This window comes from Phoenix dactylifera, chromosome 17 (assembly GCF_009389715.1).
Source record: "Phoenix dactylifera cultivar Barhee BC4 chromosome 17, palm_55x_up_171113_PBpolish2nd_filt_p, whole genome shotgun sequence".
NCBI classification, from domain to species: domain Eukaryota; kingdom Viridiplantae; phylum Streptophyta; class Magnoliopsida; order Arecales; family Arecaceae; genus Phoenix; species Phoenix dactylifera.
In genome coordinates, this window is record NC_052408.1 from 12,924,443 (window position 1) to 13,205,634 (window position 281,192).

The 281,192-nt window shown below is 39.6% G+C and overlaps 27 protein-coding genes, 1 long non-coding RNA gene and 4 pseudogenes across 58 annotated transcripts; 20 read left to right on the forward strand and 12 right to left on the reverse strand.

Moving 5' to 3' along the window:
* Positions 1-7,400: 7,400 nt before the first annotated feature.
* Positions 7,401-9,617, reverse strand: LOC120104304 (phytosulfokine receptor 1-like). Its single transcript, XM_039115225.1, has one exon. The coding sequence runs from the start codon at positions 9,615-9,617 to the stop codon at positions 7,401-7,403; it is 2,217 nt and encodes a 738-aa protein (XP_038971153.1).
* A 2,012-nt stretch (positions 9,618-11,629) lies between these two features.
* LOC103717461 (putative 4-hydroxy-4-methyl-2-oxoglutarate aldolase 2) lies at positions 11,630-17,330 on the reverse strand. 2 transcript variants are annotated; one of them, XM_008805864.4, is made up of 2 exons: positions 17,159-17,330; positions 11,630-12,357 (listed from the first exon to the last, which is right to left on the reverse strand). In XM_008805864.4, exon 2 carries the CDS (start codon positions 12,319-12,321, stop codon positions 11,815-11,817), a length of 507 nt encoding a protein of 168 aa, XP_008804086.1. In that variant the 5' UTR covers positions 12,322-12,357; positions 17,159-17,330; the 3' UTR covers positions 11,630-11,814. The 2 variants fall into 2 exon arrangements, with proteins under 2 accessions (XP_008804086.1, XP_008804095.1); XM_008805873.4 differs by having other exon boundaries at positions 11,630-12,342; positions 17,159-17,329.
* A 4,843-nt stretch (positions 17,331-22,173) lies between these two features.
* On the reverse strand, positions 22,174-31,217 carry LOC103717432. Of its 6 annotated transcripts, none has more exons than XM_008805831.4 (10): positions 31,029-31,217; positions 30,513-30,702; positions 28,608-28,695; positions 28,371-28,525; positions 28,054-28,167; positions 27,351-27,549; positions 27,189-27,234; positions 24,194-24,269; positions 22,625-22,957; positions 22,174-22,498 (listed from the first exon to the last, which is right to left on the reverse strand). In XM_008805831.4, exons 3-9 carry the CDS (start codon positions 28,619-28,621, stop codon positions 22,758-22,760), a joined length of 804 nt encoding a protein of 267 aa, XP_008804053.1. In that variant the 5' UTR covers positions 28,622-28,695; positions 30,513-30,702; positions 31,029-31,217; the 3' UTR covers positions 22,174-22,498; positions 22,625-22,757. The 6 variants fall into 6 exon arrangements, with proteins under 6 accessions (XP_008804053.1, XP_008804038.1, XP_017700812.1 ...); XM_008805816.4 differs by having other exon boundaries at positions 28,371-28,497; positions 31,029-31,216; XM_017845323.3 differs by having other exon boundaries at positions 28,371-28,475; positions 31,029-31,215.
* Positions 31,218-32,518: 1,301 nt separating this feature from the next.
* LOC103717405 lies at positions 32,519-38,027 on the reverse strand. Of its 3 annotated transcripts, none has more exons than XM_039115083.1 (8): positions 37,774-38,027; positions 37,469-37,603; positions 36,896-36,999; positions 36,289-36,356; positions 35,142-35,243; positions 34,948-35,041; positions 34,263-34,440; positions 32,519-33,061 (listed from the first exon to the last, which is right to left on the reverse strand). In XM_039115083.1, exons 4-8 carry the CDS (start codon positions 36,307-36,309, stop codon positions 32,995-32,997), a joined length of 462 nt encoding a protein of 153 aa, XP_038971011.1. In that variant the 5' UTR covers positions 36,310-36,356; positions 36,896-36,999; positions 37,469-37,603; positions 37,774-38,027; the 3' UTR covers positions 32,519-32,994. The 3 variants fall into 3 exon arrangements, with proteins under 3 accessions (XP_038971011.1, XP_038971012.1, XP_008804005.1); XM_039115084.1 differs by having other exon boundaries at positions 37,451-37,603; XM_008805783.4 differs by lacking the exon at positions 37,469-37,603.
* Positions 38,028-45,325: 7,298 nt separating this feature from the next.
* Positions 45,326-46,922, forward strand: LOC120104245 (annotated as a pseudogene).
* A 222-nt stretch (positions 46,923-47,144) lies between these two features.
* Positions 47,145-50,295, forward strand: LOC120104244 (inactive leucine-rich repeat receptor-like serine/threonine-protein kinase At1g60630). Its single transcript, XM_039115085.1, is given in 4 exon segments — positions 47,145-47,199; positions 47,202-47,453; positions 49,478-49,755; positions 49,757-50,295. Coding segments are annotated over 4 exon segments (978 nt in total). The 5' UTR covers positions 47,145-47,171; the 3' UTR covers positions 50,177-50,295.
* Positions 50,296-50,894: 599 nt separating this feature from the next.
* On the reverse strand, positions 50,895-55,368 carry LOC103718719 (TIMELESS-interacting protein). Its single transcript, XM_008807660.3, has 5 exons — positions 55,022-55,368; positions 54,292-54,414; positions 52,643-52,742; positions 52,025-52,140; positions 50,895-51,422 (listed from the first exon to the last, which is right to left on the reverse strand). The coding sequence occupies exons 1-5, from the start codon at positions 55,349-55,351 to the stop codon at positions 51,186-51,188; spliced, it is 906 nt and encodes a 301-aa protein (XP_008805882.2). The 5' UTR covers positions 55,352-55,368; the 3' UTR covers positions 50,895-51,185.
* A 798-nt stretch (positions 55,369-56,166) lies between these two features.
* LOC103717390 (pentatricopeptide repeat-containing protein At2g17140) lies at positions 56,167-59,411 on the forward strand. Its single transcript, XM_026808826.2, is given in 5 exon segments — positions 56,167-57,816; positions 57,819-58,106; positions 58,109-58,279; positions 58,282-59,074; positions 59,278-59,411. Coding segments are annotated over 5 exon segments (2,565 nt in total). The 5' UTR covers positions 56,167-56,630; the 3' UTR covers positions 59,405-59,411.
* A 1,055-nt stretch (positions 59,412-60,466) lies between these two features.
* Positions 60,467-61,635, forward strand: LOC120104246. Its single transcript, XR_005506703.1, has 2 exons — positions 60,467-61,268; positions 61,380-61,635. It is a non-coding gene; the product is annotated as an uncharacterized LOC120104246 (long non-coding RNA).
* A 750-nt stretch (positions 61,636-62,385) lies between these two features.
* On the reverse strand, positions 62,386-68,481 carry LOC103717380 (annotated as a pseudogene).
* A 2,507-nt stretch (positions 68,482-70,988) lies between these two features.
* LOC103717373 (eukaryotic initiation factor 4A-3) lies at positions 70,989-81,336 on the forward strand. The gene is made up of 8 exons (XM_008805731.3): positions 70,989-71,429; positions 74,749-74,989; positions 75,071-75,151; positions 75,561-75,668; positions 75,758-75,877; positions 77,901-78,068; positions 78,895-78,981; positions 80,832-81,336. The coding sequence occupies exons 1-8, from the start codon at positions 71,119-71,121 to the stop codon at positions 80,943-80,945; spliced, it is 1,230 nt and encodes a 409-aa protein (XP_008803953.1). The 5' UTR covers positions 70,989-71,118; the 3' UTR covers positions 80,946-81,336.
* A 136-nt stretch (positions 81,337-81,472) lies between these two features.
* Positions 81,473-87,758, forward strand: LOC103717366 (gibberellin 2-beta-dioxygenase 6). Its single transcript, XM_017845365.3, has 3 exons — positions 81,473-83,982; positions 84,110-84,431; positions 84,897-87,758. Exons 1-3 carry the CDS (start codon positions 83,519-83,521, stop codon positions 85,125-85,127), a joined length of 1,017 nt encoding a protein of 338 aa, XP_017700854.2. The 5' UTR covers positions 81,473-83,518; the 3' UTR covers positions 85,128-87,758.
* Positions 87,759-90,103: 2,345 nt separating this feature from the next.
* Positions 90,104-96,021, forward strand: LOC103717360 (peroxisome biogenesis protein 22-like). Its single transcript, XM_008805709.3, has 8 exons — positions 90,104-90,335; positions 90,446-90,673; positions 90,767-90,814; positions 93,247-93,303; positions 93,422-93,523; positions 94,521-94,586; positions 95,428-95,529; positions 95,622-96,021. The coding sequence occupies exons 1-8, from the start codon at positions 90,231-90,233 to the stop codon at positions 95,718-95,720; spliced, it is 807 nt and encodes a 268-aa protein (XP_008803931.1). The 5' UTR covers positions 90,104-90,230; the 3' UTR covers positions 95,721-96,021.
* Positions 96,022-97,647: 1,626 nt separating this feature from the next.
* LOC103717352 lies at positions 97,648-103,495 on the forward strand (annotated as a pseudogene).
* A 2,362-nt stretch (positions 103,496-105,857) lies between these two features.
* LOC103717329 (photosynthetic NDH subunit of lumenal location 3, chloroplastic-like) lies at positions 105,858-109,510 on the forward strand. Of its 4 annotated transcripts, none has more exons than XM_008805667.3 (3): positions 105,858-106,161; positions 107,682-107,945; positions 108,838-109,510. In XM_008805667.3, the coding sequence occupies exons 2-3, from the start codon at positions 107,703-107,705 to the stop codon at positions 108,934-108,936; spliced, it is 342 nt and encodes a 113-aa protein (XP_008803889.1). In that variant the 5' UTR covers positions 105,858-106,161; positions 107,682-107,702; the 3' UTR covers positions 108,937-109,510. The 4 variants fall into 4 exon arrangements, with proteins under 4 accessions (XP_008803889.1, XP_008803905.1, XP_008803881.1 ...); XM_008805683.4 differs by having other exon boundaries at positions 105,885-106,161; positions 107,674-107,945; XM_008805659.4 differs by having other exon boundaries at positions 106,158-106,277.
* A 149-nt stretch (positions 109,511-109,659) lies between these two features.
* On the reverse strand, positions 109,660-122,921 carry LOC103717312. The gene is made up of 9 exons (XM_008805649.4): positions 122,562-122,921; positions 121,476-122,128; positions 120,746-120,845; positions 118,626-118,694; positions 118,073-118,193; positions 113,568-113,656; positions 111,618-111,679; positions 111,384-111,501; positions 109,660-110,092 (listed from the first exon to the last, which is right to left on the reverse strand). The coding sequence occupies exons 2-9, from the start codon at positions 121,805-121,807 to the stop codon at positions 110,054-110,056; spliced, it is 930 nt and encodes a 309-aa protein (XP_008803871.1). The 5' UTR covers positions 121,808-122,128; positions 122,562-122,921; the 3' UTR covers positions 109,660-110,053.
* A 4,127-nt stretch (positions 122,922-127,048) lies between these two features.
* On the reverse strand, positions 127,049-132,042 carry LOC103717303 (60S ribosomal protein L23A). Its single transcript, XM_008805631.3, has 4 exons — positions 131,932-132,042; positions 130,288-130,341; positions 127,448-127,811; positions 127,049-127,337 (listed from the first exon to the last, which is right to left on the reverse strand). The coding sequence occupies exons 2-4, from the start codon at positions 130,304-130,306 to the stop codon at positions 127,253-127,255; spliced, it is 468 nt and encodes a 155-aa protein (XP_008803853.1). The 5' UTR covers positions 130,307-130,341; positions 131,932-132,042; the 3' UTR covers positions 127,049-127,252.
* Positions 132,043-137,327: 5,285 nt separating this feature from the next.
* On the forward strand, positions 137,328-138,819 carry LOC103717294 (two-component response regulator ORR5-like). Its single transcript, XM_008805620.4, has 5 exons — positions 137,328-137,734; positions 137,855-137,901; positions 138,053-138,130; positions 138,243-138,313; positions 138,409-138,819. The coding sequence occupies exons 1-5, from the start codon at positions 137,431-137,433 to the stop codon at positions 138,491-138,493; spliced, it is 585 nt and encodes a 194-aa protein (XP_008803842.1). The 5' UTR covers positions 137,328-137,430; the 3' UTR covers positions 138,494-138,819.
* Positions 138,820-145,916: 7,097 nt separating this feature from the next.
* On the forward strand, positions 145,917-158,296 carry LOC103717273 (coatomer subunit delta-2-like). Of its 3 annotated transcripts, none has more exons than XM_008805597.3 (12): positions 145,917-146,095; positions 146,487-146,549; positions 146,770-146,809; positions 147,517-147,740; positions 148,299-148,541; positions 150,537-150,708; positions 152,428-152,729; positions 154,263-154,449; positions 154,526-154,679; positions 155,923-155,985; positions 156,098-156,194; positions 158,038-158,296. In XM_008805597.3, the coding sequence occupies exons 2-12, from the start codon at positions 146,547-146,549 to the stop codon at positions 158,125-158,127; spliced, it is 1,575 nt and encodes a 524-aa protein (XP_008803819.1). In that variant the 5' UTR covers positions 145,917-146,095; positions 146,487-146,546; the 3' UTR covers positions 158,128-158,296. The 3 variants fall into 3 exon arrangements, with proteins under 3 accessions (XP_008803819.1, XP_038971016.1, XP_038971015.1); XM_039115087.1 differs by lacking the exon at positions 145,917-146,095 and adding an exon at positions 146,248-146,351; XM_039115088.1 differs by lacking the exon at positions 146,770-146,809.
* A 1,572-nt stretch (positions 158,297-159,868) lies between these two features.
* Positions 159,869-162,801, forward strand: LOC103717264 (pentatricopeptide repeat-containing protein At5g66520-like). The gene is made up of 2 exons (XM_008805586.4): positions 159,869-162,164; positions 162,410-162,801. Exon 1 carries the CDS (start codon positions 160,003-160,005, stop codon positions 161,650-161,652), a length of 1,650 nt encoding a protein of 549 aa, XP_008803808.1. The 5' UTR covers positions 159,869-160,002; the 3' UTR covers positions 161,653-162,164; positions 162,410-162,801.
* A 360-nt stretch (positions 162,802-163,161) lies between these two features.
* Positions 163,162-169,682, reverse strand: LOC103717254 (uracil-DNA glycosylase, mitochondrial-like). 4 transcript variants are annotated; one of them, XM_039115092.1, is made up of 7 exons: positions 169,286-169,682; positions 168,978-169,198; positions 168,342-168,500; positions 167,810-167,840; positions 166,024-166,187; positions 165,593-165,704; positions 163,162-164,128 (listed from the first exon to the last, which is right to left on the reverse strand). In XM_039115092.1, the coding sequence occupies exons 1-5, from the start codon at positions 169,554-169,556 to the stop codon at positions 166,141-166,143; spliced, it is 729 nt and encodes a 242-aa protein (XP_038971020.1). In that variant the 5' UTR covers positions 169,557-169,682; the 3' UTR covers positions 163,162-164,128; positions 165,593-165,704; positions 166,024-166,140. The 4 variants fall into 4 exon arrangements, with proteins under 4 accessions (XP_038971020.1, XP_038971019.1, XP_038971017.1 ...); XM_039115091.1 differs by having other exon boundaries at positions 165,593-165,677; positions 169,286-169,681; XM_039115089.1 differs by having other exon boundaries at positions 165,593-165,677; positions 166,024-166,155; positions 169,286-169,680.
* Positions 169,683-170,983: 1,301 nt separating this feature from the next.
* LOC103717246 (probable cytosolic oligopeptidase A) lies at positions 170,984-184,779 on the forward strand. The gene is made up of 17 exons (XM_008805564.4): positions 170,984-171,409; positions 171,497-171,664; positions 172,485-172,608; positions 173,715-173,791; positions 174,974-175,117; positions 175,253-175,483; positions 175,576-175,666; positions 177,259-177,380; positions 177,778-177,885; positions 177,969-178,214; positions 178,432-178,577; positions 180,102-180,219; positions 181,266-181,425; positions 181,512-181,543; positions 181,661-181,726; positions 183,807-183,878; positions 184,444-184,779. The coding sequence occupies exons 1-17, from the start codon at positions 171,014-171,016 to the stop codon at positions 184,528-184,530; spliced, it is 2,388 nt and encodes a 795-aa protein (XP_008803786.1). The 5' UTR covers positions 170,984-171,013; the 3' UTR covers positions 184,531-184,779.
* Positions 184,780-191,198: 6,419 nt separating this feature from the next.
* Positions 191,199-194,968, forward strand: LOC103717238 (protein BRICK 1). The gene is made up of 2 exons (XM_008805555.3): positions 191,199-191,474; positions 194,637-194,968. The coding sequence occupies exons 1-2, from the start codon at positions 191,342-191,344 to the stop codon at positions 194,756-194,758; spliced, it is 255 nt and encodes an 84-aa protein (XP_008803777.1). The 5' UTR covers positions 191,199-191,341; the 3' UTR covers positions 194,759-194,968.
* Positions 194,969-200,358: 5,390 nt separating this feature from the next.
* Positions 200,359-201,312, forward strand: LOC103717231 (protein BPS1, chloroplastic-like). The gene has a single exon (XM_008805544.3). It carries the CDS (start codon positions 200,359-200,361, stop codon positions 201,310-201,312), a length of 954 nt encoding a protein of 317 aa, XP_008803766.1.
* Positions 201,313-205,365: 4,053 nt separating this feature from the next.
* Positions 205,366-216,248, forward strand: LOC103717222. 5 transcript variants are annotated; one of them, XM_039115094.1, is made up of 14 exons: positions 205,371-206,085; positions 206,348-206,435; positions 206,542-206,875; positions 210,327-210,443; positions 210,536-210,725; positions 210,967-211,133; positions 211,313-211,487; positions 212,847-212,914; positions 214,028-214,109; positions 214,819-214,876; positions 214,975-215,099; positions 215,198-215,290; positions 215,391-215,461; positions 215,563-216,248. In XM_039115094.1, exons 4-14 carry the CDS (start codon positions 210,361-210,363, stop codon positions 215,687-215,689), a joined length of 1,239 nt encoding a protein of 412 aa, XP_038971022.1. In that variant the 5' UTR covers positions 205,371-206,085; positions 206,348-206,435; positions 206,542-206,875; positions 210,327-210,360; the 3' UTR covers positions 215,690-216,248. The 5 variants fall into 5 exon arrangements, with proteins under 5 accessions (XP_038971021.1, XP_008803754.2, XP_038971022.1 ...); XM_026808779.2 differs by lacking the exon at positions 206,542-206,875 and having other exon boundaries at positions 205,372-206,085; XM_039115093.1 differs by lacking the exons at positions 206,348-206,435; positions 206,542-206,875 and having other exon boundaries at positions 205,366-206,085; positions 215,377-215,461.
* Positions 216,249-217,587: 1,339 nt separating this feature from the next.
* LOC103717214 (dehydrogenase/reductase SDR family member FEY-like) lies at positions 217,588-237,798 on the forward strand. Its single transcript, XM_008805522.4, is given in 10 exon segments — positions 217,588-218,040; positions 218,559-218,679; positions 220,608-220,725; positions 221,916-222,052; positions 235,993-236,094; positions 236,331-236,423; positions 236,952-237,024; positions 237,127-237,179; positions 237,181-237,234; positions 237,236-237,798. Coding segments are annotated over 10 exon segments (1,272 nt in total). The 5' UTR covers positions 217,588-217,675; the 3' UTR covers positions 237,392-237,798.
* A 1,069-nt stretch (positions 237,799-238,867) lies between these two features.
* LOC103718713 lies at positions 238,868-245,939 on the forward strand. Of its 5 annotated transcripts, none has more exons than XM_017845335.3 (12): positions 238,955-239,317; positions 239,466-239,509; positions 239,621-239,701; positions 239,786-239,900; positions 240,638-240,745; positions 241,579-241,670; positions 242,785-242,859; positions 242,943-243,012; positions 243,955-244,056; positions 244,967-245,078; positions 245,150-245,212; positions 245,443-245,939. In XM_017845335.3, exons 4-12 carry the CDS (start codon positions 239,862-239,864, stop codon positions 245,532-245,534), a joined length of 753 nt encoding a protein of 250 aa, XP_017700824.1. In that variant the 5' UTR covers positions 238,955-239,317; positions 239,466-239,509; positions 239,621-239,701; positions 239,786-239,861; the 3' UTR covers positions 245,535-245,939. The 5 variants fall into 5 exon arrangements, 4 of the variants coding, with proteins under 4 accessions (XP_038971024.1, XP_017700822.1, XP_017700824.1 ...); XM_026808766.2 differs by having other exon boundaries at positions 239,790-239,900; XR_005506704.1 differs by lacking the exon at positions 239,786-239,900 and having other exon boundaries at positions 238,868-239,317; positions 245,150-245,316.
* A 792-nt stretch (positions 245,940-246,731) lies between these two features.
* LOC103717197 lies at positions 246,732-252,653 on the reverse strand. Of its 6 annotated transcripts, none has more exons than XM_026808755.2 (7): positions 252,483-252,641; positions 251,213-251,494; positions 250,799-250,933; positions 249,704-249,760; positions 248,521-248,655; positions 247,464-247,466; positions 246,732-247,068 (listed from the first exon to the last, which is right to left on the reverse strand). In XM_026808755.2, the coding sequence occupies exons 1-7, from the start codon at positions 252,612-252,614 to the stop codon at positions 247,027-247,029; spliced, it is 786 nt and encodes a 261-aa protein (XP_026664556.1). In that variant the 5' UTR covers positions 252,615-252,641; the 3' UTR covers positions 246,732-247,026. The 6 variants fall into 6 exon arrangements, with proteins under 6 accessions (XP_026664556.1, XP_026664564.1, XP_026664560.1 ...); XM_008805502.4 differs by having other exon boundaries at positions 246,766-247,466; positions 251,213-251,302; positions 251,411-251,494; positions 252,483-252,632; XM_026808763.2 differs by lacking the exon at positions 248,521-248,655 and having other exon boundaries at positions 252,483-252,653.
* Positions 252,654-253,706: 1,053 nt separating this feature from the next.
* LOC103717189 (transcription factor bHLH115-like) lies at positions 253,707-257,337 on the reverse strand. Its single transcript, XM_008805481.4, has 5 exons — positions 256,948-257,337; positions 256,656-256,718; positions 255,183-255,260; positions 254,888-255,050; positions 253,707-254,276 (listed from the first exon to the last, which is right to left on the reverse strand). The coding sequence occupies exons 1-5, from the start codon at positions 257,049-257,051 to the stop codon at positions 253,992-253,994; spliced, it is 693 nt and encodes a 230-aa protein (XP_008803703.1). The 5' UTR covers positions 257,052-257,337; the 3' UTR covers positions 253,707-253,991.
* A 3,273-nt stretch (positions 257,338-260,610) lies between these two features.
* Positions 260,611-261,608, forward strand: LOC103718703 (early nodulin-like protein 1). The gene is made up of 2 exons (XM_008807634.3): positions 260,611-260,962; positions 261,074-261,608. Exons 1-2 carry the CDS (start codon positions 260,779-260,781, stop codon positions 261,427-261,429), a joined length of 540 nt encoding a protein of 179 aa, XP_008805856.1. The 5' UTR covers positions 260,611-260,778; the 3' UTR covers positions 261,430-261,608.
* Positions 261,609-261,807: 199 nt separating this feature from the next.
* Positions 261,808-263,751, reverse strand: LOC103718694 (annotated as a pseudogene).
* Positions 263,752-269,133: 5,382 nt separating this feature from the next.
* LOC103718688 (putative disease resistance RPP13-like protein 1) lies at positions 269,134-272,947 on the forward strand. Of its 2 annotated transcripts, XM_026808740.2 has the most exons (3): positions 269,140-269,687; positions 271,804-272,594; positions 272,718-272,947. In XM_026808740.2, exons 1-2 carry the CDS (start codon positions 269,394-269,396, stop codon positions 272,557-272,559), a joined length of 1,050 nt encoding a protein of 349 aa, XP_026664541.1. In that variant the 5' UTR covers positions 269,140-269,393; the 3' UTR covers positions 272,560-272,594; positions 272,718-272,947. The 2 variants fall into 2 exon arrangements, with proteins under 2 accessions (XP_038971025.1, XP_026664541.1); XM_039115097.1 differs by having other exon boundaries at positions 269,134-272,594.
* The last annotated feature ends 8,245 nt before the right edge of the window (positions 272,948-281,192 follow it).

Below are 281,192 nucleotides of genomic sequence, written 5' to 3' on the forward strand. Positions count from 1 at the left end.
CGCGGATTTTAAAAATCAATAAATTAACTTTCCAAATTAAAGTCATAATCATACTCCCATCAGTAAAGCATATAACAATTTATGAAATTTAAATATTTAATTTTAAATCTAACACATAATGCCAATAATAAATCATAACATCAACATATGCAAGATACATGTTAAAATTCTACTTTAAAGCAATAGGTCACCTACCTGGGTTCGCTTAAAAATTCCTGCCACAAATATCACGAACCCCTGATTAAAACACAAACTTTAATTATTTAATTAACTAAGAAATATAATTTAAACTATTTCTAATCCCTTAAACCCTTAAGTTCATAGATCCCTAAAATGGGCCCCTAATATCAGACTTAGACCCTAAGAACAAGTAAACTAAAACCCCAAAATCAGAACCCTTTAAACCCACAGCCGATTGTGGCCCAAAACAGATTAGGCCCAATTGAACCAAACCAGATTACAGGTCCAGATCAAACCAGCCCACACCAAACCAGCCCACAGATCCAATTAGGTTCAACTCAGCCCAACATAGATCCCCAACCCAACCCAAACCAGATCTGATCAAACCAGATTAGATCAAATCTTGGCGAACCAGATTATACTCACATCAGGCTAACCCAAATTCCTGACTCAGGTTCAGACCCTAACCAAAACCTATTCACTCAAACTCGGATCAAACCCTATTCACGGCATAGATGAAACCGGTTCACAGTTTGAACCCGGTCCAAGTCCGGTTCACAATTTAGGCACGGAATGCAAGGGGAAACACCCAAGCGGAAGAAGAAGAAGAAGAAGAAGAAGAAGAAGAAGAAGAAGAAGAAGAGGAGGAAGAAGGAGGAGGAGAAGAAGAAGAAGAAGAAGAAGGAGGAGGTGGCTGGTGGTTCCGGTCGGCCCTCGGCGGCGGTGCTCGGCGGCCGACCGTGGCCCTCGGCGGCGGTGCTCGGCCAGCCGCCGTCAGCCACGCCACTGTCACGAGCGTCGGAAGGAGATGAAGAGAAGAAGGAGAGGAAGAAAGGGAGGAAAAAGAGGGAGACCGAGGCTGGAAGCCCGGCCCCCTGTTCGCCCACCTCCGGCCGAACCCATTTCGGCCGGATTGACCCCGGCCGGCCACTGTCGGCCGGCCGAAATTCACCAAGAACTTCCCCCGAAACAGGGGAAGTGAAACCGACTGATTCCCATCATTTTTCTCCCTTAAATCTATATTAAAAAAAAAATCTATTTAGTCTTGCTCACCTCCGGTCGTCGACGTGTGGCTTCCCGACGGCGATGGCGGCTCCGACGGTGATGGGGCTCCGGCGATCCTCTCACAAAGAGGGAAAACGAAGAGGAAGGGATGGGCTCTCAGAGAAAAGAGAAAGGGAGAGAGAGAGAGAGAGAGGGAGAGAGGGAGAGGGAGAGAGGGGAAGAGGGAAGAGGGGGGGTGGGGCGGAGATCCCGCTGGCCGTTCGGCCGGCGTGGTCATCGTGGTCACCCCCACGATGACTCAACTGAAGTCGGCACCCCTTGCCGACTTCAGTATGTTGGGCCCTAGGACGGGCCCAACTCAGGTCTTCACATATAATGTACACCTTTTTAATTGAAAAGGACCTACAAATTTGTAAAATATAGTTTTCCAAGCAATATCTATGTCGATAAGGCTGCATTCCCTGTGCATGGCATTATGTAGCAATGCTTGTCACTATACAATAAGTTCATTTGAGATCGACCGGAAGTATCGGAATATATGAATGGTTTTAAGTTTAGAGTTGTAAAACTAACAGCCTACAAATTTGAAATGATTATATCAGCACGGTGATTGTTAATACATTCCCAGTCTCATTAGTTTTAACTTCCTTGGTGGCATAACTTCAAAGTACAATCTAAAACTAATACATCTAATGCATGGAACAAAATAAGAAGCTCCTTCACTCACAATCAAAATGCAAAAACGAAACATCCATCATATTTATATTAATCACCACGAGCATATGACAATCATCTTACCATCGCTACATCAGAATGCCTGATGAATGATACTGAAATTAGAAAACAGTGTACAGGTTACTTTGTATTGGTCTTCACTATATCTTCAATAGAGAAGCTAAACTGTAATAGAGAAGCTAAATTAGAGAAGCTAAGCATGGAGGCCCATAATGCCCAACTTGTGAAAGAAATGATGAAACATGTCAGGTCCAAGAGCCTTCATGAAAATATCTGCTAATTGTTCAGAGGCAGGCACATAACAAGTGGTAATGAGACGGGCTCGAAGTTTTTCACGAACTAAGTGACAATCAATCTCGATGTGTTTGGTGCGTTCGTGAAATACGAGATTACAAGCAATGTGAAGCGCAGCTTGATTGTCACAATGGAGGAGCATAGGCTGGGGATGAGGTACCGCTAAGTCATGAAGATGCAGCTTGAGCCAAGTAAGTTCACATGTCATCGCTGCCATGGCGTGATACTCAGCTTCAGCCGAAGAGCGAGAGATAGTATGTTGTTTCTTAGTATGCCATGAAATGGGACCATCACCCAACTTGATAAAGAAACCTATGGTCAAACAGCGAGTAGAAGGACAACGTGCCCAATCCGAATCTAAATAAGCAAAGATTTGAAAGTGCAAGCAGAAGGAAAAAACAAACCATGGCCAAGTGTAGCCTTGTGATAACGTAAAATGCAAATGGCAGCGGTGTAATGAGGCTGTCGAGGATTCTACATAAACTGACTGAGCACATTAACTGAATAGACAATGTCAGGCCAGGTAATAGTAAGGTAAATGAGTTGACCAACAAGTCAAAGATAGATATGGGGATCAGGAAGTAAGTCACCATCGGTATCAAGAAGTTTCAAATGTTGCTCCATGGGAAAATGAGCAGGGCATGAGCCCAAATGACCACCATCAGTGAGAATGTCAAGCAAATACTTTCGTTGGTTGATAAAAATACCTTCAGGAGAGCGGGTGATCTCTAGACCAAGAAAGTATTTTAGAACACCAAGATCTTTGAGCTTAAAACGATCAGCCAAAAAATGCTTGATGTGAGAGATAGCTTCAAGATCGTTACCTGCCACCAATATATCATCAACATAGATAAGTATAGCAATATATGACTTGCCGCACGTCATAGTGAATAGGGAATGATCCGCCTGAGACTGAAAAAATCCCACAGTAAGAAGAACAAAAGAAAGTTTAGAATACCAATTATGGGATGCTTGTTTGAGACCATAAAGGGATTTCCGTAAGCGACAAACCTTGGTCTCCCCCTTACTACAATACCCTGGTGGTTGCGTCATATATACCTCTTTATCAAGGTCATCATGCAAAAATGCATTATTTACATCCAACTGGTGGAGATGCCGGCGGCAAGCAACAACAATAACCAAAACACAACGAACAGTCACAAGCTTGGCAACCGGAGCAAACGTGTCATGGTAGTCAAGTCCCTCAATCTGTGTATAACCCTTAGCAATCAAGCGAGCCTTATAACGTTCAATGGACCCATCAGCACGAAATTTAGTTTTAAATACCCACTTACAATCAATCGCTTTCTTACCGGGGGGGGGGGGGGGGGAGAGGTTCAAGGGTCCAAGTGTGATTGGGTTCAAGAGCAAGAAGCTCCGAAGTCATAACATCATTCCAATGAGGGAATTGAACAGCTTGAGAGTGATGTATGGGATCAACTGCTTTAGACATAGAGGAAAGGAATGCAAAATGGTTTGCAGAGAACTTATTGTAAAAAAGAAAATTAGCAAGAGGATGAACCTTACCTGAGTTAGACTGAGGAGAAGATGAGGCCGTGCTGGGCTCTGGAGGTAAAGTGGGACAAATAAAGTCACGAAGACGATCTGGGCGAGTGATGGTGTGTCGCAGTCAAGGAGGTGGTGTATTGATGATATGCCGTGATTGGGAAGATGGTGTTGGGCTTGTAGAGGGAGAGTCTACCACTCCAGGATGAGAAGATGCAGGAGGGTCATTAGAAGGTTGCTCGGGGATAGGTAATATGGATTCTGTGGAGGAGTTTGAAGGCAAGGAAAAATCCAAGGCAGGTAGGCGAAGAATAGGGTCAGAGGTGGCAGAATGCTTACTCTTTTGAAGTGGAAAAACATGTTCAACAAAGGTAACATCACGAGATATAAGCATTTTCTTGGTTTCTAAATTATATAACCTATATGCTTTATGCCCAAAAGGATAACCAAGAAAAATACAAGGTGAGGCGCATGGCAAAAACTTATCTCAATGTGCATTCAGTATCCGAGCAAAACACAGACAACCAAAAACGCGTAGATGATCATACGAGGGGGTCGTCTTAAAAAGGCGTTCATAAGGCATTATAAAGTTGAGACTTGGGGAAGAGGTTTGATTAATTAAATAAGCAGCAGTAAGGATGCATTCACCCCAAAAAAAGAGTCGAAGATTAGCTTGGAAGCATAGACATCGAGCAACATTAAGAAAATGTCGATGTTTACATTCAGCGACGCCATTCTGCTGAGGCGTCTCAACGCAAGTCTTCTCATGTGTGATCCCATTATCGCGAAAAAAAAATCTGAGTATGATGGGATAAAAACTTTTGCCCGTTGTCCATACAAATATGCTTAATTTTGCATTGAAAATGAGTTTGTACCATAGCATGAAAATTTTTAAGACATTCGAAAGTCTTAGATTTAAAATGCATTAAATAAATCCAAGTAACCCTCAAATAGTCATCCACAATAATTAAAAAATAATGAGCGCCGGCAAGGTGTATGATAACCACCCCAAATATCACAATAGATGCGTTCAAAAATATCAGAACTCTTATTGCAAGTCAGAGGAAAAGGCAGTCTAGTGTGTTTGCCACGAGCACAAATATCACAATGATCAATCTTATTTGGATAAACTAAAGACTTAGGTGAACAAGAATTTGAGGGATGACTGAGACACTGATGCCAAAGAAATGAAGGGGAGACACGAGTAGCATGAAAAGCTGAAGTAGGAACTGGCTTATAGTAGTAGAGCCCATCGCGTTCCTCACCTACTCCAATCAGCTTCCTATTGGCTAGGTCCTGAAAAACACAAAAGGTGGAGAAAAATATGGCAACACAGTTAAGGGATTTGGTGATTTTGCTAATGGACAAAAGATTAAATTGAAAATTGGGCACAAAGAGCACATTATGAAGCATCAAAGTAGGAGACAAATGGAATGTGCCGACATGGGAGACAGGAACAACATCACTTGTGGGTAACTTTACTGGAGTAGGATGGCTCACTATTTTTGGCTTAGTAAAGACAGATTTTTGGTTAGACATATGGTCAGAAGCACCACTATCTATAACCCAATCAATAGAGCAATTAGAAGCTGAAGAACAAATAGGAACAGTAGAATTACCAACAAAATTGGCTGCTGGTGGAGTAAGGAGATCCATCAATTGTTTGTATTGCTTACTGGTAAGACCAGGAATACCACTTTCAAATTGAGAGACAATCGGACCAAGGGACACATGATTGGCAACTGGTTGTTTGCTTGATTCTGTGCGCTGGTTTGGTTTGTTCTGATTCCAATGTGCCGGATAACCAATAATGTGATAGCAAGATTCCTTCAAATGCTCGGGCTTACCACAATGATCACACTTAGGTCGCCCACGGCCTCTTTGTTTAGAATCTGCAAAAGAGGGCAGCAAGCGATTGACAGCCATAGCTTGAATGTCTGGTGTTGGTAAAGGAAGATGGAGGTTCCGTTGGGTTTCTTCTTGATGTAGGATTGAATATACCTCGCCAACTGGAGGGAGTGGGTCCATGGCCAAAATTTGGCTACGAATAGACGCATAGGACTCATTCAAGCCCATTAAAAATTTAAATACTCTCTCTATGGCTTGAAGTGCAACAAGTTCCTTGAGTCCACCACAAGTGCAAGATGGAGAGGTCTGCAAAGCGCTCAATTCCTCCCAATAAGTTTTGATTGTATTGTAATATTGAGCGAGAAACGTGGTATCTTGGCGGAGAGTTGCGATATCACGTTTAAGGCGGAAGACTCGTGAATTGTTGCTTTAATAAAATCTGCCTTCAAGATCAACCCACACATATATTAAACTAACGGTGAGAGATTTATCGATGCTATTTAAAAGCCAAGAGAGTACCATATCATTGCACCGATCCCACAACTGAATTACAGCAATATCATCACTTGGTTTTTTTAGTGTTCCATCAACAAAACCAAGCCTGTTTTTGGCGTTGACAGCCATTTTCATGGAGCGACGCCAAGTAGAATAGTTGTCTCCTGTGAGTAAGGAAGAGACAAGAATAGCATTCGGATGATCAGCCGAATGAATGAAATAAGGAGATGCGACATCCCTAATGGCCTGCAAGAGATGAGGCTGCTTAGAGTCTGATGAAGAGGCCTGCGGTGGTGTCGCCATAGATGCAGAAAAAAAAAAGGTATTCAGATCGCTTGTTCTGATATCATGATAGAAAAGGGAATATCACACGTTGAATAGAGATGGATACAGGCTAGGTGACTCGAGTGAGCTGCACTGCCTACCAGATCTGGTTGGCCAGGAACGCTCGTATATTCAGTGAACGATGTATGTCGCCGAGATTTGTGGTCGAGAGTGCCCGCAGTCAGGCGGCAGAGATGTGTCATGCCTCCACCACCGGAGGGACCTTGACAGCTCGGGACATCTGGGGCCCCCACCATGCTTCGGCAGTATCTCACACGGTGTTTTTCACCTGGGAGCCCCCACCCCCGAGTTTCCTCAAGGTCAACTTTGACGGGTCAGTCCTGGATGGTGGCACGAGGGGAGGTGCGGGTTTCGTCATTCGGGACCCTTTCGCTAGGGTTGTAGCCGCTGGTGGCAGTCACTTATTTGATACCTCGGTTCCGAGCGCGGAGCTGAGCGCTGCCTGGGCTGGCCTTCGACATGCCCGGTGCATGTTACAGGCTAGGTCTATCACCCTAGAGGGTGATTCTGCCACCGTTATCAGTTGGATCCGAGAGGGTCCTAAGGGTGACGGTAGTGACCACCCTTTGCTTCGTGATATATGGACTATGGCGAGGGATGGAGGGGCCTTTCAGGCCAAGCATATCTACCGTGAAGCCAATGGGGCTGCGGATTGGGTGGCTGCATTTGTAGCTCGCCACTCCGGAGACACATTGTGGACTGGAGATGGGGAGTTGCCTTTGGCACTCCGAGGTATCCTATTTTCTGACTTTATTGGGTGTATCCGTACCCGATAGGTATGATCCACCCGTATTAGCAAAAAAAATAAAAAAAAAATAAAAAAAAAAAATAGAGATGGATACTATCTCATATTGAATGGAAAAAGGCTGTACAAGCAATATATAGAGCTAGGACTGTATGATTATAGGCTAAAACTATGCGCTATATAAGGAATGTCACACGTTGTACAGATAAACAAGGAAACAACAGCTGGAGGTGTGCTGGTGCATATATCACGTAATAGAAACAGACAAAACCCACTCGGCATCCGCCACCACCTTGGCATTGTCTTCTTGTCTTCTAGAATTAATGCTTGACACAGCTAAGTAGATAACAGGGAGAATAAAAACAGTCCCTAATCCAATTCCAAGTGCCATGCTTGCAGCAACACCTTTATTCTTCCCTCGTCTGCTCACTGATTCTGGAGGAGTGTTGGGTAAGCAAGGGGACAAGTGAATGCCACAGAGACCTGGGTTCCCTGTGAAATCATCACTCGAGAATGTCAAGAACTGGCCTCCCATCGGGATCTTTCCGACTAAATTGTTGTAAGCTACGTTGAAACTTGACAGAAAACTCAGCTTGGTCAGAGCGGATGGTATGCTTCCACTGAGATTATTATGCGACAAACCTAAGGACTCTAAGTTCAACATGCCTGCCAACTCCTCAGGTATGGTTCCTGAGAGATTGTTCCAGCTTAGGTCCAACACATGCAGCTTCACAAGGTTCCCAAAGCCTGGCAAGATCGGTCCGACAAGCTTGTTATGACTCAGAATAAATGATGGTGGGAAGCTGCTGACCTGATTATACTGCAATCCCTTTCCTGTCGAATTCCGTTTGATGTAGAACGGAAAATCCGGCATCGAGAACCTCTGCTGCGTTACGTTGCTAGATATGAGGCTCTTCATTTCTGTCAGGCTATCGGGAATCTGCCCGGTGAGTGAATTATTTGAAATATCCAAGTAAAAGAGATACTCCAGATTTCCTAACCATGAGGGGATGTTCCCACCCAAGTGGTTCCATGATACGTCCAAGACCTTCAATCTGGTCGAGTTTGCCAACCAGGGTGGAATTGAACCGGAGAGAAGACAATTTGCGATCACAAGAACCTCCATCTTCTCAAATCCTTCAATCTCAGCAGAAGGCATTATTTCACCACCTTGGAAGTTCTTAGTAAGCACCAAGCTAGTAAGGTTGGGGCAACTCTGTAGGATTTGCAGTGCTGATGATATATTAGAGAAGTTATTTCCGGTGAGTGAGAGGTAAGATAGTGCAACAAAGTTCTGGAAGCTGTGGGGGATTTCACCAGCAAGATTGTTTCTTGCAAGGTTTATGGTTTTCAATTCAACACACTGAGGGACATCATAAGGGATAAGGCCAGAAAACAAATTGGAGCCAAGATCAAGGGTGCTGAGCCTAGCCAGTGCGGTGAGATTGAGATGGATCCCTCCTCTGAGAAAGTTGTTCCTCAAATTAAGCACACTAAGCATCGAAGAATTAGACAAAGAAGCTGGTAAACTACCGGTAAAATTGTTGCTGCAACCAGAAAAACATTCTAGTTTTGTGAGGCGATCAAAGACATCAGGAATCGGCCCCCAAAAGCTATTCGATGAAACATCCAACTGAACAAGGTTGGTAAGATTACCAAGTTTGAAGCCCACCGGGCCGGATAACGAGTTCTCTTGAAGGTTCAATTGAGTCAAAGATGACAGTGTGAACAAATCATCAGGCAAAGTTCCAGTGATCCTATTCATAGCGAGCGAAAGCTCGACGAGAGAGCGGCAATTGCCGAAGCCCACCGGGAAGTCGCCGGAGAACTTATTTATCGAAAAGCTAAGGACTTGAACTCGAGATGAGGAGTTACAGATACCTGGTTTGATGGCACCGGAGAAATCATTCGCACTGACGTCAAACTTGGTGAGATTTCTCGACCCGGCGAGGATCGGGTGGCTGTCGGTGAAGGAATTGTCGGAAATGTTGAAAACCCGAATCGATGGGAGACTCAGATCAGAAGGAATCGATCCGGAGAGGTTGTTCAAGCTGAGATCAAGAAGCTCCAGGCGAGGAAGATGGAACAACTTCTGAGGAACCGATCCTTGGAGCAGATTGCTCGAAAGATTCAAACTTTTCAGCTGATCCAAGCCGGCCAAAGAATCGGAGATGGAACCTTTCAAGCTCATGTTATAAAGATCCAACCCGATCACTCTCCGGCTACGAATCGAATCACAGCGGACGCCAGACCAATTGCAGCAACTGGAGGAAGACTCATTGAGGCTCCACCCCGGGATACCAAAATCCAAGCCCTTTAAGAAGCCCCGCAAGGCACTCAAATCATTAGAATCGCAACTCTGGTTCTGAGAATAACCGAGTACAGCTTGGAACAACAAGAGCAAGCAGCAGGACCACCATGTCGATATCGACAGCGGCGCCGAGAAGCCTCCCCTGTTTCCCATTTCAGCCAGTGCCCGGAGCCAGTGGAGGGGATGAAAGGGATAAAGGAGGCTCTTTTCCGGGTCAAAATCTATGGCTGGGAAAATCCATTCGAGATTTTTGGGAGATTCTTACTGTTCCGGGGGTTTTGGGATTCCACCGTCAAAGCAGAGCGCGTGAAGAACAGATATACGGGAAAGGTGGGAGACTAACGACCGGTCTATTTTTTTTTTTTTGGCGGGCCATGGCGTTTAATTTTTGTTGTCCGATTGTTTAATAACCGGTCTAATTATATTTTAATATTTTATTGTGAGACAAAAATACTTTTACTTCTACTGATCCCTCATCCTAAAGAAGAGAAAGAAAAAGAGATCAGGCCAGCCGCGGCCACGGCTGCCAGCGGCCCGGCCTCCTTCCGACGCCGGCGCCTCGCAGGAGGAAAAAAACAAAAAGGCAGAAGTAAACTAGATAAGTTGCATCATGCGTGAGCTCTAGTCAACCATGCAGTCTGCATCAAATCATGAAGGCATGACTGAATTTTTTTTATTTTCTTAGTGGGAGAGGGAGGGAGAGAGACTGAGGGTGAAAGGGAAGAAGACCTAGAGAGATGCGAACATTGGTATAAGCCCATTCACGTTTAAACTGGATCCACACTATTTCATGCCCATCAGAAGCAGGCATCCGTGCTCTATACACACGGGAGAGAGAGAGAGAGAGAGTAGAAATGGCGACGGATAGAGAACCCATAAAATTTGCCCGACTTATATGCAAACTTGTTTAAAATTTTACCATCCAAATCCGTTCCAAGCCCGATTAAAAATTTGCCAAAAAAAAATCCAAACACATCCCATAAAAAAATTGTAAGTCCACCGGCTACCTGAATGCATTAATTTTTATTCGAATCAGATTATTCGGGACAGGTCGGGAATCTTACCTGGAATTACAAAAAAAAAGAAAAAAATGTGAGTGAACAGAGGGAAAGACCTTTACATATCTTACCTAGCTGCACATAAATAATTGAGCAAATAGTTTAAATACAAATGGATTCTATAGCTTAGTGATAAAAAGAGAGTTTTGATATCCTGGAGGTTCAAATATGTATGTACACACACACACACACACACATATATATATATATATATATATATATATAATTTTATAAAAAATATTATATATAATCTGGTCAAATTCCAAACTCAACCCAAATCCTACAGGATTGTAATAAATAGATCTTATTAGAGTTTGGAACAGATCGGATATCCAAGAAAATCCATCGGCTGCCATCCCAAAGCGAGAGAGAGAGAGAGAGAGAGAGAGAAGCGCCAGATGCTTTCCATGTGGAACACTAGGCTTTACCTCTATCAGCAGTATGTAACTTATCATGCCAACAGTAAGTTATATCTCAATCGGTAACCTACAAAATAGTCGTATTATAGGTGATTTATTATCCACATCTTAAATGAACAAATTATGTTTTCTCCACATGCTAAGGCCAATTGCTTGCCTCTACTCGCCACTGGTAATTTGTTTTATAAATGCCCAATCCCCAAAAACGATGAACTCCAAATCTGAGTGCGTTACCTACGGTCTACAATAGTCTTATACAACTATCAACTATTTTTGGTGACCCAAATCAAACTAAAACTCAGAACACATTCCGCAACAACGTACCAAACCATCATTCAACATGCTTTCCAGGGCCCACTACGACTATATTTTTGGGGCATGGGCCGTTAGAAAGTGATGCCGGCTTTGTTCCCTTGTTCAAAGGCAAAACATCAGTACCTGCGAACCCAAGGTGCTGATGCTATCTGGTTCCCCCAAATTATTGTCTACTATTTCTCAAGAAAAAAGATACAATAAGTAAATGAAGGACTGCAGAAACTTACAACTCAACCCTTATCTGTAGATTTTAGATGCAAAATACTTTATCATATAGGATCTCAAGCTAGATGCATATCATCACCAAACCCCCACCAAGAAAAACCTCTCTCAGTACCCAGTGTTTTCTGTGACAGGTTTTTCACATTACATCTGAGAAAAATCATGCTCCCAGTGATATATACTCATCAATTATCATCAATATAAGGTCTTTGCACTTCAATATAAATATGCAATAAAGTTCAGACATGCAGCTAGCCGTTGGTATATGGGGCAGAATTGGTAGAAGGCAACAATCGCTGAGACAGAGACATGACACATTGTTATACTTGGGGAGTCTTAGACAGTCAACTCCGTCCTAGAAACAAGAATTCCATCACTATCTGCATAAAGCCACTCACCATCACATATCCTCGTTCCAGCAATATTCACCGGCACGTGCTTTTCTCCAAATCCCTTCTTGTTGGCTTTCATTGGATGCGAAGCTAAAGCTCTTACCCCGATGTCGCAGCCATTGATCTCGTCAACATCCCTTATGCAGCCATTGACCACTATACCAGCCCATCCATTGTTCTGAGCTTGTTGAACAGGGTTGCCACCCAATATAGCACAGCGCATGCTACTGCCACCGTCGACAACCAAAACTCTACCATTACCTTTCTCCTCGAGGAATTCCCGCACAAGAACATTGTCCTCGAAAACCTTGAGAGTGACAATGGGGCCAGAGAAAACCTGCCTCCGCCCATAGATCTGGAAGATCGGTTGAAGTGCACGAAGCTCGCCATTTTGGATTAGGTGTGCGTTTGCATCACAGACCTCAGCAGTAGCCAATGGTAAAGCAGCCATGGTCGTGTTAAACTATACTACCTTCAAGAAAGAAACCTGCAGTACCATTATCAAATGCTCGCAATGGCTCTTTTCAATAACAATCATCGGGAGAAAAATGCAAAATCAGCGTTGCAGTGCCTTTGAAGATAACAAAATATGCAAGTTGATAACCACGATATGTTAAGATCAGATAGAATCACATCAATGCCCTCTCTGACAGAAAGAAACAAATCACAACTATTTGAAGCAACAGAATGAAACGTTCGTTCAATTAGCACAAACATTCCACATGGCAAGCCTAGCATTATAAATCTATGGTTTTCTTGAGCTTCATTGGAACAGAAAAAAGATGACACCATTACAGAAGCAAAGGCGAAATGTTAAGTTCAAGCAAAACTGCCTAAATAAGTTTCACTAACTGAAAAATATTTGCAGTTTGTGAGGCCAAGGTGGTAGCAGAAACTTACCACAACTCATTGCACAACCTAGCAATCTCTAAATCAGCATTACTTCTAACCAGAGCTTCCTAAGCTATGACATTTTGATACCAGCTGGAAACTAGCAACACTAATTCTTATGTCTAAACAGAAAGAAGTTTGTTTTGCAGCCTTTGAAGAATCTATATCGGCCATAATTACGAGCGAATCTGCACTTAAAACAAAACCAAGACCAGAAAGAAGCAGTTGCTCTCCTCCCACAACACCACCCCCACCCAACACCCCTTGCCATGGGCACCATGGCTGCCACCCTTCTGTTCCACTCTCCTCTTTCTTAATCGTGATTCATGCCCTAGGTGATTGGGTCAGGTTGGCCCCCATCACCTCTCGACGGCTGGGCTGGGCTCAGGCTGAATATCTTAGGCCCGAATTTGGGCCAAACAGGGCTTAGGACAGGACTTAGATCCTTGGTCCTTGCTTAATCCTGCACCAGATGATGCACAAGTCTAAATGCAAGCAAAAGAACCCTTAAAAGCTGACAACCTAGATTGGTTATACTCGGCAGTCAACTAAGAAAGTTTAGATTATACCAGATGGGCATTACATAATATATCATGGAAGATGAACATGGCAAAGAAGAGGTGACCGAGATGGGCCAATTGTAAGAATAGGACAGACTTGAAAATGAGTTATAGTTCAGGATGTGATTGTTTCATCGAAAGAGAGCTTATGACAAACTGATTGAGGTACATGAGCCACAAGGTTATTTGATTATATCCTGCACCATTTAAGTCATACTTTCAGATACAAGTAATACATGACATCCACTATATGTATAGACCTTGTCAGACTTCCAAATCACTAAACCAAATACAATTATGAACAGTAAAAAAGCACTGTCGGGTTAATTAATTGCTAAGGGCAAGAGATTGCTTTCAAGTGAAGGCATATGGGAGTTTCAGATGGCTACTAAATAATAATTATTTTGGTTTTTGTTATTATTAGCATTTAGATATATATTTTATTAGTTATGAGCACGTGGATATAGAAATATAGGTCATAGGTTATGAGTACAATATTGAATTATTGGATTCCACATGATTTTCTATGAAACTACAGAAACTAAATATATTCGGTTGCCCTTTTTAGGCAAGTTTAATAATTTATCTGATTTCACACTTTAGTTTGCTTCAATCTTCTAACTTGCCAGAACAAAAAATGCAGAATGCTTTGTTATTAACATTTTCTTTCTTGTTAAACCACTGCAAACAAATGTCCTACAACCTTGGTTCCATCAGGCCTTTGTTCACAACTCTTACACAATTTCTATGGATGCATCAAAGTTTCAATTTATACTTAAAAAGACTCGCCTGGAAAACTTGCAACTACTATGGTTAGATAACCTCCAAAAGTGGATTGCAACCCTTACACCAAATAGATAAAATAAAGAATTTACCCCAAGAAACCAATGTAGTGGACAAGGTAAGATTGTTAAGTTACAAGCATGCATCTATGTGACTTCAAATTGGACCCTGGTGATCCGCTGTATGAGTGTAATTGTTATAGTCTTCTTGACTTCACATGATGCATTAACTATCAATTTATAACAGCTTGCAGGTTTTTTAGGATATAGAATTTGTTTAGAAGAGCAAGCATGGGGACTTTTTAATTGAAAAGGACCTACAAATTTGTAAAATATAGATTTTCCAAGCAATATCTATGTTGATAAGGCTGCATTCCCTGTGCATAGCATTATGTAGCAATGCTTCTCACTGTACAATAAGTTCATTTGAGATTGACTGGAAGTATCGGAAGATATGAATGGTTTAACTTTAGAGTTGTAAAACTAACGGCCCATAAATTTGAAATGATTATATCAGCACTGTGATTGTTAATACATCACCAGTCTCATTAGTTTTAACTTCCTTGGTGGCATAACTTCAAAGTACAATCTAAAACTAATACATCTAATGCATGGAACAAAATAAGAAGCTCCTTCACTCCCAATCAAAATGCAAAAACGCAACATCCATCATATTTATATTAATCACCATGAGCATATGACAATCATCTTACCATCGCTACATCAAAATGCTTGATGAATGATACTCAAATTAGAAAACAGTGTACAAGTTACTTTGTATTGCTCTTCACTATATCTTCAATAGAAAAGCTAAACTGTAATGACCCAACACCTCACCACCCCACCCCACCCCCTCTCCTCAAAAAAAAAAGACTAGCCAAAAGTTGTAATTTGGGGTCCTTGGCACTGCAGAAGTACCCACTATCTCTCCAATGCATAATCAATGCAAGACCTAGTATACACCTACATGGGTCATCACATACTCTCTTTACTTAAGCCTTGGCATTCTCACAAGGCTAAGAATCCAATCTCAAAAACAATCACAAACACCACAATTGGCTTGTGGTTAACCCCTACTTCACATAGGCCATGGGATCTGCTCTGATACTATTTATAACAACCCACGAGCTTAGCTAAAAAAGACTAGCCAAAAGTTGTGATTTGCGATTCCACTCGTCTTTGAACTAAACAAAGAAAGACATTCCGGACCTTTTATTTGAGGAGAGAACAACTGAAAGAGATAGATGCAATTCATCAACAAGAAATGCATTAGTAACCAATATCTCCCGAGCGTATAATTGATATGGAACTAAATACACAGTACACACCCACACAGATCCTTATATAAACCATAGTATAACTTCCATGGTCCTTATTCAGATTGTCAATAACAGTAGATTAATAGCAAGATCATATTCGCATCCCATTTCTTCAACTTCTAAAGTACTCTTAACTTCAATAAAATGGACTTCATGAATGCCCAAAGTAGAAACAAGGTTCACATATTGGCATATGTAACTTGAAATGTGACCAGATACAGGAAAGGATTTACAATGAGAAGGAACTACTGCTAATACAGGACTATGACAGAAGACACATGTCAGAAATAACAAGCATCTACATACTAGATCAAATTTTGGTTTAACTATGCCAAAGCAAGTGGGAAATATGGTACCCAAGAATCAAGCAATTCTTGAGTATATTATTTGAGAAACAAACTCAAGTTGCTCTCCCCAATAACATGAAACATATGTAAAGGTCCATAAAACCATAGGGAAACATTTGTCACATATGCAAAATTCATATTTCCTGGAGCTATATACCTACTGTGTCACACCAGTCCAGATTCTCAGTCCAGCATATTGCTTCTTAACTACATCCACACCCTGATTTGTTTCTGGGAGCTCCAACATCTTCAAGTGAACTCGCAGTGGGATAGTTGATAGCCAAGTATATAGTGATTTCCATATAGCTTTCATACATTTCACACAAATTACCTAATTGCATTCCTAAACATTTCCAGTTTCCCACATGTGGGACATATTTTTCTACTATTTGCTAATTTCGTTTGACAAGACAATTCCAGCTTTCGCCTTTTTTCCAAAGTGGCAAGTGTGAAGTATGGAGCCCAAACCCCTATCCTTGCAAGGGATCAGGGATTTCAATTAACTCACTTACCTCCTTAGTTGCCAAAATCAGGAGCCGGTGCAGCGAACTGGATATTTTAGAAACACTTTTAGCAAGGAAATGTTTAAGAAGCAGGTGCAGGCTCAAGATTGCAGGGAGATTCCTATAAAGATGCCTTACCCTAGGTAGAAGATCCCAACTACGAGAGAACACATATATCAAGTAGAAAATCACCCGGAAATGCATATATAAATGAAAGAATTCAATTCAGGATGTCGAGAAGATAAACAACATAAGCTCCTGAAAAAAAAAAAAACTAGGTCAAATCTTTCATCTGGAAATGACATCGAAGTGCAATCACCGCACAAATAATCTTGCTGCAGTTCTTAATCTAATACTTGCATACTCTACAACCATGGTGTTCCCTAGCTCTGACGCCCCACTAGTCTTGTGGCAAGTCCATTTGCACGCTTCCACAATTGAAGTAGCTCAAGAACCGATAATCCCCAAAAAGTTTGGCATATTTTAAGATCAGTCTTTTCTAAGTTAATTACAGGATCATGCATGTGTGTAAGGTCTGGATTCCCCTTCCAACTAAATGGCAGATACCACCACTCTCAGCTGCTGAATCTAAAAATTATTATTAAAAAAACAGCCATCCTGCGGTGAAAAAGAGAGAATAACCACCAAAACATCACCAAATAATCATGAATTAAAGCAATATCACCATGATTTTAAAGAGTACCAAAAAACCGTGTAAACACCTAAAATCGGCCCGGTGACCACTAATTCTCTAGATTAACCAGCTAAAAACCACAAGAAACAGACAAAACCCCACAATAAACCCAATAATCACGAGATTTCAGACCAAAATCGAGGATTATCAGAGAGAAATATTGAAGTCAGGAACGGGATCAGGGTTGCTTACCTCGAGAACACAAAGGCCGGAGGGCTTGGACTGCTCCTTGATTTCGATCCAACCGGAGAGATTTATGGGGATGGATGGAAGCGCGGAATCGGAGGAAGAACAAGAAGGCAGCGGGGGGAAGGTATCCGCCTCCGCGTGGGATCGCGTCTTTTGTTATGAGCCGAGACGGGGACCGGGAGGGCCGAGCGGTTCTTTCACTTGGCCGATTTGGGTGCACGTGTCGGTGGATTGGGTATGGCTGGTTTGTCTTGTATTGCGAGCAAAATTTCGGATCCGGCGATGCAATGGTCGCCCGGACAGGGCGTTGCTTTTACGTTCTGATCTGTTAAAAACTGTTAAAAGATCTGAACCATGATACACGCAGGCAGCTGGATCTGGTCTAACCAAAGGTTATTTTAGGTAAGATTTCAGTCAAGGGTTTCCGACCAGTTCACCTGGATTACGTGGCATCGAACAATTGGTGACGTGCCCGTGATGCTTGTCGAGACACAATCACCGGCACCCGCATCGAGTCCATGAGATCGATGATGTGACAGGTGATGTCTGGCGTGAACCCTTCATTGTTGTCAGTTTTATTGCAGTTAAAAATAATTACAGTTATTGGCCGGATATTTTTCAAATTTGGGCCTTGCCCATTTTCTTTTAAAAAAAAGAAATGAAAAAAAGGCTGCTTTCTTAGATTTGTATGGACCAGATATATATATATATATATATATATATATATATATATATATATATATATATATATGGAAAACAATGGAAAATGGATAATCTTACTCTGTGTCAATGCATTCTCATAAACTATAGTAATTAGTGGCCACCTATTCCTCAAATGTTCGTGTTTGTAATCTTTTTTGATGTAAATAGAGGTTTGACTAACTAATTTTATTAATTGCGGGTTATGATACAAAAGCTGAAGATTTGCTCTGAACGTGATTTACATATTATAGAGCTGGATATTTGTGTTTGTAATCATATTATTAATTTTAAAAACTAACTCGTTCCTTTAGTAAAAGTCAAAGAGGTTGAATTTTCTTTCGAGAAAAGTATAGGAAGTCTTTAGTAAAAGTCAAAGTGGTTGAATTTTCTTTCGAAAAAAGCATAGGAAGATAACCTAACATCTCGTATCACGTCTGACCTCAACTTAATCATCTCGATTTTTGTTTTCAATTTTTTGAAAAAAAAATAGAAAACAAAAATAACGTGACAATGTGATACATCAATGATGGATGTAGAGGACGGTTGATTTAGATTTTAGCGGCATAATTGTTATAAAAAAAAGTTATGGAAAAAAAAACCCATCCTATTTCATGGACCCTAATAATATTTTGGAGGGGAGATAATGTTTTTAAAACTTCAGCATCACAAAACTAGTTGCGTGCACTCATTGGAAGATAGGGGCATAAATATATCGTTTTCTGAAAATAAGTGAGTGTGACACATTGTAGCAAAAAACAATGGAAAGAACTTTGGGTATTATACTCTATTTAACATAATAAGTAGCGCAAATCTGAAAAATAATAGCACCACTAATAAAGAGGCCTAAAATGTTATATATTTTATCAAAGTTAATTTATTAATGAGAAGTCCAACTCATTCGGTGCAAAAGTAGGACCAAATCCTTGAAATCTATCCCAAAATTTTGTAGCATCCCGCTGGCTCCTTTAATTTCATATGCCGTGCATTTGGATCCAATAAAGCAAAAGCTAGGTCTGTTATCTGGCTCCGGGGGATTGGGGTGTTCATATGATCACATCTCCAAACTGTAGCCAGATCATAAAAAATCACCACCTAAAAGCACCAAAATGTACCTTGGTATTCACTAAACAGAGCAAAAGATACCCATAAAGCACCCAAAGAATTAAAGGGAAAAACTAAGTTGGAAGCAAGAAGACAACCCTCCGGTAATGAAAACATTGCAACGCACTCAATGGTATCATTGTGGAGGAGTGCAGTGAAGGCAAGCTCTGAAGATTATTCAAGATAGTTCACTGCTCCACTGTACTGAGTTTTAGACTTTACCGTTGGGATTCAGCAATTGGGTCTCGCAGCGCCTATCCAGTACAGAGAAATGAAGTTCTTTCTCTGTATTGCTTCTACTTATTGCTCGTTGCTCGTTTGCAGAGATAAAAAAAGTCTTCAAAAGAATTGTATGCCAAGTTTTCAATATTAGCCCAAGAGAATTAACCCCACTCGTTCGCCCTAACATGTTGGTTCACAATTTGACACGAGTTTTACAGGAGAGAGGGAGAGGAAGGTCAAAACATAAAAAAGTACATCTAGACTGGTTGACTTGGGACAGTCCCAACGACTATATTAACTTGAAGTAATTCTATTAGACCTTATAGAATACTTGTACAAAGCTCCTTCTAGCTTAAGAAATCCTTGTATATTAGTCCAGAAACTTTTAATCGTCTACCAATACCCTCCATCCTGCCTTGACTTCGCTTTGGTCTCCCTCGCTGCTTTTCCTTATCTTTTTTCGTAGTAGTCTTATTTAATTTTAACTACTAAATGAGTATTAAATTGCACCAGTTTACCGCAATATTTGCATTTGATAAGTGATTATCATGAAATAGTAATTGCAGCACACCAACCGCAGCATTTGACTATGATGATTTTCTTTTTTCAAACTTCGATTCTAAGAGAGCTTGCATGATTTGGCGTTCCTAGGCTGTCAACAATCTCTTGCCACGTGACAATGCAAGTGTGTTATTTAAAAACATAAATGAGATTGCGATTGAGCCTTGGTTCTTCGAAATAAAAAAAAGGTCTGACTAAAAGGAATCATTTTGATCCTTAACCCCCCAAAAAATGATAGAAATAAAGTAAAAGAGGAAAAAAAATGTCCTTAAATGAATCATATTTCTAGCGGAATCTGAGGCAAATTAGTCGAGATCTTCAAATGACCACCATCAATCTGGCATCTAGTTCGGACCGGTCCCCAGCAGATGAATATAGCAAAGGAGAGTTGTTTTTTTTTTATGACAGTCTCTTTCTCAGCAACTTTGATTGAGTCCTAGGCCTCATGAGTCGTCCATGATGAGCGTCTTTTTTATATCCTTTTTATTGATGGACCCAACCAGCATTAGTAACATTTTCGAAGCTTCATCGGGATGCTTATTGATTAGACCAGATCCATCGCTCAGCTGGTAAAACCATCCAACCATGAAACCACATGCATAAAGCCGAATAAAATGAATATGCACAAACTCATACATATTGCTTTATGATTGGACTGATCCACTAGCTTAGTAGTGGATTTAGTCCAACCAATAATTAGTATATTAAAGAAATTTTTAGTTAAATCAAAGATCTATCGCTGAGCTGATGAATCGATCCAACCATACACCAACACGGAGAAAGAAGCACTAGGACTTTTTTTTTCCTTCTCTTTTTTATTTCATGTTTGGCAGTGTTTATTTATAGTTGGACTGATTAAGACCAGGTCCAACAAATAATTTATCTCTTGAAATAATTGGACAGCCATGATGGTGGATCTCACAAACCAAGAGTTGGTAACTTAGCAAATGATGGAACCTATTTCCACAGTGTATTTTATCTCGTTAACGATCGGCGGAACACACTTCCATGGCGTAGGGGAATAACTGGACAATGCAACTACTTCAAAAAATTGGGTTCTCAAGGTCACACTGTTAATTCTTCTATCATTTTTATAAAATATTTAATGATGCTCCCAGTATTATTCTCTAAAAGAAAATAATGATGGTGTCAAAGGTTGAAATTTGAAAGCACAACAAAATAAAATAATTGAAAAAAAAAAAATTGTGGTGCCTAAGCCTAGCTCTCAACAGACTCATCTTCTTATTTTAAACAGTGGTTCAAATTGTTTTCCACAACCATTACTTTAGGGCTTAGTAGCCGACTGCAGCTCAGCTTTGCATAAAGTTACTTAGACTCGGCCTTATAGCAAAAAAAAAAGAGAGGGGGCGGTGGTAGGATGAGATCAAAACGTAACTGTATATTTTATAGATGAAGATAGGGTTTTCGTTTTCTAGTTTTTCTTAAGCCATATATGGATGTCGGCATATTGTCCAAAAATCTGATACAAGTATGAATACCGAGTATCAACATGATGTAATAAATACAGTCATGATTACTTTAATATTTATAAGAGATTAGCCTTTTAGTTAATTTTTCATTCGTTCGAGTATATTTCTTAAATGAGTTATTTACAAAAATTTCATATAAAAATACACATTGTAAATTTTCCAAGTTCTGTTTATATTCATTTAAAACATATATAGGTATTATAAATGTAGCAAGTGAATCTGCCGTTTCCACTACCACAACGGCCTAGGTATTAGTATATCTAATACATAATCCATATGAATTCAAAATGACTATGGACATATTGTTTAAAAAAAAAGCACTTGAATCCATTTTCACCAAATAAATGTGCATACCAATATCAATATACAAAAATCAACCCTATGCATCTTGACATCAATATTATATTTTTCTCCTGGTTTTTCAACCATCTTTCGATTTAGATATTTATTGAAAATAGATCTAATATGTCCATCTAACTTCATAGTGTAATTGCATAATGATATGTATGAGAAAAGTCTTTCGGAATTATGAAAAGAAACTACAACGTGACACGTGACAACAAAACAAATACAATTGAAGTCCGCAGCCATAGCCTATATTGAAGGATATCTGCGGCTACAAATTTTTCCAGAAATATTGGCAATTCTTCCAAAGTTTCCATGCTTGAAATTACACTACATATTAAGAAGAGATTCAGAGCCTATTTAGACATGCATTCAATCAGGAACTTTCATTTGGAACAGCCAGAAAGCTATTCAGAGCACTGTACTATTCATATTGGCTTGATGGCCAGTCACAGACATACGATTGAAGTGAACTCGCATACTTATACCATATCTCAAGAGGTATAGCTTCATCCCCTCCATGACCATGGCCTTGTATGACACAAGGCCAAATCCCTTTTTATCTCCATCGGCAGAAGTATATGCACCCCAATCATATAGAAAACTTAAAATTCATGGCCTATTTTGAACATTTGAAATTTTTTTAATGAACAAGTATGTTGCTGAATAGCTTAGCAGGTAAAAACAGAGATACATCTCAAAAAATTGGGTGTGAACCAACGATTAAAGAAGTTTTTCCGAAGATGACAACATATTAACTAGCAAAGGTGAGCAAGACCAGAGATGCATATCACAGAGAATGTAACATATCTCGATAGAGCAATTATTATGTAAAAATATCCTCTGAAAGTGTCTTTGGTGTCTTTGGTAATTACACATCAACAATGGCCGTCCCGTAGATACCCCTTAGCTAAATCAGCACCTATTTAAAAAGAAAATGGCAGTAGATTCTAAGGACAAATACAAGCAAAACTAAAATGAAAGATTGGTCAGACTGAATCCAACTACAGCCAAAGTGGCAAGATTAGAAAGGGTTTTCCATGGGTACCTGTTGATCTGAAGAGAGGCTTTGAACAAGCAGCTAGCCACGAGCATTTAACAACTGTCACTTGCTGGTGCTGAGTTTAGGAACCAAATATATAGTTAGTAAAACCAGCTGAAACCAGATATACTAGATGTAGTTATTCATTCAACAGGTGTTCTATCTCATCAAAACCGTTAGCTGCCACAATTTCATTCTGATGGCTAATTCCTGTCTGTTTATAAAATGCTTCTTTTTGAGCATCCCATTCTTTCACAATCTCCTTTACCATGTCCCCCACCATTTTGTTATTTTCTGCTATATGCTTGATGTCTTCGATTTCCACCATCTGGCTGGCCTCTTTAAACAAGAAAAGACAAGAAAATAAATATATCAAAGAAAAAGGTACTTGGAGATCTAGAGTAATTTTTTAAAAAAGTAAAAAAAATAAGCTTTTTTAATCAAATAAAAATGATTTGCATTAACACGAACAGATAGCAAGACGATTTGGAACTTTACAAGCCATGTCGCAAAATATAAATAATGTCAGAAGCTTTTAGGATTATGTCATGTGACATGCAGTTTTGATGGTGGAATTGTAGGATGGATAAGGCTGCATGACTATCAGACTGACTAGCAGATGTTGAAGATTTTATGATTGTATGATTAAATAGTAGGTTTTACTCCAATTTCATATGAAGTAATTCTGACAGACAGATTGATCAAATAATAGTTTTGCCCTATTATGTTTTTGCTACAACTAAGGGGCACTTAAATGTGCCTTTCCTATATATATATATGTATACTCATATCATCGATATGGAACCTCCCATGAGGATTTTTTTAAATTTTTCTGGCTTTCTTTTTTTGGAATTTATTCAGACTTATTTGACTGAAACTCTAAAATTCAAAGCGAAACCGCTGAAATTGTCAAGCTTCATCCAGGGGACTGAAACCAAGTTTTAAAGCTTTGGGCAAATAACAATTAAGCATAATGCTTCGCTATAACAGCTTCGATGTGACAAATCACAAAAGTCACAAGCATGGCACATCCCATGCCAATTCAATCATTACATTCCTTGCATTGCAGCACCACAAAACCTTGTAACCATGGTCTTGGAGAAGCATTGCCAAGCTAGGTAAAAGGAACATATAATTTTGAAGTCAACCTTTGGGAGCTATAGTAGCTCCCGTGGAGGCAAATAACCCATTCATCCTTAGAATACCATACTAAAAGGAATCCTAGACAAAATTTTCAATTATAATTGAAAGATGACAATCTAATTTCAACCATAAGTAAAAGATGATAATCCAGAAAAATGGACTCTTTATCCAGATTGAAAAAAGTTAAAGAAGTCAAGTGTGTCTCAGTTAGGCTTATGATTCTTTTTTCACATTGTCAATAAGAGTCATGATCAGTGGTTCAGGATCATTTAAAACTTGCCAGCAGCAATTGCTAGTTAACGAACTAGGCAAATTGCAATATTCACACAATCAAAATTTAAGAACTTTATTTGATATACAAAAACAGTTGATCCTGTAATTTCTTCAGCTACTGTGCTATTAAAGTGTTTAGGAAATCGGTAACGAAATTACCTTTGATAGCCAGTTCTTTCGCTTTCGCATATTCTGTTGACATTTTCTTGAGTGTTTCCAGCTCCAATTTTGTGCCCTGAAAGGGCAAGGGTCCAAAAAATAAGCCACATTGAAGAAAGAGAAGCAATAATTTCCAGATAAACAGCTATACCAAAAATTCTATAACAATATAACATTCCAAAAGGATAAAAAAAGAAGAATCCAAGCTTTTCTATGGTAAGGGACTCAAAGTTGACATGCTAACTTATGTTCAAAAGTTAAACATGGTTATCAAAATCACAATCTCAGATGTATCTGCAATATTCCAATTATATGAAGTTAAACATGAAGATAAGGTTCATAACATAAGTTCAAACATACAGTATGGCTGAACAAGGAATTAGAGTTTCAAGACAAAACAGCACCTTAAAGAACTTAAGAACCATGGTTGCAAGGCCTTGTTATAACCACCTGTCTCAACTTTGATGAATCTTTGCCAATCATCCACTACTAAAGGGTACCCCTTGTATCACACAAGCTTTTTATGGTCCTAACTAACAACTTCAGTCCATAATCCCTTCAGCTTTCTTTCTCATCTGTGACACAAATCTGAGCACCTCAATCTACTGGCATCACCTTATTCTTTATTTAAATGCCTATACTATCTTTATTGATTCTCCATTTCATTCCTCAACTGGCTGTTTATGGAATAGAGAAAATTTGGTGAATCCTATTATTATTTTTCATTAGCAGATTATCATAGCCAGAAAGAAGCATCTTGCCACCAAGGTGGTAGCCTAGTGGTATTGGGCGGAATTCCTAACCTCATAGTCTCAAGTTCGAGTCGCTGCGGCATCGATTAAAATGTGGCTTCGGCCACTGCTTAGACATGAGGTATAGAAACGCTTCTTGGACCGCTAGTAGCCAGGGTGGTACCAGGTGTGACGTATTCATACGTGGGACTCGAGCCAGAGCCCAGAGGGATAGCTGAGCCGGGCCCACGAGTGGGGAGGGCATGAGTAAAATCGGTCGGGGTGCCCAACACACGGCCATTTCTACCCGCATCGAACACTCTCCTGGCGGGGCGGGGGCCCAGTGGGGGCTGCTACGCGGGGGTGGACTTGTCCCTTCCTCCCCCCTTCCCCTTTTGATTAGCAAAAAAAAAAGAAGCATCTTCAAACTTTTCTTTGCAGACTTTATCATAATCACAGAGGAGTCTCAATTTGGAGAAAATAAACATCGTCAATTTCTACTTGTTCTTGCTTACTAGACTTATAGCAGATCACCATGTGAAAGCACATTCCACAAGTTCGATGGTGTCAAGATCTGGCTTTTTGATCATCAGAAAACCCTACAACTAATCAAGAAATTTCAAGCTATCAACTTGTCCTTTTGAATTCTGAGATCCTAAAACTTGTACCCTCAATTACACTCTAACTTGCTGATTATTCAATACTATGAAAACGCTCTCTGTCATTGGGCTCATCAAGAATAGTGCCATGGCATGCAGGGGGGGGGAAGCCAGATTTTGTCAACCAACAATCTGAGCAGCAACCCAAACGCCAATAAATCTAAAGCTCCTCACAAACAATCCCTAAACATTACTATAATGGTTTGATCATGCCCATTAAATGCTTAATTGCTTCTCTCCCACTGACTGGAATAAAATTGATATTTTGGCTTGTAATCGTCAAGTTACGGGGCGCAATGATAGGGTTTTTTTCAAGAACAAAACCTCCATATCTGGAATTCATGGGCTGTTTTAATCAGCTGATATTGGTCATGTTTCAGTGAAAGATGAAATAAGAGAAGAAACTTGTCGAGAACATCTTTTTCAATGATAGGGTTTTTCAAGAATGACGGAATCTTGCACCGCAGGTTGATGAAGCTCTGACATAATACTAGCCCTCCATGGGCACTAATATTTTGAAAGTTGACAAACAGTAACCCATGAAGGTATGAAGTCAATCAATATGGCAACAATGAAATCCTTATAACTAAGAAAAGTACAGAATCACAGAGATTTTATGATTATACATATACTAGAGTATGCTAAACATGTAAAGCTATAAATAGTCCAATCAACGTTTTAAATTCTGGGAGATGGAGCTACCCCAGTTTTCCCATGAAATAAGACACGCCGCCGTCCCGCCCCTTCCCAACACTTGGGACACAGGATGTCCCAAGAGGTACCAATCAGGATGCTAGAACGATGGCGGGACGGTCCTATCCCGACACATGGGATGGTACCCCATCTCGGTGTCCAGCGGAACGTCCCGCCGGGACTTGAACCCTTGTTTTTAATTATCTCTCATACTCTTCACAGGGTCCATACCATTCAATTTATATAAGCAACAAAAGATATATAAAGAACATTAGAGAACAAACCTTTGCTGATGGATTACAAAATGGGAAAAAGTTCTGATGATATAAAAGTAAACTAAGAGCAGTTTGAAAGTAAAAGTTACCAAAAATGCTACTTTGTGTAGCATAACATTAATAAATTTTTTTGGGCATGCTCCAAGTCAATAATGTGTTTTGGCTAACCAATGCTATGAGACTGATTCACCTATATCGACTGTGACATAACTATCCCAGGAAACATCAAGCAACAGCAAGAATCGATTTTAAGTGTATCTAGAAGCCATGTTTCTGAAATTTCAAAAATTTGGATGCTTTATTCTTGTCTGGTACATGGGTCCTCAAAACTCCAAATTACCGTGTCGCAATCTGACAAACGGATACACAGTGACAGCTAGGTTCAAACAACTGACAAACTTTTACACTTCAAATCCATAAATAAAAATACTATATACAGTGTATTAGTATAGTCTTCTAACAATCAATAATGGACAGTTGTTAGCAAGATGGCATGCATTGACCAATCAGCTATTCTGGTCCCATGTTTGCATTCTTCTGGGACCTCATTGGATGATGATCAGATTGTTCTTGTCTATAATTATGCTTCAAATATAGGCTCTCACTTAGTATTTTACTGAAGAGTAAAATCACTTACAAGGTCCATCCGCAGATAGTCCTCAATATGAGTATTTGCTAGTAATCTGTCATTGCAAAAGAAAGAAATCAGAAGCTGCCTGCTACTACGAATACAATATTAGAGAAAATCTCAGTGATGAGGGTGTGTGTGTATTAGAGAGAGAGAAGGAGAAGGAGTTACTTTTCACATGCAATTTGTGCACGCCTGTTCTGTAGCTTTGTGATTTCATCAACTCTCTGAGTTACAGAGCCACCAACTATATCAACAAAACCAAATAAAAACATATTCCCATCTAGCATCCTTTTGACTAGAGCAGGTACAATGCCTATCTTATTTTCTTTTGCATCAACAACCAGAGCTTTTAGCCTCTTTAACTCTCCTATTACAAGAAATAGGAATTCAGGTGAAAGGTAAATAAAAGATGCATGAAATTCTCAATCTAAATAATTCAGTTTTACTGGCAAACAAATAGGATTCGGATTTATGAAAAATTGCTTATGATCATAAAATGTAAGTAAATCACAAGCATGAGAATGACAAGTAAAGGAATCTATCAAAAGACAATATTTATTTTATTTCCTCAAAAAAAAAAGTAGACAACGTTTATTTGTCTCTACTCTCTAGTAAAAAAAACTTCTTTGTAAGATAGAATAAATCCAAGAATGACTTATGCCTTTTATCTGCCAACACCAAATACATAGGATAGAAGAAATTTTGCAATATAGCATGATACATTTACATTTGAGAATTACAAGAAACATTAGCAATCTCCATAAGATTTAGTTAGGAACAAAATAACTCATCAGCTTAAAGCAATCAACTCTAATTGTTAACGTAACTGAATTTTTTTTTGTTTGAAAAAAAATCCAAGTATGAAGCATACCAAGAGACAAATAAATCTTGAAGTGAGGTTTGTATGGTTGAATCTCATAAAGACAGTAAAGGCAATAAAGTCCACCCAATCTCCGTGACAGAAAACCAGTAGAAATCATATGACCTGCATAAGACAGTAAGTACTCACTAAAATCCCGAACAAAGGAGAATTTACAGTAACCTGAGTGTAAAAAAAGAGGACAAAAGACAAAAAAGGTATACTTCCTTCAAGTCTCCAACCATGATATCAATATTATTTTCTGAAACTCGGCCCTGACTCATGATGTTAGGAAATAGCAAGAGAATAGGAGGAGATTGATAACATACTGATGCAATGGGCATAGAGGGATTGCATAAATAAGGCTGAATTGGAAGTTGGTTTGGCTTCATAGATGTAAGAAAACTTCTTAGCCATCCACACCTTCTTCATATCTGCCAGCGTGGTAAAGTTTCCCTGCCAGTTAAAAGCATGAACCCAATTTCTTTTGATTTTACTGAATCAGAACCATTTAACTGTAAATTTAGGAGGCAAACTGCAAAAATGAGAACAGACTAGGTGAGGACCTCGGTGAACTCATCTAAAAGTTCGTCAATGTCCAGCTTGAAGGGTGTAAGGTCCATATCAATACACCATCAGAACTGTAATCAAAACCTGCAATCCATTTATTGATTATCTACAAAACCTCCAACTCTTCAATAAACATAAACACATAATGAACAATACTTAGAAATTTGATGTAATTAAGTATCTACAAACTGAGAAACGTTTAAACTATGAAAATACTATATCGTCATTGCTACTCATTATTCATGAGGCCATTATAGCTTCAAGCAAGAGCTCACAAGTAATTTGTCACATACTTTACCAAAAAAAACAAAGAAGACTGACACACATGCCATAAATCAGGGAGGGTAGAACAAATGAAATGAGAAGAGTATTTAAAAGAGAGCAGAAAAGATTTTTCTTGCATAGCTTAAAGATAAATACAAGGATAAATTAAAGATAAAGATAAAGATATCGATAAGTTGGTTGATTGGCCAAAGATCCTTTCCTTCAGGTTATATCGCTCTATTTAAACATAATATGTCAAGCAGTATGGTAACCACCCATTTCCAACGTTGACAATTGTCCACGTCCAGACTCCACTTTCTTAGTTTCAACTACCGGGACTACCATCCTCCCACTCACCATGACTTGTTAACTGTCCAGTCCTATATTACCTTCAATAACTACCTTTTTGATCTTGTCCTGTGAAACAATCCCTTTCACTAGGTTAATGTGTAGTGAGCCATTGTTCACCATGCACAATCAAGCCGATCCAACATTATCTTCACTCAACTCTCTAATGGCTACTTGGTCTAATGGTCATCTTACTTGGTTTGTTAAGTGACATTCAAGCCGCTTCTTGGTTAACCAGTTTGTTCCTCAAGCAAGACCGAATGGCATCAATGCTTCAGTCTTCAGATATTTGAATTAGGTACTTCGTTCAAGACTTACCTTGATTTGAAATCCCCTTCATTGTATTCTGTCTCAGAGTGCTGCATGTGTCAGGATATGGTGAAAACAAGAAGAGTAAGGAGAAGGAGAAACAGAGAGAGCAAAGAAGGGTGAGAATGAGGGAGAGAAAGCAGAGAAGAGAGAGAGAGAGAGAGCAGAGAATTAAGCATGAAGAGAGGGAGTCATACATCTCTCTTTGGTTTGATCTTTTCCTTTTGTTTTTCTTTCAAGAGATGGAATGAAACAAAGAGTAGTCAAAAATGGAGGTATTCACATCCAGTGGCTAGTCAAAGATGTTTTCCATGGCCATCCAGTGGCTGGTGAACTAGCTAGATCAAATCCGTGATCTGATCATTAGTAGCCTAGTTCGCCTATATGTGTTTGTGTAGAGGTAATATGAGGGCATCCACATAACACTCCTAATATGGTCGGTCTTGACTGGATGATGGGGGGCCGACAATGATGACTTGAACTATTGGAAATGGTCAACTATCTCTAAACTACACACTGTAAAACGATTATGTGATTTGGAGATCCTTGGTCTATACATTCAGTGGTTAGAAAATGGCCGGTGCCGCGAATTGGATATTTTTAGCAACACTTTTAGTAAGGAAATTTTTAAGGAGCAGGTGCAGGTTCACGATTGGGGGGAGATTCCTATGTACATGCCTTACCCTAGGTAGAAGATCCTGACTACTAAGTACACCTTCAGTGCCAAGCATCTTACCAGTGGATTAGTAGGGTATTGACTACAAAGAATACATATATCAACTAGAAAATCACCCATAAAATGCATATATAAATGAAAGAATTCAATTCAGGATGTCGAGAAGATAAACAACATGAAGTATGATAAACAACGCAAGCTCCTGAAAAAGAATCTAGGTCAAATCATTCATCTGGAAATGACATCGAAGTGCTATCACGGCATAAATAATCTTGTTGCAATCATTAATATAATACTTGCATACTTAGAATCATGTTGTTCCCTGGCTCTGATGCCCCACTAGTCTTGTGGCAAGTCCATTTGCATGCTTTCACAATTGAAGTAGCTCAAGAACCGATAATCCCCAAAAAGTTTGGCATATTTTAAGAAATTGAGTTTAGGTCTGGATTCCCCTTCCAACTAAATGACAGATACCACCACTCACAGCTGCTAATCTGGAAATTATTATTAAAAAAACAGGCATCTTACGGTCAAAAAGAGAGAATAACCAGCAAAACATCCCCAAATAATAATGAATTAAAACAATGTCATCATGATTTTAAAGAGAAACAAAAAGCTGTGCAACACCCAAAAACGGCGTGGTGACCACTAATTCTATAAATTAACCCAGCTAAAAACCACACGAAACAGACAAAGCTCCTCAATAAACCCCAATAATCACGGTATTTCAGACCAAAATCGAGAATCGAGGATTAACAGAGATAAAGAACAATATTGAACTCAAGAACGGCGATTTAAAGGACGGGATCAGGATGCTTACCTGGAGGACACAAAGGTCAGAGGGCTTGGACTGCTTCTTGATTTCATCCAAAGGGAGAGATTGATGGGGATGGATGGGATCGCGGTCGGATTTCGTGCGACGCGAGGTGTGGAATCAGAGGAAGAAGAATAGGGCAGCGGGGGAAGGTATCCGCCTCCGCGTGGGGTCGCGTTTTTCGTTATGGAGCCGAGACGGAGAATCGGAAAGCCGACCGGTTCTGGGACTTGGTCGATGTGGGTGCACGTGTCAGCAGATTGGGATATGGCTGGTCCGTCTTGTGTTGAGAGCCAAATTTCGGATCCAGTGATGCATCCGTGACCCGACAGCGGGGGGGCGTGGGTATGATCTGGGTTAGATCTCATCCGTGATGCACGCGGGCTGTTGGATCTGGTTTATTTTAGGGAAGATTTCAGAAAAGGGTTTTGGATCAGTTCGCCTGGCTTACGTGGCATCCAACGATTGGTGTTGTACACAGATGATCCGTGATGTTTGTCGAGTCCCAATCACCGACATTCTCATCGAATTACTGAGAGCAATGATATGGCAGGTAATGTCTCGCATTGTTATTCTATTTAATGAATCCCTTTATTATTGCTAGTTTTATTACCGATAAAAATAATTAAGGTTATTGGCTGGATATCTTAAAATTTGGGCATTGCCATTTTCTCAAAAAAAAAATGAAAATTAAAAAATGGCTTCTTTCTTAGATTTGTATGGAAAATGATTAATCTTGCTATGTATTAATGCACTCTCATAATCTATCATGATTAGAGGCCAGCTATTGCCCAGATGTTTATGTTTATAATCATGTTTGTAATCTATAATAATAAGAGGTTGAATTTTCACTTGAGAGAAGCATAGAAATTAGAAAGATAACCAGTTATCCGATGTTAGATCTCAATTTTGCGGTCTATATCTCTATTTTCCTATATATATATATATATATATATATTTCGCCAATAGCATAGCCTACCAAACCTCCTGAACATAAGATGTAAATGATGGATGTAGAGAACTATTGATTTAGATTTTAATGATATAATTGTTATAAAAAACAATTATGGAACAAAAATCCATTCTATTTTCCCTGATGATAATCCTATTTCGGAGGGGAGATGATGTATCTAAATCTTTAGCATCAGCAAAACGAGTTGTGTGCGCTCATTTGAGGATTTGTTGTTTTCCTAAGCCGTGCACTAGGATCCAGTAAAGCAAAAGCTAGGTATGTTATCTGATTCCGAGAGCTTGGGGTGTTTTCCAGGATTAAAATTTTTATCTTGCTCCGACCGGTTCACAGAGCAGAGCAGTTTTTAACCTGGAGGGATGCAGCACCGATCTTTCATACATATATACAGTTGAGAAGGAAAAAACAAAATCACCAGCAATTATGTAAATCTCCAACACTGTGACAATTATGTCTTCACATGATCCCATCTCCAAACTGAAGCCGGATCATGAAAAATGACCACCCAAAAGCACCAAAATGACTAACAGTAAGTCACCAGACCAATGATTGTACATTGGAATTAACTAAACAGAGCAAAAATATCCATAGAGCACCCAACGAATTAAAGGGAAAAATAATTGGAAGCAAGAACACAACCGTTCAGTAATGAACAATACAACGCACTCAACGGTATCATTGTGAGGCAGTGCAATGAAGGCAAGCTCTGAAGATATTCAGGACATTTCACTGCCCCAAAAGTACTGAGTTTTAGAACTTTACAGTTGGGATTTAGCAGTTAGATCCCATAACACCTACCCCAGTACAGAGCAATGCAGTTCTTTCTCTATATTGCTTGTACTAATTGCTCGTTGCTCGTTTGCAGAGATAAAGGCGGGGGAAACAGAATCATATGCTCGTCTGCAGGTAGTTAATAGTTGCATCTGCTGTGCTGCTCCCCCACAAAACCTTTATAAAGGTAAGTAGCTGAGCTGTTCTCCCACCTAACCTTCAAAACTGCAGTTAAGCTCCACCTCTTCGGTTAATGGCAAGTGTGAAATATATTAGAATCATCGACCCCATGCTAGACCTGTAAGACAATTTCAGAAATTAAATAACAAAATCCAAATGCCTTTTTTCTCATACATGAATCAAGAAGAGGATGATTATTGGGTGATCATATATTCTTCTTATGTCTTTATGGAGGGGCCTCAGCATTCAAATTATCCAAACTTCAAGATCTATTTGATATCAACACCTCTTCATGAACAAAGCAAACAAAAATCATGCATAGGTGTCAATAGTATATATTACATAAATGTGCGCTTCGGCAATTTGAGTTGCACATCATCTATTCTCTGAAAAGAAGATGGGACCATGGGGTACTAATATTCTCAATGGAGCTCAACCAAGGGGACCACAATGGCGGTAGAATGCTTGCAATTAAATACTAACTAGATGCAGTGCTGCAATTGAGTTCTATTTCTCTTGGATGATGTAATGCACCTTAGCCTGTAGTTACTTAGAATTTAGATGAAAAGTAACAACCATGGGGGCCATCACACCTCAAGGGACCACAAGTAGATGGACCAGCAGAAATGATGCCAGCTACAAATCTACCGAATTCCCTTCAAGCAATAATGCCGATGAAGAGTTTGCAAATGTGATGGTATTTACAAGCATGGTAATGAGACGTTGCAGGTGATGCCATGAGTCACCCTCATCAAGTAATGGGAACACTTTTTAAGGTGCATTTAATGAACACACCTTGATAGAATCCCACATATAACAATAGAATGTTTTCCAACTCTTACACCTTTTTCCCTTTTTTATTAATTCATTCTGAAAGCTTGGGGTATTTAGATTGTTTGCCTGGGGTATCGTATCAAGATCAAGATATTTGTAGGTCTGGGAATTAAAATTTGTAACTCCACACAGGCCATAGGGACTGGAGCAGGGAAGCACTTCTGATGCCTGCTGGGGGTGATCATCACAGCAGGGATAGTCTAAGGGCAGTAAAGTTCACTAACTATTCAACCTGGATTTATTTAGTCCAACTGTTCAATCAAATAATTATACACAAGACACCAGTTCCCAAGCATAAAAAAAACCATGGTTAGAAAATTAATTCTAAGCAATAATATGGGTAAAGGATCCATGAGTTGAACAGATGAACTATATCAACAATAGAAACTGGTCCTCCACAATAAACAAAAAGCCCATAGTGAATTGATAAATCTGAATTGACCACACAACCTTGGTGCAATGAGAAAAGCCTTAATAGCACTTACATAGTTGCAAAGAAAAGAAGAATTTTCCTCGGGTGGATGGTCGTTAAGCGATTGAATCTTTTATACCTTCCTTCACCAGAATCTGTGAGAACAGGGCTATTAGCTGCAGATGGTGCAGGTACAAGAGCTCTGTTCGGTACCAAGGGCTGCTTCAACTGCTCCAGCTGAGAAGGCACCACTGCAGAAGTGAAAGGTAATCAAGTTAAAAACTTTGACAGCATTGATACTGTTTGATGGTCACATATGTATATCAGCTTTTGTGTCATATCTAATATGTTAGTTAAGGGCTTTTTGATTTGCAGACTAGAATCAATTGGATGTGAGCTCACCAAGATGAAGTGACCCATCAAATATATGCACTAAGATTTGCAATATGGTTACTTAGAATATTTCAAGCTTAAGTGCATGATATATGAAGAATGTTCAAGCTTAAGGTGGTTTGTCAAGAAAGTCATGTGGTTGAGGGCCTTGACGCATGACAGGTCTTGAAAGGGCCATTATGGGGGAAATATACGTGCTGCTGGCACCAAGATCATGTGCATTGGAACAGTGTAACTTACTTAGCAGGAATATGCTATACAATGAAAAAGATACACCACCCACCTTTTCCATGCTAATAGCATGAGTCCAACAATGATAAAAAGATTCAAGAAAAACAATACTTAGAGAAAAATTGAACTTGTACCTTTAACTACGATCTTTTTAGATGCATCATCTGTTTCTTGCTCCTCACCCATTCGTCTCTCCATGCGGCATGAACCCTTACGAGAAAGAGCCTTCTGTAGATCACCCCCAGCAAAACATACCGTTGTTAGACATAAATTCTTTCTTATGGTAACAAAGAGGTTGATGGAATAATATCAAAAAGGAAGCACTCACAGTCATTTTTGGACTTCCAGAGCAGCATTTATCAGGCTGCTGTGTAAGACTTTCAATATCCAAAACTACACTTCCTGCTTTATCCATGGCTATAAACTGGTTCTGTAAAAAATGAATGCCATATTCAAAAGATACCCCCGAAGAGCAAAGTGTTAAGGTACTACTAAAACTGTGCAATGGTAATTAGTAGTAAAGGTTTACCATCAAACTCCTATCTTTTACAATCACACCCTAAATCAATATTTTGCAAACTCTTTACACATCTTAGTAAAGTCAAATAGTCTACTTCCACAACCACTAATCTAAACCTTATAATCATTTCTTCCAATTACTCAAACAAATATTCCCATTTGCTCCTCTTAGAATCAATGATCCTGAACCCAGCTTGTTTTATTTCAATCTAACATGATATTCTCAAATGGATTCCTTCGGAAAAAAAAAATGATATTCTCAAATGGCAAGCTTCTCCATTCTGTCTCGTCGTTGCCATCCTAGAACCTCTTTAGATTGTTCCCTCATGTTTTTAGATCCCATTAACCGAATTGTGGCCTTGACAACACAAGACCAAACCATCATAACCAGGGCTAAAAAGGGCAAACCAATGCATGAGGCTCCCACCATTGCAAGTCTAGGGAGGGTTTGTACACAACCTTATCCCTGCTTATAGAGAGGTGGTTTTCATTTTTCGAACCCATGACCATGCACCAAAGCTCATCCTCAGCCAGATGTGATATCCTTAATAGCCGGAAACTTCTACTTAGAGTATCGTACCCACTTCAAAGTCTGTCTAAGAACTCACTCCTGTGTTCATTCCATAAATGTTCTTTTGCTAATTCTTTGAGAGATCCACTTCTCTATATTACACCAGAATCCACTTGATGCTCCTCCACTCTCTACTACTTCAGATAGCTAAGCCTCTATCACTTTCTCCTTACTATTGTTCGCATTTTGTTTCTGTTATTGCAGTCCTTTCTAACTACATCCCTCCTTATCCACGTCAACATCATATTTACAAGAGTCTCATAGCCTATAGTTTGTCATGTTACCATTTAGAACATCAATTGGAGAAATTTACTGGCCATAAAGAAGCCATAAATGAATCAATTGAATCGGGTCCTACTCCTATAAGTACAGGTTTTAGTCTTACCTGCATTAAAACCTCATCCATTTTCAGCTTTGCCAAGTAAAAGTTCCCAGGAGTAGAGTCCACCTCAACTGCCACCAAATATGAACAGTTTGATTAAAAGGCTTTGACATAAAAGAAAGCTTTAAAAAAGAATATATAAGCAGCTCGGCAAGAGGCACAAATATTACTTGTATATCAAAACATCTCATTCATTAAAGTTCCTGTATACCAAAGTATAGATCGAATAATGCAATGACTCATTATATTTCTGGACTGATATTTCTGGGTCCTTCACAAGGAGAAGCCTATCAATCCAAATCAACTAATGGATGAACTAAATGCAGAGAAAAATACATATTATTACCAGTGGAGGGCCTAGCTAATCTATAATCTATGGGTATTTGGTGTAGCCCACCAATGACATCCATCAATAATTAGGAGAACTCCATGAGATTAAAGTGAATGTTATAAGGCTTTATCCGTTAAACATGATCAAATTAAGCTGGTCCATTGTAGATTATATAACAGCTGGAATTAGAATTTGTGTTGACAAATCCATCCAGCTTTTTGAGATCCAGGAGGGCCTCGAAAGAGGGATAAGGATACGAAACAGATAAGCTCGACATACCTCCAAACGTATTCTCTTTCACAAATATTACAGAATTTCAGAAAAAGTTGGCCGCAATTCCTCCACCATCCAGAATCCCATCCTCGGCTTCAAAGCTCTGTAACCTTTTTTTATTTTTTAAGAGAGACAGAGAGAGAGAGAGAGAAGAAAAGAAAAGAAAAGGTCATCATTTGGATAAAAAGATATTAGAAAGAAAATGTTTTATAAAAGGAGACGACAATGAGATAGATGAGGAGATCCAACAAAGCAGCGGGGAAAGTTTTTTTTTAATAGAGAAAAGACGAAAGTGACACGGAATGGAGAAAAAAATTGGATTCTTTCTATCCATTATTGGGAAAAAATGAAAAGAAAATAACAGCACTAGCAGAGAATCATCTAAAACAATCGGAATAAAAAAAAATATTTTTTCCATCAAATTTCTTTTGAGATTTTCTTGTAGAAAATAAATGAGGGGAAAAAAAGCCTTCTGTTTTATTATAGAATGCAGATTGCTGCAAGAAAATATATGGGGAAAAAAATGACGGAGAGAAAAAGAAAGTACGCATGTTCGCTAACTTGGGGGAAGGGAGAGACCGACGAGGGAGACAGAAAAGGTTGAGCGGCTTCCTTCATTACATCTTGGAAGGATAGCAAGGATAGCGCGGAGAGAAAGAGAGAGATGATGTCTAATGGCAATCAAAGCTCCCCAGAAATCGAAGTCCCTGCGCTCTTTTATTAAAGAAAAAACGATTTTTTATTTAAAACCCAGCGGATTTCCCAAGGAACCACATTTCTCTTCTTTTCTTAAGAGTCTTAAGATAAAAATCATACTTTTTTTTTTACCAAAAAGAATCTTAAGCTTAAACTAAGAAAATAGATCTGTTCCATAAAAATCATACCTTTTCTCCTCGAAGAAAAAAGATCGGTTGAAACAATAGAATCGGACCAAAATAGAAGAACGGAAGACGAAGGAAATAGCCGTTGGATACGATTTTTTTTTTTTTTTTTGATCCGCTTCGCGGGCGTAGCTTTCTCGAGATGGGCGACAGTTTCCCGGGCTTTGCCTTCACAGGAAGGGAGAGAGAGAGAGAGAGAGAGATTTGGACAGAGCACCGCAGCAGAGAGGTCAGGTGTCTCGCCCTGTCGCTCTCTCTCTTTGTTATAAGGGCCCTCTCTCTCTCTCTAGTCTCTCTCTCCTCTTGACAATTATATGGAGGAATTATGATGAGAATTTGAGAATAGATTGAAGTATTGGATTGACCTGGATTCAACTTAAATTTTGGATTACACGTGTCTTCTGTTTTGGTCGAAAGTCTAAACTTGTTCTCCAACTAAAAATAGGTACAAGGTGAATGAATCAGAATCATATGAGAAATGCCAAAATTAACCCATATTGTCGACTTATGGTGACAGATAATTCAATGAAAGATAGGTTGTTGGTCTTTAGGCAATTTAGATTTAGGTTAGGTTGGCTCAAGCTGTCGTTGTGGACACCCCAACCAATGTATACTTAAAATTTGTGCCTGTGGCTAGGTCTTAATCTTGCACGACTTGGGTCAAGGCAGGTTGGTCCCCGTCAAGGATTCCAGCTCGGAATCAACTAATCCTTTCAATCAATCAACATGTATGAAAGGCAAATCTAATTTGTAGCAATAAAAATATTCTTGCAATAGCTATACCCACTCTAATATTGATACCCAGTATATAACATGAATTTTGGCAATATATCCTTGACTAAAGTGTCTCTAACCTACCGAGCCCATCTCACTTTTTTCAATATTGAGCATTTCTTCCCCCTCATCCATTTTATGTTTTAACCATAAGATCAAATATTCGAATTCTTCTTTTAACATTTATTTATTTCCATTTATATATTAGTTTTAATAAGAATAAAATAATGTATGTTACTTATGCCATAATCTAGCCGTAACTTATTATCCATATGATTTGCATTCCAATTATAAGTCCAAGTCAATTCAAGTTCGACTGGAGTTAGAAACAATAACAGCACTAGGAGACCCACCTATCCCTGGATTATGAGTTGGTAAATGATTGATTTTTTTTCTGATGTTAATTGAATTTTCCTCATAAACATATTTGGCAAGCAGATATTAAAGAGAGATAAGATGCAAAAATTGATAAAAAGCAGGCAATTTAGAGTTCATGGTGCAAATTCTAGTATATAGAGATCCAACTTTGCAGGTAGGTCCCATATAATTCTCTTTTTTTTAAGTAAATAATCTTTAAGATCCACTTATGTAAGATTCCTCACATATTAAGTCATTTCACGGCATAGGACATTTGGAATTTTATTTTAAAGATATAAATAATCCGGTGCTTCACGTGACCCCCAAAAGGCCACCCTTGCCGGTTGGGTGGGTAACACATGAAAGCAAGGGCGGCCACCCCAAACACTTCGATGAGATTCAGAGCACCGTCGGTGAGAGCAGGTGAGTCATTGCCGGAGGCTTTTGGCCTCCCTGCCAACAATGGCAAATAAAAAGCATTGACCCACTTCCTTCACCCACCTCTGCAATTTCCATCAAAAAAAACTACCTCATGCAATGAACCACTTCTTTGTCTTGAAATCAAAATTTTCTATTTGCCTCGGAGTTTTCTCCCACACCAACCACAATTAGGGCATTAACAAGCCGAGCTAAGTCTGGCTCTAATTCGGTCTCGAGCCAAGCTTAAGCTATTCGTGTGCAATTTACTTAGGTTAAAATGTAGGTTATTTGAGACTTTCATTTATATAATTTTCAATTTTGATTATATTTTACTATTGTAGTTATAATACATTCTATTCTGCATAATATAATATTTATGTTATGCAATAATTTAAATAATATGTAATAGTAATTCAAGTTGAGTTTGAGCGAGCTAAGTCTAGCTTCGGCTACAAAAACTTGGAAGATAGAAAGAGCCTTAGCTTCTTTACATGCACGGTTTTGCGAATTTGAGCTTGGGAAATGTTGATTATAAAACCAGTGGGCCTCATTAGCTCTGGGAATTCAAGGGCCTACAAGCCTCGCATGGTAGAAGACAGATGGATCATTGAATGCCATCAAATAAGTCAATGGCATCAAATAGGCTCATTTGGAAGTTCCTACTGGCTCACAGATGGGGGTAGCCTGGAATCCAAACTCTCGAGCAAATTACGTATAAATAAATAGTTTCTGCCGATTCCGAATTATTTGGGTCGGTCATTCAGTTGTTTCAAGCTCATAAGACGACCTTTGACCTTTGCCTCTCCGATCATAGTCATTTGTCCTTTTTATTTTTTTTTAGTGGAATACATGTTGGAAGAGAAATAATTAGCCCACTCGTGCTGATGGAGTTCAAATCCCAGCTAGTAACATGCAATGACCGTGTCCATGTTTCATAAGAGATCCACACCTGTATTAGTTAGTATAATAGTTCACTCTTAAGTAACAATAAATAATAAATAAATAAAAGAAGCAGCAGTAGCAATAGCAGCTAATCACTCAGTCTATGTCACTCAACCTATGAGGCAAGACATGTTGTAATAATGAAATAAGCATTCTTGCCTTTTTTTCATAAAACTTGAAATAATAATAATCAATTCTCAAACTATTTTTCAGCTCCTACACAATACACCCTTCTTTTATTATTTTGCATTCTTTTGATATATTTTAGAATATGGTTTCCTAATTTCTAAAACTTTCCTATGCCTCCCCTTACAAACATGTTTTAAATACTTATAGATGCATGCTTCATATTATATACTATTGTAATTACAAGTAAAAAATAGTGCATTTACGCATACAAGTTACATAGATAAATACTTATATATGGATAATGCACGTGTTCATAGAATGCGATTACAGTTTTAGTTGCTCGTTAACTACCACGACACTTCTCCTTTTTATTCGGGCTCGGACGGTTATGTATAGAATATAAATGAAGTTGAGTTGATTGTGGGATGATGTGCATGCTCATGCTTTCAACCTACTAGAAGAGCTACCGACTAATTAAATTGTCCCATCTTCATCAGCTGTACATATTTTCGTCACTACTAAGGCCTTACTTGCTCGATAGCAATTTAAGAACAGCATAAGTTTGCATGCTAATTCGAATTTGATGCAGGTTGTATTTGGTTGAAATATATGTGGAGTAGTTTTTTGGTTTACCCTAAAACATCTGCAATTGGTTTGGGTTAGGTTAGATGGTTGGACCCTATAAGCCAAACCAAACTATCCAGAAATAAAGCTGGCATTTTCTGATCCGACTGACGCATAAGTCTAAGCACCAAGGGCCCATCCGGGCCATGGCATTGATTGGGTTCAAGCAAACCCACTCAAATTACACCTAAATGAATGATCATGTAAGTTGTCCTGTATCTAGTTGCAATTCAAATCCATGTCTTTGTCCGGGCCTGCCTCCCAGTTCCAAGGAAGTTTCATTGCTGTCTGTGACCGCGAGAGCTCGGATTTGTGGTATCGAGATGGCAAAGCATGAGAACGTGGTTGACGTGAGGATCGGCGTCTCATCTCTGCTGGCCTTCACATGTTTGGGGTCCATTCATGCCATTTCATGGTCGTACGGTCAGTCGGCCGATGCACTTCAAACTTCAAAACATGAACTGGTTCTGTCGAATTGCGCCGAGAATTTCAAAATATAGCAGTCCAGATTCCAATTTTATCAGCTTTTTAAACCTCACACGTCAAGAGCAGTGGAGTTTTCAGCTTCTGGACAGGGGTTGTATCTAGGGATCCTCGGCTGACTGACTAAACGTCTGTCTTATGTGACGAATCATATAATTTTTTTCTGCTGATCTCTCTGTTCAACTTTTTTATTATTCATATTTAGTTACTCAAGATTTACACTCGCTTTTATTCATTAAAAATAAATACTCTTTCCTCTTTCTTGTATTCCAGGTAACAATGAAGCTGTTTGATAATTCGCCAGCTGGTATCAACTTGCTTTCACCATTTTATTGTATAAGTCATTGAGGACTTGTTTGGTTCACGAGAAATTTTTTTTCCACTAAAAAATAATTTTGATATGTTTGATTGATCATTAAAAATAATACATATCAGAGTATCTTATATTTAGTTGAGCATTTTATTTTCTTAGCAAAATTATATGAAATACCTACGATACTTTTATAAAGAAAAAAATCTTGCTCATGAATTTTCATAGCTCATGGGTACTTTGAAAAATAAAAACCTCAATTTCCAACCGTAAAAAATAGTTTTTCAACATCTCTATAAATTTTTATTTTTTATAAAATATAATTTTTTTTTATAAAAATACTATTTTTCTATCTTCCTCATTTAAAAGGTTCAATCAAATAACAGGTATTTATTTATTTTTCTTCTATTGACTATGCTTTTTTTTTCTTTTTTGTCCCGCGAACCAAACGAGTCGTAGGATTAATGGTTGCAGGCATTTTAAGACACGGTGGTTTTTCGTGGGCATTTCGTCGAACACCCTCTGCTCTCTGGTTCCTTGCAGAGTGGTATACCTCTAGGCAATGGTGTACGTCCCCATGACATCAAGATTGACAGGATTCCAGAGGCAGCAACAGGCATAGGCAAGACTGCAGAGGAAACACAGCGAAAAGGAGAGTGATGGGATCAACGAGCGAGAATATAGTAAAAAGAGAAAACGGAAGTGACCGGATTTGATTCCAAGGATGGAGAAAAGATAGCACAACCTGATAGAAAAAAGGAGGAGACTAAGGAAGTGAAAAGCGGCTGGGTTTCGATTGGACGATTTAGTGAATGCTGAAGCGAAATCTAATGGAAGAAGGGAGGAAAGAAGAGGGAGAGTTAGAGAATGGCAGAAACGAGAGGTGCCGCCTGGGTTCTTCCGTTAGTGTGAAGGGTCCTGTGACGAGTCGAAAATCTCGGTGGGTACTGGATTCTCCCATGCAAATAACGCATCGGCGAGGAGCCGAAACCCTGCGTCCTCTCTCGAGAAATACTATTTCCTACATGGAAAAATTACTTCCATAAAATAACACAATATTTTTTTATAATACATAACAAACAATACATTTAATATAAATTAACTATCATTATCATAATATAAGATAAATAAATAATTAAATTATTTTTATTAAATATTATTTTTAAAAAAAACATTTAATACAAACAGTAGTGTGTGTTGTAATATTATACCAATTATTACTTAAAGTTTTACTTTGAATTATATCCTTGCAAATAAGCATTGTATAGAGAAAGATAATAAAATAAAAACTATGAATTATTGAATAGAATTAACTAAAAATATAAAAATATAATAGATAAATAATAAAACGAACGAAATTAAATAGATAAATAAAATATAAAACAAAAAAAAATAAAAATGCTATAACATATGGTGAATAAATAACATAAGTTGAAGAAATTTAGACTACGCCCAAATCGAAAAAAAATAAAGATATATTAAACCTTTCTCTAAAGCTGCCCTTTGTACTATGGAAGTGGTAGGCTATTCCATCGGATAAATCTCTTTTTCTTATCTAGTTTGAAAAATAAGTGAAAAGAATAAATGAATGCATCATATTTTATTACAGTGAGAAACTTGCACCCTACTTTTTTGCATGTTTAGAGAGGGGATAAATTTTTCCTATTATATGGGATAATTCTACTCCATCCCTTCTCTTCCTTACCTCTTGCAGTGGTTGAAGCAATGCAATTCTAAGATGCTTTTGAGGTATTTGGTAGGATAACCCCCTATTTCTAAGATATATCTCCAATTATCTCCTCTATACCAAACAATTTCTAAATTTATATTTTTGATTCAAGGGGTAGAATGGAGGTTTGTATTAATGATCACGAATCATAGAAATATTTGTGCAAATAAGCATAATGCATATCATGTCTAAAACTATCAAAATAATACAGTTAACAATAATAACTACAAGTATACAAAAGAGAAAGAACTGTATTTTTTAGTTTCTATGATGTAATTGGTGCTTATCAGCAAAAAACAAATCAATTTAGATAGTCCTTTGTAGCTCCGATGAAGAACAGATTAAAGTGTTATTGGCTTAACAGAAGTTCCGTCGAACTTCAATATGAATTTTGGGGTACTTATCAGAAGTAGTAACTCATTATCTCGAATCGCTTATGAACCAAATCAGACTACTAGGGTGGAGCGTGGCCCATTAACTAGTGTTGCATTTAGATTAGAGTTTGGGTTGAGTGGTTTAATATCTAATATGTGGTGGCTAAGTTGGCCCTAGTCTAGTCTAATCTACCTAAATTGCACCATTATTGATGCAAAAAGGTGGTTTAACATAAAGCTTAAGATTGAGTAGGTGAACCTGAAAAATCAAATCATTCCGCTTAATCCAAAACAAAAAAGCACCAAATCTAGCCATAAGAACCATCCATCCAACTCAATCGAGTCATTTATGCTCGTAGCTGGGTCACACCCTTCTGTCGTCATCCATCATGCCCTCGTTGGTGGGGTCCACAATACATCACCAGGCTGCCATAACTACTCTGACGTCGTCGGACACGATGGTCGAGATTTGCCTCCAAGTAATGCTACAGCCCCAAATGGGTCAATAGACTAGATAATGTTTATGGCACGACGACCCATGCATTTGCCACGTGTCCACTACTGTGAAGAAATCGTTTTTGTAACATGTTTGGGCCTCGCAGCATTTCTTGTTTGCGGCCACATGCACCGGGAGACGCCGCTACGTCGCCATCCGGACCAAATGGCGAGCCCGACGGCGCCAAAACGACCGATATAGCTGGCGTTCTCCGGAGGGGCCCATAGCGGTGGGCCCCTACATTTCGGACCCCCCAAAAGCGTTGTTTTTTTTTTTTTTTTTTTTTTTTTTTTTTTTGCTAAAAACGGAAGAACCATACAATATGTGTACAGATACAGCCAAAAAAATCAAAAAGCAGTGCATCTTAAAATGCACTTGGTAATTCTGCCTCGTCCACCCAAAGATGTATCCCCGAACGGTGAGCTACAAAAAAGTCACCCAATCAATAGCAGTGTTGGCCTCTCGAAAAACATGCCTCGCTTGAATAGCCAGCCTATTAGCACACCCCAGTTCAGGCCACTCTCAGCTTTGCCTCGGGTATCGAGGTATTGAACAACTGGAAGTCCTCTAGCAGCAACCATCTTGGAGTTTAGGCATCTGACCCGAAAGCCGGTACCTCCTCTTACATCGCTCTGTAGAATATAATTATCGAAATTGATCTTCGAGTTTACTTCTAGATGAAAAATATCGTACCGAACTCTCTACGAGCAGACGTAGTCTCTCTTAAACGCACCAAATTTCCCACCCTGACCGAAATTCTAAGCCACAAAACTGGTTTTAAGTGGAACCCGCATGCACCCTGGAAGATGCGACGTGTGAAAAGCTCTCCGGCGTCACTTGGCTTGCTCTTACCAAAAGGACCGTCCTCTATGGTCCCACATGAGGTCTCACTGCGCTTGACACGTATCAGAAGAACCATCTCCCTGGTTGTTTTTCTAGACCAGAAAGCAGCTAAGATGTCTAAAACTCCACTTCTTTGACGAGAGAGCTGTCACCTCTCTCTCCCTCCGTCCTTTGATCCCTGCACTGCCTCTCTCCGGTAGGCATGAAGATGAAATGTCCGAGGATATATTTGTCTGAAGAGCTCTTAAGGCTTTTCATACGATCAGGTTTGTCCTTCTGAGATTACATCTGGTTCATTCTTCTTCTTGTTCTGAAATTTCTAGTTGTTATGGCTGCTGCTCTTTTTGACCGTTGGGAGGCATTGGTTCTCTCTCGACCATGGAGATCTGAGGACCCCATCGGATCCCATGCCATCGAGAGAGAAAAGGTCGAGAGAAGGACGGCAATAAAGAAATGGGCTTTCGTACCCGAGGTGGGAGTACTAAAAAAATGTGTTTTTCTTTTTAATAGCCAGCAGGATGGGGCAGCCATAGGAAGCGTCTCTGAGCCCAGTTCACGTGAAGCCATTCCAATGCCCACAGATCGACGGATTCGCTCGACCGAGCTCACTCGGTCGTTCTCGTAGCCTTCTGAAGCTCTAATCTCGTTGAAAGACTTTGAGTCTTTTCCCTTTCCGGGCGGAGCGAGGAAAAACCATCCCTTTCTCTGATCCATGACGGCTTTCAATCCGTTGGAGAGTAACCTCTTGCCGCATTGAATACCATTTACTTGTTTTCTTTACTCTTTTGCTGGTACTGGCATCCATGGAGTCGGAGCCCATTTCTCCAAGGTGTTTGCTTCTCTTTCTCCTCTTGCTTTGTTTCTCTTTTGCTCGCATTTACTCCATTAGAGCTAAATCTAGCGACGCGGAGGCCCTTTTGGCTTTGAAGGCCTCCATTGATCCTTTGGACGCCATCCCGTGGCGACGGGAGGCCTCGCCGGAGTTCTGCAACGGGTGGTATGGAGTAAAGGAGTGTGCTTCCAATGGGAGGGTCACCAAGCTCGTGCTCGAATTCCTCAACCTCACCGGAACCCTAACGCCGGAGATCCTCTTCCCCCTCGACCAGCTCCGTGTCCTCAGCCTCAAATCCAACTCCCCTCTCCGGCGCCATCCCCGACCCTCGCCGCTCTCGTCAACCTCAAGTCCCTCTACCTCAACGACAACCGCTTCTCCGGCCGGATCCCGGCCAACCTCGCCGTCCTCCACCGCCTCAAGGTCGTCGTTTTGTCCCAACAACCTCCTGTCCGGTCCCATTCCGTGCCCTAGCCGGAATCCCCCGGCTCTATACCCTCTTTCTCCAACACAACCACCCTCACAGGGGAGATCCCCGGCTTTCGACCAGCCGAGCCTCCGCTACCTGAACGTCTCAAATAACAACCTCTCCGGCGAAATTCCAGCCACCAAGCCCTCGTCCAGTTCAATCTCTCCTCGTTCCAGCACAACCCCACCTCTGCCGGCTCCCAAATCAAACTCCCCTGTTCTCAAAAACTGACATTTCCGCCCTCCAACAGTCCGAAATCCTCCATTTTCTTCTACCATCAATGCCTTTCCTCCTATTATCCGCTTCCAATAACAAAAAAAGCGGCATCAAAAGACTCATTGGCATCATCGCCGGCTCCATTGCTGGGAGTTCTGGTCCTATCTACGTTCTTGGCATTAGCCGTATGCTTGGTGTTCAGAAGAAAACGGCAAATAGTAGCAGGGGGAAGTAGAACTCGGGGAGTCGGAGTAGATAAAGTCCATAGAAGAAGGCTGCGGCGGCGGAGGAAGAGAAGTGGAAGGTGGCGGCGGCGGCGGCGGAGGAGGAGGAACGAAGGGGGGGTTCTCGTGGGAGGGGGAGGGGCTCGGAAAGCTGGTGTTTTGGCGGCGGGGTGGGGGAGATGTATAGCTTGGAGGACCTCCTGAAGGCGTCGCCGAGACGCTGGGGAGGGGGACGGTGGGGAGCACGTACAAGGCTGTGATGGAGTCCGGCTTCATTGTGACGGTGAAGCGGCTCAAGGAGACCCAGCCTGGAGTGGAGGAGTTCCGGCGACGGATGGAGGAGCTCGGCCGCCTCCGCCATCCCAATCTTGTGCCTCTCCGGGCATACTTACAGGCCAAGGAGGAGCGCCTCCTTGTCTACGATTACTTCCCCAATGGCAGCCTCTTCTCCCTCGTCCATGGTATGCCTTCTCTCTCTCTCTCTATCTCTTCTTTTTTCTTTTACGTATAAGCCCCTGAAAAATTCTTCTTCTCTGACCGACTCCCTCTTTTTATATTGAATACGGGCCAAGACTATACTCACCATTCCCCATCCAACTTGGCTGGAGGCTAGTGGTGACATTGGTTCATTCATTTGCTGCTATGAATCATAGCTCCATGTGATGGGGAATGGAGTAGTGTGGCGAAATACATTTCATTTATCAGTCCCTGCATCAACAACTCCGTCCTTAAATTCTAACTTCCTGCTTAATTCATGGCGGCATTCACGTTAGTTAACGCAACTAATTCCTTTAAAACGTGTATCGTAAATTTAGCGTCAGGGAATTGTTATGTAAGCGCTCTATAAAATATGAAAAAAATGTTGGAGTACTAAACAATGCGACAAACTTTTATGTTTATAAATATAGAATTGTGCAAGGGGTTGTTTTAAAAAAGTCCGCTCTTTCCCTCCGCCCAGCGAGTGGCGTGGCGAGAGAAGGCCCCCGTCTTTCGTTGGGCGGTTCCCCTGTACTTCCTTGTCTCATCCTCTTGGCTGATGTGACTCCATATGAGTGCCATCCCTAACGTACGGTCATGATCAGCGAGACTGTTCAACTGTTCGAGTATCCCTGCATCCCTAGCTCTCCGTTCGTGCCCACAGATCAAATACAACCGAAACGAATCACGAGTAAAATCCCAAGTCCACAAAGTCACAAAAGTGCTTTTGGGTCAAAAGATACTGCTGCCTGTGTCCGGTTATCTGGCCGAGTTAATATCATTCAAAAGGCGTCAAAGAAGGTGGCATTAGATTAGTACTACTTATTTGGCCATGACCATCTCAACTTTGTTGTTTGAAATAACCCCTCGTCCACTGTCGTTTCTCGTGAACCTTTCAGTGTGGAAGGCCCCATGCCTGGACTTTGTCCGCTAGTTCATGCATTAGACTTCTCAGAGCGCGTCTTGTCCTTTGCCGCATAACCTTATTTGGCTGCTTCCTCTTTGTTGGTTTGCGCCACTCGCTCTGGTTCGGTCTTCCCTCCTGTGACTCTGCTTCCTGCTTCGTTTGGACCTCTGTCGGTCCGTGAGGACGGCCCACTTCTCATTGCCCACGTCCAAACGAGGTGATGACCTACATGTGAAGCAACATGCTTGAGAAGTCTAGTTTATGGAATGTTGCAAAAAAAAAACTAGTTTATGGAGCCCAAATTATTATATAGGCTTGTGATTGCGCATGTAACAAAGTATGAATTGCTGTGATTCCATATCTGATTTATTTGTTGTTGTTATAATTCGATAAGTATATGCTGGTTTCAGCTGATATATGACTATTATCTCTCTCCATGAAGAAAAGCAAGAATGTATCAAATGTAGACACACTTTCAGAATGGGATTTTGTGAGTGTATGCCTGAGGGGGGGGGGGGGGGGGGGGGGGGGGGGGGGGGGGGGGGGGGGGGGGGGGGGGGGGGGGGGGGGGGGGGGGGGGGGGGGGGGGGGGGGGGGGGGGGGGGGGGGGGGGGGGGGGGGGGGGGGGGGGGGGGGGGGGGGGGGGGGGGGGGGGGGGGGGGGGGGGGGGGGACCAATTTTCTTCCCTTCTTTTGCCCTCCCTTTCTTTCTTTTTTTTTTCTCCAGATGCTAAGATGCTAATTGATTGAGTTGATGTTAGTCTTATGTCTTGGTGGTATCTAAGACTTTGTTCCATCGAATCCTCGCTATATAAAACCTCACTTTGATCCAGTTGTCACTGATAAGTATCCAAACTTCTGAGTCAAAAAAAAAAATGGAGTGAAACATGGAGTTCAGACATTTATCAAGAGAGATCACATGATATTGCAAACTTGGCCCTGCCATTGCTCTCAAGTCTATGATTTTATATGTAATTTACGTGATATGCATGCATTTCTCTAAACAATAACTTTATTGTCTATTTATTCATGATATTATTTTTCTATGATAGAAGGAATGGGAAAGTTAATTTGATGTGTGGCTGTGATTTGATCTGAGCAGGATCCCGGCCCTCCGGCAGCGGTAAGCCCCTGCACTGGACATCGTGCCTGAAGATCGCCGAGGATGTCGCCGCCGGCCTCCTCTACCTCCACCAATCATCGCCGCCCGTCGTCCATGGCAACCTCAAGTCCTCCAACGTCCTGCTTGGTGCCGACTTCGAGTCCTGCCTCACCGACTACGGCCTCGTCCCCTTCCTCCTCCCCTCCACCGACGACGACTACCACCTCCCCGCCTCCTCCTCCCTCTTCTACCGTGCCCCCGAAACCCGCCACCCCCCGCTTCCGCTCCTTCACCCCCCACTCCGACGTCTACAGCTTCGGCGTCCTCCTCCTCGAGCTCCTCACCGGCAAAACCCCCTTCCAAGACCTTGTCGAGGAGCACGGCGCAGACATCCCCCGGTGGGTACGCTCTGTGCGCGACGAGGAGAAGGAGTCCGGGGAGGACCCGGTGTCGTCCGGGAACGAGGCGTCGGAGGACAAGCTGGCGGCACTGCTCAACGTCGCAATGGCATGCGCGGCGGTGGACGCAGAGCGGCGGCCGGCGACCAAGGAGGTGCTGAAGATGATCCGGGACGCGCGGTCGGAGGTGATCTTGTCGTCCAACAGCAGCGACCACTCCCCAGGGCGGTGGTCGGATACGGTGCAGGGTTTGCCACGGGAGCGTGGGCCCGAGCATTTGAATTTTGGAGAGCGGGATTGATCGAGTTTTAAAATGATTCTTCTCTTCAACGGCCAAGTTGTAGAATCCCTGGAGTTGCGGTGTAAATCTTGAGATTTTAGAGATTATTCGAGAATGGATTCTTCCTCCCATTTTTATTTTTCCTACCGGAAATCTGGACCCCCCCCCCCTCCCTCCCCCCCCCCCCCCCCTCCCTCTTTTGTTCTTTTCGCTTTCTCTGTGATACTTTCTATGCCTGGATTGATGACTTAACTATTAGTACTTACAAAGGACTCTCAAGGGTGTATGAAATCCCTCCATCTGATACATGGGCCCTCACAACATTTGAAGGGGACTACTGTTGAATCGTGATCCACTGGGGGAACGTGATGGCCCATAATCCTGTTCTTGCAAGGGACAGCCATGTTTGCCGGATAAGGAAATCTACATGCATGTAGTATCTGAAAAAAAGGTAAGGATCATGGACTGATGCTCCAGTATAAGGAACATCGTTGCTGCCGACCAAAAGACAATGAGGCCATGTTGCTCGGAAAGAAGACAATGTGAAGCCGTGCATGAAAACAATAGCAAGGAGGCTGATCATTTCTTAATGACCAACAAGGGATACATCTATATGGCTTGGAAAAAAAGATGACCATATCAAAATTTGCAGTGCATCGAGAGTGAACGATTGATGAGGATGCAGAAGTTTGCTGCAATAAAGATATCCATGCACAATCATGCACTATAATAGTGAGAATTACACTAATATAGAGGAAGATTATTGCTGAATGAGTGAAGATGTGTCCCGGAGAACAGGATGAAACGACTAGGATCGCTCCATATCGATGGTGGGAAATGCATCCAAAAGGAACAGAACTTCACTGCTTCAGATTAGCCAGTCTGTTAGTGTTTGCTTAATTCCATGTGAATATGACAAGCAAACGAAGTTGAGAAGTTTTAATATAAACAATCGGGCAGGCCGACCTGGCCGAACAAAGCAAGTTGGCATTGAACAAAATATTGTGATGCACCGAAAGGAAGAGAAGATTCAAGGAGCCTGGGAGACACGAGCACGAGCTGCAGCTCTTTCTAAAGCCTTTAAGCGGTTGGCTTCCATGCGGGCCCTTTGCTCTTCAGTAATCTGAATCTTGCTAGGCACTGTCACAGTATTTACTGCTGCTTGATTCGGTGGCTCTTCTAGAGATCTAAGCTCTGGGTCTACTTCAGAAGCAGCTATGCCCTGCGAACCTTGAGAAGGTTCCTGTTGCGAGGGGTGATGTGGTTCCTGCAGTTGCAAATGGCAATTTCAAAAGCAGAGCTGTCATGTTCTGGATGATGTGTATAAAGAGATTGCAATTGCCATGCAAGTTGAAATCTACAAATTATGTTTCTCAGTGTCAAGCATATTTCTCATAGTCAAGCATATATAAATACAATAAATTGAGAAAATGCATACTTAAATAAATCTCCATTTGGATTCAGCAGATATCAAATGTTAAATCAGTAAAAGTCTTGTAGAAATATAGTTTTCTATTCGAGGAAGTCAAAATCTCCTAATATGAAAATGAAATTTCTGACAAAAAAAATAAAAATCGAAAAATGAGACCATGTGTTCAAGTCCACTGAGATATTAGTTGCTCCAGTTAAGTAGTTATCTAGACAGGTTTAATGCATTTTGGGCTACTAGTTGGGTCAAAATTTGAACGTACTAGAACTTTCAAGAGCACCATTTGATCAACAATCTAGTATTTGCAAATTTCAGAGTTGCTTTACAAAGCAACCATCAGTAAATAACTCTAAGGAAAGAATAGCGACATTGATTATGGACATGACTGCCCAGATATAGTGTAGGTCTTGTTATGAATATCAAACAGCTAAACAACTTACCTCAGCAGCCTTTTCATAAATCTCATTAAACATATCCTCTTGCATATCATCAGCATCATGATTCTCCAATGGTGGATCTATAGTATCGGCAATTTGGTCCTCCATGGCAGTGTTTTCTGTGGCAATAAATTGTTTGTAGAAGTTAGATTCATGAACGTTCCATTATCTGCTGTTTATAACTTCCGTCAGACATTAAAAGACTAGCATTAAGAACATGACAGTAATGTCATAATCTGGTGGTTGCAAATAATATGCAATTTAACCTTGTTTGAAGTCTAACCTCTGAATAATTTCAAAACAACAGCTGTTTACACATCAATAGACACATATAATCCGGGTAAATATATATCTTATGCAATTTGACATTGAAATGGGCACAACATGCTGCTCAAGTGGTGATGTTGCCATCAACAATGGCCAAAATTTCCTCTCCTTGATGATAACACAGTATATGATCTGACTAATAACAGCATAGGGAATAGCTGTACATCAGTGGCACGTCCGAAATGCAAATTTTGCAATAACATAGTAATATAAACAAAGGTGCTCAGTGAGAAATGAATACAGTATAACTTCAAATGGAGAATTCATACTTGGATAAGGTTACATGGTACATACCTACTTCGCACTCCAAAGGAACTTGTTCAACTGGTGGTTCGTGCAGCTTTGTGGGGTCTCCTCCTTTGGCAACTCTATCTCTCAATTCTGCAATGCATCTCTTGATAAAAAAAGAAAATGAAAAAAAGGTATAAGTAAGAGAAAATCATGCAATACTACTATTTAGCAGGTGAGGGGCACATGTCACAGCCTCCCAGATTTTGCACTACAATAGCAGAGATGGTACATGGATAGGCTTGCAAGCTGTAGTTGAAACCTAAAAAGACCAATCAAGAGGGCAGATGCGGGAAGAATAAAAATGACAAGTTGAATGGATTCACTAATTTATTCAGATTCAAGATTCCTGCAAAAAAAGGAGAAAAATATGCACGTGCAGACCTCGCATAAAAAGCCACTAAAGCAGTTCCTAGACCAACTTTGTAAATTATTGATAAAGAAACCTACAAAGACATTGCAGCCAGAACTCTTAAATAAACCTTATATTCAGCAAATATGACCAAAGATAAAAAACAACCAAAAATCTCAATCTAAAGTAGATCGTGCGAGTTGATGCCAGCTGCTATCCAATTGCACATATCAATTAGGAAAAAAAAAGGAGAGAGAAGTTTGCACTTTGCAGATGCAATGAATAGAAACTAAAGTTTAATTGTTTGATGAAAAATATTTGCACAAATCCTCTTAGAGATTTACCTATGACAACTTGCACTTATTAGATATCTGAATATCTATTTTTAGTGCCAAAGGTGTAAACCAGTAACTGTATATAGCAGCACAAACTTAAATTGGATCAAGAAATCACATGCTTTTACAATTGAAAATAATTAATTATAACAAATTAACACACGATAAACTCGCATTAATTTTTGATGTTTGTTTTATCTTTCTATGCTCAATCGAGCAGTCTTTTATCCCCATCCAAACACTGGTCCAGATTGATGCAATTAAGATGACAGAAACTTGAAACTATTGTTTTCTATCAGGGGAGAAAATGATTAAAATATCAATGTTAGCAATAAAAAAAATTATCACATGAAATACAGTTGATATGACCTTCACACAAAAAAAATAACAATTAATTTCATACTTGTAAACACAATTAAAATATAAAACCATCCTGGTAAATCATGAAAAAAGTGGAGCAAGTCAATGTTGAAACATCATAGAGATCTCTTAGATGACCTTGCAATAGGAAAAGATAATACATATTTTACTTTGAGTTAAAAACATAAAGGACAAGGTACACATAAAAGATAAGAAGTTGCAACTAAGACCAGCAATAACTAACCTACAGGAATAATTTACTAATACCCAGCTAAAGAGGGTAACTTACTAACTTTGTTCAAAAAGCAACAATAAGCATGTGGAACGGTTCCAAATGAAGATTTTTACAAGTAATTTCAACTCCAATGTTAAGGCAAATACAGAGCATGGCCTTGGTACCAGAACTAGTTAGGCTTTTTCTTGCCTATGCAAGAAACCGACCATACCATATGCCCCCATTTAGCTTCTATAACAATGTGACAGAAATATCACCGACGCAGAGCACCAGGAGACATAGTCATGCATCATAATTGTACTCTAAAATCTTTGTAAATCCTTCATCTAAGTGTAACAAAAAAAATATTTACATCTTCCTAGAATAAGCTTACCCTGACTCGCTTGGTGGCACCAACTTGCTCAACTTTGTGCACAAATTGATCAAAGGAGTAATACGGGATTAAACGAGCATGCCATTCTGCATACATATTAATCAAATTACCCAGATCGCTGACCTGTGCAAGCAAGGCAAATACTCATTCATCAGTGGAGGACTGAAGAAAAAGACTAAATGGACAAAAATTCATAAGTTCGAAGTAAATTCACAGTCATAACCATTCAAACGAGTTGTAGCCATTTATACAAGTAGCCCAATGGTATACCTTTGCCCAAAAAACAAATAACCACGAGTTAACAGTTCTGATCTAGCAATCAAGAACTGAAAGGCTTAAGAAATCGAGGTCGGAGGTAAAGAGAAATTTAGCAATCTCAATCAGAGGAAAAAACATAATGAATAACCTCGAACTAGAATAGGCTTTTTTTGGATAAAAAGTTGGGCTTTACCAACAGAGAAAAAAAATTATCTGCTAGAATGAAATAAAACGAAAGGGAATCTGATATGGGATAATAAAGAACCCACTAATTTGAACTCGGAGAGGGCATCACTATCCATACATCCAAAACTATAACAAACAACCATAAATTAGCGACAAAAGAAAACCGATAAGAGAGTACGAGACGCAGACTAGCAGATTTCATAAAAGAAGAAGGAGATTCAGAAAGGATTTCGAAAAAGTCGGCGAATATCTAAGTTTTAAGTCAAAGGAAAGATGGGAGCTTTACCTCATGACCGCGACCATGGTACTTAAAGGAACGAGGGAAATGGCGGAGGACGTAGCCGAGGCCGTCTTCAGAGAGAAGAAGATCCGGCGTGACCTTGGGTCTCGTCCTCGGGGCCTTCTTGGCGGCGGATGAAGCAGCGGCAGTGGCCTTCCCCGAGGCTGGCTGCTGAGGGAATTTGGATGAAGAGGAGAAGGGTGTCCCAGGGTTAGGGTTAGGGTTGGGATTCGTCGCAGAAAAAGAAGAAGGGCAGTCTCGCGACCAGTGGCCGGGCCTCCCGCACTTGAAGCATCCCGTCGCCGCTCCGCCTCCCGCCGCCCCAGTCGTCTGCATCTCTCCCTCTCTCTCTCTCTCTCTCCTCTCTCTCTCTCTCTCTCTCTGGCTTTTATGGCGGGAAACAAACGCGCGCGCGCCGATGTTTGAGTTTTATAACAACGGTAGCGCGGATTTACAATTAGGCCAAAAAAATTTTGCGCTAAAACTTATAATGGTTTGATTCGTGGGTTTCGAGGCGGAATAGACCGAAGCAAATTCTGAAGTTCCAAGAAACTCCTCTGAGTTATTATAATTTTCTAGATAATTCGCATATTTATTGGATTTGGCATTAAAATCCACTGTTAATTATGTAAAAATCTAAATCTATTATCAATTTAGCACTGATCTCAAAATAATTTGGGATTGAGACTGCAAAAGAGCCCAGCAGTGCTGCTTGAGTCAGATCCAAGCTCAACTCGACTCAACTATTTTTAAACTTCAAGTTGAGCTCGAGTAGTAAAATATTTGGCTCGAAAGTTCGCGAGTTTAATCAAGTATGTATTGTTAATAGTATTATATTTTTATGATATATAAATTATTAATTTAATATTTTTAAAATATAATATTATGTTATATTCTATTTTAAGTATATTTTTTAAATTATGACTAAGGTTCGAATTTGAGCACAAGTATGACTTGATTGATTTTCGAGTCGAATCGAGTTAATCTCGGGTATTGCTTTTGTTGATTGAGTCTAATTCAAGCTTGGATGTTAAGGTTCGATTTATTTTGAGTCGAGTTTGAATTCAAATATTTTGAATTGAGTCGAGCTCGAGCCTCAAACTACTCGGTTCGATTTTGCTCGAGTTGCACATTTATTTGCAATCATTCTTGAGAAGATCTTAGTTTTTCGTACAATTAATAATTGAGCATTTTTTGTGATAAAAAGTTATTTACACATGAGTTTTTAGAAAATATTAACGGAGGGCTTGTGTCTAGCGCTATTATTAAATTAAATAGATCAATGGATAGATCTTCACTGCTTCTTCAGAAGCAAATCTGCACCAGATACTAGCGAACTAAAAAACGTGCACGATCTTACCAAGTTCAGAGGATTTCCTCAAAGTCGGCATACTTGGCGACTTCATAACATGGCAATTAATCGGAAAATTTGCCGACTTCAGAACAACTCACCGGATTCGGCCGCCGACTTTAGAAGAGCCCTTCGTCCCAAATAAAGAAACGAACGTCGGGAACCACGGGGAGAAGCGAACTCCCCCCATTCCATGAATTCCAGCAACACCCGACGCCTCGTGGACGAAATCCTCCGCCGCAACGCGAGCAACCCGGCCCTCGCATGGCGCCTCTTCAAGCACCTGCTCTCCTCCCCCTCCGCCCCCGCCCCTCCCCCTCTTCCGTTTTCTCCCTCTCCCGCGCCCTCGCCCACGCCCGCCTCCTCCCCGAGCTTGACCACCTCCACCATCTCCTCCTTCGCCTGCCCCCCTCCGCTGCTCCCCTCTGCCTCGCCGCTATCTCCCTCGGCTCCTCCACTGCCGGCATCCTCGACCACGCCCTCTCCCAGCTCCATTCCCTCCGCTCCCACTTCCCTTCCCACCCTCCCCCCATCCGCTTGTATAATTCCCTCCTAGACTCCTCCCTCAAAGCCAACCGCCCCGACCTCGTGGAGACCCTCTACAAGGACATGCTCCTCGCCGGAGTCTCCCCGGACGCCTACACCTTCAATCTCCTGATGTGTTCTTTGTGCGACTCAGGCCGGTTGGATGAGGCCCGCTTGTTGTTCGATAGAATGACGGTGAAGGGCTGCCAGCCGAATGAGTTCAGTTTCGGGATTTTAATTCGAGGGTACTGCAAAGCGGGATTCAGTCTCCGAGCCGTGGAGCTTTTGGATGTGATGGAGAGAGTTGGGTGCTCACCTAATTTGGTAATCTATAACACGTTGATTTCTGGCTTTTGCCGGGAGGGCAGGATTGGAGAAGCTGAGAGCTTGGTGGAGAGGATGAGGAAAGAAGGCCTTTTTCCTAATGTGGTTACTTTCAATGCCAGGATATCAGCACTTTGTAAGACGGGGAAGGTCTTAGAAGCTTATAGAATTTTCAGAGATATGCAGAATGATGAGTTGGGATTGCCAAAGCCTAATCAGATTACTTTTAATATAATGCTAAATGGATTTTGCAATGGCGGCATGGTGGACGAAGCCAGGGCTTTAGTCGAGTCAATGAAAGAGAATGGATTTTTTGCACAGTTGGAGAATTATAATATATGGCTGTCGGGCTTGGTGAAGAATGGGAGGTTGCTTGAGGCTCAGATGCTGTTGGAAGAGATGGTTCGGAAGGGCCTTAAACCCAATTTGTACTCTTATAATATTGTTATCAACGGGTTGTGTAAAGAGGGGATGTTTTTTGGTGCGGAGTCAGTTATTAGTTTGATGAGAAACGATGGAGTTTCTCCTGATACAGTGACTTATAGTACTTTGCTCCATTGGTATTGCACTAAAGGGAAGGCCTCTGGGGCCAGCAGGATTCTTCTGAGATGGTTAGCAATGGATGTTTCCCAAACTCCTTCACTTGCAATATCTTGTTGCAAAGTCTTTGGAAAGAGGGAAGGATTTCAGAGGCGGAGATATTGTTGCAGAAGATGAATGAGAAAGGATATGGCTTAGACATTGTGAGCTGCAATATTGTTATTGACGGTCTGTGTGAAAATGGGAAATTGGATAAGGCGATGGAAATTGTTGATGGTATGTGGCAACACGGAAGTGCAGCCCTAGGTGAACTTGGAAATGCATTCCTTGGTCTAGTAGATGATGGAAACGATAGCAAGAATGCTTGCCTGATCTCATCACTTATTCAACTCTTATTAGCGGTTTGTGTAATGCTGGCAGACTGGATGAAGCTAAGAAAAAGTTTGTTGAAATGACTGGGAAAAACATCGCTCCAGATTCAGTTATCTATGACACTTTCATGCATGCATTCTGTAAGCATGGAAGATGTCCTCAGCTTTTAAAGTTTTAAGAGACATGGAGAAGAAAGGTTGCAAACCGAATACAAGAACATACAACTTGTTAATCTGGGGTTTGGGGAGTAAGCAGCAATTAAATGAAATCCAAAACTTGATAAACGAAATGCAAGAAAAAGGGATTCCTCCAGATGTAATTACTTACAATAACCTGATTCGGTCTCTATGTGATGGAGAAATGGCAAGAAAAGCTGCTTCACTTTTAGAAGAGATGTCAAAGAACGGCATCATGCCTAATATAACTTCATTCAGCTTGCTTATCAAGGCTTTTTGTAAGACTTCTGATTTTGATGCAGCTCAAGCCATCTTCCATGGTGCTCTGACTACATGTGGCCAGAAGGAAGTGCTTTATAGTTTAATGTGCAATGAGTTTTCCATGAACGGAAAATTATTGGAGGCTAAGGAACTGCTTCAAATTGCTTTCGAAAGGGGATTTTCCATTGAGCGCTTCCCATACAAACATCTTGTTGAGGAACTGTGTAAGGAACAGAGGGTAGATGATGCTCAGAGCTTGCTCATTTCTATGATTAGTAAAGGTTATCTATTTGATCCTGCAGCATTCATGCCAGTGATTGATGCACTCGGTAAGAAGGGAAATAAACATGAGGCTGATAAACTCTCAGAGCAGATGATGGACATGGCAGAACGTCATGATAAGTCAAAATTTGTCACTTCCCATACTCAACATAGTGAGATGGAACCTAGACATAAAAAATCAAAGCAAGATACTTCCTTTGGAAGTGACTGGCGCAATCTGCTCCACAGGTATACCCATATTGGTATTCTTACTTTGTTTCACTTCTTTTGTTTAACTTTTTTAGAGTTTTGTATATCATTTGGTTTATACACATGTATATTTCCAATTTCTCTGATATTTTTTTTCTGCAAGATGAAACTTGAGTGTTCATTTTGGGATTATATTATTAGACAGTAGAAAATAACTGCTATCAATGTCTATCAATATTCAGAGATGATGGAAGTGGGATAGCTATGAAAGTTCTGAAGCGAGTGCAAAAAGGTTGGGGTCAAGGAAGTATACCTAGCCCACGGCCACAGAATGTCGACCCCTTTGATGTATGGGAAAGCACTGGCTGATTCTATTAGGTGAAGCGGAAGCTCATCCTTGAACTGCTGATTGTCACCTGAAGTAACTGTTCATGTGCCTAAATTGATTCCCTGGTGATTGGAAGCGTGCTGGGTGATTCCTCAAATATTATTTGAGATGTAGCCTGAAACCTCGGCTCTCAGATTGCCCAAATTGATAGGTTCCAGACATGGTCATGACATGCAGTTGTTTTTTTCAGGTTTTTGCAGTAATCTTACTTCTATATTTCCTATTATTTAAGAGAAATGACTATACCATTGTATAGCCTACTTCTGTCTTTTTTCACTTATTTTATGATGATTTTCTGTTATATATCTGACAGGTTTGAAGTCTCTTTCTTCAAGGAGCCTCTAAGATTGTTATATGCCTTCCATTCATAACAAAATCAGTCCATACGGTGAGTCTTGGCTCAACAGTAAGGTTGCTCCATTTTAACCTGGAGGTCATGGGTTCAAAACATGGAACAGCCCCTCCACTTGCATGGATATGGCTGCATGCTTCTGACCCTCTCCAGAGTCTGCAATAGTGGAGCCTCATACATTGGGCCACCCTTTTTCTTATTCATAACAGAACTAGTTGGCTTTAAGACATCACAGCATAATGCAGCATGATGATACTTTATTGCTCATGACGACTTTTTATCTGGTTTTTGCACAGTACAGTTTCTAAGGGCTTATCATCTTTTCACCTGAACATTCTCCTAATAATTGGTGGGTTTTGGCACTTTTAATTTTTTTTTCTTTGCAGCCCCAGAAGGATATTTATGTCATGTTACTAAAGCTATAGTTAAAAACGCTCAAGACCACAAGTTTACAGTCTTGACATTAAGCCATGGTGAATTTCTGGTAGTATCCTATTCTCTTGGACTGCTCCGTCTTAAATTTTTTGCTCTTTTTGTATTAATTTACTTTTGGGCCCTTTCCATTAAACCTTAATTGCTTAAATCTTATGTTCATAAGAAAGGGATTTATTTTGCTTTCTGTTCTTTTCAACTATGCTACTGTTGGAAGCACTTGTGGTGCTTCAACCTCAAACCATAAAACGACCTGCATACCCAAACGGTTTTATTAATATGATGCTTCTGTATAGATGAGCGGTACGGACCTTGGATATGTTGGATAGATGATTCAAATATTTTGTTCTTTCTTTGAATCTCAGTTGGGTTTGCATTGGGTTTATTTTGGAAGAGTAAAAAACATACTTCAGAGTCGGTGGGTTACTTTGCTTTGTAATTCTCTTAAACAGAGTCCATACCTTGATAAATTTTGCAAAATTATTATGTGTTGGTCTTTTTGTTTGTAATTTTGTTACTTGGGTGACCATGATTCAAATTGCTTTCCATATTTATCAAACTTTACTTTTAAAAAATAGCAATTCCTTTTTTAAAAAAATAAAGAAAATGCAGAACTCTAATAGATTTATTAGGTTTTATTCATGAGTTTGTATTTCAATTTCATCGGGCAAATCATCAAGTTGAGGCTTTTAATATTTAACTGTATTTTTCTGCATTCAGAGTTAATCCAAAACCGTATTATTCAATCAAAGATGAGCCACTTGGTGGCTTGAAGTCCATTAGCTAATAGAGGCTACTTCAGTGCACTTTGTTTGACTATGGCTAGAATTCTCTGTATGTTGCAGCATGCAGCTGGAGTTTCACAGTTTTTTTCCCCAGTAAACTACTAGAGTTTCACATTTCAGTTTGGAAAAAGGTCTCTATAACATGATAATAGTAATTTTGCTTGGATTTGTTACTCAAGGAATAGAGGCTTAAGGACTTCCTCATTGTCTGTGTCGAGAATTGTCCAGCATCGAAATCAGAGATGTATCATCATGCTTGCACTCACGCTCACGGAGGTGATTATTACAGCTTGATGTCTTAATCCTTCAGTACTCAATAACTTCGATCATATAGAGTCTTCTTTGTCTTACATCTTTTAAACGGTCATGTATTTTGCTGCTTTGCAGGTAGATTTTCTCACAGTGCCCTGACTTCTGCAAGTATGTCTGCCTGGTGAGGATGAAAACCACCTGAATGAAGCAGCATGCTAATCAGATATGTGGGTCACAAAAGATTCGTAGCTTATGCTCCTCATGGTATCCTATCAAAGATCCCTTTAATATCATGTTGCTAAAGAAGTCTAATCTGGACATATTTGTTATCAGTTATGGAAATCGAAAGAAAAAAAAAATCATGCTAATAATTATATATTTGTTAATTCAACTCTTTTCTCTCTTTTTGGAGAAATGCAATGGGGATGCCAAGGCTGGTTGGCAGCTAAATCATTTGAAATAGATTGTCATCCAGCACAAGATTTCGATTTACCATGTTAACTTGATTCCATAAGCAAAGATGGTTTCTACTATATATACCAGAGCATATTTACTCCCTAAGATCACAGTTCTCTGTATCTGGCATTAACATCCTGCCTTTGCTATATCCAAACAAGAAAGTGACATATCATCAGACTGGGAATGTACAGATTTGCTCCTTCCTTTTGCTAGAATTTCAGTCCAAATAGAAATCCAGCGATCGTATAATTCCATCTGAAACAGAACTGAAATGCCAACCCATGACTTCACATACTGGCTGTAATGATGCTATCCGTTCTTCTAAAAGTTACCTGAACCCCTTTATTTGGCTATATACATTATACAGTGCTCTCACATGCATCCAGTTTCATCTTTGCTAAATCCTACCGAGCAATCAAAAGGCCTTTACTAAGTATAAATGTAATCATGTCGTGCTGGCTTGCACTTGCTGGTATGATGATGGTCATTCAACATCTTTCTCACTAATATTTTCAATCACTAGCTACAGATTTCGTCTGTTTATATAAGACTCTTTGTTTTTATATCTTGTTTGGTTCACGTAAGGCTGTCATATGTCTACAAATTGACAGTTTTTATACTAACGGGTGCAGCAAGCCCTGGTTTTAATGTCTGACACTCCCTTGATGCATTTGAGCACAAATGAATGATGAACCTGTAACAGTAAATTTGAACGCTTGTAACATGCCTTTTCTCAAGATTACATAGTTTTCTCTCTTAACCTCTGTTTTTATATAGGTGTTATCTACAAACATGTATATCTGACTGTACTACTTGCTATAAGTGTCCCTCTAAGTATATCTTTTTAAATCCTTCGTCATATCACTTTAATACTGACAACCTATTATGCCTTCACTCACATCTGATGTTGCAAATCATTCTATCTATATAGCTAACAGAGACCACTTTAGTTGTTCAAGGACCAATCAAATTTCTTGTAGACCATCTTGATAGGGCCTCCATCATTCAAGAGATGCATTAGTAAACCTGCTTTACTTGCATCCAGGTAATCCAAGACCCACTTCAAGATCTCTTTATCTTGTCCAAAATCAACACTGTACCTGTAGGGATAGTCTTAGCTAGATCAGTAATACAACATAGAAAACATATTAGCTGATTGCTTTGAATCTTACCATTTGATGATTCCTGTAAGATGAACAATTCTGTTCTCCAGATCCACCTCTGCTCCACCACCATGGGAAGAACTCCCTTGCAGCATGTCTCAGTTCTGCTTCAATCCCTTGGGTAGAAAAGAATCGCACAGTAGGGCTTGACCATGTCCCGTCACACAATCCGAAGTGGATCAATGGGTTCAGTTTTGGTGGTACTAGCTGAATGTATTGAGATAGGAACTAAGCTGAGTTTAGGAGCTAAAGATTCCATTTTCTTCACTGCTGTGGTGAAATGATGGAAAGCAAGCAAAAGCCAGTACCTCCAAGCGCCGGTCTCCAGTGCTAAATGGCTTGCTAATCGAGTAAGGTTGCCGCCTGTTTGATCTTAGGATTCCATCTTTGATGGAGGAGAGGGAGTAGGGACAGCCACCCAATCATATAGTGAAAGTCAATGAAGAAGGCAGACCTTCTGTCAATAATGCCCTGCCGGTTGACCCTCACAATGGCATGGATGATCATGGCATTATACAAGTTCATGAAGAAGGGTCAATTTCTCATTCCCCTGACAGGGGTAAAGACATCAACTCGTTGCAGGTCTTGGATCATATTCACATATCTGTTAGTATGATAACAAAGCACCAGCTGAGTAAATGACAAAATCAATTGTGTCTAAGAAATTGGTGAAGTTTTAGTTTCATCAGTGGTATAATCTTGCAACTGTGATTCTGGTTAAGGTTCGGGGGGAATTCATACCTTCTGAACTCCTCACTCACACTGATGCGGGCATAATCAAGATGGCGCCTATCATCAGAGGCATAGGCCTCTAGTATGGCAGTCATCAGTTTGGGTGAGCCTACGCACCACTTCAATAGCTGGCTTAGGCTCATTGTCATTGGTAGAGCCTCTAAAATTGAAGCAATTGGGGATAATGGGATCATGCTCAAGAAAAACGATAAAATTGATGGCTTGCATCTTCAAACTCGTTCTCTCTGTAAAATTTCAATTATTAGGGCATAAACAAATTTTTTGGTTTACCTACTTATTTTGTTATGACATACAAGTCAGGAGCAATAAGCCATGTGAACTGGATCTCCATGCAATGAAGTAAGAGAGTGTGTATTGGTCAGTGAATGAAAGTGGGAGACTCACCGGAACACATGGTGGATGAAATGTTTCCTTGCAAGCTCTTTTGCAACTTCAACACCCTACAGAGAAGAGTATTGTCTTCATTATTTTAAAATGCAATCAAATTTTAAGAATCGTGCTATTTGATTTACAGAGTTGTACTGTATTCTACTAGTCTCTAGTCAAAGACCCAAGAGATCCTACTTGTGGGATACGACTTAAAAACATGTAGCATTACTTTTCCACACAGAGAGAGAAGCTGCTATGAAACTCTTGACCAAGCACCGGCCCGTGGACATGCCAAAGAACATAGAACTTTTCAGCTACTCGAACATTATCCATAGTCATCAAATAGCCTAGGTGATTAGGAGACTGAGCAGGTGACAAAATTTGTAGAAGAATTCCAAAATAATTTATACATTCAATATATTTCAATTATTGATTAAAACTTGCATTTTTCTTACTAAACCATGATAAGTATCCATGTCACATTATTTAAAGATACATCGATAACAATTAATGCATGAGTTCTAGTTAAAATATAACACATTAGCAAGACATTATTTGTTCTACACAAAATATAAACAACTTAAACAACACTACAAGACTACGAGGCAATCCATCTACATAATGCAAATATGCGTATATAAAACAATTTAAACAACAAAAAAAGTAAACACTTAGTAGCCCATATATTTAAAATTATCACCGGAGATTCTTAACAACCCTAAGCAGATATATGTAATTCAAGCCATCAACAAACATTTAATCACAAAAAGCCAGAACAGACTAAGTCGATCATATATGAACATAACAAATTTGCACATAATCATGAAATTAATGCATTCATCATTGAACACAACCACCGACTGCCCTTAGCAGATTTATGCAATATGACATAAAATGCTATATATCCATTTATAAAAAAGATATGAAATGCTAAAAACATATGATAAGTATGCACGAGTGTCTTAAGTTTTTTAACAGCCTTACTTAGAAAATAAATGATGATGCTGATGAATTAGAATTTCTATCTGTTGTTCTGCCATTAAAATTTTATCATAACAGCTTGGGATCATATTATTGTCATCAGGCCCTATATAAATGTTCTCTTCTTCCTTCAAAAGCCTTTGTCATATTTATATTTCCACAATTTTATAATGATCAAGGCATAAGATCCAAATATTCTTTTATTCAACAACTCATCAATATACATAAGTGAAGGATGACACTACTTTTCCTCCAGCAAAAACTAAAGATTAAACTTTAGGCCCATGATTGATAAATAACACCTAGGATACATTTTATAAGCCATATAAAATACTCAAATCAAAGTACACTATTTTTCCTACCAACAGTATTCCGAATTTAATCAATTCTGCTGATAAATTCCCAAATTATGGCCAAGAGATATTGAAGGGTCCCTTCTCTATCCACGGCTCTACGCTCATAGCTCCATGCTGTGCTCAGAGCTAGAGAGAGCACTAAGGGGTCGACAATGACTTAGAGGTTGACAAGGTGCGGAATATCACCAGAGATTGGCGTTTTCCTCTCCTGTGCTTCTTCTCCGCCGCCAACACCCGCCGGCCAACCAGCTCCTCTGCCGGCGGCAGTCAAGAAGCAGGTCAGGGCTCGTGGACTGATTCCGTGTAGACATTCTATGTGGATCGGACGAGCTCCCCGAATCCTCCTAGGGTTCGCGTCTCTCTCCCGAGTCCTAATCTCCTCTCCGTCTCGAGCTCCAGTCTCTTCTCCCATGGCGGGCGGCCGCAACGGCGGCCCCCTCGTGGCCGGCAACCGCAGGGATGGGGGGTCGACGACGAGAACCTGGTCTTCGAGACGAGCCCCGGGGTGGAGCCCCTACGGCTTCGAGAAACCGCTCCGCCATTCCTATTATCCAGGGCAGCGACGTCATCGACAGCCCGCATAGAGCAGTCTATGCGGAATCGGCCCGCATAGAGCATTTATGCGGAATCGGCCCGCACAGAGCATTTATACGGAATCGGCCCGCACAGAGCATTTATGCGGAATCGGCAGGCATAGTGAATTCTATGCGGAATCGGTCCGCATAGTGCATTCTATGCGGAATCGGTTCCGCATAGTGCATTCTATGCGGCAACGTCCGCATAGTGCATTCTATGTTCCGCATATAATAATTTATGCGGCCAGTTGTGGCATATATTATTTTTATGCGGACGATTTTCGCATGAAATATGTTATGCGGATATGTGCCACATATACTATGTATGCGGACTGTTTCCGCATATAATATTTTATACAAACAGCGTGCGCATATAAGATTTATGCGGACCGTTTCCGCATAATAACTATCTAGATCTATGCGGACTGTTCCCGCATAATAACTATGTAGAAACTATGCGGACCGTTTCCGCATAGACGCCTTATGCGGACAATCCCGCTTCCTTGGGTCTACTAGTCGCCGCTCGATCAAAGATCAGATAGATGGTTTACGTTTACGATCGACCCCAAGGTGTGCAAGAAGGCTTCTCCTCGCCCCCGCCCCGCCACCTCCACCAACGCCGAGCCTTTCATTCGCCACTTCACTGCTTCCGCCGAGCCCCAAGGACGCCTCGACACCTCTCTCCGCCGTCGATCTGGACCCATGGTGCACACTCCCTCCGAAGGTAAACGTTAGGCTACCGTTCAGGATTTGGGGAGGGGGTACACGACATGGACCCGAGGTCGAGGAGGAGAACACGAAGGAGAAGCGGAGCAGGACGAAGACGAGAAGGGCACAAGGGAAGAACAACCTTTAATTTTGCGTTATTGACTTAATAAAATTAAGATTATAGTATTTAACGTATTATTTTATTCATTGGCCGGACTACGACTAGGATATGTCAGCAGCTACGTCAACGGGATAGACATAAAAAATATAATATGTTTTTATATATAAACAAAAGTCGGCTCCTGAGACGATGTGTTAGGATAAGAAAAATGTCGCAAAACCCCGAGATAAGAACAAAAAAGGCAATTTTTTTAAAAAAAACATATGAAAGTTTTTAATTTCAAAATCATAAATTTATTTCTTTTATACTTAGAAATATCAAACTTCGGACTTTAGATTTTTTTTTTTATGGTAAAAACAATAAATTAAATACTCGCTAATAAATGCTGTCGATTTCTCGGGCTTTGTTTAACTTAAACCCATCTCTTTCATGCAACTTAATGAAAGAAACCGCATCCACGCGATGTCGATCGAACGGTCATATTTAATCGCTAAATTTATCACATCGGTAAACTCGTACCTTTTTCCGGCCACAGTCGAGGTGGTGGATAATCGTCTCCACCAATTCGCTTCCTGCGAAACATTCTTGACGAACGTCATCTTAAAACAATCGATCTCTAATCGTCACCTTCTGCCTCAAAACCCTTACGATCTCCGCCATCTCGTCCGTCCGTTCTCGTCCCCGGCACCATATCCTCGTCGTCCAATCCGTAGATCGGCGCCCCTCGGCGCCCGTCTCAGGGCACCGCGCCCCTGGCCATCTCCTCACCGTCCGATCGAACTCCCCGCTATTCCGCAGCGCGTTCAGGGCTTCCCAACCCGCCCAACAGCTTCTCGTTCACGAAGATCTTGGGCACCGCGGCGACTCCCGTCCCGTTGGATCAGCTCCTTCTCTCTTGATGGGAAGACGTCGATGTTGATCTCGATATAGGGTACCAGATTTCTCCCGTAAGAACGATCGGACGGCCCCGCAGTCGGCGGCAGCTGGACCGCGAGAAGAAGGCTATCCGGCCCTTGATTTCCCGACGATCCTGGCCGTCGATCGGGACATCCTTATCGTCGAGCTCCTCTTTTGGCCGCACGATCACTTTGAGATCGGAGAGGTGAAACTCCTCCGGCGCGGCGGGCCGAGGGGTCGCTAGCCCCGGCGGCGGTGCCGGTTGCGGCAAGGGGGAAGGTGGGCAGATGATCTTTTGACTCCACTGCTCCTCGCTGTCGATTTGATCATCTCCGGCGAGCTTCCCCTCGGAATCTTCTTCGTTCTCTGCTTGATTGGTGATTTTTTCGCCGGAATCTTGCGTCAGAGAGTTGGAATCGTAACGATTACCTTCCTCGCCGGAGGAATCTTTGTTTTCCGGTGGGACTCTGGCGGCAGCGCCTCCCATATCCGGGTGCTTTTCATCGAGGTCGATTTCCTTGCCTCGTTCGCTGGGGTCGGGGTGGGATTCAACGGAGAGAGGGATATTTACCGGTTCCTCTTCCCCCATTAATACTCGAACTAAGATATAGAATAAAAATAAAAATTAAAAACGCGAAGGTTTCAGAAAGGAAACAACAAAGTGTTCGGAGAAGAGAGAGTGGAGGGTAGAGAAGAAGAGATCGTTTTTATTTGATGGAAAGAAACGAAAGGGAAGTGATTTGGTTTTGAAGCTCCGGAGAAGCGTTCAAGCAAGCAGAAGTGGTCAGACGTTTACTAGGCCTTCACTTCTCGTTATCCGTTGTGTATTGCGTTCGAACTCGGGAAGGAGGTCATGAAGGGGTGCGTGCCTAAATGACATTAATTATCCTCGGAAGCTATTAGATATTTTCTTGGATGCGTGTGTATTGGTGTAAATTAGTGCAAGTGGAGGGGGAATTTTTTGGGTGCACGCGGGAGGTGGGGCCGTTGGTCATTTTCAGTATATCACATTGTTTGTCGTGGGAGCAGCGATTGTGCACCCACGAGCCGTGCAAGACGGATAAGAGGAGGATTTCATGCAGGAGGTCCGAGCGCACGCATTCAGGACAGAAGGCAAACCTATGGCGTTTCATGATGTCCAGGGACCCTAAGGGCCGGGGCCCACATGCTCTGTCATGGGTGAGTGGGTCGGTGCCGTGGGATGTGGGTGCAATAAGTATTCCGTTGGTTTTTATTCTCTCCTCTTAGTGTCATGGTGCTCAGTAGACCTGCTCAAAATTGCCTCTGTCCATTTCCTCTTACACCGCCTTCATGTCGTTGACCGGATTTGAGCCTGGCTAATTCTGGTTATGTATGGGACCGAGCCCAACCCAAATCCTGAAATGGCTCGCCCAATAAGCAGGTCTAGTGCTCGGCAACGGTAATTCGTTTGGAGGAGACTTTAACACCTAAATACTGCATCCGAAAAGCAGCCAGGTTCGAATACAGTCTCTGAGCAATCATTCTTTCCGGCCTGTAATGAAAGCCATGAAAGAAGGTAGCAAGTACACTTGGCAAAGTTAATTCCCTGATTAGCGAGGCAACAGTAGCTGTGAAAAACCTGACGTCTAGCATCAGCATCCTGAAGTGAAGCGCTAGTTACTAAGAGCACAGCATCAGCATAAACCATACGACACGGCATAGTACCGGAGTTCCTTACCGGACCGGCTATCTATGCTCTCTTGGTATTTTCAACAAACAAATAAGAACCAGATAACAAATTATAAACAAGAAATGCTATCTCGGCATGTTTCTTTGTTGAATGGATCAAGTTTGATTTTTATCTTTATTTCTCTTTTCTCAGAGTGAGTGAACTCAAATGTATTCTTTGAGTATTTGATAAGAGAGTCCATATGAAAGAGAAATGAGATAGTTTTATCAATCAATTTTGTTGATTTTCACCAACTGCTTCTAGATTTAGCGATCAATTGTTTGCATAAGGACAGAACAAATTTTAGTTTAAAGAGAGTGCCTTCCATAGCATATTCTTAATCAAGTATCATCTATAATAATTTATTTTACTTGCTCTGCATAAGCGTGCCAAGAAAAAAAAATGTTTGTTAAATAAACAAGAAAAAAAAAATTAAAAGATTTTTGATGCTAGGCACTAAAGACAACACTAATTTATTTTTCACTCTGTACTCGTAGGGATAATGCATCACACCCTTTGCATTCTAAAATTTTGTTGAAGTCACGATGTCTAGGATTCTTTAGTTGATGCTGGGATATATAATATCGCGGAAAGTAGTTTTCGTATGTTTGGTTGATCATGAGAAAGTGACACGTTATAGAATAACTCAGTGCATCTACTTTTTTTTTGAAAAGTTGTACAAAATAACATGTGATGCTCTTAATAAAAAAAATCTTACTTCATTTTATCCAAAAAAAATTATATGCATTCTTGGAAAGAAAATACTCCAATCCTAGTTAATGGGGTTTTCGAGTTTTCGAATAAGACAAATAAAAAATTGTTTTTCTTATAAGAATAAAAATTTTATATTTTATAAAAAAAATCATGTAAGATATGAAAAAGTTCATATCTTATTCGAAAACTCGAATAAGAAAAACAATTTTTATTTGTCTATAAAAATAAAAATTTTTATAAGATATGGACTACCACATGCCACGTGCACCCAAAAAAAAAAGTTTTCAGTTCTTGTGGAGAACTTATTCCTATTTGTTTATCCAAGATGTACATAGATGTAAAACAGATGAAGAAATTTTTTTTGGCTATCAACCTTTTTTCTTTTTCTGTTTTTCTTTTTTTTTTTTTCCCTGAACGAGATATTTTCCGTCCTTCTACAAAGGAATAAAGAATTCCTTCCGACGTGGAGATTTTCCTCTTTTGTCAATGAAAGCTTGAAAAAGAAACGAAAAACAAAAGGAATCCAAAACTGAAACATACCAATAGGCCACTGGGTGAAACTTTCCTTCTGGAAAAATCTTCCCATGCTTCCATCAAAATATAGAAAAAGATAACAAAAAAAAATAAAAGAAAAGGGAGGTGGGAGATTCTACGGAAACTAGGAGTTGCTGCCTAGTATTCTTTAATATCTAGTTACTAAATACATACAAAGGGCATTTACCGACCAAATTGACACGCATCTCAAAGCAATCCGCACTCTTCTAGAAGCCCACGGCTATCGCATGCGAAACCGACCCAGTAATTGACTACCACATGCATACAAAGAGCCGCATGGGATCTCTTTCGTCCCCAAAGGCGGAGATTGACAGAAGGAAAATCGGACGGCGACTCACTCGGCATCCGCATACGGGAATCTCGTATACAAAACCCACCCCAGCCATCGCTATAAAACCCTAATATCCCTTCATCTTCTCTCGAAGGCTCGAAGTACCTCTAATAAACGACGAGCTCCCGGAATCCTCCTAGGGTTCGCGTCTCTACCCCGAGTCCCTAATCTCTCTCCGTCTCGAGCTCCAGTCTCTTCTCCCATGGCGGCGGCCGCAACGGCGGCCCCTCGGGGCCGGCAACCGCAGGGCCGGGGGGTCGACGATGAGAACCTGGTCTTCGAGACGAGCGCCGGGGTGGAGGCCATCACGAGCTTCGACCAGATGGGGATCCGCGACGACCTCCTCCGGGGGATCTACGCCTACGGCTTCGAGAAACCCTCCGCCATTCAGCAGCGGGCCGTGATTCCTATTATCCAGGGCCGCGACGTCATCGCCCAGGCACAGTCCGGTACGGGAAAGACCTCCATGATCGCCCTCTCCGTCTGCCAGATGGTCGACACCACCTCGAGAGAGTATGATACTTTATTTCATATTTTCTTCATATTTTTGTGGTTGATTTCATTTTTTTGGTAGATTGATTTTTTTTTTGGCTGCTCTTTGTCTGGAAATTGCTGTCCTGATTCTTCATCCGTTTAATTTGTGTTATTAAGTGCTAGGTTTCTTTATGAACCCTAGGTATTGCTTCGAAGAAGCTCTTCTGATCTCGAGATCATTGCATCTTGAGCAAGATCGCTTACATACTTATTAAAAATCACAAAAAATCTCCTCGCAATGCACCTCCAAAACTGCCCGCATAGAGCTCCTCTTCATATTTTAGATGCATATTAAGCTGGCAAAGAAAGGATGTTATAGCACAAGTGCAACAGTTAAACCTTACCTCAGTTTTCTGGGTAAGCAGGTCGGTTTGAGGTCTGAGAGCTTGAGAGAGCTTAAGCAGCCTCTAAGTTCCTGAAATTCTTCATGTACACGGCAATAAGAATTAGATATGCTGTGAAGATGTGCATGTCTGCCATATTTTTTTCTCGAATAGCAAGAAAACTGAAGGGCGGTCATGTAGTAGGATATTTTATATATTGTTGCAGCAATCCAGTTTGACTTCGTGCTATCCGGTCTCCTATCAGACCAGATTTGGATGATCAGAGTATGGGCTTTGTATGGAAAAAAATTGGGTTTCCTTATAAAAGAGAGTTTTTTCTTAATGGCTGAAGTCACCTTGTCGGTTTAACTTTCCAAAGCTTGACAAAGCAAAATAGGGACTATTGAATTAAGCATGCTGGAAAAATAAGGTTCATATTCTTTTGTATTCGTTCGATTGATCATTGTTAGGATAAGGGAATGTGCTTTTCCAAGCATCCTATATTATTACTATAGAATATACTGATATCATTTTTGGTCTTGAAAATGAAGCATAATGTCATTTAGCAATTAACCAACAATTTCATTAACATGTCAAAGTTAAAAACAATGGGTGATTCATTCAGGAGCAAATTTGAAAATTATAGGAAAGAAATATGCACAATAACCTTAACAGTCGTTCAGAATCTACATATTTTAGGTTATTTTTCCAAATTTTATCATGGGAGAGGAAGCTTTATAAGCCCATGGTGATGAAATGAAGGGTAAATATTATCTAAAAGTTCGAGAGGAGACATGCGAACATTCAATTATTGCCAATGAACTTATTATTGGAATAAACAGCTGGTGGCTGATGCCCCGTGGTTTCTTGGAAATTGTTGGACATAGCAGCTTTTTGTTGCATAGTGCCTTTTGCGGATTATGGCAGCAATTTAGCTGGTCAGAGGTTCTCCCCTTCATTCCCTGCTACCTATTGGCACAGCTTCCCCTTTCCACCATCAAACACCACTTGGTTTCATCTCCTTCCCTCTTTCTGCCATCTTCCTTTCTATTTGCCCCATTTTCTATTGTTGACACAGACTTACAGTAAAGTGTCACCTTCCTTCTGGTTATGAAGTTACGCCCGAGCATACATTGCAATAATCCTTGATATTCTGTCGCATTCTCAGAAACTCATTGCCTCAAAATAGATGATACTTCCTCAGCCTCACTTGTTCTTTACTCATTGATAGACTTAAAGGACAACACTATATCAATTTGACTTACTGTCAAAACCAGATATCAACCCATTCAATTGCTATGAAGCTCTAATTTAATCCTTAGTTAGTGATCATTTGTTGGATGGTTGAGATGAGAACATTGATGTGCTAGGTTTTAAATACTAAAAAAAATCTGCAGAGCAGTAGCTGTGATGTGTTTATGGCACTATAAACAGTTATCATTTGGATGATTTGTGTTTGTCTATTGAGCTATTTTTTTAATTGACAGACTCTTCATATTCGGTTTTCCATGGCTACTGAAATGGAAGTGAAAGTATGCATCTTTTCATCCCTTTTGGATTGTATTTACATCTGTGTGCTCAGGATGATGCAATAAGACATCGAGGACACATAAACCTGTATTCTAGTTAACATCAACACTTTCTGCTTAAAGCATCAATATCTCCCTTAATCACACCCAAACACTTGTAATAATCACTGACTTCCCTTTTTTTTCCTTGCCTATGCTGTATTTGGAACTTTTGACCTGTGTTCGCAGGATATTTAAGATATAAGCAGCTTTGTCCAACTACCTGAACAGGCCTTTATTGGCATTTTTTTGTGTCTGAGCAAAGCCATACATGATGGTAATAACAATCATGATAATGATTTTTATATGCAGGTTTACTTGAGCCATTACTACTGGAACTAGTTTACCAACACCCTCGTTCTTTTTTATGAATATTTTATAGCTGGATTGTCATGACAAGTTCAACCATTGTAGAAAGCCTTAGATAATGATGGGCTAAAATTATCGAGACAAAAAAAATAGTGCACAAATTGCAGATTTAATGGGAAAGGAAGTTAAATTGAGACCTTAGCCAAAAGTGATGGTGGATAGCGGCAACTGTATGATCAATTTTCCATGTTATGCAGTGAGATGATGGAATTACGTAGACATATCTAATGCGAAGGGTTGGTGGATGACGTGGCTAGGTGCTTATGAGATCTTATATGAATCACACATTTCATGTGGGTTCAAAAGGAAAACTTTACAAGGTGGCAAGAAGGCCCACAAAGTTGTATGGGGATGAAAAGGAGTGTCCAGCAAATAGAATGGATGTAGAAGAAACCATAATGCTGAGATGGATGCTAGGTGAAACTAGAAAGGATGGAGTTTGGAGCAATCATTTTGAGAGGTCTGATACAATGATAGAGGATTTATATGATGGTATGAACATGTGATGAAAATCCAAGGAGGCTTTGACAAGGATGTCCTTGGATCTGTTAAGGGTCTAGACAAGGAGGGAAGATTGAAGCTAGCACTGATGGCGGTTATGGGAAAAGATTATTGAAAGGCTTGCCGTAACAACCGAGTCTGCCCTTTATAGAAATTATTTGCATTATGTTAGTATCATGACTAGTTGGTTTAAATGTTTCATCACATCAAATATTTTATCCCAATGAATGATCATGAACATGGATTTGTGGATGTCTGCATGCATGTATAAATATATGAGCAGGATATATGCTAGTTGTGTTTAGTATTTATGGAGCAGAGGATCTTGTACTGTTCAGAGGAAAAAAATCAATATCTCAACTGCCGTATGTCAACTCAAATTTCTTTCTTGTTTTTAATTTATTCTTTGTTTCTTTCACTTCTGGCGCCACATAACACCCCTAGTAATGTTTTTGGATGCTTCTCCATCTTGGCAATAAGCTCCTGGTTTTGGTTGATTATGGCTGGTTAGCTTGAAATTGGTGTTTTCTTCTCTAGAGTTCAGGCATTGATCCTGTCACCAACAAGAGAACTTGCTGCCCAGACTGAGAAAGTTATATTGGCTATTGGTGATTACATAAATGTACAAGCCCATGCATGCATTGGTGGGAAGAGTATAGGTGAGGATATCAGAAAACTAGAGTATGGAGTTCACGTGGTTTCAGGGACACCAGGCAGAGTCTGTGATATGATCAAGCGAAGGACCTTACGCACAAGAGCTATCAAGCTCTTAGTCCTTGTGAGTATATCATTTATTTCTTCTTAGAGAGTTTGTATTTAATATATTGTTGTTGCAAATAATGCTGTGTTATTGTAACAGGATGAGTCTGATGAGATGTTGAGCAGAGGTTTCAAGGACCAGATATATGATGTATACAGATATCTACCTCCAGAACTTCAGGTATGATCAGAATTCAAAGTTTTTATGTCCTTGTTTTGTGCTTTTTTTTCCTATTTGATCTTTCCTAAGTGGTTGGTTCTTGCATGTCGTGGCTTACCGACCAAATTTATTTGATTCTCCATCTTGGTAGCGTATGCGATATCGTGCTTAGCCTCTAGATTTTGAGACAAGGGAACAATGGTGTTCCTTGATCCCTCTTACTTATCTACCTGTTTGCTTCCTATCTTTGGCCCTCCTTACCCATGTGGCATTTATCATGCGTGAGTTTCCAAACAGGTGCATGATCTACGCTTCTGATCAAGCTATCCTCCAACTTTTGAAAGATAAAATATGAACTTGATGTTTTAGTAGATTTTGTGCTTCTTAATGCAATAACAACTGTTTGTAATATGTAAGAAATACTTTTTAGGTTGTTCTGATTTCTGCAACACTTCCTCATGAAATATTGGAGATTACCAGCAAGTTTATGACTGATCCCGTTAGAATACTTGTCAAGCGTGATGAGCTGACGCTGGAGGTAATTATTTGCTGGATTTTTTTTTCTTTTAAACAATTTTCACTGGTTGTTTTGAATATTGAACTCTTTTCCATTTTTTGTACATGTAGGGTATCAAACAATTCTTTGTTGCTGTTGAGAGAGAGGAGTGGAAGTTCGATACATTGTGTGATTTATATGACACCCTCACAATTACCCAAGCTGTTATTTTCTGCAACACAAAAAGAAAGGTGACCTTATTTCAGCAGATATACTTTCTTCTTCTCTTGACAGTTTGCAGCTATGAGTATAATCTATTAATTTGGTTCCAAATTTTGAATAAATTTCAAAATTTTGTCCCAATTTTTAACTTGTAACATTCAGATTTTTGACAATTGCGATTAAACTAGAATGTTCTTTTATACTAGCAAATAACATGATGATTATGCAGAATTTCCATCATCCTTTCACCATCCTTGTTTTTTTCCAGTATAATTCAAGAGATTTCTGAACCAAAATAATCTATTTGGTCTGTGGAGAACGTATATTTATGAACTAACCATTCGTCTACCTACGTATTGAAAAAAAATGATACCTTCCGACTTCCGCTTATTAGCTTCTTTTCCTTCTTTTTTTAATATCATTTAAGCCCCTTCATGTCATTTCTTCTTGGCCATTCTTTTGAAATTACTCCTTTGACTTTTCATTATTTGCCGTCTCAAAAGAGGATAAAGGAGAAGTGCCTCACCCCCGTGAATGGAACTAAATCAACATAGAGGGCTTTGGATGATATAGAAAAAGATTGAGACATAGGAAACTTGGAAGAAGGTTAAGCATGCATCTTATGGTGACCTATATAATTGGTTTGACTTGAGAAAACACAATATTTAAGATGGAGTTCTAAAACTAAAAGTTGATGGGGTAGGTGAATGATGTAGGTTGAAATATATGTCGTTCTTTCGGTCGGTAAGAAGGTTTTTTTTAATAAGTTTGAAGGGGAAGATGTAGACAATTGACAATAGTTAACATGTAAAAGGAAGAGGTACAATTATTTGTGAAACATAAAAGAGTAGCAAAATCAGGTTTTTTTTAGTAGTGCAAATGCTATTCTGCTCCAAGAGTCAAATAATAGCATATTGCATAATCAAGCAAATCTGGAAATATAGGGATTTTACATATATAACACACCCGAAACAGTGGGAGTTTACTGGCTGATGTTGACTGTTGCATTTCAGATATTAACATTCTTATTTTCATAACATAACAAGTTTCTCAACACTTGAAATTCCTTCCATCTTATCAAGCAATTGCAGAGGGTCTTATGTTCCAGGTAAATAAAAGGCAAAAGGAACCATTCATAAGAAGTGCCATATTAATATATAGATTGGAAGAATGCGGTGATACTTAACAGTTTTTAACTCTTCCAATTCATACTGCTGAGATTCTTAATTTTGTGAAAGAACATTTATTGATAAATTAGCGAATAGACCAAGAAAAGAATGGAGGTCTACTCTTCTACCTAAAATGACTAATCTCAGAGGTGGAGGAAATTAAATAAAAGAGAAATCCTTATAAGAAGTGCCACATCTTGACCAGCCAAGTTACTGATAATAAGCCACAGAAGCTAAGACCATAGGCAATGGACTAGGTACAATTAAGAAACAATGATTCATCTTCTTGTTGCAACTAATGAAGCTAAGACCAGCCAAGTTTCTCAGCACTTCTTATTCAAAATATTAATGAGAGATCTGGTTCTTCAGAGTTGTACTCAAATAAACCCCGGACCTTTCAGCAAAGAAAAAAAAAACCAGACCTCCTACTTCAGGCAACTAAGGACTGGCCTTGGGTTTCTTAGTCACTGGCAGATGTTGACATGAATGTATAGCTAGTTTAGACTTAAAATCCACAGGAACACGAGTTTAGATGGAATTCCCAAATCCTTCTGACCTCTATTTTCCTCTTCTTTTCTTCACTATAAGGTTAGAGTCACTTCTTAAAATATTAAAAAAAATCCTTGCTTAGGATGGTAAACCATATTCAGGGTTTTGAGTTAAATTTCTGCATGCAACCTTTTTCATAAGGTCAGGTTTAATATTGTCTAGAAAGCAGACTGGTGCTTAAATTTCTCTTGGGAAACAACGTTTTACCACAAGTAACACTCATAATTATGTCTCTAAATCAACATTTTTTCTTATTTTTTTTCACAGAACTTCAATTCAGATAAAATTATGTTTTTTTTTCTTTATTACATCAGCTGATTGTTGTTTTTGACAGGTTGATTGGTTGACTGAAAAAATGCGCAGCAATAACTTCACAGTATCTGCTATGCATGGGGACATGCCTCAAAAGGAGCGAGATGCCATCATGGCAGAGTTCAGGTCAGGTGCGACCCGTGTGCTGATTACAACAGATGTATGGGCTCGCGGGCTTGATGTTCAGCAGGCAAGTTTTATAAACATACTTTGAGTTGGTGTGTTGTTCTATGACTTGGCTGTGTGACTGATTTAAAAACATCCATATTGGCAAAGTAGCAATCCAGACATGCAATTCATGTTTCGAAAAAATGAATTAGATTATATATAAATTCTCGAGAGAATAGTGGGATTTCTCTCGTATTTTTTCCCTTCTGTTATCACCTTTTTAAAAAGAGCGATCGGATAGGATCTGGGTTCAAATTTAAGAGGAAGACAGGGTCCTAGAAACTTGCCTTCCTAAAAAATAGGTATTAGAATCCATTTATTTATTTTTTCATTTTCTTAGGAGTCTGCATTTTGTTTCCCCATCCTTAAATTAGCAATTGGAGGATTTTAAGTGGGTGGAATTATTTGAGTAGTGATTAGAATTTTAAATAAGGTTTAGTTATATATTATAGGAATGTAGAAAGGCATATTCAATAGAAAAAAATGACAGTCAGAATCAGAGTGTGATATTCTTCAAATTTGATTCTATTGTTTTTAAATATAAATTTTCTAGAGGGTGAGCCTTGGCATAATGATAAGGTTGTTCTATTGTGACATGGAGGTCTCGGGTTTGAAACACGAAAATAGCAGGGTAAGGTTGCATACATCTGAGCCTCCTCGGACCTCTCAATGGCGGGAATCTCGTGCAATGGGCTGCCCCCTTTTTATGTTTTTAGTATAAATTTTCTGTACATCACATAGGACGATCTGGCTCTTAGATTTTTTCTTGTCTTGTTTCATATAGATTCATATTCCTTCGCAGCTACTGCACTTATACCATACTTGACCACAAGTTTCTTATTCTGCAGGTTTCTCTAGTGATAAATTACGACCTTCCAAACAATCGAGAACTTTACATACATCGGATCGGTCGCTCAGGGCGTTTTGGGCGTAAGGTATAACTTCTCTTTCAGTCCCTTTATTAGAGGAGAAGCTCGGTGTTTGGTGTCTTAGGCTTTTTTTCTGAATTTCAACATATGAAGTTCAGTTTTTTTGTGTACGGATTTGACATCACATTTCCTTGCTATTATGTTACGTTCTGCATCATTCTGCTTCTCAACTTTCATGGAGATGCCATTGGCTGCACATGACCTATGTTAGCCTCGTGGCTTATGAAGGAATGGAGGCACTGGTTTTAGTATCTGGTTAACCTCTCATTAGCAGCTCGGTTCTTGGCTGTTTTTGTTGAATAGCTCCAGTCACTAATGCTACATTTGGTTCAGACATGAGTGTTGGAATGGAATGGGAATTCCAGGTTTGGTGCCATTCCTGTTTTTAGTATGGCACTAGATCTAGGAATCTGTTTCCTTTGGTATCACGTAGCACTCTTAAATTGGACGAATGGCCCTTCCATGAGGATATGCATGAAGTATATTTTTGGAAAATAATCCGATTAGTAATATTTGTGCTAATAGTATATTTGATATGAGTTAACTCTTGATAATTATAATATAAAATATAAATATAAATAATTAAATTAAATTAAATTAAAAATTATTATTATATTAAAAATAATAAAAAATATTAAGTAGCATTATAATATTAGATTAACTGTTACTTAAAGATTTATCGTGTGTTATATTAACCTATGTCACATGGATACTTGTGTGTGGCTCCAACAATGAGTGAGATATTTTTCCGGACCATATATACATTAGACACTTGGATACTTGGCCTTCTTATTGTTTTCCAACTTTTTCATGGACATGGATAATTTGCTCTTTCGGTAATAAGTTCAAACACCATGTTTTTTTTTTCACTTTATTGGAGGTGGTCAAGGATGTAGATATTGAAATAACTTTTTAAAAAATTCTTTTTTTATATCTCTCGGTAAATTGGGAAGTTTGAAAAACATATATAGTGAAAGATCTTAACAAATAATATATGTTTTAATATTTTTTATATCATCTAAAAATAATTTAATATAATTATTTTTCTACATATTCCTATATCTTTTTTTTCTGTCTTGCCGAGTCGAGTCAGAGATGCTAGACACTTCTCTGAATCTGATTTTTGTATCCATGTCTGTGCAATATTGATACTAAAAAATGAAAATTGTGCAATGTGTGTTACATAAAAGAATTCAAAATATAGATATCACTGTAAAATAGTATTGAATATAAAAACTATATTAGATAATTATTGAAAAATTAATTAAAATAATATAATAAAATAAGAATATAAATAAAAATTTTGAAAAATAAAAAGCAATAGCATATCTCATTAAAATACCAAAAATATAAAATTAAAATATAAGAAAGTTTGTTAGTTAAAACTTACAAAATATGAGTAAATTAGGAAGAAAAAATATAAAAATATGAAGAAATAAAATTCAAATTTTATTAAATAAAAATGAAACAAAATATTCATAATATAATAATAAAAATAAAATAGTATTAGACAGATGTAAATCGTAATGTTCAAAGAAAATATTTGAATTATAAAATAGAAAAAATATCATTCTCATGTTTATCAGGCTAAATTAAATGTTATAATTGAATTGATATTCCTTTTGCGTACATTCCACCTAGACAGTGGATCGAGAGTATTGATTCCCATTCCTTGCTTTCCATTCCCTTTTCATTATATTTCCAATTCCAGCTCTTTTTGATTCCTGCTCACCAAACATAGGATGAGCCTCTTTCCCTTCGCTCCATGTGTTGCAGTTAAGAGTCTCTTTGCTGGTTTATTTGACCATAATTTAGACTGAACCGTTGATCTTAAAATAATCACTCTATATGGGCAGGGTGTGGCGATAAACTTTGTGCGCAAGGATGACATCAGGATATTAAGAGACATCGAACAGTATTATAGTACTCAGATTGATGAAATGCCAATGAATGTTGCTGATCTTATTTGACAAACCTGATGATAAGATGCAGTTTACAGCTGTGGAAGTTACTGAAGGGATACACTGGGAAGCAGTCTCTTGGTGGATTTCTTTTTTTCTGTGTTCTGGTGACGGTAAGCTCTGCCTTTTTCCTGTAATCAAAGCTTGATGGTTGCTGGTGTCTGGGAGCAGCATGATCACAATTGACTTTGCTTTGGGAAATATGTTGAGATGTCCGTGTTTGGATGGACAGGGCATGTAATTTCAAGCTGATGACTTCATTACTGACAATCTGAGTGTATGTTGATATTCTACTGTTGATGATGTGTTATTGTCAAATGTTCCAGTATTTGATAGATGAGGTGTATGACGGTCATGTGCCTAATTATTAATTTAACTGGTGTATCAGTTTGCATGGTTAGTTGTGCCTGCTGAGTTTAGTCCACTAAATTTACATTTAATCTTTGATCTGATCAACAGCTCAACTGACCGATTACAAGATCGACATTGAAATAGCTTACACTTTTAACGGCCGGTTGGTTCCCAGGCTAACACAGTCTGCAGTATAGTTCCATGCTTCAGGACTTCCCCTTGTGTGTCTATATTTTGTTGTTGTAGGAGGCCGGTACCTCATCTCTGTCGTGGTTCACAGTGAGGGATCAGTACAACAAAGAGGCAAGCTATGAGGTTTCAGACTTCCAGTACATATCCTTGCTGCTTGATGATATTAGCTGCTTATGTTGGAACTTGTAAACCATCAAACCAGCATTTTACCTGCCTCCCTGTTCATGGGAAATTATTCAGAACGTAGATGCCGACGGTATGGGGTGCTGAAGCTGGTAACTGGATTTAAATCTGGCTGGTAGATATCAGGGAGAAGATTCAGGAAGAAGAATTATGGTCTGATGCATTCTGTATTCACTTATGTTCGCGTATCTGAATAAAAGCCACATGACGTTTGATCAGATTCTATGCTTCTGTACAAAACCTTCTAGATAGCAGTCATTTCAATCAACCAGGTCATAGTCTCGTAGGTTGAAATTTGCATGTAGTTCTTTTCATCGGGCCCCATTGCGATATCTGTCAAAAGTCATTACAGGTCCCTTGCTTTTTCTCATGATTAGCCACAAATGTTTCTTATCGTTCTATTCCACGCCGATCCTGCACAGGAGATGGACCAATTGGTTAGGAGGCAGCCCCCCTTATGTTACAATCTCTGAGTGGTGGATCTCTAAAGCTTCTGCATCAAAAAAGTGCCACCCTATCAAAGATCGTCAACTATGTAGCACTAGGTTTCATCTTTAAGCATCAGTGTCGTCAGGGTATTGCTCATCCTATGACTTCTTCAAGAGGCCACTGCTCATGAGATCAAAATTTTAATTAATTATCAAAGAATAGCCGTATGATGGTTGCATTTCATTAATCTTGGAAGAGCAACGCGGGTTATAAAACCATGCGCAAAGGAAACATCGCACGTTCCTTCCAGCTCACTTAAAAATTTAAAAAATCATGGAATTAAAAAAGAATACCCCAACCATGAGAAGCCTTTGAATTCAACGTCAATACGTCATTTGAATAAACTAAAGCTTGATGTTATGTTTCTTGCTGCTTTTCTTGTCTAGTTGCAAATCCTTCTCGAGGTCATGAATTTTCAAATTTAAATACTCGATCTGCCGCCCATTGGTTGCGTTATGCTCTTAGTTTTTTATCCCCTCTTTTCTTTTTTTGGCACAGAACCACTCTTTTCTTAATCTGGAATTTTCTAGAGTATTGTAAATTATTACCCCGTATCATTGCTTTAACGAAGTCTCCTGAAATCATGATTTAGAAGCAGGAAGAAACCATGACTCAAATTTCCTGAATCTCCGGTGACTCTTTTTATAATAATTGTGAGGCTCCACAAATCCATCAAGAAAACAGTAATCTGAAACGGTTGTTCAATCGTCCACCGACAACATAGTTACTTCAATATGAGAGATGAAACTGCCGATGACTCAATTAACACTTTCGCTGCTTCCCCTATACAGTTTACAGAAACATCTACGTGGAGGAACATACCCCAGTCATAACCATATGAAGTCAAAACTCCGTAGAAGAGCATTAGGAGTGCTAGCACGAAAACAGTATCTTTGGCTTCTACGATGGAGTTCCACGCATGAACCATCCGTTAGTTAGAAAGTCTCTATGCAATCTAACTAATCCCACAACACCTAGAGGAAGAAAAGAAAAAAGAAGAAAAGAAAGTGTCATGATCTATTTGTCTCTGTAACATAGTTAACAAATCAAAGATTGAGACCTCAGACATGCTTTTCTTCTTCCTTTTTTATTATGGTACCTAAGCGTATCTTTGTGCACTCGGTCACCACATGACAAGTTTGCAGTAGAGCTCTCCCCTCGCTCCAAGTGTCAAATCCTCGTCTCTCCGCCCTTGGATTCCTTATGCTCTGTCCCATTTCACCACCTTCCCTTGGGCCTCTCACTCTCCAGGCCTGCCATGCAGCATTATATAAGTCCCCACAACCATCAGAGCAGCCCTCCAAATCGACGCGCTCTCCATTCTTCCCATAGTTCCCGTCTCTTTTGGTTTAATAGCCAGGGCAACCATGTTTCCCTCCAAGGCTTCGTGCGATCCTCCCTTCGAAGAGCTCTACAAAGCTTTGTTGAATAACTCCATCGCGCAGTGCTCCCAAGTCCAAGTCCATGAAGTCGTGGGGGAGTGCGAGCTTCCGATGATAGACCTGAGCGGACTCAGGAGCGGCGCCGACGAAGACGAGCGGCGTGCTTGTGCTGCGGCAATCGCAAAGGCCTCCTCGGAGTGGGGCTTCTTTCAGGTGCTGAGCCATGGAATCAGCACCGAGCTCTTAGGGGAGATGAGGAGAGAACAAATGAAGCTGTTTGGGATGCCTTTCGAGAAAAAAACCAGCTCTGGGCTCTTGAATAACTCTTACCGGTGGGGAACTCCAACTGCCATGTCTCTCAGCCAGTTCGCATGGTCAGAGGCCTTCCATGTCCCTCTTGAAAAGATCTCGGAGGAGGATGGTCGCAGCGGGGAGTTCGACTCCCTCAGGTATTCGTATTTCCCTCTGATACCGCATTTAAATCCTACTGCAATGTCCAAAATGCCCATCATTTGACATCTTCCCGTAAAAGGTAGCGGCGATGCTATCATGGCTGACGAAACTTTGTTCTGCCAGGGCGGCGATGGAGAAGCTTGCCGGGGCCATGTCCGAGCTTGCTCGGATGCTTGCGGGAGTTCTAGCCGAGAATCTGGGCTGTCCTGGGGAGTGCTTCATAGAGAACTGCAGCGAGAGGACATGCTTCCTTCGATTGAACCGGTATCCACCATGCCCATTCTCACCAGAGACCTACGGTTTGATGCCCCACACCGACAGCGACTTCCTCACCATCCTTCATCAAGATGAGGTTGGCGGCCTGCAATTGATGAAGGATTCCAAATGGGTTGCTGTCAGGCCGAATCCGGATGCTCTCATAGTCAACATTGGAGATCTCTTTCAGGTATCTGAACTGGGCAACTCTCTACATCTGTTTCCAGCACAAACAGTCAGCAAATGCTTTTATTTTCACTAAGTACAAAAAAAACACGTGTACTCCAAAAACTATTTCGATTTCCAATGGAAAATAAGGACAACCATATGCCGACTTTTTTTCTTAAAAAGTACTGAGGGCTTGGACCGCTTGGTCAATCATTTCGGCTGGGTATCGATCCGCAGCCACTGCCACCTTGTACAGAAGTAAGCCGTGGCCCATGAAATCATATCAAAAGATGGTTATGATCAATGAACTCAATTATTGCGGAAGTAGAAGTAGCCGCCACCCCCAAAAAAAAAAAAAAAACCAAGGGCACAAAGTCTAAAGTGCCCAAGCTTTTCATTTCTTTATGCTTGCTTTGGTGTGGCAGTTTTGATGTGGTTCAACTGAACTAAATGCTCTAATCATTAATATGGATATGGTTTGTGGCAGGCGTGGAGCAATGACATCTACAAGAGCGTGGAGCACAAAGTGATGGCTAATGGGAGGTTGGAGAGGTACTCCATAGCCTATTTCCTCTGCCCATCATATGAGTCTACCATAGGGAGCTACGAAGAGCCGTCGCCTTACAAAAAGTTCACTTTCGGGGAGTTTAGAGAGCAGGTGAAGATGGATGTCAAGAAAACTGGATATAAAGTTGGGCTTTCAAGGTTTCTCATCTAGGCCAATTCTGATCACTCTCTTGCACCTGTACAGATAACTGCTACACTTTTTGCCGTACAAATTTCTTCAAAAAAAAATAAAAATCGTGCGCATTAGAAAGAGAGGAAGGACTGTGAGGATAATGACGAAGAAGAACAACTCCATTCTTTAAGACGAATAATTTGTACGTCTGTGTATCAAATACAGTCCATAAGTTTGATCATTAACCATCTTGCTTTTCAATTTGATTGCAAAGATGAAGCATACTATCCCTGTAATAACTACAGTGTTTCAGCATCTTTTAACTCAGAGAGACTTCAGATTTTTGTATCTAGAGTTCCATGTCAAATTTATGAATATTGGATCGTGTATAACTGTTGGTGAGGCCACCATAAGAGGACAGGAGCCAGACAAGACAAAGTTAATCAAATTGGATGTATTTGGACGATTAGAAAAAAGCTAAGATGCAGGGGGGGCTCCATGGCCGGATGGGTTAATTAACCTTGAAAATGGCAATAAAGATTTGGATGTGGTCCATGTGGGGACTGGAATTCGTTGTGCTAAGAACCTGCTCTAATGAAACTTCACATCAGCTGAGTTGTTTATATAGCAATCAGGTGTGAGTTATTGTGGTTTGTAGGTTAAATCTACCTGTTAAAAAATGCTTGTCCTTTGAACTTCCAATACAGCTCTATGTTGAAGACTTGTTTGTATCGCAATGAAAAGTTCGACACAATGAGTTAATAGAAGCAGATAGATTTAGTTTTTTTTTTGTTAAAAAAAAAATCTGCTAGCTTTTGATCAAGAGCTGTGTTTACAGGTTCTTCCACTTGGAGCATGCTTGCTGGTCATTTATTTTAAGATCACAGAAGCAATTTCAGGCTTAAAATGTTTTTATCTCATTAAAATAGAGTTCCTTTACAGATCATTGTTCTCGCATTAAATCATCCATCTTGTCAAACCACAGCTTAGTTTTTCATGTATGATTTTGGATTAAAATCTATTACTCAACCCGGCTACCTTTTCATTCGAGAATTAGACCTCCCTCCATAAGTGGTGAAGAAAATGTTAAGGACCTTTGCTATGTGTTTGTGAAACCTCCTACAATGATATCAGGTAGCTTTTAAATAAGTAGGTCGATCCAGCTCTATCTCTACTTTCCTTTTAAATAAAAAGTATATGGGGAAGCTAATCATCTAAATCAAGGGAGAGTAATAAGTGATTGGCAGACAAATAAGACACGCATATCATTATAAAGAAGAAAATGAAAATGAGAAGAATCAAAGTAAAAGAAAGAAAAGCTTGCAAACCCAACAAAAGATATGGAGGCAAGAGATTCTATACAACACTGGCCCAATCTTGAATGGCCAACAATCATTTTGGTCCAGGTTATGACATCTTAATTTCTCTGAAATACAGTGAAATAACTTTCGATAAGAATCTGGCGCATCATTCATAAAGTACATATTAATTAGTGTATTTCCTACAAATATACAAAACTTCAATCCTACTTGAACAATTTGGTTATGAAGGTGTCTCCCATAATTTATATAGGGCAAAGAAGCAGTAGCAGAAATAATGGCTGCAAATGTATACTCATCTGGGTTTGGGCCCTCCATATAGAGACATTGTTCATAATGAGTAGACATTTTCGTGGTCTTTTCTCCATCGCCGATATCAGAATGCCCGGCGACAATGACTGAATTCTAAGAGACCAAGTCAGGTGTCTCAATCCTCTCAAAAACAGATGGTGCAGTTTTTATGTCCCCACAGCTGATGTACATGTCGAGCAGGCATTCTGTGACTGGATATCTGGTAAAAATTCAGACTTGATCATCCAGGCCTGGGTAATTCGCCCTCTGTTTTGATCCCATGTTCTCCCATAAACACTCAAAACTGGGGAAGACGCGCTCTGGTTTGGCACTAACCCAGTCCCCAACATGCGGCTGAAGACTTGCAAGCCTCTCTCGAGACTACCATGAGAATTATAGAGTTCCAAGCAATGACATCTCTCTTTTACCCATTTCACTGAAGACCCGGTCAGCAGCTAGTTTGAACACACATATATTGTTTGAAAAGCCACAAGTTGTGACCCGGGAACGGATGGGTCCTGGAGGGAAGATGAGGCTTATACGAGGCAAGAGAGTGTGGAAGCATTGGGTTTGAGGCTCTCAAAGTCCTTTTTTTTGGAGCAAATGGAAAAAAGAACGGCAATGTAGGAGATGATGTTTCTCGTTGGCATTGTGTCGACGACCTTTTGGGTGTCGCCGAGTGAGCCTCACTTGGCGTATAGGGAGAGGTTGTTGCGAAGGAACGGGCGCGAGGTTGATGGTATGAATCGAGGATGAGGGCGTGGAGCTGGCGAGCGTTCCGCAGGGTGTTTGGAGAGGTGCGCAGTTGGTGGAGAGACGGCAGGATTAGGCTGAATTTTCAATAGAAACGAAGTTTTTATGATTTGGGTTATGGATTCTTTGTTCGGATATTTTTATAAAATTGAGCTGAAAATGTGGTAGGATTTATAAATTGGACCAATCCTTTGTCAACCAAACACCATCCAGTTTAAATTCTATAAGAACAAAAATATCTATAAAGATTTTTTTCTTTCTACAACCCAAAGGCTAGGATTTATGCTGGGATTAGACACACACTTAGAAAATGGAAGTTAGATGGGCCAAGAGGTTTGATTCCTACAGAATTTTCAACCCATTTCTGTAGGAAATTCCAAACAGACCCTTAAAAAATCTAGTAGAATTGGGTTGGATTTTCCATAGATCATGGATTAAATAGTGCCCATATCAATCCAATCTCTCTCCAGCCCAAATTTTGTAGGAAGCCCAAAAATATCTCTATAGATCTTTTTTCTTTTATCCTACACTCCAACAGGCCCGTAGGTGGATTTAGGCCAAAACTAGAACGAGGCTTTGGAAGAAAACAAGCCGGGTATATTAACCGGCCCGATTCATATAGAAAACCCAGCCCAATTTTATTGGATTTTCCAAATAGACCTAGTATGTTTAGCTCATAGGTACATCCTAATTTTGGTCTAAATCCTATCTATAGATTTGCTGGACTGCAAGATAAAAAAGTATCTATTGAAGTTTGTTTTTTTCCTCATAGAATTTGGACTGGATAAGGATTGGGTTGATGTGGACCTTACTTAAATATACTATATAATCCATAATTCAATAGAAAATTCAGTCCAATAGATAAGCCTTACAGCTAAGCGGCCTTCCCAACTATAATAAAAAGGATCGGAGGATGAGATCTTGGAAAAAGAGGGAGAGAGTTCTTCTGTAAATTGAAAAGGAAGGAATCCAACACCTTGACCTTGGGTAACTAGAGCAAGCTTCACTAAGGAAGTTTGTAACCGTGCACCAATTTTATTTATTGGAAGGTTATGTTGTGGAAGATTTTAAGCCTGTTATTATAACTTACTTTTGGATCTTGGTGCAGGATGCTTCATATGAAGTCAGCAAGGTTCTGCCGACTTCATTTGGTAGATGCATCCTCATAAAACAGTATTGTAACAGAAGTTCTTGGTCTAATCCTAAGGACTTATTTAGTTCGTGGAAAGCAGTGGAGGAAAAGTATGGTTAGCAAAAAAATGGAGAAATGCTTCTTCTTTAGTTGGAATTTTCAAAGAAGAGAAATGACAAAGTAGCTTTTCTATGAAAATAAGATTTCCAATATTTTATGGAAAACAAAAATCTATGTGGGATGTGGGAAAGTCACTTTTCTATCTACCGAAAATCAAGATCATTTTTTTCCCCCAAAAGCATCCTTAAGCTTTAAAATAAAATAAATAAGATCTTTTCTTTTATTAAGAGCATAACATGTATTTTATACAACTTTTTCAAAAAAGTAGATGCTCTATCAAACATAAGTTGCTCTAAAATGTGTTACTTTTTTATGGTCAACCAAACATGTAAAAATCACTTTTTCAGGTATCATATACCTAGGCCTCTGCTTCCCAAGAAAAATATTTTAGTGAAGAAAAAATCTTTCCATAAACCAAACGAGTCCTAAATTACCTGTTTGCTAAATTATGAACTTCATATAAAATTGGCCATGACACTTGCTGAATTTACTCTATACAGAATATCTATATCTATATCTGTTTTTATATCTACATCTATACACATATGCATGCACACACTCATAAAGAAATAATAATAGGTCATTGATTGAAAATAAATTATTCTAAATCTCTAAGTTATAGCATTCATGCAAAGTTAACCCCCCCCCCCCCCCCAAAAGAAAAAAAAGCTGACTTGTTTTACGTGAAATTTGCTTAAGGAAAATTATCCATAATTTTTCAAAAGAAATTGTTCATTTTCATTGGATCCCAATTTAAAAGAATTATATAAAGGCAAGCTGTAACATGAATGAAAATTAGAAAATTGTACCCATACCCTTATTTGAATGCATAGTTTTGGCTTGCTGGATAAGTACATACCATGCCTCTTTTTTTTTTTTTTTTGATATTTGGTAGGTAGTATATAGTGATATATATACAAAAATGTTCTTACAAGTGGCAATGGAAATAGTAATATAATATTTTGCAAAGTCCCCCCCCCCCCCCCCCCCCCCCCCCCCCTAAAATTATATTTTTTAAAAAATGGATCTGATTCAAAATTTGCAAAGTGAAATTAAATTTTATGTTTGATTTTTCTTTTTTTTTGGGAACAATAGGGCAAGTACGAAGTATAAATAACAATTTTTATCTTGACTATTACAATAGAAACTATCATGCTCTCCCCTTTTAGCCATTTCCATTTTTATAAATTTTAAATATATCTATAATTCCCCACTCCATGTAACATTGTAACTAGGCCTCTTTCAAGGATTATTTGTAAATTATGTACCAAAAAGAAAGAATTATTTTTAAATTTAGAAATAGAAAATTGATAATTAAATTAGAGATAACCAAATTCGGCGTCCGACATGCCGCATTAGGGGAAGCTGGATACAACAAGGTACCTCTGCCTTTCCAGTCTTCCAACTCGAAAATCCTCTTCCAACCCTCAAACCGGGTCACGGCACCCAGCCAGCTTCGACAAAGACAAGGAGCCACCCTTTCCCTTTCCTGGAAAACTAGACCTCCCGACGAGCCCCCGGGGACCGATGTCCGATCGCGTCGCCGACCACGTCGGAAACCTCGTCAGGCGGCTGTCTCGCCTCCTCAACCGCAAGATCGCCGACGTCCTCATGCTCCTCTTCAACCACAAGGTAAAACCCTAACCCCATAACCTAAAAATTCTCAGATTGAACGAGCTTCGATTCTAATGTCGGGTGGATGATGGGAGAATTCGTCGGTGGCTTTTTTTTTTTTTTTTTAGACGGCGGGGTCGCTCGGAGCCGTCGCCGGGTTCGCCATCGCTGTGGTCTTCGCATGGAAGTTCCTGCGGTCGCCGCCGGGAAGACCGAGAAGGAATGCTCAGAAGCGGAGGATTACTCCGTCGGCGAGTCAGCCGGCGGGTGGAGTTGGTTCCAGCTCGGAAGGGGTCGCGCCAGTGCTGGAAATGAAGGAGCCTGATGAGTTCGAGGCGATTGGTGCTCCAGTTCAGGTAAATTTTGTGCCTTTTTGTTCAAAAGATTGAGATTCGTGCTTCTTGGCTTGGCGAATGCTTACCCCTTTTCCTTTTGGCCAACGTTTGCAGCTCAGTCTCGGAGAGATTGTGAAGAAGAAATTGAGTGGCTGCCGAATGGTATACAATTTGAACAAAGTATTCCTGATGTCTGTAATGTTTTAATATGTCTCAATAACAATAATCATAATTTTATCTCATATGAAATTGAGTGGCCGCCGAAAGGTATACAATCTGAACAAAGTATTCCTGATGTTTGTGATGTTTTAATATATCTCAATAACAATTGTCATAATTTTCCTTCATATCTGCTGAATTTTTATGTGATTTGTAGTACAAGCTTCTGAAACTCAGCTGTTAACTGGATTTAGTATGGCGTGCGGTTTATGGCCTTTAATCTTTGTTTCAGATCCGTTTCCTTTGACTTCATCTTGTGGCTTTAAGTCGACAGTAGATGGTGCACCTTTGCTCATCCCCATTGTTCTCATAGAGGAAAACCTGTATACTTAATTTCCAGTTGTTTGGCATTTTTTCTTGATTTTAGAACTTCTTTGCATATGTGTCAACTGTGTTAACTCAATTCATCAACCTTATATAACATTTTGTCTGATTTTAATGCCTTACATTCTGCATCCTTATCAGTTCTGACTGATGCTGCTTCATTTTTTTTGGAATAAATGCTCTTGTAAGGTTCCCTTTAACAACATGCGGGGAAAAAGGAAAACCTTTCAACCTTCTTTTAACCTTGCCATCTTTTATCCCTATAAAATATTAATTTATCTAAGTTATCTCTAGGTATCCTTTCCCTCACCCTAGCTGACCTGTTTTTCTTTTCTTGCACTCTTCCAGCCCATTGTATGAATCATCTTAGACTGCATGTGTAGCCTTACTAACTTCTCACATTCTTCTTCTTATTTGTATTTTTACAGCCCTTTATGCCATTACTTCTTTGCCATTCCTGAACCAGGATTTTTTTCTTTTCTTAATTTTGTATTTCACAGTTCCACTGCTGATTGCTTTAAATGTATGTTACTTTCCTTTACGTACTTTAAGAACATTAGAGATTCATACGGTCTGTATAATATGATTTTGATTCCACAACCTATGCAGTCTAGTTCTGAAGTTTCTGGTCCACATTTTTATGGTTTATCTGTAATGCCAGGATCTTATTCTTGGGCACTTTGTGATTTGTTTTCTTTACTTGATTCAAATTCAGATTCCCATAGCTACTAGCATATAACATGGTCAAAATTTATTCGTACATCACTATAACTTTGATCCTCTTTTTTAGCTGACTGAATGAACAGTCTTCTCTTTTATGAATAAGTATTTTATGTAGATGATCGTTTTCCCTTTTGTGATTGTACAGTATAAGAATAAATAACAACAATAAAGAATAAAACCTGTTATAACTAAGGTTGGTTTTGGATGAAAACTGGTGTTGGGATTTTGGATTTAGATTAGGTGTTTGGCACATCAGAATCCCACATAGGTCTTTTAACATGCATGTATATGAATGCATATGTTGATGTTTGCTTGTTTCGTCAAAATGAAGGAAAATTGGGGATCCAAAACATGCCTTCCACTTGCAATGGACAAATAAATACCTGTCTTTTGTTTCATGCTCATACCTACTCATATACGCACTTGTATGTGTAAATGTGCAACACTAAATTAGTCATTTTGATATTAAATTAGTCACATGAGGTCATTGGGTGTTCCACGTGCAGGCTATGTTTGTTGGTTGGGATCTGTGTGCAGATCCTTGGGTGGACTATTGATTTTTTTCGCCAAACCCATCTGTGCAGAGTGATTGCAATGACAATTGCCGTTGAGTGGAATGAGGCAACCATTGTGCAAAAGCTTAATTAAGCACTTTTGAATGCTTAATTAAATATGCATCCACCCACCAAGCCAGTGGTGGTATTTGAAGGGTAGTGGTGAATGCATATGCCTTGGCTTGGTGGATGCTTGGGGCCAGAATATTGTACCCAGGCTCATGATAATCTGCAAAATGATCTCATAATTGAGTCCATTGAAATTGCATTTTCTCTAATACACCAACATATTTTGCAGCCTTGAACATTGTATATATATGTGTTAATGCCATCCAAAGTGCATTCCTTCTTGCCCTCCTTATTGACCTCCTTCGTTTCCAATTTTTTGATCACTCATCCTTTCTAGGAGAGCATTTCTTAGAAAATTAACTATAACTCATCAAACGTCTCAGGAAGAACCACATTAATTAATCAGACTCTTCTAATTGAATATTATGGCTATCTTAGAGAATTACTGCATTCAGCTCAGTGCTTGTGCTTCTCGTTTTCGTATGGCTAGGAAAGATGCATGATATTATTGCTTTGAGCGTTGTATCTTCATCCTACCCTCTCACGTTTCTTTAATGGATGTATATGTTTGTTTTTGTCAGTTATTTGCAGGGTGTGCTTATGACATTTATACATAGACTATTACCATCTCTTCTGAGAAAGGAGCTTTTACTACCTTCTATATGAAGCATTTTGGGTTTCCTTTTTTCCTTTTTTCTTATGCAGATGACCTGCCAGCTACTTGGTGTGATCCTGGAGGAAAAAAGTCCAGAAGAGCTTCAGGTTTACAGTTGATTGTACCTCAAGCTGCTCAATCTGTTTTTTTTTTTTTTTTCCTTTTTTTTTCAAAAAAAAAAACCCTAGTCCGAGTGAATTGACTTTATGCATATTGTTCTTGCAGAAACATGCTACTGTTAGGCCCTCTGTGGTGGAAATTCTTCTGGAAATCATGAAATATTGTGATCTTTATTTGATGGAAACAGTTCTTGATGATGAAAGTGAGGTATGCATTCATTGAACTTCTAATTTGTAAACTTCAATCTCTCTGATTAATGAATATTTTGGTAGCTTAAAGATAGCTGTAATTTCTATGATGGAATGCTTTCTCATTAAATTTAAGTCCACTTCAATTGCCCTGTAACCTCGTTTGTTGTCTCATCATTATATCATCTACTAAAACTCTGTGGCAGGCATCTTGCTTCTTTTCTTCTGATATAATTCATTTCACTCTGAATATACTATTATTCTACAAACATAAACTGCTGAATATCACTGATGGTGTCCTTTTCCCCGCTGCTTTGCTAATCAAGCTTTGATCATGTTGAAATCATCATCTTATGATCATACCATCTTTGAGATTAACTTATCAAGATATAACTGTTAATTTTTATTTCACTTATTGTTCTGCTAGTCAAGTTTTAATCATGATGAACTTTTGTTTGTTAACAACTTCATAAATCATCAAACGCTGTCTTTGAGAATAACGTTTTTTAGCCAAGTGAACTCCATCAGGATCTCTTGAATATATGACAGCAGGCCTGCGTGAAATACATGCAAGGTCTGGCACAATTTAGGGCAAATTTAATTTTTAGATGGTTCTACATGACATGGACAAACTGTATCAAGGCACTGCAGAAACAATGGTAGAAGTATTTTGCATGGCTTTATTGCTTCATTTGTTATGTTTTTAACCTTGCTCTTTTTTTGAAAAATCTCTTTTCTATTATTTCTTTAGTTATTAACTAATATTAAAAACTGCCACTGTCTTATTCTTTATCCAAAAAAAACTGATGTAATCAGCGATGACTGATGACCTAAGTATTTGACATTTCATTTCCATGGAAGATTTTGTTTGTTATATCTTTGGACTGCAGTTTACTTTACTAGTGCGGTCAAACACATGATTTTAGCATGGTCAAACTTTGATGTGCGTAAAACTGTAAATGGTTCTAATTTAAATTTGTCATTCTTGTGTATAATGAGAAAAAGCCTGGTTGCAGGAAAGGGTTCTTTCAGCCTTGGAGAGTGCTGGGCTTTTCCAATCTGGTGGCTTGATCAAGGACAAGGTACATATGATTCATTTTGGAACTTTTGATCCACATTTCCCTTCCTGGATTTTTGGTCCTCTTTGCTCCTTGTGGTTTTCTGGGGGTGTTAGAAGCTTTTGGGCAGTTGAGGAATTTCTTGGGGAAATTTGCCCGCGTGGGGCTGAGAGCAAGGGGGGGTAACTCTATAGGTGATGAGCATATAAGAATGTTGGCTGAAGGTTGAGATGATCTCTTGGGCATTTTACATTGGAGGTTCATTGGATAAGAACAGAATTGGAGGTAACTTATGCCAGAAAAGAGATGAAAATGGTAAGGAACTAGGGGATAGAGGGAGCAAGATTCAGTTATGAAAAGTGCAATCAAGACTTTGTAAGAATAAGACTTAATGTGTTCTCTCTTCAATAATCTAGATCCATGAAGTTGTTGAAACAAGGTTCATTTGAAATAATTCGATGGTAGAGTTGTTAGCTGGCTGAGATCGACCCCACTGTTTTTAACTATTGCACTCATTTATCTGTTGCCCGGGGTTGTGTCTATCACCCTGCAGACTGCCTAGAATGTGAGCCTTCCCCTTCCCTCCGTTTCTTTCATATTATTCTTTTGCCTCTATCTTCTCATGTTCTCTTCCTTTTCATACATAAATAAAGCTGTGATCTTTGAGGTCAGGATTTGAATCTATTAATTTTCTGGTATTCTCCAGCTGTATTAAAAATCGCTGCTTGATATGGTTTGCTTATTGTGAAAGTTTCCTGTAACCTCTAAGAATCGGATAGTATTGCTTGCTCTGTAGAATCCTTTTTTTTTTTGTCATATGCCGGTTCACTATTCTTGATGCTTTCCTTGATTAAAAATTTTCCAGGTCCTCTTTTGTAGCACTGAGAGTGGGCGAACCTCTTTTGTTCGACAGTTGGAGGCAGATTGGCATATTGATACCAATCTTGATATAATCTCTCAACTATCTGTATGATCCTTTCTTTATTTTATTGTTTTATTAATAGCTTATATTTCCTCGTTTTGCTGCTGATATTTTGAGGACCATATCCTCCCATTCAGCGCTTCATCAGACACCAACTATTTATCTCATCAATGGAACCTGGACAAATAGCAGCAAATGTGTTCACTTCTACAAGTTTGGAGCAGTACTTCTCTTAGCTGGGATGAAAAGCAAAGGGCTATACGGTATCTTTTTTTTTTTTTTTTTTTTTTGTCCTTGGTAGTGGCGAACAGTCACCACATTTACCTGTTGTTTTGGCATCAGTGTTTCAATTTATTTGGGCTCGCAGAGATGTAGAGTGATCAATGATTCCGTTTAACGCATGTAGCTGCAACGCTGCCTATGATGTAATTTTTTTTTCTTATTATGTACATGCTGAACTTTGGAAAAACAGTGATGATGTCGTCTAAACTGATGCTGTATTCTGATCTTCTCAAGAGCCTTCACGGAATCTTTGTAGGAAAACGAGTATCCACTTTTTTTCGTGTTTTTAACCCTGTGGTACAATGGAGTGATTTTGCCTTATTTAAGGGATTTAAGACATATAATTTAGAATAATAATCTTGTTTGTATTTTAATTTTATAGTTCAAATGAATTTTGTTTTACACTATCTGCATTGATTTATAATAAATAAATATAAAAATAATTATCTATTTGGATAATAATAACAATATGTATTATATTTAAATTATTTATATATTTGTATTTCAAGTTTATTCGAGCTTAGTTCAAACGAGCTAAACTTGAACCAAATTTTGAATCAAGCTCGAGCTAGTTCGTGAATGGCTTGTTCATCTGCGAGCCCTAGGTTTAGAATTTGTTCCACCAAATTTTTTCTCTTTTCCGCCCCTCCAATATCTCATTTATCATCTCCTAGCTCTCCTCCATATCCGCCAGTCTTAGAGTCCCAATTTACCTCCAAGTCCGATATGAAGGATCTGATTGAGTTGGAAGATGGACTTTCTTCGGAGGTATTGTTCCAAGTTTTGTCTTGTGTCAGGAGGCCTTGGTTATATCTTCTATGCCCAAGAAGTTGATGGGTTATGGCTTTTGATAACCCATGCAGCCTTTGGTCTCGTGCCAGGTATATGGTCTGCATTGAGGAGTGTTGATTTTTTTTTTTTTTTTTTTTGAATGAGGTTCTGGATCGCTATAAAATATATCTGATTAGAATTATTTTGTTGTGGGACCCGACTTGCCGTTGAAGTTTCAAAGATTGCAAACGAACATCCGAAAAAGCGGATGACCTTTTTAATTTTTACCCAGATGTATATCATTGTGCTTTTGTAGCAGTATTTGCTTGATTCATATCTTAACTCTTGGGAGAGGCTTTGAAATTATAACTTTGAAGCTGTTTGCTATAGTGATCCATGCGGACAGGGCAACGTCTGAGGAATCCAAAAATCAAATATATAATTCATCACGACCACTTTGTCCTAAATTCAGGTTACTCATCATGATTTATAATATCTGAATTTTCCAAAAACCAATTTTTATTCAAAACCATCTGTTTTGAAAATATTAATTATATATAAATTATATAAATAGCTAAGCATTAAAAGAGTATAATGTTAACAGTATTGTGAAATGGATAGTAGGTTGCTTCATTACCATAGACATGAAACTATTTAAAAGAGTAGAAATACCATAAATATAAGAAATAAATTTACTAAATTTAACTCCTCTTCCTGAAAAACCATACTAAATTTAAGAATAGTCTTAAAAAAAAATACAATATTGATTTTTATATTTTGTAATCATATCAACAATTATATTCAAAAATATTTTAGTTAAATTTTGATTTGCAACTCCTACTCTACCACTGCATTGTTGCAAAATTGTGGTTTCAAAAATATCTCAACCCATCAATAATGTTTTTATTCTTTAAAATTTATTTGGCAAAGAATAATGATTTAATATAAAATATCTTATATTAATAAATTATGGATTTGTTGCCGATGTCAGTTGAAGTTTCCATCTATTTAACAGTGCATGCGACATTATCCATTTTACTCTTCCTCGTTGCCTGATAAATTTTCTCTTAGCCTCACTTATTTTAAAACCATTCTTATTAAAAATGACATTCTCGTTAAAACCCTCCATCCGAGCCTCCCTCTCTCTCTCTCTCCCGCAACTCGGATCGCGTACTCGCGTTACTCGATCCCGCCCTGCACGAGAACTCGTCCGCTTTCTCGAAAGCGAGGTTTGTGGAAAAGCCCGCTAAATCGCCTCGGTCGCCATAAAAAAAATTACAAAAGAAGAAGAAGAAGAACCTCTCTTGGCTCTCCTTCTACAGTCGCATATTGGTGCATTCTTCGACGGATCTCCTCTCCCACTGCTCTCCGATCAAAAACTCGATCGGTTGTTTTTTTGGTTCTTAATTTGGTCCAACTATGATCAGAGAATGGCGGAGGATGCCGGACTGCCGGCGAAGTCTGCGCCCAATTCGAAGAAAGAGGGCGCAACGGTTGTGGTGGCAAAGAAGCAGCGCGGGGGATTCGTCTCTTGCTTGTGGAAAGGGATTTTTGGAACCAGAGAAGATTTCGAGAAGAGATTGCTGTACCTCTCCAAATAGGAGGCCTCGATCCGCGCGAGGTTAAAAAGAAGGCCTCAGACGTCGAGGAAGATGGTCAGGAATACAATTGTTCTCTCGGTCATTCTAGAGGTTGGATTCCTCTTGCTGCTTCTTGGACTCTATTGAGCTTGTTTAAAGTTCGAAACTTTATGTTAGCTTACTGGTTCTTTTCTGGTTGTTCTTCTGATCGTTTTACTGAAAATTCCTTCTTCTCAATTGGGGGAAAGTATTTATATATTATCTTTTGTTACTTCCGCCCTTTATTTGGATATCTCATTGTCACTTAAACCAATAACTTGTATTTAAGAGCTTCCCTCAGAGGCTCTTTGCGTATGCTTTGTGTATGTATGAACTATTGCACGCTTTTTCCCCAACTATGTATATCATCAATGTCACTTAATCTTATTCTTTGCTCGTATATTGTTTAAAGCCTATACTATAGTAACATCTAGGTAGTAGCACCCTTTCTTTGCAGTCTCGTTATCTTTCACAAGTATGCTATCTTCTTTATCTGATATGCTTTCTTTCTAACGTTTGCTAGCCTATACTTATCATGTTTTCTTATTTACTCTTAAAAAAAGATATCATATTTTCTTATTTAAGCTTACCTTCTTACAGAACATCAGAGCTACTAGATTCTTTCTCCTCTTCCGATTCATTAGATGATATCCTAGTAGTAACTCCTTTGGTGGTTCTCCTTGTGGCATCAGAAATTTTGCCATCTGCATGGGTCAACAGCAACCAGCGGACCGCCATGGCTTGGACTTTGTCGTTAGCCCAATTTATTGCTTCTTGATCCTAAATTATATTAGACTGGTATTATTAACCTGGCAGTCCTGTCTATATTTGGACTCTGGACGTGAACATCAACTGCAAAGGTACATGGACATATGACATCTTGTGAAGTGAAATCAGTTCTTTATTAATTGCTGGTCTTGTGTGTTAATTTGCTATTTCACCATTAAAATATGTAGTTAATGTGAAATATTGGTGATATATGCTGATTTAGTGTATTTTCTATTGCTTATTCAGATTTGAGACATTCTTGTTATGGCTTGATTACTCTCCATACTTGGTTTTGAAAATTGCAAAACCTTCTTATTGTCTTTGAATATAGTTGGCTAGTGGGTTATCAAAATACATTTTCAATTTGAACTAGGTTCTTATGATGGTTGATATTCTTACCAGGTGGTGGCAGTGGCTTATGCTATCATGACGACAAGATCAGTGGATTTAAGTTGGTAGATGAGGGTGATCAGAGTGTTGCCTATTTGTGTTTTACCTGGCTTATTAGCTGTAATCTATTCAACACTTGTAAGCTTCACAAAAATGCGTAAATATCATGAACTCTAAACCGGCATGGACTTTCCCATTTATCAATCGTTCTTTAAATTTTATTTTTACTTGCATTTCGTTGAACTAATTTAAGCCATGCTTTGCAGGTTTATGCTTAACCAACTTTTATCTATTTTCTCTATAGTGTACTCATATTTTACTCCTTTTTTCAGTAAGGGTTATATTTCACCAGTTTAATGACTTCAGTTTGAGAAAGTTATCTATTCCTATTAGACAATTCTTTGGATGTCAGATGCTAGTGACACCATGAAGTCCAAAACCACAATTGTCGTGATGAATAAGCAGATAAGTCTATGAATTGCTTCACAACAAAAGGGCCTGAATGTGAGTACTTTTTGCAGATTAAGTGCAAAAGTTTTCATTGGTAATGCATTTGTAAAAATGCTTTTGAAGCAAGTTCCTAAAAATTTCACTTTCAAGCATAAAGAACCCTGATCGATCTATTAGCATGAGCAATTTACTTGGGACGCTCTAGGAGGTACTTCAAGATGAAAGACAAGCATAATCGAGAAAAATCAACCTTTCTGGCATATATTCTCTCCTTCTGATATGGTTTAGTACAATGCTTTTCTTAATTATGACTTCCATAATATGCTTATCAAGCAATCTTTGTACCGATTCCATTCCCAGACATAAAAAACTACCTTATCAACAAAAAGTGAGTATTGTGAAATTCAAGAAAAGCACCTAAAGAAAGGTAAACTGATGCGAGTGATGTAACCCTTCTAGGTAAATATTATTTCCTTCTGATATTTTACTAGCTTCTATCATTTTGGCTATTAGCACAACAATTTTTGTCCATGAATTTTCTAGAATGTCAGGCTTTATTTTTTGGTTAAAGCTGTTGAATTTTGGAAGTTATTACTTGTGAGAATGAACAATTAATAAATGTATGTTCAGTACCTTATCCACTTCTATGTCTATGTGTCATGCTGCTTTTGATGGTTTTTTAAATATTAGTTTATATTAAACTTATGTACCAAAGGACAAGGAAAAAGCAAATCAAAAGTGGTGTTTGCATTCATCTTGATTTAGCATCAAATTATTAATGTAAAAGGTGCTGCCACATAAACAGGTAACATTTGAAGTCCCATACAGATCTCTTTTCAACTGTTAGTCTATGTTTTCTGGCATAATTAGATTTTTTCCCCCTTTTTTTCAAAAAACTATTTCTGACTTCTAGTATTTTCTAAAGAGCAGCTGGTAACACTTAGAAACATAACTTTGAAAGCTCTTCTTGGTGCCTAAGGTGGCACTAGTGCTAGCTGATAACCAACTGCAAATGTTCTCATGTTAAAGGTTATGACAAATGATGCTGATGTCCATGAGATCTTAATGATTAAACTTTTATACAGTCAAAAAAAAAAGTTCTAGCCAGACAAGCACCTTTTTAGGAGTAGATCAGAAAATTTTGATTCTAATGGCCAAATTTTTTTAATATTTATGTGGTTCCATTTTCTTTTGTCAATGAAGATTCATGTTTGTCTAAATTCTTTTGATAAATCAGATATTGGCCCCTAATTGGATTATCAGTTTTTGGAATGAGAACAGGGAAACTTTCTTTTTTCATTATAAAAGAACTTACAGAAGACCAAAACCTGGTCTCCTTGATAACATGTCTACAAATTGCAAAAACATATGTCAAGATTCATGCAGATCTTAACCTCTATATATACTTAGTTCACAAGCCTATCAGAAATCTGGTTAGTGTAGCACTCTTCCCCTTACTGTCGAAGGAGAATGATATCGGTGGGAAACCAGCTAGCCTAATAATGTCCTACTTTTCTCAGCAACCTGGATTGTCTTATGCTCTGGTCTACTTTTAAGAACATTCTTGTTGCAAAGTTTGATTGTTGGAACTTTGGTTACGCCATCAGATGCACTGCTATATTCCATAAATATTAGAAATTTTGCCAAGTGGATCCTGACTACAGTTCTATGATGCTAGTTGCTTTGTGGGTTTCAAAGAGGATCATGGATCAGAGAACAGGATAATGAGCAAGAAAAAAGTAGAGTACAACATTTGGCATATACCTAACCGACAAGAGGTTCTTTCTTGGGAAAATGCTTCTCATTCTTTAATGCAAAAAGATTTTACCTTAATAAATAGAATTAATCTGACATTCATTCCCTAAAATCAATGTCATCAAGAGTGGGGCCTGTGCTGCAATACAGTAAGACTCAAGACTCTGTTAACGAAATATCTTTCTGCGTATAGCTGGTCTTGTTAATCTTCGTGGAATCAAACATCGAGATTAGCAAGTTAAATGAATCAGTACATCTGTGAAGTTTGAGGAGAATAGAGATCACAGAGGGGATGCTAGGAAAATATAGGTTGTAATAAACTTTGGATATTGGCTGCATGGGTTGATTTTGTTGAAATTCTCTGTATTTTTCCTTAATGTTTATGCAGAGAAGAAGAATTCAATTTAGAATAATAACGACTTTCCAAAACATAAAGTTTCATGGTTGGTTCACATGAAGTGGATACACAAAATCTTCAACTGGCCTTAACTATCCGAGTTTGCCTTCATGTCCCATGCTTTGCCACTCACCGGTTCTTTCTATCTAGAGCTACATACATTGTGCTGGACTCTTTTTTGTCACTTCTATCTCAGTTTTCCTTGATGTCCACTTCTTACACTCTATGGTTTTGATAGAAAAGAGAATGCTACACCTCTCCATGCCCACCACTGTCCTTGATACATATGATGAAACCAGTTGATTCTGTCGGTTACAGTTAATCCAATGTGCTTAAATTTTATGCTGTTTCACTTTATTGCCTTCTTGTGTGGTACAATTTGTTATAGTGCTGACTACTTTTCCGTGAGCTCCTCTTAATTTGAATGGTGAGATAGGACTTGGCTTGTGAATAGATATTAGATAGCATTATTTGATGTGTAATGGTTTTGATGTACCTGCATACATCATGACATGGTCATTTGTGTAAGGACTAAGGAGCATCTCTTTTTCAGTTTCTATTCACATTATGCTCTATATCGCAACTTACAGAGTTTAAGCTGTTCATAATGGAACATGAGTATTCATGGTTAAAGCAGATATTATTACTTTTGGTAACTTTTAGTAATCCATCCTTAAAAAAAAAAAAAAAAAAAAAAAAAAAACAAACAAACAAACATAGTCTAAAATGTAAAATGATGCTGATTTAGCTTTCATTCAAGACTCTTTTTGCCAAGTTTATATGATGCATGTTTTGACCGGTTCTTGGTTGTTGAAATGTAGGGGTAAAACACTTTAGATTTTTCTGCATGGGCCGTAGTTGTTAATATTATGTTCAAAAACCCATACCTCATTTTGCTCTGCAGTTGATCACAAAGACAAGAAAATGCTCGAAAGGCTCTTGGCTGAAAGGCAAGCGACGCTCGATGAGCTGAAAGAGAGGACAAACTATTACACTACACAGTAGCTTATCCAGGTGCATTCTGCAATTTTCCCTCTCTCTCAATATCTTTATCTTTCTGTTGTTCTGCATACTTTTGTGCATTGAACCTTGTGAAGGCATGCTTTTGGGTATGCAAATGACTATTTGCTGACTGTGGACCTCTGTGGACCCAGAGATATGACCTTGATCCTGCCAAAAGGTTGCAGCAGCAACTGTTCTGGCTTCTAAGGCGGGCTCAGATTCTGGCTTAAAAGTCTATATGGGAGACAAATCTAATATTAACACTTCTTTGGGTAAAAATAGTGATGTTGAGCTGGTGCAATCTACTGGGCTTCGTAATAGGAAGCCATCACATGGCAGAAGCCATAGCACTGGGAGTGGCACATAGCCTCATTTTATTGATGAAGCCTTCGACCAATATGGTGCTGATGCCGAAGAAGCTTCTGCTTCAAATCAGAGAGTTGTGGAGCACTATAAAGGTTCGGCCCCTATTGACAGGGGATGGCTTGCTCGAATTGCTGCCCTGCTTGTGGGAGAGGATCTCACACAGTGCTATGTGCTCATATATGGCAACTGCCACATGCATAATGGTGGGTAGAATATATATATATATATATATATATATATATATATATATATATATATATATATATATATATATATATATATATATATATATATATATATATATATATTTATATATTTATATATTTATATATATTTTCATTTCTTCGACTGTAAATCGCAGAGAATTGACTCCCTGTTTAAATATATTTACAGGGCTGGCCACAGGAAGTAGGATTTTCCATGCATAACATATTACCGCCCACACTGCCATTCATTGAATAGTCTGCAACTACCTGAGGAGCATGAAGTTACTCCAAGTTCTGGCATGTCCACTCCCACCTCTCCAATTGACGGTAGTAGCGGTAATTACAATGCAAACAACATGATCTCTATTTCCGGGAATGCGGTCGGGCGTAGTTTAGCAACTGTTGAAGATCTGCCTGGTGGGGAGACTGATGATGAGAAAGAACTTGACCCTCATGCTACTTGATTCTTGTGCGAATAAGGTAGCTGGTGAACACGGTGCTATTTGTAATATGGCTTGTATTGGACAAATTTTTTGTGGTTCATTGGAATGATTGGTTTGCAGATGTAAAGTTAGTAATTCCTGTTGGATGATTCAGTAATTGCAATTGTTGGTGGGCTTGCAGCTGAAGTATTTGTAGGTACCGGACCGTCTTGAGTCTTGAGAAAATATATTTGTGCTGTTTGTATATCAAGTGTGTATTGCAGACTTGAATTACATGTTTGTTAGGTTTATAGTCCGACGTCAAGCATCGGATTATACATCAATTGCTGATGGTAGGCAGAAAGGTAAAGGTTACAATGGAGCAGTGGTTAAAAAGAACCCAACTCTGAACACACAAAGTGGCATAGTGGGGTTGCCATATTGTCTGTACAGATTTGCAGTCTAGTGAAGTATTGGATATTGACCCTTCTGAGATGAGATTAAAGAACAAGGCGTAATTAGTCCGCAACTGGGTCCTACACAACACTTTAATAATGGACAAGCATCACTAAGTGGTAGAATGCTCCACAAGCTGACAGGAAGGTATTGCATCCATGGCCGCATGCAACCATGATACAAAGTTGATGTTTATCTCAAATTTTTCCATCATTCATTTAATCCTTTTGCCCCCGAAGTATGAAATCTAAAATGTTTCTCGCAAAACAACTTTCGAAGATTTCGTATCAGAAACCATCGACAGGGCCATCGATCCGATGGTTAGAGATGCCCAGTGTATGTAGTGTGATGCAAACAAGATAGAAGAGCATCACCATCTTGCACTTTGGTGTTATCTGCCGACCATCAATTTGTTAGAAACCGTCACATAACTTTGTGGGAAGAACAGTAAAGTTGCCTTTAGTTATGGGCTACCTTCAACTCGACATATATATGCCCATAGATCCCCTACAATCTAAGAATTGCGTCCAATGCAAACCCCCGGGTACAAATCGTATCTATTTGCTAAAATATACTCAGAATTTCTCGTGCGAAATGTTTCAGATCGACCTGGCTTTGCATGCCTGCTTATCGGCAAACCTCGTCGCGCTCAGAAAAGATGACATTGCACTAATTTGAGAGCACAAGAATATGACATCCGAGCAATCCTTTTTGAGTCCTATTTTTCGAAAAGAATCCAAGATTTCGCCTCATACCAAAGTAGAACCAAAATCTAAGCTTTAGATGATATATGATATGAAGTATGAACACTCTTAAGAAAATATCCTTGTCCATTCTTTATACCTCCTTAAATATCTTATATAAGGAAAAAAAAATTGCAAAACTGTGCATCAAATGAGAACAACGAAACTAATTTGGCTGTACAGGATCCGTACGGGCGTGTGTTTAGTCCCATATCAGTTATTTGTCGAAAAAATCTTGAATACTTATATAGGACTAAAAAATTCAAAAAAATATCTTCCGACTAGCCATTTTGGATGAGGTTCTAGGTTGTGATAAATAGTATGAGAGCAGATCCGGTCTATAACTTACGTGAACTAGGGAACACTGTAGCATGGATTCATTAGGGTTGACTAAAGGTCGATCGTGGTGCTTATGATAGATTTGAATGGATTTAAGCTCTTGACCTGATGAGGACGTCAAAACTTAAATGTAAGGAGTACATGAGGACCCGATTATTTGCTAAGTATATTTTAGGTATTTATATAGAATCAAAAAAAAAAAATCTTAGGCGTAGTTAAGCCAAGGGCGACATGCTTGCGCAGGATGTCGCTGCGTGCATTTGTGAGGCGAAAGAAGCCACTTAACACGCCTTGCCACGTGGCTAGCCGCTTTCCCTCTAATCTTTTATGTAGGCCCCACATTAATACGTTAGCCTGGGTCCACACAAGAAGCTGAGGAAAAGATGTAGCCAACTGCGGGTGGGATGCGCAGCGACTCGGAGATCAGAATCCACCCACCTGGAAGAAATCTGATGCAGTGTGGGTTGCAGAGGAGCCGCTGGCTTCGAGAGCAGGACGAGAAAAAAAAAAAAAAAAGGAAAACTTTGGGGAGCGAGCGAGCGAGGCGCCCTCGGGAGCAAAAAACGGCCAACGGGAGCGGCCCGCTATAATGACAGCCACAAGACCGAACCGTTTTCTCTTTCTCTAGGTGGCATCGCATGCAAACATACGTCTTAATCTACGGCCACCCGTATATTGTTTCCAAGCGTACGGAAAAAATTCCTCCTCAAGGTACACCTTTTGTTTTAATCTAAATTGATATCAATAATAATCGTTCGGAGAGTTTAAAGAACGCTGAATCGATTAAGAAGAAACAGAGCAACCCAGTAGATTTTGAGGAAGCCAAGGTGGGTGTTTTTTTTTCTTTCTTTTCACTTTGTTCTTGCTGTCTCTTTTTATTTTAAAGACCTGGGAGGATTTGTTAATTTGTTGTTTGATTTATTGGGGTAGTAAAAGTTCTGTTCTTTTGCGGTATTGTTCACTTTTTTAGATAAAATTCCTGGGCATCTGAAATGGGGATTAAGGTTTTCTCAGCTGGTTTGATTTTCTTGGATTTGATCTGTTGTTTGGTGGGAGAAAGTTAAGTTCTTGATTTGATTCAAATCTGAAGTTCCCAGAGACCATCTATCTATATAATCCTTTCCCTTTCTTCTATTCTGTATGTTTCTTTCTCCTCTGTGGGGTTTGGGATAGAGTTTTATGATATGTAATTTTGTTAGGTGTTGTGTTCTGTGATTGAACCTCTGCAATCAAAATTGGGTTTTGGGGATTTTTTTCCTTCTTTTTTTTTCTTTCTTCATTTTGGATGAGTTTTAGATTGATGGATGAATTCCAAGAGAAATGTTGCGACGTAGGGAGCAATAGTGCCACTTTGGAAATCCGAAGGGAACATTACCGATACCCTCATCAGTTCCCAAGCTCTTCGTTTGCAGCCTTTTTCCATTAAAAGATACATCTTGGATTTCCCCAAATTTTTTTTTTTTAAAAAAAAGGGTTCTTTCAACCATGTTACTAATCTTTCAACCATGTTTTATAGGAGAAGCAGTTTGCCTTGTTTTAATAAGATGACCAACTCATTCTAAATTTCTTAGATAGAATTCTGAATTCATCTTTAGATCACCTGTGCCAAAGGCTTGCTCTTTTAATTCTAATCATTACTTTGCCAGTCTCAATTCTTTCTTTCATGGTGTTGTCTACGGTTGTGGCTGTAGAACATAATCTTTATTCAGTCTCTGATTCAATTGGCGCTTTTCCTACATGAAACAAAGTTTCGATACCTTCCTCTTTTTTTTTTATTGCTCTTGTATTAATTAATGTTTCAGATACAAAGTCCCATAACAGAGCCGCAACTGTTAATTCTATATAATAGATGAGGTTCGATTCCTTCCTCTTTCTGAGCTGTTCCCTCTGGTTTCCTTGTTAAGTTTTCTGTGGTCTATGCAGGAAAGTGATACCTTTCCTTCTTTTAAAGCTTAGGCAATCCTCAATGGTAGCTGGCCTTATGATTTGCCTTGAATGCATTAGAGGATCCTATAGTTCATCATCTTGCAACTTTGGATTTTATATGGTCGGATTACCTTATTGCATAGCTCTTTGCGTAGTGTGGAGTGAACTCTATTTTAAACAAAATCCAGAAGGTGCTTCTCTTCAATCCTTTTCAGTTTTGCTGTCAAAAATGAACAATCAGCTCATTACCTTGTTAGTAGGACTGCTAATCCATCTACGAATTGTTCGTTCTGTGAGTTTCGTAGTCTCGGGCAAAAAGAGGGGCAATGGAGGACATGATCTACAAGGGGAGCATCCTTCGGATTAAGAAGTGTGCATTTGATCTCCTTTCATTGGAGGAGGATCTGGTAGATGATGATGAGGACTCATGGGAGCTGATGGGAAGAGATCTCCGGCTTAAATCGACCTTTTTGTACTGTGATCTCAACCATGTCATCTCAAATGCTCGTGACGAGCACAAGAAGACTCTCACTGACCTTGGCAATAAGTTGTTCTACTTCATGGAAGAGGTACGCACGCTAGCTTCTCTTTTTCCCTGTTTCACACCTATTTTCAGTGTTAAAACAATTGAGATGGGTTATATGAATGCCATTCAGGCGTTCTCTCTCTGAAGGTTGAAGGGTGAAAGAACTGCCTTTTGATCTCTTTGGTTTCTCAAGTAGCAACCAGAATTCGCATATAATATCGATAAGGTTAACGATAGCAAGAAACAACAGTAGTAGAGTGCTAGCTCAGCCTGACCCAACTGCAAACTAGGTATTTAGGTCTTGGTGCACATAGGAAGCTGAGGATGTCGAATTTTATTTTCTCAAATGTGGTTTTGTTTTGCACCAAGTTTGGACATACTTTATTAACTCAATGATGTTAGTCCTTTCTGGAGGGGAAAAAAAAAAACACCATTAGCCATTCTGATCACAACACTACTATTGATTCTTAAAATTGGCAGGCAATTCTAGTTCCATGGAAAGTTCTAGCTTGAAACAACCTCTCACAAGCACTACTTCACTGCAAGTCAAAAATAGCAGCCTGGTCCAGTCAGCAACATAACCAACAAAAAAGGCCAAATCTAAATTGACTTTCCTCTATTACGATAGTTGGTAGCCTTTTGCTCAACCCTTTTTCAGTAAAAAAAAAATCACATCATTTTGATCGACTTTAAGAAACCAAAAATATGTTGCACATATAATGTTGCTAAAGGGTGTCGCAATTGGTAAAAGTCATTGGAGGTTGATACTAATGACCACCTGCCCTCACCTAATTTTTAGGCACACTTCCTCCCATCCCAGTTCTCGAAAACAAGAAAAAAAACTAATGATATAATACTTAGTTAATTCAGTGAATAATATGATATACCTTGTGTTTTAAATATCCGATTAAGTTTTCTCTTTTTTGTGATGACAGCTGGATCAGGCAGTGAAGAGCAGAAGCATCTCTCTAATACAGATCCGTTACAATGATGCAGCTCATGTGCTGCAGGAAGTGATCATGTCACTTCATTAGATCCAAAGTGGACTTCAAAACAGAACCGTTATCCGAGGAAGTGAAAAAGAGAAATGACCTCCCAAGTAGTTTCCCCTTTTCCTTTCTTTATTTTCTCTTTTCTCTGTAGAAAAATGAAAAAAAAAGGCTTATGTCTTCGGCGCCGGTACGTTCACTATATGAGTATATGGTGACTGCATTAAGGAAAGCAAATGATCTCGCTCTCTGAAGGCTTGGTAGCCTAGCCATTCTTAACCATCTGAGCTTGGACTACTGTTTCTGATCAAGCTCATGCAGCCGCAGAGCCTGATATCAAAATACATACCAAACAATGCATCCGAACGCCCTCGTAGTCATGGAGGTAGTACTAAAAACCTCACCAACCATAAAACAGAGACGAGAGCAGGGAGGCATAGAACCAAGCTAAGAAACCTCTGTTCTATTCTACTCAAGCAAGCAAAAGGGAGTGGAATTTGTTGCATAGTTCATCAGATTTTCTTTCTGAACATTTTGAGTCAGCACCCGCAATTATGGCTACGGAGGGATTGCTTTGAAAACATTGTTTCTACTCTAGAATAATGTTTTTTTTACTCTAGCTATTTCATGTTCATTTAAAAATATGATTGCAGAATCGCAGGAGCCATGATTCAAATATTGCATCCTCGTTAGACAGTCCTAGTCCAAATAAAAGACAGAAGACACTGCGTGATCCAAACTTTGCAGCAACATGTTGATTGTCATCCATTTATAGCTGACTAATTTTTTTTATCACAATTTCATATTTATTCTGATTAATACAGCATGGAGAATAATTGGATTCTAAAATAGCACTTTTCCAATCCCATGAGCAATCCTGGAGAAGAATGTGATGGCAAAGTAAATGAATTGATAACATGCAAGCACCAAAAAATTCATTTGAAGGTTCCTCTCCCTTTTTGAAGGATGGACATACAGGCTTCGTACCAGAAACCATACGTACGAAGTCAGGTTACACTCAAGAAGAGAGCCTTTTATTACCTGGTGCTTGGGTTGGTATGATGTATTTCTTCATTTTGGAATGGAATTCTTCCTCTTGGAAGATATTTTTACATAATAGAGTAAGCTCCCACCACTTTGCTGCATTTACAGAAGGCTCTCGCTAGGGATTCACGCCACTTGGTGCACCATAAGTAACATCCTTCAAAAAAAAAAAAAAAAGAACACCAGACAGTCATAAGGGATTGATGTTAGCACTTTCTCTGAAGTAGCAGAATGCCCTGCTTTTAAAGCTTAACCAAACCCCACCACAACCCCCCCAACCCAAAAAAATAAAAAAGAAAAATCATGGACATCCCAGTTGAAAAAAAAAGCAAAGAAAGCAACATGGAAGTCTTGCAATACAATTAAGCAAAATAAATATATAAGAAATAAATAAATAAGTAAAAGGCCCAGAAGGGCAGTCATGACTAGCTAGCATTTGATTCTTGGAAATACAGCTGGAAACAAATTAGATTTACCATTCCATTACCTGGGGTGGATAACTAACAAGAAATTCTAGTTAATATATGAATTTATAACATTAAACACCACGCTCGCTGTATTGCTTATGCAAGAATCACATTCTCCACCATAAAGCTGCATCCAAATTTTAATGCCCATGCATAAAAATAATGAGGCAATAATAGAATGAAACCCCATTTGATTTCACCACCTTGCCATAAATCCGCATCAAACTTTCAACATTTATGGAAGTACATGGTAGCGGCACCCGTGAATACAGCACTAAGATAGCTAGTTAACTCAACAAACAACAGCATTCCCCTAGATTATTGAGAGGGCAATTGAGTAGCACTTCGATAATAATCATAAGTTGGAATTGTTCAAGCTCTGCTTGGTAGGAAAGGGGAAATGAATAGGTTTAAGTATGGTAATGATGCAAATGGACATCAAATTAGATGTACTCTTACAGGTATAAAAACATAGGAACAAGGACGTCAGGATCTTCTTTGGGAGTGGCCATCCTCAGGCCTTTATCCTCTCCCCTTGTGTCATTTGATTTATTGACTTGGTGGTGATTTTCATCATTGTTTGCTCAAAAATACAACACCACCTAAATAAAAGCCGGGGAACATAGTAGACCAACAAGCAAAATGGGCTGAGAGCACATCTATAGCAGTCTGCAACCAAGCTCTGATTACCGGAAATGGCCAGCTACTTGGAAAGTAAATTTTCAGGAGTTATCTCATGAAGGTTGAAATCACAAAACAGATCTCTGTTCTTGCCAAACTATCACCAGTATTGGTCTTCTATGAAATATGTGACAGTGTGAGATCTGTTGGCATTACCGCAGGTTACGTAATAAGGGAGAGGACATAATGGGTAGGGGAAAGGACACCACCACCTACCTTGAGAATGATATGATCCAACTTTTCGAGTGCCAAAAACATATAAAAGAAGAACATCAAATTTAAGAAGCGTCAAAATCTTACCTTCTCATTAAAAGAGACAACAGATTTGAGGAGTTCCTCATTGACCAACACTGGCAAATGAGGCAATGGACTCATTATCCCAGGAACCTGATTCATTGTTGGAGGCAACTCGCTCATTCTGTACAAAATAACATTCATAATTATACAAATAATTATTAACATATTTGGGCAGATATAAACAAGTAACTATAACAAGTTCAGTAAAATTTTCAAAAACACTGGCTCGAATCATACCTACGCAAAATAGATGTGAAGTTGTTTCTTGTGTGGAGAAATAACTCGATGTTCTCCTGTATCTGCAAGATCGGGATGACTTTTAATAGAAAGCACAAACTAAACATGACATCTGTTAGGAGATCTTCACTTGGTTCAGATATATTAGATCAGAAAATAGGATAAGAAAAAAAAAAGCTTATAGAAAAGCATTTGGAAATAAACTGCTTCTATGATATTGCATGTTTAGATCCCAAAGTATAAATTCTGATAAAATGCCACAATGAATCATAGTAGACTAGATTTTAGATCCATAACATTAGCATGCAAAGCAATTCATGTGAGATAAGATTGTTTTACAATACTGTGTAAAATGAGCAATTGGTGGTTGATGGTTGTGCTTTACCAGGAACCAGGTTTATTGCTCAAGTCTTTTCAGTTTGAGAATAGCAGTGGACATAGACGACAAGGATACATTACACAGAGAAAGATGAAAATGAGATTTTTTTTACTAAGAATTCGTGTTCTTTTATTTTACCATGTCCCTTTTTTTGTATTCTATTGCTTGATTTGCACTATGTATATGCTTTACCATATAATCATGTTTGTTTTCGCACTCTCATTTCTCTCTTCTGGCTGACTCACTTTCTGATTGGTATGTTCATTTTGTTTTGGCACCATTAGTAAGTAATTATGAGAAATCTCAACCTAATGTGATTAGTTTGTACAGCAAAATTGTTGCATGTTTAAGATCAATAACTTTATTTGTTCGGTTTCTTCTATCCATATATAAAAGTAACTATGGTTACTAAAATCCAGATTGAATTTTTAGTCTTTAAATCATAATTCCATGCTTAGTGAAATATGGTGGAGCAAACCTACATAAAACATGTTATATGTATTGGGTGTAAAGAAATTATGCAATGGCTAAAGGTTAACTTTTCATTTAAGCAAATGGGTAATATGAGGGTTCCTCAGCTGAAGTTTTAAAACTTGGCTTTCCCCATGTTTTGAGACCAGACGAATTTAAGTTCACTTTTGCATCGAGTCAGCCTTCTCAGTCTCTCTCTCACTGAGCTATTCACTGTTTCCCATTCTAACATCTCATTCATGGCACCAACTTTATTCAAAATTTATCTCTCTAAATAAATGAAGGCATGTATATATTCTACTAATGCTTTCCAAATGGCCCTTAACCACAAATGCATCACAAACTCCAAAAACTTGTGGATTGTTGCATGCTTTACCTATCCTCCATTCAAGAATCCCCCTCCAATTAGTTTCCTAGCTTGGCTCCCACGTTGGAATGCCTTGCACCACTGTAAGACCTTAACCTTGAATGCTTATTTACTTGCCACAACTCCCAAATGTACTGGCATAGCTTGCATAGAGAACCAAAATGATATAAATATCAGAAATCGTTGTATCCTACCCAAGAACATGCATGTCCATGCCATGGAGGAAAGCTCCTGTATCTCAAGAAATGGTTGTATCCTAAACCTCTAATATTTCCCTAAAGAACTCCATAATTAAAGATTTTTCCTTTCTACTTTGCTGAATTTTTCATATTTACATGCCATGGAGGAAAGCTCTTGTACCTAAAATCACGTGCTCCCACATTCAAGCTCATTTATGTGCACTTCTTTATGTAGCACTCAATGGTGTATGGCTGAGCCAATTAGAACAACATGTAGGCATAGGCCTTGGTGTCCGATTAAGTCTTTCAAAGGCTTTACAAGTTTTGGAAATATGTTTAGTAGGATCTTCTAATCTACATTTTCTTCATTCAAAAATAAGCATCTAAAAGTCATGCAGGTGCAAAACCTAGACCTTTGCAACAGTAGTAGGAGTAATTGCACAATTGTTTCAGAAAGTGATAAACACTCACAAACTCATTTTTCTAATGGCATGAAGAAGCATAAACCCAATCTAAGAACTAAACTAGACAAAGAGGACAGTTAAATCACAAACCTTGAATGTTGAAAGATTTGCTGAAATCTGGCATAACATTTGAACATTTTCATCCAGAAGATGTCGAATTGCACCATCTAAAGCAGGGCCTATTCAACAACAGCAACAACAACAACAACAAAAGAAGATAAGCAGGGTGCAAAGGACTTCTATGATGTAAATGTTTCAGTTATTCGGTAACAGATAAAAAAAGGAATAGCTAGAACCATACTAAAAGATGGCAAAATGAAATCAAATACATTCATTCCCATCTCATGGTAAAAAGCTTGGCAAAACATTCTTCCGGTTACAATCACATACTTGGAAACAATGACAGGTCGATAACTAGCATATCAAGATATATCGTTGCCAGAGGAGACTTGCCCCAAACAATACATATACAATGAGCAATTAATCAAATTAAACGAACAGCAAGAGAACCCAAATGAACTTAATCTGTATAAACATGATTCTTTACAGGTATTTAATGTGTTTAGCCAGCCAGGAATAAAGCTAAAGAATATTAATTCTCCAACTTAACATATCATGATAAGAAAACATCTTTTTGATCTCAAGGTAACAACTTGTGACAAAAGTATCATATCATGTCTGCTGATCTAGCCAATGGTGTAGTAGAATATTGGTATTTAACATATCATTATTCACCAGAACAAGGGCTCGAATATTATGTTATAATACGTATATCACCTTTTTTTTATATGCATACTTGCCCCCTCTTAGAAAAGCTTATCAAGAGAGAAACAAAAAGTATAAATATGAGACGGGGAGGTGCTTTTCAATCACAAAAAAATAGATATATAAGTAAATAACAATATCAATGGATAATTTAACGACGAGATTTATTGTCGTTTCTTGAACAAATAAAATACCATAAATTATCTCATATTAAACATGGTAAACCAAACCGTTGATTAATTCTGCATATGCAGGGAACAAAGGAATTCCACCAAACCGGCAACAAAATAAAATTCATAAAAATTCAAACACCCCAGCATTGTTTTAAGGAGTTGTCTTCTCTGACCCTGAGGCTTCAGCACCAGTATATTTATCTACTTTCTCCAAACATATCCTCCAGAACAATTCATTACCATAAGTACATATTTTGACTGGTGTGATAGTCTTTCTGATTTGTATAGCCTTTGCTTTTAACATCTTAACTTATTTTGCTTAAGAAATTTGCATGCATATTCATTTGGCAGTGTATTTCGAGCCTGTTTGGATGCCCTGATATATTATCCATGGATAAGTTCTTCGAACAGCTGAAGTGAAGAGAGAATTAATGACAAGAAAGAAGAATTTGATGGAGCGAGGGAGCTCCAATATCACACAATTCCCCAAAAAATAAGGATTTTGTGGTCCTCTTAAAAGGTGATTTTTTATATTCATGGTTTCTTAGGATTGTGAGTTCGAACATTTCCGTGCATGAAAAAGTTCCATCTCTTTCTATATCTTCCACTGATAAGCTGTTCCCACCACCTGCCATATATGGATAAATTCCATGGACTATTTATCGGAGCGTCCAAAGAGGCCCTTCCTTTGGTCCATTGTCCTATTTGTCTTTGGGATAAACGTGCCCTCCTACATAAGAAGCTATCATCTTAACTCTTCATCTATACTCTTCGCAAGACAAGAAAAATTTTGGAGGGCCACTCATGGTCGCATATGCTTATTTAGTACATAAATATATATTTCCCAACCTGCCAACTAGCCATGTAGGTTTAGGGCAGGCCCCTCTTTTGCCTAGATTTGCCTTGACCAGGAATTCAATGCCAAATCTGGGGGTTTGATATTACGCTGATAGCAAGTCATAAAATCTGCTCAAACCTATATTTGGTGGGAAAAGGCTTGGATGTTGATGTTGATCCTGATGATGACTATATGCACCTATATGTGTCCTGCATGTATTATTCATGTTCAGATAGCAAAATAACAATTTGAATCCATTTAACATCAAACATGATTGCTGTACTTGGAACTACAAATTGCACAAACTCCTTCAAAACGAAGCATCAATGCTATCATCAGAGCTTGCTTGCTATACAACATGAGAACCATATATATCTGAGTAACTTCATAAAACTTGTTAATGTAACAATCAAGGTTTTAAATCTCGTGGTATGTGGGTGTCCCAGTTTCTCTATAGAACGGGATGCCCCACTGCGCAGTCCCAGTCATACATCTCGGTAGATATCCTTTGTCTCTCTCCCCTCATTTCCTTTCTTTCTCTTTCTTCTCTCTTTGTGTCCTTCCTTTCCCTTTTTTCCTTCTACCTCCCTTTCTTTCCTTTCCTTTTTTTTATCCCTTCCTTTATTTCTTTGTTTCTATTTCTTTTTCTTTTCTTTCCTTTCTTCCTTCTTTCCTTCCTTTCTTTTTCTTCTCCCTTCTTTCTTTCTTTCCTTTTTCTTCTTCTTCTTTCCTTCCACTTTTCCTTTTCTTCATCTTTCTTTCCTTTCTTTCTTTTCTCTTTCTACGTGGATGGGTTTCAGAGTCCGTACCTCGTCCGGTCCCATTTTCTCACAGGAATGGGACGAGACACCCCCCGTCCTGCCCAAGCTTAAAATCTTGGTGACAATCAAACCATTTGTTAACTAGGCAACATCTACAGTTGAAACATGAAGCCAAGAAAAAAATGGCTAGAGAAGCCTTATTCCAGCCAAAAAGCAGTAAGGTATTATCATAATTATTCCACAGAAAGGGGTGGTATCAGTTATTCTCAAGAGAAAGAAGTCATTCCACCCAATCATTTGGATTCTGGCCTGTCATATTAAGGTAACCTAATAAAATTCAGATTCAACCCATGGCTAACAAAATTACGGGAGAATCAGAATATTTATCACATGTTCTACTCTCCCTCAACCAAACACAGGGTAAAGGGTTTATTCAAGTTCCTAGCTATACTTTGAGGTTACCTGTATATGGAGATAATGCACACAGAATGGAATGTTAAATAAGTGCTTGTATGATCAATTCAGTCCTCTATTGTCAGGAAACACAATAAAGTTGATAATGTGCATAAATAAATTCCAGATCTGGACAGAACTGGATATTCTTCTTTGATGGCGATCAAAAAGGCAAGAAAAAGAGAAAGGAGGAGAAGAGTTGGAATAATATAGATAGGTGAGATAACAGAAGGGAAAAACCTGTATATACCTACTATTATTCAACTTAACTCATAATCGTACAAAATTCATCTCTCCACAGGCTCACATCTACAGACACTAAAACGATGTGTCTGATTATTGGACTCCCAACTGATCTCTAATGTACTTGAGCTCTAACATAGCCTGACTCAAGATGTAACTTCTAATAACCTAAAACTCCAGAACTTAGTGTTCTATGGCGCTAAGATAACATAGGAATGTCATATGAACAGTTATACAGCATGGTGTAACTCTCTCATTGGAGCTCTTGTGACAGTTGATACCTAACACGACATGCTGCCAGTGAGAGGAGAAATAGAAGAGTTGTTTATCGGGTATGTGATATTTTGCCATAAGACTTTTATGTTACTTTAGCAATTTCCCTGAGTGCCTTCCTAAGACATATAGCCAAAAATTATAAAATTATATTTCAACAAACTCAACACAAAATGCCATCATGATTAATTTGAAATACAATCCTAGACCAACAGAAGCTAAAGGTTTAACTCATAGAAGCTAGTCTTACTCATAATAGGGAGGCCACCACACTAGAAAATTAGTCCTGATAATTAGTACAAAAATTGCAACAAAATATAAATACGTAACCTGGTCTCAAAAGACACAGATGAAATACTGTCAGGACTTGATAAGAATAGCAAACTAAGGGAAAACAAAACCCAAAGTCGAAAATAACTAAATCAAACTTAACTTGGACCTAAATTACATTATTGGTTAACATTCAGGAGTTTCAAAATTCAATGGCGTTTATATATGAGATACCTAAATTGGCTTAAAAGGTGATTTGAGATATTCCGACAATCTTGGGGTTGTCAGACCAACAGCCTCTTCAAATTTCTCACCTTCTGCCTTCCTCCACTTACTAAATTGAAGGCTTCAAGTTATACTTCCCACCCAATTCTGCTAGTATCGAGTAGAGACGGTGCTTTGCATTCAAACACTGGAAGTTGGTGGTTGATTAAATTGAAATTGCAATTGTTCTGCAGCAAGCAGAATTAAATTCAAAAGGTAGCTTGAATTTACTGATGGAAGATATGAAACCTTTGCTGAAGTTCATTGATACAGAAAGAATTAATTGGCTGTCATCTGCATGCTTAATTTCCAATAAATTCTTAACAAGGGTAAACTGTCATTATGCTCTGTGAGTTGCACTTCCCATTTACAATGATAGCATCATTTGTCATGTGGAAATGAATCGACCTAATCAAAGATTCTAAAAAGGCATTAAATGAATTATCAATAAGCATGGAAGTTTAGAACAAGAGGAAAAGTAAACATGAAAGGTGAAACCTAATAGTATATAAAAGAGCAACTTGGCAAAATCCACATAACAAATGAACAACCCACCTTCATGGGAAAAATGATCAAAGTGGTTCACATTATGATGCATCATCAGCGAATAGGGGGGCATGTTGTCTGATGGAACCATATGAACTTTTGCTGTTGAGGAAGACGCCACCATTTTTTCCTGAACTCATTATTAAGAGATTGAGTTTGTAAACGAAGATTGTCTTCTAAATATTTAAAAAATTATCAAGTAATTTAAAGATAGAAACATAGTATACAGTGCAACCAGATAGTTTTATAATATCATGAATAGATTTTTTTCCCCTTAATTGAATATGAAGAAGAATACAAGGATTTTAGGAGAGAACATGAGAAATGAAAAGCCAAAGTATGGCATTATCATATAACCATACACTGAAGTTATGAAGCCATTTAAATACAAACTAAGATTCTGTCTTGATATAATTCAGAACTAATCATCATATATAATTATGGCAATCTAATACATGAGTCCCTGAGCTAAAGTTGTCAATCGATAGTCATAATATAGAAGGATATCAACAGGAATTTCATAATGATTGGTACAAAGAAGTTCGCCAGTAAGAAATGTTACCTTAGTGTCTTTTATTTTCTTTCCTGCGTAATGTTCTTCAAGATTCCGCCGTTTACCATTTTGCTTATTCTACAAAGATACCAATATATCAGTATTTGTATAGAAATAAATTAAATGCAAGTTGGTTTCACATATAAAGCAGTTTATAATAGTAATCATCAGACAAGGTAAGAATTAGTGCAGACTTAACTTACTACTATCAAATCTAAGAATTTCTATACAAGATGATGAGAAATCAACTTCGATAAAGCACATAAAGATTATGAGCCTACATAAGAGATTAATGGATATAATTTATTACATCATGATGAGATTAATACCAAGGTTGTATGATTTACAGTTCTGTCAATTTTATTAAGTAATTTTGCTGAATATGCACACTTTTGATATTGCTCCGGCCAAGGTTCGCTGTCACAGTACCGGACCTTGTACCAATGCCACACTAGCACAGTGTTGGTACAGTATGGTATAGTATGGAATTTTATTGGTGTACCGACACTCGGTATGCCACTTGTACCAAGTACTAGTACCGAACCTGTACGATACGGTATGCCCCGTACCATCCTACCACCCGGTTCAAGCCGGTACGGCAAACTTTGGCTTCCGTTGTCATATAATAAATTCATAAGCAATCCATTACCCTATGCATTTGGCCCCTAAGCTATTTTTGAGCATTCAAAACATAGAAGACCTTGATTTTCCATCTAGTTAACTCTAAGAGTTATAGGAAACAAATACATGTGCTGTCAAATTCAAAGGACATGACGAACCCAATGGGGGTTGGCTTATTGTTGACTATAATCTTAAATTACAAGCATAGAAGGGGCATTTTGTTCTTTAAGTCATATGATGCCATCTAAACCCACAAAGTCCTTAAAGATCTACAATTCATCCGGTACATAAATTATTTGTGTTAGGCATGAAAAGAGTAGGAGACTTTTGGAGAAAGTGAACAATCTCCCAAGGCATAAAACCAAATTTATACTTTTGCAAATGCAAGGATTCAGATTCTATGCGAAGCACTAAAGGATTGAAATATAGGATCCACGAACCAAGTACAACATAAAAATCCATGTATAAATTTAAATATAGACAAATACCTGTGCAGATGGCATAATGGACATGTTGGAGTTTACTAATGCCATATGCATGTGCAATAAAATAAGCTAGGATGCAAACTTCTCTGAGTACCTATGCACCTAACCCCTCCCAAAAAGAGGGTAACAAAAGACAATGCTTTTCTTTCTTGAAAAACCTGAACTCAAATATGGATCATATAACATACATTGCTTCAAGGATGTTTGAGCTAACCAGCTGAAAAGAAACAGAGAGCAATTGTTGGGTCTTAATTGGGCCTTATTCAGCCTAAACAGCCCAAATATAAACTAGAAAATTTCTGTTGTTTGTTATAACCAGTATTCTAAACCCAGTAACTAGACCGAACAACCATTGTGGGAAAGTCACGGGTTTTCAATTCAACCACAAGTCAACTGCTATCAAACCGACCAACCCCAACTCCCCATAATATTGATGACTCCAACCAAGAACTTGCTACAAGCACATCAACAGCATCTTGCAGATTTGCCACATGCTCAATCCCTATTCTATATAGAAGAAGAGAAGGCCTATAAGCAGCTTCCTGGGACAGACTTGTTTGATGTTTAAGCTGCCACTTTATGAGAAATTTCGTTTCTTCTTAAAAAAACACCGCAGACAACCACATATCACAAAATTAGCATATACTATGATACAACACTCGATCTCTAGATTCAAGCCCATTTTTGATTCTTTAAAATTATTGAGTTATTAATAAGCTCTAAATCGTATGTTTAATAGAACAATTTTTGCTCCCTTTAAGGATTTAGTATAGAAGAGCATATTAAATAATAACGACTCAAAAAAGACCACTCATGAGTCTCTGGGTAAAGCCAAGAATATCAAACAATGACTGTAAATCAGCATCAACAAGTCCCAATGATGTTAATTTTTTTTAGATCAAATAAGTAATGCAAGAATCAAAAACAAGATAAATAGAAGTATCAACAATGTAGCATCCATGATAACAAAGTAAGTCTAGATAATTATGGATATCTGAATAACAGAGGTGTTGAAGAACTTACACTCATCCAACGGCACCTCAATGCAACATCCCTTATAGTCTTCTCTGGAAGCATAGCTGCTATCTTTATATACTTCATAAAATTTGGTTCATGAGCATATCTGAAATGGTTAAAAGAAAAACTAATTCTTGGACTAAAAACTAAAGGAGAAAATAAGCAGCAGAAAGGGATGATTACATTCACTACATGTTGTAAGGCATTCTAGATGGTTTCAAAAAGCAAGAGAACACTAATCACCGAAATAGATGAGCATTAGCTATTAAGAGAAACAAATCATATGACTGAATAATTCAAGTGCTTGTACTAAACTGTCTGTCAGAATGAAACTTTAAAAAATAAAATAAGTAGCAAAACTGACATATTTCAATTTCTGCAAGCTTTCAAGAATGAAACACTACCAGAATGCTGAATCTGCTTGATAACAGTTGATTAAAGAAAGATCCAAAACTCATCTTGTCAGATTTCAAGTACATGTTATAAATCAAAGTTTTTCTAGTATTTCAAATATTGTATCTCCAACATTTGCCTTACTTACACCATACACTTCACTGAATGCTCCAAACAACCAAATCCTTCAATGGAATTATCTTTTTCACAAACTACCAATATTAGCATTGGAATTAATGAACTGCAACATTAAGATCGCAGGTAGCTAGGATTTGAGCATCAGCACAAAAAGGATATGAAAAGTAGAAAGCAAAAAAAGAAAACAAAAACATTCATTACGTACTTGGTAAGACCTTCATTCAACTTAACCGCTTCTTGAGCAGACCAATCTGACCCTGACACAGTACCAGGCTTGAACCTGTGCACATGATCATGATGAACATTGCTTGAAGAGCTCCCAGCTGCACTTATTGCGGGTATATTGTTAATCATGCTGGGGTTACCAGAGAGGAACATCTCACATGTGCTGCTGTTCATGCCTGAACTGCTCATGCCCCCAGAAATCATCTCAGTGGTACTATTTCTTGCCCCTGACTGGAAAGAGAGCATGAGTCGATCGCAAAAGGAGGACGGAATGGTCCCTTGACGAAAGCCCATATTTGAATCAGTTGCCATTTATATCCTAAAACCACTAAGTTACGTCGCACTATCCAGATTACACTATGTTTTGCCCTAAGAAACCTCAACCAATTGCTGCTCCTTTCCTTTTTGGAACAGTCTGCGCCCTTAAGCTTCCTATTTTCACTACTAGACAACCTCAAAAATCTTTTAGCAGACCAAAAATCCTGATCGAAACAGAATTCTCTCAGAAAAACCACGAATTCAATGAATATTTAGGGATAACTTCTTAGGCAACCATTCTTTGACAACCTAGGAAGCTCCACAGCATCCAAAATCAAAGATATCAACCATGCAACGATTCCAGCACCCTCCCCCCTGCAACAAAATCGCACAGTCAGAATCAAAAGCAAGTCCTCTCTTTACCTGCCCTGCGTGTACCCAAAAATCACAAACTTTTCAGCTCAAGAACACACGATTCATCAGACCACGATCTCCATGTCCAAAGACCATGCCCTAGGACTCCCCCTTCTACAAATCCCCCAGACCATCCAAAATTCCCATTCCACAGCACGCCAGACGACCCCAAAGTCCCAACGAAGCAAAAAATGGAAAAAAAATTAATAAAAAAAAAAGCTTTTTTATAATTCTTTAAAGATGCATACCGAAACCCTTTCACCCACCAATCTCAAGAACCCACTTGAAACAATCCTCCCACCATCCAAACCCCAAGAAACACACCCCCAAGAACCAAACCAAAATAAAAATATCTCAATGATAAACCAAAAAAAAAAAAATCGACAAAGATCACCGCTTTCAGAGACTCTCCTGGTTCTGCCACGTTCTTCTTCGTCCTCCGAGGCACGGAGAACGAAAACCCTCCTAGCAAGATTCGGACCCTTTCGATCCTTTCCCTCTGCGCTCTTCCCTTCTGGCCAATGGGACGAGAGCGAAGGTCCACCCCTTTTCCGAGGGGCGGCGATAAATAATAATGGAATCTTTGGAACTCAACGCACCGAAACGAATCCCAACACCGCCATTAGATACCTCGATCCTTCTCTCTTCCCTCTCCTAAGCCGTCTTTCATCAAATTTCTCTCAATTTTTTTCTCCCTTTCTTCTCCTTTCCCCCCCTCTCTCTCTCTCTCTCTCTCTCTCTCTGAGAGCTCTGCAACTGGCGTAGTGCCCATCCCGTTCCACTTCCACATAGCCCGCTCTAGTTGGCCTTATCACGCAATCGACCCTGACTTCGACTCTAATTACCGGGATGCCAATTGGCGGCAAAGCGTTCGCCATAGCGCCGCCAGCTGGTGAGTGGATTCAAACGATACCGGCCGCTGGATCTCACCCTCTCCTATCCCTCTTGGACGGCTGAGATCGTTTTATGCTTCTGAATTCCGGCTCAGGCTAACCCGCGGATAACAGGACTCATTAAATTCCCCTCAGCCAAAACAGGATTTTAGGATGACGGATGGCAACCGGTAGAGATTCGTCCGCCAATATCCATGTCCACTCCGTCGTTAAAAATTTTATACCCGGTCGAATCAACTCGGATGAGCAACTCATCATACAAATATTTTAAAATAATTATAATTTTCGATTAACTTAAGAAATTCAACAAGAAACTCATCAGGCAAATATTTTAAAAATAATCAGCAAGTGAATTCTTGATCTTCTTAAACACAAAACCAGCTCTATAAATCTAAGCACAGAGTTATATAAATCAAGTATTTTTTTAATATAATGAAAATGTATAGAATGTAGAAGTAATTTTTTTTATATCTATTTTCATTGGCAATTCAAAACAGCCTGTGAGTCTAATCCAATATATCTATACTATCTAAAGGTATATCTGAATCCAACCTGCTTTCTTAGTTTAATTAGCATACCTTAGATACATAGAAATTAACAGAATATAAAATTTACAAGGTATACTAAAGTTTTCCTATTTCATATTGTGTCCATGCCTATAATATGAAATCAACTCAGATTATACAACTATCTACCTATCTAACCTATTATCTCGGGCTGGATTTGAGACCAGGCATATCAATAACACAAATCTGATTTAGTTATTTTTATTTAGAACCAAACTATTTAAATGAATTGGGTAAAATATGTCTCATTCAGATCGGATCGGACGGGTCGGCTATAATTGTCACCCCGTGCCATCAAGTTTTGGAAGTTGGGATTGCTTTACAAGGGCAGAAGCGGTATTGGTTGGGGTAAGCTAACAGGAAGGTGACCGGAATCCGAGAACAACAATCTAACTAATAACGGGTTAGGAGCTCTTCTAATTATTTTACTCCGGCCCCAATTTCCTGAAAGGTACTCCGGATCTTCTGCAACGCGTGTCGCCCTCGAGCTGGGGTTGTATCTGCGCTCAAGAAGGATTCACCTCTCTCTCTCTCTCTCTCTCTCTCTCTCTCTCTCTCTCTCTCTCTCTCTCTTTTTTTTTTTATAATGGATGATCTAACGATGCATTCGGACAGAACCGGTCCAACTCTTAGATTACTAAAGCGGTTGTCTAAAACTCCAGCCTAAAAAAGACTAATTACAAAAAAAAAATTAAAAATAAAATTTTAAAAAATTTATGAATTCGATTTAAACCGAACTACTGCAGAAAAAGCCAAAAAAATAAAAAGTCGTTAGGCTCCCAAATACTTTGTGCCGGTGGGTGTAAGGTGAATCTTTCTTTGGCACAAAATATGCAACCCCGACCCGTAACCGGATTGTAGGGCAATACACGTGGGTCCCACTAAGGCGTGAGGAAGCATCATCCAACGGTCAGGGGTTCGTACGTCGGGAGATTTAAGCTTCGCCGTACTGGCGTACTTGCACCGAAGCCCGGGTGGCATTTTTAATTGCCCAATTCGGTGAAGTGTGATTAAATAATATGGTAAAAGGCGAACAAAACGACAAGTGCTACGTGGCGAGAGGGGAGTGGATGTAAATGGCGGCAGAAAGGTGGAGGGGGTGCGGCCAAAAAGGCTAGTGACCGTGACATAATATTCCATATGGCCAGTGTGTTTTTCTCGAAGGGAACCGTACTTCGGTGCAAGTCCCAAAACAAGTGGAAAAAGGACTTACCCTCTCTCTCTCTCTCTCCCTTGCCCGTCTTCCAGAAATAGGGACCTAGATTTGAGACAAAGACCTCTGATGCCCCTCAAGGGGCGAGCCTGATGCCAAAGGGGGAACACACAACGGCGCACTTTTTTTTGAGTATGGGTAGCCATGGCACCAAGCAACCATACAGAGGTTCATGCTATCTCATGTAGATCAAATTAAAAATGAATACCAAAAATAAAAACAAGAAAAAGATGCTGAAAAAAAATTTAAAAAATAATTTTATTCAAAAAAATAACAAAACAATAATTTCAATTTCTTTGAAAAAAAAATGGCGTCTCTTCAAGAGAACTCTCTCATTCTTTACAAAATCTCTAAAATTCTTTCAACTTCCTTCAAGCAACTCTCTCTATATATATTTATTAAAAAAAAAAAAGCACTTGCACTGCAAGACAAAAACATCGCCATCTCCCACTAGAGGACAAAAGTATTATTATCGCAAGCTAAAAATTAAACTTAAATATATAGACTCCAAGACTCGATTTAACTTAACTTTAACCAGAACTAAAATGAGAAACCATCCCAACTAAATTTGGAATAAGAAATGATGATAAGCTAGGAATAGAATAATGGCAAGCAATGGAACTTCCGACAACCATTGGTCCATGTTCTTAGGTGTGGGGCCTAGCACGACATGGGTTCTTGTTGATATCTCAAGGAAGTGGTTGTGGACTTGTGAGCCATGGTTCCATTCCACACCATTGTCATATATTCTCTGAGGTGAAAGATTCCTCGACTGATCCACTACTTGTATGTGATAAATCAACTTGCACCTCTTTATTCAGTAGGGAGAAGCAATCAAGTTCCATTAAAGGATTAAAGTAAGGAATTGCTGCTAATGCATGAGATCTAAGTTCTCTTTACTCCTCCAAAAGAGCACACTAACCGGTAGATGTGTGATCCATGAAAACCAAGCTTCTGATTTTACCGTCACTATTTCTTCTGGTGTTGTGAAGTGAAAGCCTTGGAAAACAATTGCATGGCTAAATGTGACAATGAGTTACATGCCCAGATATGGGCTAGAATTAGCTACGTAGCACCTTTTGTTTGATATAATTGGATGAGTTGTTTCCCACTTTAGCTCATGACTCTGTTCACATCCATAATCGCCGAGCATGGTTGCACTGTTTGATGGATCTCTGAACACTGCAAGCAGTTTTGCCCACCAACTGAGTGACCGTGGTCCACGAACAATTATTACATTATCCACAATTGAGAACAATGAATCCAAATTCAACTACTAAAAAGTTCCAGGCCAACAAGCTCTATTCCTACTAAAATAACAAGTGCAGCACGCCTCAAACCATTTACAATAAGAAAACTTGAAGGCGTCCACGTAGGAAATCAAACTGCTGCATCATTGAAAGCACTTCGAAAAGCTGTTGAATGCACTTCAAACATCTGAACACTCCATTATGCAACCATTCTTTTTTTATTATTATTGAGAAGGAATGGATGGAAAGGAAGAGTTCCAACTCCCAAAGTGGCATAGGCACATTAAACCTTAGAAGGAAACCCCACCAGGAGCAAACAAGACCGCAGAACAAAGCCAAACTGAAGAGTAAAGACTGGAATGAAATCAAATCCACCTTCGAGGCAACTTCCTCATCTATCCCTTTCCAACCTACACTTCCATTAGCAGTGGCCACGGGGAGCCACGTGAGCATCACAACCACAGGCCCCACCAAGAAACAATAGCAGAGCAACACATCTCAAATTCAGTTCACCATAAGATTCCTGGGCAAAGCAGGTCTAAAAAGTCCACAAGGAAAGCAAACATCTAGCATCTATCTGCTTAATATTCGTTCAAAACCACCAAGGATGCTAACCAATCCACACGCGTGATTTCGTAGCAAAATATCTTACAGAAGATTATGTCAAAGGCATGACCAAGTCAAGCAGCTGCACCACCATTAGGATGCAAGGAAAAGCACAAGCAATAGACACCACGAAATCCAAAGTTCCATGGTGTCAGCATGTTGGAAGGATACTTGAGTCCAAAACTAACTTCTGATCCAACAAAAAAAAAATAAAAAAGCACCGCCACGCATTGGAAGCAAAAAGAACCTTTTATGTAAGGGTTTAAACTCGAGCCCAAACACAAGGAGACACGCTGACCTAAGCCACTGAAATGCCTCACAGGGAGGGAATAGTGGGGAAAAGACTTCAATAATACTGGTGCCAAAAAAGGGATTGAAAGTTAGAAAACTAGTTACTCTAGAATCCTCCTTACAAGTTTGTTTTCAAAATGTTCAAAACAACAAGCAATTCAAGTAACGCAAACAAAACTGATGTTTTCAAGTCCAGCATTGCAAAAACTAATACAAAATGTAAAGCTGAAATAAAAACCCATCTAGTTAACAGCTGAATCTCAGGCTTAAATGATACCAATCTTGTTTGCAACATCCAGCGCATCATAATCTGGTGTCAATCTCACGTAGGCCTTCTTCGTCCCATCAGGCCTGTTTCAGATTAAAGAACATCAGAAGGGCCATCATTAACTAATTCACAAACCGTTTAACATGAAAATATGTATAGACAGGCAGCATGAAGAACATAGAAGCCTACTCACCTGATCAGGGTATTAACTTTCTTTGCCTGAATGTCATACATCTTCTTTACAGCAGCCTTAATCTTTTTCTTGTCTGCACGGATATCAACAATGAAAACAAGCGTGTTGTTGTCTTCAATCTTCTTCATGGCAGATTCAGTGGTGAGGGGATACTTGAGAATTTGATAGTGGTCTAGCTTGTTTCTGGGAGGGGCACTGATTCTGGGGTACTTTGGATTTCTCTCCTTCTTCAATGTCTTAGGACGATGAAAAGTTACAGAAGTACGTATCTTTTTGGCCTTCCTTTTCAGGGATGAAGCCCCAGACTTCACAGCCTTGGCAACCTTCAGAGCCTGAGCTTTGCCATCAGGCTTCTTTGCAGCAGCTGTGAAAAGATAATTGCAGTTGTGCAAAAAGAGAAAATCATATGCTTGAAACTTGATTATACTTGCAACAGAGGTTTAAATGATAGAAACTGCAACTAACAAAGGTACAAAGATACAAGCTAATGATGATTTCCAATAACAATTTTCATGAGGCTTGCAACCCTACTGTACCAGAGTGAGAAATTTACAGAACCTCGCTCCACTGTTTTTCAATTTCCAAGCAAGATTGCAAATTTTACTAAATATACTCTATCAAGTCAGAACATTAAGTCTTCAAGTCAGATGGAAATCAAATAGGTGAAATAATTTTCTTGCGTCCTTTTAGAATGAAGAGATGACAATACAAAATGAAGTTGGTTAGATTTTCAATCAAGGAACTCCCTCCCCGCTCCCTGTCTCCAGTGCATTGCTTTATAAACTTATAATAATGCTGTAACCAAGTTAAGACATGATTTTATAGCAATGCTCTTAACAGGAAGAAAAATCAATCAAGTGGATGATGTAAGCTCATAAAATCTGCATCAAAGAAATTCTCCAAAGCTCCTCTCAAAAATATGCAAGAAAATATTGACTTTGCAGATAAAGTAGCTTTTTCATCCTTGCCTAAAGGAACTACCCGATCAAATTAAAGTATAGGGAAAATTAAAAATAAAGAAATAGTAAATGATGTTGGAGCGATACAGTTGCTTTAAGAACTCCTTTGCAATCTTTTTGACAATTCAATTAAGCCGCATACTGTTTTTTTTTCTTTTTGTTCCTTGAGCCATCTATTGTCAAACTCTTCTTTTTAAAAACTGGGGTCAGGTCTTCAACAAATTTGTAATAATTGTGTAAAATAGAAAACATATTTAACACTAAAAAAGATGACAATGGGTGCAATAAACATGCATATGATATTTCTTGCCAATTATAAAAATAAATATTAACATCTATTACCATGCTGGATTCCAGGTAAACAAATATGGGTGTTACTATTAGCCTCCATCAGAGTCCATACAGGATATGATGACTATATATGATTGTAAATTTAAAACCAATATCGACATTCAAGGAACAAATTTTAATAAAAATGTAGAAAACAGATAGCATGCAATATGTGAACATTTATTACAATTTGAGCCCATAAAATAGCCCACAGAAGAAAACACAGAGAGAAAAACAGAGTTGACCTAAGTCAAAGTAATCAACCTCTTTAATGACAAAGTTTTATGTTTCAGAAACCTTAATCAACAAAATTCAATTCAGGTAGATGGGACAAGCTACATGAATCTGGTTATACTTCGTCAAAATTTGAAAACAAGTATAATTGCCATTTCAATCAATGTCAACCGTTTTGAATTGTTCTCCAATTTCTAGCCAACCCAAGTTAGGCAAGAGAGACACCTCGAACAAAAACTAGAAGCCCAGTCTTCAAGTAATAAGGAAATCTAGAGACAGCAAAAGAATAACTGCAGGTATAAAATTATTCCATGTATTTTAAAATTTCTTTAAAATCAAGATATTCTACTTGGAATGCCAAAAAATTCTACAAGTATCAAAACTAAATGTGTCTCACTTCCATAGCCAGGTAGAAACATTTTGGTATGTACACAAAAGAACAGTAACACAAGTCCATGATCCAAATGTTTAGAAACTAATTCTCACTTAGAGTAGTCATGAACCTACACCTTCCAATCTATACACGAAAATAACCTTGACTGAGTTCAATATATTGCAGAGTTGACAGTAGACATTAACTAAATAGGCTTATCTCATCCGCATAGAGTCCGCTTGGAGAACTAGAGTGGCATTAACATTTGTTAAAATTTTCAATGACAGGGAATCAGCACATTATTCCGCATCAGCCCCTATATATAAGTTAAAAATACCCATCAGCCTCTGAATATAATTTAAAAATTATCTAGCCAAGGCACTTAGGACAATAACAGGTACTGCTCAAACAAACCTCCAATATTAGTTGCCAAGAACCAAAAGATACCTGAAAAGGAAGAGTCCTACATATCACCAAGGCACCCCACTAATAGAATTCCTTGGTACAACAAATACCCAACTCAATTTGAAATAACTAGGTTCTTCAAGGTAGTTTTTTGACAAATGGGTAAAAGTTATTTGATGTTTGGCAATTTTTATTACAGACATTGCGGACAGTCCACAAATTATACTGTCACAAATTTTGTCATATAACGATATTTTACTCAGCATGCATCTATTTTTCCTTTATATTATAATTCTCAGTTACATAATTTTATTTCTACATTATCCCCATGGTCCCCACTTTTTGATTTTTGTTTTAATAAACTGAACAAAATCCTTACCTTTGAAATATCTTATGCGACGCAACTACACAATTATAAAATAGGCAAACAACAGCAACAATTAAAGAACAAATGCAGTAGGGGCAGCTATAAGTAACATGGCTAAAATAACCTGTGCAGCAACACATATGTGCATTATCTGATTTGTTTTATATCATACCTTTAACTGGTGGGGCCATTTAGTAATGCAGAATAGCTTCAGTAAGTGAACTGACTGCACATAACAAAGCAAATAAACATCAGCAATATGATATAGACAATTCAAAAAACTCCAGGATGGCTAGATCTGATAGTTATAAACTTTACCCAAAACATTTGTTCCCAGGAAAAATTAAACATGCATAAAACATTGCTAGCTTTCACTAACAGTTAGAGAGAAAAGAGTATGACAATAAATACAACCATTCAGTATTTACTCATTTATATTCAGCACAATCAAATTGGTTCATAGCCATTTTAAAAAAACAGATTGGCAAACAAGAGGTACTTGTGGAAGTAAGGCAGAAGCATTCTCTCAGAAGTTCTGAACATTAGTATCACCTACCTAGCTGTGGTAAGACAGACAGCTTGCTTTCAATAAAGAAAGCCCCATACAACAATATTTATGCATTGTAAATATCTGGTTAAGGATCCAGCAAGCCATAAATGCAAAAGACTCCTTCAGACATAAAAATGCCCAATAATACCAATAAGCACGAATGCCAAGAATAAATTTGTTGCAAGCACCCAATTAACATATGCTAATTTCATGAATCCGCGAAAATGGTAATTAGAAATAGGAGGTCAGCCTTGTGGATGGTAGAGGGCCGCATAACCAACCATTCCCCAAGCAAGGTTTGATTCCCTATAAGGGGTGAGCTAGGCGACTTAAAAAAGGCATTCCAACGCACGAAGCTCCCATTGCAAGGTCCGAGAAGGGTTAAATGTACACAACCTTCTACCAATGCTCAGTGAGGCTGTTTTCTTGTTTCAAACCCATAACAACCAAGTCACAATGGGAAAACCTTGCTGTTGCATTACAGCCCACTCTCAGGTAGGCGACTAAGCCTTAACTAAGCCTAATCCAGCTTAGATGGCAACTATTATGGAGTACACAGCTGGGCATGGAGCAAAAAAATATGAGTCCCAAGCATGCAGCGAGGTAATTAGTTAGCTCACCTGCCATACAAACAGACATGCAGACAGGTGCACTGCTGCAGCCAGAGTATCAAAAACTTTCAAAACCCCCTTTCAACCCTTAAGACGACAATTAGCAAGGAGAAACTTGTAACATATAATTCACTTCAATGGAAGTCTAACAGCTGCACGTATATCAAGAATATTGCTTCAGATCCTAATCCATAAATATTATACCTTTGAGAACGCATTTAGCTTAGACAGCAAACAGCATACATTAAAATCCATTTCATAATATTTCACACTAACATTTCTATTTTTTAGTTATTAAAAAAAGTTAGAAAACAACTAACTCCAACATCTATGGAGGAATACGAGTACACCTCTAAAGGCGTTGCTATTAAATCTCACTACTAAATTACAGCAAAATTACTGACATTATAAACTGAATTAGATTCTTCAAAGATCTCAACAACATAAAGACAATATACATCACCAAGAATCACGACATTTCAAAGGGATAGCAACGGGAGCTAACAGTGAAAAAAGACTCGAACACGTCTTATCGGAAACTAAAGGCATCAATCGACAAGGGAGAGAAACCGCTTTAAATGGAAAACCCTGGAGATCGATATCTAGGGTTTTGAAATCGAAGAAGAGAAAGGGTGAGGATCGGGAGGGCGCTCACCGTTACCGAGGAGTCCTTTCTGCGGCTCCTTCGCTCACGCGGCCGCGCAGCCAACAAAACCCTAAGCTCTGGAGCGGGGAGGAGATGGAGATCATGGAGGGCACATCGGAAGTGTATCTATACCATCTCGCGGGAGGATCTGGACCGTCTATTTTAGAAATGGAGTGCTATGATCCGGTTGGTTCCTGATACCACATTGTTGATCGATTGGACGGGTCTGATCATAGAATTGATGGCATTTGGGTCCGACCAGAAACAGCCGTGTCGACTCGAATTGCGACTATGTGCTGGATTTGGGCTTAATCGGCGAATAATATCTTGGGCTCATGATGGGCCCAAAATAACAACTCAGCAAGCATAGCCCAAAACTGCCTGTTTAGAGTTCTACAAGTAAAATACTCCCAAAGTTACAATTTACATTGAATCAAAACAAAAAAAAAAATGGGTTGAATTGTTTTGAGAAAAATATTACTAAATACAAGTAGAAAATATATATTATGTAATACCAACTAGGGTATTGACTATTTTAGAATAAAGAATTAAATATGAAACTCGAATGAAGGCTTCGGATAAATAAATCAATATTATAAATTTGAAAGCTCTGAATGTTAACTAAATAAGTAACCAGATTGACAGAAAAATTCAACACATTGAAAAGGAAATAAATCAAACTATGACAATATACAACAACCTATGACAGAAGAATTGCTTGCTGACTAGATTAGACTACTCCAACATCGTCGATCTTAGCCTTTGTTGTGGGAATGAAACCAATTCCATTTTGGATTCTACTGTGGATTAGATGTGGGTTGGTCTCAGGAAACTAGGAGTCATTAAAGGATCCAAGTATGCGAACTGAACCAAGTTTAAATTTAACTAAAAGAAGCTTGCATAAAGGAAAAAGGACCAGCACTAAATTCTTATTTAGATTGCCATCAAAAAAAAAAATCGTGTTTTGAGTCTTGCATAATTTTGCTTTGAAAATATCTGAACGATATACGTGCCAACTTTACAGCACTTAACTATGTCTTGTTTTTACTATTGCATTGAGAGTTACTTCATGCATTACTAAATGCAAAATAGATTCTGTCTTTTGTTGAATCTCTTTTACGACTTGATAGATAATTTTATAAGATCGATTAGGATAAATTGAATCAAATTTTACCGTTTTTTCTTCTACAGTACTTCGACATGGCATGATTAGGAAAGAGATTCAAGAATCAGTTTTTTTTATAATGACTAAAAATAAATTAGTTATATTGACTTTTTGACCCCTATTGTAGGATAAATCTCGAAAAATAATTACATAAAATACTATTACTTTTCCATTGACTAACTTTTAGTTATCGATCCCTTTCCAATTAGTCATTACCCGACAATTATATGCTTGAGAGGGGCCCATGATTGAAAAAAACTTCACCCAGTGGACTGGGTCTTAACGAACTAGTCAACATGAGCTTTTTATTAAAATCTAATCTGCGGATGGACCAATCATTAACTTCTCTTATAAAAAAATCAGGACATGGTTATATGCCATCCGAATTATTGTTGGATAAACTAATCTTTCAGCTGAAAGGGATGGGAATGCCAAGATAAATTTTGAGAAAGCTAGCTGTCATCTGGTCGATGCAAAGACCGCAATCCAAAGAAAAAGGAAGACATAATTTTCCTGGAGAGGTGATTTTTCTTATCTCATTTTTTTGGAGTCTCACTATCTTTAGATGCATCAATTGAAATGATTCTTCCCTTCCGCCATTAACTCATTCCTAGTTGTAACCTTATATGAAAAAAATATTTACAAGAAAAAAAAACTTATATGAAAAAAAAATCCCTTCCACCAACATCCAAACAGCCTCTTAGTAGACTTGAAAGATATCTGGATTTTAATTTATCCTACAAGCTCATTTTAATTTTGTTTTTTTCTAGGTGTTCATTTTAGTGTGTGGAAAATATAATCCAAATACCCTTTATCTTTTATATTTCTCAATGACAGGCTTGATGGTAATTCTTTTGGGCTGTTTTAAATGCTGAAAAAACCATGTTTAATTATGTTAAAGTAGTAGTGCTTTGTGCCAGAAGGCAGTCTGCTCCCTAGTGACAACGAGTTATGTTGAGTCCAATATTTACTTAGGAAGGCTCTAACATGGAGAAGTGGATCCTCGGACAAGCTTATCCGCTTAATGAAATCATAAATAGCTGAAAAAAAATATTTTGAGAAGTTGTGCAATCTAACCATCACAGCTGGTGTTCATCAGCTTAGCGATATGGACGGATACGAAGAAGAACTCAGGCAGCAAAATGCAAAAGTGTTTAATAAAGATTGCCAAATGAGAAATTCTGATACATCCAAAAACACACATCATAAATTAATCACCTTGTATAAAAGAAATTAGCATCCCAGTTTGATGGGATTTTGATCTTTGCCTCCTTTATTCCTCACTTCTATGTCCATCTTATCATATAAGCTTCTTTGAATTGAGCTTCCACTAATCATTCAGGGACATGAACGGCTGAACACCCTTTGAGCATCTCTGACTTGAAGTCAGATGCTTCATTCTTATTACTGCCGGACTTTACGCTTCCATAAAACTTGGCCGCTCATTTGATGCTTGGAGACTGAAATGTCAAACCTATTGTCAGTTGTTGAAATGTCAACACTTTATTCTCCTTGTTTTGCGAAAGCATCGACGATTCCAAAGGTATTAAAGTAGACATCTATTCTGTGAATAAAGAAATTCCTAGGTTACTAACCACATGTTTAAGCTGGATTAATTCCAGGGGACAAGAACTGGATGCATATGCTAGGGTTATCTTTCAGATGAGGCCAGATCCAATGAAAGATTGAAACAAAATCCCAAATCTTGTCTTTAGACTAGAGTAAATGAACTTGGTAGGCGAGATTGAGATCTATAGAATCTCGAGGTAGACAGATGTATTTTTCTCCCTTTGACTATCTATCCTAATATGTATATATTGAAGTGGTGTATAACAGTAAAAGAGTACTATGTATGTAGCCCAACACCTCCTTGTACTAGTTCCCTCTACCATCTATGAGAATTGAAATTATTTTTGATGTTTTGCTTTGATACATGGATCAAAAAAGAATAATGCATTCTAGCTAGAAGGATTGGGGTAGGTCAATGCATGCATGGGTAGTGTCTCCACATGCATCCACTGCCTTATGCATGCATGAATTAATCATTATATAAGTTGTTTTTACAAGAGTGCACCACCAAGCACCAATATATCCTGTAGGAAACTGAAAATAAAGTGGTATTCAAGGCAGTTCTTAAACATATGATCTCACTATTTTGCATGCATGTTTTAGTTTCCAAGTGATGAAGATAACCTAGAAAGAAAGATTCAATTACATGGGCAACTGCAAAATCTTCAAAGCTAAAGAGATATTTTCTTTGTTTTTTCATTTCTTATTTGAATGTAAGGATGAAAAAGATCCATTACCTAATTCATCAAGAATATAAGGAAACATTTGAGATCAAAAGAAGAAAAAAAATGCATGACACATTGCTTCTCCAATCAAGAATTTTCATCTCGATCAAGAATATGTCCCAATACATGTAAAAATAAATTAAGATAAACCAATAAAATTACTGAGATAGCTGTTATATTGAGATTTAAACGAATATTACTAATATTTGTCAATCAACCTGCAAGCATGGCAAATGCCTCGTATTGGCAATTGAAAATTGCAATCTGATCTTTAGAACAAAGCAAGCCTCTTCCTATATTTATTTTAAATCAATATCGTAGATCCTTGCAAAAAAAAAAATCCTACATAGCATTTATTATATGATCGTGGCCAGTCGTTTCTGTAGATTTTATTTACCAAGTAATCCATCTTGATGCACTATTATTGGCACGAGCGGCTGTGATTTGTGCAGCCATGTGATAAACGCTGGATAAAAGTCCTCGTTCGTCGGATCATGATTCTTCATCCGGCCAACCATAGACGGATACGTGGCTGCCACCCATCCCGCCCCTGGTCTCACACGACGACTAACAATGTCACGCAAATCCTCGCAACCGTTCTCTTTATACTTACAACCTTCCCATGTCCAGTGGTCCCCACGTTATTTTATTCCAAAATGGAGGCTGTCAAGTCCCAACTTGTCAAACCTTGTTTCCCCACGCCATCCGTACAATATATTTTGTTTAGATCTTGTGGGTCCCGGTACTGGACCCACCCGGTCTGACAAGGGTTCAGCCAGACCGCCGAAAGTTCTCCATGTAGACCGGAACAGAGTCCTGCCAGACCGGACAACCGACCGCATATCCTGGCCCCGCCTGGCGCCAGCGAAGAAGATCTCCCCCCGTATCTTTCCACCAAACCGGTTGCGCTTTTCCCACTCGGCCGGCGGCCCTCTTGCTTTATTGTGTTTTTCCATTTACTTTTCTTTAAGGGAAAAAGAATGTCCAGCTTTTCAGAATATCTTCCCCCTCTTGCTCACCTGCGATCTTGGCAGCGGTCAAAATTCCCTTCCGTGGCTATTTATTCCCACTACTTTTTAATATTTTTATTAAAAATAAATAATAATATCACGGAAGGAAGCTAATAATTTTGATCACCTCTTATCTTACAATAAGAATTTTATATTTTTTCTGAATTACATTAAAATGTAGTAATCAAACATAAATTTATTTTTATAAAAAAAATCATTAGTAAAACAATAATAAATAATTTTATATTTATATTTTGAGAGCTCAATGGATCAAGTTAGCTCGTCCTCTAAATCATCCGAGTCAACTTCAAGCTGGCAGGCAAACAGCTCCCATGTTCTACTGCCTTTAATTAATTTATAATATAGAGGGTGATTTAATTTTCTCATTGGGAGGGTTGGAACGGGGAGGTGAGAGGGACGGAGATCTCCCTTGGTAATGACCCAAGATCTTCTTCACCTTCCCTTCCTACCGCTTCGTTTCTTAAATTAGATCGGATCCCGCCCGATGTCCCTCCATCCGATATATTTAATTCGGAAAGGGTACAATATCTAGATGGATACGATGACGCAATAATACCAAGGCGGGATAGGGATTGGTATCGATGCCCGAAGGTCAGTCATGCCGTGGACTTCTCCCCTCCCTCTCTAAACCGGCAATTTATGATGGGTTCGGGTTGTATCTTTCGCGCGAAAGAATGATTAATCTTTTTCAGCAATATGCACCGTCGGATTGAGTTCCGTACAGTTTTGCACATATCGTAAAGCGTCTATTGTCTGATTCAACGGTGGATTCGTGCGAAGGATGGTGAATCCTTCTTTGGCGCGAAAGATACAACTCCTGTCCATTTATAACCCGTATCTCGGGCTCCCCCTTTCCGGGTCCGTCAGGGGGATATGGGAGGGTGAGTACTTGGATAGCAAATCCCAAGTGGGGCCGCCGTGCGGAATAGAGGGACGGTCTCTGGGCGTGCAATCGACGGTCGATTTGGTGTCATTCCCTCTGGTCTCGGTTCTAGAGCTCCCTCGGATTCTCGGTGGGATGCTGGAGATTTGCTTCTTTTATTCGCTGTCTCTCTTCCTTTTTATTCTCGTCTTATCGTCGCGGTGGGGTGGGGGGGTTCTATATCTTCCGTTCGTCTCCCAAATATTATATCCTTCTTCCGCCTCTTCTCGGCGCCTGCGTCTTCTTCCGTGGCTGCTATTCCGGATAGAGGGTGGGATAGTAATGTCGTTGTCCAGAGAGCGTGAGGAAGCGGGGCGGGAGCTCCACGTTCTGGCGGTCGACGATAGCTCCGTCGACCTGGCGGTGATCGCCATGCTTCTTAGGAGCTCTAAACACAGAGGTATTGTTATAGTCTTTGTTTGATGTTTTAAAAGTTATTCTTCTGAAATTATCGCAAAGAAATTTGGATATATTTTGGTCGAGGTTTGAGGAATTAATGGAATAAATTTGGATATGGCAGTGACGACTGTGGACAGCGGCAAAAGAGCATTGGAGCTCTTGGACTTGGTATGTTTGTTATTTCATAATTCTGTCGTATTATTACTGATTATTATTATCATTATTCTATGTTATGGCAACCACATGATGGAATAAGGAAAGATTATTTTATAAGCTTGATAGATTGTAGTAATTTTTCTTTTTTCTTTTGCGGTGGCAGGAGCCAAATGTTAATATGATAATTACGGATTACTGGATGCCGGAAATGACAGGTTATGATCTCCTCAAGAAGATTAAGGTTAGAATTCTCGTCTCCATTTTTTTTGAGAGATAGAAAATGATGAGGATATTATTTTAGGCTGCGTACGTTTCATATTTACATTTTTGCCATGGGAACTCTATGGGTGTAGGAATCGTCAGCGCTGAAGGAAATCCCGGTGGTCATCATGTCATCTGAGAACGTTCCCAATAGGATCAACCGGTAGGGGCCTTTTACCACATTTCTTAAGGCGTGCAAGGGCAATTATGTCTTTTGAAATTTAGATTATTTTTTTTTTATTTTAATTCTGGTGCTAGGTGTTTGGAGGAGGGGGCAGAGGATTTTTTGCTCAAGCCCGTCCGGCCGTCGGATGTGTCTCGGGTGTGCAGTCGCGTGATCTGATCAATGGCCTTTTGTGTTCGTGGATGATTGGATGGATAAACCCCTTGAGTTTTTTTTTTAGTTGTTCCTTTGAACATAAGCCTCTTTCTTCTCCTCTTTCTTCTCCTCTTTCTTCAGATAATGACAGGAAAAGATACATGTTCACTTTGGTTTTATTTTTTTTATTTTTTTTTTAAGCGTTGGTAATTTTAGCTGTGGCTTAATGTCAGGTATTTCTCTTGATGTGAAGGTGAATTTTTCCGTTTTTTTTTTCTCTTCTCTATTGGATAATGACATCAAGTGATCTCTGATTCATCGGTATAATTTGAAGCATCGATTGCTTTTGATGTCTTGAGATATTTTTAACTTGATGCATGATTCCTTAACTCATTTTGCTTGTTAAATGTTTGACGCCTTATAATTTTCTGATCTTCCAACTCCTTGTCTAGGAATTTGGTAGTAAAGCAATTTACTCCACTGTTTTGTTGAGAAAAGTCTCGCTTAGCCTATGGAGAGAGGTTAGCATCTTGAGATCATGAATAAAGACCAAACCATTCAGAAGGCAGGATCACAAATCTCTGGTCAGAACTTTCCATTCGAACCTAAAGATTTTCCATCTAGAATGCCTATTTTGTCATGGTTTCTTATTGTCGATTCGATGACCGAATCTATTGAGATCTTCCGTAGAGGAAGGGCAGCCATCGTTGGGTCATCTACTGGGTCCCAGCTCAACTGTCTCGTGATTTGTGTGGATACTGGACCTTGGGACGGTGGGGCTCTCTTCCAAGCCAGAGGTCGTCATGTCTTCGGCCTTCTCCTTTGTGGAAGGGGGAGACCTTGGAGCTCCATGGACCCCCATGCCTTTAAGGATCTGCCCCGCCGGGTTTTTTTTTTTTTTGTGTGTGTGTGTAAAAGCTGCAATTTAAATTACCTCACAAGAAAGTAAAAAATGCAAATGAGGGCTACATGTCCAAAAAAAAAAAAAAAAAAAACTCTCCATATAAGTGCCGGGCAATGAAAGAGATGATTCAGTCTGTAACTTTATTCGTCTTTCGAAATACGTACTATCTAAAAATTGCCCATCTTTTGGAGTAACCTTATCTATCTATGCTTTGGATTCAATCAATCACCAAGGAAGAGTCCGCCTCAAATAAGAAATATCCTTCCAAGCTATCCGAAGCTCTATCTCAATAGTGAGACTTGACGTGCGGCCATCACTAACTGCTATCAACCTGCCCCATCGTTTTTTATGGCAGGCGCTTTGCAGTGTCACTTCAAAGAAGAGAAGTGCCGTGATAAAACCTTGCATGGTTTCATGGTCGTTACTCGGTGTTATTCACAACGAGAGCTGTCATGCTCTTGCATTCACAGCAACTATATCCAGGGGATTGTCTCCTTGTGTGGAATTCAACTTTCAAACGTGGAGCTTCGGTGGAGGAATCCATCTGAACGATGTCATCAAATATTTCACACGTCAACAAGGAATAGAACTGCAAAAATGGTGACTTCTAGGAGATTTGTTGCTCTTGCATTTCATTAACTGTATCCAAGGGATTGTCTCATTGTGTGGAAATCAACTTTCACACGTGTCTTTGCAACAAGGAATGGAACTGCGAAATCAAAAATGGTGACTTCTAGGAGATTTGTTGCATGGATTTAGGTCTACTGGTGGGAACTTCATGAATCAAAAATTGTGGTTTTGGATGATAGCACAAGCGCTTTTTTATTTTCTTTAAAACAAAAAAAAGATTTCAACAATTTTATATTTATATTCATGAAAGTAGAAGAGTTCTTCCTAATGGATAGTTTCAGGAATATTGCCTCTCCTTCTTATAGCTTGTTTGAATGAATTAGATTTTGTCAAATTTGGGCTAGTTTAAATTAGTTTGATTTATGACTTAAATGTGGTTAGGGTTAGATAGAGTTCAAATTTTACCCAATCCAAAAATGCATTGGAAACGAAAGTGAGCAAAGAATGAGAATTTTATTTTTCTTTTTAGGATAAGCTGGTTATATTTAGGAGATATGGGAGACAAGCTCCCACGAGCACAAGATAGAAACCAATAATTTTTGGGTTTTTCTAAGTATCATTTTTCCTTTTTCTTTTATCCATGACAAGATGGATCAAGGTATTTTCATGTGAATGTGGCTAAGGCTGAAATATAGGTTGGATTTGTGGCTTTAATGATCTTCCATGAAGGATCTTCTGTTGTTTTTTAACTAGCAACATGCTGCATTCCTTTTGACACTGTACATTGGGGATAGCGACATGCTGTGCTAACCAAAGAAAGTTCTGAATCAGGTTGAAAAGAGAAAATCTATTCCAAAACCATTTATTTTGTATGACTTTTGATATGGAATACTCAAACTTTTGAATACACTCAATTTTCGAGGAAACCTAATTTTGGCTTCACTTATTTGTTATTCTAGCAAATAGACACCAACAAGGCATGTTTGATAAAATACCAATGGCAAATAAAACAAGATAATAAATTATTTATTATATCTTTATTTTATTTTTATCTAAATAACCTAAATATTACAATATATATATATATATATATAATGAAATAAATAATGGAAATAAAAATAAAAAACATATTGGAATAAAGTTAAAAATGTAAAGCATGCAATAAAAATAAAATGAAGTAAGAAAAGTAAAATATAGTTCACTTGTAAAATGATAAAAATTAAAAATAATAGGAGAGCTTATAAGTAATATAAAAGTACAAAATTTTATCATGAAACAAGCCATGGAGTAAAAATTATAAACATACAAAAATATAAATATGGAAAAAATACAAAATAATATAACAAAATGTAGATAAAACTAATGTGCAACAAAAATTTAGAAATTATGTACCCAATTATTGAAATATTGATTTAATTATTTTGTTTAGATCCGAGCAAGTTGGCAGCACAGTTGGAAATTATCCATATGAAGATAAAGAGGTGAGCAATAGGAAAAGCAATAAGAATGTCATAAAGATCTCTGGAGCGTTTGGGCGCGCGTGAATTCATCTACCAATAAGATTGCATTCATAAGGTAAGGATCATCAATGGAATAAGCCTGGTATACTTGAAGATGCACGTATTTCTAGCTCCCCTAATACTTAGAGTCAAAAGGATAAGATTTATAGACTTTATTTTTTCACAAATCAACCATAAGTGGTCTCCACTACAATCTCATACAATGTTTACTACATGTAACACAAACATTAATTGCCGGATCAATGCATCTCCACCCCTATATCTCCACCTGGCCTCTCAACCTGAAGACTATGAACAGTTTTCTTTGACCTTCTTCTCTTGCAACTCTAAGCCATTCCCTCTTCCTTTCTCCACAAAATGTGTGGTAAGCAAATTACCAATGTCCATATCCATGTCTTCCATTTACATTGAAAAAAAAAAAGAGGCAAACTAGGTGTTGGTTGGCTCTTCTCAAACTGGAACTTTATCAATGGATATTACCAGCATATCCATTATTTTGAACCAAGGTTAGCAGCTGCCTGTTGCCCCGTACCAGGCATGCTGTATCGTATTAGTACTGAAATGATATTTGGTACAGGAGTATGCCGAGTATCATCGAACCAATACCATATTGACTATACTAATGCTATACAAGTATGGTACTAGTATGTTATCTAGTGTAACTTGAACTACTATAAGAGTTTGGCCTATTCATTAGCCTATAACTAATGTTTCTAAATAATTTTCGGCTCGAAAGAGTCCAAGTAGTCCTTTTTTTTTTATATATAACTAACTAGCGTATAGCCCGCGCCATGTATGGGGTACCTTTTCTTAATTTAGAAAATATACCATTGCTAAAATATTTTTTTATTAATTATGCAGTTATTTAGAAAATAGCCTATTTTTTCATTTATATATAAAAAATATTTATTTTATTACTAAGTACTTTGGTTAGTTTTAATAAAATATAATTTTGCTGAGATGTTAATATATTATTGAACAATACTAATCTTTTAAGAATATCATTAGCAAAAAGATAATATTATTTTTACTAAGATATTATAAGTCTATTAGTATTATTAGTGTTATTAATATTATTAATTTTACTATTCTTAGTTTCAATTAATGTATTAAAATATTGTTGATTTTATAAATGTTTATAGGTCGGGCTGGCTGCCATCCTGCCACCCCTACTTCCTCCTCACTGCTGCTCATCTTTCCTTCTCCTCTCCACCCTCTCTCACAGAATAAAAACCCCTCCTATTTCAAGTGGGCAAAGGATTGCGTCAGGGTTGCCCCCTCTCCCCATTATTGTTTATTTTATATGCAGATGCACTCTCTAGGATCCTGCGGCATGCAGTGTTCACCCAGGAGCTGGAGGTTTACAGGCCTATGCCGGATGCCACACCGATCTCCCATTTACTATTTGCCGATGATTGTTTTCTGTTAGTCCGGGCGACGAGATAGGCAGCACGGATTGTACGGAGGATTTTTTGGGATTATTGCTCTGTGTCTGGTCAACGGGTCAACTCATCCAAGTCAGCAATTTGCTTTAGCTCGAAGACCAAACCGGATGTGAAGACCTCCATACTGGAGATTTTGGGGGTGGGAGAGCAGGAGGGTATGTTGAGGTATTTGGGAGTGTCGATCTCAGGTCAGCGTCTACGTAGCAGTAATTGCTCTTCCCTAGAGATCAGCATCAGGCACTGGTTGGAGGGGTGGCAGATACATTCACTTTCTATGATGGGCAGGATTATCTTGGTACGGTCAGTTCTCTCCTCGATCCCGATTTACCTATTATCTACCTCTTTTATACCGGTTGCGACAGTGAGGAATATTGAGCAGATCTTCAGAAACTTTATTTGGGGGAGGAACGGAGTCGGAAGGGGCATCCATCTCATGGCATGGGAGGTGGTATGTCAACCGACGAGATTTGGTAGCTTGGGGGTGCAGTCCTTGGTGGCGAGACGGGAGGATCTAGCGGCACGGCACGCCGCTAGAGTTGTGTTAGAGCCTGATGGCATGTGGTCCTCACTGATGAGGGCCAAGTATGGCGGTCTGGTGCCTGGGGCCCGTGCGGGGCGTCGCCATTCACCGATCTGGAGGGAGATTTGCGCTAGAGCAGGGTTGGTGCTTCCCGCGATTAGATGGGCTATTGGTGATGGGCGATCCATTGATGTGTTAGAGGATCGCTGGGTGACGGAGCAGCCTATGAGTAGACTCCCGGTCATGGTGGATACGTCGAGGTTAGTCGGTCTCAGGGTCAGAGATTTGATGGAGCCCGGAGGGGGGCGTTGGAGGGTTGAGTTGATTAGAGAGGCTTTTGGGGAGCAGTTGGCAGAGATGATCCTGGCTCTACCTATTCCGGCCCGGGAGGGGTCGGATAGACTAGTCTGGATGCCGACAGGGCGATCGCAGGTGCGAGCCAGGGACATTTCCATGTTGTTGAGCCGAGAGCCAGCCCGACAGATAGAGGGAGGATGGATTTGGACGATGCGGATTCACCCGCGTGTCGCGCTCTTCATATGGAAGGTGGCATGGGGCTGGCTACTGACCAGGAGTGTGTTAGCACGGTGTGGGGTGAGGATTACTCAGTGTTATGAGGAGTGCACGGAGACTGTGGAGACGGTTGATCATGTGATCCTGCAGTGCCCCAGAGCTAGGGGAATCTGGAGCTGATCACCATCTTTGTTGCCCTATTCAGTCGAGTTGACACAGGATTGGATTCATTGGTTGAGAGTTTTCATGCGGAGGCCCAGTACTGTTGAGGCCGGGATTTGGTGGGCTTATTTGGCTCATTCTATCTGGTTGGACAGGAATGCTGGTATCTTTGAGGGCAGACGGTTACCCCCGAGGGTGGTGGTGGACAGAGCTATGCATCTTGCCAGGGAGGTTACCACTACTACCGTTAGGTCTTCTTCTGAGATGGCCAGGAACATCTGGGGTACTCTTTCCGCTATCACAGCGCCCAGGTTCGCCCTAGTTTCTTGGGTACCCCCACCCCTTGGTCATCTCAAAGTGAACTTTGATGGTAGTATGTCGGTGGATGGGGTGTCTGGAGGAGTTGGTTTTGTCATCAGAGACCATCTGGGTGGTTTGATAGCAGCTGGTGGCCGCTGTGCGCCGGGACCCACTGCTGTCGGTGCGGAGCTGCGGGCAGCCTGTGAGGGGATATCCTATGCGAGGCGGGTACTTCGTGCTGAGCATATATGCCTTGAGGGGGACTCCTCTGTGGTGATCGAGTGGATTCGGGGAGTGGACAGATATGGTGATGGTCATCCTCTCATCAGTGAGATTCGGAGATTGGCGCAGGAGTCGAGTGATTTCCGGACGTTACATGTTTTCCGGGAGGCAAACAGTGCAGCAGACTGGGTTGCCTCTTTTGTTGCCCGGCATTCTGGGGAGGTCACATAGACATCTGTAGGAGATATTCCTCCTATCCTGTATGCTTTACTTTCTTTTGATATGGCTGGATGTACTCAAGTTAGAGCTATATGAAATGCCGCTTTTATCAAAAAAAAAAAAAAAAAAAAGAAAAGAAAAAGAGGAGAAGAAGAAGAAGAAGAAGAAGAAGAAGAGGGAAGGAAGGAGATCCCGGGAAAATCAACGCGGAGCTTTTCTTTGCCCCAAAATTTTTTTCGTGTGGAAATAAATACAATGATACACGTGGCAGATGACTGTGTATATATGCAGAGAGATCTACCAACACAAATTAAATGCTATATTTTTTCAAATTATCTAAGCTCCAAATTCGATCCTATTAAAACCCCAAAACTGAGCACCATTCAATTCTGAAACTGGCAACGGCCGAGGGTTATTATTGCTATCATAAAGGCACGAGGCCCACCATCTTTTTCGTGACCTCGTAAATAGCATTGACTTTATGTAAACTGGGCTGCAGGAAGCACACTTTGGGCCACATCTGCCTTTACTATTCTTTTTTTCCGCATAATTACCTACCTCGTTAGGCCTCTGAATGGGTACCACGCGTAGAATTAAATTCTGTTTGGAAAATTTTGGAAAGGCTAAAAAATACTTTCTAATTTTTTAAAAATATTTTTAAATAAAAAATTTATTTTTATATACACTATGTACAGATGGCAGGTAGAGGGCTTTGCCAAAGCCTCTATTTTAATATATATATATATATATATATATATTAATATTAGATTAGATTAGGTATATTAGACGATCTAAGCCCCAGGTACGTTCAAGATTTTATGGGCCGCTCTCTTGCGGGCTAAATCGTATTACCAAACTTTTCCTGCGAGCGACGCGTCAAACACCAGAAACAGCTATCTGATCGAAATCAGACGATGTGCATGGAAATAAATCAGCGCCCGATCGTACGGTCACCAACTTACGACACATCAAATACGTTGCACCGTGATTCGTGCGCACACTAAAAGCCCCGAGAAGGGCCCACTCCGTTTCCCTCTGACACCACCCCCCCCCCCCCCCCCCCCCCCCCCCCGAGTCCCGAGAATCAGAGTTCTCCGACGACCACCCCGGACGACGCCTCTCGCTACCGGGATCCGAGACCCAGGCGTCGTTTCCTCCGCCAGTCTCCATCTCCGTCTCTCTCTCGCCCCCCCTTTCTCTTCAGAGTTCCCGCTAGGGAGCTTTCTGAGATCTCTAGATCTCAGATCTCAGGCAAGATTTATTCTCTCCCTCCCTTTCTTCGTCTTTTCGCCTTTCTATATCTTCGTGTTGATTTCAGTTTCGAGCACTAGGGTTTCCTTGAAATCGTTCTTTCTTTTGGAAGGTTTTGGTATTAGGTGTTAGTGCAGTTGGTCTTGAATTATGTCGCTTCATTAGATGATCTAAATTTGAGTTCCATCCAGAAAAAAACACAAGAATGGATCTAAATTCTTGGTGTTCTCTTAGATCTAGCGGCATCGTTGCGCCTGTAAGCGATGATCCTAGTGCAAATTCTCTCTTTTTATACAATTTGGTGAAAATTGAATTCCATTTTTGTGTTTCTATCCTGAGAATGGATCTATGGAAAATTGAATTTGACATTACTTAATTCGTTTTTTTCTAGGTGCGTAATTCGTTGAGAAGATCTACAATTGCTTATTGTGAGGGCGCTCATTCCTTCGAAATGGTACGGAGTAACCTTCTATTCTCTCACGTTCTTCGATGGATAGGGTAAAATTATAATTGCAAAGTTTTGATTATAAATGCAGTGATGATTAAAGTTGGCACATTAAGTTTGTCTTTTCAGGATCGAGCCTTTTAAATAATTGAAAATTTGTTCTCGCCCTAAAATTAATAAGTAATCGTCCACAAATTTCTGTTCTGAGAATCTTTTCTATGGTGAACAGGTGGTTCTTGCAGCTTCTATCATAACTAAGTCTGGAAAAGGCGAGTTTCATATTGCCTTGAATTTCTGTTTGCCTGTTATTCTGCTTTGACTTTGGTATTTCCCATTATTTTATTTGAATATATTTCACTCTGCTAAATAATGGAAGATCTCAACTGCCTTGCTAGAACTCGATAAAATAAGAAAAAAACCAAAATAGTCAATAAGGTTGGTACCTTTGGCTCCACAATGCACAAATTGAAGGGATAAAGAGATATAGCAGGGAAAAAAACGTATCCAAGGTAAAGTGGTGAATGTTCTTTTTTTTTTTTGGGAAAAAAAAAGAAGACAACTCATGGAATTTCTGACTTTATAACTTTAATGGTTATTTCCATTTTAACAGAAATCACTCTACTGGGTAAATGCTAAAGAAACTAGAAGCAAAAATGTTTCCCTTGAATAGCATCTAATATTTCTTTATAATGATAAACTTTTTAGGATTTTATGATAATCGCTTATGGTAGGTTGATTTACTTACCGTTTCTTAGTATTGATATTACACTGTTATGGTTGTTCTGAAGAACATTATCATTGAACTGGGCTCCCCCCCTCCCCCGAGATAGGATTTGCTCTCGCTTATGACATTATACACGATTAGCTTCTCTTGTCATCATCATCATTTTTTTTTAATTACATTTCTTTGGTACCATCTCATCATAAACTGAGATTATTGCCATATGACTTTCATTTCTTTTTGACTTAATTGCAGTACTTGTTTCGAGGCAATTTATGGATATGTCTCGAATAAGAGTAGAAGGATTGCTTGCAGCATTTCCAAAGTTGGTGGGAACAGGAAAACAACATACCTATGTCGAAACTGAGAACGTGCGCTATGTTTACCAACCTATCGACGTTCTTTATCTGCTTCTTGTTACAAACAAACAAAGTAATATTCTTGAAGACTTGGAGACACTGAGACTACTATCCAAACTTGTATCCTTTAAGATATCTGATCTTCTGATCGTAGCACAATTATAGATTGATAATAGTTCACATTGTGCTATTCCATGCTTGGTGCCATTGGGGCTACGGTAGAACCGCACCAATTTCATATGCATGTAAACTGGTTTTTTGATGTTGATGTGGGTTCTTTATCAGTATTTCTCATAATACTTGCCTATAAACTTTATGTTGGAAGGTTGTGAAATTCTTTCTTGGCAAATTTAAAATCTAATGCATGTTGGTGGTGGAACATGCCTTAGTTTTCTAGATTCATCAGTGCTCACGTGCTGAAGTCCAATTTGGTTATAATGGGGTATTATTTTCTGGAAGTATTTAAAATTGAATTACCCTAATAATTGGAGCATAATATAGTATCTTTTTTTGCTTCAAATGATTGACAGGCTAATGATTGTTGACTATGGTCATGATTTTACCTTTTCTTCCCACCCACTATACATGTTTTATCATCGCTTATGAAATTTTCAGTATATCTCATACATATTTATTATTTGTAAACTCATAATGTTGGTTTCCTTAAGCTGTTTTAAGGTACCTGAATATTCACATTCTTTAGACGAGGAGGGTATATGCAAGATGGCTTTTGAGCTGGTATTTGCTTTTGATGAAGCCATCTCTCTGGGGCATAAGGAAAATGTGACAGTTGCACAGGTTAAACAATACTGTGAGATGGAGAGTCATGAAGAAAGATTGCATATTATGGCCAAGGAGGATAAGATCAGGGAAGCTAATAAACATATGGCTGAAAGTGCTAGGGAGATTGATAGAAAGAAAGTAAGATTTGCTGTTTTCTCTCTCCCTCTCTCTCTCTCTCTCTCTTTTTGGTTAGCAAAGTCTATCAGCATGTGAAACAAAATTATTTTCAAATAATACTAGCTCAAGATTCATAATGATGAAATTATGCTTTTGAGTCATATATAAGAGAATGCTTTAATTGCTGGACCTGTATTATATGGTACAGTTTTTCTGAGAAGTGCCAGTTGAATGAAATGACCACAATGCTCAAGGTTGTTCTTGATTCCTGTATTTACCTACCTTGCTTATTCAGCTATAGAATTTTACTAGTGGAGGTGCTTGGATTGAAGTTCTTTGCTTCTATCACAATTTCCAAAATCCTTTTATCGGATTACAAGGATGACTGTCTGCATAATTGGCCATTCCATATGTATAAAATCTAATCCTTATGTCTCTTCTTTGATTATCCTCATGGTTATTCATAAGTCAACTATGATTTCAGTTGTTCTTTTAGTTGGAAATTTATGAACCAGGTATCTGAAGGCTAAGATATGTTCTGACACTCTTGACATAGATAATAGTCAAATGACCGTATACTTTTATGATGTAGTTCAACGTGAGAGCTCCGATAAGGATAATGTCAGATTCATCCATATAGATATTAGCTAGCAAAGAAGCAGCTTGTGTTCCATTTGATTAATCGTTGTGTCACCATTTTGATTATCCTCATAATTATTTATAAGTCAAAACCAAGGTTCGTCGTATCAGTACTGAACTCCATGCTGATGCTACACTAGCACTATGTTGGTACAGTAGGGTATAGAATCTTTTCGACGTACCGAGTATCGATATGCCACATATACTGGGTACCGATACTGAAATGGTACGGTACAGTATGTCCTGTACCGCCCGGTTCGGGCCAGTAACCGGGCGGTACGACAAACCATGATCAAAACTATCATTTGAGTTATTTTTTTAGCTGGAATTTTTATGTGTATGGTTGGCTAGGATGAGCTTAAGATATGTTCCAACACTTTTGTCCAAAGTTCGCCAAACTAGTCTTGGAGGGCATACTACCTGGTACGGGTTTGTATCGTGCCATTTTAAGGCGTAGCAACATAGCGAGAGTCGAAGAGGAAGGGGGAGAGGGAGGAGAGAGAGAAAAAGAGAGTGAGGAAGGGAGATAGAGAGGAAAAGAGAGGGAGGGAGAGGGCTCGAAAGCCCTCGTCGTTAGAGGTGGGGGAGTTGAGAGAGAGAGAGGGTTCAAAACCCTAACCCTAATCCCACACGTGCGCATAAGAGAGAGAAAAAAGGAGGGACGTATATCGGTGACGTCAGCACAGGGAGGACGAGCATTGTTGAGGATCGCGAGCATGGGGGGAGGGGAGGCAAACTAAATAGACATGTCTAACCATGCCACTAGCCATTTGGTTGGTTCGCTACTCTTGAATGGACCGGTTCAGTAGACCTTGCTCTTGACATTAGATAAAATCAAAGGACTGTAGACTTTTATGATGTAACTCTAATTGAGGGCTCCAAAAAGGATAGTGTTAGATTCATCTATGCGGATATTGGCTGAGAAAAGATTAGTTTATCTTCCATTTAATTAAGTACAGAATCGTAAATGGCATCATACATACTAATAACTTGCTGAAGGTTTAACCACCTACTATCTCATAGAGAACAACTTCCAAATCTATTATAGGAAGTGGAAGGTTGTACATCCACTAGTTAGGACGGCTTCCAAATCTGGTTTAGGATGCAGGTTATTTCTAGTAAGCCACTATGCTGCAAGTTTTCTGTAGGTGGTCATTTCTCTCTTGACTTTCCTTAAAATAATTTGGTCAAGGGTGTGATAGGAAGGAACGCAAAACCATACTTTGATATACATTCACTTTGTTATTTTCGTTGCCATTTGTACATTTGTAATTGTAACTTTGAGAGAGTTTTCATGTATAATAGTGTTCAGCAACATTGACTTACCTATTACATTTATAACTTTTTCTATATTTGCTTGTGTACATTAATTTGCAGAATGAGAAAAACAAAGGCAACAAAGGAGGGTTTACGTCGTCTATTTCTGGTCCTCTAAGACTTGATAGCAGCTTTAGTGATATGAATATCTCCAGTAGTGGAACTGGTTTTGGAAGTGGTTCTGGATTTGGATTGAGCACTGATATGGATTCCCTCTCTAGCAAGCCCAAAGGTATGCTTTAATGCCTCTGAGACTCATATGAACAACCTTAGCATGCACTATAATAATTTATAATATTCAATATTTATTGTAAAGGTGGCTGGTTATAGGCTCAAATAGCGCTTTGTTTTGACTCTGATTTGTGGGTGCCATCTAGTGCCATTTGTGAAGTCTTTTGGGGTTGGTACCAGGGACCTGGGTTCAAGGGTTGATCTCACCTGGGTTCAATTTTTTTTTGGAAAGAATATTTCTACTATTTGTGGCTGAAGTATTTGTTTTATTTTCTTTTTGCATATTTCTTGGTTGTTTTGTTGTCTATTCTTTTGGTTTTCGATAATGTTATTATTGGTAATGAGTGTTTCAGATGGATAATTCTTTAATCCCCCGAATGGATATATTTGACATCAACTAGTAACCCGATTCTGTGTTAGAAATGTTAAACCCTATTAAAATGTGTGTGCAAATGGTCTACTTTCAGAATCCGAAAAAAAAGATAATGAGCGATATGGTGCTGCATCACAAGCTTATTAGTATCCATGTATTCTATGTTTGAGTTAATGCAACATCATCTCATTGTATGGATTCAAGTTTCCATAAGTCGAATACCATCTTATTCATGCATGACTTATTATATGAAATATTGAAATTATTAAAAAGAGCAGCTTGGTGCACAAGGCTCCTGCCATTGCAGGGTTTGAGGAGGTTAATATGTACCAAGACTTCCACCGCACGTAGAGAGGTTATTTCATGTTTTGAGCTTGTGACCTCTAGGCCACATTGAAGCAACCTTACTAGGGGCGCAAACGAGTCGAGGAGCTCGCAAGCTGCTCGAGCTCGACTCGGGTCCAAGTTTGACTAAATTCGACCATTACCGAGCTTGAGTAGCTTGAATTGCTTTTTTTAGTTGAGCACGAATAATAAAATACTCAGATCGAAGACTCATAAGCCTAGTCAAGTATATATTTTTAAGAATACTATTATTTTTATATATAATATATATTATTATTTTAATATTTTAAATATAATATTTATATTTGTAATTTGACCTAACTTCTAACTTTTAACCATATTTTTAATTATGACCAAGGCTCAAGTTCGAGCTTGAGTATAGCTTGGTTGGTATTGGAGTCGAGTTGATCTCGAGCATTGCTTTTTTCTGATTGAGTCAATTTCAAGCTTGGATATTGAGTCTCAATCAATCTCGGCTCATTTTTGAGCCTGAATATTTTGAATCGATTCGAATTCAGCTTGATTGCCCCACTAAACCTTACTGCTGTACTATGACTCACCGTCATATGAAATATTGATATCATACTATGTGCTATTCTGTTCTGCAGATTAAATTTAACAAGCTATAGGCTTAATAAACTTATGGAAACCTATATAATACTGCAAATAATTCTCGAAAAAATCTACCACGGAACTTCACACATCATACATCGAAAAAAATCCTTTTATTGTTATTATAGAATCACAGCCACAATATTAAATGCGAGATAACATACGGCTGTCATCCTTGTCATTACTAGTTGTTTTTGGCATTGTCCCTAGCAGAACCTAATTTTCTTTTCTTTGCTAGGCACAGTAATGATACTCTATTGTTAGCCAAAGGTAAAAATGTATCCTGAATGGAAAATGCAACTAATTTGTTAACCGAGGATGTTCCTGTTTGTTAAATGTTTGATTTTTTGTGGTCAATTCTTTTTCTGAAGACTCAATCTGGATCACCAGGTCATCCTTCTGCATCAGCTACTGCTCCTCCAAAAGGCCTTGGTATGCAGCTAGGCAAAACACAACGGACAAATCAATTTTTAGAATCATTAAAAGCCGAAGGGGAAGTTATTCTTGAGGATGTGCAACCAAGTGCTATACAGTCAAAGTCACCTCTTCCACCAACTGATCCCATTACATTGACCATTGAAGAGAGGCTTAGTGTTATGATTAAGAAGGATGGTGGGGTTAGTAACTTTGATGTTCAAGGCACACTCTCTCTACAAATTCTTAACCAAGAAGATGGGTTTATCCAATTTCAGGTTCTCCCTCTCTCTCTTTCCTAAGTCGTTAGGCATCTCTCTCTTTTTGTATGTCTGTGGGCATGCATGTCCAAGCAGTCATTTATGATCGGACACTTATTTAAGTTTCAAATGCTCATTGCAACATGTGAAATGAATTCATCCCTTATTCTCCTCAGTCTTTCATTAGGGGTCCTCTAATACTTCTTCTCTTTCCTCAAACCTGATTTGAGGGGAAAAATATCTCTCATGAGATTCAATTGCATGTTGTCCCTAGTGCAGTAAATAACACCCTCCTGTTTATGTCATACCTATCAGCAACGGAAATTCACCATTTTCTGAAAATTTGTACATGTTGATTATGTATTGGATTTCATCAGACTATTATACAATTCATAAATATTCAAATTTATCATGAGATAATAAAACTACTGTTAATCAAATTTATCAGAAATTTGATTAATGGGAAAACTTGCAAGTCATGAACTATTTCTTTTTTGTTGATGTTGAGTTTTATATTGTATTTAAATGTTTGTATTTTTTATTCTACAAGTTCTCCTTTTTAAAGGTCTTTCTTGTATTTATTCCTATCACCATCATGAATCACTACCTTATCCACCTCACTTTTGTCTTGCAAAATCTTCTTTTTTTTTTTTTCATAATGTACTCGGCAAAAGTTTCAAATTGTTGAATATTAACCTTTTCTTGGCTTTGGTTGTCTTGGGGATAAATAATCTTAAGAAGTGATTACACTTCAAGGGCCATGAGGAAGTAAGAGCTAATATTATGATTCTGGAGATACATAGTAAGGCATATTCTCCGTAGAGAAATAAAAACAAGCCTTATGCCACTGATTGAACTACAAGCCTAATCTTCTTGTACGTTGACTTCGGAGATCTGACTTTGCCATCAGATTGACAAAATGTAGCATCTGCTTGGGATCATATTATGATGAAAGTGTGTGCCTGATTGTATATACTTGCTATGGACTTTACAGGTTCCAGCGCCTTTAGTGTTAACTCAATGTAGTATCTTTTGTATGCACATTTGTTGGCATTGAATGGTGGAAGTCTATTTGGGACCCAGTCTATGGGAAATATCAATTGCAGGCTGACATATGATGGACAATTAAGAGATTTAGGAAAATAATATCTATATAAAATGTAGATTTATAGTACGTGAATCTTGGTTCTCAATTTTCAGTTCAAAGGAAGGTTGACAAGAAATTTAATCTTAATATTATATAAGACGGGAAGAAACTTTTCCATCTCTCTCTCTGATGGATATATTCTCTTTAACATTTAAAACATGAGATTAGGAAAGGTGGAGTTTTGGAAAAAAAAATCAAAGATGCAAGTGTTTTTATGAATTCGTAATCATGTTCTTACAAATGATTAGTTGTTTGCATAATTATGCCCCCTTAAATCTCGTCTATTGAAAATGCTGCTTATAGAAGTAATCTTAATTTGTCCTCTGTTGTTCTAAAACCTCTTTTGTAAAAATATGGCTCCACAATTGGAGAATTGTTCTGGTAAGTGCTCATCTTATTGGCAGATTGAGAACCAAGACGTACCAGGCCTTAGCTTCAAGACTCATCCGAACATCAATAAAGAGTTATTTAACAGCAAGCATATTATAGGCTTGAAAGATCCAAACAGGCCCTTCCCAGCTGGTCAAAACGATGTTGGTCTAATGAAATGGAGAATTCAGGGCATGGATGAGGCCGCTCTGCCACTAACTGGTGAGCAATATATTGTACTATCAAAAATGTTGATGTTAAACTCTAGACTTCTATTTATTTACTTATTTACCTGCAGTCAACTGCTGGCCCTCAGTTTCTGGAAATGAAACTTTTGTTAACATCGAGTATGAAGGTTCAGAAATGTTTGACTTGCAAAATGTTGTGATATCCATACCTCTTCCTGCACTTCGGGAGCAACCAAGTGTAAGGCAGATTGATGGAGAATGGAGGTAAGCATTTTGAAATTTAGGTACCCCTAATGATGAAGATTGGCAGCATTAGGTTGAGATCTGTATCTGACATTTTGAATGGAAATAAAAGACATAAACTCATCAGTAAAATAGATAGTTATAGGAGTTTATATGCTTGGGTATCTTGATATCCGCATGTTCTAACATAGTTTATGATTTCCTTCTCTAAACAGGGAGTGTTTCAGTGAACTATTAGCAATGCTTTTTATCTGTTATTTAAATCAGCATCAATTTCTGTATTATTTTTTTCAGAACTGATCGCCAGTTCTTTGAGTAATATTTTTTTAATATACAATTTCATTCATTGGGTGCTATTCAATACTTATATTAGAAAATTATCCAACTTTCTGTCTTGAGTTGCGACTGTCTTATCGGATAAACGTCTAGTTACTGGAAAATCCTTGCTTACATTTTTGGAGTTTTTTCCTTTCTTTCTGATTAGATGCCATTTCTAAGGATAGTCTGACAACACCCTTGTTCCAATTGATGCCCTCAGTTGAGTGAGCATGAAGAAATTATTTGTGCTTTTCTAGCTACTTTCACCCAGACAGAAACATGTTGAGTACTTTTGCTTCTAGCCTGTGATTACTATGTGTAATGCAGATGGGCCATTTGTGCTGAGGCTGTTCTCTAATGGAGGTTTGAAAGACGTGGTACCCTCCAACTATCACGAAATAGCAAATAGTAGGGTTTTTATAGAAAAATTAGACTGTGGATATCATATTGGGGTTCAAAAGTGCAGACAAAGAGGGATTTGAAATACAGCTACTTTGATACTTGAACGCCTTTCAGAAGGTTGAATTCTAACCATGGCATACAGCAAATCATATCTATTAAATTAAAACTAGGCGAAGAGATCAATGGTGCAATTAGTACATAAAATTTGTCCAACAAAACTTTGTTAAGGAATCAACAGGCGTTTTCAGGACAAGATAAATGCCAAAGGGGAGAGGATTTTCTGTGAAAATGTAGTTGTTGAGACAAGTGGTAGGAGATACAAGATTGAGCATGAAGTGCTACCGAAAGACAGTGGTAGGGATGACATGGAAGATGCTAAATTGTCAGATGAACAATTTTTCAGCGTGGTGACATCTTCTCATGGCCAGGGTGCTGTGATGCAGATGTCGCCATATTGGCCGTCTGTCTGTAATTAAAATTTTTTATGGATGTATTTATTCTTAGTGCTTCAAACAGTTGATTTTTTTAATATCTTCAATTTCAGGTATGACCCCAGGAGTTCCACATTGGAGTGGTTTATTCTTCTTATTGATCATTCCAATCGCAGGTACAGCAAGCATGTGGTTTCCAGTTAATGTGTTAAAACACTTTGATTCAATTAAGTCATAACAAATCAATGCTAGAAATTGATGGATTATTTTATTTCTTGTTCTTAACAGTGGATCAATGGAGTTTGTTGTGCCTCCAGCTGATCCAGCAGTATTCTTCCCCATCAACATCAGATTTACTGCTGCAAACACATTTAGTGATGTGAAGGTTAGAAACTTTTGACATTTTTGGAAGTTTCTATTGTTGTTTATATTGCTTTTACTATAGATTCTTGGAAAATGTAATCTGTTTTGTCCTTAGGCATATAGTTTGTGTTTAGAGATGGGTAAAATTCCACAATCAATTTTTGCCTTATTCCCTCAACACTCCTTCCAAGTCTGAAGAAACTTGGAAGGGTGGCTCCATTGCCGCACAAGCTTGAACTACATTAATAAGGTGAACCTCCCTGCCCATCTATTTGTCTTTCAGATTTAATGGCAAGCCCCTCGCTTGTCCAAAGTTGCCATGGCCAAGAATTTTCCACCAGATTATTCACAATGATGTTATTGTTGTGAGCTAGCATATATGTGGAGAGCTATGTGTGAAGTGCCCTCAGACTTTGTTGGATCATATGTGGAGAGCTGGCCATATGATTTTTTTTCAAAATCTTCAGTGGGATCACAAACTAAAACGGTGTAGATGCAATGAAGCTCTTCGGTTGATATTAAAGACCTCTCAGGATTTTGTTGCTTTGCTAACTGGTAGACATCACAGAGTAAATGCTAAAACTATATATTTTGAATTTAAATCTTCTTTGTTCTAAGTAAATCAAGTGCTTTCATTTTCACATGCACACATTGGTAGGTTTATCGCACGCATTACATAGTGAAAACTGTTTGCAAAGTGGAGAAATGGCCTTCGGAAAAGGAAATCCCACTGTACATTTGGCATGTCAACAGTGTAGAAGTGACCGGCCTGTATGCTTTTCTGACTGCAGTTAGTTTACCAGCTAAATAAGTAAAATAACCCTTGGCCTCTTCTCTCCATGCGACTTAAGCTAGATGGTTTGCTAGATAATTGTTTTGTAAACTTCAAATATTCTTCACATGTACATACCACTAAGTTAAAAAGAAATATGGACAAACCTGTCTATCAGTGCCAAATCCACCTCTTTTAGAACCAGGCTGCAATTTGAATTTGAGACATCTACCTTTTTCACTTGTTTTTGGCCAGCTTTAGGTAAATCCGAACCACTTTCCATTACTTGCTCCTATTTTATCATCTATTCTGTTACTTTTAAACTTTTTCTATGTACTTATTTCTAATGTGATTCTTCTTTTGATGGACCTGCATTTCGGTAGAACTTATGCTATAGTGATGATCTTTATCGCTGCTTAAACATTCTCATCCATAGTTTTTCATGTATCTTCTAAAATTTTCATCTCAATTCTTTATGCAATTTATAGAATACACAATATGGCAATACTTATGCACGGAACTACTACATTTGTCCTTCCTGCCTTCAATATAAAATATCCTCATCCTTGTTTATGATAGATTTTCAGTTTCAAGACCAAAACTTAAGTAATCTTGCCCCTTAATTTAAACTGCATCTTTGATTCTGCTATACCATTAGTGTCCGCCATTTAATCTTCATGGTTGGTCCTCTCAAATGTTGTCCCACGATTGCAATGTGTCACCCGTCATCTAGTCTAATAAGCCTACATCACATCTTCTAAGAAAACATGTATCATCAGAAATCTTTGTTTACTTGGTCTTTTGATATCCTCTGTTATCTACTTATATATCTATATGGATAAGGACATGGCCCACCTTCATGATTGTATAAATCTCATTTGCTGGTGAAAGCAGATGGGAAAGCATCTATTGCTCTTAGGGTACGGATTATGTATTTGATTCATCTGTCAGGCCAAGATGCAAGTACTCATGATAACTTTGGGCTGTTCATCTTATATGATATCCTTTTCTATTATGTTTGCTTGATGCTGACAGGTAATTAATTGTCAAACCATACATAGTTTTTAACACGAGAGTTGCAAATTTATTGCAGGTTGTTGGTGTCATGCCACTCAGAAGCAATGCGCCACTGAAGTTTTCACAGAGGATTCAGATGATTACAGACACTTACCAAGTAGTTTGAGTTATGATGGAAATTATGATTTGTGGCATTGAACTGGTCTGTTAATTTGCCCTGAATGTGTAGGGCCTTTGTTTTATTTCTTGTATTTATGAATCTCTGCAGTGAAACAAGATTTTGGATTTAATTAATTTTATGAACCCCATTCATGTGGGGTTTCAATTTTGTGCACTTAATTTTTTTAACGGATTTAATATGTTTTTATTTTTTTTATCTTGTTGGATGATTACTGGGACAGAAAGTACGCAATGGGTTTGAAAGAATAGGTTGTTGGGAATAGAAATCAGGAATGGAAAACTATTTTGCAACGGAAAACCAGTTTCCAGAAAATCCGTTATCCGTTGGTGGGGCTTGTCGTAAATGATTATGTCGATTCAGGCAAATACTAGACAATAAAACAGAAGGCATATGATATAATATATAACTATTACTCTTTCAATAGTAAATATTAATTATAGTAATATTGCAATATGAATGTTATAATACTAATAATAATATTAGATTATATTATACAATATAGTGATAATGATTATCTAAATAGTGTACATATAAATAAAACAATATAATGTAATATTTATCTATTAATACGTTGCGTGGTCCTACCTAATAACAATATTATTATTAGCATCAATACTAATGCTATTAAAATTATAATATTAATAATAAAATAATGTCTATTTTAGTTATTTTGATAATAGTATTAGAATATATATATATATATATATATATATATATATATATATATATATATATATATATATATCATATTAATGATTCTCTATATAATATTAATATATAAATAAAACAATACAACATATAATATATAATACTATATAATCTATAGTTATTTAAACTATATAATATTCTAATATGTATTAATGATATATTAAAATAGTCAAATACAATAAATATTTGCATTACTAAATTATATAATATTAATATTAGTCTTATGATCATAAAGTGATCTTCAATTATATAATATTATATAACTAATTTAATTATTATATAATATATTATTTATAATATTACCAACATCGATATGAATGATAAAATTAATATTATTATGATTGAAAATAATACAAATATAAGTAGTCTATAAATAGTTTAATAATATATATAATATGACACAATAATAATATCATTGATATTATAGTATAAAATCAACTATGTCATTAATATAATATATAACATACAATGTTAATATTAAAATACGTTAATAACATAATATGAGTCATAATCATATCTATTCTTTCCCAAACTATTTTGTTGTTGGCTTACTGATCCTCATTCTCTACAATAACATAATATCAATATAATATATTTTATGAATATATTTATATATAATTATATAATTTAATATTATATAAAAGACTCTACTAACAATATGTTGTGCATGTAATAGATAATGAAGTATTATAAGATATTTTAAGAGCGATTATTAATATAATATATGAAAATTTTATATTGTTATTCAGCTGCATACTCGAGGCTAGAGAAAATGATATTCAAGCCCTCTCTTGGGTTTTTTTTTTTTTGTCTATTTTTATGGGAATCTAATATCCATTCTCGTGTTCAAATAATTTACCAAAATATATTTTTTTGCTTATTTTGCATGTGTATCTCTTTTTTTTTTATGTATCTATATCATCTAATGCTGTTAGATATGGTGGTAAAATATGGTGAGCAAAGAGCAGGCCAAAACTTGATTTGGTTGATTATAAAAAGCATAACAAGTAAAATTATTATGATGCTAATATATTGTTAGTGATGATGTTGTTGCTGTTTGCTGTTGGTGCTGGTCCACTGATATTGCCAAGTGGGTCGAGGCTTATGTGATCTCCTGAAGGGCCAAGCGAAGCAAACCGCTTCCGACGTCTAATGTTCCCTCCTCCTCGCATCACCAAATGCTTGAAATCCGACAAGCGTACCCTCTCCCTCCTCTACCACTCCCACCTCTCCCTGCGCGGGGCCGAGCAAATCCACGCCCACCTCCTCGTCTCCGGCGCAATCGCCGACCCCTACGCCGCCGGCAAGCTCGTCGCCTTCTTAGCCCTCTCCGCTCGCGGCGACCTCGCCCATGCCGGCCTCCTCTTCCACCGCCTCCCCTGCCGCTCCGCCTTCCTCTGGAACACCATGATCCGAGCCCACGTCGATCGGAACCGACCCCTGGAAGCCCTCTCCCTCTACAAGCAAATGCTCTCCACCGGCTTCTCGCCCAACAACTACACCTTCTCCTTCATCCTCCGCGCCTGCCTCGACCTCTCCTCACTCTCCGACGGGCAGAAGTTTCACGCCCAGATCGTAAAACTCGGGTGGGAGCCGTATGACTTCGTGCAGAATGGCTTGATCCACGTGTACTCTTCCTGTGGCGATATCGATTCCGCTCGCAGGTTGTTCGATGGGAGCTCGAATCGAGATGTGATCTCGTGGACGGCGATTGTCAGTGGGTACGCGAAATCCGGACGGATTGATGCTGCTCGTGAGCTGTTTGATCGGATGCCGGAAAGAAATGCGGTTTCCTGGAGCGCCATGATCACTAGTTATTCGCAAATTGGAAGGTTTCGAGAGGCATTGGATTTCTTTAACGAGATGCAGCTTGCCGGGGTTCGGCCTAATCATGCGGGGATCGTCGGTGCTCTGTCCGCCTGTGGTTCTCTTGGGGCTTTGGACCAGGGGAGGTGGATTCATGCCTTCGTGGAGAGGAATACGATGGAACTAGATAGGGTTCTGGGAACCGCATTGATAGATATGTATGCCAAGTGCGGGAGCATAGAAACCGCTCTTCAGGTGTTTGATGCGATGTCCGAGAGAGATGTGTTCGCCTATACTTCCATGATCTCGGGGTTGTCGAATCACGGGCACAGCGAGAAGGCGATTGATTTGTTCTTGAAGATGAGAGAGGAAGGGGTGAGGCCAAATGAGGTCACTTTTATTTGCGTCCTCAGCGCCTGCGGTCGAATGGGTCTGGTGGATCAAGGGAGGGAGATCCTTGCAAGCATGGATGGGGTCTACGGGATCAGACCAGGAGTCGAGCATTATGGCTGCTTGGTCGACCTTTTGGGCCGGGCAGGGTTGCTTGAGGAGGCAAAGAGGGCAGTGAGGCAGATGCCGATGGAGCCTGACTCCTATGTTTTAGGAGCCTTATTAAATGCTTGTAGAGAGCATGGGGAGGTGGAATTGGGCAAGGAAACTGTGGAGAGTTTAGTAGAGTTGGGGCTCGATCATAGTGGGGTGCATGTTTTGCTTTCAAACATGTACGCCTCGGCTTATAGGTGGGAGGATGTCTTGAAAGTGAGGAAGGGGATGGAGGAGAAGAAGGTGAAGAAGGTGCCTGGTTGTAGCATGATCGAGGTGGATGGTGTGGCTTGTGAGTTTGTCTCTGGAGATTGGTCTCACTCCCGTATGGATGAGATCGTGTCTACGATGAAGGGGATGGACAAGCAGCTAAGGTCATCTGAAGACAGTTTAGATTGGAGGAATGCACGACCCATGCACATTGCACTATTGGAGTCTATACCTATTGACTGATGGAGCTACGCATGCCCCATCTTGGGCAATGGGGGTGGTGTTTTACCTCAAGTGCATTGATGGCCATGGACATCCTTCCTATATTTTCTCAATGACTCGAAGAATGGTGAGGTGGGATTCAACTATACATACCTCAAGTGCATTGATGGCCATGGATATCCTTCCTATATTTCTCAATGACTGGAAAAAATGGTGAGGTGGGATTCAACTATACATACCTCAAGTGCATTGATGGCCATGGACATCCTTCCTATATTTCTCAATGACTGGAAAAAATGGTGAGGTAGGATTCAACTATACATACCTCAAGTGCATTGATGGCCATGGACATCCTTCCTATATTTCTCAATGACTGGAAAAAATGGTGAGGTGGGATTCAACCGTACATACCTCAAGCACATTGATGGCCATGCACATCTTTCCTATATTTCTCAATGACTGGAAAAATGGTGAGGTGGGATACAGCTACACATCCTGCATTCACTAATCTATCTATTGGTGGAGCTCGAAAGGTATTTAAGATCTCTGCTTCCTCATATACGGCTGAATACTCCTTTCTGAAGTATAAACTAAAGCTGGAGATGTCCAGTTAAAAAATTATTTGCGGTAGCATTTGCATTTGATTGTAATTATTGATGTTTATTTTCCTTTATTGTTCAGTGAAATCACACCTGCTCTTCCCTAGTCTGATATTTTTTTTGTTCCCTAAAAGTTATATTCTCTCATCTATTTGCTCAAAGATGTTTCTGGAATGCAGGATTTTGCGTCTTCTGCAGCTAAATTCACCTGGCGTTTGAAGATCCCATGAGCTTGACATCTTCTTCTTTATTGAATCGTATCTTTCCACGAATTATAGGAAATCTCTGCTTACGATTCTGATTAACCTGGACCACAGGTCCACAACAAAGAAACATGGCGTGTTGGAGACAACGTTTTCGGTGAATTAATCCATAATTGTTTGTCCTGAACAGTGTCTATTGCTTCACAGACATGCTCGCTTGAGACTGAGAGTTTGTGATGGTTAATAAAGCATCCATTACCACCATACACTTCATTCAATTGTAAGAATTATTTAATGGATGACAATATACCAGCCATACAATCGGCTTGGACCCTTGATATTGGCAATCTTGATTTGTACTTCTATCCTATCATGAGCCGAGCAGGACTTGTTAGGAGAACCTTAACGGTTATTGGTGTGGTGGACTCACAGGTACAAAAAGCCACTCATTGTAGCCTTTTTTTTTTTTTTTTTTTTTTTTCCTTTTTTTTTTTTGGTGAGAAAAAGAAAAGAAGGGGAGAGAGGAGAACCTCACCCGCATAGCAATCCTCACTGGCCCTTTTCTGCGTGCCCTTTCCATCCGTAGTTACCCATGTGTGAGTACTTCATCCCAGCACCACTCCGGTTGCCAGCGGACTAATAGCACTTCCACCAGCCGCATTCAGGCGTGGAGCATCCAGCCTCCGAATTTAATCGGCTCCTTGGAAGACATGCTCTGTTCCCGATGGTTTTTTTTTTTTTTTTTTGATACTTATTGTAGCCTCTTGTTAGCCAGGGAAAAATTGAACAACTTGCAATTTTCCAATGCCAACGGTCATTCTTTTTTTTATCTTTTGGCTCTTTCCCCTTGTTACTCCTAAATAAACAGCAGAGGAGCCACATATCCTGCTCTCAAACTCTCCAACTCGATTCCTCCACTCCTCCCCTTGTCCAATATTTCCATGCCCTTCAAACCAACAAATATTAAGCTAGAGAAAATTTGTCAGCGAGAGATGGTCTTCTCAACAAAGGGGAGCTTGGGATCCCCTGAAAGGAGGAACAGGACTCTTGGAGTGCCCCACCTTTTGACCAGTCCCAGTTCGATCCCCTTCCCCAAGCACAAGGTACCCATTTTGTCCATTCTATTTCCACTTGCTTCTCCTATCTTCTTTCCTTGATATGCTCATTAATTCATTTAATGTTGAAATAATTTGGTCTTCATTGCTTTGTGACTTTCTGTGTTATCACATATAGATATTTGACTCTACCAAATCTATTTGTTTGGGGGCAATTAGAGTTAGCTGCTACGTTTGAAAGTTTGGCTTTCTTCTACCCACCAAAGAGAAAAGCTTGTATGCAAACTGTCAAGTCCCAGAAAATTTCAAATTTTAACCAACTAGAAAGATATACATAGGTACTGCAGATTCGTCAAAACCAAGGTCAGTTAAGGTCAGAAAATTGCTGGTAGCTATGACCAGCCATATTAATTTAGGCTATAATATTATATGGTAACAATATATCTATCAAATACTGTCAAGTTAGTCCAGAATTTGGCCAAACAAGTTAACCTCACCCTTGGAGACTAGGAGGTTCATGGCTGATAAGACAGTAATAATCAGTCAACAAGCACATGGAGGAGCTTTTCTAGCTTAGAGTTGCCAATCTATGGGAGAAAGGCCCAATCTCTCCAATATCTGATTTGTCCGAGAAAAATGCCTGTTGCAGAAGACGTAGTTAAGTTAGAAGATTTGGTTCATGATATTTTGCTACATAAATAAGAAACAATTGGTCCTACCCTTCCCAATTACAGGCTGAGGATCAGGAAACCTAAAAAACTACAGGTTTGAGAGAAAATTGATACATGTTCCCTAATGCAGGTTTTGGGGTGGGTGGTGGTTCAGAAACCAGAATGAGCAAGAGCAAACGATAAGTAAGGCAAGCATATTGATGGACAGCAGTTCCAGATGAAATAAGAAAAAAGGAAGCTATGTTTACGAACTACTTACACACTCTTAGCTAGTTAATCAAGGCTCGAGGCAACACCGTTTAAGATGGGCTAAATTCTCATTCTTACATTTCCATTCTTCCTTATGTGAGGTCACAATTTCTGCTTTTTTGCTTTCCAATGCCAAGACAAGGGCCAACGCTTGGCCTAATGGTTGGTACCTTCCTTTCGGAGGTCTTCATTCCAAATTACCTTGAAATATCTTGAATTCTTGATGGGTGCAGATGGATGGAAGGTATGGCATTGTTCCAGGCAGCAACCGTGACAGGATGCATATAGTGTGAAGTTATCTTAAAAGACTGAATAAATTTAAGTGTGAAAACATCTATTAATTTTTGTAAAGTATAAGTATTCATTGTCATGATGTTGTATCCTAGAAGCTGCAACTAGAAGTGTAAATGATATCCGAAAACTCGACAACTCAACCCAGTCATTTTATAAAAGTCGGGTATGGATCCAAATTTAGTTTTCGATAACCCTATCAGATCGAATTCTGACTCCATATATGGGACCAATTTCTCATTGAATCAAACTCAGATTTAGGCATGTTTAGATCCAAGAACCCGATTAACATAATACTAATATATATGCGTGTGCGGTATATGTAAATATGGGAATATAAAGTAAATTGGGATTTGTGTTACTTCTTTTTTTCATATCCGGATTTATACCTTTGTCTCATGCATGTTCTTCTTAACTCTCATCCGTTGCCATTTTACTTCCAAAATCCCAACAGACATCTAGATTCTGATTTGTTTCAATCAAACCAAACAAAAACAGAAATTTAAATATGTTTCAAAAGCGATTAAATTTTTCAAAACCAATCATTCACTTCTTATATTGTGCTCTTCATATTGCAATCTGCAATAGATTATAAATTATTGTGATAAAAGTCCTTTTAGTTTTGGAAATTATTAACCCTTCACTGTTTTGCGCACTAAAATCATATGCAAAATGGAACCTAAAAAATTCAAATCCAATTTTTACTTGAGTTTGGATGCAAGTTCGGAGCTTGCTCATTTTGATGGATCCGAACCTGAACCCAAACTTGATTTTTCTTATCAAGTTCAGATGTGGATACAGCGTAAGTCCGACCAGTTTACAGCCTTAACTGCAACAATGAATTGATGAATGGCTGGAAATATCTATCTATTGTGAACATGAGAGAGACAAACCTGCATCCGAAGAAACCTCTGTTAGCAGATAGGCCTGATGGATGAGCAGCTCTTAGAATGTGGATGTTTTGACTCATCAATCAATCTGTACATAGCACGGGCATAAATGTGACTGAAACCCAAATAAATGCAGGGAGTTACTGATAACTCTAATCGACAAGGTTTAGCCCTAATGGCTTATAAAAGTAACGACATTTAGCTTTAAAGGAAGAATGCTGAAGTTTAGAATGACTAAAATAAACAAATTTGTAGGAGAAAGAAAGGTGATCCTCATTGTAGTAATCCTACACATCTTCCATGAAATGTTGCAATTAATGATTGACTTTCTGCTTTTTAGCAACATTGTCTCCTCTGACTATTGTTTCATAATCATATCTGTTCTGATCTCTGTAATCCACAAATGAAAAGTGAGTTAAACAAGCAGAAATTACCTCGACTTTTCTTGAGCAGAATTCCCCCAGAGAAGAAAAACAACTCCAGATTTCTTCCATGACATTGTTTGAATCACAGCATCAGTAAATGGCTCCCACCCTTTCTTAGCATGTGAATTAGCTTGATGGTTCCTTACCGATAAGAGAGAGGGAAAAAGATGAAACTGAAAGTACCGACCACTCAAAAGAAAAATGCTGATTAGCAACTAGAATGATGGTTCCCGCAAAATGGTTGTACATTCTCACAAGCAAATGCAGCCGAGAGAATCATTTGTGTAGCTACTAAGGCAAATATACGGTACAAAATACAAATGCAGTGGAAACGAGACACAGAAATCATGCAGTAAGAATAATAAAAATCACGTATTAAGGTGCATCCACCAAAGGGTAATGAATCCTCTATAACATTCAACAGGATACTGTGGACACTTATACTCTATAGATACAGAAATAGATATCTAAAATCAACAAATACTGAAAGTTGGTCAAAGATTGCCAAAATATTTTACATGTAAGGTTCCTAAGAAGTTAAAGGCCCTCACACAAACTGTTTAAATTCTCTCCATAAAGTCAACTGCATTCTACAGCTAACTAAATTGCTAATTCAAGAGCATACAACATGTCACTGAAGGCTTATAAAATGAATTATTTCATGTTTTTTCATAGGTCCCACATAAATCACATCTGCTTAATTAGAAAAAAACTTGCCTAAATGTTCTCGGTGATGTAAGTTGATCCATTCCCACAGTAATCGTTACATGCAGGGTGTAATGCTATTCTTGTTACCATAACTAAAGAAGGCATAGTTATAGGCACTACATTGTGAATACATGTTTCATATGAGAATCTAAGGGTCATGTCTTTGCATGCTAGAAGATTGAAACGTCTTCAGCAGCTTAATCCACAAAATGGTGAATGGTCACTTCAAATACAGTTACAACTTTACAATAACTACACACTCCACTAAGCATTGGTTTTCATATTCATCCCCATGAACCACTACGGCCCCGATGACTCTCTCCTTTTTCTGTCCTCTCATCCACTTCTCCAGGAGCAATCAGCACCACCACTGACCTCATGCTATTGTTCTATGATGCTTGAACTATAGATATTAATGTCATTACACTCTACTACATAATCAGTTCTCAATGGTTATATACTCAGACAACACATATCAGTATGGGTGAGAGAAACCAATACTGATTTTTAGAATTGAATGCCATTCTAGGCTAAAGTCTTTTTTTCATAGAGGAAACAAGGTTAATGTGTCATTTTCGCTTTTAAATTCTTATCAACAACAACACCTCCTCTACTACTCTTTGCATGATGACTGACTTTATTATTTATTGTCTACTCTAGCCATGTTCTCATCTTGTTAGAGAACAATGTGCTGATCATGTCCATGCACCTTGGCATCATAACTTCTTAAGTGGAGCACCACACTAGTCAGATTATGCTTAGAAACACTTCCTTGTAGATAATTCAAACCTACTTCACCCTTCAATTCTTAGCTCCTTGGTTCTTTCAAATTAATTCCCCCTTTTCTTTTCTTTTTGTCACTCTATTCTGATGTAACTTAAAGCTCAGTTCTTTGGGCACTCTATATTAGAAAATGTAGTAACTGCAGTCTAGGTAACAAGTACAAAAAATTCCTGTATTACCATGCAAAGCTTAATTTAAGATGTTCAACCAATAATTTCTCGGCAATGCAATAAATTATATTAATCAATGCATGATAAATAATATTAAATGAATTATCAAGAAGCTTTTAGAGAAAGAAGCATACCAGTGAGGACAGTGTTTAGCAGAAGAACACCCTGCATGAAAATTTCATGTTAGTCCTACAGATGTACAATCAAACCAACTGCTAAAATGCTTCGGAGTGAATTATTCCTAGATATATAAAATTTGTGACATATCACAAATTTTCATGGCCAATGTCAAACCTTGAGCTTGGCCAACTAGAAGTGGCTAATAAAATTATGTAGAATCAAAGCCCATATTCTGAATGCAGAATTTAGAAGGGGAACAAAGAAAGAAAGAAAAAACTAAGGATCACTTATTGCTCGAGTTCTGATTTCTTCATAGTTTATTACCAATTCAAGCTATTGCACAACAAAATTATAACTAGAGAAAGTTTGACCCAGTATAGAATTCTGCAAATATGATAGTTATAAGCAAGAACTATAAATAGAAGAAGATGATAAAGAACCGCTTAAATGCAGACTGTGTACATGAAAGAGCAACAAGCTCCAAATGATACTGTCATAAAAGCAAAAAAAAGACAAGCACACACGTCGTATCAAACCACCGTTTACCTGCACAGCCCATCTTTCCAGATTTCCATGTAATGGCACAGAACAACCAACATCCTTTTGAAGCTCCTTGAATATATTGACTAAGCTAGAAGGCATCTTAATACCCTCTGGCACTGAGAAGGCAAGACCCATAGTTTGATCAGGTCCATGGTACGGGTCCTGAAACGAAACAGATTAATTAGTTTGTGCTCTTCTTATCCGCGTACATAGGGAGAAGATTAGAACCAACAGTGCTATTAGTTTGTCTGCATACACAAAACAAGGCCTTTTGATGTTCTCGATGTTCTACATAATTAAAGATCAGTAAAGCAAAGCACATCCACCTGGATGGAAACCCAAGTCTAAGAAACAAGACTCTAGATCGACATAGAAAAACAAAAAGTGAGAACAAATGAGAAAACATAGCTATCAAAGGTACTCTTTTGCAAGCAAGTCTACGGGTTGTACGGAATTATGGTCAGGAACAAGATGGTCGATAGCAAAGCAATGTTAACCTTCGGTACCTCTACCCGACCTAAGAAATATGCACTGCGTCCGGTTCTCTTCTCAATATATAGTGCGAAAAAACTTTCTTTCCTGAAAGAAACCAAGAGAGATGGTGCAAGGCAAAGACTTGGGAGGAGGGAAGAAGAATACCTGTCCGAGGATCACCGCCTTCGCTCGATCAAAGGGCGTCGAGTGGAGGGCATTGAATATAAGACACGGAGGAGGATATATCGGCACGCTCCCACGAACCTCCCTCTCCACAAACCTGCACAGATTCTTGGCATAGGGCTTCTGAAGCTCTCCCGGAAGCGCCTCCAACCACGTCTCCTCCACCAAAATCTCCTCCAGCTTCACATAGTCCATCCCCACAGCTGCATTTCCCACCGCCCATCACTCACCACTATTCCCTCAAAGAACCAATAAGAACTGTACGGAAACTCATAGAAGCAACTAAATACCTTTGGCTCGCTCGATTTTTTCTGTGCAGAGCCGGAGATTCCTCTTCGACCTCGCTAGGGCTTTGTTGATCTCGATCCTTTTCTTCTGGTCTGGGGTGAGGGTCGACGGTGGGAGGAGGTCGCTGCCGCTGGTGGCGCCGTCGGTGGGAGAGGGCTTGCAGAGGGCAGACATGGAGGATTTGGGCGTTAGGGTTTCCGGGGGAATGGTGAGGGATTTGAGGCGCTTCGCGGGCTGGAAGATTTCGACTAGGGTTTTGGAGGAAGACGCCATTTTTAATGTTCTTCTCCTTTTGAGGGAACGGACAGGCTTGCCCGCGATCGGGATGGGGCGTGGGATTTTATAGACGGGAACGGACGACGGTCTTTTGGCGGGAGAGAGAGCTACGGAAATGACACCCTATCGTGGTGTGAGCTGCCGGTGTACCAAAATAAAATAAAATAAAATAAATTTAGTGTACGGTATCAAAATACAAGATATCATCAAGCTGCATGGCACGGATAGAGCAGGCTAATTATTTAGAGTTTTTTTTCCACAACCACTGGATTGGTATTTTGGTGGCTCAAAGGCTAAAATGGCGTTTAGTCTGTCAAGTTAGCCTTTTCCTCTTTTTTTTTTCAGAAAAGTTTTTTTTTTTATTTTTAATAACACGATACATTATTTTTAAGAATGTAATCCGTCTCTCTCCTCTGCCTATCTTTCCCACCTCTCTTTTCCCATGTAACTACCTCGCTAATTATCATAAAAATTAACTTTGAAGAATTGATTGTAACTTGGTCATTAATGACAAGATGATGAACGTAGACAATCATGATGAGTCATATTGATATATATATATATATACACACACATTAATAAATATGGTACCCAATAATTTTGATTGCCTACCATCATAAATCAGGAGGTGTCATGGTTGTGCCCCATTTAAATTGTTAGAGTAGAAAAAATTGTGGCCTTATTAGTTTAAAATGACGGGGGATCAAGAAGAAAGGCACGTGCAAAAGAGATGTTATTTGGTTAGATTTAGCCAAACAATTGGCTGCACGCAATAAAATAAAATATATAATATTACATAAGACAAAAATAATATGTGATTAGGTGATTTGATCAAAAAAAATATTGGAATGAGTGTGAGTCTAACCTCAATTTGGAGCTTGAGTCTAATTCCAATTTGCATCAAGCATGGAAAATCAAGATTGTTGAATGCTTAAAGTTGACAAAAATCAATCCCCCTAGGTTAGGCTTCATCTTGTCGGGAACTCATATGTATTTTATAAATGATACGGTATACTCAAGAGTCCATTAATTTTTAGACAACTCATGTCTTAATATTTTTATGACATGTTGTTGGTACCAAACCAACATAACTATTTCTACGATTTCCTTGCTAAATCAGTATTTAAAAAAAAAAAAACAGGAAGGAAGGAGCGCATCTCACCATTTTTTTTTTTGATGAAGAGCATCCTCCCTTTTTAAGCTAGTCCAGGATTGATTACGTAACTTGTGTAGCGCCGTTAGCAGCATTCGGTGCGAGCCCGCCCGAGGGTCACTAGTCAGAAAGCTATCATATTAGATTCAAGATCAACCCACGCCCTTCAGATCAGACGGTCACGGACACCCCACACGCATCACATCACAGCCCCACATCAACGATACCTGTCTCCCACCGCTCGATATCGTGACATTATCCACACCCGAAGCCCATCGGGTCAGCAAATGAGAGTACGAGAATGGGCCGGCCGTCTCCAACCCGAGCTCGTCTCCGACCGGTCCCGCTCCTCGCTGTACTTATAGCCCTCAACATGTTCATGGCGGCTTGTATCTCCGTCACTCGCTCTTTCCCCCTTTGCTCCTCCCCCATCCGATTCTCCCTTGCCCCCAAATCCTATCGCCATAAATCTTTCCTCTGTCCTCTCTGGTCCTCCTCCTTCTCCCTTTGCCTCCACCGCCTCCCTAAATCCACCACCGCCACAGCCGCCGCCTTCTGCTCCGCCCCCCTCGGTCCCATGGTGGCCGACGACGGTCTCGATTCCAACCCCCTCCTCCAAGACTTCGTCTTCCCCCCCTTCGATGCCGTCGAGGCTAAGCACGTCCGGCCGGGGATCCGCGAGCTGTTGAGGAGACTCGTAGATTTCGCTTTCTTGCGTTCTTGATCGGGATTTAGGGTTTTTGGGGTGTTCTTGATGATGATTTTTTTGTTTTTGCGGGTACAGGAGAGCGATCTGGTGGAGCTGGAGAGGACGGTGGAGCCGACGTGGCCGAAGCTGGTGGAGCCGCTGGAGAGGATCGTGGATCGGTTGCAGGTGGTCTGGGGGGTCGTGAACCATCTCAAGGCTGTTAAGGATTCCGCTGAGCTACGTTCCGCCATCGAAGAAGTCCAGGTTTGAGTCCGTTCTTTATTTTTCTCATGATGTAATAATGTTGTGGTTGCTTATTTATATAGATTTGGATGGAACTCCCATTCGGAGTGCGTTCTTTCTTTTAGATGTCTTCAGGACTCGTTTGGTTCGCCAGAAAAAGAAAAGGAGAGAAAGTGAGGTGGAAACAAAGAAATACCTTTCGGAGTTACGAAAAAGTGGCATTTTCCATTAGAATAAGATTCTCATATTTTATGAAAAAGAAAAATTCATGAGAGACATCGAAAAGCTACTTCCCTCTGGTTGGGGATTGGGATTTTTTTTTTTTTCAAAAGTATCGCCTTCAAAATCCATGGATAACATCTTTTCCTTTATTAAGAGAATAATAGATATTTCATACAATTTTTCCAAAAAAATAGATGCTCAACCAAACATAAGCTACTTTGGGATGCACTACTTTTTCATGATCAACCAAATATACTAAAACTATTTTTCCAAGCATCATATTCTCAGAAATCATTTTCCTAAAAAAAATCATCTAGCAAGTATTTAATCTTGCGCATGATATCGAGGCTTGAATTGATCGTCTATTTGAGTTCTTCTACTTCTTCTTCATGCTAATCCTTCTCCATTCAAAATAATTTATCACTTATAAGTGCTTTTCATCAAGGAATTAACTATTAATGCTCTGACATGATTTGCCAGGAACTTGGTGATAAAAATCGTGTAGTTCAATGTAAATGCAGCCATCTAGATTTACTTGCAGCTATCTATTTATTGTTTTATTTTTATTTTTTTCCCATTGTGTTGCATATCTTCACATTGCTTAACTCATTTCTAACAGCCTGAAAAAGTCAAATTCCAGCTAAGGTTGGGACAGAGTAAGCCCATTTATGAGGCATTCAAGGCTATTCAGAATTCTTCATCCCAGGAAACCCTCGCCGATGCCCGTAAGCGCATAGTAGAATGTAAGTATTGTATTCTTTGGCAATTTCATAGTTCTTCAATGTAAAATAGATCGAGAAACTATAGAACTTGCCTTTTTCAGGATTTTTCATGGAATAAGTGAGGCATTGTCTTTTTTTGGTAGTGATTCCATCTAGCATCCGAAAACATGTTCCCTCAGCATTATTCTTTGTCTCATGGCTTACATAATATCAAAACCGAGATAATGATTATCTTTATTTTTCAAGACTTCTCTTTCTATCGAGATTTTTGGTGGGCAAAGGATTGAAATATGGGTTTCTGTAACATTTTTAGACAGAGAGAAAACAGAAACTAAAGAAATACAATTCACTGTCAAGAGGAAGAATTGAAACAAATATAATATTTCTTTTTATAGTTAAACCAATGGTTAGATTGGTAATCTTTTACGTGAATATTTCATTTTTGTTATGAATAACTTTTATCCATCCAGAGCAAAAACCTTGTTCAATGATACAAATGTAGATAAACTGTCATGCCCGTTTTGTTTTTTGTTTTTCTAATTTCCTGATCATTTTATTATTTTACTGGACAAGCTGCCTTCTTAAATATTTATTTAGAAGAGAAATGCTAAGTAAACCTCAAGCCTCACAAACAATCCTGGCAATCAGAGTCAGTGCCCTCAAAACTTTTCTTTACAGGGGCCTGCCTCTTAAGTCATTTACCCCTAAACAGGCGTTGACCCTGATTTTTCAAGTTAGTTTATGAGGGTTGAGATTTATTTAGCATTTTCATGAACAAAGTGACCCTTTGTCACTACAACATAAAATGCTGGATGCACAGAGAAAGGAGCATGAATCATATTAAATCATGGCATCTTCTGAATGATAATGAGAAAAGAGAAGATCATGATGTATTGTGGTAGAGTGAAATAAATCCAACTTGGTTCTGGATGGTGGATGAAGTATTTGCTTAAAGGAGTTACTTTATCTTTCTATGTTTTACATAGTTCGGTATTATTTCTGCATTGCTTATTGGTTTTGTTGTTTTAATTTACACAAATGCCTGAGAATTTTTATATAAATTAAATTGTATAGTTTGCATGTTGGATGTCTCCTTGTTGTCTTAAGCAATTCTTTTCATTTTGCAGCACAAATTAAGGAAGCTGTTCTTAATGGTGTTGCTCTCGTGGATGAACAAAGAGAGAAGTTTAATGAAATCGAACAAGTACAGTTTAACATTCCAATAAGTGGCTTTTATTATTTTTATCTTTTGAATTATGCAATACTTGTCTTGATGCCCTTGTGCCAGCCTACCTTTCTCTATGTGCCAATTAATTTAAATTCATCAAGGAAATTTTAATCCTACAAGATTTAGATATATGGCCACTTGTTTGCTCTTATTATTCCATCATTCTGCTCTTTTTGCTTTTAATTAGCTTTGCCAGTTCAATTATTATTCCATCATTCTGCTCTTCTTGTTTTTAGTTAACTTTGCCGGTTCAATACCACTGAATGACATAGTTTAAAATCCAATATCTTAAATGAATGAGCTGAAACTAATCTACTTTTAGAAACAACTTAAAGTATCTGGATCGAAATGAATGTATACGAGAAAAGTAACAATTCCCAACATTGTCCCCTATCTTTCAATACATTGAAAAAAATGATTAAAAGGCCAAAGCAAAATTGTAACTCGCTTGTGAAACTAAGATGACAAATTCAGGAACTAGAGATTTAAACTCGGATCAGCCTAGCTCGATTTTAGGACAAGCTCAATATCTTAGATGCGCTAATCACTATGACAGTTTTGGCTCTTGGAAACAATTCTTTTTTTTTTTTTGTGATTCGGAGGGTCTAGTCTTTACCTTTCTTCCCCTATACCCCATTCCATGCTCAGGGTGCTGAATCAAATTGGAATCAAACTCCTGTCTCCTTGCCCAAGTGGTAAGTGGTGAGACCATCCGAGCAAGCAATTAGTGTTTTCAGAAACAATTCATTTAAAGACAAAGATATAAAAGTCCAAATAAATGCACAAAATTTTCCAGAACTCAGGAAAGATTTGGGATAAATGAAAATTAGCAAAAAATGCAACATTGTTATACATATTTATACGAAACAATCAATGGAGAAGCAAGAACAACAAACAATAACAAAAACACCATTGTAGACTACATTTGAACATTAATTTGTAATCATAAATGTTCTTCAATTAGCTTTTTGATAATTAGTGAATAGGCCTGAAATATGTGAAAAATTGAGTAATTGTTAATTAGCTTGTCTATTGGTAGGCATATAATCTGCAATAGTTGAAATTGCTAAAGAGCAACGTGACTTGCTGATGGTTCCTTTAATTTTTTTTCCCTATGGATCCGTCTTTGTTGAGCTGTTTTCTGGAAATGACATGCAGGAACTTGAGAAATTGTCACAAAAATTTAGTGAAAATGTATTGGATGCTACCAAAAAATTTGAAAAATTGATTATGGATAAGAAGGAAATCGAAGGGTTGCCTGCTACGGCACTTGCTCTGGCAGCACAAACAGCTGCATCAAAGGTACCTTTCTTTAGAATGCTAAATATATAAAATTGTATTTGTTGCCTCACAATTTTGTCCTTTCTATGCTATTTTTGTAGTTTATAAATATGTTTGCATGTGTTTTTTATATTTTTTTAATAATAATATGATCAGGGTCATGAAAATGCTTCTGCTGAAAATGGGCCTTGGATGATAACATTAGATTTCCCGAGCTTTCATCCTGTTATGCTACATGCAAAGAACCGATCTTTGCGGGAAGAAGTTTATCGTGCTTACATTACTCGAGCCTCTAGTGGGGATCTTGATAACACTCCGATTATTGCTCAAATTCTGAAGCTGAGGTTGGAGAAGGCGAGGCTTCTTGGCTATAGTAACTATGCTGAGGTATGATGTGTTTTATGTGTTTTATGTGTTTTATGTGTTTTATGTTTATAGTGCCCATTTCCCTTTGACTGAAGAGTAGCTTCTTTCTGAAGGTAAGCATGGCAATGAAAATGGCTACCATTGATCGAGCAGAAGAGCTGCTTGAAAAGCTACGTAGTGCTTCTTGGAATCATGCCATTCAAGGTGCTACATTTCATCCTACTTTCTTGCGCTTGTTTTGTTGCAGACCTGCATAGCAAATTTACAGAGAAAACAGAGAACTGCAGCACATTTTTATGAATGTAGTGTGCTTGTCTTTACATACACTGCTCCCATTCTAATTTTTCTACCTGCTTATAATTTTTTTCTTTTTTGAGGGTGGGGGGAGGGGGCAATATGTGTGAGGCGAGTGAGCACTTTATTGTTTCATAATTTACTTTATTATTTCTCAATTTACTTTATAGTCTCTGCAGGAATTGATCAGCTGTTCTGAAAATATTGATTTGTAAAAGCAATTGTTATGAATATTTAATCGGTCTACAATTTGATTGTTGGTTCATCAAAGCGAGTGATATTTGGCAGTCATCTCTCTCTCTCTCTCTCTGTGCATGCATCGCACGTGCGTGGGCATGTGCGCGCACTCTATTTTGACTAGCCTAATATTTGTTCTTGTATAATTTGACCATGTGCATCCTATTTTGACTAGCCTAATATTTGTACTTGTATTATTTGACCATGCACAAGCAGCAAGAGCTTGTTTAATGCATGGTAATTGTTGGAAAAAAAAATTGTTCTATCTGTATGGATGGGATGAATCTTATCTTCTCAGATTGGTCGACCCTATTTGGTTGATGCTTCCTGAATGCTGATTGTATTTAGAATTCATCTTTCATATAATAGAAGCACTTAATCATATTATTTTTGAAAGAAAAGAAAAAATCTTTTTAAAAAAAACATTCTTGGAAGACGTGATGTTTAAATGTTTGCTTGCTTGTTTGGTTACAAATCCAGAAGTTGGTGCTTGTTTCACTTTGAATAGGGACAGAAGTGGTGAACTGCATTTTTGAAACCCGTCCAATTCATTATTTTGATTGTGCCATATGTAGGTCGAATATCAAGTTCCTGGGAGTGAGAGGGCACAAGTAAGGCATCAACTTGACCCTGACTTGGTCTAGTGGATAGGATCTGCCCACTGCCCAAACCCACCGAGCTGAACCAACTTGCTTCTTACTCTGTTAACTAGAGCTGTTGACCTAAATTGAGCCAACTTGACATGACCTAGATGGCATGAAATGACTAAACCCTATATAAACCGTCTTGATCAAGCCCAACTTGCTCTGAACCAAACTCAACTTGATCTGACACAACAAATATAACTCAGCTGAACATGACCCAGCCTGACCCTAAGCAACTTGACTGAACCTGACCTGAAGGGGTCCAACCTGACCAAAATTCCCCAGTCAAAGCCAACCAGACTAAGCATAAATAGTCATGACTCGACAGAACCCGATTGGATCGGACCTCCCCTTGTCATAATGGATCCTTGACAATGAAACCAGGCACATGCAGATCTGACCTGATGTGAGTTGAGTCAACTTCAATGTTGCAAGATACATTCCAAATAGAAGAAGTCACTAGAACTGCAATCCTGTGCTGGTGATTTTAAGTTGAAACAGATGTCAAAAGTTGAAGTTTGAACTTGAATGCCCTATATGCCAGTTCTCGAAACTGCACTTCTATGACTGACAGTTTATGTGCAGGCATGCAGACCTTAACTGTTCCTTTGATTCATACAGATATGGAAGATCTCAAGACATTTGCTAGAGGCATGGGTGCTGCAGAGGCTGATGAATTGAATCATTGGGATATTAACTTCTGGAGTGAAAGGCTTCGAGAGTCTAAGTATGATATCAATGAGGTTTGTCTCCTCTCTTATTTGCGCAGCCCCCTGATATGCACTATTGCCTTCGTTTTTGGCATATCTTCCTTTTGGAACTCTGGTTTCTGGTTCTGCATCTTATTGTTTCATTTTCCAAAAGGTTTTATATAGGACCATGACCTTTTATACCGACTTGGTTGTACTATTACTTTATAGTATTTAAAATCTCCTGTTCTATGACATAAGAAACCAGGTGGTGACAATTGTATTGAATTTATGTTCTTGTAAGAAAATAGGACAAAAGAACTTCCTTGTGATCTGGTATTTTCAAGACTGGAATTGTTGTTTAATCTTATACGTGCACTGTGTATGAGATTAATTGCAATATAAGGAGAACCTTCATGTGCAAAGGTTGATCGATGCCTTTCTTGTGCAGGAGGAGTTGCGCCCATATTTCTCGTTGCCAAAGGTTATGGATGGCCTTTTTAGTCTTGCCAATAAACTTTTTGACATCAGCATAGAACCAGCTGATGGATTGGCTCCGGTAAGGTCTACTTCTTGTTTTACTGCAGTAATGCAAACCATAATACTTGCCACTTCATGTTACTTGTTTCTTTTTTCCTCCAGGTGTGGAATAATGATGTCAGATTTTACTGTGTAAAAGATTCTTCAAACAATCCAATTGCCTACTTCTATTTTGATCCTTATTCTAGGCCTTCTGAAAAGCGTGGTGGAGCTTGGATGGATGAGGTGGTAGCTCGTAGTTATGTACTTGCACATGATGGGGCTCCTGTTAGGTTGCCCGTTGCCCACATGGTGTGCAATCAAACACCACCATTAGGTGACAAACCCAGCTTAATGACATTCCGCGAGGTAATTGTCACACTTGATGGTAATTGGTCAGTTTGTAAGTGATCTATCATGCATAGGAGGAATTGCAAGCGACTGCTGTTTCTGATGTTTTGCTGGGATAGAGGGAATATATATATCCATTTAGTTTATCAGTTAAGCTTTTAAGCAGATGTATGTTCTAATTGGATCATGCTGGTCTGAAGTGCTAAATATTATGCCAATTGGTTCTTTGTTGTAGGTTGAGACTGTGTTCCATGAATTTGGTCATGCACTTCAGCATATGCTTACCAAACAAGATGAAGGGCTAGTTGCTGGGATTCGGGGTATAGAATGGGATGCTATTGAATTACCTTCTCAGTTCATGGAAAACTGGTGCTATCAGAGGTAACAATGCTAAACAAGTATTTCTGAAAATTCTGAACAAAATAGTCATTTACATCATTCTAGATAATGACCTACTACAAATAGTTATTTTGGTAGGTTGTTCAACTTTTTTTTTTAAAAAAAAACTGGGAGAGGCGACTCCCCACCCACTACCTTGCACCAATAGCACTGCACCCAGGCCGGAGCCCAGGCCCCTCAGTAGACCAAGCCACTGCTCGTGGAATTGGAGCTTAGTATAATCAGGGGTGAAAGTGAGGGCTGATGCCCTTTGAAATCGAACCCTCACTACTTGCCTAAAGTGGCAAGGGGTTATATTATCTGAACCAAGGTTTAGTGGTGTAGGTAATTCGCATTGTTTTTATTTGGGATTGTTGTGTATGCATCGTTTGGTAGTTTTTGTCAGTAACAATTGTCTTATATTTGGTAAATTTGGCAGTGGGAAGCTATGCACGTAGTTTGCTATAAAAACTCTTCCTCCGCCACACTTAATCACGCCCCATCTTGGTGAGCTGTCAAAAGTTGACTCAATTATGTGTGTACAAATGCATGTGCATGTTGTAAAATAACCAACTTAAGCACGCCCCATCTTGGTGTGTGTGTGTGTGTGTGTGTGGTTGGTTAAGGTATAAGTGCTGTACCCATCCTAGTAGCAGAGCGGTACAATTCGAACTTGTGCGGTACAATACTATACCGACACATGGTACACCTCTTTAATATAGTGATAATGAGTTGATGCACAGTTTATTGGTATGGAGAGGGACGAAGGGGCATATCGGCACTTGTACCTTAATCCTGCAGTTTGGTATAACCAACGCAGAGTAGTACAAACACTATTTAAATCTTTGATTATGCACGTTTTGGTCTTAGATGAAACTTTATAGTTTTATTTGTTCGTTCAAAATGGAACCTCAAGTGTCTGTACAGAACATGGTGCAATGAAGTCCATGTAGGCTAATCCATTTTTGGATGGAAACTGGAAATGAGATTAATTGAGTGATCCATACATTTTGGTTATCCATTTTGTTTTGGTTCCTTTGAGAACTTATTTCATTAAAAATGTTTCTTTTAGCAGCAAATTTTATATATAGACATGCACACGTATTTATTCATTTGGTTCAGCATATAGACATTTTTCTTGTTTTACTTATTTTTCAATACACAGACACATTGTGCTTTTTCCGTTTGTTTATGAGTTTCCCTAATCTCCAGGACTTAGTTACCTTTGTGCTGTATAAATTGTTTGAATTGAAGGGAAGCAGAAAATATCTAACACATCCTAGTATTTACCCTGTACTGTCATAACTTCAAGCAGTAAGCTTGAGCTTTTTCTTTAAGTTGGTGCACTTGATCCTTATGACTCTTAATAAACACATATAAATGTTTGTCATCATCATACATTCATGCATATGAATGAAGAAAAGGTTGCATGGATTGGTTCACAAGAAAATCAACAACATCCACCACCCACCCCCCAAAAAGAAGCATTTCTAGCTGAACCTTCTGATGGTCTTATGGATGTGGCAGGGATACTCTCATGAGCATTGCAAAACATTATGAAACTGGTGAATCCCTTCCGGAAGAAGTTTATCTGAAGCTTCTTGCTGCAAAGACATTCCGTGCTGGCTCTCTGAGTCTTCGTCAGGTTGGTGTTGTTAGGTTACGCTTTTTACTTCATTCACGCACATGTTTGTTAATTCGTGGATGTGTTTTATCCTTCATTTGCAGCATCACTTGTGTGATTGTAAGATAAACATTAGTACTGTATGCATTTCTTTCCTGTAAGTGTTTACATCTTGGCATTCTTTGACTAATGATAGCCCAACATTTTTTTTTTTGGGCCAGGAGTGTGTATGTGTGTGTGGGGCCGGGGGGGGGGGGGGGGGGTGGTTTGGGAAGGTGTTGGGCAAGTGATCATGTTCTCAGCATTTCAAAGTGGTCTTGGTAATGACGGTGAGCAGGAGTATGGGTTTGCCCACGTGGGGGAATGTAGTTTGTAAGGTCATTTCAAGTTTCTGGAACACAGTATAGAACATATACTTTGTCAACATTTTCCAGACAACTAAATGCTAATACAAAAGGGGATCACCTGGCCCTAGTAAACAGTCTTTTGAGTGCAATCATGTTCGGTGATTAGGACTCCTGGTTTCCTCTTAATGATTAAAGGGCAACTATCTGTGTTGGTTGGCTGTTTTCTTAGTTTCCTTTGGTTGTGTAACTGTCTGGGACCAACTCTTGAGTGACTACGTTGTAACCTTCCAAAGCATAGGTGCTTTAGTCATACTCTTAAAGTTGCCAAAACTATCTATGAATGACTGCTACATTTCTATAAAATTCTCCAGCCATCTTATAAACTGGCACTTTATCCAAATCAGACCCTTACAGCTTTAAGGAAGATCTTGAATTTCTTTTGAGGACTGAACGAGGCCTTTTTTTTTCTGGGGCAGATATTAAGACCTGTTTCAATGAAGTTTGATTGTTTAGCACAATCATGCAGGCTCACTCCCTTCTGATAGTACATGGGCAGTCCATGTTATAAATCAGTTGCACCGCTACCTTGACCTGGTTGGGTAGTTTGTTTTAGATGAATTTTGATAATGAAAACTGATACATAACCTCTTCTATTCTCTAACATATGCATAGATAATTATTTTTGTTTTTTCTTTAATTAATCTCTGTTAACTTCTGCAGATAAGATTTGCTACCATAGATTTGGAACTGCATACAAAGTATAATCCAGATGGACCAGAATCTATATATGATATTGATCAAAGAGTTTCACAAAGAACACAAGTTATCCCTCCTCTGCCACAAGACAGATTTCTTTGCAGTTTCAACCATATTTTTGCAGGTTCAGAGTCCTGTCTCTGTTATGCATTTCTGTTATATTTGTTCTTGTTTCAACTCTTTATGGTGCTGCTACTTGTCTGCTTATAGGTGGATATGCAGCTGGATACTATAGTTACAAGGTAACTCATTTTAATAGATCCATCAGCTCCCCGTAACCTTTTCTGATGTACATATACATTCTCTCTCTCCCCCCTCATACTTTTTGGGTGCTCAATTTTATATATATTACCATGCAGTGGGCAGAGGTGTTGTCGGCAGATGCTTTCTCTGCATTTGAGGATGCTGGGTTGGACAGTGATGAGGTATGACTGACTGCAGTTTATCTTGTTTAAGACAGTATATCATCTATCTGAACTGATAAGGTCCATGCTGCTCTTTACAACTGGAATGGAAGGAATATAGAACAATTTGAACCAAATTATATCTGGTTATCTGTTCTATAGAAACCTTTCAGCGGTTTATGTACTCGCAGATGAGGCCAAAAGTGTTGCTTTTTTAGAAAACTGCAGAGGAATTAAATGGTACACTATTAGGTCTCAAGCAAATTCACTTGATGAATCAAAATTTCTTTGATAGTGATTAATGAAAGCTCAAATTGCCTATCCAAAGGTATGCATGCACTGAATTTATGAACAAATCACTGTTATTCCATTTGATGCCGGTGAATGTTCTGTGGATGATCACTCTAGAAACACTTCTGTTAACACGTGCTGATGAAGATTCAAAAAGTCCGATGATCAAATGTCTTTCACGATAAATGATAACAAACTAGAGTGACACAAATTAATAATTTGTGCTAGGTGCACATGAGGGGTCATTGCCTGGTGTAATGGTGAAAGCTTGGGCTGACAAGTGCAATGGCACGGGTTCAAGCCTCGGGGAAGCCGTTATGTGTAAAAAAAAGACAGGTTAGGGTCCGTCCTTAATTTGCCCCTGCTAGGACCCTGGATTGCTTGGAACATAACTAGGTAATGTCTGAGGGTCTGCTACTGATATGCATGCGAATTTACTGTATGCATATGCATCTTTATGCAAATCATCAATAAGTTGACATTGCAAAGATAGATCAAAATTAATTCAAGCACCTTGACTTCAAGTGTAAACATCCATTATCTAAACATTCAAGAGATAATGGAAGGTTTTAAGAAGATTTGATGGCAACAGAATGATAGCTATTCAAGTAGAAGCTGATTCTCTCCATTTTCGCATCAGTCATATCTATGTCCTTTTGATTTGAGAACCTGAGTCTTTTCAGTTTTAGTCATGGAAGAGTCTTGTAACTCGAAAGAAGGTCTTGTAATCTTAGATCAACGCATGCACATTGATGTGATGTGACCAAGTTCAAATATGAATCTTCAGATTCTGTTCTAGGTTCTTGATGGAAACATTTCGATTGGTTTACCAATCACAGGAATGGAATTAGGGCTAAAATGGAAATAGGTACTGGAAATTTGGAACAGACCTGTCTTTAATTTAAAAATTGTACTAGAAAATTGGAATTGGAATACAAATTGGACAAGGGAAGCAGTTGTGAACCCAAAGAAATATGAAACTGTGTTTGATTGGGATTTCAAAATCTAGTATGGAGGAGAGAAGGGGTTGTAAGCCTCATTCTTGTTCAACATAATTACACCATGAGGAACAAAAGGTACAGCAAATTCATAATATTTGCATTTAAATCTGATTGAGTAAAGCAGTCGCCACCCTCCCGTTTAATTTTTTTTCTTATTTCTATCTTGTACAAATTTAGATCTCTCTATATAGTAAAAGAAAATTTGTATTTTCAAAAAATTGCAAAATTTTGATTCATCTTGAACCCCACATGGAAAGGTACTAAAACGACTTTGAAATGCAATCCTACTGATTTATAGAAAATTTCTTCTCCAAGCTATACCTAGAATAGGACTCCTAGACATGAATCCTAATTAAAATAGGACTTCAAAATGTGTAGAAATATTGTAAGAAAACCAGTCCTAAAATTTCATTGAAATTCAAATAAAAATTACCTAAACTACTCTAATTCACTAAGTTTCCCATACCACATGAAGAACAGAGAATTATTTGGATTGTGTATAGACAAGGTGTTCCTTTCTTTTTCTTTTTTTTTTTCCCCTGTTGAAGTCCTAACAAATGGTACATGGTTCGGGATGCTTAGCTAATAGGTATGGGTCTCCCTCCCTGCTCTCTCTATGTGTGTTTGTTGTGTGCATTCATGGGCATGCGCCCATAGACATTCGCCTGCATGTTTCTTCTCTATATTATCTGTGCTTGTTCTTAAAATTAGTTGCAAGCAAGCGATAGGCAGATTGGAGCAGCATCTGCAGTTGAATATATTGTTCAGGAAGTTCAAATTCAACTGATGTATGACCTTTCTTGTGGCAGGCTATCAGGGAAACTGGTCACAGGTTTCGTGAGACCATTCTTGCATTTGGAGGTGGAAAATCGCCACTAGAGGTGAGAGACATATCGCGTAGCAGGTTTATCCTCTTAGTATTGTTCACTCTTTGCTGAGAATACTAGTAAATTTGGGCCATAATTCTCCATGTCAAGGGCCAAACGTACAAAAGCGCTGCCTTGCTGTGGGTAGGCCTTTGTAGTAGCATTTGTGGGTGGATTCAACCATTCACCCACCTAATAATCTGGCATATCGATATCCAGAAACTCGCGTCTTAACTATCCTTTCTTGGTTCAAATCTCAGGCTCCAATGCCCCAAATCTTCTTTTCAATTGATTTTTATGGTGCATCGTGCTAGTATCGTTGCCTAGAAATTGCTGCATTTAATACTTGGAGCCGTCGTACAGCCCTCGAACTTTTAGTCCTGCCTACCGTCAGGGACCTCCTGTGGCCGGGCCAAGCCCCGATTGTCTTGGTCTCGTGTTCTGACAATTGCTGTATTCTAGCCTTGTTAGTTTCTGTGGAGAGCTACAAGAGTGCTCTGTGTTTCTTGTTCGATGCTGATGCGATTCGCATTAATAAATTTCGTTTTCTAAGTATTTTCTTTTTGCTATATCGGTGCAGGTTTTTGTTGCATTCCGAGGACGTGAACCATCACCAGAGCCCTTACTGAGGCACAATGGCTTACTACCGATTGCTGCCTCCGCTTAGTCGATTCTTAGATAAAACATTCATATTTCAAATCGCATTGGCAATGAAGATCATGCATCAGTCCCATCCCATCAATGCTAAAAAGAAGCTATTCTTTGCTGTACTTGGTACCAACTTCTGCTTGTTGATTTTTCTGGCAAATTGGGATAGTTGAAAAATGTTGTGGATCAAAATATAAATGCTCATTGCAACAAAAATGTCTATTGTTCTACTTTGTGTTATCTTGCTATTTGCCTTTTCATTCGTTCACTGTTTCATCTTTATTTTCATTGTCTTATTTATATTTTCTTTTGTTCGTTTTTTCATCAAATAAAATGGGTGTCGCCTCTCCTGCTCCTGTACCATTGTTGGATAGAAAAACTTGCCTTGCAAGTACCGTTTATCACTTATCAGATACATAAGTTTTAAGGAAGAATGCCAGTTACATTAGTGTGCGGAAATTGTAGCACTAGCTTTGAGGACTGCACGCCTTTAATCAGCCTATTGCAATTTGAAGAGCATAGATCGGCTGTTGGACCTAACGGAGGCAACTTTATGTTGTCATTCCATCTTCCCGTTTCTTCGTCTGCCAAGTTTTCCGTGGTTGCTCTCTGTAGTTTAAAATTGGTTTTGTTTGTTTCGTAACAAGCAAGTGAAAGATCACATGGATATTCATGTTGGAGATAGCTTGTTGGGAACTTCTGCCATTCTTTTTATTTTTATTAGTTTTTTAGTAAGCAATAAATCTTGGCCGCTAAAAAGTTGTAAGAGCTTTACAAATAATTTAAGAAACAAAATCGTGTCATTATATATATTTGTTTAGTCTATTTTAATTTTATCTTAGATTTTCAAAAATATAAAGAAAAAATAGAAACAAAAACAGGCACATGTCCTAATCGGCATTTGTTAGTTTCAACCTTTCTTAGTTGCGTGATGTGCTTAACTTTGTATGCAGAATTTTTAGACGCACCTCGGTGTCGCATATGAGAAATGAAATTTGATATCTATTATAAATTCTGAAATAAAAAGTGACTTGATTTAAATCTTAATATAATTCATGATGCAAAGAGTGATTAGCAAACAAATTTTATTTTCCATTTTTAAGTAACAACCTCGAAATGGTTTTGGGGTCATTGTGTATATCATGGTATACAAAAATACATAATTTAGTTGTTAGTTAATAAACCACAAATGGATCAATTTTTAAATTTTAATTTTCATCTATAATATTGTGATCTAAAAATAGTTCTGTTGCTGGAAATTGGACCCGGGGGCCGCCGTGAAGCCGGGGAAGGAGGAGCTCCGCTGCTGTAGGAGGTGGGCGGCGGTGCGCCGGCTGGCTGCGTCCTCCGCCGCGGGGAGTGTGCAAGTCCTGCAAGGAAAACCGGTGGCCGGGCTCCCCGGCGCCGGCCCTCCGATGCCTAAGTCAGAGGGGGGGCTTAACTTTGAAGAAGAGAGAGGGATTGTATGTGGAAGTCCGAAATAATCCCCTTGGGAGGAAGAGGCCTCCCCCATCTTAGAGGGAGAAGCTCCCCTTTTATAGGGAGGGTGGCCGGATTACCTGTGATGTGACTGGGCGAATTAATGGGTTACCGTCACTTTCAGGGAGCTGTCACGATTGATCAGACCCGTTGGGGTGGTTGAACCGCCGGCCGTGGTGGGCCTGGGGTCCGTAGATGACAAGTGCATTGATTGCTGAGTGAACCGGTGGTCAGAAAGAGCCGTACGCTTTGATGGTTCAGTGATCCGGAGATCATCTTGAGCCGTGTTCATTTAATGACTGAGTGCATTGGAGGCCTGAGGGGGTCTCATGCATTAATGATAGGGTGTGCCGAATGCCTGCGGAGATCTTGTGCCTTAATGACTTGGGGATGGTGGCAGATTGAAGTGGAGTCATATATTTAGTTGTCAGATCCTTTGGAGGGTTAGGCGGAGATTGGATATTTGGCTAAGGCATGGGCTCGGCGGGGTTGCCTTTCTGGTCGGCGCTCTCTGGTCTCGGCCTTCTGTGCTCAGCAGCCTTTTGTGCTCGGCCTGCTGTGCTCGGCAGCCTGCTGTGCTCGGCTCGCTGTGCTTGGCAGCCTGCTGTGCTCGGCTCGCTGTGCTCGGCAGCCTGCTGTGCTCGGCTCGCTGTGCTCGGCTCGGCCTATGAGCTCGATCACTTAGAAGAGCCCGATCACTTGATGAGCTTGAGAGCGGAAGAGCTCGATCACTTGGATGAGCCGAAGAGCCCGATCACTTGGATGAGCTCGATCTTGCTGACGGATTTGGGTACTATAATTGCATTTGTGGGGTGGTCCATTTTACCACCAACACTACCCCCCGACTTCCGAGTTCGAGCTGCTTTTTGGCTCGGACAAAGGAAGTAGTCCAGTGGTCGATCATCCTGTAATATAGCCAAATATGTATAAAGATGTACGTGCCAAGTAGGGTGTACCTCTCATGCAGTTGGAGTTAAGTGCTCCAGGTTGACTCAGCGGCCTTCTTTGGCTTGTCGTAGGAGGCGTCGAATGGCGTTGAAAGGCGTCGAATGGCGTTGAATGTCGTCGAATGGCGTCGAAGTGTCGTCGAATGGCGTTGAAGTGTCATCGAATGGCGTCGAAGTGTCGTCGAATGGCGTCGAAGTGTCGTCGAATGGCGTCGAATGGCGTCGAATGGCGTCGAATCGGCGTCCCGAGCTTAGCTAGAGCATCATTGGAGACGCATACAGGAGACGGACCTCGTCCGTTGGCGATCGTGCGCCCTATTCGGGGCGACGTTGGTCGTTTTTTGGATTCTCCGACTTGGCACTAGCTTTCTTTGGCTCGATTTTCTGGGGGAGGTGTTCTGCATTCAGGCTTCGGAGCTTGGCAGCCTTCTGAGCTCGGCGGCCTTCTGGACCATGAAAGGATTTAGCTTCATAGTACTTTCTTGGGGTAGAATCTCCTATGAATCTAGCCAGAGGAGCGTTCATCCTTTGGAAGGCATACAAAATAAGGTATCAGCCGAGCTTTCATGATGTACTAAAATCCTTTTTTTAAAACCTTGCAATGATGAGGGAAATAGCTACAGCGTCGTCATAAAGAGGGCTCAACACCCTTTTGGTCTTCATCAGAAAAGGAGATGTGACTTTCACAGAGCACGGATGCTTTGAGGAAGCTCTTTTCTCCGAGCTCGGAGCTTCTGGTACCTCTAGTTGCCCGCCCTCTGATGGTATTGATGATGCCCGTGAGAGGTCAGTGGTCATTCTGCTCCTTATGAGGCACTGGATTTTGTTCCTCGGGCTCTCTCCTGTAGGCATGATCACGGACAAAATAACTCAACCGACCTCGGCGGACAAGTGCCTCGATCTCATCATGAAGCTCGTAGCAATCCTCCGTATCATGGCCGCGATCTCGGTGGAAGCGGCAGTACTTTTTCGAGTGCTTCCGCGACTCTGTCGGACGCATTCTCAATGGAGGTCGGAGGTAGCCCCGACCCTCAATCTCCATGAGGATTTCTGCTCGGGTGGATGTGAGAGGAGTGTACGTCTGGAATTTTTGGAGGGAAGACCCCGGGCGAGCTAGGCTCTTGGGCCAAGGAGGCTCTTTCTCATGCCAGGGGAATCTGCTACTTGGTTGGGAGTGCTCCTGGTGCTTCTTCTGCATCTTGGCAGGTCGTTCGGCTTCCTCCCGCCGAGAGGCCATGGCTTCCTCAGCCTTGGCGTACTTGCGAGCTCGGGTCAACATTTCAGTGAGGTCCGCAGGGAAGTTCTTCTCGATAGAGAAGAGGAACCTGTAAGACCGGGCTCCAGTCTTTAGTGCCGACATGGCGATTGACTGGTCCAGCTCCCGGACTTCCCATGTTGCGGCAGTAAACCGATCCAAGTACTCCTTGAAGGACTCTCCCTCCTCTTGTTTGATGTCAAGGAGGGAGTCCGACGTCCGCCGCTGGGGCTGGCTAGCGGCAAAATTACTGACAAACTGCCTGCCGAGCTGCTCAAAGGAGGAGACAGTACTCGGCTTCAACCCGGTGAACCAAAGCCGGGCCGGTCCTCGGAGCGTTGCTGGAAAGGCTTTGCACATCATGGCCTCCGAGGCTCCTTGTAGGGCCATTAAGGCCCGATAACTTTCCAGGTGGTCAAGGGAGTCGGCCCTGCCGTTGTAAGGCTCCACCTGGGGCATCTTGAACCGCGGCGGGACTGGTTCGTCATCAATTTGCTGGGAGAAGGGGGACTTTGTGGTGAACTCAAAGTCACCATCACGTCCCGGTTTCCTTCCATGGAGTGCCTGGATCTGGCGCTCCAGCTCCTCGACCTTCTTGTCGAGTTCATCATTCTGGGGGATCGCTACAGCGGTTCCTCCGGGTGCAGGTTGCCCTGGAACCGACTCGGCTTCTAAAGGCTGTGGCCAGCCTCCGTGATCTCTGACTGGGTGCTCTCTCCAGAGGGAGGCCTGGACTTAAGAGTCCTGACCTCGAAGAGGAAGCCCGCTTGTAGGGGGCTCCAGTTGAACTGGAGCTGGGGGAGGCGGTGCTGCTGGAATGCCCCTGGGTTGCAAGCTTTGGACGGCGGTAGCCAACGCCTGCACTTGCTGCACCAGGGCATCAAATTGTTCCGGTTGAACTTGAGGTGCTGGCTCAACCGGGGGTGGTGAGTTCCGAGCGGAACATTCTGGGCTTGGTGGAGGACGTCGAGAGGCGTTGGAAGCCCCTTTGCTTCTTAGCTTCATGGTAGCGAACTCGGGCCCTTCCTCTAGCGCCAACTGTTGCTGGAAATTGGACCTGGGGGCTGCCGTGAAGCCGGGGAAGGAGGAGCTCCGCTGCTGTAGGAGGCGGGCGGCGGTGCGCCGGCTGGCTGCGTCCTCCGCCGCGGGGGGTGTGCAAGTCCTGCAAGGAAAACCGGTGGCCGGGCTCCCCGGCGCCGGCCCTCCGATGCCTAAGTCAGAGGGGGGGCTTAACTTTGAAGAAGAGAGAGGGATTGTATGTGGAAGTCCGAAATAATCCCCTTGGGAGGAAGAGGCCTCCCCCATCTTAGAGGGAGAAGCTCCCCTTTTATAGGGAGGGTGGCCGGATTACCTGTGATGTGACTGGGCGAATTAATGGGTTACCGTCACTGTCAGGGAGCTGTCACGATTGATCGGACCCGTTGGGGTGGTTGAACCGCCGGCCGTGGTGGGCCTGGGGTCCGTAGATGACAAGTGCATTGATTGCTGAGTGAACCGGTGGTCAGAAAGAGCCGTACGCTTTGATGGTTCAGTGATCCGGAGATCATCTTGAGCCGTGTTCATTTAATGACTGAGTGCATTGGAGGCCTGAGGGGGTCTCATGCATTAATGATAGGGTGTGCCGAATGCCTGCGGAGATCTTGTGCCTTAATGACTTGGGGATGGTGGCAGATTGAAGTGGAGTCATATATTTAGTTGTCAGATCCTTTGGAGGGTTAGGCGGAGATTGGATATTTGGCTAAGGCATGGGCTCGGCGGGGTTGCCTTTCTGGTCGGCGCTCTCTGGTCTCGGCCTTCTGTGCTCGGCCTTCTGTGCTCGGCAGCCTTTTGTGCTCGGCCTGCTGTGCTCGGCTCGCTGTGCTCGGCAGCCTGCTGTGCTCGGCTCGCTGTGCTCGGCTCGGCCTATGAGCTCGATCACTTAGAAGAGCCCGATCACTTGATGAGCTTGAGAGCGGAAGAGCTCGATCACTTGGATGAGCCGAAGAGCCCGATCACTTGGATGAGCTCGATCTTGCTGACGGATTTGGGTGCTATAATTGCATTTGTGGGGTGGTCCATTTTACCACCAACAAGTTCTATAGTCACTACATGGGAAGATGAAATTTGGGTTATATTATAATTAATGAATTGAAGAGCAACATGATATATGAATAGCATATAGTGACAACAAAATAATTCCTTGGCAAATATATGGAAAACATGAAATTTAAGTCTTGATTCATAAAGCACAGGGTGATCCATGATCAAATATCATTTCAGGTTTTCATGAAACAATCTCAAAATGGTTTTCTGGTCACTAAATATGTGATCAGTATATGAAAATATAAAATTGAATATTAAAACAATTAATGCCTTAGAGGGAGCATGAAGCAATTTATAAATTTTATCTTTAGCATTTTATGTTATGATTCCAAATCGTTTGGTGGTTACCATATGGAAAGATGATATTTGAACCTATAGTCATCAACAAAAAGAATAATGTGCTTAAAAAAATTATTTTCTGGAAACAAGAAGTTTAAATCTTAATATAATTCATTAATCATGGAGGTTTGCTACCAAATTTTTCTTTCTAATGTCCAAGTAGCAACTTTATAATGATTTCGTGCGTATTATTAGCATTTGGAAATACAAATTTGAATTTTAAAATAATTAGCAAATGGTAGGTGATCTATTTTTAAATCTTATTTTTATATTTTTAAATCGTAACTATTGCATGAGCTGTGGTATCATTTTGAAAACTATTGTTAAAAAAAAAAAACATGAGTAATCAAAAGACCTGGTCTGGCCTGTTTGTACTGCCAGATGGCTGATAAGTAAGGTGGAAATAGCCTTCCAGTTCTAAAATTTTTCTCAGAAAAAAAATATAAAAATATATTTTGGTTATTGCTTTTTTTTTTTTAAACAAACGTTTTGCTTTAGTAGCTTTTTTCTGAAATACTATAAGATATAAAAGCAAAAATCTTTCCCTCGAAGGGATCAACTTTTAAGACAGTCCATCAAGGAATCCCTGTCTCTTTGTTTCCGGAAAAAAAAACCCATATTTCTTATCAGTCAACTGGCGTAATTCCGGTTCAATCGCTGTCGTCTTATTTTCTCCGAGGGGACGAGAAAGGCAAGGGGGAGTAGGCGAGGGAGCGGAAGCGGGGGCAATGTCGAGGGCCGGGGGGATCACGAACGCGGTCAACGTGGGGATCGCCGTCCAAGCCGATTGGGAGAACCGCGAGTTCATCTCCAATATCTCCCTCAACGTCCGCCGTCTCTTCGAATTCCTCCTCCAATTCGGTATTCCTCTCTCTCTCCCCCCCCTCCCAGGCTCAGATCAAGTAATTTTAGCTCTATGGCCTTTTAATATTTAGTATCTTCACATATTTGCTTCTATCCCGTGCGTTAAACTGGCTGTTGCATTCAATTCAAGAGGTAAAATTTTGAGATCTGAAAGGATACCGACAAACTGCTTCGCAATCGAGCTCGTTTTCGTGGGTTTATCGACTTTCTTGTAAAATTAGGACAGCTCTAGACACAAACCCTTGATTGCCAGGTTCTCCAATAGGGTTGAATCTAAGGGAGGCGAGAATGGAATAGAATCATGAAAAGAACGCTTTAATTAGATGGAAGCCTTTTGCTGATACTGGTCATAAGCCAGGGATTTGCAAGAGCATGGTAGGAAAGATGATATACCGGATGAATTGGGACGATAGGTGGAAAGTTTTGGGTACAGTGGCCTAAAATGATCGGAATTGATTCCCAGTAGCCCTTCAAGGAGAAAAGAACTTAAAAGAGTACTAAATATACCCTTCAGCAGTGTTAAAAGCTTTATTAGTGACTGTTAAACCACTACTGACAATTGAGAAGTTTAATATGTAGTGTTTAAATAGACTCATAAGTTTGGTGAGATACTTTGAGCTTCCTATAGCATAAATTAGAGATATAGTTATAGCATAAAGTTATTTTTTCAAATCTAAGGATAAGTAGAAATAAATACGCTAGTGGGGGGTTTTGTACAATGCATTATGGATTTTACATCTATCGATGTGAAGCCATTGCTGGTCTATGCTGTATCACAGCGTATGATTGGTACTTTGTTATAATCTTATTTGTCTTTTGATCAGTTAAGGCCGTGAGTTCAGGAAGACTTGATGACCTTTAGTCATATGGTCTAATAACAATCTACTTGTGGTTTCTCGGTGGGTATCACTATCTTTGACATTCATGCTCGTGTTTTGCTTCAAGAGGTATGTAAAGGGTAAATAGAGACAATTGTGGGCTCGTTTGGTTCGCGGGAAAAGAAGGGGGGAAAGTGTGGTCAACGGGAAAGTAATAAGATGCCTCTTGTTTGGTTGGAGTTTTCAAAGGAGAGAGAAGGAAAAGTTGTATTCCCATGGGAATGTGATTCCCACATTTCATGGGAAAGTCTTTCCCATGAGAAACGTGGGAAAGTTACTTTCCCATGAGGCGGGAATCACTCCATTTTTACTTTTTCCCAAAAAGTCCCTTCAGCATTAAAGAAGCATTAAAGAGGCATTAAAAACCTAATTTTTATTAAGGGCATAATAGGAATTATATATAACTTTCCTAGGAAAGTGGATGGCCAACCAAACATAAGCATCTTGGAAATTTGTCACTTTTCCATGGTCAACCAAACATGCCAAAAGTACTTTCCTAGGCATCCTCTTCCTAGGAATTTGTTTCCCAGGAATCATATTCCTAGGAAGGAAAATGCTTCCCGCGAACCAAACGAGCCCTGTATGTATATAAATGATGCTTCTTAATGTATGAGAAAGTGTCCCGTGACTCAACCTTTACTGTCCTAATAATCATTACCTGGGCAGTTGCCTATGATAATTTTTTCCAAAGAGAATATTCTCACCTAAAAATAAAATATGGGCAGAACACCAACCACGAGTGAGGATGTTATGCAATGTGATGATCCATTTGTCCTGCAAAGAAAATTTTCATTTTGTTGTGATAAGTTGATGCTCTATATTTTATGTCTCACAAAATTTTCCTCGTACCATTTAGACTGTACATATGCATGCTGGTTGTATCTTACTACTAGGAATTCCATCAATTGTTCAGGGCCTTCTCAGGGATCCTTGGATTAGCTAGTTCATGGATAAACGGGGCAAGACGTGCTATTGCTTCATCTTGTTCATTATTCTCTCCCTCGTCCATTTTGCTGGGCAGTTGTTTGTTTGTCAGTATGCTGCATGATGCAATATTGTTATTCCAATACAAGGGCCTGAAGATTGCAAGATTCTGAGTTACTGAACTTTTCCAATTGCTCCTTGGCGTCAGTAATTACGATTTATTATAGTCTGGACATATGTTGATCTCCTTACCATGTACTTTGTATAACTTCTTTCATTCCATCCTTCATAATAATAATTATTTGATTCATCCATGAGCATATGATGAATTCCATAGGCAGGCAAAACACAAGGATAAAATGTTAAAAAAAAAGGATCATTAACCAAATTGTGGATATGATCCCTCATTACTAAGAGAGAGCTGTGCTGATGGCTGGGGCCCAAAGAAATGCCTATATGGACCAAGTAGATGGTTATAAGATCAGTTGGCAGCTGGAGCAGTTCTGTTACTGACCAGCTTGGGCTGAGCTCAGAAATCGGTTTGTTATATTGAAAAACTAGCTGATTTCAGGATACCATGTGTTTGATGGAAACTTGAATAAAAGAACATTTATTGTCTAAAATAAGGCCCTGTCTCATTTCCCTTTGAACCTAGGCCTGTTTGGAGTGCAAGCAGAATTCCTTGTTTTGACTTTGCTTTTCTTCATGGGACTAGAACAACAACGAGATCAATTTTAATTGTGGAAAGATAAATAGTGATTGGACCCATCATTTTCTTTTTGTATGGTTAGGCATGTAGTACGTTATGCGATGTCTTGTTTGCAAGGGAATCAAAGGAATGCTGTCATTCTTTAAAATAGCACATCTTCTTTTTTCCTGTTTCTATTAGCATGGTTGATATCTCTTTTCTATCTCTGGCCTTCTGTATGAAACCTAATTGAAGGGGATTAATTTAGCTTCATGCTTGTTTCTCGAGCTTATTAAGAGTGTCTGCATCTGCCTCCTCTCCCAACAACATCCCATATTTTGAATGCGACATGGTTCTGTAGCCATTTGGAGAAAACATAAATGGGATACGCCAGCATATTATCAACATCAGCAAATGGTTCAATATTTTATGGCTTTCCTGGCTATACATGGCAGATTTTCATGCGGCAGACGTTAATGATAGAGAACTGGGTTTGGAGTAGAGGCAGAGGTTTTAACATTTACAGCTTGAATGAAACTGAAGTCCTGTTGGAAGGGTTTTGCCTTTAAATTTAATGAATGAAATGCTTCTTTTTCTGTTTTGCTCATCTTATATTAATGTTTGTATATTTTAATCTGATGCTTCTCATTAAGTCTAATGGTTTCTCAGAGGCTACAACGAAGAGCAAATTAGCAGCTCTAAATGAAAAGCTCGACATCTTAGAGCATCGGCTCGAGGTGCTTGAAGTCCAAGTGAGCACGGCAACTGCAAATCCATCTGTTTTCACTTAAGATGTATTTAAATGCTGTCAAATATTGTAACAAAGTGCATTATGCCAGCAGAGAATTAGCACTATTCTGTCTATTCTAAACATCTTGTGCCACGCAATCATGGAACCTGTTTTGTTGCTTTTGCTCATTTACCTGATTACTGCAATTGTTAACAAATACTGTAAAATTCCAGCATCCAATGTCAAACTCACTGTCAACTTCCTCAAGAAATAGCATTCTGTGAGCGTATTGAATCACTTTCAATAATGAAGGATGGCCTGCATGAAGAGCAGTCAAATCCTTCCGGATGATGGATCCATGTTTTGCTGTGTGGTAACCTGATTCCACAAGCCATAATAAACCTGGCATTCTATGGTGTTTAAGTTGGGATCCTTGCTCATCTTTGGATACCAACACAAATCCGAGCATAACTATACTGAATACCTGTTAAACCTGCGGTATGAAATGCCCTCCATTCTTCTACCAATCAAATGGTGAGGGTTCCTTTTCTCCTGAGGTTGAAGTTGCTTCCTTGTGCCGGTATCACCAAAATTCTGCTGTTCGTAGCAGCCACCTTGTAAGACAGCAAGCATAAATCCATTTTCCAAATCACCATTATCATTTTATCATTTGTTTTCAATAGCAGATTTAACTTATGGTCATGTTTGAAGGATATTATCCCTTGGGCCCTCCTCTGTTATGAGTTCTCTGGAACGCTAGTAAAACTCGAGACGGCAATTGGTCCAGCATTTCTTTTTGTTCTCTGTCTTTCTCATCATTGCCACAGCCCATTGATGAACAGAAAATATGACCGTCTAAAGTGTCATTAGGTAGAGATACAAAGGTTTTCTTTTATCTCAGCTAAGGGTTATTGAATGAACCATGCTGAACAGGACATCTTTAATGTTCCTATCGCATACTTTTGGACGATAGATTTTGATGCGATTGAGGACAATCTGGATTCAGTTTAATTATCACCTCAAAATAACGGGACTTTGAGAGTAATTGATCCCTTCCCAGTGTTAGCTATCTAGCCCACTTTTGATTTGATGTATTGGAAATTACAAAGGTTGGATTAGCTGGCTTGATTTGGATTTGATTCATTCTAGATAGAGTAGGTTATGAGTCAGGTTAAGTTAAATTATTGACGTTCGACTTATGAGCTATTATGGATCAAAGGATTCTAATCCAATTACTGAGTCAAATTAGGCATGATAAAGGATTCATGTGTTTATTTTGTTAATAATTTTAACTCAAAACCAACCATCCCAAGTCATGGCCCAATATCCGCAGCAGGATGAAGGCTATCCACGCTTACACCAACGTGCACGGTCTCTTCTCATCAATCAACATTCTCTACTCAATCCTAACCGTCCATTGTATTCCATCTCTTGCATCAAATGAAAGCCAGCTATTGAATAAGTCTTGAGACACTTTGTGAGACTAGTTTGGATTTTGATCGGCAGAGGAGACCATCATCTTTGACCATCTACTTTATGATTCCTGCTTAAAGATGTATACTTCTTATCGGTTTCTTGGTTCAATTAGTTGCTTGCAGAATCTTTCCTAACTTTTTCTTATTTAAATATATAATTATTACAAAAAAACTACTATCGAAGTTCTAACACACATACTCAAACTATACTTGAATAGGATGCAAATATAAATACTAAAAAAATACAAATGAAACCTGATTTGTACCCTCTTTTAGCAAATCATGTGTTGCATGTATCATTTTCTATAATCATAACAACAAAAACCCTATGCAGCAACGTCTAACTATGCCAAAAAAAATCTTATACCAACATTGGCATTATATGATTTACTAGCCTTTTGGCAGTCATGAATCATATCAACTATTTTTTTCAACAACAACAAAAAAAAACATACCAATCACGTCTTGCAACATGGCATGTGGATCTCTGCTGTTCTCATTTTTAATTTATTTTACCGGCAAATTGATATGAGAAGGCATATTTATTCATCCAAATAAATTTTCATTAACTAAATCAAAGCAACGGTATAAGTTTGCTGGGAGTTTCCATATGATACGTAAATTGTACTATTTTTTAGAAAAAGTAGCTATAAGCAGCAATCATTTCCCCACGTTACCTTCCCATCCCCCACCGGTATCGTATGACGACAGGAGAAACCCACTACCATATTTTTTTTTGTTCTTGGCTTGCTACCTATGTTAGAAATATTTTATCTAAAAATACGATATTTTTATTTTACAAAAATATTATAAAAAAATAATTTATTAAAATAAAATTAGAAGATTGGAAGGGACTTGTCTAAATAGAGACATGTGATATACAATGTCCTAAAAATGTGATTTGTCTTCTATGTGCAGGTCTACGGCGATTTTGTTTTCAAGGTACAACAATTCAGCTCAGCTCGTTCTTTCTCTAGCGAGCACGGTCTCTAGAAAAATTTGATCCGACCGACTCTTTTAGATGTCCAGATGAAAAAGAAAGTTGAAAAGAAGAGAAAAAAAAGATTAAAAAAAGAATTCTTCATTCCATCTCAAAAAGTAGAAAATTAATAATATAAATTGAGTAATTCAATATATTGAACCATAGCCAATTTATAGATTCTGTTCAATGACCGATATGGTGTAACGTTTCTGAGGAACATGATATTTCAGAAATATCATATTCTCATGGAAACCAAAACCAACATTATTTTTTGAAGGAAAAAATATACAAAAATCTAAAATTAAAAAAATAAAATTGATTTATTTATTTTTAAATTTATTTTATTTTTTAAAATTAAAACTCCAGCAACCTGCTCATATCCGGCTTGCTCTCTCCCTCTCCCTCTTATCCCCAAAAACCATTTAACTTTACAACGCACCCCTGGCGCCCCGCACGAACGCCGAGTCATTGCGCTGGAGTTTCCGAGATCAAAAAGAGGAACGCCGTGGGCTACGGTTCGCTTTAGGTTGCTTTCCGTTCCTTTGTTTTTTTAACTAAAAAAAAAGGAGGGGAACCTTCCTGTAAGTTTCCAAGCAAAGGGCAATGTCAAAAGCCGTGAGAAAGAGGGCGAGCTCCGACGTCACTACGATAGCGCGTTCAAATTATTGTACGGCTTCCTTCCTTCAGGGGTTCCTTCATCTTTGTCCTCACTACATCAAATCACGAAAACGCCACTACCTGATCGAGACCGTGTGTTCGGGCCTTTCGTTGGACTAGCATGATAATTCCACGATGTTTTCGTTACGTTTTCGATGACGGTCAAATTTTATATATCTATTAATTTTATAATAACGCTATTTGCATCGGTGATAATTTACTTTGTTGTTTTTTATGCGAGAGGACTTTATGTAAATTTTATAATATATTATTTAAAATGGCATTCAAATTTTACTCTTATTACACATTATTTTTGTTATTGAGATTTTGGCTGAGAACAATTTTGGTAAGGCCTCAAGTGACTCCCTGTCACTTTTTACAAGTGATTTTTGGGGAGTTCGATTGTTGAGATGGAGAAATTGTTACATTCTTGGGTGGAAGTCACTCATGACTCACTTCTAAATTTCTTGCCTAATCACTCTCAAGCTGAATTGTTGAAAGTAGGGGTTATTCTTTGATCTAAGTACTCTTGTCTCCCTATTATTTATTCTTTGAGAGATTTGAATCACTCCTAACCCCTCCTTCCTTGACCCCTTTCCTTCCCTGCACCCTCTCCTATTTTGCCCTCACAGCTGTTCAATGGTGACCTATCCAGCTATTGCTTCGATACTTCTCATTGACAATCTCTTCGACTTTTTTTTTTGATGCTTTACTACTTTCCAACAACATTCTTGACCCAATTGGTCAAATTGTTGGCGAGCTCCTCTTTTTTACACCCAAATGTGTCTGTTTATGCTATAATTTCTTTATTATGCTTGTGAAATATCTTATTCAAAGTTATTGTTTAGACTATTCCTTGATATAATCACTTTATTAAGCTAGTGTGATCTTCGATTCTAGGGCTTCTTTGTTTGATATTATTAAGTCTATCCTATAATCTCTTTATTAAGATAAAGCCGGTGTCATATCTTTGTGGGTTTCTCTATGCTTTATTTCGAGTTAGGGTTTCCCTTTATATCAGATTATGTGATCTGAACTATGACATCCATGCGATCTCTTTGTAGGTTTCTCTATATATGAAACCATGCAATCTTTGATTTAAAGCTGGTGCTTTATTTAAGTTAGGGTTTGTCTTTATATGAGATCACGTGATCTGAAGCTATTGAACCGATGTGATATCTTTGGATTTCTTTGTATATGATACCATGTAATCTTTGATTTAAAGCCGATGCTTTATTTCAAGTTAGGGCTTCTCTTTATATGAGATCATAAGATCTATACATACATACATACTTATATACATATATATGAGTCTTGGATGTCAAAAGTAGTGAAATGGATCATATATTGTACATGGGTTTTATTTTTTTTTTCGAGATATGGGCTTGATTTCCACCTCCTTCTGACGTGTTACAATATTATTTTTAGTTCTCATCTATTATTATTTTATTTAATCAGAGAACAATCGATTCACATTATATATGATAAGTAATATTATTTAAATATTGATAGAATAAAATAATATGATAATAATAATTAATTTATTCAACACATGCTCACATAGGGCGTGATAGTTTATATTTCCAGATTAACACTCACAATTACAATATTAAAATACATATTATTATTAAAATATTAGAAAAGTACAGTATTTTAATCTATCGATATACTCTCCATAATACAAATTTAATTTATATTGTTAATAAAAAGGGAGATAATATATACTACATACTAATTTATCAAAAGGGGCAGTCTTAGTGGGGTGACCATATCTCTCCATTTTCAAATAAGTTAAACATCATGCAACCATACATCTAGTAAAAATGCAATAGCAAATTAAATAAAAAACTACTCAATTTCTAAAAAATATATTCCTTTTTATAAATTATTTTTTTAAAAAAAATCAAGAAATTATCCTTCATCTACTTATTAGTACTATGTACTATATGGTTATGTACACTATCAAGCATAGTCGTTTGTTTTTTAGTGCCGCATCTAGATGAAGTTTTGATGATGAATGGGATATACGGAAACAAGCAAATCTGATTGGCGGCGTGCACACGCCGTCGCCGTCTAAGGATATAATTTCTTCTATCTTCCAGTGCTTCTAAGAGAAGGAATGATGATCTTTAGCGCAAAAAAAAAAAAAAAAAAAAGAAAAAAAAAAGAAAAAAGAAAAAAGGAATGATGATCGCGGAGCCATTTCGCCGTTACCCACGCGGCGGGGCCTGCAGCCTGCTCCTTCCAGTCTACCACCTGCCATTCTTGTGGCGTTTTTGTAATTAGAGGGTCACACGAACAGAATTCTCGTAAAACGCGTCTCACTCGGGCGTCTTCTACATCGCCGTCCCTTCCTCTCTTCCTTCCCCTACCTTCTCTCTTCTCGTTATTTATTCAAACCTACTTCGCTCCTCCTCCCCAGCTCCCTTCGTCGACTTCCTCTCCTTCTCCTTCTCCTTCTCCTTCTCCTTCTTCTTCTTCTTCTTCTTCTTCTTCTTCGCTTCCCAGGTCCCCAGAAACTCCCACCTTTTTCCTCCAAAAACGCCGATGTTTCTCACGGAGAAGGCCGCAACCCGTCTCACGCTCCTCCTCTTCCCTTCCAAGAACTCTCTCCCATCCCCCTTCCCCTCCCTCCCGTTCGACCAAGCCCTCATCGCTCGCCTCCATTCTCTCCTCCCCATTCCCAATTTCTCGTCTTCAATTCCTCTTTCTTGGCTCTGCCGGGCGGTGGATTTCTTAGCTCTCACCCTCTCCGACGCGGCCGCCCTCATTTCTGACCCCTCCCTCTCCGGCTCCGACCGTGCCGCCCTCGCCGCCCACCTCGACTCCGGCATCGCCCTCCTCGACGCCTGCAACGCCGTCGCCGCCCACATCGACCGCCTCCTGCGTCGCCGCCTCCTCCTCCGCTTCGCCCTGCACCTCCTCTCCTCCCCGGACTCCCTCCGCCGCGCCCGCGATGTCATCGCCGAGTGGGACCGGGATCGCCGGCCCCCGCGAGCGATCCACGACTCAGCCGGCATGCTGGTGAGATCTCTCGCCCCCGGCGATCCCCCCCGCGGCAAGATCTCCGCCGTCCACAGGGCGATCTACGCCGTGGAAGCCGTCTCCAGCTTGGTCGCCGGGGCGGTCATCGCCGTACTAGGAGGCGGCGAGAAGGAGGATCTCTCCGGGATCAGCGTCTCCGGCGACTTCCCGTGGGCGGAGGCCTTCAACAAGGTGGCGGAGGCGGTTTCCAGCGAGCTGGGCGAGGGCCTCCCCGGGGAAGTGGAGGCGGCGGAGGCTTCCGTTAGGAGGCTGGCGGCCGTCATCGATGGGGAGGATACCGGCGACAAAACGGAAACGTTACGGAGCGCCGTGAAGGATGCGGAGAAGGCGGCGGAAGAAATGAAGGATGGATTGGACCGTTTGTCAAACGCCGTTAACGGGTTGTTTTGCGCGGCGTTGCGCACGAGGGACGCGGCGTTGCAGAGCTTTCGTATTGGTCTGCAAAATTGTAGATAGATTGAAGGAGAAGGGTATAGATGGAAGTTCCTTCAAAATCATTTGTTTATTTAAGGGCTGGAAAGCAAAAATCTGTCCCCCAAAAAAAATAAATTTGTTTTGTTCCCAAGCTTTTTGTTTTTTTTTTGTGTTAACATTTTTTTTTTTTTCCGTCGAAGACGGATGATTCATAGATATATCTAAAAAAAAATCAAGGAACAATAGATTTTGAAGTGCACTAGGCAGCTTCTTTTCAAGCTCATTCTACCATGCCTAATATAAGTAGTTAGTTTAACTCAGCCGTTTCAAAGGGTTAACCATTCCAATGAGCTTGATCATAACATGAACCAATTTGCGCAACTAGAGCCTGAATTGTGCCTTGGCCGACAAGCAACATTATAGAGGTATTCCAAACATTACTCCAAACCAGCTAAACAAATCAAACATATGGCCTCCGGTTTAAGAGACCCACCAAATGGTTTCACATAGAATTTGTTCACGTTATGTGCTTTCATCTTACATGTTTTGGTATCATTAATCTGTCTAAAGAGAGATCGATGCAAAAGAGAGGGAATACCAAATGAAAGCTAGCAAATACATTGTTGTGCAAAAATGACGAAATGTAGCACTGTTGGAAAATTGCTTGCTGAAGGAATACTATTAGATGCAGACGATTATGTGAAGGGATCAAGGGGAACGCTGGGGGGTAGAACAAAGAGCATTTTCAATGAAAATAATGTTACATTGCACCACGTAGAGGGATTGCATTTGTGATGTAGTTTGAGTGATCTTAGTTCTCACTCAATGTTTTGTTTTGAGTGGCAGCCACGCAAGGGCTGGCGCAGGTAGGCATCACATGGCTGGTCGGCGCGAAATTTCGCCACCCATAGGGCTCGTTTGGTTTGCGGGAAAAGAAGGGGGAAAAGTGTGGTCAACAGAAAAGTAATGAGATGCCTCTTGTTTGGTTGGAGTTTTCAAATGAGAGAGAAGGAAAAGTTGTATTTCCATGGGAATGTGATTCCCACATTTTATGGGAAAGTCTTTCCCATGAGAAACATGGGAAAGTTACTTTCCCATGAGGCGGGAATCACTCAATTTTTACTTTTTCCCAAAAAGTCCCTTCAGCATTAAAGAAGCATTAAAGAGGCATTAAAAATCTAATTTTTATTAAGGGCATAATAGGAATTATATATAACTTTCCTAGGAAAGTGAATGGCCAACCAAACATAAGCACCTTGGAAATTTGTCACTTTCCCATGGTCAACCAAACATGCCAAAAGTACTTTCTTAGGCATCCTCTTCCTAGGAATTTGTTTCCCAGGAATCATATTCCTAGGAAGGAAAATGCTTCCCGCGAACCAAACGAGCCCATAGTGGCTGCTGACCGAACTTCAGAGCTGGTGTTGCCCACACACTTCAACAAACGTGGACGACATGAAATATGAGACTATTAAAATAATATTAATGGTGCAATTTGTATGACCAGTGGTGACTCCGTGACTGCTGCTTGCTTAGCTTAAATTAAGCAAAAGAAAAGAGGATCAGGGGCTTATGGTTTAATTGGTTGAAATATACCACTCATAATGGTGATATTGTAGGTTCGAGCCCCATTAAGCCCATCCAACCTGCTTAATCAACGACTCCGGTAGTCATCGAGCAAAGAACATGGAGTAGTTTTAAAGTCTAGAAACCGGACATAACTCTTTATTTCTAGAAAGCCTCTACGCTACTAGCATTCAAAAGTCAACCAAATATATATATTTTGAACCCTCCGTGTGAGTACGTTACATTTAACATCACCGAAGCTACCAGTGGACCAATAAGTCCTCCCAGACTCCGTGTCCGAGCAGGGAGCATCCGATCTACACAATTTAATCGACGCTTGCATATTTCGAACTTGGAACCACTTGGTTGGAAGTAAGACAATGGTACCACTGAGCTACCACCTCAGTGGCATAGCAAAAAAGTTTTTAATATCTGAAACTGTGTTATATGGAGGCTATTATTTGCTATGTAACTGAAAATAGTGACAAATTACGGCAAAAACCCATTGCTTTACTTTTCTGTAACTCACCAGATAATGCTTTGGAATCATGCATCATTTTTGAATTGTTTTTGGGTAGAAAATTTTTATTTTAAAAAACAAACACTATATTTCATGAGAAGAAAACTGGGGATATGATGACTGTTACAATTGTTACATAATGTCACGTCCCCGCTTCCGCGGAGCACGTGAGGCACCTAGTGCCTACGTGGGGGCCATATGAGGGAGGAAACACGGGGCTCCCCTGCCAGATATTGTTCGGTTCCGGGGCTTCACGCAAGCGTCCTTCACCCCTTCCCGGTTTTGTTTTCTACCCAAAACGCGTCTGCAGGATTAGGAGACACCCGCCTCATATGTCCAGGCTCTAGAACGAGTCTTTCCGATGTGGGACTATTGGACCTCACATCCTTCCCACCATCGGACAAGAGCCATCCTCGGCTCTGATACCAAATGTCAAGTCCCCGCTTTCGCGGAGCACGTGAGGCACCTAGTGCCCACGGGGGGCTATATGAGGGAGGAAACACGGGGCTCCCCTGCCAGATATTGTCCGTTCCGGAGCTTCACGCAAGTGTCCTTCACCCCTCCCCGGTTTTATTTTCTACCCAAAACGTGTCTGCAGGATTAGGAGACACCCGCCTCATATGTCCAGGCTCTAGAACGAGTCTTTCCGATGTGGGACTATTGGACCTCACATCCTTCCCACCATCGGACAAAAGCCATCCTCGGCTCTAATACCAAATGTCAAGTCCCCGCTTTTGCGGAGCACGTGAGGCACCTAGTGCCCACGTGGGGGCCGCATGAGGGGGGAAACACGGGGCTCCCCTGCCAGATATTGTCCAGTTCCGGGGCTTCACACAAGCGTCTTTCACCCCTCCCCGGTTTTGTTTTCCACCCAAAACGCGTCTGCAGGATTAGGAGACACTCGCCTCATATGCCCAGGCTCTAGAACGAGTCTTTCCGATGTGGGACTATTGGGCCACACACATAATGTTAAAGATAATGATGATAAATCATGTACCATGACTGTCATGAAATTGGCAACTTTGATAACTCGAATTCTTATCTTGATGTCATGAATATTTACATCATAAAGGATGTAGTTCAAAGCCATGCATTGAACCTTTAACACAATGTGATTGAATTTGATTTCTATAAATGTTGATTATGATGGTTTCTTGAGATAATTTCATTTTACTTACATAGCTAATTGTCACTTTTCAGATAACTACATAGTTAATTGTCACTTTTCAGATAACTCCATAGAACATGATAAACCTAATACTAAACAAAGAAAAGCTTATTAGTCGATTGTATCAAGGAAATAATCCCCTTTGCATATTGTATCCATGAAATCTAAGTTGCCTACAACCTTCTAACCATTTTTTCATGACTTTTAAGTACATCAGAATTTAGCGTAAAGAGTTGGATCCATCTTATTTCATTGGGATCTGAGTGTTGGAAATAATCATTGCTTCCAAGCATTACTAACTAAATTAGCACAACATCGCACTATCATCATGACTAGAAGAACAACATCTTAAACACTTATTTGGTTGTTTCCCATTTCCTAAATACTAATAAGCAATAAAACATGAAAAATAACTCTTAGAACAGACAAGTCTCCCCTGCGTCTTAAGAAATTTCACCAGCAACCAGACAACCCCTAAGACAAGAATTTGATGCAGCTATATGCATCGTCCGAGATCTAATGTTAAACTCCATCGTCTCGTACCTTGCAAGGCATGGTTGCCATGAAAGCTTTTATTTGTATGCGTTTATTATTATTATTATTTTTTTGGGCCCCAGGGATGGGGTGAGGTGGTTGGGGTGCACCAAAGATTTCGTGGTGAAACTGGGACATTTGGACAACTAGGCCTGGTGGGCTACGAAGCCCAGCCTCTTCTTGGATTCACAGGCCGGAGTAAGCACTAGTCCAGCCCAATATGTTGGAAATTAAGAACACGCACGGTATCTCGTAAATGATGAAGAAATTATATCCTATTTCTAGACCTGCAAGTCCTCAGGTTCGCCACGTCAGCAATCTAATGAAACATGGTGTGAAGAGTCCAGATTCCGTCGGCGAATTAAACACCCTCCTTCTCCCTGTTCCTTTTCCTTCTCGTTCTGGAAATTGAAGGAAAACAAAGAGGCGACAAAAAGAAGAGCTTGAATTTCGAAATGCCCGTTGTCCGTCCTGTATCCACTCCCTCCAAATCCTAACCCTAGTCCTCTCCCTGATCGACCGCATGATGCCCGATGAACGGCCCCCGGGTCCCGATGTCCACCTCCATGTCCCCAGCTCCCCTCTCCGGCCCTCTCCCCTCCTCCTTCTCCTCCTCCGCCGCTGCCCGATCGTCGCCGGCGCCCCTCCAATCCCATCTCCCTTCTCCCCTCTCCCTCGGCCTCCTCCCCCTCCCCCCGGTTCCCGGCTCCACGCCCCGCCTCCCGCCATCCGGCCTCGACCCGGATGAGAGCGCGCCCATAGCGAGGGTGAGGCTGGCGGACATCGCGCCCTACGAGGGGGCGCCCGGCGCGGCCTACGTTAGGGCGGTGGAGGCACTGTCCGGGTCGCTTATGAGGCACAACGCCGTGGTGATCGAACTCGGGAGGGAGGAGGCAGTGGTGGTTCGGTGCGCGCTCGAGTCGGTGAGGATGTTCTTTAAAGCAAGAGCGCAGTGCAGCAGTGGCGGTGGGGGATTGGTGGGTTGGGGAAAAGTGGGCCGCGAGGTTTACATCTACCGCGCCGGGAGGTAGGAAACTGATGCAAAGTTGTATAAAAGTTAGTTTTTTGTGTCTTCTTTTTTTCTTTCTATTTTTTTCTGTCTTAATTTTGGCTCGCGATTGCTGAAATTATGGAATACGATGATGAAGAATTCGTTTCGGGTTAATTAATATTTTTAGCCGTGACTCTGATACTAAATACAAAAAATTGGAACTTTATTGTTCTAAAATGTTGGGGTCATTTCTTGGTGCAATGGTTAAAGTCTTGGGCTGACGAGCGCAATGGCGCAGGTTCAAGTCCCAGGGCCGCTACTTTGTGCAAAAAAAATTACCAATCCCAGCTCCTTGCAGCACCCTGGATTGCCAGGACCATAACTAGGTAATAGCCATTCCTTATTCTTATTTGAAAATTCATGGTTGGAAGCAACTTCTTGGTCAGATTACTGGAGTATTTGCTGACTTTGGATCAGTTTTGTTTCTTGAAGTGGCACTGAGTTATCACAATGGACAATTAGATGTGTATGTATCTGTATATATCCAGTCTTGAAGGTACAAACAAAAGGCATGGTTGTTCTAGAACTATTGTAATTATGAGTAAAGAGATTACCTCTGATGGATCTTTTGACAATGGGTCATTGTTGGTGTATATTTCTGTTTTGCAGATTGCCTTTACCAAATATTATTGGAGTTGTAAATTGGTGCATGCACATCTGGTCTAGGTGCATGCTTGTTTTGATGGTCGCTTAACTTCCTGTAACTTTAAATTTTTGGTCAGGTGTCCCTATGGGCCTTGAATATATATTATCCTACTGTGAAAGGGTAGGTGGAAAATTAGTTCCTAATTTGAGTTAGATTACAAGCACTTTTATTTATTTGAAGAATAGGACATTCCCTTGTTCTGAGCAAATGTTTGATCTATGTGTAGTTGCATACTAGTAAGTGTTATGGAGCGTTTAGGTGACTAGGAATTTCTTTCATGTTATGAGAAGAGGGCAGATCTCAAGAGGAGTCTAACTATGAGTTGAGCATAAGAAGTGACAGGAGCTGGATGGTGCATGATAAATTTGAAAATTAATCTTCATAACATTTTGGAACATTTATTTGTGCATTGAACAAACTTTTAAACCAAAGTTGATGGAGGTTTGAAATCAAAGGGAGAGGATTTGAATACTTCTATTTCAGAGAAGTTTAGCCTTGGATGGGAGCAAGCATTAGAAGTGGACTTATGCGCACAACCCTCGATCATTGGAATAAGATTTGCTCTCTAGTTTCTTGTATTACATGGGTTTATGCTTGTTCCCTTTTCTCAACTTACTTTTTTAATTTGTGTGTGCATTTTGCAAGCCACTTTTTTGACATTTCGCAAACACCATTATTTCTTCAAGACATCCCTGCTATGCATAATAACTATCAGAAATACTAATGGGCATCTTACATTTCTGGTTAGTTATTTCATAGAAAAGCTGGTTAAACAAGCTTAGACTTTTATAAATTGCTTGTTTAGGAGGTTTGCTTTTAGGGTTCTGTTTGCAGATGTGTATATATTATGTTTTATCTAGAAACATGTTGATGAGTGAAGCATGATAAATGGATTACTCTTTCAGGGTTTTTTTGGTTCTGTTAAGAATGTTCTGTCAACAATTTATTTGAGGTTTTGGACTAGTTTGTTACCTAGATCTTATCACCTCTTTGGTAATATGCTAAATTTTAAACAATAGAGGTGTGAGGCAGGTGGATAGGGGAGTTCTCGACAGCTAGGTGGTGCTCGACACCTAGGGAGGCACTCAGTACCTAGGTGCAAGGTGGGTGCTTGATCAAAACCACCGCTGCACCAATGGCAGTGGTAAAACCACCATCCCTTGCAGTGTTGCAGGCACCACCAGAAGCAGTATAACCACCATCCTTGGTGGTACTGTAGGAACCATCGACAACGGCAGAACCACCACACTCGGTGCTACTGCAGGCACCACTAGTTGCAGTTTAGCCATGGCGGTGTTGCAGGAACCACTGGCAGTAGCATAACCACCACCATTGCTGCTGATGGTAGCTCCATTCACGCCTTTGAAAAAAGAAGAAAAGAAAGAGGAAAATAGAAGGAAATAGAGGGAGAAAGCATAAAAAATAAGCTTACCTTTCCTTATCATTTGTTGCTTCACCACCACCTCCACTCTAATGGCTTCCTTGCCATGACGCCACCTCCACGTCTGCACCATCATGCTTCACTACCTTGTTCACTTCTTGTTGCTCATTACTCATTGCTCGCCGCTCACCGCCAACCAGCGGCACCCACCCACCAGGCCATCAGATTAGCTAGGATTTCATTGATAGGACGAGAGGAGGAAATGGGAGGAAGAGTAATTGGGAGGGATTAGGGAAGGTGAATGGGTAAAGTTGGAGACATTTGGGGTCCAATAAGTGATGGTCCCTAGCTCATTAACCTAAACCTGCTTCATACCTAGCCTATGTGCATGCCTTGTGGCGTGCGGATTTCTGGGGTCAACTGGCCCAATTGTAGTGCTGGGTGCCCGGTGCCTAGGCAGCCGCCCAACCCATTATTTAAAACAATGGTAATATGGTTGTTGACTTAAAACCTTTATGCATGGAGAGGATTTCTTTGACTAGGTCTTCCAATATTGATGGATCTCCTTGGTCTTGTTATATGGATTTTATTAAGCTACTTTTTTTTCTTAGGCCTTGATAGGGGCGTGCACAATTGTAGGTTATTTTGGGTAATGTCAGGCATTATGTGCTCATGGGCCATATTTTACCATAGGCCTGCACTTTTTGTGGATTCTGTAGGGGATGGCCGATCACCTACATACAAGGGTTGGCCGATCACCTACATACAAGGGTTGGCCGATCAATTAAAAGTGATGCAACAATGAAACCTGACTAACTTAATTCAGGGAGATTTTTTTGTTCACTTTCTTTTATGCCAAGTTTAAGATTCGTTTGCCCTTAAGCTATTAGACTATTATCTGACATACTTACAAGTTTGTAATTGTTTTGGTGTCTTAGGTGATGAGTCATGTTTTGCACCATCAAGTTCCATCAATCTGTGTGTTATGAAATTTGAACTATTCAACTGATGTACTTGCCCAAAGTTATATAGATAGTTATAGTTAATTAGAATGTCAAAATCAAAGATTTTGCTCCTAGTGTTTGTTCAGGTCCTCTTTGGATGTGCTTAAAATGACAAGTTGATGGGTGTTTGCTGGGTATTTTGAGATTTAATTTGCTCTCTCATGCACAATTTTTGATTAGGCACTCCAATGGCTTCAATGACTTTAAGGAGACAATTGTTTCTTCAAGCTTTGAAGGAGCCAGATGTGATGTATGTTGATATGACAATGATAGATCATGGATGATGTTGCAATGGTTCTGATGTGATGGAACATGTTGATGTGAGGATTAGCTTTCATGTCTTTAGAGATGGCCTTGTAAGATGGACATGTTGGCTACAGATGGGACTAAGTGGATGAGTTGTTTAATAACCTTTTTTGAGGATAGTGTTTTGCTGAGAGTGTAGATGGATTGCTAGACTCCATTTTTCTGTTACCTTATGTTGATATTCTGCTACTTAGCTAAGTGCTTTTTCCTGTTGTTTTTGTAATACTTGTTTTTCGTACCTGAGCAACGTAGGAATTCTGTACATTTGTGTTCAAAGAAAATTAAGTATAGAAAGAGACATGGGTCCGCCTGTTGCTATGCACTTATCAGAGGTTCCAGGTTCAAACATGGAAAGTGGCATTCCTGCTGTATTTCTCAAAAAAAGAAAGCTAACTGTATATGTGTATGAACAGTCACCCCCTATATGATTGGATATAGGAAGTGGTGACTTGTTGTTCCTAACACTTCTGTCTGTGTTGGTCATTATCATAAATAAAGATGTATGGCACTATCATATCATAAATAAGGATGTATGGCACTATCTATTTTTAAGGCCAAAATATAAGAACTGGAACAATTTTGTAGAATACTTTACTTGATACAAGTGTTAGACAACATCAAACACTTTTAGTGGATGAAAGACAAATCCTTGATTTTCAAGCCACTTGATGCTTCATTATGCTGCCACTAGAGTTAAGAGAAGGGTTATTGTTTGTATTGATCGAATGCAAAGGTTGTAAAGTATAAACTGTGGCGAAATGTTTCCATGCATTTGTACAATATGTCATGATTTTTATAAAATTTACTAATAATTGGGTGAAATATATTTTTATATTAAGACATGATTAAAATGTTTTGTTTTGATTGTAATGCATGTTAGGGCTTTGGAAGATGGGGATTTTTCACCCCCATGCATGAGTGATGCTTTCGGATGCATGGGAAAGGCAGCTCGTGCTGCACTGTGTGCAATAGCAAGGCATCTTCGCCTACGCAGCGAGTAAGATAGCATTTGTGGATGTTAGTGTTGCATCTGGTTGAATTGGTTTTTAGTGATTTTCTCCTGTGAATGATAGTGAGAAATTCTGGCAGTGTTTTCAACCATCTGCTTGACGATACCCCACTACCTGCCAATGAGGTCTCATCATCAGTGTTGGTTGCAGCCTGTTCTCATGCCTCATTACAGAATGGCAAGGGGCATATTGGAGGAGGGAAATCTTCGGCTAATGAAGTCGAAAAAGGGTTGTTGACCTTAATTGCTTCTGACAGTCCTGGGATCCAGGTATTTAGCTGCTCCTTTCAGTAACATATGAATTTTGAGCAATTAGTAGTCATAAGGTTCTGGACTAGGCTTCACTTGCCAATGTTTCTCATTTATTTCTCTTCCCATTTTAGCTCTAAAACTTTTATAAATATAAGGAAGATAGCTGGTATGCTTTTCCATCATACATCATTATTTCACTGTTTTTACATTTGGCTACTTGCGTTCCTTGAGATCATTTGCTTAGTTACTTCTTTGATAGGTTTGTGACCCAAATGGTCATTGGTACCTAGCAGATGGGGCGTCAGGTCCTGGTGACCTATTGTTGGTTACGGGAAGGGCACTTAGTCATGCTACTGCTGGTCTTCGCCCAGCTGCCTCATATAGGACTACTGCTGACTCTTGTTCAGGAATGATGAATGGTGGAAGGTTTGAATTTACTTTAATCTGGCATTAATTTATGCACATAATTTTGCTTAACCTTGACCCTTTCTATATGCAATAATAGTGTACTGTCAAGTGTCAAGCGGACAATTCATGACTTTGTGCACTCAATTGATACTTGATTTATTCATAATACCTGACTTATATTGTCTTTCTTTTTGTAGGGCATCACTGACATTTAGACTAATGCCTCAAAGCAATGCTATATTGGATTGCTCCCCAATTGCAGCTGCTGGCCATGTAATCCCACAAAGTTACCAACCAATATCTGTGAGCCAGTTTATGGATGACTTGTCTACTGAAGAAGATGTTGCGTGCACCCATCCTGATAATACTTATGTGAGTTTACTATTTTAAGCATCTCCTATCTTCATATGTATTGTTTTTTCTTTTCCTTTCACTTTGTAAACTGTCTAATACTTAATTGTGACATGTGAGAAAATAGGAGATGCTGCTCTATATTGTTTGACTAAAAATTCTGGGACATTATAATTGCCATTGTTATAGAAGACTGATATCCTAACTAGTGGAGGTTCAAAAAGTTTGTACCAGTTCTATCTATGACTACTATCGGACAGTTATGGATGAAGCAAAAAAGTATAAAAATTGAGCTTCAATTCTAGCTAGAAACTAGATAAATCATTTCAGAGTTGGCTTCTGCGGATATCCAAGAGTTGATCCAAAGTAAAGAATTTATGTCAAACAAGAAAAACAACATTTTTTTGGTTGGAGCCAAAAGTGTTAGGCTTCTAGACTTCTAGGGCTAGGAGAGTAGGGACATGTCTAGGTGGGATTTTGGATAAAAGAAAACATCTGAAAAATCTAAGGAACATAAGAGGGATTTATGACAACTGATATAAATTGCATCTTCTGATATTGTTAGTGCTTCACAACTTTATAATCACCACATAGAATCTCATAATGATCTTGAATAGCTGAAGTTGGAATCCTAGATGAAGAGAGTTTAAAGAAAGGAGGTCTAAACAGAAGTGAAGAAAGAGGGATGCCAGTTCAGTCTGTTGTAGTAGAAAAGCTGAGGATGAAAAGAAGAAAGAAGAGCAAGAAAACAAAAAGAGAGAGAACAGAGGAATGTTGCTAGAATTTGAGAAAAGAATGAAGACAAAGCTCATCATGTTACTTAGTGTTCCTATTCCATCATCATTTCCTCTTTAGCAAAACCAGAACTCATAGATTACCTTGTACTTTTCTCAAACTTAGGATTACTTTATGCCCTTTAATGGCTTATTGCTTCATGTTTTCTCGGTGCATTACTTGTAATCCCTCATTAATAACGATTACATTATGACCTGTTGCTTGATGACGTTTTAGGGAATAGAAAAGATAATGTATTTGTGCATACGGTCATATCCTTTTGTTTTTATCTGGTCATGTTCACAGCATTCCCGCACCCTCACCACTACATACAAAAATTAAGATAAATGGATTAGAATAAGTAACAAGCAATTCTAAATTGCTAACATTATCCAATAATGTTAATGAGCTATAAGGAACATTCTCATCATATTTTTTTTGAATAGAATGTGTAGTACTGTTTCTAGCAGGTTGTAATCCATTTCATTATGTATCACATGCAAGCGACTGTCTCACAATTTTACCATGACAGTAAGCATTTTTTGCATATTGGTAACATATAACTGATTTCTAGCATTTCCCTTTCTGTTTGTGCTTCTCTCTTAGGTGGCGTGCAATGATCACGATCTCGTTCGGGAACCATCATTGAGAAGTGTCCTTTCAGACCCTCTATCGTAAGTTTCTACATTTATATTTATTTATTTTTAAATGTTTTCTCATCACTTCTTTTTGCAAACCACCGTACCAGGGAGGAAGATGGAAAGTCTGATTGGTTCCTGTCATTTGTTGACATTATTTTGTCACCTATCGCATAATTTTCAAGTCTGCCACATAAGTTCAATTTCATGACAAATGGTACAATTTTATCTGTCACTTATTTCAGTAAATGGGTATCCATTGTTGTTCTACATTCAGTGTCATCTTCTACATATCCAAGATCTCATGGGATAAGCCAATAACAGAACTAACATGATTTCAGATAGTCATAGTACCTTGTTCTTTTGCATTCCTCAAAATGAATCTCTGGTCTAGTTATCCATTGACCCGTTTTACCTGTAATTGCACCCTTTTGTAGTTTCTCTTATATTATCTTTTGTTCAGTCCCTGTTTGACAACTTCTAGAAAAACAATTTTCATCTTTCCTTTTCTTTGAGATATCATGTCCCTGTTTCATTATTTTCATCAATTTTGTAGTTTGAATTATATCAAACTTAGTGCAGCTACATTGATCTACATCTCTAGTTTCATCTTTTCAGTCTTGAGTGGCTTGAGTGGTGTGTAGATCTTCTTGACCTTTTTTATAAAATCATTAACAGCCAATATACCTTTTCTCAGCTCAGTTAAAGCCAGACATATTTTACCTTGGTCTCATTTTGTTCTTGTGTATCTTGATCTTTTGCCACTCCTTGAGGAAGATGTTCAAGAATCTAGATAACCTTTTCCTCTAGTTTCCATTTGAACCTCAATATTTTACAATAGCATTTCTTTTAGGTAGCTTCTTTACCTTTTAAAGTTTGAACTCTTCATTCTTCTATATGAGTAATGCATGCTGCAGAATGGATGGGTTTGCATATTTTGGTTGTTATCACATGAAACTAGGGCACTTAAATTTATTCAAATGCTATTTTTTATGCTTACGTTTGGCAGAGTAGAGAAGCTGCAGGCATTAATCGACTTTGGCTGCTTGTCAACAAAGTGATTTTTGGATGATTTGTGCCCAATTTTGTGCTTCTGCTGACATGATACAGTTTCTCATGGATTTATTTCGTCAAATTCTGTTGTTACAGGGGTGCTTTCCTTGAGGATGCTATGGTTGTCTCTTGTGGACATTCATTTGGTGGCCACATGTTGAAGAAAGTCATAGAAATGGTATGTGTGGATCCTTCTCTTTCAGTCTTCATCTATGCTCTGAATGATCAGTATATGAAGTACACCGATACAATTTTAGTAATTGAACTAAAATTGTTACTTCTTAGATTAGCCTCCAATAAGAAACAGAAAATAACTAGCCAGATAACATAGCACTTGTAGGAGAGAAAGTGAGAGCAAAACTGAATGTTGTTAACTTGGGTAAAGTTGTGGGTTCTCAATTTAAAGTGGAATAAAGGTTGCTGACTAGTAATTGCTCTCCTTTAAACTGCAAATTTTTGAGAAGAGTCAGTATAGGTTTGTAGAAGCAGAAATGGCACAAGAGGTAAAATTGAAGAATATTGGCAGTTGAAAAACAGCGACATTACTGAATTTAAGAGGATTGTAGGCTGAAAGACTTAGGGCTAGTTATTGGCTTTATCTGGAAATGCATATGTGATTTGGGAAAAAAAGTCTTTAGAAATATTCCAGTCACTACCACCCAGGGTATAATCTGCAACTTTGCTGGTATTGCTGCAGTGGGTGCTATTTTTTCTTCAGCAAATTTCTAATATAAATTCGAAAATTCATGTCATATTGTATATTTTTACGCTGGCTTCTTTTAAATCTATTGTTTCATATCTTCCAATTTCTTTGTTTAGCGGAACATATTATCTGGATAAAGAAATAACTAATGTATTGCTCTCCTAATATTTTCTTTCTCAATCAGGCTAGGTGTACTCTATGCAATGCAGAAATTGATCCTGGGTCCTTGGTCCCTAACTTTGGTACATGCTGATCTTGTGCAAGATTTTCCAGTAAAGCTTGGTCCTCCTATATTTCTGACTAATTGTTAACTTCATGTATTCATCGTATTTTCTTACAGCTTTGAGAGTTGCAGCTACAGCAGTGAAGATGGAGGATGACAGGAGACTGTTCCATAATGCTGCAGTCCGAAAACGCAGGAAAGAAGTTGGTGAACAGATGGATGCCCTGAAGAGACTAGGCAAGGTACATATCTGATGATCCATTGCAAAAGGCTGTATTTGATGGCCAAAATAATTTCTATGATTGTTAATTCTTTTTTATTTGTTTTGTAAAATTATCAGGAAAATGGTGAGGTGCCAGCTGATGGTGATGGCCCTAGACTGCTAAAAGGAGTTCAATATCCATTTGCAGTAAATGAGAAAGTGTTGATCAAGGTAAATTCTTTTGTGACAAGCCTGTCGTCATAAAGTTACTATTTGTTCTGTAGTACGATAGACTTATGAAGAAAACATGCTGACAGTACAAAGTATACAGGGAAACAGGAGGACTCCTGACAAGTTTGTTGGAAAGGAAGCAGTGATCACATCCCAATGCTTGAATGGCTGGTAAGTTTGCGGGGTTTTTGTAGTTTTAAGTATATTATGTGTTAAGTTGAAAGCTTAACAAATCTCTAAAACCATGTATCTAATTATAAATTTACTTGCAGGTATCTCCTCAAAATTCTTGACAGTGGAGAAAGTGTACGCCTTCAATACCGCTCTCTCCAGAAACTCCTGTGCTCTCAAGCTGATGACAGGGCACAGCCACAGCCGTTGCTTCAGAGTGGCAGTTGACAGAATTACATTGATGCTTTTATTGCATCCTCTGCCTGCTCTGGTCATGGAGTTCCTCTCTTTGGCCGGTTATTGTACATTTTTGGTCTGGTCCCTGTGTACCTGCTTTTCTTGTTGAAGATTTTTCTGCCAGAGAGGAGAAAGAGAAGGGGAAAGAATGCAGAAAAATCCCTCAAATCTTGTGGAAAATCAAAGGCCAGATTCACCGAGCTCCTGTAACCAGCAAATGATGTTCCATGCAACTGTCACCTGCTGCTGCGTGCAATAGATCTCAAGGACAAATGAAAGTTAATACTAATCGTGATACACAGAATCCAGTCAAATGAATAGTAATGTTGATGTCGAAAAGCATGTTGGTTCAAAAAGGCGATTACTTCTAGTTAAAGTATAATTTGTTGTTCACAGTTGTTTCGGTTGTCTTGTTGATGTGCGTTGGTGCTCACTGAATTCATCTCTGGGTTTGCAATGAGGTATCTCCAAGATGATCCAACCATGCAGCCAAAATCACTACTAGTCTTAAAATGAAGTTTGCTACAGTAATGTTACTGTATATTATCAAGCCTTAAGTTTTTTTTTATGATTCTTTGCACCAACATCTACCTTCATCTGGAAAACGGGCAGGTTCTTAACTGGCCTTGGCCAACACATTGATTAGAGTAGACGTCATCCAGGCCGGAAGTTGCAGCGGCAATCTGGAGCATTTTTTTTTCTCTTTTTTTTTGATATCCAGGGTAAAAGATAAGCAAAGACATTATGTTCGCTGTGGTCCCTATTACACTGTATTATAGCACCAAGTTCAATCAGAACTCTGCAAGTAAGCATGCTTTGGTGAGATGTAGGTGCTCTTTCTGACATTTTGATATCAAACATAGATGCCATAAGTTCCCTCTGTTGTTCATCCAGTCTGCAAATGTTGCATTCAGCTGGAATAGCATACTCCCTTCCAGCTCTTTCAGGGGTTCTCATGATCGGTAGCTAAAATTTTATGTCAAGCTTCCAGGTAAGTACTAAGCTGCATCCTTGAACAGTTTGTAGCTAAAATTGGCTCGACTGCACGGACGGAGACGTGTTAATCACCACAATTTAATCAAAAGCGACAGCCATCCGGAGACTCCAAGTATTTTTTTATTACGAGACATGCGACACTAAAGACCTTCTTGGCTTTCCTCTCGTAAGAAACTGCATGTCTCGACTTACGTACTCCAAGGAAGTCGCTCCACGAGAATGACATTTTCTCGCGAGTGCGGGAATTTTTATGATTTCTCTGCCGTAACATTTGCCAGTTTTAAACATACTTTGGGGAGTTAAAAACAAAATTATAAAATAATAATAAAAACTATAGTATTATAAATTATAAAATTTAAGATATCAGATAGTCGAGATGAATGTTTGTTTGTATTAATTAGAAAAAAAAAATTGAATGAGAAATAAGTGCATGAAAGAAGTTGCAGGACTTAAAACAATATAATTAAATATTAGTATGCATATGTACAGCATAAATATAAAAAAATAAAATAAATAAATTATATTTGTTAGATATCAAGCTGATCATAGGCTCAAGCTTTGAATTTAAGTTATAGTTATTTTTAGTTGGATCGAGCCTATTTAAAATTTAACATTTTCTGAGTTCAAGTTCGAATCATGATCGGCTATAATTAGAAAGTATAAAAATAGAAAAAAATAACATATAATAACATGGTGAAAAAAAAGAGATAAGAATAAAATATAAAAACACTCCGTGAATAAGTATTTATAAAATTATCTTCGAGAACGACTTATATGGTTATAAACATTTAAATCAACGTACGGGCGTCGTCGAAAACCTAGGCAACGAGATCAAGTAAATGACGCTCATGGATTCCTATGGGTCCACACCAAGAGGCGAAGCCACATTTCAACAAGCAACGCGCACGCACATTTTAGTTTCGGTCGGGGGAAAACAACTGGCCAGCGTTAATTTTTTAACTCCCCCACACCATTGCTGTGATGGGCCACGAGAGTAAGACAAACCCTCGCAACCCCCTCAGATCTCGAACACTCCTAGAGTGGACTCAACCCCTCTTCTGCCCTCCTCGAAGAAACGAAGGAAAAGAACGCGCAATGGGCTCGCCGGCCTCTTCATCCTCCTCCTCCTCCGGCGACGGCGATAGGAACACCGGCAGCGGCTGGAGGAAGAAGGAAGATTTGGGTTGGATCGAGTGGGCGAGGGGCTGGTGTAGTATCGTTGGTGAGTTTCTTTTCCAGAGGATCGCTGCCAGCCATTTGGAGAACCCTCTGCCTCTCCCCCCTCTAGATGGGATCACTTGCATCGTCACCGGCGCCACCAGTGGAATCGGTCTCGAGATCGCCAGGTCCGCTTCGTATTCTTCTTCTAAAGATTCTTCTTTTCTTCCCTTTTGTTGGTAAATTTTGATGGCAACTAGTTTGGTGGGTTTCTTAGCTTCATTTTAGCTTGGTTTTTATTTTTTTGGTAGATATATCTATCAGAAGATGATTTCGAGATGATCTTTATTACAATTTTTGGACGAATTTATGCTTATAGATTTCTTCCAGATGCTAATAGTAGTTAGATGTGACGAGGCTTCACATCTGTGTTCAAATTTTCTTTCGAACTTTATTTCACATTTCTTCTTTGACAAATAATCATAGTCAGAGAATGGGAGAATACAAGTGTGCAATATTTAACCGACTAGGTTATTCTCAGGTTGGTTTAATTTGAGAATGCCTTCATTTTTCCCTGAATTTGGGTCTTAACAAACAATTGGAACTCCAATTGAGTTTCTATATAGAAGCTTATCTTCTGTTCTGTGTTCCTGATTATGGCCTTTTACCTTTGTGTTAATAATGGGATGTCCATGGACTGGAACAGGCAACTTGCACACTCAGGAGCGCATGTTGTAATGGCTGTTAGAAAAACAAAACTAGCTCACGAGCTGATCCAGAAGTGGCAGAATGAAAACGCTGGAATGGGGCTACCGCTTAATGTTGAGGTATGTACTAATACACTTACTATAGTTGGGCGGAACAGGTTTTTTTCTTATCCCACAAATCATACCCATTGAGTGATTTTTTTCATGATTTCTTTTTTTTTTTTGGTTTTTTTTTTTTTTTTTGCTCAACTAAGCCCTATCGTGAGTTCTTTATTGGACATTTCTAAGAATTTCTAAATCATCAGTGAGGTTATTAGGCTTTTGGTGCTCCACCAGCGTCTGTACTATGTTGTAACTATAGTCTGCTTCGATCTCAGTCTTATGAAACAAATACAACTTCATGGGCCACCATTGGTCAAACATATAGATATCTTTTACTTCTTCGTTTTACTGCAAGAATGGTCATCAGTGATCTGTAAAAATGGGCTTCAGTAAATGTGATTGTGATAGAAAGACTACAAGTAGTATATAGTACAGGACTACAGGGGGAGAAGAGCTCTGGCCTTCAAAAATTAAATGCAAATGGAGTTTTACTACTATAGGGGGACTTGACATGATCAACTGGTAGTACAAAGACACTACAAAGATAATCCTAGCAAGATATACTTTGCAGCATATTTCTTTTCACTCCTATTGAAAGGCAATAGATAACAAATATATGTAGTGGGAGGAGTACAAGAGGACTGCTTCCTGATTTCTTTCTATAAACATAAACAGGAAAGAAAAACAGACAGGAAAAGAAAAGTGATAAGGAAAACAATGTAGAAAAATCAAAATCAATGCATGATAATAAAAGTGATTTTCCTAGGTAGTTGCTTGCCTGATAGAGATGGGGCAACCTTTTAGAGCAGAGATAAAAGGTGGATTGTTATTGTGGGTTTATGTTCACAAGTTCTGGTGCAAGGTTGTTTGTTCCCCTGAATCCAGATTATCAACAGAACTGCCTCCTATGTAGATTCTATAAGTATATCCAAGTTTCTACAACTCCAGTTAAAATAGGCTATTCTGCAAGAACAATAAGCTCAAGTCAAACATCTCTGGCAAATAACTTATTCGAGATTTAACATAAGATATGTTTTTATATTTGAGGACCTCATTGTAAGCACACGAGTTTTGAGAACTTGTTAAAAGCCTGCCAACCACACTCATGTTTTTTGATGACTCTGTGTAGCAGGTTGAATTCTTAACAAAATAAGACTCTGTCTCTAGTTACTTCAGTAAAGGGATGGTGCTCTAGCTCAGGATAAGGGAGTTGTCAAGGTTGAATAGTAGTCAAGGGAGCACGTACAGATCCCATATGGGCTCAAGGCAAGGAGAAGAATAATCCTAAATCTGTGAGATTGGGATTCTGTGCCCTATTATCTTTGCATCAATTCCACGTGACTTCCTTATGCTGAAAATGGTTGCACTACATATTTAGCATTTTTTAACTTCATCTTCTGAATGGTTATCCATTAAGCTTTTTTTTTTCTTTTACTTCAAAGATATGATTGCTAGATTAATTAATTATTACATATGAATTTTAAGGATACTGAGGGTGCTCTTCCGCTATTTTATAATATGAGTGCAATTGTTGCCTGATTAATTGCTAGTTAATTAACAATCTATATTGTTGCATAAATCTATGAAAGACAGGCACCCACTCTTATGTGCTCAGGCAATTCTAATTAAAAATTAGGCATCTATCTTATTTGGTTCAGGTAGAAATCTTACATCATGCAAAAGAAAAAAATAACTTTGTTCTTTTTATATTTAGATTTGCATACACCTAAATGTAGAGTATATATCATGCAGCAGAAGTGTATGTGTGATTGCAGGAACAACCTACTAACACCAACAAAATGAAATCTGTTGAAATGTAAAGCTATCTTGACATATGCTGTCATCTATTGAGTGATAATTGCTCTTTCTTATCTGCTCCAATGAATATTTAACTCATGTAAGCTGCTCGCTGATTGATTTTGTTCAATTTTTGTACTCCTGTCAAGGTTATGGAGCTTGATCTGCTTTCCCTCGACTCTGTTGTACGATTTGCTGAAGCTTGGAATGCTCGTCTTGGACCATTGCATGCATTGATCAACAATGCTGGCATTTTCACTATAGGAGGTTTGTACGGAACACATTAACATTTGATTTATTATATTTGACTTCGTATTATGACTTGTAATTTCATTATGTGCTAGTTTTCTAGCCAGCTGAATGCCTCATGGTTTCATTTTATTTTATTTTTTTTAATCCTGCTATAGATCTTGCAAGGCCAATTGAAATGTTTGTTTCTTTCCATAAAACCAACAAGGCAACAAGTATTGTCGAAAAGATATTCACAAAATTTTTCAGAATCTAAATAATTTTGAAAAAAGCTGCTAAAACTTTTGACTAAACTGCATATGATGATTCTAGACAACATACCCTTTATTAATTTTCATAATAATATTTATTAACAGTTTTGTTTTCCTTGACTGCTCTACTTGATGGCATATCGTTAGAGATGTTGCTTCTTGCATTCATGGAATAAAGTTTTCTCATGTGTGCTGAAATTCCAAAGCTTGGTGGGCTATTTTGTTGAAGAGGGTGAACGTGTTTGGATTTGTCTGATCAACCAAATTCTCCAATTATGCTGTATTTTTTACTTCATTTCACTGTTAGTGGGATATATTTTTTTTCCTTTTCCAGATTCAAGGCCAACACTTTTGTTATCATTGGATTCAAACTGAATATAAAACACTAAATAATGCTATGGTCGGAATGGGAAAAGTGTTGCTTGTCATGTTATTCAACACGGCACATTCCCAAAATCCAGATAGGATGACAGCATGGTATATATTAGAACACATGAACATTCACACATCTATACAGTGAGCATATAGGATCATGTAACTTGTTCTAGTGTTGCCATATAGTATGAATGTGCTCTGTGATATGGATACGCATGTTCATGAAATCATAAATTCTATGGATACCGAGATGTATTCACATGCTTTAACAAGAACCCTTCAATGAACCAGTAATTTTTCTCATGGCATTTTCTGTGTAGGCAACTATTTTAACAGCTCCTTTGTTGTTTTGTGCCCAAGGGATTGCAATACAGTCTTTTGGGTCATCGTTCGTAAATTTGAACCTCATACTTAGTCCTATTTTGCTTTTAATAGTGGTATCTGCAATATATGTATAACCAAACATATTATTAAAAAATAAGGAAAAACTTCTGCTATTTTGACCTTTTTTTTCTCAACCATTATATAATTCTTAATGTGAGTGCTTTAACCTAGCTAATTTGTTTTATCACTTTTATTTAGAGCCTCAACGTTTTTCAAAGGATGGTTATGAAGAACACATGCAAGTGAATCATCTGGCCCCAGCATTACTGTCAATGTTGCTTTTGCCATCTCTTCTTCGTGGCTCTCCAAGCAGAATTATCAATGTTAATTCCATTGTAAGTTATCTGTAATTAACTACCTTTTAAAGTACTGATACATTCAAGTACATTCTTTTGGTATCTAACTAAAACATCATCTCTTCCATAAATCTTCGTTCAACTTGGAGTTTGTGAAGTATGATAATGTTCACTGATGAAAATCAAGATTCCAGTGAATTTTTTATTTTGCACTACCTTCAGCTATAAAGAACAAGATTCACTTCAAATTTATCCCAAAAATGTCTAAAGCCGGACCGACCCCCCCCTTCTTTCTATTTCTCTCTGTGCTATGTGGCAATCTAGATGATTCAGTGGATACTTGGACAATTATTGTACCAACACACCTGTACTCTGTACCATACCCTTAATACTCATCTCAAGCCATCTTCTGATAAAGGAGTGGCTTATCAAACTGCAGCCATGTTTCCTTTCTTTTCCGTCTTCCACGAGCTCTAACCCTGTCCTACAATTCTGTTTTTCTCTTTCTTCTTCCTCATCATCCTCATTTAATTGAATCACATTGTTGCCCAAAGATGGTCACCCAAGAGGGGGGTGAATTGGGTGTTTTAAAAAACTTTTTGACTAATTTAAGATTAAAACACACAAATATATAAACTAAAGCAAGGATAAAGGGATAAGAGAAGACAACCACAAGCACACGGTTTTATAGTGGTTCGGAGCCTTCACTGCTCCTACATCCACTCCCCAAAGCGCCTTTGGGTATTTCCACTATAATCCAAGATTACAGTACGGTAGTTTTGCGAGTTCACTACCCAACTCGTTGTTTTACACCGGGCTCACAACAAACCCTAAACCCCCAATTTCTCTTAGGCTTGGGACGCCTTTCCCTTGTTCCAAGTCCCTTGACTTGAACAAGCACCACGATAAAAGAGTGTACAAAAGAATATAAAAGCTCTAGAAAGCAAATATAGCACTTATGAACAATGAAACCCGGAAGAATCTTTTTGCCGTTGGAAGCGTGGGAGATGTTGATTCTTCCAAGGTAGACCGCGTAGGGTTGAGTGTGAGCTTTGATTCCCGAGCGCGCGAGAGTGGTTGAGCTTGAAATCACTTGGGAGACTTGAAAGTACTTGATTTCCTTCCTTGGATGCACTCACTCCCTTGAGCTTTTCTTTCAAACTTCTCTCTTGAATGATTTTGCTTTTGGGTTGGTGAAGAGTTGTTGAGAACCCCTTAAGAGGTCCCTTTTATAGCCCAAAAAGCAAATATAGCCGTTAGAGACAAAAAGAGAAGGATTTGAAATTCAAAATCAAACCTGAAAAGCTGTCAGTCGCGTCCCAGGCGCTCCGGGGACGTCTCCGCTACAGCGAGAGACGTCTCACCTACAGGATTTTACTTTTTACTTTATCTGGGGTCGACTCGGCACTTTACGGGGACGTCTCGCCTTGTCTGTGCTTTTTGAGTGGGGACGACTCCGCTTCTTTGGGGACGACTCCGCTTCTTTGTCTCCGAAAAACTTGCCCTCTGGAATTCCCTGAGAGAGTCGTCTCCGCTCTTTCAGGGGACGTCTCCGCTTGTGTCCACTTTATGCGTGGGGACGACTCCGCTATCTCAGAGTCGACTCCGCTTCCTTATCACCGCAAAAACCATTCTCTGGAAAACCCTGAGAGAGCCGTCTCCGCCATCTTGGGGACGTCTCGGGGAGTCTCCTTTTTGCTTGCGGGGACGACTCCGCGTACAGCGGGGACGTCTCGCGCATATCCCTTGAGAAACGTCTTTCTGCCGCCACTGAGAGAGTCGACTCCGCTTCTGAGAGAGTCGACTCCGCTAACGCGGGGACGACTCGGCAGGTGCCGGGGACGACTCCAAGTGTGCCAGTTCTTCCTGTTTGTGCCAGAGACGTCTCTGAAACTATCAGGAGACGTCTCGGCTGTCCCTGAACTTTTTCTTTAGCTTAAAATATTCTTCAATAAATTCATAAAAATTGTGGGAACTTGCCTAGACATTTCTTAACAATTTTCTAAGTAAAACACATGAATTCCTCAATCGAATTGTTAAGATATAATGGAATTTTACTCTAGTGTTTTGTATTCATCAAAATCCATTAGGGGGTCAACAATCTCCCCCTTTTTGATGATGACAAAACACTGAGTATATGCAAAATTTGAAATTTAAACATATACACAGTATTGATCAGATATACAAGTATAATGTTTTGATTTGAACTAGATACGATGTGCATCACTTAAATTTCCTTGTGCATAGGATTGATCTTTATAGTTCTTAAATGATTTTATCATATGAACTGAATTTGAATCAAGTTAGAATGATATATTGATGCTGAAGATAATTTAAAAACTAGATTCTTTTTGACTCCCCCTTTCTTTTCCAGAAGGGCAATTATCTTAAAATTAATATTCTTCAATAACCATATTCAATATTCATTCTATACCCCCCTTTCAATATCCATATCTTTCAATATTCATATTTCAATATTCTATTCCCCCTTACAATATTCTACTCCCCCTTTTTGTCATCAACAATGAAGGGGACAAATGATACTCAAGGTGTGCTCCCCCTGTCCAATGAGTTCAGCATTCATATTACTCCCCCTTTGTTTGTGGAATTCATTTCATACTCATCGTTTAGTTTAACATAGTTATCACAAGATGTGCTCCCCCTGTTTCTTTGTATCACACAATCAAACACATACACAGAATTGGCAATGTACACAAGATTTTAAAAAGAAATTGTATTCATTCATATGTCATTGTAAGTCTTTGAAGTTAGTACATAAGAGTATTGATTTCAAGTACAAAAGGAAGAGTTATAACAAGTATTGATTTCTAGTACAAAAGTGTTTCACAATGGCCTAGGATTTACAAAAAGAAGATCCTATAGGATATCCATCATCGGCGTCGTTGCTCATGGGGCATTGTACTTTGTGCATAAGCCTTACAGGCTGCATCTATGAAGCCATTGATAGAATCCATGAGAGTCTTAAAGTGATCTCCCTGTGACTTGTGGAAACCTGCCACAAGTGCTTCAAACTCTAAGGTTGCCATCTCAATTCTGCCTCTAAGTTGGGCAACTAGGGTGCCCACATTGCCATCTGGCTTTGTCAACTCTTTGAGACTCTCGGAAATGGCCTTCAAGCTGTCTTGGAGCTCTATCGATCTGAATGTTTGGGTGGCACCTACCCCAACTATTTGCTGCTCTGTGGCTTCAATTTGAGCTCTAATTTCCTTCAGCTCTTGTCTGATGGGGGCCAGCTCTGCAGTCATCATGGATCTCATCTCCTCCCTCATCTGCTGACAAATAACAGATGCTAAAGTGTGCATCTGCTCCTCTGATAGGAAGGAGGTCCCACTGACTGGAGGAGGTTGTGGCATGGATGTGGAAGGTCCAGCTGAGCTGGAGGGAATATCAGGGATGTCCATGTGGCTAGGTGGAGGAGAGTGATGGTCAGGCTCATGATGTGGGATTTCAGGCTCTATGGTTTGTGCTTTTCTTTTTGGAACCTTGACCCACGACCCATCTATCTTGTGAAATTCCATTCTTCTCATTGAGCCCTCATTGTAATAATCGGTGTTTCTTAGGGCCTTTGCAGGTTCATTTGGTGGAATGGGAACCTTGAAGTGTTTAAATATTAAGGTAAAGATCATGCCATAGGGTATACTAAACCTAGAATACCTATGACATTGGGCAATGTAATTTAGCATGAGTCTAGGGAGGTTTAGGGGGATCCCTAGTAGGATATGGTGCATTATGACTAAATCACGCTCCGAAACAAAATCGAAGCGACCGGTTTTGGGGAATAGGACCCGATTGACAATGCTTAAAAGAAGTCTCATTTCTGCATTTAGGTCCTGGGAGTAGACAACATCAAGAGGGCCGCAGTCCTCTCTTCCTAGAATCAAGTTTAGGGCTATTTCCCTTTGGGGATGTGAGGTCGGTGCCTCACCGTCCTTAGGAATTTGTAGGACAGTGGATAGGACATCCTCATTAATTTCTACCAATGTCCCTCGGACATATGCAGTGTACCCTAAGTCCCCTAAGGCCATATCACTAAACATTTCTCTAACAAGGCCGGGGTAGGTCGAGATTTTGAGGGTGCAAAGGTGCTCCCACCCTTGGGCTCGGAGTCTCTCTCCAATAGAGAACCCCTCATGATCTAGAAAGAAAAAATCGATGTGCCTGCCAGTCGTGACTGTGCGATTTGCACAGGAAATCGTCGTGGTCGGCGGAGCAACCGGAGGAGAAGGCGCGGAGGGTTCTTCCCGCCGTTCCTCGCCGTCGCCCGCTACTCTAGGTCGCCTCCCACGGGTTGTCCTAGCTTTCTTTGGTGCCATGGATGCTAGGGTTTGCGATTTAGGGCAAATGGAAGCTAGGTTTTGAAGTGGAGAGCAAGTGGAGGCTAGGGCTTTCCGTTTTGGTCGGGAATGAGGGAGAAAGCTCGAGTCGGCTCGAGCGATTTCGACCTATTTAAAAAGCCCTCATTCGGTCCCCGAGACGTCTCCGCCACTAAGGCGAGACGTCTCCCCCTGGGGGGACGTCTCTGCGACTTGCCAGAGACGTCTCCGGCACAAAAAATTTCAGACTGCAGTTCCAGATTTTTGTTTAATCACCCTAATCAATCGTGATTTCTTTTGATAGACACAGAGTGAATTTGTTTGTGATCCTCCCCCTTAATAATACATCCTATAATGATTTGATAATGACTTTTAGATTATTAAGATTGAAATGAGGAATGTTTGACCAAATTTCGAATACCTATGTTATAGGCTCTGAAAATATCTCTATGAAGAGTCCAAGGGAGGGTAACCATCCTCCGGAAAGTCAAACAGTTCGTCATTTAGTTTAGATGAATTCATGTTTTCACATATGTTTGCCTTGAGGTGGGTTACTAGTTCGAGTAGCAAAGTAAAGCAATACAAGTTCACTTCATTTGCTAGGATCATACAAGCTCAACGCATTCCTTAAGAAATTGAATCTATCTTTACAAAGGGGCTTTGTAAAGATATCAGCTAATTGATTTTCAGTACATACATATTCAATCATCACATCATTTTTCATCACATGATCCCTAATAAAATGATGCCTAATCTCTATATGCTTTGACTTAGAGTGTTGAACAGGATTTTTTGTTAAGTTGATTGCACTTGTATTGTCACACTTAATTGGTATATTGTCCATTTTAATACCGAAGTCTTCAAGCTGTTGCTTAATCCAAAGAACTTGGGCACAACAGCTTCCAGCTGCAATGTACTCAGCTTCAGCTGTGGACAAGGCAACTGAATTTTGTTTCTTGCTAAACCAAGAAACCAAATTGGCACCCAAGAATTGACATGTCCCACTTGTGCTTTTTCTGTCGAGTTTGCACCCGGCAAAATCAGCATCGGAATAAGCAATTAAGTTTATGTCAGACTGTTTAGAGTACCATAAGCCTACATTAGATGTCCCTACTAGATATCTAAATATTCTTTTAACAGCTTGCAAGTGTGATTCCTTAGGACATGCTTGGTATCTAGCACACATACAAACACTGAATAATATATCTGGTCTACTAGCAGTAAGGTAAAGTAAAGAGCCTATCATACCTCTGTACAATTTGCAGTCTATACTTTTACCTTTTTCATCCTTATCAAGCTTGCAACTTGAGCCCATGGGTGTGCTGATTTCTTTTGCATCCTTCATCTTGAATTTCTCCAACATTTCTTTGATATACTTGGACTGACTGATGAATATGCCTTCCTCTGATTGTTTTATTTGCAGCCCAAGGAAGAAGTTGAGCTCACCCATCATGCTCATTTCAAATTCTCCCTGCATAAGCTTGGCAAACTCTTGACAAAGACTATCATTAGTAGCACCAAAAATTATATCATCCACATAAATTTGTACAAGCAATAAGTCATTTCCTTTTCTTTTAATAAAGAGGGTTTTGTCTACATTTCCTCTCTTAAATTTGTTTTCAATTAGGAAATTACTTAATCTTTCATACCATGCCCTAGGAGCTTGCTTAAGTCCATACAATGCTTTATGCAATTTATACACATAATCTGGATGTAAGTGATTTTCAAAACCTGGAGGTTGTCCTACATAAACTTCCTCCATTATATAACCATTTAGAAATGCACTTTTTACATCCATTTGATAGAGTTTAAAGTCCATGAAGCATGCATATGCCAAAAGTAATCTAATAGCTTCTAATCTAGCAACAGGAGCAAAAGTTTCATCAAAATCTATTCCTTCCTCCTGATTATATCCTTTGGCCACTAGCCTAGCTTTGTTTCTTATTACTATTCCATCTTCATCTAGTTTATTTCTATACACCCACTTGGTGCCTATAATTGAAACATTTGGGGTCTTTTCATTAGAGTCCAAACTTCATTTCTTTCAAATTGGTTTAATTCCTCTTGCATAGCGTTCATTCCAATTATCATCTTTTTCAGCTTCTTCTAGTGATTTAGGCTCTATTTGTGAAAACGAAAGCAAGATAATTACTAGTGTTTCTTAGAGAAGATCTAGTTCTTATACCTTGTGAAGGATCACCAAGGATTAGATCCTTTGGATGACCATGTGCATACCTCCATTCTTTAGGAAGATCTTGATTGTTTGATGGAGGTTGATCTTCTTCATCTTGCTGATTTGTATTTCCTTAACCTCATCCTCATGTTGTTTGTCTTGTATGGAGAATTCCTTGATTCGGTCTTCAAGTATACCTGCATCAACATCTTCTTCTTTTCTAGAAGAATCTCCATTAGTTTCATCAAAAACAACATGAATGGATTCTTCAACAACGAGAGTTCTCTTGTTGAAGACCCTGTATGCTCTACTAGATGAGGAATAACCTAAGAAGATCCCCTCATCTGATTTGGCACTAAATTTACTGAGATTGTCCTTTCCATTGTTCAAAATAAAACATCGACAACCAAAAACATGAAAATAACTTATATTTGGTTTTTTGCCTTTTATCAATTCATATGGTGTTTTCTTTAAGATAGATCTAACTAAAGCACGATTTAAGATATAACATGAGGTACTTATTGCTTCAGCCCAAAAATACTTTGGTAGATCCGATTCGCACAACATGGTACGAGCCATATCTGCGAGTGTGCGATTCTTCCTTTCTACCACCCCATTTTGTTGGGGTGTCCTAGGTGCCGAGAAATTGTGATTGATACCATTTTCGTCACAAAACTTTTCAAAGTGTGATTTTCAAACTCGGTACCATGATCACTCCTAATTGCTTTTAGCTTAAGATTGAGTTCATTTGAAACTTTATTATGAAACTTGATAAAAGCGGAAAAGGACTCATCTTTGTGTGCAAGGAATGAAACCCATGTAAAACGTGAAAATTCATCAACAATGACAAGACCAAATTTCTTACCCCCTAGACTAGCAGTTCTAGTGGGTCCAAACAAATCCATGTGAATTAGTTCTAAGGGTTTTGACGTTGAGACTATGTTCTTAGACTTAAAAGAACTTCTTGTTTGTTTTCCTACTTGACATGCCGCACAAATTTTATTCTTTTCAAAGTCTATTTTCGGTAGTCCTTTGACTAGATCCTTTGTAATCAATTTAGAAATTAAATCCATGCTAGCATGCCCTAACCTACGATGCCATAACCAACTAGTCTCATTGACTTTAGGATTCATGGCTACAAGACATTGGCCATCCTTCATGGTGAGATCATCAAGATCTACCATGTAAACATTTTCATGCCTATGTCCTGTGAGTTATGATCTCATTATCATTGGACTACTAATTATGCATAGTGACGATTCAAATGATACTTTAAAGCCCTTGTCACAAAATTGACTTATACTTAATAAAATTATGTTTCAGTCCATTAACTAACAATACATTATCAATAAATGAGGAGGATGATATGGAGATTTTACCGACACCAATGATTCGGCCTTTAGCATTGTCTCAAATGTGACTACTCCTCCTTCTTTTGATTCCAAGGTGACGAAGAGACTCTTGTCACCGGTCATATGTCTTGAGCAACCGCTATCAAGATACCACATTCTCTTTTTTATTTTCGGCTGCAAGGCATACCTGCAAAATGATCATGTGAAGCTCTTAGGTACCCAAGTTTTCTTGGGTCCTTCGTGGTTAGTGTGGTTGGTTCCCTTAGGCACCCATACTTTAGTTATGTTTTTGGCTTTCACAAATGTACTCTTGTTAGTTTGGATTTTTCTTTGAATACAAGAGTAGACTTTATGTCCAGTCTTTCCACAATGAAAGCATGTAGGTTTTTCAGTTTTTACATCTTTCGCTTTTACAAAAGAAATTCTTAGATACTTTTTGTTGTTTATTAGTTTTTATAACCTAATCCGGCTTTATTAAAAACGGCTCTTTGATTTGAAAGAATGAGATTTAATTTTTTCAGAACTTTGTGTGAATTTTTCAACAATTGGTTTTGTACTTATGTACCTCATTCTTAAGATTCAAATTTTCTTGACTAGTTCTTCCTTATCTTTTTTAAGAGATTCAACATTTTGTGCAAGTGAAGGTATTAATATCGAATAGGGATTTTAATTTTAGATTTAATTCTTAATTACTGTTTTTCCCTTTTCATTTTCAATACTAAGTTTTGAATTCTTAATTTCTAGGTTAGTAGTATTAATATTTTTAACGCTCTCCTTTTCAATTAATAGGTTTTCAATGTCTTCCTTTAGTTTTTGATTGGAGGCTTTTAATTCTTTATTTTTTGCTCCTAACATACTACAATCACCCATAAGTTCTTGAAAAGCTTCATACAATTCTTCTAAAGTAAAATTTATGGTTGGGTTTTGACATACCCTCGTCGTCCTCGAACGCCATGAAGCATAAAATTGGGCGGTCTCTTCCTTCTCTTCCTCGGAGGATGATGTGTCACTATCATCCCATGTTGCCTTCAATGCCTTCTTCTTCTTCTTTCCAAAATACTTGTTTTGTTGAGGGCATTCGGAACGAATGTGTCCCGGTCTCTTGCAATCATAGCATATGATTGGATCTCTTTCTTTTTCCTTTTCTTTTTCCCAATCATTTCTACCTCCAAATTTCTTTCTTGGGAAGGGTTTCTTCCTTCTCATGAATTTCTTAAACTTCCTAACTATCAACCCCAAGTCCTCATCTTGGCTTTCCTCTTCACTCCCACTGCTCTCTTCTTCACACACACTTGAGGTAGCCTTGAGTGCGATTGTCTTTTTCTTCGGCAACTCTTCTTCATGTTGCTTCATCGTGAGCTCATGCGTCATCAATGAGCCCAAGAGTTGCTCTAGCCCCAAGGTGTTGAGGTCTTTGGCTTCTACGATCGCCGTGACCTTTGCTTCCCATGCTTTGGCAAAGACCTGAGATTTTACTCACAGTTCCGGGTTAGTGTAGGATTTACCCAAGCTTTTTAAACCATTAATTATATCCGTAAAGCGTGTAAACATGCATGTGATGGTTTCATTGGGTTCCATCTTAAACAACTCATATTTGTGAACTAGAATGTTCACTTTGGACTCCTTGACTTGATTTGTACCCTCGTGGGTAACTTCAAGCTTATTCCCATATTTCCTTAGCGGAACTACATGTGGAGACTCTATTAAACTCATTTGCATCTAAAGAACAAAATAATGAGTTCATGGCTCTAGAATTGAGTTGAGCCATCCTATCATCATTCTCATCCCAATCCTCTTCAGGTTTGGGAACTCGAATGCCATTAACTATGTGTGATGGTTCTTGTGGTCCCTTGACTATAACCCTCCACAAGGCATAGTCTTGTGCTTGAATGAAGATTTTCATTCTAGTCTTCCAATAGGTATAATTTTGTCCCATTGAAGAGTGGAGGTCTATTGGTTGCTTGCCCCTCGGCAGGAACATTGTTAAAGGGTGTTCCCATCTAGATCTTTGGCTAAGACGGTTAGGTCTTTCAAGAAATATAAGAGCACCTGCTCTGATACCCACTTGTTGCCCAAAGATGGTCACCCAAGAGGGGGGTGAATTGGGTGTTTTAAAAAACTTTTTGACTAATTTAAGATTAAAACACACAAATATATAAACTAAAAGCAAGGATAAAGGGATAAGAGAAGACAACCACCAAGCACACGGTTTTATAGTGGTTCGGAGCCTTCACTGCTCCTACATCCACTCCCCAAAGCGCCTTTGGGTATTTCCACTATAATCCAAGATTACAGTACGGTAGTTTTTGCGAGTTCACTACCCAACTCGTTGTTTTACACCGGGCTCACAACAAACCCTAAACCCCCAATTTCTCTTAGGCTTGGGACGCCTTTCCCTTGTTCCAAGTCCCTTGACTTGAACAAGCACCACGATAAAAGAGTGTACAAAAGAATATAAAAGCTCTAGAAAGCAAATATAGCACTTATGAACAATGAAACCCGGAAGAATCTTTTTGCCGTTGGAAGCGTGGGAGATGTTGATTCTTCCAAGGTAGACCGCGTAGGGTTGAGTGTGAGCTTTGATTCCCGAGCGCGCGAGAGTGGTTGAGCTTGAAATCACTTGGGAGACTTGAAAGTACTTGATTTCCTTCCTTGGATGCACTCACTCCCTTGAGCTTTTCTTTCAAACTTCTCTCTTGAATGATTTTGCTTTTGGGTTGGTGAAGAGTTGTTGAGAACCACTTAAGAGGTCCCTTTTATAGCCCAAAAAGCAAATATAGCCGTTAGAGACAAAAAGAGAAGGATTTGAAATTCAAAATCAAACCTGAAAAGCTGTCAGTCGCGTCCCAGGCGCTCCGGGGACGTCTCCGCTACAGCGAGAGACGTCTCACCTACAGGATTTTACTTTTTACTTTATCTGGGGTCGACTCGGCACTTTACGGGGACGTCTCGCCTTGTCTGTGCTTTTTGAGTGGGGACGACTCCGCTTCTTTGGGGACGACTCCGCTTCTTTGTCTCCGAAAAACTTGCCCTCTGGAATTCCCTGAGAGAGTCGTCTCCGCTCTTTCAGGGGACGTCTCTGCTTGTGTCCACTTTATGCGTGGGGACGACTCCGCTATCTCAGAGTCGACTCCGCTTCCTTATCACCGCAAAACCATTCTCTGGAAAACCCTGAGAGAGCCGTCTCCGCCATCTTGGGGACGTCTCGGGGAGTCTCCTTTTTGCTTGCGGGGACGACTCCGCGTACAGCGGGGACGTCTCGCGCATATCCCTTGAGAAACGTCTTTCTGCCGCCACTGAGAGAGTCGACTCCGCTTCTGAGGAGAGTCGACTCCGCTAACGCGGGGACGACTCGGCAGGTGCCGGGGACGACTCCAAGTGTGCCAGTTCTTCCTGTTTGTGCCAGAGACGTCTCTGAAACTATCAGGAGACGTCTCGGCTGTCCCTGCACTTTTTCTTTAGCTCAAAATATTCTTCAATAAATTCATAAAAATTGTGGGAACTTGCCTAGACATTTCTTAACAATTTTCTAAGTAAAACACATGAATTCCTCAATCGAATTGTTAAGATATAATGGAATTTACTCTAGTGTTTTGTATTCATCAAAATCCATTAGGGGGTCAACACACATCCTTTTATAGGAGAATGCACTCTTAGAATCTATTGATCATCTCCATAATCTTGTCTCCTCGGATTATAGTATGTAGATATTATCTAGGCACATTTGCCATCAAACTATTTAATTAATGGGATAATGCTCTCCCACCTTTGATAATTGATGTGGAAGAAAATCAGAGAAAAGAGACAAGAAGTAAGGCAAGGATAATCATCCAGATGTCATCCATTAACCCCAGACTCTCCTCTGCTTGCTCTCCACATCGCCCTAATTCTCCATCTCTATCAATAAATCACCCCATCATCCATTTCCTATATGCTTTGTTGCATTAACCCTATCACAATCAACTTCCATAACTCCACCTTTTCCTACCTCCATCACTACCATTCACCATCAGCTCTTAAAGTTGTGTCACTATCCGTTATCTACATGTTCTCCATTGCTATCTTGCTACATATCATCTTGATGCCATCTCCGTCAGCTCTTCTATATGGTCACCCACCATTCTCCCTTCTTTAACTGGTTTATCCAACACCTCCATTCTCCATATGCTTACCTTCATCACCTCCCATTACTATTACTGTTAACCTTTCCAATCTCACCTCCATTTCCACCACCGCAGGTCCAAAACTACCATCTCGTCCACCTCACACAAAGGTCTCTGTTACACAACTTTTGCTCCTTGAGAGAGCTAAGATAAGTTTACACGAAGAATGAGGTGGCTAGCTGGCTAGTTGATTCTTGCCTATCGCCCTCGTGTTTTGACCACAACACTAACAATTGCTTTTCTCTTTGCCAGCATCTAGAATCTATACAGATGCACTCGCATCATTTACTGTTCCCATCTCCTTATCTCCTTGTTAGTGCACCCCCCCCCCCCCCCCCCCCCCACGAAAAAAAAAAAACCTATCTTTTCCACATCTCCAAGATCATCATCACTACTTCCATCTCATATCATACTTCAATCCTACATCTGTTCTTTCATGCGAGGCCCAAATGTCAAAAAAAAAGAAGAAAACAAATGAGAGAGGGAAACAAGATAGTAGGATGGTGTTCAAGCATGCTGCCCCCTCATCACCTGCTGATTTCTGTTTATCCTTAATTGCTAATTTCCAATTCACTTCTGTCACAGTATCCACACTTCTCCATCATGAGGATTGATCCCATATTTACAGAATCAACTGATATACAGTATCCACCACTACTATGATCCTAAATTCATTTGTCTTTGATCAGAAACAAGCTCTTCATATATGCGTCGCAATCAAGCTGGTATATTTTTTTATGGTAAACTTGTAATGGTCCATGAACATATTATTGTCATTCATCTAGTTAAGCCTCAAGTGCTGGTAATTAGATTATGTTTCAAAGCAATGAATTCATGATTGTCCACATTTGACTTTTGTGAGGACCCGTGCGGGCGTTTGTTTAGTCCCACATCAGCTATAGACTTGGTAGATCTTAGGTACTTATATAAGAGCAAGAAATCTAAATAATACATTCTGGCTAGCCTTTTTGGCCGAGGTTCTAGATTATTTTGTTACAAATGTATCAAAATGGACTCGGCCTATGGCCTATGTGGACTAGGCCCATGGCTTATGTCGACTAGGGGATACTATAGCACGAGTCCATTTGGGCTGACCACGAGCTGATCGTATTGTTTATGATTGGATTTGGACCCTTAACCTGGTGAGGATGCTAGGGCTTAAATCGGGAGAGTATGTGAGGATCCGTGTTGGTGTGTGTTTAGTCCCACATCGGTTATGCATTCTATATATCTTGGGTACTTGTATAGGACCAAGGAACCCAAATAATATATTCTGGCTTGCTTTTTTGGGTGAGGTCCTGGCTTGTTACAATTTCTCTCCTTTGTTTGTTTCATCACGAGTCCAGATTCAAGCTATTATTTTTCTGTGTTGCAAACTGATGATCCTCAACTATGTAATTTTCTTCTCTTTAAAATTCCCATTTCAATTACTTATTGGTTTATTAACAAGACTCCACACTTTTTAATAACAACTTCAAGGTACGTGGCGAGGATTTGCCTTTGTTCAATTTAATTCTCAAGGGTTTATGTTTGTGAATGTTAATGTGTGCTTCCATCAGCCTTGACACTTGAGAGTTGATGATTGAGTTTCTGCTCTCTGCCATCATGTAAGCTTTCATTATTGTACTCTCTATTATAATCCTGATATATGCATAAACAAGAAGACTGGGGAAAAGTGATAGCAGTAAATAACAAAAGCAGCATCCATAAATTATGTCGTCACTAAAAATTCCATTGGATAAATAAGTTGTATGATGATTTTAAAATTAGTTGATTCTCACTTTTCAAAAAAAAAAAAAAAATCTTCTTTAAAAAATTTGATTATCTAAAGATAATTCTGAAATCATTTGGTCAATGAAAATTTGATGATAAATTGGAGAAGCTTTCAGATATCTTGGAAAAAAAAAGATGTATCATATGGGATTTGGTTGTATATGTTGTCTTTTTTTCCCTGTAGATGCATGCTGTGGGTTTTGTTGACACAGAAGATATGAATTTGACTTCTGGGAAAAGAAAATATACAAGTTATCTGGGATATTCAAATAGCAAGCTGGCACAGGTATGATAAAGTTCCTCTGATCATTATTGTGTCATTTGTCTTTGTAAAAATGATAGTAGTTCCTTTCATACAGCTTTTCTTTTTTTGTTTTTGTTCTGTTGGGGTCTTCATGTTATTTAATGTTATCTTACAGTTTCATTGACTTTTGCCTGCTACATGATCAAATTTTGAAACTGCATTTTGAATCTATATGAAGTTTTTATGAGCTTGAGGCGAAAATTATATTTCCATATCAGGTAAAATTTAGCAGCATCCTTCACAAGCGAATACCTGCAGAAGCTGGCATCAGTGTTGTCTGTGTTTCTCCTGGAATTGTGCACACAAATGTTGTGAGTCTCTGTACCATTTTATTTCAAATATGTCATAATTTAGTTGCCAATTGCTCTTAGGCATTATTGTGGTGTTTCTGGAATATGCTTCCCTGGTAAACTTGAGTATGGACTTGAATCTTTCATGCCCATCTTAAGGCATTTTCTGGGAAAGGGTGGCCATAAATCCAAGCACTTGTTTTGTATGGGAGACTAAAGTACGAAAAGAACAGCTAGAAATATTTTGAGCACCTCACTTTTTATTGAACAATTTTGTAAAACTGCTAAATCCACCTAGCCAATGACTCTGGTTCCTCAATGCTTGGAATGAAAACCTCTGTTCCCTCAGGGGAGCAGCCAAGATACCTGCGCAATCTTAAGAAGGATTGCTTACTTCTATAGGTATTATTGAGTGACTTATTATTCCCCTTAAAAAGTTGTCGAGACATTTTGAAGTGTTGGGGGCATTGTGCTTCCTTTTTTTTGGATGAACGCATTGTGCTTCTTTGCTGCATGCTTCATGGAAGCTAACATCCTACACAATTGCAGGCCAGAGATCTACCTAGGGTCGTTGTAACAGGTTATCGTCTAATTCCCTACTTCATCTTCGATGCCCAGGAAGGTAAAGAGTCCTCTTCTCGATGGCGGAACTATAATCCACATCACTATTTATTATTCATCTCATCTCAAGATGAAAAGAAGAGATCTTGGTGTTCCACTGCAGGTTCTCGAAGCACTCTCTTTGCAGCCACCGATCCTCAGGTCCCAGAGTACTGTGGGGGTTTTGAAGGCGGATGAGTGGCCTGTTTGTGCCTACATCTCGCACGATTGGCCGTCCGATGAATGCATCTGAAGAAGCACACAACCTAGAAACCTCTCAGGAGGTCTGGGAGAAGACCCTAGACATGATTGGCCTCCCTTCTGATGCCTTGGAGAGGCTTATTGAAGGAGAGGAGATCCAATGCCGTTATGGGTCTAGCAGTGATTAAGATGTCTGTCTTAATTGGCGAATCGGGACCATATTAAATAACTTTTCCTCCCTGCAAATCTAATGGATATATTTGGTCAAAATCTTCTCAGATCCAGAAACCTAATGCTGAACTTGACATCAATTTACATTTGCTTCGAGTAGGGACCCATCGATATGTCACCACTTCATGAGATGTATTTCTAGGATAGTCTGTGTTCTTGAAAGCTTGTACACTCTTGGTCAGCAACCTCTTTCATGACATGCTACTGAAATACAATTTTAATAATGTCCAAGACATCATGACAACGGGACCTTAATTGTATCAATAATAGTTATTGACCTAAGGCAAAATTATTCTGTTAATCTATATTATCTTCAATTGTATCAGTCATATTTATGTACTCAAAGGATAAGTTATTTTGTTAACTTGCCAAGCTTTCTTGCCCCAACAATTTGATTGCATCTTCCCATCTGCACTCTGTACATGTATTCAAATTTAGGAGGCGCACATCTCTTTTTCTCCTACCCTAAAGGTAGACTTGACCACGGTTCCGGAACCGCCGGTTCTGATTTCACAAAAACTTAGAACCTTAATCGGAACCGAAAATAGTCGGTTCGGTTCCGGTTCTAGACAGTTCCGGTTCCAATTTTTCAACATAAATTATAATTTTTTTAAAAAAAATAGATTGTGTAATTAATTTGGAAAAAATTTAAATACAAATAGATTGTGTAATTAATACAAAATGATAATTTGTACTTCATTTATTATTTACTATCAAAGTAAAATTTAATAATACAACTAGATAGCATTATAAAAAAAATAATAAGTTACATTAAATAAATTTGGAACTAATTTATTTTGTTATAAATAAAAAAAAAGAAAAAATTAGGTTTGAACTTAATTAAAATTAAGCTACCTACGTATCCTCTTGAGGTTTAGAAGAATCAAAGCCCTCGTAGTTCACTTACCTTCATGGTTGAGCAATTAACCTCCTTACCTCAATGATCAATCACTATCATTGCCGCCGGCTGTAGCGATCCGCTTGTTCCAATGTCAAATAAGTCTTCACCGTCCTCAAATGTATTATTTTGTAATCTACATTATCTTTCTCCAATCGTCAACGCATGCTTGGGCTTCCAAAATGCCTTCAAACTAGCCGTTTTTTAGTTGTTAGGAGGGGTAAAATAGTCGTTTTTTTTCTGGTTCCGGTTCAGTTCCATCAAACCTGGAACCTTAACTGAACCATATTCCTCAAAGTTTCGGTTCGGTTAAGAATCGTGAGACACGGTTTCGATTCCGGTTCGGTTCTTTCCGGTTCGGTTCTTTCCAGTTCGGTTTTCCGGTTAGAACCGGACCGTGATCAGGTCCACCCAAAGGTGGCAAACAGAACATCTATTTATTATTAATAATATTGGGCCGGGCCTAAGCATGTGCGATCACAAGTTTGGGCCCAGCACCGGCTTAGGATATTTTTGGGTTGGGGCTCCGTCTTGGAGCTCAAGTTAATAGAATCGCATTCGAGATCGTTCCGGCATGTGGATAAGATTGCCAACGTATGCCCTTTCGTCCACTAACCAAAAAAATTCTAAACATTGGAGGAAGTTGGTCATTGACAGCCTCAGCCTCAGCCTCTTCCTCTTAACCAAAAAAAAAAGAGAGAAAAGAATACTTCTCTCACCTACAACGTTTCGCATCTCTTCGAGCTCCCTCTTTTTCCCTTCGCTTGAGGTACCGTACAAACAAAGATCGCAAAAACTTGGGAATGAAATGGCTTTGAGAGATACTCTCCTCTGCCCGAAATTTCGGACTCCGAATCCATTCCATTCCGCCCGAAACAGCCGAAATGCCAGCCGGAACCTTGTGGTGAGCGGCTGAGCGCTACCGCTGCCGCGCCCCGGACTCGTCGGCGGCGTCCCCAGAACGCGGAGGGAGAGTTCTTCGTTGGTAAGAACCAAAAGCTCTAGTTCTCTTTTTTAAAAATCTCACAATCAGGAACGTTTGATGTTCTTGCGATGATTGTGATTGGAGTTTGATTGATTTTTTCTAAAACGTAGTTTTCTTTTATTTTTGATTCTTATTCATCTATCTGCAGATCACCGGTGTATTGATTGCGATGCCTGCCGTTGGATGGCTCCGGTAAGTGGTTTCACCTGCTGAGTTAGTCGCGATGTTTGCGTTTGAAAAATGTGAGGGTGTTTGGAAGGCTGAAATCACTTGTTTTTGTAATCTGTCCGAATTTTTTTGAAGGAAATCTTTACTCGGATCGATGAACAATCTGCAGTGATTAAGCAGCCGAGCTGCGAGGAGGAAAGGATCAAGGCTCTGCAGGTGATCAAATGTTACTAAATGCACTATTTAACGATTTAAACGCTTAAATTATGGAAAAGAATGAGGTAAGTTTCCTTTGCATAGCCAGGAATTTGGCAATGAATCGTAGAGGGCCGGCTTCAGGTTCTGAACTAATTGGAAAGAAAGAATTAAAGTTTTGATGCAAAGTGATGTTATATCAACGACATGCCAAGTTATGGTTAGTGCTAAGCTCATCATTATGAAAAGGAAAATGGTCATTTGCTGCATCAACGCATGACGTGAGATCATTTCCTTCAATGTTGCTCCATCTTTTTAGGCCAAACCATAAAATGGCAATTTTATTAATTCGAGATTAAGGAGATATTTATTGATTGGCCACATGTTTGTTTTATAAGGTTAAAGCTGTTTTGCATGCTTCACATTTGAAAGGATCTGGAATGTGAATCCAAATTACAATTACACCCTCATTATGTGTTTTCTCCTGCTTTTTGCATCACTGAACAAAGGTTAAGAATAAGACTGCTTTTTGTCGTATGACATATCAGTATTGTGCGGAATATCAAAATCTGTGGCATATAGACCTTACGCTTTTTCCACCATATGTTGGTCTAAGGTTAGCAGTAAAAGTTTTAGAAACTATATCTTCTTTTTTCTGGTCCCTCAAAGATTTGTTTGGTTTTAGTTCTATTATATCTTACTTAATAATTAATTTTAAAATTAAACTTCCTCTGCTAAGGTTATATGAATCAAGCTCATGATAATTGTGTTGTCATCCAAGCAGAGCGATTTAAGCTCTTGCTAGAAGATCAAGATTCATATAGTAGAGATCACACTGGACACTCGGGGATGTTCAGTTGTATCATTGCATAAAATATAGCAAGGTATATCAACAAAGGATGATACACTCATGTAAGTAGTAATGTTGTTTTCTCTAATCCTTCTATTCTGTTGCAGGCACTGCTTTCCTGTCCAACGAGCTCCATACATACTGAGAAACCTACAAAGAAGATTCTAGAAGTGCAGAAAATGTTTCCTCTTCCAGTAGATGAGCAGACACTTCCAGTATATTGCTTCTAATTCATTCTTTTTCTTTTTCATCAACTAATTGATTTCAAACTATGCCGTTGTTTGAATTATGAATCTATAGGGTGTGCTTAGTTTGCCCTTAATTTCTAAGTCCTGTTTCCAAGCAACTAGGATTGCAGGTTGCCTAATCTGTACTTGCAGGTTTGCTATTACACCCAAATTCAGATAGGTCCACTGTAGACCAAGGCTGTTCTCAAGATTGCACATTGATCAACAACTCAAGATCTGGCCTGGATGCAGTGGAGACTTCTTTCTGCTGACTTATCATGCAAATAGCTAATTATGTGTTTTCCTGCTAGATTAGAATGAAAACTAGAAGACGCATCTCATATATGTTTATGCATTTGATGCTTTATGTGGTTTTCAAATTGGTCTTTGCTCCAACACTAGCTTAACGCTTACTTATCTAAGCCACATTATACAGAAATGGCAATTGGAGCATTTTCTTCTTTGGATGTAAAGTTGGAGTGAGTGTGGCTTGAAAAAATTCATTCATCATTTCAACAATCACAACATCAAATATATCTGATTCCAGTTATTAAACTGTAGTTTCCATTCCACACTGTCAAGATATATGCATTTGGAAAAGGCAGCTTGTACCTTATTGCAACTCTTACTAATCAGCACACACTTTAACCGCTTATAAATTGGAATGACAATTATGTAATGACCTATAGGGAAGCAGGTTAAAAGACACTCGGATGTTGTCTCCATATTGATTCTGATATTTTCCTTTCGATTATGGTGTATCATGTTTAGGCAGCAACTTCATACTTCAGAACTTACTCATATATAGATTCTGTTTCCAGGGTGTTTATCATTGCGGTTATCATTCTGAGTCATCTTATGGAGCAACTTCCTATCTCGTCACTCACCCTGATGGGAACATAATTGTTGATAGGTAAATTCCAACATCATTAGGTAATCCAGGATGTAGGAAGCCATGTAATGGTAGTTAGAGTTGTATAGGATCTCTTAATGCACAGCAGAAATTGAGCATTACATCACAAAAGCAAAAATTGAGTTATATGTATGTATGCATGCATGAATGTCTGTATGCATGTCTATATGCATGCATGCATGTATGTGTGCATGTCTATATGCATGCATGCATGCATGTGTGTATGTCTATATTCATTCATGCATGCATGTATGTATGTATGCAAGTATGTATCTATGCATGCATGCATGTATGTGTGACAAGCAATAATTTAGGTCAACTTTTTTATGGCTATTGTAGAAGCCAAAATTTGCATTTGCTTAATATTTGAAGCCAACATCTGTTATACCGGTACTAAGCCCCGGACTGGTTGCTTGGCGGCACGGGTTGGCATATAAATGAGAAGTTCAAGACACTTGATAAAAGCAAGAAGATATAACAAGAATGACAATTTAATTAGAGCTCCTCTTTTGATAAACTTGAAGCACTCTCTTGAAGGAAAAGGGAAAAAATATATTATGCTTTTGAAATTTCATTTGATTTGAAAATTTAAGTTTAAAATACTACCATGCAATTTGCTTGCCATTTAAATGCAATTTGTATACCTGTATGATTAAGACAATAAAAAAAGACATCGCGACTATTATAATACCCTTGACCTGTTATTTTTGCCAAGGCTAGTAAATTAATTACACAGGATTATATGATAAAGCTAACTTGTGCAATGTGCAACCTAACAAAACCAAGTCTTTCTGGAACAGCTTCGCTCGGATGCATCTATCGGTCCATTCTTCATAAAACTGACAATCAGATGTCAATTGAGAACAACTACTTATATTGTTAGACGCCACTTATTTGCAGTTCTGTGGTAGTGTATAATCTAGGTTAATTGTCTTACGGCTTCTTTTTTCATTTTTGAACTTTTGAAAATGTGTCACTCCAAGGGATGCCTCACTGTTATCATGCTAAATATTTTCAAAAAAAGAACTTCTGAAAGTGATTTAAGAAATCAAAATCATAAAGCATGCCGTTTTCTCGTACTAATAAGCTGATTATAGGGCATCATGTTTTGCAGCCCAAGATTTATGGAGATATTGGTACGTAACATTGAGAAACTTGGAGGAGCACGCTACATGTTTTTGACTCATAAGTATGATAATGGAAGCCTAACATTATTAACTGAGTTTTACTCTTTGGGAAGGGGGAAGTTTACCAGCCAATTTTCTTGAACAGGGATGATGTAGGAGATCATGAAAAGTGGGCCAAGCGACTGAGGTGTGAAAGAATTCTCCATTCAGGAGATGTAAGACTCATGCTTTATCATCTTCATCTTTTACATATTCAATATTTGCTAAATTCTTGGGTATGATTGCATCAAACTGTGATTTGTGTTTTAGCTACTATCTAGAATAAAGGACGCGCGACTTGTTTTTGGTGATACAGGAGGCTGGTTAGAATTGATTAAAATTTATTAGTAAAGAAAAATAATGGACAACCTCCTGGAGGAAGAATGAAAACCAGAAAAAGCCTGAAAAAGCATAAACAAAAGAAAAATACAGTGAAAATAAATGCTTTATGCATGGGATATTGTGAAAAACATTTTCAGAATTTTGAAGACCACCCTGTCAAGTCAATTAGGGATAGAGTCATTAACCTTCAATTGTAGTAAATATTTGCTTGCTGTATATACTGCAAATCGGGGAAATTTAGTGGGTTTTTAAAGGATAAGTGGCTAGGAAGTTAGAAATCATGCAAGGTCAGGGATGAAGTGTTGTCATCATAGGTACCACGTAGTTTTGGAAGATTAAGCTTCCTTGGAAGAAAAGGTTACAGTTCTAAAATGTCAACTCATACATGAAAGGTATTAACGACACATGCTTTCGCAAAGCCATCTTTATCTTCTCTCTGTATTATCAACAGATGCTTCTACTACATACAAAATGGATAAAAAAAAATGCAATACCATCTAGGATCATTCAGAATGGTTGTCATGAGTGCCATTAGAAGGAAGTTTACCTATGAAAAGGTAATTGAGGCCACTTTTGTTTAAAGAGCTTCAGTTGCCTCCTCTGACGAACGGGGCATGTCCAGAACTCAGAAATTTTGAAACTCGTTCCATTGAATTACATAGTAGACATTAGAATAATTCAGGTTGGAATTCAAGCCATACATGATTTGTTGAATGTGAAGCCTCCATGTACATGATTTAGTTTTCTGACCTGCCAATATCCTGCAATTTCACCAGGTGGAGGGCCATACTGCAGATGTGGAGATGCAACTTTATGGAGATGGTCCATGGAGCATTGGTACTGATTTCGACCTCATCCACACTCCAGGCCATACTGAAGTAAGAAAATATTTTGATTTTCAGACGCAGACAGAATATGGATGTTGCAAAGGAAAAAAGGATTGATTAGTTGAGAAAATCAGACTTTTATTGCAAATTGAATATTCTTTTTTCTTTAAATTGGAAAGTATACAGTTAATGCGTCAAGGAAGCAATAAATCTACAAAGAAGCACCAAATAAATGGGGCATCTGTGGACCCCAAAATCTGGGTTTGACTTACCAGAAAGTAGGAAAATATATTTTTTCCATTTTGGGGGATCTGGACTAAACATTATGAACCCTTTAGAGAAATACTCATTTTGGAAATTCTGTTAGATTATAAATACTAATGCATGGTCAAGGATGCGCATGCCAACCCATATAAACAGACAGAAGTGTTTATTGCAGATATGGTTTTTCATATTAATACTATTTAGGGACTCAATGATTTATTTTACAGAAAACAATGGTTAGGATATGCTACCTGGAGTTGGCAACATATGAGCATGCAGATACTTATGCATGGATGTGCTATTAAATTTCATGATATTTCTATCTAACTTGTTTGTGTGCATGCATGCCTATATTTTGGCAATCCAGCTTGTTGTAGTACAAATTTGTTAGGAGTCACAGAGCTGTTCCAAATTGATTAGATATTCATGCGGAATGTGGCTGTGATTATCTATACTAAAAGATATCATGAGCAAATATATACATACTTGAGTCTTTCCTAAATCAATGTATTAATGTCCAAACATTTGGATCCCATTTAGAAATTGTTTGTGTGACATCCTTGAAATATAGTGTTAGGTTTAAGTCTAACAATTTAGCCTTGTAGGGTAACATTTTAAGCTATGGTGATCTTATTACTTTTAGAAGGATTGTTGTCATGGCTCCTTAAGAATGCTGCTTTCCCAACCTTATTGGCACGGTTCAGTCTGCTTGTACTACAAGCCACTAAAGGTTCTGTTCACTGGAGATCATCTTGCCAAATCTCGAGACACTGAACTGACTTTTCATGAGATATATAACAGGCAATCCGGTACCTCTACTGGACTTCATTATTTTGTCATCTCTCTCTTGTTAATCAAAGATTGAAATGTGAATTTGCAGTTAGCTTGCAACTCAAGAGCATCAGGAAGTTATTGGAGCTGGACTTTCAGTGGATTCTACCTGGTGGGTATTCTCCTCTTGTTAAGAAGTTCAGTTAGGGTCCTCGAAGGCAATGAGGTCTTTCTAGATTTCGTCAAATTCTAACATGTTCTTGGACAAGAAATGTGGTAATTGAGGACCGCAACAACCTTTTGCTTGATTTCTATAAACTTGCTCCATTCTCTCCTTTGCTGCTTATCTTTTTAACTTCTACACTCATTATATTTTTATTAGCTAAAATGAGCTTCTTCCAGGTCATGGGCGGAGGATAAAGTTTCGTGACAACCAAGAGAAGAATTCAGTTTTGGAAGCTTTCTTGACCAGTAAAGAGCCAGAATATGCCTAACAGGAAAGGCTGCTTTTATGGGGTTCGCAAGGGTAATGTGATCTGATCTATATGGAAGGCAGATATGGGAAGATGGCATGCAAAGTTGCAAAGGCGGTCGAAGCTGTCAGAATAAAGGCCTTTACCAGAATAAGTCTTCAAATACATGTTGCATGCATGAACTACACACGAAACATGTATGTCATATGAATCTCTCAGAAGTTTGGTTTTTCTTGCCGTGCGAATTTTGAAATTTTCGATGCTCTGAACTGAAAGGCAATCCAGCTAAACAAGAAACAGAACTTTCAAATGATGTACCATATGGTGCCAGTAAATCTGTATTGCTAAATATGTATCCACAAAATTATGTGCGCAAGCATGTCGCAAACTGATTTGTTTCAAGGACTGATAATTTGTCTACCTTAACTGAGTGCACCACACTGCCCAATATGGTCGGGTTGAATGTGTTCAGTAACAATTCACCATTATGATATTTCATTCGTGAGGAACTAACCAGTCTAATTGATTTCAAGAGTTGCCTGGGGTAGGTGAGTAGGTCAAACAATATTCTCACAGAAGGGTAGCACGAAGAACAGGGTCTTTTGTGCAAAGTTTACTGTGGACGACCACGTTCACATTGCTGAAGATAAGGACGCATATTGAAAAGGGCCCCGTCCACTTTGTACATTCTTGTTGAAGTGATTAGATGTAAACAATAATAATATAAGATTTAGTTGAAGATGCACATTGTTGCTTTATATATTTCTTCTGTAACCTCCACCATCACTATTTTAATATTGGAATGAGGATATTAGTGATACTTCTGCAGCAGAATCCAAAATTCACCTCTTTTGACCTTGCAAACCTACGTAAAATTTCAGAAAATGATCGGCACCCTTTAGATCTCTCCCATAATGGTTCGCAGTTCATAGTATAATATATCTCAAAAGCAATTTTTTTTTTTTCAGAGCTTTCTCAGTCCCATGATTCAATTGGTTGCACAAAAGTGCCTAAAAAATAAGGAGGAAACTTGTTATCTAACATTAGCTTCCCTTGGAAAAAATGTTCCTTACCCAGCAACCACACGATCGATAGAATTGAAGGCAACAAAAAATTACACATTTAAAGAAGAATTGTCGTTTATTACTTGCAAACAATGCTACCAAGCACGCCTTCTCAATATATTAAACTGATGATAATATCATGCAGACTAAGAAGAGACCAAAACACAAACTCAAATAGAACTTGGGAGTAAAATTAACAACGATCTTTAAGACTTGTAAACAGTCATTGCTCACAATTTTTTCTCAAAAAAAATCATTGGTCACAATTCCTTGTTGCTCCTACAGACATTAATATGAGACCTTGTCATTTCCTCAGCATACTTGGCTACCATTAGTATACCACTGCAGTTGATTGTGCACAGTTTGATGGCATCATTTCAAGATTTTCTTCATTGTTTGAATAACCTGCTGTGTTTGTATCAGCTTCCCGCCGGTTTGTTATTTCACCATCAATTAAGAAGTGACATGTGATTATGTTGTAGAAACATTCCCTGTTATAACATAGTAGGGTTGAAAAGGCATCCAAAGATCGAATCAAATGACAATTAACTTTTACATTTATGAACAGTTGAAATATTCTATATCTATGACAGGTAAAAAAAAATCCATAAAGACGCTTAAAAACTTGTAGCTTCTTTACTGAGGATATAACATCCTGTCTTCGATTCAGACACTTTCAGTGGACATGCAAGAATTCCAGGGAACCATGGGCCTCTGATTGAGATAGCCTTGTCAATATATGCCCTCCATTAATAAGCCCAACAAACTGAAAACCAAGTGCCTTTCTTATAAAAGCACAGAAAATTCATACTTGATTTTCGTATTACTTGTAAATCCACTCACTGGAACGACCACCAGATTCGTCCATATCTATAAAAATGCTTACCGCCTGTGGGGATCAACAAGTGAAAAGCTTTATGAGGAACGGAGGCTAAAATTAAATCGATAACTTTGACTATGTCTCAAACAAAGGACCACAGATACAGGAATTTAATTCTTGTTTGTTCAACAATTGACAGATGTGATGCAAGGAAACATTGCACAAACTAAGAAAATTATATAAACATCAAGGTATGCTACAGTTTAACTATAAATTGTACAAAGGCTATTGATTCTTATGGATGAAATGTAACCATCCAGCCCTCTCCCAATGAACTTGGATCAGCCTTCATGGATCCTCATTCACCAAGCATTTCTATTTAGGGCTACCTTTGAGAGGGACATCATAACATTCTCAAATATTGAATCTGGAAACATTTTATGGTTAGATATGCATTCTACAACTAGTTTTCAACCTAATACCACCCTCCACCCTTTTCATCTGGGCTGGGGACCAGCATTAACATAGTCCGGGCAAAGGGAAAACTAAAGCCACATATTTTGGCGGCACTGGACATTTGTCAGGGCCTACAGCAAAACATATCCTCATAGCAGGACATTATATATGTGCTGCCATGGAAGACAAATACAAGATTAAAAATGATCTCCATTCAGTTCACAGGGCATGCTAATCAAACAAGGTTTGATCGTTATGGCATCAGACTGAGTCATGGTGATTTTGTACATATTCACAGCTTAAGTTTGAAAGATGGGAAAACTAAAACTTGTTATGAATTTGTTAAAAAATGTCCTCAAAATAATGCATATAGAAAATCAAAAATCAATAAACTTTCTCTTCTCAAAAAGCAATCAATCAACTTTCTTCAAATACGAGCAATCACAGCAAATCTTCAATAAAATTACAACCTTCTAGAGAAATCAATAGATTTTAAATTGCTACAGGTGATCATAAATTTGAGGAATTATAAGGACTCTGAACTCCAACATGCCAGGTTTGAAATTAATACTTCTTAAGTAGAAAAGTTTCTTCCATGTACTTAATGATGCAATGCAGGCAGAAACTGGGCGAGAAAGTAATTATCTTAGGCAGCTTAAGGATATACTTTTCCTATTCGGGGCCGTTCCTTCAATTTTGCAAGACTATTTCGAATGTGTGCGACAGCTCCCCAGCATTTCAGTGTGTTTGCTACATCATCAAGCCTCAGCAGATACTCTTCTTCAGTCAAGGGAAAGGATCTCTAGAACAGAAATTAAGAAACAATATGAGAACGCACACACGCACACACGTGCGCGCGCAGAGAGAGAGAGAGAGAGAGAGAGAGAGAGAAGCCATTGCCATAGATCTATAGCATTATAAATTTAAAAGTCAGTAGCGAGTTTATGAAACAATTATCCTTTTGCTACATAGATAAGTTCTTGAATATGAAGGACTAATAAATCATTCAAATGGCATTAACAATAAATCAAAAATCAACTTATGCCAAATATAGGTGCCATTTTGGAAACCAGAAGTGACCATCAACATCTCAACCTAGGTGGTCCTCGTCATATGTGCTTCCTGGCTTACAAGTTACATGTGTGTGTCCACATGGTGTAGCATAACCAACAAGCATTGTCCCGGTCATTTGGAAGTGGCGCATGTGTTGCAACTTAAAATCATTTTTAAAACTATAGATGACAGTTCAATATCCAATATGTTCAATATGTTCTGCCACCAGAAATCCTCTGAAACCAAAATTCTGATCACATCGCAACAATCACAGAGAGAGTGAGAGAGAATATTAAGGCACACACATTCTCTGGGTGTCTCCTGAGATATATCCTGTCATTTTTCAAAATGCACGTTTACATTGATTGCATAAGTTGTAATCTTTCATCAGCCTCTAATATATAATGGAAACAGGTTATATTTCATTTGAATTTCTTTAGATTCTGCTATAAAGCTCAGAGAATGTTAACTGCAACAGCAAAATAAGCACATGGTTGCATGGCGATGCAACAGAAAACTGGTATCGCAAGCAAAAACAAGATGTCATAGCACGCATGTAGGACAACACAAGCATGATTTGAACACCATTATTTAAGCAATCTACACTAGAGGAATAGTTAGATATAATATTTATAAAGAATAATCCATTAGGCAGCACATGCCATAAAAATTGGACAGTCAGCATCTAAATGGCCGATTATTTTCCGATGTTTTTATTTGCTTGTGCAGGCCATTACACATTGTAACCAAATGATGCTCAAATAAATAAATAGTATGGTCTACAACAATACAATAACCTGCTCCATGTACTTCCACATGACATTCATTGCCAACAAGTTTCTTCCCATGAATTCCTGTATCACATAAGTAAATTTGACAATGTCATCTGAGGAAAGAAGAAAGTTACTAATCAAATCAAATTGTTTGAATGACTAGATTTATTTACATTAATATGAACTTAGAAATATAATGTCCCGTGCCAACAGGGGTTGGAGCAAAATTTTTGGTACCCATCTCCACAACAGAGAGGTCCCAGGATTAAACCAGGGTGGTGGCATTTCCCACCACATTTCTCAAAGAATGTCAGTGGTTTGAATCCACTTATAAGCCGGCTTTTTTTTCCCAAAGGACAAATAGCTGAGAACGAGCTGGATGAGGGAAGAAATGGAAGTGAATGTAAGAGGCCTGGAGGAAAATTTCCAAAAAGTGGTGGTTCTTGTTACCAAACTGAATTTGATAACTGGTATTTTGGTGACTGATCTGATTGCCCTGGTAGACATGATGAGCTAAACATGCAATAGAAGTTGATATTTCTATAGAATTTGAAAACAACATAATAAAGACTAACTCATGCTTTAGAATAGTCTCAGTATGCATGATATCATTATATTGTCAGTAAAGTGAAAATCATGGGAAGGACAAAGCTTACAAAATGCACTCAAGAAAAACCGGGAACCTAAGGAACACCTTTATGCTATAAGTTGTCAGGATATAGTTTGGCTATATAAAAAGAAAAAAAGCATTGCATGTGCACGGATGTACACCCATATAGAATTTACAAAGTGCCTCCAATTAGAAATGTTACAGGATACAGAGATTGGTAAACCAGGTTCAACTGGTGTGGTACACCATCTCAGTGCCCAATATTATCCGATGATGCACATGGTTAACCACTCAATTAACAAACTAAAAAAAGTGCTGTGATATCTTATGATCTTTCAAGACGATGTAATCAAGTAGAGAGTTATATAGAATCATGGTCATGCTTTCCAGCAGGTGACAATGTTGGCAGACTAAATCATGCATTATCAATAGTAAGCAACTATAACTTTGTCAGATATGTAATCTCCACAATCAACTCTATAATTTATAGAAGAAGCCACAAATAAGACCTTTTTTATTAGTTGGACATCATATGATCTACCGTACTTTTTCCTGATAAGAGTTGCAAGATCTATGCCACTAAAAGTTGAATCATCTTTTCCAACAATTCGTTCCAAATCTTCACGAGATAACCCACCACTCACCTGCATGAATAGAACTTATTTAGCATATTACTACTGTTGCTTAAATGCATTATAACCACATCACGAGCAAAATATGTTACTATCTGAATATGACATGCTCTAGAAACTCAACAAAGATCAAAAGATGTTCCTACATTCCTCCAGCAACTAATAAAATATAAACATAATAGGAAAAGGAAATAAGAAATAATAAGCATTACAGAATTACTAAATGTCTCAAAACTCAACGGCATCCAAAAATTATAAGCATAACTTCACAAGTATAATTCTGCGAAGTACCTCTTCTTCTTCTTCTCCACTCTCCTCGTCCTTACTTTCATCTCCATCACTGCTTGATTCTGCATCATCACTGACAGCTCTAACAAAAACCTGTCTAGGGTGTGGGGTTCTTTTATGGTAACTGGTAAAGTATTGATCCTGAGCAGACAATGTTTGTCCATGAGGGAACTCTACACTCAAAAACCTCAAGCATTGTACCTTAATAGATCTGCTCTTTAAAGAACTCTTGTAGATTTGCCATGGTAATTTTCTAGGGTGGCTTGACAGGACACTTGTCATATCCTGCAAGCAAACAACTTATTATTCCACAAAGAAGTTACAAGAATATAGCAAAGGCTGCATTAACTTGTCGCTATGACCTCCAGGATTATCACAGTACTATTAAGAAATCTTCCCTAATTAAGCAAGGAAAACTATTGATTATTTGAAGTACAGATATAGCAATAAATGTCCAAACAAAATAAATAAAAACACTTTCCTGTTAGCTCATGATTGTCATATATACACATCAAAGTTGAAAAGTTTAATAAAGACTAATATGCGAATCAATAATTAGTAATAGACTGAATTTAATGCAATTACCACATCAAACAATAACAACAATATCAACAGAAAAGAAAGGCCGGATCCTCGATATTGATTCGGATGGACGTAAAGGCTCTTGAAACATTGTTTAACAGAGTTCTTTCATTGCGGAAAGGTACAAAATAACGGGTAAATAACGGACTGACAGAAAACACGACGCTAGTTCAATGAGTTCGATTATTTTATGCCATCCAATAAAGTAAAAGGCCACTTATTGGGAAGTCCAATCATTCACAGAAAGACCAAGACAAATTTTTAAGGACTTTCCATTCGTCAGATGGTTAATACTTAACACCAACTCATGATTTTCTATAAGGTTGAAATCGTGTTGAAAGTTAATTAGATGATTGAAGGGGCATTAAATTCAACAATTCAAAATAAAAATTCAAGTTACTCGACTAAATGAATTTAAGTCGACCAAACACAAATCTTCAATTAACTTCATCTTAAATTAACTTTATCATACCCTAAAATAAATCTCTGCCACTGATTAATAGGTAGGCAAATAAGTGATTTAAAAGAAGAAATCCAAGCTCGATGATTTAGAAGAAACAATCCAAGCTCGAATTCAAGAAGAATATCCAAGATTCTAAGCAGAATAACAAGGAGCTCAATAAAACCAGGAATATATCAACCTTAGTACAATATAAAGCAAAAGAAAGGAGGAGAGGGAGAAAGGTGGGACCTTTAAGAGAGCATATAAAGATCGAAGGCAGAAGGATTTCCGATGACGCCTGAAACCCCTAACTGGAAGGCGAAAGCTAGCTGAGATGGCGAGCTCGGGGGTTGGCGTCGGGATAAAGCACGAGGGCCTCATTTCTCCTCGGCGATTAATCGGGACACCCACGCTTTTTTTTTCTTTTGAAATCTTCGGAAATTTGGGAACGGGTGGCTAGGAAAGAGAGACAGAGAAACGAGGAGAGCGAGTGGCGCGAATATTTCCGTTGGACGGTCCGTTGTCCCTTCGCAATTAGCGTGCACGCGTTGTTGAATCCTTGCTCCACGTAACCAGGATGGAGCCGTATCACGAAGCGTAGAAGTTCCACTAACGTCTATTATTAGGAGGTCAATTTATACATGTTGGGTTGTCTCTATGACCCTATACACAAAATTTAGACTTGTTGATTGGGTTAACACAAATGATAAGATGGCTTAAGTCAGGTCTGGGTTACCCAAGTCTGATGCCATCTGGTTGCTATGCATCCCCGATAATACATAAGGGAAACTGATACATTATCAAGTTTAATCGGCAAGTTCATTCGAGACAACATTTGGAGTTAAATAGTGAGTCTACGAACACTGACGTCCACCTTTTGCACCTCCTTTTTTATTTTAGAGATAGCAAGTCCATAATTAAAGTGACCACCTTTGCATTGCATGACGAAATAAAGTGAGATTTTTCTTCCTTGAACATGCATGACCATGATACAGGTTTCTTACGTTGTTCCATTCAGTTGTCGCTTATGACAAGCACATCAGAAATCAAACTGAGAGGCTTTTTAGATAGTCTTTTGGATCCAACACCAGTTACCTTTAAGGTTGCAGTTACTGTCAACAAGAACCTATGTAATTGCTCCAGATTGACAGCATCTGCAAGTAGGAACAAGACTGCAAGGGTATAACATACCTTATCTAAGTTGCTTCACGGCACAGCAACAGTAGATGCAACAATCTGACCTGAAGACGAAACCAGTGGTGCACACTGTTAACAAGCTAGAAATTTAGTACCAGCAAGGAGACACAAATCTATAAACTAATTGTTGGTGCAGTAAATGATATTTGAATAAAGCAAAAAAACATCTAATCTAAAACTTTCGGCAACTCAGTATTTGAAAAAGGTAGCATCAAGACAAACACGGCTGCATGCTTGTCGGATGGACCCTGTACGAGTTTAAGCTTTTGAGTGGTACTTTGATAAAAGGTCTGCTTCCGACCAAAGATTCCATACGTGGAGTAAGAAAGCTGAAAGACTGCAGGCTGTATTGGGTTTCGTCGAAATACTGAAACAAGCACAATCCTTGCACATTCACAATTGAGTCAAAACGTCAGGGGACCCCTTTTACACTGCCGCCTAATAACCACATCAGAAGCGGACCACATGCGCTCCAATCAGACTACAGAAACTTCAGTAATGAAAGCAAATTTTAATAAAAGAAGGGCCAGCAAAAAGATGCGGTTGCTGCAGTTTGAGTGTCTAAGCATTGGGAGGCCAAAGCTTGGTGTCTTGTGTGGTATCCACAACTGGAGGAGGCAACCATTTCCACATGGCTACGCCAGGGAATGCAGTAAAGGGGGCACATTTGCTCGGCGGGGCCTGACCATGTGGAGCAAATGCGACGGTGGCAGCAGTAGGATGGTATGCGATTGGATGTGGCATAAATCCTGCCGGAGGCACACTCATGACCTTGATTTGTTGCTCTAATCTCTCCTTATCTGCCTTCAACCTCATCTTCTCCTCTCGAAGCTCATTCTTCTCCACCTAAACACCAGAAAAGATGCATGCACAACATCGTGTCAAAACAATCAGCTGTACAATCCGTCTGCAGAAACCAGACCTTCTTATGCATTTCAAGATGAATTGGTCATATATTCCAGAAAAGAATTTGATTTTTCATCTATTAACACATATTCCTCTATCTTATGTGTTGCAGTTCATATACTTGAATAAGTATCTTTTATTGCTAAAACATCATCATGAATTAGGTTTTGTTATTCATATATCAACAGAATTAAATAAGGATGCTTGCTGCGGCAATATCATGCTTTGCTAATGAAGAAGACTGTGACCTTGGAGTTGAGATAAGTCCCTCTACAAGCACATTGATTTTTCTGGAAATAAATTAGTCAATGTTAAGTCTACTACTCATTCAGTGGTGGAAGCATTATATATTCCAACAGATGACCAATATGGCACCTCCACCCCTTTTCTTATGTCATTTCCTTTACCCACACATGAAAAAAAGGCAAACTAGACAACTATATTTCATCATAAGAAAAACATATTATGACATATTCTCATGAAATTTAAGTCGACTATCACAAGCTGCATATGTCCATAGAAGGAGAATAAACCAAACTGCAAGTTGAGACCTTTAGATCTTTAATTGTTTCTTGAAGCTTTTCATTTGATTCCTTAAGTTGCTGTGCTTCGCTTCTTAATTGTACCAGTAGACGAGCTGCATCACTTAGAATACTGGCTTTGTCAAACTTAGGATGCCTACCGGGATCAAGGATGGCACTTAATTCCAAAAACCTAAAATGTGAAAAATGAAAGTTAATCGAACAATGATAGGCAAGAATTGAATAATGGATGCATAGAAAACCTATTTACGAACTAAATTTCTAGCACTTTAACATTTTTGTTTCAGTGTGATTGATTGAGTACCTATCATTTAGCCTATCACGCCGTATCTTCTCACGGCATGCTTTAGACTTGGGTCCTGCACATGATTCATCTCTCATCCTGCAAAATTGAGAGAACATGAGTTTTTTCTATCCTCCTTAAAAACTATAAATTTGAAAATGGGACCTGCCTTTAATTAATATCAAATAGAATGGTGCAAATTGGATCAGAATTTGGATCAAAATACATGATGTAAAATGTTTATAAATAGAAGTAATAAAAAAATGATGTGCTTGAGCAATTTTGAGAGGCAAAAATACAAAGGATATAGAATTTATGCATTACTTTAAGCAATCATCAAAAAGTGATTAGAATGCTTTCTATTAAGACTAAGATAAAAAAAATAAGCTAAACTACAGAGGTTGGTCATTAAATTATCAATACATGCAAGTTAAAAATTGACTTGCTCCACATCAAAACAATATCGCAAAACACAAAACGCACTACTTTTTATCATGAAAAACATACCACCAAGGCTTTCTGACGGATCAAAACACTTAGTTCTTAACATACTGAGGACTTTAGCTGATATTTTTTCTTTTTTTCCCTAAAAAATGTAGCAAAAATTTAAATTCTCTTAAATAAGTTTCTTATTTTTTCCTCTTTTTGGTGTCTGCAAAATTTTGTTACTCATGTCACCTCTTCAATAACATGACTTAAACTATCATCTTTCATCCTAAGTGGTACTTGGTTGAAAGATCAAACATTCATGTGCGCCCAACATATATCCTCTATTCCCAAATAACAGTCATGACCTTGTATAAAATATGAAGTTTGCTTTGCTCCTCTTTAAAACCAAAAGATTCGGCACTTTTAAAATCTCTCTCATACCATATCAAAGATAATTGTAAAGAAGTGGATTTATCAGGAATCCTACAGATGGATTCACGTAGATAGTAAATCCATTACTTCTTAAGGAACAAGCCAAGCTATGTGAAGCAGAGAATAGCGAATACAGCATATGATGAAGAGGAATGAATTATCACGTTTTGGTAGAGAACAAACCACAACTGATATAACAGGAGCCAAACGAAACCCTAAAAGTTCTTAAGTGTGATGAGTTTTTTTCCCATTTACCCAAAAAGTTCTTAAGTGTGATGAGTTTTTTTCCCATTTTTATTCATCTATCTTTTCCCTTCTTAATCCAACCAAACAGATGGTCCTTCTCTATATTGTGAATTTTACCTATCAATTACTTGAGTAAAAACATTGCATCAATAAAACTGACAAATACAATTAACAATTCCCATTTACCACCAGAAAAAAAAATCAATCAAACCAGTTACTTTAAATATCACTTCAATTGCACAAAACCACCATGCACAAGCAACAAATGCATCACAGAACATAAAGAAGCATAAAATGCATGAACAATTCACTTGAAAAGCAGAGCGTTTCCAGTTAAAATGCTTAATATATCCATCATATAGTATTAACTTCAATAAAAAATTCTACCTCTTCCTCAAGCTAGCCTGCTCAAGGCCGCTGGCATCTCTGTAGGCCTCTTCAATCCGCACTCTGCCACAATTTTCATGGAAATCGTTGAATCATCATACCAAAAACACATAAATTACCAAAATAAATAAGATCATATCACAAGAAAATCCAATTTTCCAAGAATCTCGGGGGACAGTGGGCTCAACAGTATTTATCTCCATGATCTTATTCGAATTCCCAGAACACAGCAATGCATGAACCAACCCAAAAAGATAACGTGAAGAACTCGCAAAGGATTTCGTTCTCGTACCCTGCAGTCGGAGCCATTTCACAGAAACTCTCCAGCGCGCAGCGCAACTCCCCGTCCGACCCTCCGCCATCGATCCAGTAGTCCTCGATCGCATTGGATCCCATCGCAGATCGAGACCCCTCGCCGCCTTCTTCACCAAATCCGGGCAAGAAGAAGGCAAACTCCCGGGCCCGATCCGTCCTCCGCTGCTCCTCCGTCAAGGAAACAGCCACAGAATCCCAAGAACCCAGGACAAACAAAGGTGAAGGTTAGGATTCCGCAGGTCGGGGAAATGGGGACAGAGAGAGGAAGGGAGAAACAGGGGAAGAAGAGGTGACGAGCGGTTTTGGAAAGGTTTTCTTTTCCTGTGGGCTTGCAATGTTTGAGCGTGAATGGGCGAAAGCTCTTCGAGCTCGCGGCACCCAAATACTACCGCGCTGGCGCCAGTGCCAATTCTATACACGTGCAGCAAAATTTTCGTAGAGACGAAATTTGACCGTCTGATTGACCGTTGGTGACCATATCGACGATCCTGGCCGTTGTTTTGATGAACTTCATCTATGGTCCATTTTTTGCCGTGCACACCACTGGCGTCTTTTTTTTTTTTCGCGTGGGAATTCTTCAACGGATCGGGTGGCCGCCTCGTGTGACCGCGTCACCCACGCGTCAAGTGGCCATCGCTGTCGTATAATTTCTTTCGTTGTTGCGTCATGTTTTTTGGGCCCAAACCCGAGAGCTTCACACAATATGGCGGGAAGTGATTGGTACAACCGACGGGGTCGGAGAGCGTAGCGCCAATTCCTGCATGAAAAGTGGCGATGTAATCAGTTTGGTATCATGGTTGGGCGAGGACGTAATTTTCCGTCAAAGATACCCTTTAATTTTAAAATCCATCTAATATAACGCAAGTGGAGCAAATGGGAGGCATAGATTATATTTTGGGATAGTGATTCGGGGAATCGAATCTAGGGCTAATCATAAAGGAATAATTATAGGTTGGGGGTTGACCTAAGTCCAGTGCACCTTATCATAAGATCTTCTATTCACTAGCAAAGATCTATCAAAAAAAAGAAATTATATTCTATACCATGTACATGATATGGTCGTGCACCATATTAATTACAGAAATGTATTTCTTTGAATGCTGTTCATCGAATATGCATCTTAATGATTAATATAATGCACGATTAGATCGGTTCTTTCGGTGCAGAATATATTTTTGTTAAAAAAAAAGAAAAAAAAAAAAGAAATAGGGCATGACATGATATTTTAGAAAATGTGACAGCCATGGGGCGTTACCACGTGGAAAGGATGGTGTGAATGAGCGGCGCTGGAGATAGTTTGGGGTACGGCGTTGGCGAGAGCTCCAGTAGCTACTCACTCGAGGGCCACCAGACAACGTAGCGATAAGCTTTTTAGTCTCATGTGGTGTTATTGGCCAAGTTGTTTTAGTTAAAAAAGAATTCAGTCTTTAGGTCCATGTCCTTTGTTCCCCCTAGCAAATGGATATGTAAGAAGATATCAGTGATCGTTCTGGAGAAGGTGCAGTACAAAACATGGGCTTAAGACTTATAGTTTTTATTTAAAACTATAAAATAAGGGTTGAAATTGATAAAACAACATTACTGCTTGTATTGAGACATATTAAGAGGGTATCAAGTTCCAACATATAACATATTGAGATACCAGTTATGAGGAGATGTAGAGACGTACCGTAATACATATTGAAGAAAGAAGGATTTGTAAAAGAAAAAAACCTGCAGATTGAAGAACCATAACACTGTTATGTTGAGTTGTACAACTTGTACTGCACTTGATGTACATCTATATCTAGATTTTGACTAAAAATTGGTTAGAATAGGTATTGGATGCTTTTGCGCCATTCCTATAATTAAAATATTACGTGCAAATCATGAGGAGGAAAATAAACAAATAACTTCTTTTTATAATCTAAGTGTTGGCACTATGGATGGACTATGCTCATCGGGAGATAAGAGAATCTACTCTTCAATAATGAGACAATAAAATTGGAGGTCTATAGTATTGATCACGATTTATATTATTAAAAATATCTAAAAATAAAATATTGCATATTTTTATAGTTTTTAATGTGGACATCATGTTGATGCAAAAAATGGATTGGTCGTGTTGTACTTGTATACTAAAATATATGATGAAGTATTTCAACTAAGAATCCATCTTATTCATCATGATCTATATATATTAAAACATACAAAAATTAATCGATATATTTTTAATATTTGGATCATAACAAAATATAATTTTATATAATTTTACTTATTTATTTTTATATTTTCTATATGCATAGATAAGTGGCCACCAAAATATGTGATTTTCAGTTTGTATATATTTTTAGTAATATAGATCATAATTAATGGTATAAATTTTTGATTTAATAAAAATTATAATTAATATTGATTTTAAGAGGAATAAATTTTCTCTCCTCTCGATAAGAGCATATGCTCTCTCTCTCTCTCTCTCTCTCTCTCTCTCTCTCTATGTATGCATATAATATTTGATAAATATTTGTTTAGACTATTGTCCCTCTCTAGACCCACGGAGGGAAAAAAAAGAGGAAGAAAATCTTACAAACTCAAAAGTTAAGTGAAACTTTTACGCAAATCCACAGGTGAAGGGCTTGGCTACATTTTACATATCCGTTCTTCCCTAGTTTTTCTTATAAAGTTATTTTCTTGTGATTCTAACCTTTATAATGACATTTCTCATGGCTTAACGCTTCTTTTTATGCTTAGTGTGCCGAATTACATAATTAAGATATCAACAAAGCTGGAAACAAGCCAAACCAACTTTTCTTATAGCTGGGTCCTTAGCTTGGAAACTTTTTCTAAGTTCAGGGTCCGGGATGTCCCAAAGTTTTTTTTTTCCCCTAAAGGTTGCAATCCAACCTGGGAGCCAAGCGGTGGCGGTGGTGGGTTGGAAGGTACTGGGTTTGGTTAGTCTTCGTGTCAAGCTCAAGCTGGGCAGAATAAGAACTTGGGGTCTACCACCGAGCACAAGCTCGAGCCTGAACTCTCCCAAGTGAAGCCGACACTTTGACCCGATACTCCCAGCTCAATGGGTCTCAGGCTGGCTCAGGCCCATTTTCCGTCCTAATCCCTGAAGGCAGCTTAAAATGGGCATGAACGAGCCTGAAAGTGCAACGTGCTAGCTAGCCTCTTTAAGTGGGCTCGCAAGGCTTATTTTGGCATAAATAACTCTCACCTTGGTTTTTGGCCCTGGCCGTCCTAAGTTTTCTTTGACCATTCTCCCGATGTGTTTCTTGTTGAACTTGGCCAGGATGGACCCAATTTTTGAATTAACAGCACCATGATGGGTGCCAACTTGTTAGATTGGACCAGCTTGTTCGGTCCAGGTTAAGGTGAGAAGCACCTTAGTGGTGTAGACTTGTCAAACCCAAGCTCGAATTTGGCACGAGCAGCACGAACGTGAGGTGGTAATTTGTTGAGTTGATTCAGAGCCCTGGTTAGGCCCATCAAATATGGATTCAATTGTTGCTTGCTGGCCTTCCGTTTCGTGGGAGAAGGCTAATCAGAGGTGACGGTTGGCTTTTTTGGCGGAATCCAGCATATATTTCTCACAGGTCACAAGCCTCAATAACAAACTCCGTATCGGGTCAAAGATTAACCCACCCAAGTCCGCAGCAATGCGCCGAAACCGCCATTATCTCCACGCTCCCCTCGCTCTCTCTAACTACCAACTCGACTCCCCTTCGCTTCTACTAAAAGCCACTTCCTCTGCCTGTCTCTCATTTGCCTCTCTCTTATTTCTCCTCTCTCTCTCTCTGACCACCTCCATAGCCGGGCTCGAAAGATGGCTCTCTTGATGAGCTTTACCAAGCGCCTCCTCCTCACCCTTCTCTTCTCCATGCTACATTCCAATGCATTCGATTTCGAGGTTGGCGATGAGGAGGGTTGGGCCGTCCCTCCTTCCAGAAACACGAAATTGTACAACCACTGGGCCTCCAGGAACAGGTTTCAGGTTGGCGACACCATCCGTAAGCCACATACTCAATCCTGCATTCCATGCTCCTCCTTAACAATCCAAAGAACATCCTTCAGAATTCTTGTTTGTTTTTTCTTTTCCTTTTTTTTTATGAAAAAAATAGATTTCAAGTACAAGAAGGATTCTGTGATGGAGGTGAGTGAAGAGGATTACGAGCACTGCAGGTCCTCCCACCCTATCTTCTTTTCGAACGATGGAAGGACGGAGTTCGATCTCGATCACTCGGGGACGTTATACTTCATCAGTGGGGCGGCAGGTCACTGTGAGAGAGGCCAAAAGATGATCATCAAAGTGCTCAGCCATCCGCATTCGGAGGGGCCAAGTGGATCACAATCCAGCAGCAACCAGACGGCGGGAAGCTCGACTTCTCCTGAATCACCTGACTCCAGTGGTGCAGCTCAGGCCACGGCGAGCGTTCTTGAAGTCATTGGGTTATTAGTTAGCTTGCTCTTCTTCTAGATTCTGGAGACAAATTTCTAGTAGAGCATGGCAGTGTTTCAGGTTTTCTACTAGTAGTTTAGGGTTATTGGAGTTGGTTATTCTACTTCTGGTGATAGGTTCTGGTTTGGAATTCATAAGAAGAGTCATGCGGCTTTCGCATTCTATTATGTTGAAGTCAATCCCAAGTATTTTATTTCTTTCTGGTAGTTTGGCATGATCTTTTTTTTAAAACCTTATTTCTGTGGGTTTACTCCAGCAATAAGTTTTTAGACATGCCATGACTTTATTGGGAGAATTAAAAGTTGAAATTGTCCCTCAAGATCATTGTTCAGAGAGCAAATTGTGCAAACCGCTAAAATCATCTTTGTCCCACTGTTCATGGAACATTCCCTCAAATAAAAAAAATCATGGAATATTTTAGAATATCATTTTGTTTCAAGTACTTCTCCTTTCTTCAAGCACATTGTGCCTGTTGCTTTCGGGGGAAAAAAAACTTTACACAAACAAAGGTTTTATTTTGTTTGGTGCCTTCATGAAATAGTACACTTAAATACTTCAGGTACATATAGTCTCCTCACCTCAGATGCTAGATATATGACAAAACTGCTCCCAGAGAGCAACATCAGCAACATAACAGTTATCCTTGCTCCATTTGCTTTTTCAAGCCCCCGAGAGGTCCATATTCTCTGCCCTTGTCCTGCACAACTTCTTTGCAATTGCATTTTCTCTTATAAAGATTTGTCCACATATCAGACAGAGACCTTTGCAATTTGCATCGCATAATGCATTTATGGTAATCTCTACATGCACAATGTCCCTTACGTGTTTGGATAAATCAATTTCTTCTTTTTCAGCAGGGAAGTAGAGCCGGTCATCCAAGTCTATCTGTTTCTCATCATCTTCTTCTTCATTGCGGCTGCTTTCAGCAGAGGTTTTGGCTTTGTCTTCTCCATAGATTACTTCCAGATTGATTACATCAGGTTCCTCGATAGGATCCTCGGTCAGCAAAAGTGTGAAATTTCAGAATACACACTCAGCTGCTGGTTCAGCACACCTGGAATAGGGGTATAAAAATCAAGCATGCATCATATATTGCAAGAAGACCAATAGCAGGCATTTAGGGTCTGAAATAAGAAAGATTATTTGAATAATTGATTATGAGAGAAGCAGCAAACAGAACAAGATTCAAATAAGAGAGATATGTCTGAAATTCTAGTATAGAAATTGGGTCCGTTACTTAATCCTCCTATTTCACAAAACCAACACTGGCGATGATGCGCTTTTACTTTTTTGATGAAAACCTCGGCAATGAAATGTCAAAGCAGTAGGTTATCTTCGCCAAAAATCGACCAAAATACTGGATGAATTTGAAGCAAATTCCTCGAATGTTTGGCAGACGGCTAGACTCATTTACTCGTATGAATTGTAGTTTGCAGGTCCAAAGAAGTGGAAAATATTTGGCATATCAACCCATTCAAATTTCAAGGGATGCTCCCCAAGTAATCATGTAAAACAGGTTATTCTATTCCGCCCTCCACCTTAATATGACCCATACCTTTTGCAGACTGACTCTAAAAAAATGATTCTCAAACCAAGGTATGATTTTTAAGTTTGCATATATCCTGATGAGATGCTCTTAAATTGTGGAATTCGGTTGAGATGATCTTCACATACTATGTCTCAATGTTGTCAAAGTTAATCAACAATTGTAGAACCAATTCATAATTCTTTTAAAGTAGAAAATTGTTTCTACAAGAAAGAATCGAGGAATCCTAAAGTTGGTACCTTTGTTTCAATCCTCAACTAATTCTAACCTAGTGGATTATCAGCAGAAAAATAATTATATCAGAAAACATCGTTAAAAGATTTGCCATGTGCCCATGTCTACTAGCAGAAGCACTCACCTATTGCAACCAAGGGTGATGATAGTCCTCACGATCCCATCCAACTTCAGACTCCGCTTCCTCCTCGTGACGTCAATGGAGAGGAGCACGGGCGTCTCTCCATCGCCAAAAGGCTCCTTCTTTCCCCTCCTGGCCGCAGCCGGATCCCCATCGCCGACGCCCGGGACGGGGAGAACCCGGAGGAGAGGGTGCGGAGGCCGAGCCGTTCGAGGGTGGTGGAGTACTCCAGATGGGTCGCCGAGGCGTCTCGCCGGTAAACCACCGCCCCCTCCCACGGCGAACTGGCGAGGTCCTCGTCGCCAACGCCGTCAGCGGTGGCGGTGAAGCGGTGGTCTCGGAGAAGGTGAATGACGACGCTTTTACGAGAAACGAGGGGGTTTTGAGGAGAACTCGGAAGGGAATTAGTGGGGATTTTGAGGCGAGAGAAGGGAAGGGGCGTTTAGGGTTTGGAATGGAGGGGGAGAGCGTGGAATTGGGAGCTTGGGGAGTGGTTCTGATGGCTTGTAGGAGAGGGGGAGGAAGACGAGAAGAAGAAGGGAAGAGGAGGGCCATGGGGGTCAGTTTCTCTGTTATTTGAGTGAGAGAAGTTTATTAGGGTTTAGCTAGGGTTTGTGGTCCGGGGACTGGAGGAGTTGGGGGGTGTAAGGATGGGGTTGATGGTGGATTGGGTATCATGTTCCGGCCGCACAGCAAATAACCATTTTACTGCCAAACCCAAACTTAGGTTTCGAGGTCCTTTTGATTACTAAGTCAGGATTAACCAACAAAAAGCTCAGCTTGTTTAGACTTTTGAACACTTTCAAAATTTAGCAACATAATCTCTTTGAAATTTACCAAAATAAATCACTATAAGAGTAAGTTCTAAAAAATAAATAAAACCATTAAATCTTGAGAAAAATATCAATTTATGGAGCTAGGAATGTTCTTGGAGTCACTAATATTGTCGATCGAATAAGAGTCCTATCATCTAGCATAATATGATGCCAAGATAAAGCTATTCAACAAACCTAGTTCGGTTCATGAACAAGTTCAACACATAAAAATTGCAGAACATACCCAAACTAGGCCCCAATATTTTAATTAAGCTTAGCTTAAGCTAGAACATAGCAAGAACACGATCGATCATCAAAGTTCAAGTTGAGCTTGAATTATCCAATCTTCTTCTCATCTCAAATTATTTGTACCTTAGACCTTTGATCAAGTCCCATCATCATCAACATTGGAGGATGGATCCATGGGTAAAAGAGGAGGGCTACCTTTTATTGTAGTGCAAGTATCATTAACCAACTACAATATATCTTTATTTTGTACTTATGATAAAAACATCTCTACAAGAAGGTACCCACTATCGAGTTGGTAAAATCCTTAATTGTTGGACCAAATAATCTAGGACTGAATCCTACCTTCACCGGAGATTTGAGAGCTATAGATATTTGAAAGCGAGCTATCCCATGTTATGTGGTAGTTCATTGCTTAAACACTCCTAAAACACCTGCCCAACATAAATTCTAGTGAAAGAAAGATTTAAACCTAAATCTTCAAATACAATGAACCAAGAGACCTGAATATCAAGCTAAGCTAGCACCTTCAGCAAGCTCGAATTTGATAATGGTCGATGCCAAATCTAAATTTTTGCTTTTCTTTTAGAAAATGAATTTCATCAATTTAAGTATTGGCAAAAGCAAATTTAATTTCACATGGACATCGAGTCAAAGCTCATCTTATTGACATATATTAAACGTCAATATGGAATGAATATCCAAAATTAAATTTAGATATAGTTACAGACACAAATTTGAGCAGTGCTAAATTAACACTCATCTGAAAAATTAAAGCATTTTCCTTCATATTGGCATGAAGCATACAACTAGGATTGGGGAGAAATAGGAGAGTCACTTCAGCTATATAACCTTTTTGATTGAGGTTTGCATATAACTAAAGCATTCCTTCATATTTCGAGTATATGCCAGCTCAAGCATGAAACCAACTACAAAATGGAATTCAAATAAGCATCCAAATATTCAGAGTCACCAACTTTATGCTTGTACGCCTCTTGAAGTAATTGACTGAAAGCAAAATTTGGTTGCTACTGGTTTAACAATTGACCATGACTCGTATCTAATAGATATCGATATTCATTCAACATCCCTATCCAAAATCTTCCAAGTGAACCATTCAGTACATGCAAATTAGTCACTATATAACCCTTGCAAGTATGCAGCAATATGAGATGTTGTATAAGAGTTAAAGATGTCCATAACATGACTACTCTATTCAAATTTCTTTATCAGAGAGAGATCATTGAGCATTTTCTCGATTTAATCATCTTCATGTATCTGTCCTTCGCTCTGTGAAATAAAACAAGAGAAGTCAATGGACTTTAAGTTTAAAAAAGAGTCGATGTTTGCTAACAATTTCCTCTGGATTTTATCTAGAGGGAAGAGCATATGAAAAACCGGCACGGATATATTACTTGAAGTACATCCGAGAGAGAAGCAAATAAGGGCATGAGGCTATGTTTAAATAGGCGACAAAAGCAAAGTTTCTAGTAAATTGAGTTGATGAAGGTAGAGATACTAAGACTCCCACCATTAGCTAATGCATCGACACAAACCAAAAGTGCCATGAAAAGAACAAGCAAAGAAACAAAGTTTCTCTCTAATAGGGGAAGATTTTAAACTTGTCTAGTAGGGTTTATGCAAACTTGCTGGATTAAGGAGTCAGAAGTACAAACATTAGTGCATCATGCTGACCAAAAGCAGTATACCCCTTCCTACCAACTTTCTTGGCTATCCCCTTGGACTAATGTCTAAGCCCCCCATCCCTACTTCATGTAGGTTCCACTTGTTAGCAAGTTGGTGTAGGTCTAAATGATGTCAAAAGTGAGTATATTTAAGAATGGATCTTCACCTGAAACCTCACTACAGTGCCACTAAGCAGTAGAAGAAGGCCCCTCCAGAAAAAATTTAGCATTTATCTAGTCTGGAGAAACTTGCAACATAATGGAGGTTCTGTTTGCAGAACTTCAAATGATGGAAGTGAAGATCATTTTATAAAAAATTTAACTAGTGAGAGAACAATAACAGGAATAAGATATCGCTCAGATATATTGAGAAAAGGGAAATGTAACATGTCACAACTAGGTTGAAATAAAAGAGGAACAAATAATAAAAAAAAAGCTACTTGCAAAGTGGTTCATATTACAATTACCTTAATTGAGGGGCCATAGCAATAGCTCAAGTCATGCAAGATGCAGCTTACAAAAGAACAGTAGGTAGCTCAGAAAGAGAATTTCTTGAATTTAGATAAAAAAATTTGTATGGCTTCAAGGATGCGGATAGCTCCTCTGCAAAGCAATGCATGTGAACTTTTAGATTTGGAGCCACATTGCATATTAAATGGTAGAATAGAAAAATTAGCAGGAGCATTTCTGGATCTCAATGTCTTATCGTTTATGGCAAGAAGAGGATTTGAGCCTCACTCATGCTTCCGTTCCATGATTGAAATCTTATGTCTAGATCTTAGAATCCAAATCAAAATAGCTCTCGATGATCTGGATCCTATCCTTGGACCCGGATTAATGTAGGATCACAAGATTCAGATTCATATGATGGATAGTCCGTTCATCATGATCATAATATCCAAGTTGATAATGCTAATTAGATAATAAATTAATAAGTGGGTCCAATTTATGTAATTTATGTGATTATGTGGTTTTTAAATTATTTCCTACCAACTAGTTTTGAATAATAAAATAAGTCTGTCAGTAGAGCCCATGGAGTTGGAAACTCTATATAAAGTTTGTACTTTTACGGCCATGTTCAAATATTGTCCTTGTTTTTCTCTGAAATATTCTACTTGAAAAGAATAATTGAATTGTTAGATGATATATTAATTTTTTGAATAACCAAACAAAATATTTATTTCATCAAACACGCAATAAATGGGTCCTTATGGTGAAAATTAAACTAGTTGTCTGTATGACTTCTTATTCTCCATTCTTTTACTTTATAATTGACTTATATTTCAATTTTTGTATTTCTTTTATATTCAAAAAATTCTAGAAGGAATTAGAAAAGTCCTACGGTTTACGATTCGATCCACAATCCAATCTGATTAATTAGTCCCCAATGTGATTTATGACTCAGTCCCGACAATATTTGTTTTCGTTTAATCTTATATAAAAAGAATACTCTATATAAAGTGTTGCTTCTTAAGGAACCAAGACAAACATTGATGAGCAGCCGTTTAATGTGATAGCTTTCTAAATCAAGTTTATTATAGAGGAATTAATCTTAGCTTCTGAAAATGCCAACTTAGTTCCTCGAAGAACATGCTAAAAATCAAATAACAAATGGAGCGAGCCTTTTCTTATTTCTAGTAGCACCTCCAAGGGGCATAGCAACATGGGCTGAACATGGGTTTGTTCGATCCACGGCCCAATCAGGTCCTGACTTGATTGGACCTACTTTTGAAGGCCTGTATAGTTTAGGTTGACATTAAACGGCAAAACAAAATTGGGTATGGTTTTTGTAATTTCTTATGTAATCTAGTCTAACGGAATCGATTAAGTTCTATAAATGTGGGTCAATCCAGAATATATTGATTTGGCTCGAACTCAAAACAACCAAATTTAAAAGAAAAAACCTGAACCATATAAAACCCTCCTTGACCTTTGCTTTCAGGCCACAAGATGCAACTTGATCGAGCTCATTTAAACATACCCAATCCCAAGCCAGCACATTGGGGGCTTGATAGCGACTCCAATCGATTGGTGGCTGGTGAAAAGTTTTTTCAATATCAAAGGGCGAGAATGCTACATCTGATTGCACAAGCATTTCAGACTGTTCAACTATCAACGAGAAGCAGCTTCATTTTCGCATTTGAGAATCTTTAGATCATTCACTGAATTCTTTAGAATGATGTGTCATTTGGAACAACGAATAATGTGATCCACTTAAAATTCTGATCGAGCTGGACCATTAAAACTTGTAGGGACCATTTGTTGAAAGCAAACATAAATGTCGCTATGTACCAAGAATCATTTTTATCTAGACTAGATAAATATCCCGACCATTTGCTTAATTTCTTATCTAGACAAGATAAGAGATTAAAAATGGGATAGTATGGTCGCATGAGATGAATGCAATTTTATCTTTTATGATATACTTGATCCAATGATACCTCACATATCGCACGAGCTATATGCTAATTCCAGTCTAAAATATCGTGCCAACTAGACTTACCTTGACACAGTTTGGGCAGTGGCAATTTACTATTTAAATTATATCTGTCTGTTAGTTAAACCATCCGGGAGATTAGAAAGCCACAAGGCCACGATTCGACTTGTTCTAGATTAAATCCTCGTTTAACTAAAAGGAATCCGAGGGAAGTTACAAAAGAAACAGGTTGGCAGCGCTGGTAAAATAAATAAGAAAATAACTAAAATAGCCGGCTGGTTCCGCGTCTAGGGAAGCTGGAAGTACGCAACTGAAGAAACTTCGTGGCAAGTTCCAGGATAAAATGACTGGTATGCAGGAATCAGGATAAATAATGTCACAAATCTGGATTTGTTTATTTTTAAGAAATAATGAAAGTTTTTGTTATAGCGTGTATTATCAGTCATGCAGCTCAATTGCGGGTTAAATTACACTGAACAAAACAAGAGGAGATTGGAAGAGCATCGTAGCCGGACATAAGCATATAAGACATATTAGGTAGGAAAGGCCATCAAGACCATTGCAACTTGCAGGGACCATTTGTTCGAAGCATCCCATGCAAACATAAATATCGCTATCTAACAAGAACCATCCATGCACCTAGCTACCACCTGATGGATGCCCGTCCTGGACGATGAACCAGTCAAGGCTTATCCCTCGCGCGGCACTTGGAGCCGCGGGTTCTCTCTCCTTTCTTTCCTTTTTCTGTAGCCTTTCCGCGTGCCATCTTCATGTCAACGTTAGGGCATGTTCACTGGGATCTTTATACATAGGCTTTGAATGATCCGTAGTGCCTCACAGCTTTCCGTTCTTTCTGATCAGTGTCGAGAGTCCCGTCCCCCTCTGATAGTCTCAAAAAATGGCAATGATCCTACATGCCTTTGTGGGAAGATACGTCAGCAAGCTTTCAGAATTTATAGAGGAAGAGATGTCCATGCTGCTAGGCGTGAAGGATGAGCTACTGAAGCTTTTGAGAAGGATGGAGAGGATAAGCGGCTTTCTCGAATCCGCAGAGCGGAAGAGACATGCAGATCCGAATATCAATGCATGGGTGAGGGAGTTGAAAGATATCATGTATGATGCGGATGATATCATCGACCTCTGCATGATCGATGGCAGGAAATTGTTGGAAGATCATACATCTAAATCAGCGGTACGCCATCCCTGGTCTTTATTTTCTTGCTTTAGCTGTATCAAGGTCCGACATGAAATTGGTAGCAAAATTAAAGAACTTAATGACAGGCTAAAAGAGATTGCAGAAGATATATCAATATTGTCTAAACTAGATCACACTGAAAAAGATGTTCAAATGAGAGGAGTAAATCGTCGCCAGACTTTTCCTACCGGGGTCAGGTCTGATATTGTAGGGACACAAATTGAAGAGGCTACCCAGAGTCTCGTGGAGTCGTTAATTAAAGAAGATAACAAAAAATATCGAATTTTGGGGATTGTTGGGATGGGTGGAATAGGCAAGACCACTCTTGCTAAGAATATCTATATACAATGACGAAAGGATAGAAGAGAACTTTCCTATACGAGCATGGGCATGTGTTTCTCAGGAATTTTCAGAGATAGAATTGCTGGAAGAGATAATTAAGGGTGTACGTGGAAATTGTGGGGAGGCTGAAACTAAGGCGGCGCTCGTACCCCTTCTTTGCTCTGCACTTTCAAAAAGATTCTTTATTGTATTAGATGATGTATGGAGGACAGATGTATGGGAACATTTGCTTCGATATCCCATTGAAAGTGCAACAGCCAGTGGCAGGATTCTGATTACCACTCGGAATACAAACATAGCTAGAAATATGAGAGCAGAGATCCGTCTTGTTGATAAAATGGATAATGATAGTGGCTGGGAATTGCTCCACAAGAATGTCTTTGGAGATGATGATGATGATGAGGAGGAGATCTCTAGATTAAAAGAAATTGGGGTTCAAATTGTTGAAAAATGTGACGGTCTTCCTCTTGCAATCAAGGTCATAGCAGGGGTTTTAAGGTCGAAGGATAGAAACACCATCGAATGGAATAAGGTTCTCAGAAGTGGTGCCTGGTCCATGAGCCAACTTCATGAAGAACTCCCAGGAGCTCTATTTTTGAGTTATGAAAACTTACCATCTGATCTCAAACAGTGTTTTCTTTATTGTGCGTTGTATCCTGAGGACTCTCTAATGCTTTGCGAGGATCTCATTCGTTACTGGGTGGCCGAAGGTTTTATATCAGCACAAAAGGATACACTTATGGAGGATGTAGCAGAGGACTATTATAAAGAGTTAATTGGGAGGAACCTTTTACAGCCTTATGATTATTCAGACCGGTATGGGTGCAAGATGCATGATCTGCTACGGTCCCTTTGTTTCTCTTTGACACATGATGAGAGCATTTTTCTTGGTGCCGAGCAATCACTTAACATAAACCTCTTGACTAAAATTCGTCGCTTGTCAATGGTAAACATGGGAGAGAGAGTAGAAGTCCCTATTGGAATAAAACAGCAGAAGTGCTTGAGGACTCTAATGATTGAAAGGAGTCCCAAGACAAAGATGATAGAGAATGAACTTCTTGAGAGACTGCAGTTTCTACGAACCATAACGATAAACGACACGGAAATCGAGAGGCTTCCAGACTCTATAGGAGATCTTTTGCACCTGAGATATTTAGATCTTGATCGGACGAACATTAGATATTTGCCAGAGTCCATTGGATGCCTCATAAACCTGCAGATATTGATGCTCTCGGGTTGTAGATTCTTGCATACTCTCCCCAAGGCCATCACAAAATTGTGCAATCTAAGATGCCTTCGTGTCGGAAGAGAAACTCGATTGAGTCATGTACCAAAGGGAATAAGCAAATTAAAAGATCTTAACCATCTTGAAGGATTTGTGGTTGGCCATGATGATGGAAGAGGCACGCAAGATGACGAGGGGTGCGATCTGGAGGAGTTGCAGTCTCTGCCCCAGTTGAGATTCCTAGAGGTAAGGAGCTTGGAGAGGGCACAACCAGTGGGAGCTCCGGCACTCGCAAACATCCACTCTCTTAGGACACTGAAATTGACTTCCAGCCCACCACCTGAAGATGCGGACGAAACAATTGCAACTCAGAGAATTGACGAGATTTACAATGAGCTCTCTCCTCAATCCACGGACCTACAAACACTTGAGATCCATTACTGCTGGGGTACTCGATTTCCCAGCTGGATGATGTCACTTTTCTTGGATGTTTCTTTTCCTAACCTGACATCCATACAACTCTATCATTGTAAATCATGTCTGCAGCTTCCTCCACTGGGCCTGCTGCCTCAGCTGAAATTCCTTCGCATTCGGGCAGCAGCTGCAATCAAAACCATCGGACCTGAATTTCTTGGCCCCCGTGCATCAGCAGCAGCAGGGACAGCATTTCCCAAGCTTGAAGAGTTGGAATTTTATAAGATGGACAACTGGGAAGAATGGTCGTTTGGTATGGTGGAGGGGGTTGGTGAAGAAAGAAGAGGAGCCCTCAAGTTGCTGCCTCGTCTCAAGAAGCTGCTACTTGGAGGGTGTCCCAAGCTGAGAGCTCTTCCAGAAGGACTATGGCATGTCACTAGTTTACAGGAATTGGGGATCTATGATGCTAACAACCTAATAGAAATCGACAACCTCCCCTCATTGAAGACTCTGAGAATATACAATTGTCCGAGGTTGGAGCACGTGGAGAATCTTGATAGGTTGCAATACCTAGACACAGCGACATCCGGCACCGATGCTGATGGAGAGACAGAGCACCTCCCACAGTGGTTACTGGAGCTACTTCAAAATGCACCAGCTGCGCTACAAAATTTAAAAAGGTTTACACTAACATGCAGCGTACCACTCCTTAAGACCTTCCTCAAGGACGGCCCCAACTGGCCCATCATTCAGCGGATCCCCCACGTCAGCATCTACAGCGGCAAGCTTGATACATTTGGCCGCTCTCAGTCATATATTGAGTATACCAAGGACCCTCCCGCCTTCAAAACCAACGTGGTGGAATCAGAAGAATCAGTGGATGGATAAAGCAAGTGTCCGGAAGCATCCTCTCTTTTATCGAGGTGATCAATTTCTCCTTCCATTACCTTTTTTTTTTTGTTTGTTCCTATTTTTATTCACTCTAGCCCCTTTAAATAGGCTGGCTGTTATGTCGCTAATCTTATGGTAATCTTATCCTTCCCCAGATACCACTGCTCGTGCTTCCTTCTTGATCGAGGACAGCGGATCACTGGCTGCTCAGCATTTTCCCTATATTTAAATCTTTCTGTTGGGTTTTATTTTGCCTTCTGTAATTTCTGTTTGCTGGTGTTTTTGATACATTTGTAATTTCTATTTCCTCTTGTTTTAATGACATGATCATTTGCTGGAGTGTAACTTTTAGAATTTATATGAAATAAAATCATCATTTCTCTCACCCTCTCTGTCTCTGATGTCTGTTTCTCCTTGATCTGGGAGGCCAACTTGAATTCCTGAATTTTGATAAATTCTATTATTTATTTATGAAAACCTAACAGAATTTACTGGAAGGAAAGTTTAGGGGCGAAGTTGCACAATTCCCTAGAAGAATAGAATTTAGTGGAATGAATGAAAGATTTGAGATGAATGGGCTCACATTGACAGCCGAGCTAATGGCAGAGATGATGCGCGGAACGAAGGTTCGTATCTCATTCTCATCCACGGTTCTTCCTTGAAAGAATGGATGGTTGTAGTCGTTGCCTCCTATTTCTCCCATGAGGAAAAGTGAGTTGCTCAAGATGCCTTTGCAGTCTGCCCTTGCGAACAAGAAACATGAGTAGAGGAATATCCTTTAAAAAAAAAACACGAGAAAATGAATAAATCTTTATTTAGTATGCCTATTGAACCGGTAAAGGTGTAGGCAGCATGTACTGCGTGCAGGCTAAACTCTATATTATTCCTTTGATAGAGTGGAAGACTATAAAACAAGGAAATAGTGGTAGGTTTTCCCTTTGCAAACGACAGCATAATCTTTATTCGCTCTTGTTTGGTGGGGAACGCCAACATGGTCTGTTTGAGGACGAGTCATAGGTCGGACCAGATCCCCACCAGCTCATCAGTGGACAATTCCAACCACAAAGGGATGTGCTTTCGTGGTTAGATTGGTTGCTAATGGATCTCACCTGTTGGGGGAAAAACCCCAAGTTATACTGTTGTGGAGGCGCTCGGCCGAAGGGTACTGGCCGGGAAGGCGCTCGACCAAAGGGCGTCGACTCGAAGGTTGCTCGGCTAGAAAGTGCCGAGCAGAAGGAGCGCCGACCGAAGAGAGCGCCAAGGAAAGGCACCCGACTAAAACGCCCAAGTACGGCTGCTCGGCTAGAAAGAGCCGACCAGAGGATGCCGACCAGAGATAGCGCCAAAGGGAGGCGCTCGGTTAGGAAGCGCTTGCTCAAAAGACGCCGACCAGGGATACTTACAAGGCAACCCCGCCACAGGGCGCCCCATTGGGCGACCAGCTCGGCTCGGCACCTCTGTCGAGCCGATGCCTTAACCAAGCACTCAATCCTTCAAGGGATTTGACAACTCAACTACAACTTGCCGCTTGCCACATCTTTGAGCCATCAAAGCATGAAATCTCCGCAGGCGTTCGGCACGACTCGTCATTAATGCACGAGACCTCTTCAAGTCTCCGATGCACTCAGACATTTAATGAACACGGCTCAAGACGATCTCCGGATCGCTGAACCATTAGAGCGTATGGCCCTTCCTGACCGCCGGTTCATTCAGCAATTAATGCACTTACCATCCGCGAACCCTAGGCCCACTACGGCCGGCGGTTCAACGACTCCAACAGGTTCGATCGACCGTGACAGCTCCCTGACTCTGGTCTGATCCGGCCTTATTCTCCACTACGCCATTAATGGGCCAAATCATGCCCAATTATTACAAAAGGGACCAACTCCCCTGTCACCTCCCAGGTAACGCAAAACCCCACTATAAAAGGGGAGCCTGGGGGGAAAGATGGGGGGAGAGGAAAACACTTGAAGCAAATAGCACAGACACCATTGATGACATCAAAGCTTTCATCTCTGCTTCATCTTAACTAAAATATTCTGTGCATACACTCTCTCTCCTCCCACTCCCTCCACATATTTGCCCCCTCTGACTTAAGCATCGGAGGGCCGGCGCCGGGGAGCCCGGCCACCGATTTTCCTTGCAGGTCCGGCGCCCCGACAGCGGAGGACGCAGCCGGCCGGTGCACCGCCGTCCGCCCCCTGTAGCAGCGGAGCTCCTCCTTCTCCGGTTTCGCGGCAGCTCCCGGGTCCAATTTCCAGCAACAGTTGGCGCTAGAGGAAGGGCCCGAGTTCGCTACCATGAAGCTGAGAAGTAAAGGGGCTTCCAATGCCTCTCGACGCCCTCCACCCAGCCCTGAACACTCCGTCCGAAACTCACCACCTCCGGCTGAGTCAGTTCATCAAGTTCGGACGGAGCAATTCGACGCCCTGGTACAGCAAGTGCAGGTACTGGCTACCGCCGTTCAAAACTTGCAATCCAGGGGCGTTCCTGCGGCGCCGCCGCCTCCGGCTCCAGTCCAACCGGAGCCCCCTACAAGTGGGCTTCCCACTCGAGGTCAGGACTCTCGGGTCCAGGCCTCCCTCTGGAGAGAGCACCTGGCCAGAGGTCACGAAGGCTGGCCCCAACCTTCGGAAGCTGAGTCAGTTCCAGGACAACCAGCACCCGAGCGAACCGCTGCGGCGGTCCTCCAGAACCATGAACTCGACCGGAAGGTCGAGAAGTTGGAGCGCCAGATTCAGGCACTCCATGGAAGAAAGTCGGGGCACACCGGCGACTTTGAGTTCAGTACGAAGTCGCCCTTCTCCCCGGAGATTGAAGATGAACCGATCCCGCTACGGTTCAAAATGCCCCAGGTGGAGCCTTACAACGGCAAGACCGATCCCCTGGACCACCTGGAAAGTTACCGGGTCCTAATGACCCTCCAAGGAGCCTCGGAGGCCATGATGTGCAAGGCCTTTCCGGCGACCCTCCGAGGACCAGCCCGGCTTTGGTTCACCGGGCTGAAGCCGAGTACTGTCTCTTCCTTTGAACAGCTCGGCAGACAGTTCGCTGGCAATTTTGTCGCCAGCCAACCCCAAAGGCGGACATCCGACTCCCTCCTTGACATCAAACAAAAGGAGGGAGAGTCCTTCAAGGAGTATCTGGACCGGTTCACCGCCGCAACATGGGAGGTCCGGGAGCTTGACCAGTCTATCGCCATGTCAGCACTAAAGACTGGAGCCCGGTCCTACAGATTCCTCTTCTCGATTGAGAAGAGTTTCCCCGCGGACCTCACCGAAATGTTCGCCCGGGCGCGGAAGTACGCCAAGGCGGAAGAAGCCGTGGCAGCCAGGCGGAGCGGGGCCGAGCCAAACCCCAAGAAGAGACGCCGCGAGGAGCGCGGCCAGCACAGAAGCCCGTCCCCGCGACGAGCCAAGAATCCGCCCCGCCCGAAGAGTCCGCCCCGGCTGCGAGGGCCACCACAGCAGAGGTTCCCACCGCGGGCCCCCGCACCCGAAAGGAGGTATGAAAGTTACACTCCTCTCAATGCTCCTCGGGCCGAAATCCTCATGGAGATTGAGAACCGGGATCACATCCGGCTCCCACCTCCAAAGCCAGACACCAGAATCCGGCGTGACCTCCGGAAATATTGCTGTTACCACCGGGATCACGGCCATGATACCGAGGAGTGTTACCAGCTCCGAAATGAGATCGAAGCACTCATTCGCCGAGGGGTGCTCGATCGGTTTGTGCAAGGCCGGCGTGAAGGGAAGAAGCCGGTCGAAGGAGCGGCACAGCCTGAAGGTTCAAATGCCAACAGGCCCATCGCCGGCGTCATCAACACCATCCGAGGCGGGACCTCGGCGGGAGAAGCCTCAGGGGAAGAAGCCTCTTCGAAGCGCAAGCGCACCTCCGAAGCTATCTCCTTTTCAGACGAAGATCTAGAGGGAGTCGAAACTCCCCATGATGATGCCGTGGTCATCTCCATGATCATAAATAAATTTGATGTAAAACGCATCTTAGTTGATAATGGAAGCTCGGCGAATGTTTTGTACTTCGGTGCGTATTGTAAAATGGGGATGACCAAAGAACAGCTACGGAGGATGAATGCTCCGTTAGTTGGATTTACTGGGGATTCAGTCCCAGTAGAGGGCGAGATTGACCTTCTGGTCACAGCCGGGCTCGCCCCTCGAGAGAGCACCGTGAGCATGAGCTTCCTTGTAATACGCCTACCCTCGGTGTACAATGCCATCCTCGGAAGGCCAGGACTCAACGCCCTCCGAGCAGTGGTCTCGACCCACCATCTGCTCATGCGATTCCCCACCAGCCAGGGAGTGGGCGAAGTTCGAGAGACCAAATGGTGGCAAGACGATGCTACCTGACGACCCGCGAGTCAAGACGACCAGCCGAGGTGCCTGCCCCAGCAACCGACCAGCCCTCGACTGAGGTAATGGAGGCGCGAAACGACCCCCGGAAAGAGCGGGTAGAGCCTGGTGAGTTACTGATCCAAGTTCCCTTACAAGAGAACTCTCCTGAGCTAACCGTGCAGATTGGCTCCGGCCTCGACGAGCACGAGAGGGGTTGCCTCGTCGACTTTCTGCGGGACAACATGGATGTCTTCGCATGGTCGCCTGCAGATATGCCGGGGATAGATCCTGAGATCATGGTCCACCGGCTCCAAGTAAAGCCGACCAGCAAGCCTGTGCGGCAGAAGAAGCGAGGCGCGGCCCCTGAACGACAGCAAGCAGCCGCCGAAGAAGTCAGCAAACTCCTCGAGGCTGGCTTCATCCGGGAGATAGCCTACCCGGAGTGGCTCGCCAACGTGGTCCTCGTCAAAAAAGCCAGCGGGAAGTGGCGTATGTGCGTGGACTACACCGACTTGAATAAAGCTTGCCCGAAGGACAGCTTTCCACTTCCCAGCATCGACCAGCTCGTGGACTCCACCTCAGGTCACGAGCTTCTGGCTTTCATGGACGCCTTCTCCGGATACAACCAGATCCGCATGGCGCCAGAGGATGAGGAGAAGACAGCCTTTATCACCGATGGAGGAACCTATTGTTATAAGGTGATGCCATTCGGCCTAAAAAATGCCGGGGCAACTTATCAAAGGCTGGTCAGCCGGATCTTCAAAGATCAAATAGGCCGAAACATGGAGGTCTACGTGGATGACATGCTAGTGAAAAGCAAGGTGGCGCAAGACCATATAGCCGACCTCAATGAAGCATTCTCCACACTCTGAAAGTACCGGATGAAGCTCAATCCAGCCAAATGTGCATTCGGAGTCACCTCCGGCAAATTCCTCGGCTTTATCATTACACAGTGGAGAATTGAGGCCAATCCAGAGAAGATCCGAGCCCTCCAAGAGATGACGCCTCCTCGGACGGTCAAGGAGGTACAACGGCTCACGGGCCGAGTAGCAGCCCTCGGGAGGTTCATCTCCCGCTCAGCCGAGCGCTGCCTTCCATTCTTTGCGGCCCTCAAGAAGCCGAAGAATTTCTTGTGGTCGGACGAGTGCCAGCAATCTTTTGAAGAGCTCAAGCATCTACTGGCTTCCCCTCCCCTGCTCACAAAGCCTCAACGGGGAGAGCTTCTTTACCTGTATCTTGCTGTCTCCCCTGTAGCAGTAAGCTCGGTCCTGGTCCGAGAGGAGGGCAAACTCCAGAAGCCAGTATATTACACCAGCCGGGTCCTGAGGGACGCCGAGACCCGATACTCCAAGCTTGAGAAAACAGCCTATGCTCTGGTCATCTCAGCTCGAAGGCTCCGACCCTACTTCCAAGCCCACACAGTGGCGGTGCTTACCGACCAACCAGTCAAGCAAATCTTGCAGAGATCAGACCGTGCGGGACGGATCACCAAATGGGCCATTGAGCTCGGAGAGTTCGACATCGAATACCGGCCCAGACCGGCGATCAAAGCACAAGCGCTCGCGGACTTTATAGTCGAGTGCACCATACCGGATGAGGCCGAGCCCAAACCCGAGCCTGAGCCACCAACGGAGTCGACCCCGAGTTTGACATGGACTTTGCATGTCGATGGCTCTTCAAACTCGGGGGGTAGCGGAGCAGGACTTATCCTTACCAGCCTAGAGGGGGTGGTCGCCGAGCAGGCCTTGCGCCTCGAATTTCCTGCTTCCAATAACATGGCGGAGTACGAAGCACTTGTCGCCGGGCTCAAGCTAGCCAAGGAGCTAGGAGTGAAAGGCTTAAAGGCCTTCAGTGATTCCCAGCTCGTCGTCAACCAAATCGTGGGCGACTTTGAAGCCAGAGACCCGACCATGCAGAAGTATCTTCAGAAGGTACGAGATCTCGCCTCGACCTTGGATTCCTTTCACATTCAACATGTTGCCAGGTTGGAGAACCTCAGGGCCGACCAGCTATCAAAGCTGGCGTCCTCTCGCATGAGCGAGCTTCCCAGGGAAGCGGTACTGGAGTATCTCCAAAAGCCCAGTACAGACGAGCCCGAGCAGACCCTTCGCGCTGAGTTCGAGCCAAGCTGGATGGACGAATTCATCAGTTATTTGCAAAATGAAGTCCTCCCCGCTGATGAACAAGAGGCTCGCCGAGTCAAGCGCCTCGCTACCCGGTATATACTGTACGAGGGAAAGCTCTATCGGAGATCCTTCACCTCTCCGCTCCTCAAATGCCTCCGCCCAAAGGAGGCGGATTACGCCCTGCGTGAGGTCCACGAAGGGATCTGTGGAAACCATCTAGGAGGGCGAGCGCTGGCCTACAAAATTTTGCGCCAAGGATATTATTGGCCTACACTCCAGAAGGATGCCATGGACTTCGTCCAAAGATGTGACCGGTGCCAAAGGAACGCCAATATTCAGCGCCGGCCCTCGGCTCCTCTGACTTCGATTAGTTCCCCCTGGCCTTTTGCCCAATGGGGAATTGACATTCTTGGGCCATTTTCATTGGCCACCGGACAAAGGAAGTTCCTGGTCGTCTCCATCGACTACTTCACTAAGTGGGTGGAAGCCGAGCCTCTTGCCCGGATCACCGAACAGAAGATGCGGGATTTTGTCTGGAAGTCCATTATCTGCAGATTCGGGCTTCCCCGCATCCTTATCTCCGACAACGGCCGCCAGTTCGACAACATCCACTTTAGGAAGTTCTGCTCCGAGCTTGGCATCGACCATCGCTTCACCTCGGTCGCGCATCCTCAGACGAACGGAGAAACCGAGGTAACAAATCGTACTATTTTGTAGGGTCTCAAAGCCAGGCTCGACAAATCCAAAGGACAATGGGTCGAAGACCTATATAATGTCCTGTGGGCCTACCGGACAACGTTCCATGTCCCCACCGGCGAGACTCCCTTCAACCTGACATATGGAACGGAGGCCGTCATCCCGCTAGAGATCGGACTTCCTTCTCCCAGAGTCGAGCATCATGACGCCGGCTCTAACCCTTCGCAGCTCAGAAATAACCTCGACCTGATCGAGAAAACAAGGGAGGCCGCCCGAGTCCGCATGGCGAGATACCAGCAAAAGACAGCTCAGTACTACAACGCCAGGGTCAAGGTCAAATCTTTCAGGCCAGGAGACCTTGTCCTCAGAAGAGCTGAAGCCTTCCGACCGACTGAGCAAGGAAAGCTGGCCCCAAATTGGGAAGGACCATACCGAGTCACGCGCATTCGCCGACCCGGGACTTACCAGCTAGAGTCCCTAGACGGAACTCTCATTCCGCGGAGCTGGAGCTCTGAAAATCTCCGCGTGTATCATCAGTAGGACCCCAAAGGGGTCCATTATTCAATTATTGAACTTCATTCTACAGATTTCATTTCATAATAAACTTGTGGTTTACGAACCTATTTTGAGCTCACCGATCTTTCTGGTTATATTCTGATGACAGGTGTGCTCCTACCCCGACCTCGGCCGGGATGCCCCGAGACGTCGGGATGCCCCGGTTACCGGGAAGCTCGAGACGTCGAAGCATGAGTTAGCGGTCCTCTCTGACCGGACGAGCTCGGCTCGTGCTCCATCGACTATGAGTTAGCGGTCCTCTCTGACCGGACGAGCTCGGCTCGTGCTCCTACCCTGACCACGGTCGGGATGCCCCGAGACATCGGGATGCCCCGAACTTCGGGATGCCCTGAGACGTCAGGATGCCCCAATATATTGGGATGCCCTGCCGCAACGGGATGCCCCGATCCGTCGGGATGCTCAAGACGTCGAGATATGAGTTAGCGGTCCTCTCTGACCGGACGAGCTCGGCTCGTGCTCCATCGATTATGAGTTAGCGGTCCTCTCTGACCGGACGAGCTCGGCTCGTGCTCCTACCCTGACCACGGTCAGGATGCCCCGAGACGTCGGGATGCCCCGAGACGTCGGGATGCCCCGGCTATAGGGATGCTCGAGACGTCGAGATATGAGTTAGCGGTCCTCTCTGACCGGACGAGCTCGGCTCGTGCTCCATCGACTGAGTTAGCAGTCCTCTCTGACCGGACGAGCTCGGCTCGTGCTCCTACCCTGACCACTGTCGGGATGCCTCGAGACGTCGAGATGCCCCGATTTTTCGGGATGCCCCGATATATTCGGGATATGATCTTTATTGGCCGAACGAGTTCGGCTCGTTCTCCATCAACCCTGGCTGACGAGGTTATCTCGTTCTCTATTATTGGATTTCTCTGCCGGCGTCCTCAGGAAG

What these genes read in the sequence shown, in the direction of transcription:
- LOC120104304 (XM_039115225.1), bottom strand. Translation starts at nt 9,617, where the DNA reads ATGGGAAACAGGGGAGGCTTCTCGGCGCCGCTGTCGATATCGACATGG.
- LOC103717461 (XM_008805864.4), bottom strand. Translation starts at nt 12,321, where the DNA reads ATGGCTGCTTTACCATTGGCTACTGCTGAGGTCTGTGATGCAAACGCA.
- LOC103717432 (XM_008805823.4), bottom strand. Translation starts at nt 28,664, where the DNA reads ATGGACCTTACACCCTTCAAGCTGGACATTGACGAACTTTTAGATGAG. An exon ending in CCTCTATGCCCATTGCATCA is followed by an intron (nt 28,168 to 28,370) that starts GTATGTTATCAA and finishes TGTCTTATGCAG; the next exon opens with GTCATATGATTTCTACTGGT. An exon ending in CAAGATTTATTTGTCTCTTG is followed by an intron (nt 27,550 to 28,053) that starts GTATGCTTCATA and finishes TTCTTGTAATAG; the next exon opens with GAGAGTTAAAGAGGCTAAAA.
- LOC103717405 (XM_008805783.4), bottom strand. Translation starts at nt 36,309, where the DNA reads ATGGATGAGGTTTTAATGCAG. An exon ending in TGGATGAGGTTTTAATGCAG is followed by an intron (nt 35,244 to 36,288) that starts GTAAGACTAAAA and finishes CATTTTTTACAG; the next exon opens with AACCAGTTTATAGCCATGGA. An exon ending in TAAAAAGATCGTAGTTAAAG is followed by an intron (nt 34,441 to 34,947) that starts GTACAAGTTCAA and finishes TCACTTCTGCAG; the next exon opens with TGGTGCCTTCTCAGCTGGAG.
- LOC103718719 (XM_008807660.3), bottom strand. Translation starts at nt 55,351, where the DNA reads ATGCAGACGACTGGGGCGGCGGGAGGCGGAGCGGCGACGGGATGCTTC. An exon ending in ACCATGGTCGCGGTCATGAG is followed by an intron (nt 54,415 to 55,021) that starts GTAAAGCTCCCA and finishes TTGCTTGCACAG; the next exon opens with GTCAGCGATCTGGGTAATTT. An exon ending in TTTATGAAAAGGCTGCTGAG is followed by an intron (nt 51,423 to 52,024) that starts GTAAGTTGTTTA and finishes TTGCAACTGCAG; the next exon opens with GAACCACATCACCCCTCGCA.
- LOC103717373 (XM_008805731.3), top strand. Translation starts at nt 71,119, where the DNA reads ATGGCGGCGGCCGCAACGGCGGCCCCTCGGGGCCGGCAACCGCAGGGC. An exon ending in TCTGCAACACAAAAAGAAAG is followed by an intron (nt 75,878 to 77,900) that starts GTGACCTTATTT and finishes TGTTTTTGACAG; the next exon opens with GTTGATTGGTTGACTGAAAA. An exon ending in CAGGGCGTTTTGGGCGTAAG is followed by an intron (nt 78,982 to 80,831) that starts GTATAACTTCTC and finishes CTATATGGGCAG; the next exon opens with GGTGTGGCGATAAACTTTGT.
- LOC103717366 (XM_017845365.3), top strand. Translation starts at nt 83,519, where the DNA reads ATGTTTCCCTCCAAGGCTTCGTGCGATCCTCCCTTCGAAGAGCTCTAC. An exon ending in GGGGAGTTCGACTCCCTCAG is followed by an intron (nt 83,983 to 84,109) that starts GTATTCGTATTT and finishes TTGTTCTGCCAG; the next exon opens with GGCGGCGATGGAGAAGCTTG. An exon ending in ACATTGGAGATCTCTTTCAG is followed by an intron (nt 84,432 to 84,896) that starts GTATCTGAACTG and finishes GGTTTGTGGCAG; the next exon opens with GCGTGGAGCAATGACATCTA.
- LOC103717360 (XM_008805709.3), top strand. Translation starts at nt 90,231, where the DNA reads ATGTCCGATCGCGTCGCCGACCACGTCGGAAACCTCGTCAGGCGGCTG. An exon ending in CGATTGGTGCTCCAGTTCAG is followed by an intron (nt 90,674 to 90,766) that starts GTAAATTTTGTG and finishes CAACGTTTGCAG; the next exon opens with CTCAGTCTCGGAGAGATTGT. An exon ending in AAAGTCCAGAAGAGCTTCAG is followed by an intron (nt 93,304 to 93,421) that starts GTTTACAGTTGA and finishes TTGTTCTTGCAG; the next exon opens with AAACATGCTACTGTTAGGCC.
- LOC103717329 (XM_008805667.3), top strand. Translation starts at nt 107,703, where the DNA reads ATGGAGGACATGATCTACAAGGGGAGCATCCTTCGGATTAAGAAGTGT. An exon ending in TGTTCTACTTCATGGAAGAG is followed by an intron (nt 107,946 to 108,837) that starts GTACGCACGCTA and finishes TTGTGATGACAG; the next exon opens with CTGGATCAGGCAGTGAAGAG.
- LOC103717312 (XM_008805649.4), bottom strand. Translation starts at nt 121,807, where the DNA reads ATGGCAACTGATTCAAATATGGGCTTTCGTCAAGGGACCATTCCGTCC. An exon ending in CAAATCTTTCAACATTCAAG is followed by an intron (nt 111,680 to 113,567) that starts GTTTGTGATTTA and finishes CCGATCTTGCAG; the next exon opens with ATACAGGAGAACATCGAGTT. An exon ending in TTCACATCTATTTTGCGTAG is followed by an intron (nt 111,502 to 111,617) that starts GTATGATTCGAG and finishes TATTTTGTACAG; the next exon opens with AATGAGCGAGTTGCCTCCAA.
- LOC103717303 (XM_008805631.3), bottom strand. An exon ending in AAAGTTAATACCCTGATCAG is followed by an intron (nt 127,338 to 127,447) that starts GTGAGTAGGCTT and finishes AATCTGAAACAG; the next exon opens with GCCTGATGGGACGAAGAAGG.
- LOC103717294 (XM_008805620.4), top strand. Translation starts at nt 137,431, where the DNA reads ATGCTGGAGATTTGCTTCTTTTATTCGCTGTCTCTCTTCCTTTTTATT. An exon ending in ATCTCCTCAAGAAGATTAAG is followed by an intron (nt 138,131 to 138,242) that starts GTTAGAATTCTC and finishes CTATGGGTGTAG; the next exon opens with GAATCGTCAGCGCTGAAGGA. An exon ending in GTTCCCAATAGGATCAACCG is followed by an intron (nt 138,314 to 138,408) that starts GTAGGGGCCTTT and finishes TTCTGGTGCTAG; the next exon opens with GTGTTTGGAGGAGGGGGCAG.
- LOC103717273 (XM_039115087.1), top strand. Translation starts at nt 146,301, where the DNA reads ATGGATCTAAATTCTTGGTGTTCTCTTAGATCTAGCGGCATCGTTGCG. An exon ending in GGCCGCTCTGCCACTAACTG is followed by an intron (nt 154,450 to 154,525) that starts GTGAGCAATATA and finishes ATTTACCTGCAG; the next exon opens with TCAACTGCTGGCCCTCAGTT. An exon ending in ATTGATCATTCCAATCGCAG is followed by an intron (nt 155,986 to 156,097) that starts GTACAGCAAGCA and finishes TGTTCTTAACAG; the next exon opens with TGGATCAATGGAGTTTGTTG.
- LOC103717264 (XM_008805586.4), top strand. Translation starts at nt 160,003, where the DNA reads ATGTTCCCTCCTCCTCGCATCACCAAATGCTTGAAATCCGACAAGCGT.
- LOC103717254 (XM_039115089.1), bottom strand. Translation starts at nt 169,556, where the DNA reads ATGGCGTCTTCCTCCAAAACCCTAGTCGAAATCTTCCAGCCCGCGAAG. An exon ending in TGGAAAGATGGGCTGTGCAG is followed by an intron (nt 167,841 to 168,341) that starts GTAAACGGTGGT and finishes ATTTTCATGCAG; the next exon opens with GGTGTTCTTCTGCTAAACAC. An exon ending in GCTAAACACTGTCCTCACTG is followed by an intron (nt 166,156 to 167,809) that starts GTATGCTTCTTT and finishes CTTATCGGTAAG; the next exon opens with GAACCATCAAGCTAATTCAC.
- LOC103717246 (XM_008805564.4), top strand. Translation starts at nt 171,014, where the DNA reads ATGGGCCGGCCGTCTCCAACCCGAGCTCGTCTCCGACCGGTCCCGCTC. An exon ending in CTAAGTATGATATCAATGAG is followed by an intron (nt 177,381 to 177,777) that starts GTTTGTCTCCTC and finishes TTTCTTGTGCAG; the next exon opens with GAGGAGTTGCGCCCATATTT. An exon ending in CTGGGTTGGACAGTGATGAG is followed by an intron (nt 181,727 to 183,806) that starts GTATGACTGACT and finishes TTCTTGTGGCAG; the next exon opens with GCTATCAGGGAAACTGGTCA.
- LOC103717238 (XM_008805555.3), top strand. Translation starts at nt 191,342, where the DNA reads ATGTCGAGGGCCGGGGGGATCACGAACGCGGTCAACGTGGGGATCGCC. An exon ending in CGAATTCCTCCTCCAATTCG is followed by an intron (nt 191,475 to 194,636) that starts GTATTCCTCTCT and finishes ATGGTTTCTCAG; the next exon opens with AGGCTACAACGAAGAGCAAA.
- LOC103717231 (XM_008805544.3), top strand. Translation starts at nt 200,359, where the DNA reads ATGTTTCTCACGGAGAAGGCCGCAACCCGTCTCACGCTCCTCCTCTTC.
- LOC103717222 (XM_008805532.4), top strand. Translation starts at nt 205,592, where the DNA reads ATGAACGGCCCCCGGGTCCCGATGTCCACCTCCATGTCCCCAGCTCCC. An exon ending in CATCTTCGCCTACGCAGCGA is followed by an intron (nt 210,444 to 210,535) that starts GTAAGATAGCAT and finishes AAATTCTGGCAG; the next exon opens with TGTTTTCAACCATCTGCTTG. An exon ending in GTCCTTGGTCCCTAACTTTG is followed by an intron (nt 214,877 to 214,974) that starts GTACATGCTGAT and finishes ATTTTCTTACAG; the next exon opens with CTTTGAGAGTTGCAGCTACA.
- LOC103718713 (XM_017845333.2), top strand. An exon ending in GAATTCTCCATTCAGGAGAT is followed by an intron (nt 243,013 to 243,954) that starts GTAAGACTCATG and finishes CAATTTCACCAG; the next exon opens with GTGGAGGGCCATACTGCAGA. An exon ending in ACACTCCAGGCCATACTGAA is followed by an intron (nt 244,057 to 244,966) that starts GTAAGAAAATAT and finishes CCTTATTGGCAC; the next exon opens with GGTTCAGTCTGCTTGTACTA.
- LOC103717197 (XM_008805494.4), bottom strand. Translation starts at nt 252,614, where the DNA reads ATGAGGCCCTCGTGCTTTATCCCGACGCCAACCCCCGAGCTCGCCATC. An exon ending in CTTTATATGCTCTCTTAAAG is followed by an intron (nt 251,495 to 252,482) that starts GTCCCACCTTTC and finishes GTTTGCTTGCAG; the next exon opens with GATATGACAAGTGTCCTGTC. An exon ending in ATGTCCAACTAATAAAAAAG is followed by an intron (nt 249,761 to 250,798) that starts GTCTTATTTGTG and finishes TATGTGATACAG; the next exon opens with GAATTCATGGGAAGAAACTT.
- LOC103717189 (XM_008805481.4), bottom strand. Translation starts at nt 257,051, where the DNA reads ATGGGATCCAATGCGATCGAGGACTACTGGATCGATGGCGGAGGGTCG. An exon ending in CAGGCTAGCTTGAGGAAGAG is followed by an intron (nt 255,261 to 256,655) that starts GTAGAATTTTTT and finishes TCAATTTTGCAG; the next exon opens with GATGAGAGATGAATCATGTG. An exon ending in CGTGATAGGCTAAATGATAG is followed by an intron (nt 255,051 to 255,182) that starts GTACTCAATCAA and finishes TTCACATTTTAG; the next exon opens with GTTTTTGGAATTAAGTGCCA.
- LOC103718703 (XM_008807634.3), top strand. Translation starts at nt 260,779, where the DNA reads ATGGCTCTCTTGATGAGCTTTACCAAGCGCCTCCTCCTCACCCTTCTC. An exon ending in TCAGGTTGGCGACACCATCC is followed by an intron (nt 260,963 to 261,073) that starts GTAAGCCACATA and finishes TGAAAAAAATAG; the next exon opens with ATTTCAAGTACAAGAAGGAT.
- LOC103718688 (XM_039115097.1), top strand. Translation starts at nt 270,340, where the DNA reads ATGAGAGCAGAGATCCGTCTTGTTGATAAAATGGATAATGATAGTGGC.